The sequence below is a fragment of the Mobula hypostoma genome, chromosome 12 (genome assembly GCF_963921235.1).
Source record: "Mobula hypostoma chromosome 12, sMobHyp1.1, whole genome shotgun sequence".
Classification (NCBI taxonomy): domain Eukaryota; kingdom Metazoa; phylum Chordata; class Chondrichthyes; order Myliobatiformes; family Myliobatidae; genus Mobula; species Mobula hypostoma.
In genome coordinates this window covers 3,065,447-3,306,299 of record NC_086108.1, presented here as the reverse complement: position 1 = coordinate 3,306,299, position 240,853 = coordinate 3,065,447, and the positions used below count along the sequence as shown (strand labels likewise).

General features: G+C 46.3%; 3 protein-coding genes across 7 annotated transcripts in view; 1 reads left to right on the top strand and 2 right to left on the bottom strand.

Annotated features, from left to right (window-relative positions):
- Nucleotides 1–33,229: 33,229 nt before the first annotated feature.
- Nucleotides 33,230–144,166, top strand: LOC134355106 (ras and Rab interactor 3-like). The gene is made up of 11 exons (XM_063064849.1): nt 33,230–33,592; nt 46,252–46,450; nt 51,363–51,471; nt 73,337–73,409; nt 75,893–75,984; nt 78,249–78,626; nt 83,182–83,892; nt 120,893–121,198; nt 129,283–129,414; nt 130,691–130,854; nt 143,171–144,166. Exons 1-11 carry the CDS (start codon nt 33,543–33,545, stop codon nt 143,471–143,473), a joined length of 2,517 nt encoding a protein of 838 aa, XP_062920919.1. The 5' UTR covers nt 33,230–33,542; the 3' UTR covers nt 143,474–144,166.
- A 10,567-nt stretch (nt 144,167–154,733) lies between these two features.
- On the bottom strand, nt 154,734–209,959 carry kptn (kaptin (actin binding protein)). 4 transcript variants are annotated; one of them, XR_010019851.1, is made up of 13 exons: nt 209,676–209,959; nt 202,859–202,941; nt 196,922–197,006; nt 195,128–195,182; nt 190,500–190,575; nt 188,313–188,386; nt 186,173–186,282; nt 185,684–185,788; nt 180,411–180,495; nt 177,168–177,303; nt 168,908–169,117; nt 155,829–156,025; nt 154,734–155,309 (listed from the first exon to the last, which is right to left on the bottom strand). XR_010019851.1 is itself a non-coding variant. In XM_063063500.1 (13 exons), exons 1-12 carry the CDS (start codon nt 209,905–209,907, stop codon nt 155,866–155,868), a joined length of 1,416 nt encoding a protein of 471 aa, XP_062919570.1. In that variant the 5' UTR covers nt 209,908–209,959; the 3' UTR covers nt 154,734–155,309; nt 155,829–155,865. The 4 variants fall into 4 exon arrangements, 3 of the variants coding, with proteins under 3 accessions (XP_062919570.1, XP_062919571.1, XP_062919569.1); XM_063063500.1 differs by having other exon boundaries at nt 155,829–156,030; XM_063063501.1 differs by having other exon boundaries at nt 154,734–156,025.
- Nucleotides 209,960–227,974: 18,015 nt separating this feature from the next.
- napab (N-ethylmaleimide-sensitive factor attachment protein, alpha b) overlaps nt 227,975–240,853 on the bottom strand; it is a 76,042-nt gene continuing 63,163 nt past the window's right edge. For both annotated transcript variants that reach the window (XM_063063496.1, XM_063063498.1), the window contains 3 exons: nt 238,988–239,092; nt 231,484–231,603; nt 227,975–228,329 (listed from right to left, as the gene is read on the bottom strand). In XM_063063496.1, the coding sequence (XP_062919566.1) occupies nt 228,228–228,329; nt 231,484–231,603; nt 238,988–239,092 (327 nt within the window). In that variant the 3' untranslated portion in view covers nt 227,975–228,227. The remainder of the gene's footprint in view (nt 228,330–231,483; nt 231,604–238,987; nt 239,093–240,853) is intronic.

Sequence of the window (240,853 nt, the reverse complement as noted above, 5' to 3'; positions counted from 1 at the left end):
CCATCAGGTTGGAGGCTACCCAGACAGAATATAAGGTGTTGCTCCTCCAACCTGAGTGTGGCTTCATCGCTGCAGTAGAGGAGGCCGTGGACTGACATGTGGGAATGGGAAAGGGAAGTAGAATTGAAATGGGTGGGCCATTTCCCTCTCTCACCAGCATTTTGTGTGTGTTGCTTGGATTTCCAGTAACTGCGGATTTTCTTATGTTTGCAAGTAACTGGTAAATACAGTTTTGTTGGGTTCACATTGACACAAAATAGTTTTGATGGCAGGGCTGCAAGAAGTCTCTCTGTCAACAATGAGGAATTGGATTGATGGAGAATTGAACTAGATGGGCAACGTCCTGTAGAAACAGAGTGAAGTTTGAAGTGTGAACACTTTAACCTTAAAATCGCCAAATTACTCTTAATATGCATTTACAAATAATTAGCTCTGATCTTTCATTAATGGTTAAATATTAGATATATAAAGTTTGGCATGTTTCTGATGTTGGAAAATAAAAAATAAGTATTAATTCACTTTGATTCACTTGGTATGTCCTACTGCCGCTCAGCTCTGCAGCTGTGTTAACTCTCCATTACTCACTACCTGCCGTGTGTGTGCTGTGTGAGCCAATAACAGCCAGGCGCAGTTCCACCTGGCAGAGAATTCAACTGGATTGCATGGACTGCTTCATCTAATTTGGCAGGACGGGTGGGAGGAACTGACTCCATCCAGTGTAGGGCAGAAGGAATCCAGAGCAAGACACGCAAGCTGCTGGAGGAACTCAACAGGTTGGGCAGCATCCATGGAAATGAATGAACAGTCAACGTTGCAGTCCAAGACCCTTCTTCAGGACTAAGGAAGGGGGAAGACACCAGAATAAAACGATAGGAGGAGGGGAAGGAGGCTAGCTGGTAGGTGATGGGTGACGTCAAGTGGGTGGGAAAGGAAGGAACCCAATCCAGTTAGGGTAAGACCATCCAAAGATCAATTCAACTCTAGTTGAGTGAGACTAGAACGAGACGTCATGGGTTAAGAGTGAAAGGTGAAATGTTTAAGGGGAACCTGAGGGGAAGCTTCTTCACTCAGAGGTTGGTGCGAGTGCGGGTCGAGCTTCCAGTGGAAGTGGTGGCTGCAATCTCAATTTCAATATCTCAGAAAAATTTGGAGAGGTACATGGATGGGAGCATATAAAGTACTATGATTCCGGTGCAGATCGATGGAACAAGGCAGATTAATAGCACAGACAAGATGGGCCGAAGGTCCTGTTTCTGCACTGTAGTGTTAGGCCATAATGTACAGCAGCAGAATTAGGCCATTTGGCCCATCAAGTCTGCTCCACCATTTCATCATGGCTGATCCAATTTTCCACTCACTCTCAATTTCCTGCCTCCTCCCCATATCCCATCAGGCCCTGTCTAATGAAGAATACATCAACCTCTGCCTTAAATATGCATACAGACTTGGTCTCTGAAGCTGTCTGTGGCAAAAAACTGCACAGATTCACCAATTCCTGGCAAAAGAAGTTCGTCCTTATCTCAGGGCTGTGTCCTCTGGTCAGAGTCTGGTTGTAAACTCTCCCACCATAGGAAAAATCCTCTCCACATCCACTCTATCAAGGCCTTTCACCATTCAATAGGTTTCAATGAGGTCACCCCTGATTCTTCTGAATTCCAGTGAATACAGGCACAGAGCCGTCAAACACACTTCATATGAATTCAATCCTGGAATCATTTGCGTGAACCTCCTTTGAAGCCTCTCCAGTTTCAGCACATCCTTTCTAAGATAAGGGGCCCAAAACTGTTCACAATACTGCTAGTGACGCCTCCCCATGCTTTATAAAGTCTCAACATTAAATCCCTACTTTTATATTCCAGTCCTCTTGAAATGAATTCTAACGTTGCATTTGCTTTCCTCTGCAAATTAACCTTCACACAATTCATACCCCTGATACCTGAAACTTCTATTATACTGCCAGTCTCTTCCACAGTGAAGACTGATGAAAAATACTTGTTCAGTTCATCTGCCATTTCCTTGTCCCCCATTACTACCTCTCCAGCATCGTTTTCCAGCCGTCAATATCCACTCGTGCCTCTCTTTTACACTTTATGTGTCTGTTGAAACTTTTGGTATCCTCTGTAATATTATTGGCTACCTTACTTTTGTATTCCATCTTTACCTTCTTATTGACTTATTTTTAGTTGCCTTCCATTGGTTTTTAAAAGCTTCCCAATCCTCTAACTTCACACTGATTTTTTCTCTATTATGTATCCTCTCTTTGGCTTTTATAGAAACATAGAAACATAGAAAATAGGTGCAGGAGTAGGCCATTCGGCCTTTCGAGCCTGCACCGCCATTTATTATGATCATGGCTGATCATCCAACTCAGAACCCCGCCTTCCCTCCATACCCCCTGACCCCTGTAGCCACAAGGGCCATATCTAACTCCCTCTTAAACATAGCCAATGAACTGGCCTCAACAGTTTGCTGTGGCAGAGAATTCCACAGATTCACCACTCTCTGTGTGAAGAAGTTTTTCCTAATCTCGGTCCTAAAAGGCTTCCCCTCTATCCTCAAACTGTGACCCCTCGTTCTGGACCTCCCCAACATCGGGAACAATCTTCCCGCATCTAGCCTGTCCAATCCCTTTAGGATCTATACGTTTCAATCAGATCCCCCCTCCATTTTTTTTTCATCTTTCTTTTAGAATGCTTCTTCTATTTGGGATGTATCTATCCTGTGACTTCCGAGTTGCTTCCAGAAATTCCAGCCATTGCTGCTCTGCTGTCATCCCTGCCAGTGTTATTTCCCAATCCATTCTGGCCAACTCCTCTCTCATTCCTCTGTAATTCCCTTTACTGCACTGTAGTATTGGTACACCTGAATTTTGCTTCTCCTTCTCAAATTTAAGGGTGAATTCAATCATGTTATGATCACTTTCCCCTAAGGGTTCTTTTACCTTAAGCTCTCTAATCAACTCTGGTTCATTGCACAACACCCAATCCAGAATAGCTGATCTCCCAGTGGGCTCAACCACGAACTGCTCTAAAAAGCCATCTCGTAGGCTCTCCAGAGATTTCCCCTCCTGGAATCCAGCGCCAACCTGATTTTCCGAATCTACCTGCATAGTGAAGTCCCCCATGACTATTGTAACATGGGCATGCATTTTCTATCTCCTTTTGTAATTTGTAGGCAACATCCTTGCTACTGTTTGAGGATTTGTATACAACTCCCATCAGGGTCTTTTTACCCTTGCAGTTCCTTAGCTCTATCCACAATGATTCAACACCTTCTGACCCTATGTCACCTCTTTCTAATGACTTGATATCATTTTTTACCAACAGAGCAACACCGCCCCCTCTGCCTTCCAACTGTCCTTTCAATACAATGTGTATCTTTGAACATTAAGCATCCCAGCTATAATCTTCTTTCAGCCATGATTCAGTGATGCCTGCAGTATCATACCTGCCAATCTGCAACTGTGCTGCAAGTTCATCGACCTTATTCCGTATACAGTGCACATTCAGATACCACACCGTCACTCCTGCATTCACCCTTCTCAATTTTGTCTGCCTTTTATGTTATAACTCATCCTGTTGACTGCAGTTTTGCCCTGTCAACAGCCTCTGGACTGAAAGTACAGGGGCTCTGTAGAAGAAGGGACAGAGGTGACGGTGCTTCCTGAGGAGGCTCCGGTCATTCAGCATCGGCCGTACTCTGCTGCAGATGTTCTACGACTCAGTGGTGGCCAGCATTCCAGTCCGCTGGGGCAGCAGGGTGAGAGCAGCTGACGCCAAGAACATGGATAAGCTCGTCGGGAAGGCTGGTTCTGTTCTGGGGGTGGAACTGGATCCCCTGGTGGTTGTGTCGGAGAGGAGGATCCTGCAGAAACTACGGAGCTTTATGGACAATCCCTCTCACCCCCTCCATGACAGACCGGACAAACAGAGGAGCACCTTTAGTAACAGGCTAATTCCTCCGAGGTTCAGCACTGAACGTCACGGGAGATCCTTCCTCCCTGTGGCTATGAGCCTCTACAACTCCTCCTCCTAAAGTATACAAGAATACAATGATACACCACCGAACATCACAGGAGATCCTTTCTACCTGTGGCTATGAGACTACAACTCCTCCTCCTCAAGTATACAACGATATGGTTTTCTGTATTTTGCACTATTACTTTTTAATGCACATTTTCTTTTTTTTTCGACCACAATGCTTACATTTTGTATTTTAAAGTATATATTTCTGACTACCCATCTTCAGCACTATTATCTGCCCTTTGTATGATATTTCGTGCAGTGAAATATACACAGCTCAGGACACTAGTCACACCATGCTCAGCGTTTTGATTTTTAACTTCATCTGAGGTCTTACCAACATCTGCCTGCACAACCTCTCCATTAACTGCTTTGGCACTCTGGTTCCCATCCCCCTGTAACTCTAGTTTAAACCCCACTGTGCAGCATTAACAAACCTTCCCGCTGCAATATTAGTCCTTCTAGTTCAGGTGCAAACCTTCCCTGGAAGAGAGACGAATGTTCCAAAATTCTTATTCCCTCCCTCCTACACCAACTCCTTAACCACATATTGAACTGAATAATCTTCCTAATTCTGGCCTCGCTAGCATATGGCACAGGTAGCAATCCTGGAGGTCCTGTTCTTTAACTTAGCACCTAACTCCCTCTGCAGAACCTCGTCACTCATCCTACCCATTGGTACCTACATGGACCATGACCTCTGGCTGTTCACCCAGTTAAGAGTGCTGAGGAGTTGATGGGAGATACCCCGGACCCTGGCACCAAAGAGACAACATACCATCAGGGAATCTTGTTCTCGCTCTCAGAACCTCTTGTCTGTTCCCCAAAGCAATGAATCCCCTAACGCTTTCCCCTTCTTCCCCCCCCCCCACCTGTCAGAGTCACAGAGGCAGACTCAGTGACAGAGACTCGCCCACTGCTGCTTTCCTCTGTCAGGTAAAACACCTCCCCCCGCCCTCCGACAGTATCCAAAGTGATACACCTGTTGTTGAGGGGGATGGCCACAGAGATACTCTGCACTGGCTCCCTAACCCCTTTCCCCTTCCTGACTGTCACCCAGTTTCCTGTGTCCTGCACCTTGAGTGTAACTACCTCTCTATGTGTCCTGTCTATCATCCCTTCACCCTCCCAAATAATCCGGAGTCCATCCATTTCCAGCTCCAACTCGAACTCCTTGATGTGGATTGTTAGAAGCTACAGCTGTATGCTCTTCTCACAGTTGTAGTCGTTGGGGATGCTGGAGATCTCCCTGCCTTCCCACATCCCACAAGAAGAGCATTCCACTATCCTGCCTGGCATCTCCACTGTCCAAGCGGAGCAGTTATAAAGAAAATGTAAAAACTTGAGCTTTTCTTTCCTTTGCTTTCTCCGAGCGAAGCACAGAAGCCTCTCTTTGCTGAAGCCTCGAAGATCTAAAGCCTCAAGATGACCACTCTGACCCTGTCCACTCAGACGATGGCCGCTGCGTTTGTCTCCACCTTCCCTTAATTTGCCCTTGCTAATCAATCCCAAACACTGATTGGCCGCTGGTCAAAGCTCTTTTTCCAGGACCCTAAGACTCTATAAGACTACTAGAGGCAGTTTATCTTACAACAGCTAAATATATTGCAAGAAGACTGTACGATCATCTCTCTGGGACTTGGTGGTATGGAGATGATCCCAGTGTTGGAGACATTGTTAGGCCAGAAAGGCCAGTTCCACACTAGTTCTCCAAATAAATAAATAATGGTGCTGCTGAAGCCTAATCTGGAGTATCGTTGCAACACACATCAAGGTTGCTGGTGAACGCAGCAGGCCAGGCAGCATCTCTAGGAAGAGGTACAGTCGACGTTTCGGGTACAGTCCTGACGAAGGGTCTCGGCCCGAAACGTCGACTGTACCTCTTCCTAGAGATGCTGCCTGGCCTGCTGCATTCACCAACATCTTTGATGTGTGTTGCTTGAATTTCCAGCATCTGCAGAATTCCTCGTGTTGGAGTATTGTTTGTGGTTCTGGTCACCTGCAGGAAAGATGTAAATAAGATTCAAAGAGTACAGAGAAACTTTACAAGGATGTTGCCAGAACTTGAGGACCTGAGCTATAGGAAAGATTGAACAGGTTCGTACTTTTCTCCCTGGAGCGTAGAAGAAGGAGGGGAGATTTGACAGAGGTATACACAGTTATGAGGGGTATAGATAGGGTAAGTGCAAGGAGCTTTTTCCGCTGAGGCTGGGTGAGACTAGAACTATCGGTCATGGGTTAAAGGTGAAAGGTGAATTGTTTAAGGGGAACATGAAGGGAAACCTTTTCACTCAGAGGGTGCTGAGCGTGTGGAGTGTGGAGTGTGGCCTGCGCAAGTGGATTTGATTTCAACATTTAAACGAAGTTTGGATGGGTACATGGATGGCAGAGGAGTGGAGAGCTGCAGGGCGATGAGAGTGGGCAGTTTAATAGTTCACCCCAGAATAGATGGATGTGGAAACCATAGAAAGGGTGCAGAGGAGATTTACAAGGATGTTGCCTGGATTGGGGAGCATGCCTTATGAGAATAGGTTGTGTGAACTTGGCCTTTTCTCCTTGGAGTGACGGAGGATGAGAGGTGACCTGATGGAGGTGTACAAGATGAGGAGAGGCATTGATCGTGTGGATAGTCAGAGGCTTTTTCCCAGGGCTAAAATGGCTAGCACGAGAGGGCATAGTTTTAAGGTGCTTGGAAGTAGGTACAGAGGAGATGTCAGGGGTAAGCTTTTAATGCAGAGAGTGGTGAGTGCGTGGAATGGGCTGCTGGCGACGGTGGTGGAGGTGGATACAATAGGGTCTTTTAAGAGACTCCTGCATAGGTACATGGAGCTTAGAAAAATAGAGGGCTATGGGTAACCCTGGGTAATTTCTAAAGTAAGGACATGTTCAGCACAATTTTGTGGGCCAAATGGCCTGTATTATGCTGTAGGTTTTCTATGTTTCTAGATGGGCTGAAGGGCCTGTTTCTGTGCCGTAGAATTCTGTGACTCTGTGAATGGGGCCTGGTAACTGAACATTTTACGGTGGTATGTGTTATCACAGAACTACATTAGAAGGGGAAGGTTTTTAAGAAAGGGGAAGGCACGTTGGAATGAGAGTGTGTGTTTGTGGAGTGGGAGGGTGAGTTTGAGAGCAGGGGTACACAGGAGGGTGTGGGAGTGCATGGCATAGGTTTATTCAATTCAAGTTTAATTGTCATTTAACCATACTGGTATACTCATAAATACAGCCAAATGGGACAGCGTTACTTCAGGGCCAAGGTGCAAACCACAGCACCAGTTGTCGCACACAGCACAAAGCACACATAGCACGTACAGGACAGCTAGCACATAAAGGTTTCCGTAAGATATCGCCATGCAATAAAAGAATCCAAACTCGGGACATCCAACGCTGCAGGAATCTGCAGGCAACCACATTAGAGCTTGTCTTCTGCCGAGCGAACACTAGGGGGCAGCACTGCATCCCGCCTGGACATTGCACCACACGGCCCGGTGGAATACTGCAGCTCCGATGCCTCCCCCCAGTGGCTGTAGACATATCGTCCAGATCCTGAGTCCATTCAATACCGCAGTCAACCACAATGGAGCTTGTCTTCTGTCACGCGCAAACACTGGGGGTGGTGCTGCGCCACGCCACCCCTGGTGGAGCACACCGACTCTGACGCCACTCCCCTGGCGGCTGTAAACAGGCGACACCACAGCTTGAGGATGAGTCCGTCGAATGCCATGGAAATCAGCAGTCAACCACTGCAGAGAACATCTAAAAACCTGCAGATGCTGTAAATATGAAACAAGGCCAGAAAATGCTGGGGAAACTCAGCAGGCCAGGTAGCATCTGTGGAACGAGAAGTAGTCAACATTTTGGGCCTACCACCTTGCGTCAGCTTTGACGAAGGATTACAGACCCAAAATGTTGACTGCTTCTCCTTGCGCAGAAACTGCCCGACCTGTTGAGTTTAAACAGCATTTTCTCCTGGGTTTGTCTGTAGCTGGGAGAGTGTTGGGATCTCAATTATAGTCACTCTCAAGACAGTCATATACCCAGCATGGAATAAGGTCATTATCCCATCACACAATGCTGGCTCTTATCCACCATTTCCCCCTGCATTCACTCCTAATTTTCTCACCCCAGAGTGAGAAGCTCTGGGCCTATTTGGAAACTTCAGGAATGGGCCGAAACTTGGTGATGAGGTCCAGGCCCAGGGCGCATTGATGCGACAAGGCCCAGGTCTGAGATTGAGGAAGGACCCGTTATTTGGATGGTTTAAACGCCAGGCCAGATAGTTTGAAAAGGCCCGGTGTCGGGACCGGAGTCAAGGGTTGGGCCGGTTCTTCTCGCTGCTCCACAACGTTTGCTTCACTCTCTGCTGCACTGAAGCTGTGGGCCTACTCTGGGCTTCATGTCTGCATGGCTCCACTGTGTGGTGAACTGAGGCTATGGCTGTGACCTGCTCCAGGCTTCATGTCTGTGTGGCTCCTCTCTCTGCTGCACTGAAGGTGAGGCTGTGGGCCTACTCTGGGCTCCATGTTTGTATGGCTCCACTGTGTGATTGAACTGAGACTGAGCCTGTGGCCTGCTCCAGGCTGCGTATCTATGGACTCTCATGTGTTCTGAATGCTATTTGCTTGCTTTTATTGTTTACGCAATTTTTTTTCTCTTTCTTTCTCTCTCTCTCTCTGCACATTGGGTGTTTGTTGGATTTTTTTTTAATGGGTTCTGTTGGGTTTCTTTGTTCCATGGCTCATGTAAGAGACAAATCCCTAGGTTGTATAATGTATACATACTTTGATAATAAATGTACTTTGAACTTTGAATCAAACCTATTTATAGTTTCCTATTCTATGTGGCTTCCTTCCACATAGTGTTAAAAGCAGTCTCTTAATTGCAATTTGTTAATCCCCTTTCTTAATTTGGTACACATTCCTCATCACCTAGCAACAGGCTTTTACTTTTGAACACTTAGCCGCTGCACAGGTCTCTGTTCTTACAGCTTTGTGGTTGGGGACTGATGGAGGGCTGTGACAACTCGCAAAGTAACCCCATTATCACCTTTGACTCTGGAGGACCCTCGAGGCATTGAAAGTCAAGCTACGGGTGTGTTGGATGTTGCGTGTCATACCCATGGCAAGTGGGTGAGTGCTGGAACAATTTCTTTTTCACTTACTCATTGTTCCAGCTCAGTGTATACCATTAACTATATTGCCCGAGGAGGCAGGAGCCGTGAAATAGAGCTTTCACCAACAGCCAACCGAGTGGTGATCTTGAGGCTGTGGCTCTTCGAGACTTCAGTCAAGAGAGGCTTCAGTCAGAGAAAGAAAAGGAAGGAAAAGCTCAAGTTTTTTTCCTTCTCTTCTTTATATCCGCTCAGCTCGGACAGTGGAGATGCCAGACAGGATAGTGAAATGCTCCTCTTGTGGGATGTGGGAAGGCAGAGAGACCTCCAGTGTCCCTGGCGCCCACAACTGCGAGAAGTACATCCAGCTGCAGCTTCTAACAAACCATGTTAAGGAGTTGGAGATGGAACTAATGAACTCTGGACCATCCGGGAGGCTGAAGGGGTGACAGACAGGACATATCGAGAGGTAGTTACACCCAAGGTGCAGGGCACGAGACTGGGTGACAGTCAGGAAGGAGAAAGGGGTTAAGGAGCTAGTGCTGTGGCCACCCCCCCTTCCCCCCCCCCAACAACAGGAATATCACTTTGGATACCATCGGGGCGGCGGGGGGGTGACCTAACAGAGGAAAGTCACAATGGTCGGGTCTCTGGCACTGAGTCTGCCTTTGTGAAATCAGAAGGGATGGGGGGAGAAGAGGCGCACTGTGGTGATGGGGGAGTCGTTAGTTAGGGGAATGAACAGGAGGTTCTGTTGGTGAGAACAAGATTCCCAGATGGTATGTTGCCTCCCTGGTGCCAGGGTCCGGAATATCTTGGATCGAGACCTCATCATTTTTAAGTGGGACGGTGAACAGTCAGAAGTCATGGTCCATGTAGATACCAATGACATGGGTAGGATGAGTGACAGGTTTTGCAGAGAGAGTTCAGGGAGTTAGGTGCTAAGTTAAAAGGCAGGATCTCCAGGGTTGTGACCTCAGGATTGCGACCTGTACCACGTGCTAGTGAGGCCAGAACTAGGAAGATTATACTGTTTAATATGTGGCTAAGGAGGTGATGTAGATTTGGCATAAATATTTGGATCATTGAGCTCTCTTCCAGGGAAGGTGGGATCTGTACAGAAGGGACAGTTTGCACCTGAACTGGAGGGGAACTAATATCCCAGCGGGATAGTTTGTTAATGCTGCACGGTGGGGTTTAAACTAGAGTTGCAGGGGGATGGGAACCAGAGTGTCAGAACAGTTAGTGGAGAGGTTGTGGAGGCAGATGTTGGTAAGACCTCAGAAAAAATTAGGAATCAAAAGGTCGAGCACGGTGTGACCAGTGTTCTGAGCTGCATATATTTCAATGCATGGTGCACCAAAATCGAGAAGGGCGAATACAGGGCTGATGGTGTTGTATCTGAATGTGCACTGTATACGGAATAAGGTAGATGAACGCAGCACAGTTGCAGATTGGCAGGTATGATGTTGTAGGCATCACTGAATCATGGCTGAAAGGTTATAGCTGGGAGCTTAATGTCCAAGAATACACATCGAATCAAAAGGACAGGCAGGAAGACAGAGGGAACATCGTTACTCTGTGGGTAAAAAATTAAATCAAATCATTAGAAAGAGGTGACATAGGGTCCGAAGGTGTTGAATAATTGTGGCTAGAGCTCGGGAACTGCAAAGGTAAAAAGACCCTGATGGGAGTTATATACAGACACCCAAACGGTAGTCAGGAAGTTGTCTACAAATTACAATAGGAGATAGAAGATGCATGCCAATGTTACAATAGTCATGGGGGACTTCAATATGCAGGCAGATTAGGTTGAGCCCACTGGGAGCTCAGCAATTCTGGAGTGGGTGTTATGCAATGAACCAGAATTGATTAAAGAGGTTAAGGTAAAAGAACCCTTGTGGGAAAGTGATCATAACATGATTGAATTCGCCCTGAAATCTGAGTAGGAGAAGCTAAGGTCAGGGGTATCAATACTACAGTGTAGTAAAGGGAATTACAGAGGCATGACAGCGGAGTTGGGCAGAATTGATTCGGAAAGTACACTGGCAGGGGTGACGGCAGAGCAGCAATGGAAGCAATTCCGAAGGCTCAGGATATATAGATCCCAAAGAGAAAGAAGCATTTTAAAGGAAAGAAGGCACAACCATGGCTAACAAGACAAGTCAAAATCAATATAAAAGCAAAGAGAGGGCATATAATTGAGAAAAAAATTAGTGGGAAGTTAGAGGATTTAGAAGCTTTAAAAAAACCAGCAAAAGGCAACTAAAAAGTCAATAAGAAGGAAAAGATGGAATACAAAAGTATGCTAGCCAATAATATTAAAGAGGATGCCAAAAGTTTCTTCAGATACATAAAGTGTAAAAGAGAGGTGAGAGTAGATATCATATTGCTGGGAAACGATGCTGGAGAAGTAGTAATGGAGTCAAGGTAACAGCAAAGGAACTGAACAAATACCTGCATCAGTCTTCACTGTGGAAGACACTGGTAGTAAAGTGGAAGTTCCAGGTGTCAGGGGGTATGAAGTGTGTGAAGTTACCATAATTAGAGAGAAGGTTCTTGGGAAACTAAAAGGTTTGAAGATAAGATAAGTCACCTAGACCAGAGTTCTGAAAGAGGTGACTGAAGAGATCATGGAGGCTTTAGTAATGATCTTTCAAGAATCACTAGATTCTGGAATGGTTCAGGAAGACTGGAAAATTGCAAATGTCACTCCACTCTTCAAAAAGAGAGAGAGCAGAAAGGAGACTATAGGCCAGTCAGTCTGACCTCAAGTGGTTGGGAAGGTGTTGGAGTCGATTATTAAGGATGAGGTCTCCGGGTACTTGGAGTCACATGATAAAATAGGCTGGAGTTAGCATGGTTTCCTCAAGGGAAAGTCTTGCCTGACAAATCTGTTGCAAACCTTTCAAGAAGTAACAAGCAGAATAGACAAAAGAGAACTGGAGGATGTTTTGCACTTGGATTTTCAGGAGGCCTCTGACAAGGTGCCACATGTTCGGCTGCTGAACCAACTACAAGTCCATGGAATTACAGGAAAGATTCCAGCATGGATAGAGCAGTGGCTGATTGGCAGGAGGCAAAGAGTGGGTGTAAAAGGGGCCTTTTCTGGCTGGCTGCTGGTGACTAGTGGTGTTCCTTGGGACTGATTCTTTTTGTGATAGATGTCAATGATTTGGATGATGGAATTGATGGCTGTGTTGCAGAGGATACGAAGATAGCTGGAGAGACATGTAGTTTTAAGGAAGTAGAGAGGCTACAGAAGTACTTATAAAGATTAGGAGAATGGGCAAAGAAATGGCAGATAAAATACAGTGTTGGGAAGTGTATCGTCATTCACTTTGGTAGAAGAAATGAAAGGATTGACTATTTCCTAAATGGAGAGAAAATACAAAAAACTGAGGCACAAAGGGACTTGGGAGTCCTTGTGCAGGATTCGCTAAAGGTTAGTTTGCAGGTTCAGTCTGTGATGAGGAAACCAAATGCAATGTTAGCATTCATTTCAAGAGGACTAGAATATAAAAGCAAGGATGTAATGTTGAAAATTTATAGGGCACTGGTGAGGCCTCACTTGAAGTATTGAGGCCTCTTCTCTCAGAAAAGATGTGCTGAAACTCGAGAGGTTTCAAAGGAGGTTCACGAAAATGATTCCAGGATTCTACTGCTTGTCATGTGATGAGTGTCTGATGGCTCAGGGCCTATACTCACTAGAATTCAGAAAAATGAGAGGTGACCTCATTGAAATCTATCAAATGGTGAAAGGCCTCAATAGAGTGGATCTGGAGAGGATGTTTCTTATGCTGGAAGAGCCTAGGACCAGAAGACACAGCCTTAGAATAGAGGGATGACCTTTTAGAACAGAGATGAGGAGGAATTTCTTTAGCCAGAGGGTGGTGAATCTGTGGAATTCATTGCCACAGACAGCTGTGGAAGCCAAGTCTTATGAATATTTGAGGCAGTGAGTATAGGAATAGAGTGAGGTGGAGGATAAATGCGTAGCTGAGGGAGTGGAGCAGGGGGCAGGGATTCAGATTTCTGGATCATTGGGACCTCTCTTGGGGCAGGAGTGACCTGTACAAAAAGGACGGGTTGCACCTGAATCCAAGAGGGACCAATATCCTGGCCGGGAGGTTTGCTAAGACTATTGGGGAGAGCTTAAACTAGGATTGCTGAGGGGTGGGAACCGAACTGAAGAGACGGAGGAAGAGGCGGTTGGCTCACAAATAGAGAAAGCTTGGAGACAGTGTGAGAGGGAGGATAGGCAGATGATCGAGAAAGGACGTGCTCAGGCCGATGGTTTGAGATGGGTCTATTTTAATGCAAGGAGTATTATGAACAAAGCGAATGAGCTTAGAGCATGGATCGGTACTTGGAGCTATGATGTGGTGGCCATTACAGAGACTTGGATGGCTCAGGGACAGGAATGGTTACTTAGAGTGCCAGGCTTTAGATGTTTCAGAAAGGACAGAGAGAGAGACTAAAGAGGTGGGGGCGTGGCACTGCTGATCAGAGATAGTGTCACAGCTGCAGAAAAGGAGGAAGACATGGAAGGATTGTCTACTGAGTCTCTGTAGGTGGAAGTTAGAAACAGGAAGGGGTCAATAACTCTACTGAGTGTTTTTTATAGACCACCCAACAGTAACAGGGACATCGAGGAGCAGATAGAGAAATAGGTTCTGGAAAGGTGTAATAATAACAGGGTTGTTGTGGTGGGAGATTTTATTTTCCCAAATGTTGATTGGCATCTCCTTAGAGCAAGGGATTTAGATGGGATGGAGTTTGTTAGGTGTGTTCATGAAGACTTCCTAACACAATATGTAGATAAGCCTACAAAAGGAGAGGCTGTGCTTGATCTGGTATTGGGAAATGAACCTGGTCAGGTGTCAGATCTCTCAGTTGGAGAGCATTTTGGAGATAATGATCACAATTCTATCTCCTTTACCATAGCATTGGAAAGGGATAGGAACAGACAAGTTAGGAAAGTGTTTAATTGGAGTAAGGGGAAATATGAAGCTATCAGGCAAGAACTTGGAAGCATAAATTGGGAACAGATGTTCTCAGAGAAATGTACGGCAGAAATGTGGCAAATGTTCATGGGATATTTGTGTGGAGTTCTGCATTGGTACGTTCCAATGAGACAGGGAAAGGATGATAGGGTACAGGAACCATGGTGTACAAAGGCTGTTGAAAATCTAGTCAAGAAGAAAAGAAAAGCTTACAAAAGGTTCAAAAAACTAGAGATCTAGAAAATTATAAGGCTAGCAGGAAGGAGCTTAAGAATGAAATTAGAAGAGCCAGAAGGGGCCATGAGAAGGCCTTGGTGAGCAGGATTAAGGAAAACCCCAAGGCATTCTACAAGTATGTGAAGAGCAAGAGGATAAGATGATACAGAATAGGACCAATCCAGTGTGACAGTGGAAATGTACTGTGCTCAGTTCTGGTCGCCTCACTACAGGAAGGATGTGGAAACCATAGAAAGGGTGCAGAGGAGACTTACAAGGGTGCTGCCTGAATTGGGGAGCATGCCTTACGAGAATAGGTTGAGTGAACTTGATCTTTTCTCCTTTGAGCGACAGAGAATGAGAGGTGACCTGATAGAGGTGTATAAGATGATGAGAGGCATCGATCGTGTGGATAGTCAGAGGCTTTTTCCCAGGGCTGAAATGGCTAACACGAGAGGGCACAGTTTTAAGGTGCTTAGAAGTAGGCACAGAGGAGATATCAGGGGTAAGTCTTTTATGCAGAGAGTGTTGAGTGCGTGGAATGGGCTGCCAGCAATGGTGGTGGAGTCTGATACGATAGGGTCTTTTAAGAGACTCTTGGATAGGTACATGGAGCTTAGACAAATAGAGGGCCATGGGTAATCCTAGGTTATTTCTAAAGTAAGTAAATGTTTGGCACAGCATTGTGGGCCAAAGGGCCTGTATTGTGCTGTAGGTTTTCTATGGGTCTATGTTTCTATCTTTCTAAGGCAGAGGTTGATAGATTCTTGATTGCCTCGGGCATGAAGGGTCAGAGGGAAGAGGCAGGAGATAGAGGCTGAAGGGAAAATTGACTGGCCATAATAAAATGGCAGAGCAAATTCGATGGGCCAAATAGAAACATAGAAACAGAAAATAGGTGCAGGAGTAGGCCATTCGGCCCTTCGAGCCTGCACCGCCATTTAGTATGATCATGGCTGATCATCCAACTCAGAACCCTGCCCCAGCCTTCCCTCCATACCCCCTGATCCCTTTAGCCACAAGGGCCATATCTAAGTCCCTCTTAAATATAGCCAATGAACTGGCCTCAACTGTTTCCTGTGGCAGAGAATTCCACAGATTCACCACTCTCTGTGTGAAGAAGTTTTTCCTAATCTCGGTCTTAAAAGGCTTCCCCCTTATCCTCAAACTGTGACCCCTCGTTCTGGACTTCCCCAACATCGGGAACAATCTTCCTGCATCTAGCCTGTCCAATCCCTTTAGGATTTTATATGTTTCAATCAGATCCCCCCTCAATCTTCTAAATTCCAACGAGTACAAGCCCAGTTCATCCAGTCTTTCTTCATATGAAAGTCCTGCCATCCCAGGAATCAATCTGGTGAACCTTCTTTGTACTCCCTCTATGGCAAGGATGTCTTTCCTCAGATTAGGGGACCAAAACTGCACACAATACTCCAAGTGTAATTCTGCTCTTATATCTTCTGCTTTTATGGTCTTATGTTAAAGCAATATAATTATCTTCTGCCCCTAATGGAAGATAAATTCAAAAGTATGTCATTGGCTGTAAGTCATTTACACAAAAATACACAAAATACAAACAAATTGAAATTCAGATATGATTATTACTATCTACAGAACAGTCGATTTCCTGGGGGGAGGGGCGCCATTCTCTGAAATACCCCACGGTACCCATCGTGACCTATGCTCCCTCTCCAAGGATACCTGGGCACAAAAATATCCCCAGACGAGGAGCAGGCAGTCGGCCATGACAGAGCCCTGGACCTGTGAATGGCCATCTTGGCCAGTTCCAGGGGCAAGCCCTAGGTCCGAATCCTTCCACAATGTGGTCAAAGTTCAAAGTAAATTGATGTTTTGTTTCGAGGTACAGTGTGGAATAGGCCTTTCCAGTCCTTCGAACTACACCCCACAGCAATCCCCGACAACCCTGATTTCACCCTAATCTCATCTCAGGGCAACTTACTCTGTCCGATTGACTGACCCAGTACACCTTTAGGCTGTGGGAGGGAATTGGAGGACCCAGAGAAAAGCCACATATTCCACGGGGAGCACGTATAGACTCCTTACAGGTGACAGCAGAATTGAACACCAAATTCTGAGCTACGATAGCAACTTGCTGACGCTAGGCTAAGCTGGTAGTGGTGTAGTGGCATGCACACCGGACTTCGAGGCGAGTAGCCGGAGGTTTAGATCGGGCCGGCTCCTTGCATGCTGGATTGAGCGTCAAGCCTCGTAAAAAAACGACAAAAATGCCAAAGAAATCTCAAGGTTGCTGCCCGATGCGCCACAAAGTGCGGAAAGGAACAACAGCAAAGGGCTCAGCTATCGTGGTTCCCTTGGATAAACTTAACACCAAAGTACGCACAGTGCCCATAAAAAGTATTCACCAACCCACCCAGAAGTTTTCATGTTTTATTGTTTTACAACATTGAATCACAGTTGATTTATTTTGGCTTTTTTTTGACACTAATCAACAGAGAAAGATTCTTTCATGTCAAAGTGAAAACAGATCTTTACAAATTGATCTAAATTAGTTACAATTATTAAACACACAATAATTGACTGCAAAATTATTCACCCCTGTCAAGTCAGTATTTAGTAGATGCTCCTTTGGCAGCAATTACAGCCTTGAATCTGTGTGGTCAGGTCTCTATCAGCTTTGCACATCTGGACACTGCAATTTTTCCCCATTCTTCTTTACAAAACTGCTCAAGCTTTGTCAGATTGCATGGGGATCATGAGTGAACAGCCCTTTTCAAGTCCAGCCACAAATTCTCAATTGAATTGAGGTCTGGACTCTGACTTGGCCACTCCGGGACATTAACTATTGTTTTTAAGCCATTCCTGTGTAGCTTTGCCTTTATGCTTGGGGTCATTGTCTTGCTGGAAAACAAATCTTCTCCCAAGTCGTAGTTTTTTTGCAAATTGTATCAGGTTTTCCACCAGGATTTCCCTGTGTTTTGCTGCATTCATTTTACCCTCTACCTTTGCAAGCCTCCCAGGGCCTGCTGCAGTGAAGCATCCCCACAGCATGATGCAGCCACCACCATTCTTCACAGTAGGGATGGTGTGTTTCTGATTATGTAAGGTGTTTGGTTACGCCAAACATAGTGTTTATTCTGATGACCAAAAATCTCACTTTTGGTTTCATCAGACCATAGAACCTTCTTCCAGCTGACTTCAGAGTCTCCCACGTGCCTTCTGGCAAACTCTAGCCAAGATTTCATGCAAGATTTTTTTCAACAGTGGCTTTCTCTTTGCCACTCTCCCATAAAGCTGTGACTGGTGAAGCATCCAGGCAACAGTAGTTCTACGTGCAGTCTCTCCTATCTCAATCACTGAAGCTTGTAATTCCTCCAGAGTTGTCATAGGTCTCTTGGTGGCCTCCCTCACTAGTCCCCTTCTTGCATGGTCACTCAGTTTTTGAGGCCGGCCTGCTCTAGGAAGATTTACAGCTGAGCCATGTTCTTTCCATTTCTTGATGATTGACTTAACTGTACTCCAGGGGATATTCAGTGACTTGGAAATTTTCTTGTATCCATCTCCTGACTCGTGCTTTTCAATAACCTTTTTCCAGAGTTGCTTGGAATGTTCTTTTATCTTCGTGGTGTAGTTTTTGCCAGGATATTGACTCACCGGCAATTGGACCTTCCAGATACAGGTGTATTTTTATTACAATTGAAACACCTTGACTGCACACAGTGATCTCCATTTAACTAATTATGTGACTTCTGAAACCAGTTGGCTGCACCAGTGATGATTTGGTGTCTCATATTAAAGAACGGTTAAGATAGAAGTAGGAAAGTTGTTTCCATCGGTAGGTGAGACTAGAACTAGGGGACGTTGCCTCAAGATTCAGGGGAGAAGATTTAGGACGGAGAAGAGGAGAAACTGTTTTTCCCAGAGAGTGGTAAATCTGTGAAATTCTCTGCCCAGGGAAGCAGTTGAGGCTTCTTCACTAAATGTATTTAAGGTACAGTTAGATAGGTTTTTACATTGTAGGGGAATTAAGGGTTATGGGGAAGAGGCAGGTAGATGGAGCTGAGTTTACGGACAGATCAGCCATGATCTTATTGAATGGTGGGGCAGGTTCGATGGGCCGGATGGCCTACTCCTGCTCCTATTTCTTATGTAACCAGAATACTCTGGCAATTATTTCGTGTTTCATATTTGTAATTAATTTAGATCAGTTTGTAGAGATCTACTTTTACTTTGACACAAGTACTGTACATTCTTGTGTTGTTCAGTGTCAAAAAAGCCAAATTAAATTCACTGTGATTTAACGTAAAACACTAAAGCATGAGAACTTCCAAGGGGGGTGAGTACTTTTTATAGGCACTGTGAAAGTCTCCATCTGGTACCCAGACATTTATTTGCAAGCATTTACAGGGAAATAAAGAAATGAAATAGAACTTATGAAAAACTATACATAAACAAAGACTGACAAGCAACCAATGTGCAAAAGAAGGCAAATTATGCAAATAATTAATAAATAAATAAATAAATAAATAAATAATACTGAGTTGTAGAGTCCAAAGTGAGTCCATAGTTTGTGGAATCAGTTCAGAGTTGAGGTGAGTGACGTTATCCACACTGGTTCAGGAGCCTGATGGTTGTAGTCTAATAACTTTCCGAACCTGGTGGCCCTGACCAGTGAATATGCATGAACTGCAAAAAGTTGGTTTGTAGGTGCAACAGTTCCTCAGGAAGGCAAATAGAAAGTTGGCCTTCTTTGTTAGAGGGATTGAATTTATGCTGCAACTGTGCAGGGTACAGGTGAGGCCACACCCGGAGGACACGTGCATATCTGGGCTCCTGGTTTGAGAAAGGATGTACTGGTTTTGGAGGTGATGCAGAGGAGCTCCAGCAGGTTGATTCCGGAGATGGGGGTGGGGGAATGGTGTGACGGATTGGCCTATGAGGAGAGATAGAGGCATCATGGACTCAACTTCCTGGAAATCATAAGAATGAGAGGGGATCTTATAGATAAAATCTACAATTATGAGAGAGATGGATAAGCAAGAGGAGAAGATGGCACCGCGACGCAGCTCGCAGCGGCCACTCCGGTGAATGATATCTGTTATTTGTCAAGTAGTGTGCCATGCACAATCCTGATTTGATGGAGACGGACGTGAGAGTACAGAGGAACATCTGGAGAAACTTCTGAAATGCCTGCTTCGCTGCTGCTGCTACTGTGCGATCGAGAATCTCCGGAGGGAAGGCCCCGAGTCCTTGGCTTTGCTTGTTGCTCGGCGGCCGGGGTGGGGTCAAAGCGCTCGGCAGAGATGGTGCTCGGTGTCAGAGGGCTGGTCAGAGGCTCGACATTTTCGGACGGACTCAGAGTCGGCTGCAGTCGGGTGCTTCCAATGCATCGGCAAGTTTGCAGTGCTTGGAGTTCATGGCAGGGAGAGTTTCTCCCTTCTACCGTCTGCGTGAGATGATGGGGCTATCGGGACTTAAGACTTTTTTTTTACCATGCCCATGGTCTGCTCTTTATCAAATTACGGTATTGCTTTGCACTGTTGTAACTATTTTATAATTATGTGGCTTTTGTCAGTTTTAGTCTTGGTCTGTCCTGTGTTTCTGTGATAGCATACTGGAGGAACATTGTATCATTTTTTAATGCATGCATTTCTAAATGACAATAAACGAGGACTGAGTGTCCCCATAATCTAATCTAAGATAGAGCAAGGTAGTTGTTTCTGCTGGCGAGTGAGACCAGATCTCGGGGCCACTGTCTCAGGATTCAAGGGGAATATATTTAGGACATCATGAGGAGAAACTGCTTTTCCCAGAGAGTAGTGTTTCTGTCCAGGGAAGCAGTAGAGGCTACCACATTAAATATATTTAACACAGTTACTTAGATTTTTGGATATCAGGGGAATTAAGAGTTCTGGGCAGAAGATAAGTGGATGGAGCTGAGCCCATGGCCAGATCAGTCAGGATCTTATTGAATGGCTCGACAGATGGGCCAGATGGCCGACTCCTGCTCCTAATTCTTAGGTTCTTGCATTCACTTGTGAGAGTATCTTGTCTGCAAAACACTGCATATCATACTCGGTCCAGAAAGACAGCATCAGTACAGACAGCGCAGGTAGGTGGACTTGAACCCAAACCATCTGAGAGTGCAGATGAATGAGACAGAGTGTCTTACAGAATGAGAGAGATACAGAGAGACTGAGACACAACTGATCCAGTGAGTGTTTAAAGAGTGAGAGAGATTCAGAGAGACTGAGACACAAGAAGGTTCAGTTGTTCAGCATTCAGGATGAGGTCGTCATTGGCTTTGCCGAAGAAGCCAGAGGGTGGTGATGGAGGGTTGCCTCTCGACTGGAGGCCTGTGACTAGTGGCATGCCGCAGAGACCGTGCTGGGTCCGTTGTTGTTTGTCATCTATATCAACCATCTGGATAACAATGTGGATAACTGGATCAGCAAATCTGGGAATGCCACAGGATTGGAGCTGTAGTGGACAGTGAGGAAGACTTTCTTGGCTTGCAGGGCTATCTGGACCAGTTGGAAAAATGGGTTGAAAAATGGCAGATGGAATTCACTGCAGACACGTGCAATGTGTTGACTTCAGTAGGGCCTTACACACTGAATGCTAGGGCACTGAGGAGTGTGGTAGAACAGAGGGATCTGCGAATACAGGTTCATAATCATTGAAAGTTGTGTCACAGGTAGATAGGGTTGTAAAGAAAGCTTTTGGCACATTGGCCTTCATAAATCAAAGCACTGAGAACAGGGGATGGGATGTCACGTTGAAGTTGTATGATGCATGGTGAGACCTAATTTAGAGTATTGTGAACAACAGGAATTCTGCAGATGCTGGAAATTCAAGCAACATACATCAAAGTTGCTGGTGAACGCAGCAGGCCAGGCAGCATCTATAGGAAGAGGCGCAGTCGACGTTTCAGGCCGAGAGGGTCTCGGCCTGAAACGTCGACTGCGCCTCTTCCTATAGATGCTGCCTGGCCTGCTGCGTTCACCAGCAACTTAGAGTATTGTGTGCAGTTTTGGCACCTATTTACCGGAAAGATGTAAATAAGGTTGAGAAAATTCACAAGGATGTGCTGAATCTGGAGGACCTGAGTTATTAGGGAAGATTGAGTAGGTTAGGACTGTATACTTTAGAACATAGAATAGTGAGAGATTTGATGGAGGTATACAAAATTATGAGGAGTATACATAGGGTAAATGCAAGCAGTCCTTTTCCACTGAGGTTGGGTGGGACGACAACTCGAGATCGTGGCTTAAGGGTGAAAGGTGAAAAGTTTAAGAGGAACATAAGGGGAAATTCCTTCGCTCAGAGGGTGGTGAGAGTGTGAAATGAGCTGCCAGCACAAGTGGAGCGTGCAAGCTTGAGTACAACGTTTAATCAAAACACAGAATACTCTGCAGATGCTGGGGTCAAAGCAACACTCACAACACGCTGGAGGAACTCAGCAGGTCGGGCAGCATCCGTGGAAACGATCAGTCAACACTTCGGGCCGGAACCCTTCGTCAGGACTGAGGAGGGAAGGGGCAGAGGCCCTATAAAGAAGGCGGGGGGGAGGGTGGGAAACAAAGTTTAATCAAAGTTTGGACAGGTACATGGATGGTAGACATATGGAGGGCAGGCCAACGGGAGAGGGCAGTTTAAGTGGTTTCCAGATGGACTAGAAGAGCCAAAGGGCCTGTTTCTGTGCTGTACTTTGCTAAGACATTGGACTCACTTTACAACTCGTTATCAGTATTATTAGTTTACTGTATTTGCACATTGCTTGTTTGTCTGCCATTGTGTGTAAGTTTTCATGATTCTATTGTATTTCTTTGTATCTACTGTAAATGCCTGGAAGGAAATGAATCTCAGGGATATATATGGGGACATGTAAGACACTTGATGATAAATGTACTTCGAAATGTGCAAGAGGCTGCAATTGAGGAACAACTGGGGAAGTTTTACTTCCTGATTTCTGATCACACTTCAATCTTTCAGTGGTCACGTATCTGCACACCATTGTTTCGAAAAGATCTCCAGCAGCTCCCTAGCTCAAGAGAACTAGAATAAAGAATAGTTTGGCACTGCTGAACTTTTTAATTACCACGAAAGTATGTGTTGCTGCAAATGTCTTCAACATTTCCTCTCAGTCACTTCCTGTTAAAGCTGTATGTGAGCCTCAGTGAGATTGTTTCCTATAGCCTGGCAGGACTGGAAATTGCAATGTGCACACTCTTGGCAGAGGAGAGGAAAGCTGATAATTGATCTGAGTGTGTCAAACAGCCTGACTTGTGATAACTGCTGTGTCTGTCCAGATCGTAAGAGGCTTCTTACATTAACAGCACTTTCTCACAGAGTCTGCACCTTAAGGGGACTCCCCCCCCCCCACCATATGAAACTTCCTGTGGAAGTTTAACCCTTGCATGGACTACAAGACTGAACTTGATGCAAACATTTAGGCAGCTGGTCATATCAACTCTCATCTTCGGTGCAAAATTCAATTTAGGCTCCAAGTGGTCATTGGCCATCTTGTTCTGCACCATAGTGCGTGGCTCCAAAACCACTCAGAAACTTCCACAGATTTACTGCGGAGAAACTTCTAACTGGCTGCATCGCTGTCTGCTATGGCAGTGGGGGAACTACTGTACAAACTGAAATAAGCTGCACAAAATTGTAAACTTAGTCACCTCCAGGACATCTTTGAGGAACAATGCCTCAGAAAGGTGGTGTCCATCATTAAGGACTCTCACCACCCAGGACATGCCCTCTTCTCATTGTCACCATCAGGGAGGAGGTACAGGAGCCTGAAGACACACACTCAACGATTCAGGAACGGCTTCTTCCCCTCTGCCATCCGATTTCAGAATGGACATTGAACCCATGAACACCACCTCACTACTTTTTAATTACTATTTTAATTTTATTTATTTACTGAAACGTAGCACAGAATAGGCATTTCTGTCCCTTTGAGCCATACCACCCAGCGATCTCCCAAGTTACTCCTAGCCTAATCATGGAACGATTTACACTGATCAATTCACCTACCAACTGGTACGTCTCGGGACTGTGGGAAGAAACCGGAGCACCCGGAGGAAACCAACGCCATCACGAAAAGAATCTACAAACTCCTTACAGACAGCGCAGAGAATTGAACCCCGGTCACTGGATCCGCAAAGCATTTTGCTAACCACTATGCTACTGTGCTTCCCTCAGTTCACTACACAATAAATATACACATGCTTGCTGTAATTCGGCTTTTTTCTGTTATTATGTATTGCATCGTACATTGTGCATTGCCACAAAGACAAGAAGTTTCACCGACGTATGCTGGGGATATTAAACCTGATCTTACAAGTGTTCCTGTAAAGTGATGCGCTTATCGCTATGCTGCCGTGGCTACCGATGACATCATTGGTTGTAAGGTGCATTGGCATGGCGTGAGATTGCATTCTGCACTGTGGAAATGTATATCTTCGCGCTTCACGGGGTAGCTCCATGAGTGAGCTGTTCGGAGTTGCGGTCAGCTTTACAGGGAGAGGCAATGCACGGTCTGATAGTCACTGGGCAATACAGACACTTCAACCCACCAAATCTCCACCAAGCACCAGCCAACACCTTTCCCCCTAATTCTTCATCAATCCCACCGGACTGTGGGATGAATTTCAAAGCAAACAGAAACTCTGAGTTGCGGACAAGACGGAGAAACCTGCAGGGTGGAACTGTTGCAGAAGTCGGCAGTCTTATTCATTCTGTGGGTGGTGTCACAGTGCAGCACTTAGTGGTCCTGCTGACCAGGGTTCAACCCTGGCTTCTGGTGTTGTCTGAGTGGAGTCTGCAGGATCTTGCTGTTGCTGTGTGGCTTCTCCTGGGTGCTCCAGTTTGCTCATACACCTCAAAGACATTTATTTATTGATCCGCCCTTCCGGCCACTGGAGGCACACCGCCCAGCAAAACCACAATTTGATCCTAGCCTAATTTACAATGAGCAATTAACCCACCAACTGGTACGTCTTTGGACTGCTCAGAGGAAACTGGAGCCCCCGGAGGAAACCCATGCGGTCACGGGGAGAGCATGCAAACTCCTTACAGACAGAGGCAGGAATTGAACCTGCGTTCCCGGGACTATAAGGCACCACGCTACTGTGCTGCCCGCAATGGCCACTGTCAATGAACTCTCGGTGAAGGTAAATGACAGGAGAACTGGGGCAGTTGATAGGCATGCGTGCATGAGAGAGGTGGGGAAAATAAGTGCGGCAATGGGACTAATGATAAATGATTCTTCATTGCTGTTTCATAACAAATCCTTTTGACAGTCAGAGTTGTTAACCCTGAGCTGGACCCACACCCCTCCCAAATCTGTGTTCTGTCCGCACTCTTGTACAGGTCAGAATGCTGGTGCATGATATATAGTGACCTTGCCAAGTTGTCGTCATTCCGCGCCATGAGCCTCCAGAAGATCCCCCGTATTTTCTGACCAAGAAAGACCTCCAACCACCCGCTACTCCTTCAGGGTCACCAAGAGGACATGGTCACCATCATGGTGAGGAAACAGTGGAGGTGGTTTGGGTTCATGGTGAGGACAGAGGCCAACTCCATCTCTGAGACAGTTCTTCATTGGACCTCTGAAAGGCCAAAGACAACTTGGCACCATACCGTAGAGGCAGGAATGAGAATCCGGAACCACATCTGGGGAAAAGTAGAGAAGATGGCCAAGAACAGACAGAGATGGAGGACCTTCATTACTGCCCGAAACGGCAGCGGTGTAACAAGCAGTTACTAACTAATGGGACCCATAGGAATTTCTGTGAACCAGTTCTGAATCAATGGGCCAAATGGCCTCTCCTTTCTTATAAGAAAATAAGAGAAAATTTTAAAAGTGAGAAAACATTTAAGTTATGTATCTATTTTTAAAACATTTTCAATGGAATAGTCTTACTTCAGAAAGTACTACTTTGCTCTTTTTTGCACTTAAATCCAAAGTAAATTTATTATTAAATAGTCAGCATTGAGATTTGTTTTCTTGCAGGCATTCACAGTAGAACAAAGAAACACAATATAGACAATTAGACAGTAGGATGTAGGAGGAGAATTATTCCAATGAATCTGCTTCACCATTTCATCATGACCGATCCATTCTCCTGTCTTCTCCCGGTATTCATCCCTGACCAATCAAGAATCAATCAACCTCTGCCTTAAATATACCCAATAACTTGGTCTCCACAGCCTTTGTGACAATGAATTCCACAGATTCACCACTCTCTGGCTAAAGAAATTCCTCCTCATCTCTGTTCTGAAGGAACGTCCCTTTATTTTGAGTTTATATCATCAGGTTCAAAACTCCCCCACTATAGGAAACATCCTCTCTACATCCACTCCATTGAAGAAATACGACACACAAACAAACACTGACAAACGACCAATGTGCAAAAGGCAAACTGTGCAAATACAAAAAAATAATAATTATATCACTAAATAAATAAGTAAATACATAGTACTGAGAAAATGAGTTGTAGAGCCACACACACCAAAAACGCTGGAGGAACTCAGCAGGTCAGGCAGCATCCATGGAAATGAATAAACAGTCGACGTTTCGGGCCAAGACCCTCCATCAGGACTGGAAAGGAAGGGGGAAGACTCCAGAATAAAAGTGCAGGGGAAGGGAAGGAGGATAGCGAGAAGGTGATAGGTGAAGCCAGGTGGATGGGAAAGACAAAGGGCTGGTGAGGTCAAGAGGCTGAGAACAGAAGAGTGGTGGACAACTTTATTGAGGGGCGTGGGATGAATCACCTGCAGCTCAATATCACTAAGATGAAGGAGTTGGTGGTGGACTTCAGGAAGGTGAAAACACCCTGTATTCCCATCTCCATCAAGGGAATGGAATTAGAAGTCATCTGGGACTACAGTATCTGGAAAGTCACCTGGACAATACACTGTGGCTCCTTACAAGAAGGGACAGAGGTGACTGTGCTTCCTGAGGAGGCTCCGGTCATTCAGCATCGGCCGTACTCTGCTGCAGATGTTCTACGACTCAGTGGTGGCCAGCATTCCAGTCCGCTGGGGCAGCAGGGTGAGAGCAGCTGACGCCAAGAACATGGATAAGCTCGTCGGGAAGGCTGGTTCTGTTCTGGGGGTGGAACTGGATTCCCTGGTGGTTGTGTCGGAGAGGAGGATCCTGCAGAAACTACGGAGCTTTATGGACAATCCCTCTCACCCCCTCCATGACGTGCTGGACAAACAGAGGAGCACCTTTAGTAACAGGCTAATTCCTCTGAGGTTCAGCACTGAACGTCACGGGAGATCCTTCCTCCCTGTGGCTATGAGACTACAACTCCTCCTCCTCAAGTATACAACGATATGGTTTCATTGCACATCTGTATTTTGCATCATTACTTTTTAATGCACGTTTTGCATTTTTTTTCATACCTCAGTGCCACAAAACAACAAACTTCACAGCATACATCAGTGAAATAACAAGCAGGACAGACAAAGCGGAGTCAGTGTTTTGTCGTTTATTGGGGTTTTCAGAAGGCCTTTGTCAAGGTGCCGCAAACGAGGCTGCTGAAGAAGATGAGAGTGCATGGTATTACAGAAAAGGTAAAAATATGGATAGCGGATTGGCTGACTGGCAGGAGGAAGTGAGTGGGAATAAAGGGGGCCTATTCTGCTTGGCTGCCAGTGACTAGTGGTGTTCCTCAGGGGTTAATATTGGGACCCCTTCGTTTTACTTTATATGTCAATGATTTGGATGATGGGATTGACAGCTTTGTGACCAAGTTTGTGGACAACACAAAGATAGGCAGACAGGCAGGTAGCGTTGAGGAAGCAGGGTATCTGCAGAAGGACTTACACAGATCAGAATAATGGGCAAAGAAGTGGCAGATGGAATATCGTGTGGGGAAGTGCATGGCCATGCACCTCAGTAGAAGGACTAAAAACTTGGACCATTTTCTAAATGGGGAGAAAGTTCAAAAATCAGAGGTGCAAAGGGACTTGGGAGTTCAGTGGCTGTTCAACCAAATATCATAACAGAGAAGAAATGTGATCTACGTGACTTCGGCCGTGGAACGATTGTTGGTACCAGACAGGGTGGTTTGAGTATCTCAGAAACAGTTGATCTCCTGGGATTCTCATGCACAGCAGCCTCTAGGGTTTACAGAGAATGGTGCAAAAAACACAAAATATCTAGAGAGGGTGAAAACGCCTTGTTAATGAGAGAGATCAGAAGTAAACAGCCAGACTGGTTCAAGCTGACAGGAAGGCGACAGTTACTTAAACAACCACACGTTACAACAGTGGTGTGCACAAGCGCACCTCTGAACACACAACACATCAAACCTTGAAGTGGATAGACTACAGCAGCAGAAGACCACGGACGTACACTCAGTGACAGCAAGGTAAAGGCATACATCCACATCATGGTCAGACGAATGGAGATGAGGGGTGATGGTCCTGAGCGAGTAGCTGGTATGGTTAGTAGCCTCTTCTCCCCTGTAGCTGCGATACCTCCTGACTGTTCTCCACGATCTTTAGTTCGCTCATCTGCCTTCTTGCTTCAGGTGTAGTAAAGACACTTCCCAGGGGGCACCTGCAAGGAATGGCCTCCACCGTGCGCTGGGAGACCTCGACACTATGGATGCCATCCTTAAAGACCTCGGCAGCCTGGGATGGACACGGTGAGGCCTTGGGTCTGGAAGAATGGCCTAGCACACACTGACCATCCAGCGGATATACGGGACCCTGAAAGAGGCCGGGTTGAAGGTTATTGTCTGTCCAGTACAGCGGAGTCACACATGCAGACGTCTCCATCCTTACTGACTTGGTGCCATTGTCTCGGTGGATCTGCAACGCACCCTCCACCTGAGGTGAAGGTATGTTCGGATTCAGTGGATTAGCTGATCTCTCCTTGCTTCCTGGGCAACCATATGAACCCCTGAGAGTTGGGCGCCGTGCTGCCCTCTTCCTGCCGCGGCTGGTGGTATTCTGGGAAGGCTTGTGCCACCGGCGGTGAGAGGCCAGGTTGGCCAGGCAGCCAAAGACCTTGCTACACTCCAAGCACCGATATTCTACCCGGACTATCCCAGAGCATTTGTGTCGAGCCAGAGCAAAGCAGTCTGTGTATTCATCACCACACAACCGGCAAACGTATGCCCCTAGAACATCACAGCTCAGGCTCTTCATGTCACTGGTGTGTCCTGCCCTGTGTCTGGCACTCTGCTCCACGGGGTTTGTTGTGTTGACCTGACCTGCAAGGCCACATAGTTCTCCCACCAATGAGTCCACACTGCTCTGTCCTGGTGCCTCAGGAAGACTTGATGTTTTTCTTGACTGAAGGGTTGAAGATGTGACAGTCTCCCTGGCCAGTGATCTGGTCACGGTGTGAACCGCATCATCTGACGCTGACAACCCACTGGAGAAAGTACTTTGGTTCCACAACCTCACTGTGCTGGATCGTTCCCTCAGTCCCTTCCCGTGAACCCCAGTCCAGGTCCATGGGTCGGGACCATCGTCAGGGTAACCCATGACCTGTCTCCCTCTCGCATTGCGTGGCATAACCCTCTTCTTCCTTCTGACCAGAAATCCTCTGGGCATCTCGACGGGAAATGTCTCCTAGCAGCGAAACCAAAATACGCACAAAGGAGCAAGGCTGGAAAGACCAGGCTAAGAGGTTGCTCCTGTCTCCACCTCTCCTGAATCCTGAACTACATACAAGCTTCTTAATTAACACGTACCCAATTAACACGCTCATCGAACGAGGGCAATTCTGGTTGGTGGAGGACAATTCTGATGCATTTGATCACAGATCATTAACACTGTATTAATATTAAGGGGGTCTGCTGGGAGAGGGGGGAAGAACTTGACAGCTATTAGTGGAACATTCCTGATGAAAGTCAATCCAAGAAAAACACTTCAGACAGGAGAAACAGCTTTGCAGGGCAATAAGGTCTTTTTTAAAGATTTGTCTGTTGTTAGAATGTGGACATTACAGGCATTGCCAACAAAGACCGTCTCTCCTTAATTACCCCTGAGTTGACAGGGCTGGTAAAAAAGGCAGTGCAGTGGCCTTGCCTCCCAGCATCAGAGACCCAGGTTCATTAGACCATAAGACAGAGGAGCAGAATTAGGCCGTTCTGCCCATCAAGTCTGCTCTGCAATTCCATCATGACTGATTTACTTCCCCTCTCCATCCCATTCTCCTACCTTTTTCCCATAACCTTTGGCACCTGACTAATCAACTTCTGCTTTCAATATATCCGATGGCTTGGCCTCCATAGCCGTCTGTGACAATGAATTCCACCGATTCACCAGCCTCTGGCTAATGAAATTCCTCTTCATCACATTCTTTATTCTGAGGCTGTGCCCTCTGGTCCTCGACTCTTCCGCTGTTAGAAAGATCCTCTCCACGTCTGTTCAGTAGTGTCCTTGAAAGGTGAGAGAGGGAATTGGGAATGGGAATGGCGCAGGGGGGGATCAATTACCCAATGTTTGAGAAATCGATGTTCATGCCATCAGGTTGGAGGCTACCCAGATGGAATATACGGTGCTACCCCTCCAGCCTGAGTGTGGCCTCATTGCGACAGTAGTGGAGGCCTTGGACTGATATGTTGGAATGGAATTGGGAAGTAGAACTAAGTTGGTGGCCGGTGAAACAAGCCTCGTTCCTCTCTCCCACCTACATGCACAGTCCTCCAAACCCAGGACAGGACAGGCTGTCTTCAGACTCCAGCTCGCAGTCGCCTCGGACTCGCAGACCTTGGGCTTTTTACTTCCCCAGTGGACTCACGGATATTCACAGCCTCGACTCCGGACTTCCAGTCAATCTTCTGACCGACCTTCGGTATCAACCTCAGGACTCACCAGTCACCAAACCCTTGGGCCCTGGACCGGCCAACGACAGGACACCAGACCCAGACACCAAACCTTGCGGTCCAGTCTCGCTGACTTGCGCAACTAGGGGGTCATCAGCCCACTGTCCTCCTGTCCGCACGGAACAACAACCCCAGGACCTGCCGCCAACTTGCTGACTCTTGTCTGCGCTGGTCTGCTAGCCCAACATCTGACTACGTACGTCCTATGTCTGCGTCACTGGCTTCCAAACATGAGAACATAAGAAATAGGATCAGGAGTCGACCATCTGGCCCGTCGAGCCTGCTCCACCATTCAATATGATCATGGCTGATCTGACCATGGACTCATCTCCACCTACCTGCCTTTAATCACCCTTAATTCTCTCCATGGCTTGGACTCTGGCCTGACCTCTAAACCATCCCCGTCCCTAAATCATTTCAAGCTCTTCTGGAGTGTTACTATGGCGATGAGATACAGCAGAGCATTTACAAGATCATTGTGGAGAGGGAGCTTGTGACTCGTCAATGGGAGAACATCAGATGAGGTGTGGGTGACAGGGTAGTGTAGCGGTTAACAAAACACTGGACACCACCCTTGACCGGGGTTCCATTCCCCCTGCTGTTTTGTTGGTATGTTCTCCCTGTGACCGTGTGGTTTCCTGCTGGATGCTCCAGGTTCCAAACACGGACGGATTGGGATTAGTAAGTAGAACACATACAAGGTTGCCACCAGAAGCATAGTGACACGTGTGGCCTGCTCCCAACACGTCCTTGGATTGCGTTGGTCGTTGACGTCCAAGGACGTTTTGACGCTTGTTTATTCATTATGCACTGCGTCGTAAGACATTATCATTATGTGCCGTGTCATATGACGTGGGCAATCGTGGTCTTTCCAGGATTGTTCTTGGCAAATTTTTCTACAGAAGTGGTTTGCCATTGCCTTCTTCTGGGCAGTGTCTTTACAAGACGGGTGACCCCAGCCATGATCAATACTCTTCAGAGATTGTCTGCCCGGCGTCAGCGGTTACGTAACTAGAACTTGTGATATGCACCAGCTGCTCATACCTTCCCCCATGGCTTCACCTGCCCCTGATCAGGGAGAGGGGCTAAGCAGGTGCTACACCTCGCCCAAGGGTGACCTGCAGGCCAGTGGAGAGAAAGAGCACCTCACACCTCCTTTGGTAGAGACGTAGCTCCACCCCGCCACCAACCTTTCCATGTACATGTGACAAATAAAGCTAATCTCTGTCTCTAAAATCCCAAACATGCCGTATAATTCTCAAAGTATTAAAGTACATTTATTATCAAAGTACATATATGTCACCATATACAACCCTGAGCTTCATTTTCTTGTGGGTGTTCTCAATAAGTCTATAAAATAATAATATGCATAATCGAATCAATGAAAGACCACACCAGCCGGGGTGCTCAACCAGTATGCAAAAGACAATGAACTGCGCAAATACAAAAAGAGAGAGATAATAATAATAAATAAATAAACAATAAACATCAAGAACATGAGAGGAAGAGTCCTTGAAAGTGAGTCCATTGGCTGTGGGAACGTTTCAATGATGGGGCAAGTGAAGTTATCCCCTTTGGTTCAAGAGCTTGATGATTGAGGGGTAGTAACTGTTCCTGGACTTGGTGATGTGAGTCCTGAGGCTCCTGTAGCTTTTTCCTGAAGCCACAGCGAAAAGAGAGCATGACCTGGGTGGTGGAGATCTCTGATGATGGATGCTGCTTTCCTGCAACAACATTTCATGTAGATGTGGTCAATGGTGGGGAGCTTTACCCGTGATGGACTGGGCTAAATCCACTAACTTTAGGAGAAACCATAGTTCGAAGTTACAGTCAGCCCTAAACCTCCCTGAAATCTGCCTGTGAAATCAGTCCAGTGCACTGAGTGTGTTTGTCACAGGACTCACCATCTTGCACTTTCCAACTCCTTTGCTGTTTGGGTCACTGTGCTTGACTAAGAAGTTCTATTACAAATTTTTCCCATTGCGAGCCATCTGTGAGTAAGTGTGTTATAGTTTCCCACAGCCCTGAGTGGCTTCATACTTTCTGTTTTGGAGGATGACCTGCGAACTGACTGCCTACTCTGTAGTTCCATTCTGACGAAACACCCGAACAGAGACAATGAGGGAGGGTGGGGAGGGAGGAGGACAGGAGAGGAGAGAGGGAGAAGGGAGAGGGAAGAGAAAGGGGGGGAGGGGTGGGAGAGAGAGGGAAGGAGAGGAAGGGAGAGGGGAGAGAGAGGGGAATGGAGGGAGAGGGAGAGAGAAACGGAATGGAGGGAGAGGAAGAAAGCAAGAGATTTGAGGGAGAAGGAAAGAGGGGGATTTGAGGGAGAGAGAGAGAGAAGAAAAAGACAGATAGGGAGGGGGAATTTTGAAGGAGAGGCAGAGAGGGAAATTGAAGGGGAAGGGAGAGAGAAAGAGGGGGAGATTGGAGTGAAACAGAAGGACGATGAGACAAAGGTATTGGGAGAAGGAGAGAGATGTGTGGAGAGAGTGGGAGGGGGAATTAGAGTGAGTGAGAAAGAGGGAGATTGGAGGTGGAACAGCAAAGGGAAAGAGGGATTGGAGAGAGAAGTGAGAGAAAGGGATTATAGAGGGAGAGAAGGATTGAAGGGAGGGGAGAGGGGGTTAGAGGGGAGCGGGAGAGAGAGAGAGAGAGAGGGATATTGGATGACAAGGGAGTGAGAAAGAGGAGAGGAGATGGGGGAGAGTGAGGGAGGGAGGGATTGGAAGGAAATGGACTGTCTGAAAAAAAGTCACACATCTGTAATTGTGAAACGAGTGAGATAAGGGGTTCTCTCTCCCCCTCACCCTCTCGAGGACGAATCTCTATGTCTCAGGCAACTTGTCTGAAAGTTAGAGTGAAACCAATTTTAAATTGGGTCACTGAGCTGGGCTGTCTCTGCTCGTATTGGCTGAGGGAAAGGGCTTCTGTAAAACACGAACTGAGGTAACCACAGAAGGGCTGTGGTTTACTTCTGAACTGTTATAACCCATCAACACGCTTAATCTCACAACTAGACCCGGGCTCCAGTGGATTAGGAGCAGAAATCAAGCGACCCGGAAATCGTTAGCTTTGCAACAGCCGTCTGTCTCGGGACTTGCTGGTTCTCCGTTTGTGCTCTGATCTTCCATCGTCTCTTCCTTCTTGCTAACCCTTGGATTATCAACTGTGTACGGTGGGACAAGTTTGCCTGTGGCTGGTTGCCTGCCTCGCCTTGCTTCGAGAGCCCCCAGACTGGTGGTGGTTGGGCTTGTGTGCAGAGACACAGGAAGAACTTGGACACAACATGGGTTGGAAAGGAAGGCAACCACGTGAATAGAAGACTAACCTGACCAGGAAAATGCTGAGGACATCGAGCCCGAAACCCAAAAACTCCAAGGAACAGATGAGGTAACTCTCAAAACTTCTCACTCAGTCCTTGGAACTATGTAAAATTTATGGCACAAGAAAGGGCCATTTTGCCCAGCAGAGTATTTCATACCCCTTCTCTGCCAATGTCTGACCTTAGCCTGGGCATGAATCCGCGGTCCACACTTCCCCATACACCAGGGAAAGGAATTTCTCTGGAACTTAGAGGTGGCTGGGTTACCAGTGGAAAGATGGTCCCTACCCTCTCACGTTTGCCAGGGGCTTCCATGAGGTGAGGGCGAGATAGGGGTGGGAAGTGTGAAGAGGGGTGGGGTGGTGTTTGAGATTGAGAATGTTCTGGCCCCACCTCGGTGCTGTGTTGAGGGAGCCCTGCCCCGCCCTGCCCTGCCATAGTCACAGAGCAAAGAAACAGGCCTTTCTGTCCATCTAGTCTACACCGAAACCATTTAAACTGCCTACTCCCATCTATCTGCCCTCCATACCCCTACCATCCATGTACCTATCCAAACTTCTCTTCAATGTTGAAATCGAGCTTGCATGCGCCACATGTGCTGGCAGCTTGTTCCACACTCTGACGACCTGCTCAGTGAAGAAGTTCCCCCTCATGTTCCTCTTAAACTTTTCACCTTTCACCCTTAACCCATAACCTCTGGTTGCAGTCCCACCCAACCTCAGTGGAAAAAGCCTGCTTGCATTTACCCTGTCTATACCCCTCGTAATTTTGTATACCTCTATCAAATCTCCTCTCAGCCTTCTACTTCCTAAAGAATACAGTCCTAATCGATTCGATCTTTCCTTGTAACTCGGGTCCTCCAGACCTGGCAACATCCTTGTAACTTTTCTCTGCACTCTTTCAACCTTACATCTTTCCTATAGGTAGGTGACCAAAACTGCACACAATACTCCAAATTAGGTCTCACCAATGTCTTATACAACTTCAACATAACATCCCATCTCCTGTACTCAATACATTGATTTATGAAGGCCAATGTGCCAAAAGCTTAAGGAGCTGTTGCTTTTATGATGGGACATTAAATTGAGGACATCTGTTGATGAGAACAACGGTCATACTCATCCGCCCTGGTGAATGGGTCTAATAGATTGTGTAACACTGGGGAAAGAGGAGAGGCCCTTTAAGAGTCAACCATATTGGTGGCCTAAAGTCACATATCTCCTGCTCTGGAGAGAAACAGACTCTTCGGCCTATCCAGTCCACGCTGACCCAATCTTGCTTAGATTTTAATTTCAGGCATCTAAGTTTTGACCATGTGACAACGTGTTTGCTCTGAAACCTCAGCAGCAACAAGGCTCAAGGTGTCAGGTGCCGCCACATTCACTGCTGCGTATTCACTTTCACACAGAGCAGGGAAACCACGCCACCAGACTCTGGGAACCAAGGGAGTTGGGGTGGGTGATCGGGTGCTGGACGTTGGTGGCTCATTGAGGTCCCAAAGAGTCGGCTGGAAACTTGGTGACTTCTGACAGGGAGTCAGTGGAGATCAGGAGATAGGGAAAGTTTGGGGGATTGGACAGTTGAGGGAAGGGGTGGGTGTGAAGAAAGTGAAATTGTCACAATAAGTTCTAGCCCCATTCCAGAGACCCAGGACAAAACTCCAGACTCGTACTGAGGGAACCCCAACACTGCCAGAGGTGCAGTCTTTAACAACCAGGAGAGATATTCTGCAGAAGCTCGAAATCCAAAGCAACACACATGTGTGGGTGGAACTCAGCAGGTCAGGCAGCATCTATGGAAAGGAATAAACAGTCAACAACTTGAGCTGAGATCTTTCTTCAGCACTTGAAAGGAAGGGGAAAGTGCTAAAATAAAAAGCTGGAGAGGAGGGGAAGGAGGATAGCTGGAAGGTAGTGGGAGAAACCAGATGAGTGGGAAGGGTAAAGAGCTGGAGAAGAAGGAATCTGACAGGAGAGTGGACCATAGGAGAAAGGGACGGAGGAGGGGACCCAGGAGGAGGTGATAGACAGGTGAGAAGAGGTAAGAGGCTAGAGTGAGGAATGGAAGAAGAGGGAAATATTTTTACCAGAAGGTAGAAATATTCATGCTATCAGGTTGGGGGCTACCCAAACGGACTTTAAGGTGTTCCTCCTCCCCGATGGTGGCCTCATTATGGCACAAGAGGAGATCATGGACCAACACATAGAAACATAGAACATAGAAAACCTACAGCACAATACAGGCCCTTCGGCCCACAAAGCTGTGCTGAACATGTCCCTACCTTAGAACGACCTAGGCTTACCCATAGCCCTCTATTTTTCTAAGCTCCATGTACCCATCCAGGAGCCTCTTAAAAGACCCTATCGTATCCGCCTCCACCACCACTGCCACTGGCAGCCCATTCCACACACTCACCACTCTCTGCGTAAAAAACTTACCCCTGACATCTCCTCTGTACATACTTCCAAGCACCTTAAAACTATGCCCTCTCATGCTAGCCATTTCAGCCCTGGGAAAAAGCCTCTGACTATCCACATGATCAATGTCTCTCATCATCTTATACATCTCTGTCAGGTCACCTCTCATCCTCCGTTGCTCCAAGGAGAAAAGGCCAAGTTCACTCAACTTATTCTCATAAGGCACACTCCCCAATCCAGGCAACATCCTTGTAAATCTTCTCTGTAGCCTTTCTATGGTTTCCACATCCTTCCTGTAGTGAGGTGACCAGAACCCAGCACAGTACTCCAAGTGGGATCTGACCAGGGTTCTATATATCTGCAACATTACTCTCGGCTGTTAAACTCAATTCCACAATTGATGAAGGCCAATGCACCGTATGCCTTCTTAACTGGAGTCAACCTGCGTAGCAGCTTTGAGTGTCCTATGGACTCGGACCCCAAGATCCCGCTGATCCTCCACACTGCCAAGAGTCTTACCATTAATACTACATTCTGCCATCATATTTGACCTACCAAAATGAACCACCTCACACTTACGTGGGTTGAAATCCATCTGCCACTTCACAGCCCAGTTTTGCATCCTATCAATGTCCTGCTGTAATCTCTGACAACCCTCCACACTATCTACAACACTCCCAAGCTTTGTGTCATCAGAAAACTTATTAACCCATTCCTTCACTTCCTCATCCAGGTCATTTATAAAATTCACGGAGTAGGGGTCCCAGAACAGATCCCTGAGACACTCCACTGGTCACTGACCTCCATGCAGAATATGACCCGTATACAGCCACTCTTTGCCTTGTGTGGGCAAGCCAGTTCTGGATCCACAGAGCAATGTCCCCTTGGATCCCATGCCTCCTTACTTTCTCAATAAGCCTTGCATTGGGTACCTTATCAAATGCCTTGCTGAAATCTATATACACTACATCTACTGCTCTTTCTTCATCAGTGTGTTTAATCACATCCTCAAAAAATTCAATCAGGCTAGTAAGGCACAACCTGACTTTGACAAAATCATGCTGACTATTTCTAATCATATTATGCCTCTCCAAATGTTCATAAATCCTGCCTCTCAGGATCTTCTCCATCAACTTACCAACCACTGAAGTAAGACTCACTGGTCTATAATTTCCTGGGCTATTCCTACTCCCTTTCTTGAATAAGGGAACAACATCCATAACCCTCAAATCCTCCAGAACCTCTCCCATCCTCATTGATGATGCAAAGATCATTGCCAGAGGCTCAGCAATCTCCTTCTCGCTTCCCACAGTAGCCTGAGGTACATCTAGTCCGGTCCCGGTGATTTATCGAACTTGATGCTTTCCAAAAGCACCAGCACATTCTCTTTTTTAATATCTACGTGCTCAAACTTTTCAGTCCACTGCAAGTCATCCCTACAATCACCAAGATCCTTTTCCATAGTGAATACTGAAGCAAAGTATTCATTAAGTACCTCTGCTATCTCCTCTGGTTCCATACACACTTTTCCACTGTCACACTTGATTGGTCCTATTCTCTCACGTCTTATCCTCTTGCTCTTCACATACTTGTAGAATGCCTTGGGGTTTTCCTTAATCCTGTCCGCCAAGGCCTTCTCATGGCCCCTTTTGGCTCTCCTAATTTCATTCTTAAGCTCCTTCCTGCTAGCCTTATAACCTTCTAGATCTCTTTCATTACCTAGTTTTTTGAACCTCTCGTAAGCTCTTCTTTCCTTCTTGACTAGGTTTACACCAGCCTTTATACACCACAGTTCCTGTACCTTACCATCCTTTCCCTGTCTCATTGGAACGTACCTATGCAAAACACCACACAACTATCCCCTGAACATTTGCCACATTTCTTCCTCACGTTTCCCTGAGAACATCTGTTTCCAATTTATGCTTCCAAGTTCCCGCCTGATAGCCTCATATTTCCCCTTACTCCAATTAAACGTTTCCCTAACTTGTCAGTTCCTATCCCTCTGCAATGCTATGGTAAAGAAGATAGAATCGTGATCACTATCTCCAAAATGCTTTCCCACTGAGAGACCTGACACCTGACCAGGTTCATTTCCCAATACCAGATCCAAGTACAGCCCCTCCTCTTATAGGCTTATCTACATATTGTGTCAAGGAACCTTCCTGTACGCACCTAACAAACTCCAGCCCATCTAAACCCCTCACTCTAGGGAGATGCCAATCAATATTTGGGAAATTAAAATCTCCCACCACAACAACCCTGTTATTATTACTCCTTTCCAGAATCTGTCTCCCTATCTGCTCCTTGATGTCCCTGTTATTATTGGGTGGTCTATAAAAAACACCCAGTAGAGTTATTGCAAACATGAGGAAATCTGCAGCTGCTGGAATTTCAAGCAACACACATAAAAGTTGCCGGTGAATGCAGCAGGCCAGGACTCATGAAGGGTCTCGGCCCGAAACGTCGACTGTACCTCTTCCTAGATATGCTGCCTGGCCTGCTGCGTTCACCAGCAGCTTTTATGTGTGTTGCAGTAAAGTTATTGACCCCTTCCTGTTCATAACTTTCACCCGCAGAGACACGTCAGACTGGAAATAGGAATGGGAATTCAAATGTTTGGCCAACCAGTGTAAAGACTGAATGATTGCATAACATCGAGGAAAGAGGAATGAAATTCTCAGCGAACCCTACAGCAGGGGTTCCCAACCTGCTTTATGCCGAGGACCAAAATCATTAAGCAAGGGGTCGCGGACCCTAGGTTAGGAACCCCTGCTCTAGACTAATACATACCTCTTGACCAAGAAGGTCATGGCCATCACCTTGTGTTGGTGGGAGCTTACTATGTAAATTGCTTCCCATGCTTTCCTGTAGCACACACACTGAAATAAAGTGATGTCCTGGCCTCTTGTACAGATGCAAGTCTCTGTAATGTCCTGGGATGTTGTACAAATGCAAGACTTTCTTGTTATTCAGCAGCTGTATTTCATTGTGAAAATAGCAGTTTAAGGTTAATGGGAATGTTTAGAATATCTTCTTGCAAGTTTATCTAAATTTATGATAACAGGAAATAACTGTAGGCTGCATGTAACCAAGCGTATTTAACTGCTCAGAATTCATCATTTCTGTCTTTTGTTACTGCTTCACGCCTCCTTCCCCACTGCGATGCAGCTCACTGAACCCACAAGCGATAAGCAAATTGCTCAGACCAAGAACGTATATAACACTGTTTGTTTGCCAAATTTACATTTCAAATCTCTTAATCCAGAGTTTGCTTTGGTTGCTTTTTGATAAATGAAGCCAAGTCAAGTTTATTTTCAAATGCACAAGTTCATGTGTGTGCAGGTACAATAAAAACTTACTTGCAGCAGTATCCCTGGCACATAGCCTCACAAGAAAATCAAGATATCGCAGACACTGGACATCTTCAGCAGTACACACTAAATGCAAGAGGAACTCAGCAAGTCAGGCAACATCTATGCAGGGGAATAAATAGTTGATGTTTTAGACCAAAACTAGATTTTTGACTAGATTTTCAACAGCAATTGTACACCATGGTTCCTTCCTTTCCTTGTCTCATTGGAACGTACCAATGCAGGTCGCCTCGCAAATATCCCCTTAACATTTGCCACATTTCTGCCGTACATTTCCCTGAGAACATCTGTTTCCAACTTATGCTTCCAAGTTCCTGCCTGATAGCTTCATATTTCCCCTTACTCCAATTAAATGCTTTCCTAACTTGTTTGTTCTCATACCTCTCCAATGCTCTGGTAAAGGAGATAGAATTGTGATCACTATCTCCAAAATGCTCTCCCACTGAGAGACCTGACACCTGACCAGGTTCACTTCCCAATACCAGATCAAGTACAGCCTCTCCTCTTTTAGGCTTATCTACATTCCTGAATTCACCTAACAAACTGCACCCCATCTAAACCCCTCACTCTAGGGAGATACTAATCAATATTTGGGAAATTAATATCTCCCACCACAACAACCCTCTTATTATTAAACCTTTCCAGAATCTGTCTCCCTATCTGCTTCTCGATATCCCTGGTACTATTGAGTGGTCTATAAAAAACACCCAGTAGAGTTATTGACCCCTTCTTGTTCCTAACTTCCACCCACAGAGACTCCGTAGACAACCCTTCCATGACTTCCTCCTTTTCTGCAGCCGTGACACTATCTCTGATCAGCAATGCCACACCCCCACCTCGTTTGCCTCCCTCCCTGTCCTTTCTGAAACGTCTAAAGCCTGGCACTCAAAGTAATCATCTGCAAACTTTGCAACAAAGCCATCAATTCCATCATTGATGCATAACGTAGAAAGAATCGAAATACCACTCATCACTGGCAGCCGACCAAAAAAGGCTCCCTTTATTCCCAGTCTTTGCCTTCTGCCAATCAGCCACTGCTTTATCCAGGCTAGAATCTTCACTGTAATACCATGGGCTCCTAGTTCGTTAAGCAGCCTCATGTGTAGCACCTGGTCAAAGGCCTTCTGAAAATCCAAATACACAACAGATATTCTCCATTGTCTATCCTGCTTGTTATTTCTTCAAAGAGTTCGAACAAATTTGTCAGGCAAGATCTTCCCTTGAGGAAACCATGCTGACTATGGCCGATTTTATCGTGTGCTTCCAAGTACCCTGAGATCAAATCCTTAATAATCGACTCCAACATCTTCCCAACCACTGAGATCAGACTGACTGGCCTATAGTTTCCTTTCTTCTGACTCTCTGCCTTCTTGAAGAGTTGAGCGATATTTGCAAATTTCCAGTCTTTCAGAATCTAGTGATTCTTGAAAGAGCATTACTAATGCCTCCACGATTTCTTCAGCCACCTCTCTCTGAACTCTGGGGAGTACCCCATCTGGTCCAGGTGACTGATCTACTTTCAGACATTTTCAGTTTCCCAAGATGCTTCTCTCTAATTATGGTAACTTCACAACCACCGACATCTGGAATTTCCACCATACTGCTAGTGTCTTCCACAGTGAAGACTGATGCAAAATACTTATTCAGTTCATCCACCATTTCCTTATCCCCCATTACTACCTCTCCAGCATCATTTTCCAGCCGTCAATATCCACTCGTGCCTCTCTTTTACATTTCATGTGTCTGTAGAATCTTTTGGTATCCTCTTTAATATTATTGGCTAGCTTACTTTCATATTCCATCTTTACCTTCTTAATGACTTTTTCAGTTGCCTTCTGTTGCTTTTGAAAAGCTTCCCAATCCTCTAACGTCCCATTAATACTTCCTTTATTATATGCCCTAACTTTGGCTTTTATGTTGGCTTTGATTTCTCTTGTTAGCCACCATTGTGTCATCTTTCCTTTAGAATACTTCTTCCTCTTTGGGATGTATATATCCTGTCCCTTCCAACTTGCTTCCAGAAATTCCAGCCTTTGCTGTTCAGCTGTCATCCCTGCCAGCGTTTTTCACAAATTATTTCTGGCCAGCTCCACTCTCATGCCTCTGTAATCCCACTTACTCCAATTTAATACTAATACATATGACTTTAGCTTCCCCTTATCAAATTTCACCGTAAATTTGATCATATTATGATCACTTTCCCCTAAGGGTTCTTGTACCTTAAACTCTCTAATCAATCCTGGTTCATTGCATAACACTCAATCCAGATTAGCTGATTCCCTCATGGGCTCGACCATGAGCTGCCCTAAAAAGCCACCTGGTAGACACTCCAGAAACTTCCCCTCCTGGAATCCAGCGCCAACCTGATTTTCCCAGTCTACCTGTATATTGAAATCCCCCATAACTACTGTAACATTGCCCTTTTATCATGCATGTTCTATTTTCCATTGTAATTTGTAGGCCACATCCTTACTGCTGTCTGGGGGGGGGGCATTGTATACACCTCTCATCAGGGTCTTTTCACCCTCACTGTTCCTTAGCTCTATCCACAATGATCCAACACCTTCCAACCCTATGTCACCTCTTTCTATTGATTTGATTTCATTTTTTACCAACAGAGCAACGCCACCCGCTCTGCCTTCCTGCCTGTTTTTGATACAATGTGTATCTTTACATATTAGGCTCCCAGTTATAATCTTTCAGCCATGATTCAGTGATGCCTACAACATCATACCTGCCAATCTGCAACTGTGCTGCAAGTTCATCAACCTTATTCCGTATACTGTGCACATTCAGATACAACACAATCAGTCCTGTATTCACCCTTTTCGATTTTGTCCACCTTTTATGTTGCAATTCATCCAGGTGACTGCAATTTTGCCCTGTCAACAGCCCCTCCTCACTATGCATTGCCTCCGTTTGTAAACCAGCGACCTCATCCTTAACACCACCATCCGTCTTTCCGATGCTACGTCTTGCAGTGAAATATACGCAGCTCAGGACACTAGTCACACCATGCTCAACCTTTTCATTCCTAACTTTGTTTGAGGTCTTACCAACATCTGCCTCCACAGCCTCCTCTCTAACTGTTCCCATACCCCAGCAACTCTAGTTTAAACCCCACTGTGCAGCATTAACAAGCCTTCCTGCTAGGGTATTAGTCCCCCTCCAGCTCAGGTGCAAACTGTCCTGTCTGTACAGGTCCCACCTTCCCTGGAAGAGAGTCCAGTGATGTGAAAATCTTCTGCCCTCCCTGCTACGCCAACTGCTTAGCCACATATTAAACTGTACAATCTTCCTGCTTCTGGCCTCACTAGCACGTGGCACAGGTAACAATCTTGAGATCACAATCCTGGAGGTCCTGCCCTTTAACTCAGCACCTAACTCCCTGAACTCCCTGTGTAGAAGCTCATCACCCATCCTACCCACGTCATTGGTACCTACATGGAGCACAGCTTTGGCCTGTTCACCCCTCCACGTAACACTCGGTCTGAGATATCCTGGACCCTGGTACCCGAGAGGCAACATACCAGCCCAAGTTTGTCCAGCCTCTCATGATAGCACATGCCCTCTAAACCAGGTAGCATCCTGGTAAACCTCTTGTGATAAACCATATATATATGTGTAACTGGGTTACCTGTCTGGACATGCCCCTCTGCTGACTGCCCCTGTGGCTCCTCCCACAGCTCCCTGAATAAAGGCGATTTCGCCCTGCTCCTCCCCCTCAGTCCAGGGGCAGACACTCAGCATGGAGGTCACGTCTTACTGCAAATAAAAGCCTTTCAGTATTTACCCTACTTCAGTCTTTTGGAACTATTGAAGGTGCTTCACCTCTCCTGCACCCTCTCCAAAGCCTGAACATCCTTTCTATAGTGGGGTGACCACAGCTGTTTGCAATACTCCACATGTGGCCTAACCAGAGTTGCACAGGTCAGTTCAAGAACCGAATGATTGAAGGGAGGGAACTGCTCCTGAACCCAGTGGTGTGGAATTTCAGCCCTCTGTACCTCATGTCCGATGGGAGCCCGGCATAAAGACTGAAATAGTCCTGATGAAGGGTCTTGACCCGAAACATCAATTATACTGTTTTAGACGCTGCCTGGCCCGCTGAGTTCGTCTTCAATTTGTGTGTGTTGCTTGAAATAGACTGTTCAGTGCATCCATCCTGTTCAACGTTCATTTCAGCCGTGACACACCTCCTGAACCATGCCAAGGAGGCCATTAGTCCAGCCCATTGGACTCCATTGAAGGGGGAATGCACGGGGGATCCTGAATTTCTATAGCACCTTCTATATCCACTGCAAAACATCCAAATGCACCTCACATTCAATGAGGTTTTGCTGTGAATTATCTATTTATTTAGAGCTGGGGGCAGTATACCCAACCTTGGGTCCATGGTCCCCTTGCTTAATGGTATTGGTCCATGGCATAAAAAAGGTTGGGAGCTTCTGATTTACAGACTCTTCTGGCCTACTGCACCCTGTCACCTAGCAACCCATCAGGTTAACCCTAGTCTAATCACAGGTCAACTTATAATGACCCACTAACCTACCAACTGGTACGCCTTTGTACTGTGGGACGAAACCAGAGCACCCAGAGGAAACCCACACGGTCACAGGAAGGATGTACAAAGTTGCTTACAGTGGGATTGAACTCTGAACTCTGACATACTGAGTTGTAATTGGTCATGCTAACTGTGACGCTACTCTGGCAACACAAGCGATGTTAGAAATGAAGCAAATATTTTGTGCTTGGAGGGGTGGAGATGTGTCTCTACCTAAGGAGGTATGATGTGCTCCTTCCCTCCGCTAGCCTGCAGGTCACCCTTGAGCAAGGTGTGACAACTGCTCAGCTGCAATCACCTCCCCCACCCCCCGATCAGGGTCACCTGAAGCCATGGGATGGTATGAGCAGCTGGTGCAGATCACAAGTCCTGGTTATGTGACCACTGACACCAGGCAGACCATCTCTGAAGAGTATTGACAGTGGCTGGGGTCACCCGTCTTGTAAAGACACTGCCCAGAAGAAGGCAATGGCAAACCACTTCTGTAGAAAAATTTGCCAAGAGCAATCATGGTCATGAAAAGACCACGATCACCCACATCATACGTAACAAACTCAAGGAACTAGAAAGCAATAAAGAATGCAGAATAAGGTGTTGCAGTTACAGAGAAAGTGCAGTCAGACAATAAGGTGCAAGGTTATAACGAGGTAAATTGTGAGGTCAAGAGTCCATCTTTTCGTACAGGAGGTCCATTCAGTAGCCTTATAACAGCGAGAAAGAAACTGTCCTTCAGCTGGGTGGTACATGCTTTGAGGCTTCTGAATCTTCTGCCCAGTGGAAGGGTGAGAAGAGAGAATGCTCGATGCATTTCAGCAATACGGTGCAGTAACAGCATGTCAGAGAGATTGAGGAAAGGGAGAGAGGTGTCAGAAATGGTCCAAGTGTATCTGGGGGCAGGGTGGAAGTTGGAGGCAAAGTTGATGAAGGTGATGAGCTCACACGGGTGCGTGAAGCAGCACCAATGCAGTTGTCAGTGTGGAGTTGCAGAGTGGCTTGGAACACGGTCTGGCCAAGTAGCCGATGAAAAGGCAGGCATTACTGGGACCAGTGCAAGCGACCATGGCTACACCTTGGGTTTGAAGGAAGTGGGAGGAGTGGAGGAGAAACTGTTGAGGGTGAGGACCAGAGACTCTTCGGAGATTGTCTGCCTGGAATCAGTATAACCAGGACTTGTGACACGCATCAGCTGCTCGTGCGACCATCCACCGCCTGCTCCCTTAGCTTCACGTGACCCTGATCGGGGGGCTAAGCAGGTGCTACACCCTGCCCAAGGGTGACCTGCAGGCTAGCGGAGGGAAGGAGCGCCTTACAACTCCTTTGGTACAGACACACCTCCATCACTGAAATATGGGTCCCAAAATGCTCACAAAATTCCCAATATGGTCTCACCGCCACCTTGTAAAGCTTCAGCAGTATGTCCTTGCTTTTTCTAGTCCTCTCAAAACGAATGCTAATATTGCATTTGCCTTCCTCACTACCGAAACGTCCTGCAACTCCCATTGTACCTCTGATTTCTGAATTCCCTCCCTGCTTAGAAAATAGTCTACACCATTATTCTTTCTACAAATATGGCATCACCCAGCACCATATTCCATCTGCCACGTTTTCCCATGCTCCTAATATGTCCAAGACATTCTGCAGACTCCCTGTCTCCGTGACACTCCAGTCCCTCCGCCTATCTTGGTATGGTCTGCAAACCAGACCACCATGCCTTCAGTTCTTTCACCTAGAGGATGGGAAGCCTGGCCTGCACCCTGGTAACTTGTTGTAATCGGATCACCAATATGAGAGATTCAGCAGATACTGGAAATCAGAGTAACACTCATGAACTGCGGTAGAAACTCAGCAAGTTAGGCAGCTTCAGTGGAGAGGAATAAACAGTCGATGTTTCAGGCTGAGATCCATCATCAGGACTGGAAAAGAAGGGGGCAGACGCCAGATTAAGAAGGTGGGGGGGAGTACTAGTTAGAAGGTGATAGGTGAAATCAGTTCAGGGGGAAGGTGGGTGGGTGGGGGAGGGGTGATGAAGTGAGAAGCTGGGAGGTGATTGGTGGAAAAGGTAAAGAGCTGAAGAAGAAGGAATCTGATAGGAGAAGAGAGTGGACCATGAGAGAAAGGGAAGGAGAAGGGGGACTAGCGGGATGCGAAGGGTAAATGAGGAGAAGAGAAAGAGTAAGGGGGTGCCAGAATGGGAAATGAAGAAAGAGAAGAAGAAGAGGGGGAAAATGATCAGAAGTTAGAGAAATCGACGTTCATGTGACCAGGTTGGATGCTACCCAGGCAAAACATAAGGCAGTGCTCCTCCAATGCGAGACTGTCCTCATCATGGCAGTAGAGGTCACAGACCAACATACCATAATCTAATGTTATTTCAGTCCCCACAGCCCCCGGAAGCAACTGTGCAATGGAGGATATCAGAGTTCCTGGGAGGAGGAGGAAGAAGATCAGAGCAAGTTGCTGTCCCGAGACAAGCTCACCCTCTTTGACAAGCTTTCGTTGTCCCACCAAGTCTGGCTGCAGCTTGGAGTCGAGCCGGAGCAGGTCAGCGAAATTCTCAGAAGGCAGCCCCCAGGGGTAAGTGAGAGAGAGCATCTCGACTCATTCACAAAATCCCCGGCTCGTGGATGTTGACTGTGAACATAAACAGAATGTTTCCAATAGATTCAAGATCGTTTAATGTCATTTCCTGTACACAAGTGTAAGAACAAAATTATTGTCACTCTGGATCCGATTCAGCACAAAAACACAAAGATAAAGAACTAAATAATAATCAAGTACACAATAAATATAAATACATTAGAAAGCTCCTATACATAGATGGATTGCGTGTCCATAAGGTGACACTAGGCTGTACATAATGAAATAGTGGTGGAGGTGTCGATCAGCCTTACTGCTTGGGGAAAGTCACTGTTTTTGAGCTACCGGCATTGATGCTATGTAGCCTCCTCCCTGATGGAGTGGGACAAACAGTCCATGAGCAGGATGGGTGGGAACCCTCGTAATGACGGAACCCTTTCCTGCATATGTGGCCTGGATGGTGGGTGATATTTCCAGTAGCGGGAGAGACTGGGACCAGAGGGCACAGCCTCAGAATACAAGCATGTCCCTTTAGAACAGAGATGGGGAAGAATTTCTTTAGTCAGAGGATGGTGAATCTGTGGCATTTGTTGCTGGAGAGGGCTGTGAAGGCCAAATCACCGTGTGCATTTAAGGCGGAGGCTGATAGGTTCTTGATTGGTAAGTGGAGGTCGATAGATTCTGGATTCAAGATTGTTTATCGTCATTCCTCAATACTCAAGTGTAAAGAAGAATGAAATGATTGTTAGGCTGGATCTAATGCACCATAAAAAACACATTAATCAAAATGAACACAATAAATATAAATTCATAATATTAATATATAGGATGGGTTCTTTGTTAGGAAGGGCTTCAAAGGTTATTAGATTATGAGAACACTCAGTCCTCTTTTATTGTCATTAAGAAATGATACAATGTTTCTCCGGAGTGATATCACAGAAAACAAGACAGACCAAAGACTAACACTGACAGAACCACATAATTATAACATATAGTTACAGCAGTGCAAAGCAATACCATAATTTGATGAAGAACAGCCCATAGGCACAGTAAAAAAAAATAATCTCAAAGTCCCCGAGTCGATCGACTCCCGAGTCCCTGATAGCAGGCGGCAAAAGGGAGAAACTCCCTGCCATAAACCTCCAGGCACCGTCAACTTGCCGATACCTTGGAAGCAGCCGACCACAGCCGACCCTGAGTCCATCCGTCCGAAAACTCCGAGCTTCCGACCAGCCGCTCTGATACAGCCTCCCAAGCGCCATCCTCTGCTGAGTGCCTTTGACCTCTCCCGGCGGCTGAAACACACAAAGCCGAGGATTTCGAGGCCTTCAGCTCCAGAGATTCCAGTTACTACACAGTAGCAGCGGTAGCAAAGCAGACATTTCAGAAGTTTTCCAGATGTTCTGCTATGCACTCATGTCTGTCTCCATCAAATAAGGATTGTGCACGGTCCCCCACTTGACAGATAAAAGATATTCATCACCGGAGAGGCCGCGCACGCTGTCGTCACGCCGCCATCTTCTCCCGATGGGAAGAAGGCCACAGAATAGGGCTGAGAGGGGTGGAATGGTGGAGCAGACTCGATGGGCCGACTGGCCTAATTCTGTTCCTTTGTCTTATGGTCTTATTTGTGTTCTCACTGGAAGAAAGTAAAAGTCAGCTAGCCTAATCCCACCTTCCAAACCAGGGCCCATAGTCCTATAGATCATGGCTCCCCAATCCACGTCCAGTACTCTAAGTATGGAGAGGTTTCCTACCTCCAACTCTCCTTCAGGCCGAGAGTCCCAGTCTCTCACCACCCTCTGGGTTACGACTGACAGCCCCCTCTCCCCTCTCATCCTACTACCAATTATCTCAAACCTTTGGCACCTGATTCTTTTCCACATTTTCTTATCGCCAAGACCCTTTGGTCCATCAGATCTCTGCTGGTTCTCCAAATGACCCCTTTGATTACATTCTGGGATATATTTCTATGCTGTGTGGAAGGTTTAAGGAGTGTCTCAGTGAGAAGGTCAGTAGATATCAGGGAGAGATCATAGAAAGCAATAGTAGGCCTCCATTGGTCTGGGTTGGCCATGGACGTTGTGTCCCAGCTGTCTAGGTACACAAGCCAGCGCAGTACGATATGGAGAGCGAGCTGTTGCCCGTGTAGGAGGCGCCCCCTCTCCACGCAGCTGATGAATCCAAAGGAACAGCTTGGCACCAGCAGCATCGCAGGAGTTGCCAGTCAATGCTGAACTCAGCACAGGACTGCCTTAGGGACTCCAGCTCCAGATTTTTCACCCAGGGTTCACTCCTGAAGCCTTCCCCATGAGTGGGTATAACCACAAGGCAGCAGAGTTTTCCTTCTCCTCGATGATGAGCTCCATCTGCCCAAAGTGACTGGTTTGAAGGAGCCAGTAACCCACCTTTGCCCCTCCTCCTGTCGGTAGAGACGGTTCCGCCAGACTTAGTAGCTAAGCCACATGTGAAGGCCAGGAGCTGGCCTTGGTTGTCAGAGGCTATCCGAGTTGCACACCATTAGGAGCATTTAACAGGTAGTGGGAGTCTGTCCCCATTACCATCCCCAGCTACAACGACCTTAAGGAACTAGAAAGCAATAAAGAATGCAGATTAAGGTGTCGCAGTTATAGAAAGTACAGTCAGACAATAAGGTGTAAGTTTACTATGCGTTAAATTGTCAGGTCAGGAGTCCATCTTATTGTACAGGAGTTCCATTCAGTCATCGTACAGCTGTCCTTCAGCTGTCCTACAAGCTTCCAGGCTTCTGTATCTTCTGTCCAGTGGGAGGGAGGGGAGAAGAGAGCGTACTTGACATATTTTAGCAATATGGTGCAGGGGCAGTATGGTAGCGTATCAGTCAGCGTTACGCTATTACACCAGTGACCCGGGTTCCCTGCCTGTGAGGAGTTTGTATGGTCTCCCCGTGACCGCGTGGGTTTCCTCCGGGTGCTCTGGTTTCCTCCCACAGTCCAAAGATGTACTGGTTAGCAGGTTAAATGGCCATATGGCTGTAATTGGGTGGCTGCATCTCTGAATAGAAAATAAAATAAATATTATTTGGAAAAATTGTAGCTGAGGTGATTGATGATTGGGTTCACATGTTCTCCAGTCTTGACAATTTACTTGCAAACGCTTTATCACCGTACGAGGAGACACCATCAGTGCGCTGTTGATTGTGGTGTGTCCTCCAAATATTTGGCCTTTATATACTTATCTTTCTTTCTTTTCTTCCTTTTCAAATCTTTTTATTATTATTATCCAAAATTACCATGAGTACATCGAAGTAGGCAACACTTACAATGCCTCAAGAAAAAAAACATTATTTTAAAGATTGAAAAAATTGTGGTGATAACAAAAACCCTACTAAGCAAGAAAAATTGGGGAAAAAACCCCATTAGGTGTTCAACCTCGGAGCCATGCGTCATACAAAAAGTTTCTAAAGTTAAACATCAAACCGCCAGCAAGAAAAAAAATACACCAGAAATTTACAGTTAGATCGTGAAGGAAATCTATCAATTAACTCAAATGATAATAACGAGCAAATGAACCCCATCTTTTCTCAAAATCAAACATAGGTTCAAAGGTTCGACCTCTAATTTTCTCCACACTAAGACATAGCATCACTTGAGAGAACCATTGTGACAAAGTGGGAGCTGATGTATCCTTCCACTTCAACAAAATGACCCTCCTAGCTATCAATGTAACAAATGCAATAACATGTTGGTCAGACACAGAGATACCACAGATATTTTGAGGAATTATTCCAAAAAGCACAGTTAATTTGTTAGGTTGTAAATGAATTTTAAGTGCTTTAGAAATTGTCAAAAAAACTGACTTCCAGAACTGTTCCAGTATAGAATAAGACCAAAACACGTGTGTTAGTGTAGCTGTCTCGGTTTTACCTCTATCACAATAACTATCAACGTTAGGGAATATTTTAGATAATCTCTCCTTGGCCTTTATATACTTATCAATCAGCGGATTGGCCGTCATTTCAGAAATTCAGTTGTGACGTAGGGAACACCACAACACACGAAGTTCACCACACAACCAATCAGCAATGAGATTTCCTCCCCACAGCACAACCCAGTTTCTGAAATGACATAGAATCAACAGATTGAAAAGTGTATGAAGGCCAAGTATTTGGGGGACACACCAGCATGCTGTCAATGTCTCCTCGTAAGGTGACAAAACATTTGCAAGTAAATTACCAAGATTGGAGAACAACTCAGTGCAACCAAAATACATATATTGAGGGGTAAGTGAAGCCAAGAGAAGCCATCCCACAGGGTATCCTTCGTATCTCCGCTTTGGGATAGATGTATCCTTGTCTGTTCATTTATTTATTTATTGAGATACAGGCAGAATAAGCCCTCCCAGCCCTTCTGGCCCTTCGAGCTGCGCCGTCTAGCAATCTCCTAATTCTTGCCTAATCATGGGACAATTTACAATGGCCAATTAACCTACCTATTAGTACGTCTGTAGACTGTGAGAGGAAATTGGGGCACCAGGAGTAAACTCACACAGTCACGGGGAGAACTTACAGGCAGCAGTGGGAATTGAACCTGGATCACCGGTACTGTAAAGCGCTGTGCTATGTGCCATTATAGCAGGTCTCCATTACAATAACAATTTGTTAAATCTTGGGAAACTGAAAATGAATCCCCATTATAAATAATTTTAATACAAGAATCAGAGTTCGAGGTACAGAAGCTGGTCCTTTCCCCTCTGCCATTTGATTTCTAAACGGCATTGAACCCAGGAATATCTCCTCACTACTTTATTTTCCTCAGTTTTTTTCTCTATATTTATTTGTCATGTACTTCATTCCATCAAGTTAACAAATTTCACAAGATATGTCGGCAATATTAAACCTGATTCTGATTCAGATTCTCTGTAATTCCAGGCATTTTTGGTTTGGAGTAATAATTGCGGAAGAAATAAGATCCTGACAGTCCGTACGGAACAGGGGGCCTGTGAAACAGAGGATTTTATCATCAAGGAGAATTGCTCAGGTAAACCTCTCTCCACAACTACTTCCATCAGCTTTCCCGAAGGAACTACAGAAATAGTGTGCATGGGAGGCTGTTAAACTCAGAGGCAGGAGTGGGTCACCCTCATAAACACACAGCGCTACACCTTCTCTCTGACTGGCACTCCTCCCTCTGCGCGGCCACGCAGTAACTGAAATACTCCTATGCACATAGCCTCTGTTGCTGCAAATGCTGGAATTTTCTTTTGTCGACTTGTGATTCTCTTTACATACTGAACTTGATTATACCCTTTAATTAATAAATACAATCAAAAGTATGTGATTTTTTAATTTTCATTATAAATATTCATAATATGCATATTTTAAATAAAAGAAATGTAAAGTGCCCTGCACTTTTCTGGCTGTGTAACAATTCCCTACTTATAGACAATAAACAATAGACAATAGGTGCAGGAGTAGGCCATTCGGCCCTTCAAGCCAGCACCACCATTCACTGTGATCATGGCTGATCATCTACAATCAGTATCCAGTTCCTGCCTTATCCCCATAACCTTTGATTCCAGTATCTTTAAGAGCTCTATCCATCTCTTTTTTGAAAGCATCCAGAGACTTGGCCTCCACAGCCTTCTGGGGCAGAGCATTCTGTACATCCACAACTCTCTGGGTGAAAAAGTTTTTCCTCAACTCCGTTCTAAATGGCCTACCAGCCTACCTCTAATTCTTAAACTGTGGCCTCTGGGTCTGGACTCACCCATCGGCGGGAACATGCTTCCTGCCTGCAGCGTGTCCAATCCCTTAATAATCTTATATGTTTGAATAAGATCCCCTCTCAGCCTTCTAAATTCCAGAGTATACAAGCCCAGTCGCTCCAATCTTTCAACATATTACAGTCCCAACATCCCGGGAATTAACCTTGTGAACCTAGGCTGCACCCCCTCAATAGATCAATGGTTGGTCTGTGCAAACATAAATAAATCAGAGGGAATGCTGACCACAAGATATAGGAGCAGAATTGCAGTATTGGGCCCATTGAGTCATCGCCATCGTTCAATCCTGGCTGATTTATTTTCCCTCTCAACCCCACCTCCTGCATTCCCTCCGTAACCTTGGACACTAATTAAGATCCATCACTTCGAGGTGTTGTGAATTCAAAGATGTTCTTCTGCACTTCATTATTGTAACACATGGTTATTTGGGTTACAGTTCCTCCCTGTCAGCTGGAACCAGTCTGGCCATTCTCCTCTGACCTCTCCCATTAACAAGGTGAACTGCAGCTCACTGAATATTAGTTGTAATTCCCGCACCATTCTCTGTAACCTCTGGACTGTTGTGGGTGAAGATCACAGGAGATCAGCAGTTTCTGAGATACTCAAACCACCCCTTCTGGCACCAACAACGTTCCACAGTCAAAGCTATTTAGATCATATTTCTTCCCCATTCTGATGTTTGATTTGAAACCCTTGACCATGTCTGCATGCTTTTATATCTGTTTCCTAGGATTGAAATGTCTAATACCAGAGGGCATGCATTGAAGGTGAGGGGGGGGATAGGTTGAAGGGTGATGTGAGGGGTAAGTTTTTTACTCAGAGTGGTGGATGCCTGGAATGCGCTGCCTGGTATGGTGATAGAGGCAAATACATTAGGGGCTTTTAAGAGACGTTTGGATAGACACATGGATGTGCGGAAGATGGAGGGATATGGACATGGTGTAGGGAGGAGGGATTGGTGTTTGGGTGTTTTATCTAGGGATTAGTGTGTGTTTTGGTTTGCACAACATAGTGGGCTGAGTGGCCTGTTCCTGTTCTGTGTTCTATGACATTGGGGTAAGCAAGTTTATTGCCCTCTATAGCTTGTCCCTGAGTGATGGTGAGTGGAGGAGGCTGCGGACAGCTGATGACAGGTTACTTCAGAAATAAATGGAAGGGTTTGATCAATGGGATTGCTCTCAAGTTAGTGTCGATAGTGCCTTAAGGTTTTTGTAGCCGGGGGAGGGAATAGGTAAGCTCCCAGTGGTGTGCGCCTCAAGTAGCCTCTGACAACCAAGTCCAGTTCCTGGCCTTGATGTCTGGCTTAGCTACTGAGCCTGATGGAGCCATTTCTACTGAGAGAAGGGGCAAAGGCGGCTACTGGTGTCTTACAACCAGTTGTTTCAGGTGACAGAGGCTCGTCAGCCACGGTACGCAGCTCATCTAGGGGAAGGAAAACTTAGATCTCCAGCCTCCACTGCCTTGCTGTTATACCCACTCACGGGGAAGGCTTCGGGAGTAAACCCCGAAGGAAAAATCCGGAGCTGAGTCGCTAAGAAAGTCCTACGTTGAGTTCAATGCCGACTGGCAACTCTTGCAATGCTACTGATGCAAACTGAACCAGTCTCTGCCATTCCTTTGGATATGTGGAGAGGGAGAGTTTGCTCACCATATCGTACTACCCTGGCCTCCTCCTATATTATATGAAATTTAGGAAAGAAATAATGAGGTGGTAGAATTGCTCTGAAGGCTAGCATAGTCTTAATGTGCCAAATGACCCTTCCTACATCCTCAGAAAAATAAATAAATGAGGAAATAAATAAAACTTTCCCTATTCCTTCCCATTCATCCCTTCCTCCCCCTTCTCCTTTCCATCTCGCCCCCACACACACTCCCTGTCTGTTGGTTTTGTTGTCCTGCTGAATCCTGCTTGTGGGCTGCCCTCCGGCACACCTTTGGGTGCGTTGGTTGTTAACATAGATACGCATTTCACTGCATTTGATAAATACACTCAGTGGCCAATTTATTGGTACTGCCTGGTGGGTGGTGGGGTGGAGATACGTCTCTACCAAAGGAGGTGTAAGACACTCCTTCCCCCCGCTAGTCTGCAGGACACCCTTGGGCAAGGTGTAGCACCTGTCTAGCCGCACCCCGCTCACCGATCAGGGTCATGTGAAGCCATGGGAGCAGGTGCTGGATGGTCGTACGAGCAGCCAGGGCATATCACAATTCCTAGTTATGCGACCACTGACACCAGGCAGACAATCTCTGAAGAGTATTGATAATGGGTTGGGGGGGGGTCACCCCTCTTGTAAAGACACTGCCCAGAAGACAATGGCAAACCACTTCTGTAGAAAAACTTGCCAAGAACAATCGTGGTCATGGAACGACCATGATCGGCTGCATCATACGACACGGCACGTAGCAAGTGAACCTGTGTCTAATAAACAGAGAAACATGGAAAATAGGTGCAGGAGTAGGCCATTCGGCCCTTCGAGCCTGCACCGCCATTCAGTACGATCATGGCTGATCATCCAACTCAGAACCCTGTACCAGCCTTCCCTCCATACCCCCTGATCCCTTTAGCCACAAGGGCCATATCTAACTCCCTCTTAAATATAGCCAATGAACTGGCCTCAACTGTTTCCTGTGGCAGAGAATTCCACAGATTCACCACTCTCTGTGTGAAGAAGTTTTTCCTAATCTCGGTCCTAAAAGGCTTCCCCTCTATCCTCAAACTGTGGCCCCTCGTTCTGGACTTCCCCAACATCGGGAATAATCTTCCTGCATCTAGCCTGTCCAATCCCTTTAGGATTTTATATGTTTCAATCAGATCCCCCCTCAATCTTCTAAATTCCAACGAGTACAAGCCCAGTTCATCCAGTCTTTCTTCATATGAAAGTCCTGCCATCCCAGGAATCAATCTGGTGAACCTTCTTTGTACTCCCTCTAAGGCAAGGATGTCTTTCCTCAGATTAGGGGACCAAAACTGCACACAATACTCCAGGTGTGGTCTCACCAAGGCCTTGTACAACTGCAGTAGTACCTCCCTGCTCCTGTACTCGAATCCTCTCACTATAAATGCCAGCATACCATTCGCCTTTTTCACCGCCTGCTGTACCTGCATGCCCACTTTCAATGACTGGTGTATAATGACACCCAGGTCTCGTTGCACCTCCCCTTTTCCTAATCGGCCACCATTCAGATAATAATCTGCTTTCCTGTTTTTGCCACCAAAGTGGATAACTTCACATTTATCCACATTAAGTTGCATCTGCCATGAATTTTCCCACTCACCTAACCTATCCAAGTCACCCTGCATCCGCTTAGCATCCTCCTCACAGCTAACACTGCCACCCAGCTTCGTGTCATCCGCAAACTTGGAGATGCTGCATTTAATTCCCTCATCCAAGTCATTAATATACATTGTAAACAACTGGGGTCCCAGCACTGAGCCTTGCGGTACCCCACTAGTCACTGCCTGCCATTCTGAAAAGGTCCCGTTTATTCCCACTCTTTGCTTCCTGTCTGCCAACCAATTCTCTATCCACATCAATACCTTACCCCCAGTACCGTGTGCTTTAAGTTTGCACACTAATCTTCTGTGTGGGACCTTGTCAAAAGCCTTTTGAAAATCCAAATATACCACATCCACTGGTTCTCCCATATCCACTCTACTAGTTACATCCTCAAAAAATTCTATGAGATTCGTCAGACATGATTTTCCTTTCACAAATCCATGCTGACTTTGTCCGATGATTTCACCGCTTTCCAATTGTGCTGTTATCACATCTTTGATAACTGACTCCAGCAGTTTCCCCACCACCAATGTTAGGCTAACCGGTCTATAATTCCCCGGTTTCTCTCTCCCTCCTTTTTTAAAAAGTGGGGTTACATTAGCCACCCTCCAATCCTCAGGAACTAGTCCAGAATCTAACGAGTTTTGAAAAATTATCACTAATGCATCCACTATTTCTTGGGCTACTTCCTTAAGCACTCTGGGATGCAGACCATCTGCCCCTGGGGATTTATCTGCCTTTAATCCCTTCAATTTACCTAACACCACTTCTGTACTAACCTGTATTTCGCTCAGTTCCTCCATCTCACTGGACCCTCTGTCCCCTACAATTTCTGTAAGATTATTTATGTCCTCCTTAGTGAAGACAGAACCAAAGTAATTATTCATTTGGTCTGCCATGTCCTTGCTCCCCATAATCAATTCACCTGTTTCCGTCTGTAGGGGACCTACATTTGTCTTTACCAGTCTTTTCCTTTTCACATATCTATAAAAGCTTATGTCCGTGGTCTTCTGCTGCTACAGCCTGTCCACCTGTCCATTTCAAGGTTTGACATGGTATGCGCCATTTACAAGATGTTTTCTCCTGCAGAACTGCTGCACACTGTTTTTGTTTTGTTTGTCACACCATTCTCTGTAAACTGCTGAGACTCTGGGTGAGTGTGTGTGTTTGAAAACTCCAGGAGATCAGCACTGCATCCATCATTAAGAACCTGATCACTAACATTTCTTCTGCTGGGCAGACCAACCATAGCTCTGAGCAGGAAATTTTTACACAGCCTGAAAACTGTGCAGCATTTTAGATGCTTTTATTTTGTAATATGCATATTATGAATATTTAGAATGAAAATTTAAAAATCACATAGTTTGGTTTTATTTATTAATTGACGGATACGTTTATATACAGTACAAAGAAAATCTTCCACGTATCATAAACTTTTTCTCATCTGCCTTTATTACAAATACACTGTCTATAAACACTGTCCTGATTAATTTCACATCCAGATGAAAGGTACAAGTTAATCCTCATTAGATCATCCAAGTGTTCCACTTCTAGTCTGTTTCTGGATTTACATGATTGAATTCATAAAACTTATCTATGTTCGCAGTCAGCACTAGAAGCTTGAAATGTTCCAATGGTGCCAACTGTTGGTGTTGAGTAGGCCAGCGGTCTGTTAACAACAACAATAGTTGATAACATGCTAACTATTGCTGACTTCCCTTCTGTGGTTAGTGTTACAATTTTTAATAGTGTTGTAACTTGAAATACTGACAATGTAAATATGTTGAAGCTCTAAGATGTTGCAAAGTAAAGGTTGTGGTATGTTTTTTATTTAGAAAATTTATGGAGTATATTCATTAACACTTAGTTAATTACAGGGTATTTCACAATTATATTTACACAGATTTCAAAATTATATTAACATTATGTACAAGAAATTTACAGCTGCGCAGCAATGAAGTTCTTGTGCACAGAAGCATTTCAGTTACTGTGTGCCCATGCACCCATGCAGCTTAGAGGAAACAGTGCCCATTACACAGGACATGCCCTCTTCTCTTCACTACCATCAGGGAGGAGGTACAGGAGTCTGAAGGCAGACACTCAATGTTTTATAACAGCTTCTTCCCCTCCACCTTCAGATTTCTGAATGGACAATAAACCCATGAACATTACCTCAGTAATTTTTCCCTCTCTTTGTGCATTACTTATTTAATTTACATGTATATGTACACGTATAGTTCTTTATATTATGTATTGCAATGTACTGCTGCCCCAAAACAACGAATTTCACAACAGATGTCGGTGATATTAAACGTGATTCTGAGTTTCTGAGATACTCTAACCACCCCGTCTGGCACCAACAATCATTCCACAGTCAAAGTCACTGAGATCATATTCCTTCCCCATTCTGACGTTTGATCTGAAGAACAGCTGAACCTCTTGGCCGTGTCTGCCTGCTTTTATGCATTGAGTTGCTGCTACATGATTGGCTGATTAGATATTTGCATTCACGAGCAGGTGTACAGGTGTACCTAATAGAGTGGGCACTGAGCAGAAACAAATCTGAGCCTGAATCACTCCCTCTCTCTCTCCCCCTCCCTTCTTCCCCCTTCCTTCCCTCACAGTCCCATCCCCATGACCTTTTCACAGACCAAGGCACACAGATGTACCTTTGCCTACGCCAGTCATAGAGGAGTGCAGCACGGAAGCAGAACATTTGGCCCATCTAGTCCATGCCGAAACCATTTAAACTGCCTACTCCCATCGACCTGCACCAGGACCATAGCCCTCCATACCCCTACCATCCATGTACCTATCCAAACTGCTGTTAAACATTGAAATCGACCCCACATTTCCCATCTGGGCTGGCAGCTCGTTCCACACTCTCGCCACCCTCTGAGTGAAGAAGTTTCCCCTCATGTCCCCTTTAAACTTCTCACCTTTCACCCTTAACCCATGATCTCTAATTGCAGACCCACCCAACCTCAGCGGAAAAAGCCTGCTTGAATTTACCCTATCTATACCCTTCATAATTTTGTATACCACTTTCAAATCTCCTCTCAACCTTCTATGTTGCAAGTTCTAACTTTTTCAAACTTTCCTTATAACTCAGGCCTTTCAGACCCAGCTACATCCTTGTAAATATTCTCTGTACTCTTTCAACTTTATTTACATCATTATGGTAGGTAGGTGACCAAACCTGCACCCAATACTCCAAATTAGACCTCACCAAGTTGTGTACAACTTCAACATAACATCCCGTCTCCTGTACTCCATACTTTGATTTAGGAAGGCCAATGTGCCCATGGCCATACTAGCCAGGAAATGCTTGATCTTCTCAGACACCACACACTTCAATCTGGAACCCCTGGAATGAGTGAATTCTACTCTCAGTGGTTTTCTGAAAGCTTTAAAAACATAGTTGGAATGAATTGAATCATTTTATTTCTGAAACTGTCAAAATAAACTTACAAAAGGAAAAATAAGTGGAAAAAAAGTTTTAAGAATAATACAACGATAGGTATCTCTGTTCACCATAAGAAAGGAGGCGTTATTTATTTTCACATATTACATTAAGTGTGGGTGTTACATAAGAGAGAGAAGAATGTGGTTCGGGGACTGGAAGAGGAAGTTTACCTGTGTAACGCAGGGAAAGGGAAATAATCTGATTCTGAGTGACTCATGAAATCCAAGATGTGGAAGATATTGAGAGCATCTTGTTGTAAGGCTCTCTTCCTTGTGGGACTGAGTCACCGCAACCCCAGTCCCTCGCCCCCAAAAGAAATGGTCAGCTGAGTAACAAACACAAAACACTGCAGGAAGTCGGGCAGCAAATCTCAGAAAGAATAAACAGTCAACTTTCAGACCGGAACCCCTTCTTCAGCTGGGAAAGGAAGGGGGAAGATGCCAGAATAAAAAGGTAGGGGGGTTGGGGGGGTGAAAATGAGGATAGCTGAACGGTGATGGGTGAAGCCAGCTGTGTGCGAAAGGTAAATGGCTGAAGAGGAAGGAATCTGACAGGAGAGGAGGACCATGAGAGAAAGAGAAGGAGGAGGGGACCCAGGGGGAGGTAATAGGCAGGTGAGAAGTAAGAAGCCAATGGGGAATGCAAGAAGAGGAGGGGAGGTAATTGCTTTTCACCAGAAGGAGAAATCGATATTTATGCCATCAGGTTGATGGCCACCCAGATGGAATATAAGGTGTTGCTCTTTCACCCCGAGGGTGGCCTCATCTGGGCACAAGAGGAGGCCATGGACCAGCATGTCAGAATGGGAATGGGAATGGAAATAGAAATTTTTGGCCACTGGGAAGGCTCCTGCTTTGATATATTGACTCTTTATTCCTCTCCACACATGCTGTCTGACCTGCTGAGTTCCTCCAGCATTTTGTGTGTGTTACTCTGACCTGAGACACTATCTGACCTGCTAAGTTCCTCCAGCATTTTGTGTGTGTTACTCTGACCATCGATAATGTCTGACCTGCTGAGTTCCTCCAGCATTCTGTGTGTGTTACTCTGGCCATCGACACTGTCTGACCTGCTGAGTTCCTCCAGCATTTTGTGTGTGTTACTCTGACCATCGACACTGTCTGACCGGCTGAGTTCCTCCAGCATTTTGTGTGTGTTACTCTGTCCATAGACACTGTCTGACCTGCTGAATTCATCCAGCATTTTGTGTGTGTTACTCTGACCATCGACACTGTCTGACCTGCTGAGTTCCTCCAGCATTTTGTGTGTGTTACTCTGACCATCGACACTGTCTGACCTGCTGAGTTCCTCCAGCATTTTGTGTGTGTTACTCTGACCATCGACACTATCTGACCCGCTAAGTTCCTCCAGCATTTTGTGTGTGTTACTCTGACCATCGACACTGTCTGACCTGCCGAGTTCCTCCAGCATTTTGTGTGTGTTACTCTGACCATCAACACTGTCTGACCTGCTGAGTTCCTCCAGCATTTTGTGTGTGTTACTCTGACCATCGACACTGTCTGACCTGCCGAGTTCCTCCAGCATTTTGTGTGTGTTACTCTGACCATCAACACTGTCTGACCTGCTGAGTTCCTCCAGCATTTTGTGTGTGTTGCTCTGTCCATCGACACTGTCTGACCTGCTGAGTTCCTCCAGCATTTTGTGTGTGTTACTCTGACCATCGACACTGTCTAATCTGCTGAGTTCCTCCAGCATTTTGTGTGTGTTACTCTGACCATCGACACTGTCTGACCTGCTGAATTCATCCAGCATTTTGTGTGTGTTACTCTGACCATCGACACTGTCTGACCTGCTGAGTTCCTCCAGCATTTTGTGTGTGTTACTCTGACCATCGACACTGTCTGACCTGCTGAGTTCCTCCAGCATTTTGTGTGTGTTACTCTGACCATCGACACTGTCTGACCTGCCGAGTTCCTCCAGCATTTTGTGTGTGTTACTCTGACCATCGACACTGTCTGACCTGCTGAGTTCCTCCAGCATTTTGTGTGTGTTACTCTGACCATCAACACTGTCTGACCTGCTGAGTTCCTCCAGCATTTTGTGTGTGTTGCTCTGTCCATAGACACTGTCTGACCTGCTGAGTTCCTCCAGCATTTTGTGTGTGTTACTCTGACCATCGACACTATCTGACCCGCTAAGTTCCTCCAGCATTTTGTGTGTGTTACTCTGACCATCAACACTGTCTGACCTGCTGAGTTCCTCCAGCATTTTGTGTGTGTTGCTCTGTCCATCGACAGTCTGACCTGCTGAGTTCCTCCAGCATTTTGTGTGTGTTACTCTGACCATCGACACTGTCTGACCTGCTGAGTTCCTCCAGCATTTTGTGTGTGTTACTCTGACCATCGACACTGTCTGACCTGCTGAGTTCCTCCAGCATTTTGTGTGTGTTACTCTGACCATCGACACTGTCTGACCTGCTGAGTTCCTCCAGCATTTTGTGTGTGTTACTCTGACCATCGACACTGTCTGACCTGCTGAGTTCCTCCAGCATTTTGTGTGTGTTACTCTGACCATCGACACTGTCTGACCTGCTGAGTTCCTCCAGCATTTTGTGTGTGTTACTCTGACCATCGACACTATCTGACCCGCTAAGTTCCTCCAGCATTTTGTGTGTGTTACTCTGACCATCAACACTGTCTGACCTGCTGAGTTCCTCCAGCATTTTGTGTGTGTTGCTCTGTCCATCGACACTGTCTGACCTGCTGAGTTCCTCCAGCATTTTGTGTGTGTTACTCTGACCATCGACACTGTCTAACCTGCTGAGTTCCTCCAGCATTTTGTGTGTGTTACTCTGACCATCGACACTGTCTGACCTGCTGAATTCATCCAGCATTTTGTGTGTGTTACTCTGACCATCGACACTGTCTGACCTGCTGAGTTCCTCCAGCATTTTGTGTGTGTTACTCTGACCATCGACACTGTCTGACCTGCTGAATTCATCCAGCATTTTGTGTGTGTTACTCTGACCATCGACACTGTCTGACCTGCTGAGTTCCTCCAGCATTTTGTGTGTGTTACTCTGACCATCGACACTGTCTGACCTGCTGAGTTCCTCCAGCATTTTGTGTGTGTTACTCTGACCATCGACACTGTCTGACCTGCCGAGTTCCTCCAGCATTTTGTGTGTGTTACTCTGACCATCAACACTGTCTGACCTGCTGAGTTCCTCCAGCATTTTGTGTGTGTTGCTCTGTCCATCGACACTGTCTGACCTGCTGAGTTCCTCCAGCATTTTGTGTCTGTTACTCTGACCATCGACACTGTCTGACCTGCTGAGTTCCTCCAGCATTTTGTGTGTGTTACTCTGACCATCGACACTGTCTGACCTGCTGAGTTCCTCCAGCATTTTGTGTGTGTTACTCTGACCATCGACACTGTCTGACCTGCTGAGTTCCTCCAGCATTTTGTGTTGTTACTCTGACCATCGACACTGTCTGATCTGCTGAGTTCCTCCAGCATTTTGTGTGTGTTACTCTGTCCATAGACACTGTCTGACCTGCTGAGTTCCTCCAGCATTTTGTGTGTGTTACTCTGACCATCGACACTGTCTAACCTGCTGAGTTCCTCCAGCATTTTGTGTGTGTTACTCTGACCATCGACACTGTCTGACCTGCTGAATTCATCCAGCATTTTGAGTGTGTTACTCTGACCATCGACACTGTCTGACCTGCTGAGTTCCTCCAGCATTTTGTGTGTGTTACTCTGACCATCGACACTGTCTGACCTGCTGAGTTCCTCCAGCATTTTGTGTGTGTTACTCTGACCATCGACACTGTCTGACCTGCCGAGTTCCTCCAGCATTTTGTGTGTGTTACTCTGACCATCAACACTGTCTGACCTGCTGAGTTCCTCCAGCATTTTGTGTGTGTTGCTCTGTCCATCGACACTGTCTGACCTGCTGAGTTCCTCCAGCATTTTGTGTGTGTTACTCTGACCATCGACACTGTCTAACCTGCTGAGTTCCTCCAGCATTTTGTGTGTGTTACTCTGACCATCGACACTGTCTGACCTGCTGAATTCATCCAGCATTTTGTGTGTGTTACTCTGACCATCGACACTGTCTGACCTGCTGAGTTCCTCCAGCATTTTGTGTGTGTTACTCTGACCATCGACACTGTCTGACCCGCTAAGTTCCTCCAGCATTTTGTGTGTGTTACTCTGACCATCAACACTGTCTGACCTGCTGAATTCATCCAGCATTTTGTGTGTGTTACTCTGACCATCGACACTGTCTGACCTGCTGAGTTCCTCCAGCATTTTGTGTGTGTTACTCTGACCATCGACACTATCTGACCCGCTAAGTTCCTCCAGCATTTTGTGTGTGTTACTCTGACCATCAACACTGTCTGACCTGCTGAGTTCCTCCAGCATTTTGTGTGTGTTACTCTGTCCATAGACACTGTCTGACCTGCTGAGTTCCTCCAGCATTTTGTGTGTGTTACTCTGACCATCGACACTGTCTGACCTGCTGAGTTCCTCCAGCATTTTGTGTGTGTTACTCTGACCATCGACACTGTCTGACCTGCTGAGTTCCTCCAGCATTTTGTGTGTGTTACTCTGACCATCGACACTATCTGACCCGCTAAGTTCCTCCAGCATTTTGTGTGTGTTACTCTGACCATCAACACTCTCTGACCTGCTGAGTTCCTCCAGCATTTTGTGTGTGTTGCTCTGACCATCGACACTGTCTGACCTGCTGAATTCATCCAGCATTTTGTGTGTGTTACTCTGACCATCGACACTGTCTGACCTGCTGAGTTCCTCCAGCATTTTGTGTGTGTTACTCTGACCATCGACACTGTCTGACCTGCTGAGTTCCTCCAGCATTTTGTGTGTGTTACTCTGACCATCGACACTGTCTGACCTGCCGAGTTCCTCCAGCATTTTGTGTGTGTTACTCTGACCATCAACACTGTCTGACCTGCTGAGTTCCTCCAGCATTTTGTGTGTGTTACTCTGACCATCGACACTGTCTGACCCGCTGAGTTCCTTCAGCATTTTGTCTGTGTTACTCTGACCATCGACGCTGTCTGACCTGCTGAGTTCCTCCAGCATTTTGTGTGTGTTACTCTGACCTCAGACACTGTCTGACTGGCTGAGTTCCTCCAGCATTTCGTGTGTGTTACTCTGACCATCGACACTCTCTGACCTGCTGAGTTCCTCCAGCATTTTGTCTGTGTTACTCTGACCATCGACACTGTCTGACCTGCTGAGTTCCTCCAGCATTTCGTGTGTGTTACTCTGACCATCGACGCTGTCTGACCTGCTGAGTTCCTCCAGCATTTTGTGTGTGTTACTCTGACCTCAGACACTGTCTGACTGGCTGAGTTCCTCCAGCATTTCGTGTGTGTTACTCTGACCATCGACACTCTCTGACCTGCTGAGTTCCTCCAGCATTTTGTCTGTGTTACTCTGACCATCGACACTGTCTGACCTGCTGAGTTCCTCCAGCATTTCGTGTGTGTTACTCTGACCATCGACACTGTCTGACCTGCTGAGTTCCTCCAGCATTTCGTGTGTGTTACTCTGACCATCGACACTGTCTGACCCGCTGAGTTCCTCCAGCATTTTGTGTGTGTTACTCTGACCATCGACACTGTCTGACCCACTGAGTTCCTCCAGCATTTTGTGTGTGTTACTCTGACCATCGACACGGTCTGACCTGCTGAGTTCCTCCAGAATTTTGTGTGTGTTACTCTGTCCATCGACACTGTCTGACCTGCTGAGTTCCTCCAGCATTTTGTGTGTGTTACTCTGACCATCGACACTGTCTGACCTGCTGAGTTCCTCCAGCATTTTGTGTGTGTTACTCTGACCATCGACACTGTCTGACCTGCTGAGTTCCTCCAGCATTTTGTGTGTGTTACTCTGACCATAGACTCTGTCTGACCTGCTGAGTTCCTCCAGCATTTTGTGTGTGTTACTCTGACCATCGACACTGTCTGACCTGCTGAGTTCCTCCAGCATTTTATGTGTGTTACTCTGACCATCGACACTGTCTGACCTGCTGAGTTCCTCCAGCATTTTGTGTTGTTACTCTGACCATCGACACTGTCCGACCTGCTGAGTTCCTTCAGCATTTCGTGTGTGTTACTCTGACCATCAACACTGTCTGACCTGCTGAGTTCCTCCAGCATTTTGTGTGTGTTACTCTGACAATTGACACTGTCTGACCTGCTGAGTTCCTCCAGCATTTCGTGTGTGTTACTCTGACCATCGACACTGTCTGACCTGCTGAGTTCCTCCAGCATTTCGTGTGTGTTACTCTGACCATCAACACTGTCTGACCTGCCGAGTTCCTCCAGCATTTTGTGTGTGTTACTCTGACCATCGACACTGTCTGACCCGCTGAGTTCCTCCAGCATTTTGTGTGTGTTACTCTGACCTGAGACACTATCTGACCTGCTAAGTTCCTCCAGCATTTTCTGTGTGTTACTCTGACCATCGACAATGTCTGACCTGCTGAGTTCCTCCAGCATTTCGTGTGTGTTACTCTGGCCATCGACACTGTCTGACCTGCTGAGTTCCTCCAGCATTTTGTGTGTGTTACTCTGACCATCGACACTGTCTGACCTGCTGAGTTCCTCCAGCATTTTGTGTGTGTTACTCTGACCATCGACACTGTCTGACCTGCTGAGTTCCTCCAGCATTTTGTGTGTGTTACTCTGACCATCGACACTATCTGACCCGCTAAGTTCCTCCAGCATTTTCTGTGTGTTACTCTGACCATCAACACTGTCTGACCTGCTGAGTTCCTCCAGCATTTTGTGTGTGTTGCTCTGTCCATCGACACTGTCTGACCTGCTGAGTTCCTCCAGCATTTTGTGTGTGTTACTCTGACCATCGACACTGTCTAACCTGCTGAGTTCCTCCAGCATTTTGTGTGTGTTACTCTGACCATCGACACTGTCTGACCTGCTGAGTTCCTCCAGCATTTTGTGTGTGTTACTCTGACCATCGACACTGTCTGACCCACTGAGTTCCTCCAGCATTTTGTGTGTGTTACTCTGACCATCGACACTGTCTGACCTGCTGAGTTCCTCCAGCATTTTGTGTGTGTTACTCTGGCCATCGACACTGTCTGACCTGCTGAGTTCCTCCAGCATTTTGTGTGTGTTACTCTGACCATCGACACTGTCTGACCTGCTGAGTTCCTCCAGCATTTTGTGTGTGTTGCTGTCCATCGACACTGTCTGACCTGCTGAGTTCCTCCAGCATTTTGTGTGTGTTACTCTGGCCATCAACACTGTCTGACCTGCCGAGTTCCTCCAGCATTTTGTGTGTGTTACTCTGACCATCGACACTGTCTGACCCGCTGAGTTCCTCCAGCATTTTGTGTGTGTTACTCTGACCTGAGACACTATCTGACCTGCTAAGTTCCTCCAGCATTTTGTGTGTGTTACTCTGACCATCGACACTGTCTGACCTGCTGAGTTCCTCCAGCATTTCGTGTGTGTTACTCTGACCATCGACACTGTCTGACCTGCTGAGTTCCTCCAGCATTTTGTGTGTGTTACTCTGACCATCGACACTGTCTGACCTGCTGAGTTCCTCCAGCATTTTGTGTGTGTTACTCTGTCCATCGACACTGTCTGACCTGCTGAGTTCCTCCAGCATTTTGTGTGTGTTACTCTGACCATCGACACTATCTGACCTGCTGAGTTCCTCCAGCATTTTGTGTGTGTTGCTCTGTCCATCGACACTGCCTGACCTGCTGAGTTCCTCCAGCATTTTGTGTGTGTTACTCTGACCATCGACACTGTCTGACCTGCTGAGTTCCTCCAGCATTTTGTGTGTGTTGCTCTGTCCATCGACACTGCCTGACCTGCTGAGTTCCTCCAGCATTTTGTGTGTGTTACTCTGGCCATCAACACTGTCTGACCTGCTGAGTTCCTCCAGCATTTTGTGTGTGTTACTCTGGCCATCAACACTGTCTGACCTGCCGAGTTCCTCCAGCATTTTGTGTGTGTTACTCTGACCATCGACACTGTCTGACCCGCTGAGTTCCTCCAGCATTTTGTGTGTGTTACTCTGACCTGAGACACTATCTGACCTGCTAAGTTCCTCCAGCATTTTGTGTGTGTTACTCTGACCATCGACAATGTCTGACCTGCTGAGTTCCTCCAGCATTTCGTGTGTGTTACTCTGGCCATCGACACTGTCTGACCTGCTGAGTTCCTCCAGCATTTTGTGTGTGTTACTCTGACCATCGACACTGTCTGACCTGCTGAGTTCCTCCAGCATTTTGTGTGTGTTACTCTGACCATCGACACTGTCTGACCTGCTGAGTTCCTCCAGCATTTTGTGTGTGTTACTCTGGCCATCGACACTGTCTGACCTGCTGAGTTCCTCCAGCATTTTGTGTGTGTTACTCTGACCATCGATCTGTCTGACCGGCTGAGTTCCTCCAGCATTTCGTGTGTGTTACTCTGGCCATCGACACTGTCTGACCTGCTGAGTTCCTCCAGCATTTTGTGTGTGTTACTCTGACCATCGACACTGTCTGACCTGCTGAGTTCCTCCAGCATTTTGTGTGTGTTACTCTGGCCATCGACACTGTCTGACCTGCTGAGTTCCTCCAGCATTTTGTGTGTGTTACTCTGACCATCGATCTGTCTGACCGGCTGAGTTCCTCCAGCATTTTGTGTGTGTTACTCTGACCATCGACACTGTCTGATCTGCTGAGTTCCTCCAGCATTTTGTGTGTGTTACTCTGACCATCGACACTGTCTGACCTGTTGAGTTCCTCCAGCATTTTGTGTGTGTTACTCTGACCATCGACACTGTCTGACCTGCTGAGTTCCTCCAGCATTTTGTGTGTGTTACTCTGACCATCGACACTGTCTGACCTGCTGAGTTCCTCCAGCATTTTGTGTGTGTTACTCTGACCATCGACACTGTCTGATCTGCTGAGTTCCTCCAGCATTTTGTGTGTGTTACTCTGACCATCGACACTGTCTGACCTGCTGAGTTCCTCCAGCATTTTGTGTGTGTTACTCTGACCATCGACACTGTCTGACCTGCTGAGTTCCTCCAGCATTTTGTGTGTGTTACTCTGACCATCGACACTGTCTGACCGGCTGAGTTCCTCCAGCATTTTGTGTGTGTTACTCTGACCATCGACATTGTCTGACCTGCTGAGTTCCTCCAGCATTTTGTGTGTGTTACTCTGACCATCGACACTGTCTGACCTGCTGAGTTCCTCCAGCATTTTGTGTGTGTTACTCTGACCATCGACACTGTCTGACCTGCTGAGTTCCTCCAGCATTTTGTGTGTGTTACTCTGACCATCGATCTGTCTGACGTGCTGAGTTCCTCCAGCATTTTGTGTGTGTTACTCTGACCATCGACACTGTCTGATCTGCTGAGTTCCTCCAGCATTTTGTGTGTGTTACTCTGACCATCGACACTGTCTGACCTGCTGAGTTCCTCCAGCATTTTGTGTGTGTTACTCTGACCATCGACACTGTCTGACCTGCTGAGTTCCTCCAGCATTTTGTGTGTGTTACTCTGACCATCGACACTGTCTGACTTGCTGAGTTCCTCCAGCATTTTGTGTGTGTTACTCTGACCATCGACACTGTCTGACCTGCTGAGTTCCTCCAGCATTTTGTGTGTGTTACTCTGACCATCGACACTGTCTGACCTGCTGAGTTCCTCCAGCATTTTGTGTGTGTTACTCTGACCATCGATCTGTCTGACGTGCTGAGTTCCTCCAGCATTTTGTGTGTGTTACTCTGACCATCGACACTGTCTGATCTGCTGAGTTCCTCCAGCATTTTGTGTGTGTTACTCTGACCATCGACACTGTCTGACCTGCTGAGTTCCTCCAGCATTTTGTGTGTGTTACTCTGACCATCGACACTGTCTGACCTGCTGAGTTCCTCCAGCATTTTGTGTGTGTTACTCTGACCATCGACACTGTCTGACTTGCTGAGTTCCTCCAGCATTTTGTGTGTGTTACTCTGACCATCGACACTGTCTGACCTGCTGAGTTCCTCCAGCATTTTGTGTGTGTTGCGTCTGCAGCATCTCGTGTTAATGTTCTGCTGAAGGATGCTTGACCTGAAACGTTAACTTTATCTCTCTTTTCAACATGCTGCCTGGCCTGCTGAGTGCTTCTCACATTTTTAACTTTCAGGTTTAGATAATCTGCAAATGTTATTGTCAGCAATAAGGTCAGCTGTAAACGGCCTGGGTGTCTCTGGGCAGAAGCGATTCCTGTCTCTGGTTCCTGGTTGTACTTCAACCTGATCGACATCTGGCTGTAATTGGCTGCTCTTTGAACACTGTTCAAAGTAAATCTATTCTCAGAATATGTATAGGTCAGCATATAGTATCCTGAAATACATTTCCTTGTGGGCACTCACAGTTGAACAGGCAAGTGAGAGATGTTGCTCTCCAGGAGGACCAACCAAGGTCGGGCACTGAGGGAGTGCAGTAGAACAAAGGGATCTGGGAATACAGGTACATAATTCGTTCCTAGTGGCGTCACAGGTTGATAAGGCTATTAAAAAAAAGCTTTTGGCACATCGGCCTTCATAAATCAAAGTACTGAACACAGGGGATGGGATGTTACATTGAAGTTGTATAAGATGTTGGTGAGGCCCAGTTTGGAGTATTGTGTGCAGTTTTGGTGACCTGCCTACTGGAAAGATGTAATTAAGGTTGAGAGAGTACAAGGATGATTCCGAGTTTGGAGGACCCGAGTCATAAGGAAAGATTGAATAGGTTAGGACTTTATTCCTTGCAACGTAGAAGATTTGATAGAGGTATTCAAAATTATGAGGGGTATAGATAGGGTAAATGCAAGCAGGCTTTGGGTGGGACTACAACCAGAGGTCATGGGTTAAGGGTGAAAATTTAAGGGAAACATGAGGAGAGACTTCACTCAGAGGGTGGTGAGAGTGTGGAATGAGCTGCCAGGACAAGTGGTGAATGCAAGTTCGATTTCAATGTTTAAGAGAAGTTTGGATACATAGAGCATAGTACAGCACAAGAATACATCAGAGGAACAGGCCATTTGGCCCACAATGTTGTGCTGGACCAGCTAAATAGCAAATCAAAAACACCCAAACACTAAACTCTCCTCTCCACACAATGTCCATATCCCTCTGTCTTCCACATATCGATCTAAACGTCTCTGAAAAGCCCCTAATGTATTTGCCTCTACCACCAGACCAGGCAGCACATTCCAGACATCCACCACTCTCTGAGCAAAAAACTTACCCCTCACATCCCCCTTGAACCTACCCGTTCTCATCCTCAATGCATGCCCTCTGGTATTAGACATTTCTACCTTGGGAAACAGATACACTCTGTCCACTCGATCTCTGCCTCTCATAATCATATAAACCTCTATCAGATCTCCCGTCAGCCTCCGACACTCCAGAGAAAGCAACCCAAGTTTATCCAACCTCTCATGATAGCACATGTCCTCTAAACCAGACAGCATCCTGGTAACACACATCAAAGTTGCTGGTGAACGCAGCAGGCCAGGCAGCATCTCTAGGAAGAGGTACAGTCGACGTTTCAGGCCGAGACCCTTCGTCAGGACTAACTGAAGGAAGAGCTAGTAAGAGATTTGAAAGTTGGAGGGGGAGGGGGAGATCCAAAATAATAGGAGAAGACAGGAGGGGGAGGGATGGAGCCAAGAGCTGGATAGGTGATTGGCAAAAGGGATACGAGAGGATCATGGGACAGGAGGCCCAGGGAGAAGGAAAAGGGGGAGGGGGAGAAAAAAAACCCAGAGGATGGGCAAGGGGTATAGTCAGAGGGACAGAGGGAGAAAAAGGAGAGAGAGAGAAAGAATGTGTATATATAAATAAATAACGGATGGGGTACGAGGGGGAGGTGGGACATTAATGGAAGTTTGAGAAGTCAATGTTCATGCCATCAGGTTGGAGGCTACCCAGATGGAATATAAGGTTCCTCCAACCTGAGTGTGGCTTCATCTTTACAGTAGGGAAGGCCGTGGATAGACATATCAGAATGGGAATGGGATGTGGAATTAAAATGTGTGGCCACTGGGAGATCCTGCTTTCTCTGGCGGACAGAGCGTAGGTGTTCAGCAAAACGGTCTCCCAGTCTGCGTCGGGTCTCGCCAATATATAGAAGGCCACATCGGGAGCACCGGACGCAGTATATCACCCCAGTCGACTCACAGGTGAAGTGTTGCCTCACCTGGAAGGACTGTTTGGGGCTCTGAATGGTGGTAAGGGAGGAAGTGTAAGGGCATGTGTAGCACTTGTTCCACTTACACGGATAAGCATCCTGGTAAACCACTTCTGCACCCTCTCCAAAACCTCACCATCCTTCCTATAGTGGGGTGACCAGAACAGTGTGCAACACTCCAGATGTGAGAAACGCATACGTCTTTGGACTGTGGGAGGAAACGCACGCGGTTACGGGGAGAACATACAAGCTCCTTACAGGCAGTGACAAGAATTGAACCCGGGTCACTGGCACTGTACCCACATATTCCATGTATGAACTTTCCAGTCTTGAGTTTTGCACTCTGTCATCTGCACGATTTCAGGCTTCCAGTGAGAGGGGAAAGTCTTGTCATAACTCAATCATCACTGGAATATTTTTTAATTATTTGTTTATTTATTTGTGGTAATAGTACTTCATGTTGAAGTTGTATGGAGATGTTGGTGAGGCCTAATTTGGAGTATTGTGTGCAGTTGTAGTCACCTACCGCCGGAAAGGTGTCAATAAAGTAGAAAAGGTGTTGCTGGGACTGGAAGGCCTGAGTTGTATGAAGAGATTGGATAGGTTAGCACTTTATCGCTTGGAAGGTAGAAGATTGAGAGAGGTTTAGATAGAGCTATACAAAATTATGAGAGGTATAGATAGGATAAATGCAAGCAGGCTTTTTCCACTGAGGTTGGGTGGGACTACAACCAGAGGTCATGGGTTAAGGGTGAAAAGGTGAGAAGTTTAAGGGGAACATGAGGGAAAACTTATTCACTCAGAGGGTGGTGAGAGTGTGGAATGAGCTGCCAGGACAAGTGGTGAATGCAAGTTCAATTTCAACGTTTAAGAGAAGTTTGGATGGTAGGGGTATGGAGGGCTATGGTCCTGGGTGCAGGTTGATGGGAGTAGGCAGTCTAAATGGTTCAGCACAGACTAGATGGGCCGAAGGTTTCTCTGCTATACTCTATGACTCTATGCTTTACGAGAGAGTTACCTATACTGTGTTGAGTACTTTGGCCCAGAGGAACATTGTTTCTTTTGCTGGTAAACTTGAGCTTGGACACGAGAGTCTCTTCCTGTTACGCTGGTGGTTGAAACTCTCCGTTCATTGTTGTGGGCCCTGTGGTACGGAGATTGATGGGCTGAGGTGAGAGGGGTTAGAGTTAGCTGACTGCCCTGTCACTGTTCATGTTGAAATGGGCTTGAGCATCTTGAATGGCTGCATCACCCTCTGGTATGGGGTGGGGTGTTGGGGGGTGGGTGGGGGCTATCGCACAGGATCGAAGGAAGCTACAGACAGCTATAAACTTAGTCAGCTCCATCATGGACATTAGCCTCCGTAGTATCCAGGACATCTTCAAGGAGTGATGCCTCAAAAAGGCGGCATTCACCATAAAGGACCCCCATCATCCAGAACACGCCCTCTTCTCACTGCTACCATCAGGGAGGAGGTACAGAAGCCTGAAGGCACACACTCAGCGATTCAGGAACAGCTTCTTCCCCTCTGCCATCCAATTTCTGACTGGACATTGAACCCATGAACACTACCTCACTACCTTTTAATTTCTATTTTTGCACTACTTATTTAAAATACATATATATACTTAGTGTATTACAGTTTTTTCTACATTTGTCATGTATTGCATTGTACTGCTCCCGCAAAATTAATAAATTTCACGACATATCCTAGTGAATCTGATACTACTTGACCTCTGCCCCTGCTCACTCCGAGGTAGTTATTCCTGAATTTCATAAAAGGAGAGATTCACATTTCAATTAGACTGACGATTATTTATCACCTTTACGTGTACAAATATAATTCCGGTTGCCCCACTATAGGAAGGATGTTGAGGCTTTGGAGAGGGTGCAGAACAGGTTTACCAGGAAGTGCCTGGTTTAGAGGGCATGTGCTATCATGAGAGGCTGGATAGACTTGGGTTGTTTTCTCTGGCGTGTCGGAGGCTGAGGGGAGATCTGATAGAGGTTTATACGATTATGAGAGGCAGATCGAGTGGACAGAGAGTACCTGTTTCACAGGGTAGGAATGTCTAATACCAGAGGGTAAGCATTGACCTTTTACCTATTTATGCTGTAAACTTTCTTCAGGCCAGTGTGGGATCACGATTCTAGATTAATATTATTTATTTTCTCATGCAGTTTATTACCTGGAACATTCCTACCTGGGGTTTACCAGCATCTTCCAGCTGATTGGTTACTACTGTGTCAGCAGGTAAGTTACAGTGCACTGCTGCTGATTAACCTGTGTGATGCGGAAGCAGGTTCACGGGTTTGGTGAATGAGGCAGAAAACATTCACCACAAGTAAGTATATTAAGCATTCATTTAGAAACTGTAAAATAATCGACCAAATATCTAAGTTCCCGGTTACACAGACTACAAAACTAAATATTCAACAAACAGATACTTAGCTAAGAATGTGTAAAGGATCAGTTAGGATGGTTTAGGATCAGTTAGTTGAGTGATGCTGCAGCTCTTCCGTCAGTAAGACCAAAGAGCTGATTGTGGACTTCAGAAATGGTAACACATACCAGCCCTCACAGAGCCATCGGAAGTGGAATAAGTGAGCAATTTTGAGTTTCCGGCTGTCAACATCTTTGAGGGTCTAACCTGGTCCCAACATATTGATACAAAGAAGACAAGACAGTGGCTATATTTCATTAGGAGCTTGAGGAGATTTGGTTTGTCACCTGAAACACTCAAATTTCTACTGATGTACCATGGAGAGCATTCTGACTGGCTGCACACTGTCTGGTATGTTGGGGTGGGCCAGAGGATCAAAATAAACTGCAGAGAGTTGTAAACTCAATCAGCTCCATCATGGGCACCAGCCTCCACAGCATCCAGGACACCTTCAAGGAGCGGTGCCTCAAAAAGGCAGCATCCATCATTAAGAACCCCATCACCCAGGCCATGCCCTCTTCTCACTGCTACTGATAGGGAGGAGGTACAGGAGCCTGAAGGCACACACTCAATGATTCTGACCGGCTGGTACGGAGGGACCTCTGCACAGGATCGGAAAAAGCAGCAGAAAGTTGTAAACTCAGCCAGCTCCATCGTGGGCACCAGCCTCCACAGCATCCAGGACAACTTCAAAAAGGCTGCATCCATCATTAAAGACCCCTATCAGCCCCAACGTGTCCTCTGCTCAATGTTACCATCAGGGACAAAGTACAGGAGCCTGTTGCCACAAACACCACGATTAGGGTACAGCTCCTTCCCATCGACCATCAGGTTTGTGAAAGAACTGTGAAGCTTTGAACACTGCCTTGCTATTTCTGCTCTCCTTTTGCACTACCTATTATTGTTTCTAAATTTGCTCTTATTATAACTTATAGTATATTTTACGTAAAATCCACACCAACTGGGACCTTCAACCAGAGTGCAAAAGGCAACAATGTGCAAATGTGCTTTCTTGGCGCAAATGCAAAAGGAAATTAAGAAAGAATAATAGTAAATAACTAAGCAACAAATATCAAGAACATAAGATGGAGAGTCTTTGAAAATGAGTCCACTGGATGTGGGAACATTTCGATGATGGGGGCAAGGGAAGCTGAGTGAAGTTATTCCCTCTGATTCAAGTGCCTGTTGGTTGAGGGGTAGTAGCTGTTTCTGAACCTGGTGGTGGAGGTCCTGAGGCTCTTGTACCTTCTGCCTGATGGCAGCTAGAAGAGAGCATGTCCTGGGTGGTGGAGCTCCCTGATGATAGGTCACCCCTGTTTTCCTGAACTCCAGTGAGTACAGGCCCAGAGCCATCAAATGTTTCTCATAAATAAACCCTTTCACTCCCAGAATCATTGTCCTCTGTACCCTCTCCAATGCCAGCCCGTCCTCTAGGGCCCATACAACTGTTCCATTCCAGAAATTGTCTTAGAGGACCATTTTTGGTGCAGTTATTGTGAAATTAATAATTTGGTTGATTGTCATCACCTGTTCACAGTGAAATTTATTATCAGAGTCCATATCTGTCACCACATACATCTCTGAGATTCATTTTCCTGCGGGCATACTCAGCAAATCTATAGAATAGTAACTGTAAACAGGATCAATGAAAGAGCAAGAACACAGAAGACAACTGTGCAAATGCAAATATAAACAAATGTCAATAAATAACGACAGCATGAAATAACAAGATAAAGAGCCCTCAAAGTGAGATCATCTCAAAAGACAGGTGTGGTTAACCCCTTTTGTTCAAGAGCCTGGAGGTGCAAGGGTACCGACTGTTCTCGAACCTGGCGGTGCCAGTATCTTCTACCTGAGAAAAGGGCACGTCCTGGGGGGTGGGGATCTCTGGTGATGGCTGCTGCTTTCCTACGACAGCATTCCATGTAGATGTGCTCAATGGTTGGGAGGGCTTTACCCGTGATGTACTGAAACATGGCATGATAAATGGCGTCTCTCATGTCACCCTGGTCAGAGCAGCACCTGCCTCTGTCATGTTGCCTATTGATGTGGCAGTCCTAGTGTCTGAGGATGGCAATCACACAGTTACTCATTCACAAAGCCCAGGTAGGTCATCATAAAACAGCACAGACTCTTTTATGCTATGTAACTTTAAAAAAAAGCTGCCAAGATTTACATATTTTGTAATTGCAAAAACAGGAAACTGCAATGTGAAATAAGGAACTCCTGTAATGTCATTGCATTGAGTGCCTGTGGTCCCTTTCTAACACGAATACCTGTTCTATTTGCACAGGGATGTTCTACCCTCTCGCTTGCAACTGCCACTTGCCATCTTGTGCGCCACCTACAAGGAGGAATTGGAGGAGATCTCAGCGCTTGGCATGAGTGAGTTCATCTGACCACACTGGCTTTGCTTTCGTGATTAGTTTATATGGCTTCCTTTATTCTGGGGCTCGTTTCCTCCCTGTGCTTCCTCCTCACTGCTCTCACTTCAGCTCTGCTACCTCCCACTCTGAGTTAAGTGTCAACCCCCTAGTCCTCCCTCCCTGCCCACCCTGAACCTGTCAACACTCCCCGCCGATGGTAACGGTGCTTCGCGGCTGTTCCACAGGAAGCAGCTTCCCTCCTGTACCTCAAGCCAAGCTATAAATGTGGACAGGGTGTGGCAAACCTGTCCTTAGGAGCCTCAGGTCCCACACCACCAGGTTCAGGAACAGTTATTACCCCTCAACCATCAGGCTCCTGAACCAGTGTGGATAACTTCACTCACCACAATGAGCCTCAGGTCCCACACCACCAGGTTCAGGAACAGTTATTACCCCTCAACCATCAAGCTCCTGAACCAGTGTGGATAACTTCACTCACCACAATGAGCCTCAGGTCCCACACCACCAGGTTCAGGAACAGTTATTACCCCTCAACCATCAGGCTCCTGAACCAGTGTGGATAACTTCACTCACCACAATGAGCCTCAGGTCCCACACCACCAGGTTCAGGAACAGTTATTACCCCACAACCATCAGGCTCCTGAACCAGTGTGGATAACTTCACTCACCACAATGAGCCTCAGGTCCCACACCACCAGGTTCAGGAACAGTTATTACCCCTCAACCATCAAGCTCCTGAACCAGTGTGGATAACTTCACTCACCACAATGAGCCTCAGGTCCCACACCACCAGGTTCAGGAACAGTTATTACCCCACAACCATCAGGCTCCTGAACCAGCGGGGATAATTCCACTCACCACAATGAGCCTCAGGTCCCACACCACCAGGTTCAGGAACAGTTATTACCCCACAACCATCAGGCTCCTGAACCAGTGTGGATAACTTCACTCACCACAATGAGCCTCAGGTCCCACACCACCAGGTTCAGGAACAGTTATTACCCCACAACCATCAGGCTCCTGAACCAGTGTGGATAACTTCACTCACCACAATGAGCCTCAGGTCCCACACTACCAGGTTCAGGAACAGTTATTACCCCACAACCATCAGGCTCCTGAACCAGTGTGGATAACTTCACTCACCACAATGAGCCTCAGGTCCCACACCACCAGGTTCAGGAACAGTTATTACTCCACAACCATCAGGCTCCTGAACCAGTGTGGATAACTTCACTCACCACAATGAGCCTCAGGTCCCACACCAGCAGGTTCAGGAACAGTTATTACCCCACAACCATCAGGCTCCTGAACCAGTGTGGATAACTTCACTCACCACAATGAGCCTCAGGTCCCACACCACCAGGTTCAGGAACAGTTATTACCCCTCAACCATCAGGCTCCTGAACCAGTGTGGATAACTTCACTCACCACAATGAGCCTCAGGTCCCACACCACCAGGTTCAGGAACAGTTATTACCCCTCAACCATCAGGCTCCTGAACCGGTGTAGATAACTTCACTTATCATAACTCTGAACTAATTCCACAACCTATTGACTCACTTCAAGGACACTTCACAAAGTCAAAAAGTCAATGTAAATTTATCATCAAAGTACATATATGACACCATATACAACCCTGAGATTCATTGTCTTGTGGGTATTTGTAGGAACATAAAGAAATACAATAGAATTAATGAAAAACTCTACATGAAAAAGATAGACAAGCAACCAATGTACAAAGTAGTCAAATTATCCAAATTAAGATGATAAATAATACTCAGAACATGAGTTGTAGAGCCCTTGATATTTGTGGGACTGGTTCAGAGTTGAGGTGAGTGAAGTTATCCACGCTGGTTCAGGACCCTGATGGTACTAACTGTTCCTGAACCTGAGGTTCCTTTACCTCCTTCTCAATGGCAGCAGTGAGAAGAGAGCATGGCCTGGATGGTGAGGTCCTTGATGATGGATGCTGCTTTCTCCTGGCAGTGCTCCTTGTAGATGTGCTCAACAGTGGAAGGGCTTTGCTTGTGAAGCACTAGGTTGTATCCAGCACTTTCTGTTCCTGGGTATTGGGGATCCCGTACCAGGCCATGATGCAACCAGCCCAGATAGTCTCCACTGTGCATCAGTGTGCGGTAGGAAAGCTCTGAGTACAGCCTGACCACAGTTTTATACAGCTTCAGAATGATTTCCCAACTCTTGGACTCAATGCCCCAGCTAGTATCTCCACCTAGTGTCAATCTCTTCCTTGTTTCCATGCAGTGTTCTGGGATTTGCCACTGAACCAAAAGCAAGATGGAAGCTCCCAGGAAGCCGCCGGTGACACCATAGAGGTAGACCCAGCCACATCCACCGCAGAGCTCCTGAAGCATCAGCACCTCCCAATGTGTTCCATCCAGGTGACCGGAGAGAACGGGGCACTCTTCTTCATCAACCCCCTCTTCCTCAAGGAGCACGGCGACAGCTGGCTGCAACAGGCTGGGCCCTCCTGTACCTTCCAGCACTCTCGCTTGGCCACCAGGTGCAGAAAACGCTCGGCAGGATCTCTGGCCCCTCAGACACACCGGGATACCCTCAGCTGCAATGACAGCGAGAAATCGGATTCGGGGAAGAGTGTGGAAGAGGAGGAGATATTTAAAGGTGACCTGCTCCTTCCGTTCTTCTTTAGAGGTGTTGTGCAACTAGAGGCGATTCAGCCTTTGGCCCAACAAACTCTGTGCTCTCCTCCATCCCTTTCTCCCATAGTGCAATCTCCTCCCCTCTCAGATTACTTTTTCTTCAACACTTTACCTCTTCTGCCTACCACCCCCAGCTTCTTACTTCGTACCACCTTCCCCCACCCACCCACTCATCTGCTGCCATCAGAGAGAAGGTGCAGAAGCCTCAGGTCCCACACCACCAGGTTCAGGAACAGTTATTACCCTACAACCATCAGGCTCCTGAACCAGTGTGGATAACTTCACTCACCACAATGAGCCTCAGGTCCCACACCACCAGGTTCAGGAACAGTTATTACCCCACAACCATCAGGCTCCTGAACCAGTGTGGATAACTTCACTCAACCTATCATTGAAATATTCCCAAAACCAATGGATTCACTTTCAAGGACTGTTCTCAATCTCATGTACTCGATATTTATTGTTTATTTAATTTTTATTATTATTTCTTCTTTCTGTGTTTTCCTAGTTTGTTTTCTGCACTCTGGTTAAACAGCCTAGTTGGGCAGTCTTTCATTGATTCTGTTACAGTTACTATTCTATAGATTTGTTGAGTATGCCCACAGGAAAATGAATCTCAGGGTTGTATATGGTGACATATGCTGTATGTATTTTGAGAACAAAATTGACTTTGAGCTTTGAACTTTGAATAAGGTGCAAGATCACAGTGTGGTAGACTGCGAGATCAGGAGCCCATCTTGTTGTCCTTGAGTAACACACACAGAGTGCTGGAGGAACTCAGCAGGTCAGGCAGCATCTATCGTTTCAGCCTGAGACCATTCATCAGGACTCCTCCATCAAGAGTGTTGGCCCAAATGTTGACTGTTTATGCCATTCAATAGATGTTGCCTGACCTGTTGTCCAGCATTTTCAAGGTTTCAAAGGTTTCAAAGTACATTGAATATCAGAGTAGACAGTATATACAGTGTACAACCTGAAATTCATCCACCTCACAGACATCCACAAAACAAAGAAAGCCCACAGAACGAGAAACATCGGAGGCCTGAAGCCCACCACACTTCGCACCAGCAGCAGCATCGACCCCCCCAACTCACACCAGCAAAAGTATCGAACTCCTCCCCCAACTCACACCAGCAAAACCATCGACCCCCCCAACTCACACCAGCAAAAGCATCAAACCCCCAACTCACACCAGCGAAAGCATCCACCTCCATCCCCAACTCCCACCAGCAAAAACATCAACCCCCCATCTCACAGCATCGACCCCCCCAACTCACACCAGTAAAAGCATCGACCCCCCCAACTCACACCAGCAAAAGCATCGACCCCCCCCCCCCACCAGCTTACACCGGCAAAAGCATTGACCCCCTCCCCAACTCACAAAGAGTCCATTGATCCAGGATCCATCAGTAATATAGTTCCCAAAACTACACTTCAGTATCTGAGACAGTTCCCCCCCATGACAGGCCTCGCTCTGTTTGCCTCTCATTGTCTTACAAAACTCTATCAGATCTCTCGTCAGCCTCCGCCAATCCAGAGCAAACAACCCAAGTCTGTGCAGCCTCTTGTGATAGCACACACCCTCGAATCCTGGTAAACCTCTCCAAGGCCTCACCGTCCTTCCTCTTGTTGCCCTTGTGACCGTGTGGGTTTGCTGCAGGAGCTCGGCTTTCCTCGCACATTGCAGAGATGTCGGTTTCGGGGTAGTGTCCACGCTCTGAAGCGTAGTGACACTTGCGGGCTGCACCCAGCACACCGTCAGACCCTGCTGATTGTTGACACAAATGGCACATTTCACTGTATTATTCAAAATTTTGATATAAATGTAAATCTAAAGCTAATCTTGTTTCCGAGATAATGTGACCTTAAGACTTTGGAGCAGAATTAGGCCATTCAGCCCATCGAGTCTGCTCTGCCTTTTCATCATGGCTGATCCATTTCCATCGCAGTCTCCTGCCTTCTCCCCGTCTCCCTTCATGCCCTAACCAATCAGGAGTCTATCAACCTCTGCCTTATATGCACCCAACAACCTGACCTCCACAGCCGCCTGTGGCAACAAATTCCACAGACTCACCACCCTCTGGCTAAAGAAATTCCTCCTCGTCTCCGTTCTGAATGGATGTTCTCCTATTCTGAGCCTCAGCCCTCTGGTCCTAGTCTCCCTCACCAAAGGAAACTGTCCGAACAGTGTTGGGGTTTCTGGATTTGACTCTTCCTGCAAGAGTTCATCTCCAGCTTCCAGCACACCCAGCCGGTGGCATCTCCTCTGCTCCAGAAACTTACCCGGCCCACAGAAGTGGCGTGGTGTTTCTGGCCATCTCTGGTGACTGGGATCTGTCAAACTCCTCCTGACAGAGGTATACAAAATTACCAGGGGTTTATACTTTATACTTTATTGTCGCCAAACAATTAGTACTAGAACGTACAATCATCAGAGCGATATTTGATTCCGCTCTTCACTCTTCCTGGATTACAAATATTAAATATTAAAGATATTAAAACTAGTTAAAATTAGTAGATATTAAAAATTTAAATTATAAATCATAAATAGAAAATAGAAAAGGGAAAGTAAGGTAGTGCAAAAAAACCAAGAGGCAGGTCCGGATATTTGGAGGGTACGGCCCAGATCCGGGTCAGGATCCGTTCAGCAGTCTTATCACAGTTGGAAAGAAGCTGTTCCCAAATCTGGCCATACGAGTCTTCAAGCTCCTGAGCCTTCTCCCGGAGGGAAGAGGGACGAACAGTGTGTTGGCTGGGTGGGTGGTGTCCTTGATTATCCTGGCAGCACTGCTCCGACAGCGTGCGGTGTAAAGTGAGTCCATGGACGGAAGATTGTTTTGTGTGATGTGCTGTGCTGTGTTCACAATTTTCTGCAGCACCTTCCGGTCTTGGACAGGACAACTTCCATACCAGGTTGTGATGCACCCTAGAAGAATGCTTTCTACGGTGCATCTATAAAAATTAGTGAGGGTTTTAGGGGACAGGCCAAATTTCTTTAGTTTTCTCAGGAAGTAAAGGTGCTGGTGGGCCTTCTTGGCAGTGGACTCTGCTTGGTCGGACCAAGTCAGGTCATTTGTGATATTGACCCTGAGGACCTTAAAACTTTTGACCTGTTCCACTTGCGCACAACCGATGTAAATTGGGTCGGGTAAATGCAAACAGGCTTTTTCCACTGAGGTTAGGTGAGACTACTACAACTAGAGGTCATAGGTTATGGGTGAAAGGTGAAATATTTGAGGGGTGTAAGGGGGATCTTTGCTCAGAATGGTGTGAGCCTCCAGCTGAAGTAGGTTTAATTGCGCCGCTGAAGAGAAGTTTGGAACAGTACATGGATGGGAGGGGTACAGAGGGCGATGGTCTCGGTGGGGCTCGGTGGGACTAGGCAAGTTAACAGTTTGACAAGGTCTGCATCCTCCAACAGGACCACAGCCATGTTGTAGAGTTTAGAGGCTCGTATGCCTCAATGACCCGGAGAGCCACTGTATGGTGGCAGGAGTCAGGGCTTTATGTTTTGGCTTTTGGGTCACCCTCCCATGCCAAACAGGTCAAAGGGTAAAGGCTGGATTGAGTGGTCTACCAGTCCTCCAGGTTCAGGGGTTCAGCTCAGGGCTAACAACCCTGACTGGTCAAACAAAACTGTTACGGAAACAACAATGAAGAATCCTTCTACATCTGAGTGTGACGGTATTCCTGAGTCTCCACCCGGGACTTGCGTGACTGACAGTAGTGAAAACCAAGTGGAAGCTACTGACATGATGAAGGAAGCCCTGAACACCACCAGAGATGGAGGACCTTCATTGCTGCCCTAAATGCCAGCGGTGTAACAGGCAGTAAGTAAAGCCTAGATCAGCTGAAATGCCTATTCCTGTGCCGCCATGCTCGATCTATGAGACTTTATCCTGGGAGCTTCCAGGGGTTGCTCATGGCCGCAGGCAAAGGTGCAGCTGGGCACAAAGGTTGGGGTGTGGGTCATCTTCCCAACGGTCTGTTGGGGCCTGTCTGGAATCCAGGTGACCAGGCATTTGCGATGACCGTCTCCCCACAGCCCCTTACAGAGGGTATGACTCATGTTCCAGCGCACTTCTGGTGAAGGTGCTCCCATTGCTTTAACAAAAATTACACAGCTGCTTCCCCGCCCCACCCCCGGGAACCCTCTCACCGTGTTAGGAGAGAGTATCTTCATTCTCCCCAGTGCCTCGGTCCGTGAGAGCCCGTTCCCCACGGATATCCCTCCCCATTCCTCACAGACACCCTTCCCCGTTCCTCACGGATACTCCTCCTCATTCTTCACGGATACCCCTCCCCGTTCCTCACAGACACCCTTCCCCGTTCCTCACGGATACTCCTCCTCATTCTTCACGGATACTCCTCCCCGTTCCTCACGAATACACCTCCTTGTTCCTCACGGATACCCCTCCCCGTTCCCCACGGATACCCCTCCTCCCCCAGCGGGCAGCTTCTCCCTCAGACTCCTCAGCCACGCTCTAACCACTCTGTCTCCACTGATCTCTCGACAGCTCAGAGCGCAGAGGTGAGCGCAGAGGTGAGCATAGAGGCAAGTCCAGAGACGCCGTCGACAGCCTCGCGGAGGAAAACCTTCAGCCGGCGGGCGGCCTGGAGCTGGGGCGACAACCCTGAGGGCGAAGTGACGGAGGAGGTGGCAAGCCCCCGGGGCGGGGGCGGGGGCGGGGGGAGCAGCACCCTGCCGCCCTACTACCGCGCCTCCTGGCTGGAGAGCAGCAGCCTCAAGTGCCCCTCGTCCCTCCGCAAGTCGCACTCGGAGAGCTCGCTGCTGGCCTGCGACAGCCCGGTGCTGCCACCCATCTTGGAGCTGGACTCGCTGTCGGTCAGCAGCATGGAGGAGGAGGTGACGGCGGCCAGCCCGCACACACCGCACAGGCAAAGGTACAAACGCCACTCACACGGCCTGACCGACAAGGTGAGGAACCGGCTGTCGGCCGTCAGCCACGCCTTCACCGGCCTCGTGTCGGCTGACCGCAGGATCAGGAACAAAATCGAGGAGCTGTCTCACAACAAGGACTGCTACTTTGGCAGCCTGCTGCAGGGCTTCGTCTCCTACACCATCGAGGGCAGGGGCAAGCACACCAGCAGCACCGAGATGCTGCAGGGGATCCAGCAGATGATCACCAGCCTCCGTAACTACCTGACGCAGAGCTCCGAGCTGACACACCTGCTGGACCAGAGCGACCACGAGGAGTGTGACACAGGTAAGGCCACTGCGGCTCAGCTCCTGCCATTAGCCATCTTGACAGGTTCTTTGTCGGACCTGGGTCCATCACTCTCAATGACCCCCCACCTTCCAGGTCTCTGTACAAACCCTCCTGGTCTGTGTCACACACTGTCTCTTTGACCACCCCCCCCCGTCTCTGTGACCACCCCTGTCTCCGTGAGCCCCTCTCTGTGACACTTCACTATCTCATGTCCCTCTCTGTGAGACACTCTACACTCCTCACAATCTGTGGACTCTCCCCAGACCCCTATAACACGCCTATCTTCTGACATTCCCTCCAGACCCAACATCCCTCCCTATCTCTGTAATCTCCTCTGACCCTCCAACCCTCCCAATCTCTGTAACCCCACCTTCAGCCCCTACATCCCTCCTGATCTCTGAGCCCCCCCTCCAACCCTTCCATCATTCCCTAGCTCTGTGACCACCCTCTGACCCCTACTTCCCTCGCTATCTCTGTAATCTCCTCAGGCCCCTGTAACACTCCCAGTCTCTGTGATATCCACACCCCCAGCCCCTCCTTCCCTCCCTATCTCTGTAATTACCAGCCACTACAACTTTCCCAGTCATGAGTGACACTTCCCTTCTCTGTGAACCCCTCAGTCCCCTACATACCTCCCTGTCTCTAATCTCCTTCAGCCCCAACACCCCTTCCTCCTGTCCCTTCTGCTCTCAGAATATCCACAGCCCACTCTCTGTAACTCCTCCTTATATCCGTAACCGCCTCCCCTTCCCCACCGCCAGCTACCACATCTCTCCGTTCCCTTTACACTTCCCCACACCTTTTCCATTCCCTCCTGACACCCCCTGACCAATACACCCTCCCCTATCTCTACAACCCCTATAACCCTCCAAATCCTACACCCTTCCCTATCTCTACACCCTCTTCTGGACCCCTATAACCCTCCAAATCCTACACCCTTCCCTATCTCTACACCCTCTTCTGGACCCCTATAACCCTCCAAATCCTACACCCTTCCCTATCTCTACACCCCCTTCTGGACCCCTATAACCCTCCAAATCCTACACCCTTCCCTATCTCTACAACCTCTATAACCCTCCAAATCCTACACCCTTCCCTATCTCTACAACCCCTATAACCCTCCAAATCCTACACCCTTCCCTATCTCTACAACCCCTATAACTCTCCAAATCCTACACCCTCCCCTATCTCTACAACCCCTATAACCCTCCAAATCCTACACCCTTCCCTATCTCTACACCCTCTTCTGGACTCTATACCCTTCCTCCAAATCCTACACCCTCCCCTATCTTTCCCCCGCCCAGTCAGTACAACCTTCCGTCTAGAGTGTGTACAGGTGGGGGGGGGGGGGAGACTTAGCCACAGACCTGGTTGTAATTACGAACGTGCGTATCTGAGTGTTTAGCCTTGCGTTCGAGTTCTTGTGCCATCAGGGTCAGGTTTTTTATTGCTGGCTTATAGAGAGGAATTTTTTTCATTTTGCGATATAAAACTTCAATGAATTACTGTATATGTAATGTATGGAAGGAATAACGGGTGGACTAGATGTGTTCAGTACTGGCAGCAACACCATCACCTTTCTGAACTTTGGGATCCCCCTCTGTCCTCTCCCCAAAGCCTCCCTGTGTGAGTGTCTCAGCTCACAAGAACACAAGGAAATTGGAGTAGGAATCTGCCACTCGGCCCCTCAAGCCTGAACTTGCCATTTGATGTGATCACAGTTGATCCCTGTTGTCCTCAATTCCTCTTCCGTGCCACTGCCCTCTCACTCTCAGTTCCTTGAACTTTCAGATATTTGTCCCTCTGCACCATACCATGTGGCCTCCACTACCCTTGGGGGCAGAGAGTTCTGGAGAGAAGAGGTCTCTACACCCATCAGTTCCAAATGACTAGCCCCTCATCTTGTAGCAATACACACAAAACACTGGAAATACTCAACAGCTCAGGCAACATCTATGGAGATGATACTTCAGCAGGTCTCAACCCAAAACCCAACCAAATTATCTCAGGCAGTAGTAAATCAAGGCGACTGGACTTGCTGTGTTGTTCAGAAGACATTTCGCCACTCATGCAAGAGCCTTCTTCCGTTCTGATCCTTGGTGGGTAGTTTTCCGGTTTATAAACTCTGCGAGTTGTTTGAAGGTATAGCAATCACATTTGGGCTGTTAAGAGTCACAGAGGTAATGAGAGGGTCACTAGTCATATCTCTGCATGAATGGAGGTGTGAACTGTTGTGGAGCCACCGGGGTGGAGATGTTCGGACTGCATTGTAAGTAGCTGATAGGTGATGTCGTACCCCACCCCCTCCGATCAGGGATGGGTTTTCCAGTTTGACAAAGATGGCTTCTTTAACCCCTCTTTCAAACTACCTGTGCTCCCTGTCCAAAATGTGCACATTGTTATCATCAAAGGAGTGTCCCTTGTCCTTTAGATGTAGCCATATAACCGAGTCTTGACCTGAGGTGTTGGCCCCTCCTAATTTGGGCCATCTGTTTGTGAAGTGGTTGTTTTGTCTCGCTGAAATACAGATCTGAGCAGTTCTCACTGTATTGGATAGCAGATACAATATTGCTCTGTTTATGTTTGGGTGTAGGGTCCTGGGGTGGGCGGGTTTCTGTCTGAGTGTGTTCTAAGTTTGAAAAACACAGGGATTTGATGTTTGTTGAAAATCCTTCTGATTTTCTCTGAAACTCCAGCTACATATGGGATGACTATCTTTTCCCTGCTTTACTCCTTACCTCTGTCTGCTGGGCTGATGACCCTGCTGGTTTTTGTTGCTGTCTTGATGAAGGCCCAGTCAGAGTAGCCACAAGCTTTCAAGTCTTCTCTCAAATACTTGCAGTCCTTGCCTTCAGCTGTAATGTTGGTGGGCACATGCTCAGTACGGTGATGTAGTGTTCTGATAACCCCCAACTTATGTTCTAATGGGTGATGAGAATCAAACTATAGGTACTGATCTGTGTGGGTTGGTTTCCTATAAACGTCAATATCTAGATATCCATTTTCTTTGATAAGTACTGCACAGTCTAAAAAGGCCAGTCTATTGTTCTCGATGTCTTCTCATGTAGGTTTGATGTTATTATCCAGCGAGTTGATGTGTTCTGTGAAGGCTTGACCTTGACCCAGGTGTCATCCGCATACCTGAACCGTTGACTGGGTGATGTTCCATGGAAGGCCGTCCTTTCTACTTCTTCTATGTATAAGTTGGCCACAGTAGGAGACATGGTGCAACCGTGTTTCTGCCTGTAGAGGACATCTTTGTATTTGAAATAGGTCGTATTGAGACAAAAGCCAAGTAGAGTACATAGCTGATCCAAGCTGGGTGATCCTACACCCAACCGTAAACAGAACAATATTGTATCTGTTATCCAATACAGTGAGAACTGCTCAGATCTGTATATCGGCAAATCAAAACACTCGGATGGCCCAGCATAGGAGGGCCAACACCTCAGCTCAAGATTCGGCTGTATGGCGACACCTGAAGGACAAAGAACACTCCTTTGATGATAACAATGTGCACATTTTGGACAGGGAGCACAGGTAGTTTGAAAGAAGGGTTAAAGAAGCCATCTTTGTCAAACTGGAAAACCCACTCCTGATCGGAGGGGGTGGGGTATGACATCACCTATCAGCTACTTGACACTAACATTCTACCCCGGCGTCTCCACAACAGTTCACACCTCCATTCATATAGAGATAAGACTAATGACTCTCTCATTACCTCCATGACTCTTAGCAACCCTCAGGTGATTGCCATTTCTTTAAACAACTCACAGATTTTATAAGCTGCGAAACTACCCACACTGGATCAAAACTGAAGAAGCTTCTTGGATGAGTGGCCAAACGTCTTCTAGACAACACAGGAAGCCCTGATTTACAATGACCTGGATGACTGAGATCGTTATAGATGGCCAAATTATGCTGTCCTGATAGATGTTGACTGTTTATTCCTCCCTATAGATGCTGCCCGACCTGCTGAGTTTCTCTAGCATCTTATCTTTTAGCCTTGTCCACTTATTTTGTGGTTCGTGCACTAGTGGATATATTCCAATGTCTTCCCTGACAATCCTTCTTAGTTGCTGACTGTTTGAATAAAGTTACCTGCATTTCTCTAAACACCAAGCATTATGGATCCAATTGGTCCAGCCTCACTTGGTAGGACATCCCGCTCCTTCCGGGAAATAGCCAGCTGAATCTCTGGCCCCAGTGTCAGTATATCCTTCCTGAGGTCATCTTCATTCTGTGCCGTGTCGCATGACCATGAGTGTTTCTACGGAAGTGATTTGCCATTGCCTCCTTCTGGGCCGTGTCTTTGCAAGACAGGTGACCCCAGCCATGATCAATACTCTTCAGGGATGGTCTGGCAACAGTAGTCGCATAACCAAGAGTTGTGACATGCAACCATCCCCCACCTGCTCCCATGGCTTCAAATGACCCTGAAAGTGGGGGGGAGGGGGGGTAGATGTTGTCTGAACAGGTGTTACACCTTGCCCAAGGGTGACAGCAGAGGGAAGGAGCAGCCTACACCTTCTTTGGTAGGGACGTATCCCCACCCTTTTTTAGGTAAAGGGACCAAAAGACCTTGTTCAGTATTCCAAGTGTAGCCTCTCAAATGCCCTGTACAACTTTAAGTGTGGAGATTTGTGACATATATGTACAGTATCTGAAATACATCTTATGGAAAATTTTGTTTGATGATGAACTTCAATAAAAAAAATAAATTACAAAAACAAAGAAAATTATACAAGGGATCCATTCAAGAGTCTTGTTACTACAGAGTAGAAGCTGTCCTTAGTCATAGTCATAGTCATATTTTATTGATTCCGGGGGAAATTGGTTTTCGTTACAATTGCACCATAAATAATAAATAGTAATAAAACCATAAATAGTTAAATAGTAGTATGTAAGTTACGCCAGTAAATTATGAAATAAATCCAGGACCAGCCTATTGGCTCAGGGTGTCTGACCCTCCAAGGGAGGAGTTGTAAAGTTTGATGGCCACAGGCAGGAATGACTTCCTATGACGCTCAGTGTTGCATCTCGGTGGAATGAGTCTCTGGCTGAATGTACTCCCGTGCCCAACCAGTACATTATGTAGTGGATGGGAGACATTGTCCAAGATGGCATGCAACTTGGACAGCATCCTCTTTTCAGACACCACCGTGAGAGAGTCCAGTTCCATCCCCACAACATCACTGGCCTTATGAATGAGAGTCCAGTTCCATCCCCACAACATCACTGGCCTTATGAATGAGCTGAGCCTGATGGTGTGTTTTTTCAAGTTTTTGTATCTTCGTGGGCACGTGGCCAAGTGGTTAAGGCGTTCATCTAGTGATCTGAAGGTCGCTGGTTCGAGCCTCAGCTGTGGCAGCGTGTTTGTGTCCTTGAGCAAGACACTTAATCACACATTGCTCTAGTGCCTGTGTGAGGAGTGGTGCCCCACAGACTTCCAATCTGCGCCTTGTAAGGCATGAAAATGCCCGACGCAGGCCTCACATGGTCTGAGTCGACACTCCCTCCCGCCCCCCCCCCCTTCCTTCCCCTTGTATCTTCTGCCTGTTGGAATGAGAAAGAAGAGATAATGTCTGAGGTGGGAAGGGTCTTAGAAACCTCTTCCCTCAGGGTGTAGTGAGCATCTGGAATTTCTGCCGCTCACCCTCATCCCAAGGGTGGTGAAGTCCAGATCATATGATGTACTGGGGGTGGAGCAGGACAGATATCTGAAAGTCCAAGGAATTGAGAGTTATCGGAAGTGCCACGGAGGTGGAGTTGAGATCAGCATAGATCACACTGAATAACAGGGTAGGATTGAGGGCTGAGTAGCTGATTCCCACTCCTCTCCCTTGTGTTCTCGTGCTGGCCACTTTCCCAGGCGGCGTGGAAGTGTAGAGAGAGACTCATTTCCATGATGGGCTGAACTGTGCCCACACCCTCTGCAATTTCCTGCAGCATCGGGCAGGGCAGTTGCTGTACCAGGCTCTGAGGCATCTAGGTGGCCACTTTCTAGGACGCATCCATCAAACCCGGTGAGGGCCAAAGGGGACACACCCAATTTCCTGAGCTTTTTGAGGAAGCAGAGGTGCTGGAGAGCTTTCTTGGCCATGGTGTCTCCGCGGATGGACCAGGACAAGCTGTTGGAGATGCAAACACTTGGAGGAATTGATCATGTGAGAGGGAACAGGTGACACAAAAAATATTTGGTGCAATGGGACCCAATTTACATCGGCGGTGCGCAAGTGGAACAGGTTAAAAGCTTTAAGTTCCTTGTGGTCAATATCACAAATGACCTGACTGGTCCAACCAAGCAGAGTCCACTGCCAAGAAGGCCCATCAGCGCCTTTACTTCCTGAGAAAACTAAAGAAATTTGGCCTGTCCCCTAAAACCCTCACTAATTTTTATAGATGCACCGTAGAAAGCATTCTTCTAGGGTGCATCACAACCTGGTATGGAAGTTGTCCTGTCCAAGACCGGAAGAAGCTGCAGAAGATCGTGAACACAGCCCAGCACATCACACAAAACAATCTTCCGTCCGTGGACTCACTTCACACCGCACGCTGTCGGAGCAGTGCTGCCAGGATAATCAAAGACACGACCCACCCAGCCAACACACTTTTCGTCCCTCTTCCCTCCGGGAGAAGGCTCAGGAGCTTGAAGACTCGTATGGCCAGATTTGGGAACAGCTTCTTTCCAACTGTGATAAGACTGCTGAACGGATCCTGACCCGGATCTGGGCCGTACCCTCCAAATATCCAGACCTGCCTCTCAGGTTTTTTTGCACTACCTTACTTCCCATTTTTCTATTTTCTATTTATGATTTATTATTTAAATTTTTAATATTTACTATCGATTTGTAAACTAGGGAGCGCGAAGCGTAGAATCAAATATCGCTGTGATGATTGTATGTTTTAGTATCAATTGTTTGGCAACAATAAAGTATGAAGTGTAAAGTATTAATCCAAAACTCGGTGTGGGAAATGGAAAATGGGCGGCCTGGCGCAGCCCTGTGGTGTTGACTCAATCCCTCACGAACTGAGGCGTCACAGGAGACCGCAACGTTGAGATAGCCGGTGAGGTCGAGCAATCTCTCTCTCTCCATCCCTCGACAGTGAGTCAGAGTTTGCTGCTGATTCTCAAGTCAGGCCAAACTAAATAAAAGTGACACTCCAGACTGTTTGCATCAAAACAGCGATCTGTTCATCACCCCCGGCTATGGAAGGAGTGACATCTCTCTCTCCCTTGGCAGTGAGGGGAGAGAGCCTGTGGCACGTCCAGTGGTTGGGATGAACAGTGGTATTTGTGGACTCTAGATCATAATACCTCTTTGGGGGCATTGCTGTGGCGTGGTGGGTGCTTGGCTGATGCTTTCTGCTGGAAGAAGAGGGGGCAGGGTTGATGCTTTTGCTATTGCTTGTGTGAGGGAGGCTTTGGGGTTCCAATATTTTGTCTGTCATTCCTTCTTTGGAATTTTCTCCTGTTTTGTGGATGTTTGTGAAGAGCAAGTCTTTCAGGTTGTATATTATATACAGTCTCTGATGTTAAATTGAGCCACGGAACGTTTGAATTGCCTTCCCCACGTCCAAAGGACACATGGGAATATTAAAGAAAGTGAGAACTTGATCTGTCTCACCCTCAATGCCTTCCTTAGTTCTGCTTAAACTTCCTTCCTCTTAAATATGTTCCCCTCAAACAGTCCCTGTGGGACCAAGTTCCACATTCTCAAGGTAGGGAAGATATTTTCTTCACAATTGAGGAGCCATGGTACTTTGGGGGGGGGTCAATAACACTGGGCAGAGTGGGAGGGGTATGGGGACCTGTGGTCCAGCTGGTGGGGGGGTCAATAACACTAGGCAGAGTGGGAGGGGTATGGGGTCCAATTGTCCAGATGGGGGGGGGGTCAATAACACTAGGCAGAGTGGGAGGGGTATGGGGACCTGTGGTCCAGCTGGTGGGGGGGTCAATAACACCAGGCAGAGTGGGAGGGGTATGGGGACCTGTGGTCCAGATGGGGGGGGGGTCAATAACACTAGGCAGAGTGGGAGGGGTATGGGGACCTGTGGTCCAGCTGGTGGGGGGGGGGGTCAATAACACCAGGCAGAGTGGGAGGGGTATGGGGACCTGTGGTCCAGCTGGTGGGGGGGTCAATAACACTAGGCAGAGTGGGAGGGGTATGGGGTCCAATTGTCCAGATGGGGGGGGTCAATAACACTAGGCAGAGTGGGAGGGGTATGGGGACCTGTGGTCCAGCTGGTGGGGGGGTCAATAACACCAGGCAGAGTGGGAGGGGTATGGGGACCTGTGGTCCAGCTGGTGGGGGGGTCAATAACACTAGGCAGAGTGGGAGGGGTATGGGGAGCTGTGGTCTAGGTGGGGTTCATGGGACTAGGCGGAATAAAAGTTTGGTACTAATACTGCGGGTTGGTCTTAGAGAGAGGTTTTCAGGAGGCACTGAAAGGTTGAATGAGGGGATTTAGAGCTCAAGTTCAGTTTTTTCTCATACAGTTTTCAGGCTGTGTAAAAATTTCCTGCTCAGAGCATTGGCTGGTTTGTGCAACTGTGAAAAACATTGGGAAATGTTGGCTGAGACTAAGTGGGTTATTGGGTGGGGTTACAAAGACATCCACAGAGGTTGAGTCAGACTTGAGTTAGAGGTCATGGGTCAAAGATGAAAGGTGAAATGTATAAAGAGTGGGATCTCCTTCACTGAGGGTGGTCAGAGGCGATATTTCCTATGGTGGTTAAGTCTTCTTCGGTTGTCCATCGAAATCCAATGATGACGTCCACTCCTTTAACGGTGAGATCTTTGATGACTATACAGTCCTATCCTGGACCCACAAGCTCTATTGCAGGTGGGACATGTATATGTGATCGTGGTGGCAACCATGGCTGCATTTCTCCCGGCTCTCTTCTGCTGTCTTCTGGTTGTTCTTTCCATCTCCAGAATACGAACCCCGTCCCTACACAGCTGTCACCAAGTGGTACGGTCAGCAGCAACATCCTCGGGTCCTCGGATCTGATCCTGCACTTCCTTAAAGCATTCTTCATCTGATCCTTACAGCGCTTCTTCTGCCCTCCAGCTGAGTGTCGACCATGATGTAGCTGGCCGTATAACACTCTGCGGGGTAGCCGACATGGGGGCATCCTTATCACGTGCCCCAGCCACTGCAGCTGGCGCTGGGTGCTCATGGCCTCAATACTCCTGCAGTTGGTCTTTACAAGTATCTCAGTGTGAGGCACCCGCTCACCCCAGGTAATTCCCAGGATGTGCTGGAGGCAGTTTATGTGGAAGGGCTCCAAGAACTTGATGTGACGGCTGTAGGTTACCCGAGCTTCACAGCTATAAAGGAGGGTGGTGACACAGACAACTTGGTATACGGCGACCTTTGTGGAGGGACGAAGGCTCCTGTTCTGAAAGACTCTACGCAAAAGTCTCCCAAAGGCAGCTGATGCCTGTTTAATGCGGCTCTGGATGTCGTTGTCAACGCCGCTATTCTCAGAGAGAATGCGCCCCAGATATTGGAAAGATGGCACTACTGACAGCTTTTCATCACCAACAGTGAAGGCAGGTAGAGTGGGTGGGACACTGGTACTCCATTGGCAAACCACTTCTGTCTTGGTGGTATTGACAGTCAACCCCATCCTGCTGTACGCTCTCACCACCACAGCAAGGACAGTCTGAAGATCCTCCAGAGTATGGGCCACAAGAGCACAATCGTCTGCGTACTGCAGCTCCAGGACCCACTCTCTATGGGGTTTGGTGGTTGCGTGCAGCCTCCTGATGTTAAAGAGGTTGCCATCTGATCTGACGTCCACTGCCACACCACTGCTGTCTTCAATCTCGTTGTGGAGAATCTTGGTAACACACAAGAGGAAGATGTTAAAGAGCACTGGCGCTAGTACACACCCCTGCCTCACCCCTGTGCGTACAAGGTAGGGCTCAGACTCTTGTCCTCCTACGGTCACCCAAGCAGTCACCCCATCGTGGAGGATGTTAACAAATTTATTGGGGCAACCAACTTGAGGACGACATCCCATAAGAGCACTCTTTGCACAGTGTCGAATGCTTTGGAGAGGTCGACAAAGGCCATAAACAGGTCCTGATGTTGCTCCCGGCACTTTTCCTAAAGCTGCCGGGCTGTGAAGATCATGTCGATCGTGCTCCTGTTCTTCCTAAATCCACACTGTGGTTCAGGCAGCATCGACTCGGTGATGTTGCTGATGAGTCTCTGAAGCATCACCTTAGCCAGGACCTTTCCAGCAACAGAAAGCAGTGATATGCCCCTACTATTGCCGCAGATGGCCTTGTCACCCTTGTTCTTATAAATGACAACGATGTTTGCATTTCTCCATTGCTGTGGGATGTTCTCATCAGTCCAGGCCTTGGTGATGTACTGGTAGAGGGTGCGCATACACATGTACCCTCCGTTCTTCAGTTACTCAGCAGGGATATTGTCAGTGCAGGGGACTTGTTGTTCTTAAGGGAATGGACAGCTGATAGAACCTCCTGGAAGGTTGGTGGTAGACTGAGCTCATGGACAGGAGGAAATTCAGGCAGTTCGTTCAGGATGGTGGGGTCTGCGTCAGAGTCCTGATTAAGCAGGTTGTTAAAATGCTCAGCCCTCTTCAGCAGAATGGTATTCTGGTTAAGTCTAAGACCAGAGGACACAGCCTCAGAATAGAGGGGCATTCTTTTAGAACGGAGATGAGGAGGAATTTCCTTAGCCAGAGAGCAGTGAATCTGCGGAATTTGTTGCCACAGGTGGCTGTGGAGGCCAAATTATTGGGTATGTTTAAGGCAGAGGTTAATCGATTTTTGATTAGTCAGGGCATGAAGGGATGCAGGGAGAAGGCAGGAGATTGGGGCTGAGAGGAAAATTGAATCAGCCATGAGCAGACTCGATGGGTCAAGTGGCCTAATCCTGCACTGATATCTTATGGTTTTATGGAGAGTGTGGAATGAGGGTCCAGCACAAGTGGTGGATGGGCTGTTGATTATGATTATGAGGACACACAGTCCCCTTTTATTGTCATTTAGTAATGCATGCATTAAGAAATGATAAAAATGTTTTTCCAGAATGATATCACGAAAACACATGACAAATCGACTTAAAAACTAACAAAAACCACATAATTATAACATATAGTTACAACAGTGTAAAACAATACTGTAATTTGATAAGAACGGACCATGGCACGGTAAAAGTCTCAAAGTCTCTGAAAGTCCCATCATCTCACACAGACGGTGAACCTCCAGCGCCGCAAACTTGCCGATGCAGCATCCCGGAAGCATCCGACCACAGTCCGACTCCGAGTCCGTCCGAAAAACTCCGAGCCTCCAACCACCTCTTTGATACCGAGCACCGAGCACCATCTCTGCCGAGCGTTTTGACCCCGGCCCCGGCAACAGGCAATACGCAAAGCCAAGGATTTGGGGCCTTCGTCTCCGGAGATTCTCGATCGCACAGTAGCAGCGGCAGCGAAGCGGGCATTTCAGAAGTTACTCCAGATGTTCCTCTGTGCTTCTCACGGCTGTGTCCATCAAATCCGGATTGTGCACGGCCCCCTAGTTACACATATCGATATTCATTCGGAACGGCCGCCCGCGCTGCGTCGCGCCGCCATCTTCTCCTCCCTCCTTCATTACTTTAACACTTTAGAGAAGTTTGGATAGGTAAGTGGATGGGAGGGGTACGGAGGGTGATGGTCCAGGTGCAGGCCGATGGGAGTACGCAGTTCTCCATGGACTAGATGGACCAAAAAGCCTGTTTGCGTGCTGCAGTCCCTAAGACTGTATGACTTTATTGGTACTTTGATGGCAAGTCAGAGCAGGAGAATGAGAAGCATTGAGCCCAAACGATGCCCGGCACAAGTGACCACATCTGAGACAGAAAGAAAGCTAGATGCATGATATCAATACTTGCGACCTTCTACATATGTGCAGCAAAGAGCACCCTAACAAGCACCCTATCACTGCACGGTATGAAAACTGTACTGCAGCGGACAGGAAGGCTCGACGTCAGGTAGTCAAAGTGGCCCAGTGCATTACAGAGCTAGCCGACCTGCCATCAAGGACATATATACACAGAAAGGTGCTGGAAAAGGCCAGTAACATCATGAAGGATTCCTCCCACTCAGCTCGTGGACTGTTTGTCCCACTCCCATCAGAGAGGAGGCTACATAGCATCCACGCCAGGACCACCAGACTCAAAAACAGTGACTTCCCCCAAGCTGTAAGGCTGATCGACACCTCCACCCACAAACCCAGCCCCACCACCACTACAAGACCATGTGGCCCATCAAATCTTCTCCGCCATTTCATCATGGGTGATCTATTTTTCCTCTTAGCCCCAATCTCCTCCTCCTCTCGTATCCCTTCATCCCCTGACCAATCAAGAATCTATCAAAATATAAATATACCCATTGGCTCTGCCCCCACAGCCACCTATAGCAACAAGTTCCACAGATTCACAACTCTCTGGCTAATGAAATTCCTCCTCATCTCCGTTCTAAAAGGACATCCCTCTATTCTGAAGCTGTGCCCTCTGGTCCTAGATTCTCCCACCATAGGAAACATCTTCTCCACGTCCACTCTATCGAGGCCTTCCAACACTCAAAAGGTTTCAATTAGGCCACCCCTCATTCTCCCGAGTTCCAGTGAGTACAGGCCCACAGCCATCAAACACTCTTCATAGGACAAGCCATTCAATTCTGGAATCATTTTCGTGAAACTCCTTTAAATCCTCTCCAATGTCAGCACATCCTTTCTAAGATACGGGGCCCAAAACTGTTCACAATATTCCAAATGAGGCCTCACCAGTGCTTTATAAATTCATAGTCATAGTCATACTTTATTGATCCCGGGGGAAATTGGTTTTCATTACAGTTGCACCATAAATAATAAATAGTAATAGAACCATAAATAGTTAAATAGTAATATGTAAATTATGCCAGTAAATTATGAAATGTCCAGGACCAGCCTATTGGCTCAGGGTGTCTGACCCTCCAAGGGAGGAGTTGTAGAGTTTGATGGCCACAGGCAGGAATGACTTCCTATGATGCTCTGTGTTGCATCTCGGTGGAATGAATCTCTGGCTGAATGTACTCCTGTGCCCACCCAGTACATTATGTAGTGGATGGGAGACATTGTCCAAGATGGCATGCAACTTGGACAGCATCCTCTTTTCAGACACCACCGTCAGAGAGTCCAGTTCCATCCCCACAACATCACTGGCCTTACGAATGAGTTTGTTGATTCTGTTGGTGTCTGCTACCCTCAGCCTGCTGCCCCAGCACACAACGCACACAACAGCAAACATGATAGCACTGGCAACCACAGACTCGTAGAACATCCTCAGCATCGTCTGGCAGATGTTAAAGGACCTCAGTCTCCTCAGCAAATAGAGACGGCTCTGACCCTTCTTGTAGACAGCCTCAGTGTTCTTTGACGAGTCCAGTTTATTGTCAATTCGTATCCCCAGGTGTTTGTAATCCTCCACCATGTCCACACTCAGTTCTCAACATTGCATCCTTGCTTTTATATTCTAATCATTTCCTGTTAGAGTCTCCTAATTTTCAGACTTTCCTGTGCCCTGTGTCACTTTATGGGCATTCAGTCAATCTCTATGTGTATAATAGATGTATGTATATTTATTATGTTTTTAATTAATATTGTGTTCTTTATCTTATCGTGTTTTTTTGTGCTTCATTGGATCCAGAGTAACAATTATCTTGTTCTTCTTTATACATGTATACTGGAAATGACATCAAACAATTTTGCATCATATTGCTGAGAATAATAAGAACGATTTTAAAAACGAACAAGTTTTGCAGGGTTCTAGCCTTCCTTTCTCTAACCACTTTTAGGGGAAGTCATGTGACAAACGAAGGCCAGAGTGCTGTCTCAGATCTATATGAGCACTCAGGCCCGTCGTTAAGTCAGTGAGCCTCAGTGGCCGCAGGAACCAGCTGCAGAGAAGCTGGACGCTGTGGTTTTCCTGAAGACATGTCAGAGCGCAGATAGAAATAGTTATCAGCTTCCTGTGCATGAGAGTTCTCCGAACCCCCCTAATCCTTCACTGGATTTACAGTCTCTACCGTGATGTGCATGACACATCTGCCTGGAGGTATAAAATATGTAACATAGAACATGGAAGAGTACAGCACAGGAACAGGCCATTCAGCCCACAATGTTGTGCTAAAGGTATATTGTGCTAAAGATAGAGGTATATAAAATTATGATGGGTATAGATAGAGTGAATGCAAGCAGGCTTTTTCCACTGAGGCAAGGGGAGAAAAAAAACCAAAGGACATGGGTTAAGGGTGAGGGGGGAAAAGTTTAAAGGGAACATTAGGAGGGGCTTCTTCACACAGAGAGTGGTGGGAGTATGGAATGAGCTGCCAGACGAGGTGGTAAATGCGGGTTCTTTTTTAACATTTAAGAATAAATTGGACCGATACATGGATGGGAGGTGTATGGAGGGATATGGTCGGTGTGCAGGTCAGTGGGACTAGGCAGAAAATGGTTCAGCACAGCCAAGAAGGGCCAAAGGGCCTGTTTTTGTGCTGTAGTTTCTATGGTTCTATGGTTCTAACCCAGCTAAAATGTAAATCAAAAACACCCAAACACTAATCCCTCCTACCTACATCATGTCTATATCCCTCCATCTTCCTCACATCCATGCGCCTATCCAAATGTCTCTTAAAAACCTCTAATGTATTTGCCTCTACCATCAGACCAGGTAACGCATCCACCACTCTCTGAGTAAAAAACTTACCCCTCACATCCCCTTTGAACCTACCCCCACCTCCCTCAATACATGCATTAGACATTTTAGCCCTGGGAAACAGATACCCTCTGCCTCTTATAATCTTGTAAACCTCTGTCAGATCTCCCCTCAGTCTCCGACGCTCCAGAGAAAACAACCCAAGTTTGTCCAACCTCTCGTGGTAGCACATGCCCTCGAAACCAGACAGCATCCTGGTAAACCTCTCCTGCACCCTCTCAAAAGCCTCAACATCCTTCCTATATTTCAAACATTGTAATTCTCTCTTATTTCTCTGAAAATATGCAGGATGGGGTTACTAGTCTGATTGGCAAGGATTGTCAAGCTGAGTTGGGCAGAGTTGACGGGTATTCCCATTGGCTGGTGACAGGAGATGGATGTATTAGCTAATCAATGGCAGAAGTACATCGGGTGATAGAGTTGCCAACTGTCCACCAATCTGAGGCCTCCGCTGGCCAGGGTCGACCATGGATGTTACATCCCAGCTGTCTAGATAGGCAAGCCAGGGCAGTACGATATGGAGAGCAAGCTGTTGCCCATGTAGCAAACTCCCCCTCTCCACCTCCACACATCTGACGAAGCCAGAGGAATGGCAGTGACTGATACAGTTTGACACCAGCAGCATTACCGGAGTTGGTAGTCAGCATTAAACTCAATGTAGGACTGCCTTACGGACTCCAGGTCCAAATTTTTCCCTTGGGGTTTAATGCTGAAGCCTTCCCCATGAGTTGGGTTTAGAAACATAGAAACATAGAAAATAGGTGCAGGAGTAGGCCATTCGGCCCTTCGAGTCTGCACCGCCATTTATTATGATCATGGCTGATCATTCAACTCAGAACCCAGCCTTCCCTCCATACCCCCTGACCCCTGTAGCCACAAGGGCCATATCTAACTTCCTTTTAAACATAGCTAATGAACTGGCCTCAACAGTTTGCTGTGGCAGAGAATTCCACAGATTCACCACTCTCTGTGTGAAGAAGTTTTTCCTAACCTCGGTCCTAAAAGGCTTCCCCTCTATCCTCAAACTGTGACCCCTCGTTCTAGACCTCCCCAACATCGGGAACAATCTTCCTGCATCTAGCCTGTCCAATCCCTTTAGGATCTTATACGTTTCAATCAGATCCCCCCTCAATCTTCTAAATTCCAACGAGTACAAGCCCAGTTCATCCAGTCTTTCTTCATATGAAAGACCTGCCATCCCAGGAATCAATCTGGTGAACCTTCTTTGTACTCCCTCTATGGCAAGGATGTCTTTCCTCAGATTAGGGGACCATAACTGCACACAATACTCCAGGTGTGGTCTCACCAAGGCCTTGTACAACTGCAGTAGTACCTCCCTGCTCCTGTACTCGAATCCTCTCGCTATAAATGCCAGCATACCGTTCGCCTTTTTCACCGCCTGCTGTACCTGCATGCCCACTTTCAATGACTGGTGTATAATGACACCCAGGTCTCGTTGCACCTCCCCTTTTCCTAATCGGCCACCATTCAGATAATAATCTGTTTTCCTATTTTTGCCACCAAAGTGGATAACTTCACATTTATCCACATTAAATTGCATCTGCCATGAGTTTGCCCACTCACCCAACCTATCCAAGTCACCCTGCATCCTCTTAGCATCCTCCTCACTGCTAACACTGCCACCCAGCTTCGTGTCATCCGCAAACTTGGAGATGCTGCATTTAATTCCCTCATCCAAGTCATTAATATATATTGTAAACAACTGGGGTCCCAGCACTGAGCCTTGCGGTACCCCACTAGTCACCGCCTGCCATTCTGAAAAGGTCCCGTTTATTCCCACTCTTTGCTTCCTGTCTGCTAACCAATTCTCCACCCACACCAATACCTTACCCCCAATACCGTGTGCTTTAAGTTTGCACACTAATCTCCTGTGTGGGACCTTGTCAAAAGCCTTTTGAAAATCCAAATATACCACATCCACTGGTTCTCCCCTATCCACTCTACTAGTTACATCCTCAAAAAATTCTATGAGATTCGTCAGACATGATTTTCCTTTCACAAATCCATGCTGACTTTGTCCGATCATTTCACCGCTTTCCAAATGTGCTGTTATCACATCCTTGATAACTGACTCCAGCAGTTTCCCCACCACCGACGTTAGGCTAACCGGCCTATAATTCCCCGGTTTCTCTCTCCCTCCTTTTTTAAAAAGTGGGGTTACATTAGCCACCCTCCAATCCTCAGGAACTAGTCCAGAATCTAACGAGTTTTGAAAAATTATCACTAATGCATCCACTATTTCTTGGGCCACTTCCTTAAGCACTCTGGGATGCAGACCATCTGGCCCCGGGGATTTATCTGCCTTCAATCCCTTCAATTTACCTAACACCACTTCCCTACTAACATGTATTTCGCTCAGTTCCTCCATCTCACTGGACCCTCTGTCCCTTACTATTTCTGGAAGATTATTTATGTCCTCCTTAGTGAAGACAGAACCAAAGTAATTATTCAATTGGTCTGCCATGTCCTTGCTCCCCATAATCAATTCACCTGTTTCTGTTTGCAGGGGACCTACATTTGTCTTTATCAGTCTTTTCCTTTTTACATATCTATAAAAGCTTTTACAGTCCGTTTTTATGTTCTCTGCCAGTTTTCTCTCATAATCTTTTTTCCCCTTCCTAATTAAGCCCTTTGTCCTCCTCTGCTGAACTCTGAATTTCTCCCAGTCCTCAGGTGAGCCACTTTCTCTGGCTAATTTGTATGCTACTTCTTTGGAATTGATACTATCCCTAATTTCTCTTGTCAGCCATGGGTGCACTACCTTCCTTGATTTATTCTTTTGCCAAACTGGGATGAACAATTGTTGTAGTTCATCCATGCAACCTTTAAATGCCTGCCATTGCATATCCACCGTCAATCCTTGAAGTGTCATTTGCCAGTCTATCTTAGCTAATTCACGTCTCATACCTTCAAAGTTACCCCTCTTTAAGTTCAGAACCTTTGTTTCTGAATTAACTACGTCACTCTCCATGTTAATGAAGAATTCCACCATATTATGGTCACTCTTACCCAAGGGGCCTCTCACAACAAGATTGCTAATTAACCCTTCCTCATTGCTCAAAACCCAGTCCAGAATAGCCTGCTCTCTAGTCGGTTCCTCGACATGTTGGTTCAAAAAACCATCCCGCATACATTCCAAGAAATCCTCTTCCTCAGCACCTTTACCAATTTGGTTCACCCAGTCTACATGTAGATTGAAGTCACCCATTATAACTGCTGTTCCTTTATTGCACACATTTCTAATTTCCTGTTTAATACCATCTCCGACCTCACTACTACTGTTAGGTGGCCTGTACACAACTCCCACCAGCGTCTTCTGCCCCTTAGTGTTATGCAGCTCTACCCATATCGATTCCACATCTTCCCGGCTTATGTCCTTCCTTTCTATTGCGTTAATCTCTTTTTTAACCAGCAACGCCACCCCACCTCCCCTTCCTTCATGTCTATCCCTCCTGAATATTGAATATCCCTGAACGTTGAGCTCCCATCCCTGGTCACCCTGGAGCCATGTCTCTGTGATCCCAACTATATCATAATCATTAATAACAATCTGCACTTTCAATTCATCCATCTTATTACGAATGCTCCTTGCATTGACACATAAAGCCTTCAGGCGCTCTTTTACAACTCTCTTAGCCCTTTTTAATGCTTGCCCTGGATTTGTCGGCCTGCCACTTTTACTTTTCCCCTTTGTACTTTTTGCTTCTACGCTCACTTTACACCGCTCTGTCTCTCTGCACTGGTTCCCATCCCTCTGTTGTGAACTAACCTCCTCACACCTAGCCGCTTTAATTTGATTCCCACCCCCCAACCATTCTAGTTTAAAGTCACCTCAGTAGCCCCCGCTAATCTCCCTGCCAGGATATTGGTCCCCCTAGGATTTAAGTGTAACCCGTCCTTTTTGTACAGGTCACACCTGCGCCAAAAGAGGTCCCAATGATCCAAAAACTTGAATCCCTGCCCCCTGCTCCAATCCCTCAGCCACGCATTTATCCTCCACCTCATCGCATTCCTACTCTCACTGTCGCGTGGCACAGGCAGTAATCCCGAGATTACTACCTTTGCGGTCCTTTTTCTCAACTCCCTTCCTAGCTCCCTATATTCTTCTTTCAGGACCTCATCCCTTTTCCTACCTATGTCATTGGTACCTATATGTACCAGGACCTCTGGCTCTTCACCCTCCCACTTCAGGATATCTTGGACACGATCAGAAATATCCCGGACCCTGGCACCAGGGAGGCAAACTACCATCCGAGTCTCTGGACTGCGTCCACAGAATCGCCTATCTGACCCCCTTACTATCGAGTCCCCTATCACAACTGCCCTCCTCTTCCTTGCCCTACCCTTCTGAGCTACAGGGCCAGACTCTGTGCCGGAGGCAGGGCCACTGTCGCTTCCCCCGGGTAAGCTGTCCCCCCCAACAGTACTCAAACAGGAGTACCTGTTGTTAAGGGGCACAGCCGCCGGGGTACTCCCCATCACCTGCCTTTTCCCCTTCCCCCTCCTAACCGTGACCCACTTGTCTGCCTCCCGTGGCCCCGGCGTGACCACCTGCCTTCCACTCCTCTCTATCACCTCCTCGCTCTCCCTGACCAGACGAAGGTCATCGAGCTGCAGCTCCAGTTCCGTAACGCGGTCCCTTAGGAGCTGCATCTCGATGCACTTGGCGCAGATGTAGACGTCCGGGAGGCTTGGAGACTCCAGGGCCTCCCACATCCGACACCGAGAACAGCAAACTGCCCTCACAGTCATAATGCCCCTCTCCTCAAAGAGCAACAGAAAATGAATGTCAAACCTTCCTCGCCTCGCCCGTTTCTGCCTAAGCCCGGTGAGCCGAAGCCCTTAAGTCTTCACTCTGCTCCCGGCTCACTCCGCCGCCCGCAAACTACGCTGCCCGCTCTCTGAGGCTCTGTTCCTTTTGGGTTTAGCCATAAGGCAGCAGAGGTTTGAGATCAGAGTTTTCCTTCTCCTAGATGAGCTGCCAACCACAGCTGGTGAGCCCCATCTGCCCAAAGCGACCGGCTTTAAGGCGCCAGTAACCCGCCTTTGCTCCTTCTTCTGTCAGTAGAAATGGTTCCGCCGGGCTTAGTAGCTAAGCCACACGTGAAGGCCAGGAGCTGGACTTGGTTGTCAGAGGCTGTTTGAGATGCATGGCAATGGGAGCATTTAATACTGAGTTTGATCGAGGTGCGACTGCACAGGCGTGTGGACGTCAGCGGGTTAGACTGGCAGGAAGAATTTAAAAAGAAGGCAGCTTTATAGAGTAGGAGGGCTTTGGCGATAATGGACCGAGGCGAGGTAAGATACTTGTGAAGGATAGGAACAGGAAGTATGTCTGTGAGGCCGGTGTTCTGTACTGGGTGTCGGATGTGGGATGTCTGGGAGACTCCCAGCCTCCTGGATGGCCACATCTGTGTCAAGTGCATCGAGCTGCAGCTCCTCAGGGACCATGTTAGTGAAATGGAGATGCAGCTCGATGACCTTCGTCTGGTCAGGGAGAGTGAGGAGGTGATAGAGAGGAGCTATAGGCAGGTAGTCACACCGGGGCCTGGGGAGACAGATAACTGCGTAACAGACAGGAGAGGGAAGGGCAAAAGTCAGACACTAGAGAGTACCCCTGTGGCTGTACCCATACCCCTTCACAATAAGTGCTCCTGTTTGAGTACTGTTGGGGGGGATGGCCTACCTGGGGGAAGCAACAGTGGCCGTGCCTCTGGCACAGAGTCTGGCCTTGTGGCTCAGAAGGGTAGGGAAAGAAAGAGGATGGCAGCAATGATAGGGGACTCTATAGTTAGGGGGTCAGACAGGCGATTCTGTGGACACAGGAAAGAAACTCAGATGGTAGTTTGCCTCCAAGGTGCCAGGGTCCGGGATGTTTCTGATCACATCCACGATATCCTGAAGTGGGAAGGTGAACAGCCAGAGGTCGTGGTACATATTGGTACCAACGACATAGGCAGGAAAAGGGAGGCAGTCCTGAAAACAGACTACAGGGAGTTAGGAAAGAAGTTGAGAAGCAGAACCACAAGGGTAGTAATCTTGGGATTACTGCCTGTGCCACGTGACAGTGAGTATGGGAACAGAGTGAGGTGGAGGATAAATGCGTGGCTGAGAGATTGGAGCAGGGGCAAGGGTTCAAATTTCTGGATCATTGGGACCTCTTTTGGGACAGGCATGACCTGTTCAATAAGGATGGGTTGCACTTGAATCCCAGGGGAACCAATATCCTGGCGGGGAGGTTTGCTAAGGCTATTGGAGAGAGTTTAAACTAGAATTGCTGGGGGGGGGGGGGGTAGGAACCGAACTGAAGAGACGGAGGAAAGGGAGGTTGGCTCACAAATAGAGAAAGCTTGTAGGCAGTGTGAGAGGGAGGACAGACATGTAATAAAGAAGAGATACGCTCAGACCAATGGTTTGAGATGTGTCTATTTTAATCCAAGAGATATCATGAACAAAGCGGATTAACTTAAAAGCGTGGGTCAGCACTTGGAGCTATGATGTTGTGGCCATTACATAGACCTGGATGGCTCAGGGGCAGGAATGGCTACTTAGAGTGCCAGGCTTTAGATGTTTCAGGAAGGACAGGGAGGGAGGCAAAAGAGGTGGGGGTGTGGCACTGTTGATCAGAGATAGTGTCACGGCTGCAGAAAAGGAGGAAGTCATGGAGGATTGTCTACAGAATCTCTGTGGGTGGAAGTTAGGAACAGGAAAGGGTCAATAACTCTACTGGGTGTTTTTTATAGACCACTCAATAGTAGTAGGGACATCGAGGAGAAGATAGGGAGACAGATTCTGGAAAGGTGTAATAATAACAGGGTTGTTGTGGTGGGAGATTTCAATTTCCCAAATATCAATTGGCATCTCCCTAGAGTGAGGGGTTTAGATGGGGTGGAGTTTGTTTGGTGTGTTCAGGAAGGTTTCTTGACACAATATGTAGCTAAGCCTACAAGAGGAGAGGCTGTACATGATCTGGTATTGGGAAATGAACCTGGTCAGGTGTCAGGTCTCTCAGTGGGAGAGCATTTTGGAGATAGTGATACCAATTCTATTTCCTTTACCAGAAATTTGGAGAGGGATAGGAACAGATAAGTTAGGAAAACATTTAATTGGAGTAAGGGGAAATATGAAGCTATCAAGCAGGAACTTGGAAATGTAAATTGGGATCAGATGTTCTCAGGGAAATGTACAGAAGAAATGTGACAAATGTTCAGGGGATATTTGCATGGTGTTCTGCACAGGTACACTCTAATGAGACAGGGAAAGGATGGTAGGGTACAGGAATTGTAGTGTACAAAGACTGTTGAAAGTCTAGTCAAGAAGAAAAGAAAAGCTTACAAAAGGTTCAAAAAACTAGGCAATGATAGGGATCTAGAAAATTTTAAGGCTAGCAGGGAGGAACTTAAGAATGAAATTAGAAGAGCCAGAAGGGGCCATGAGAAGGCCTTGGCAAGCAGGATTAAGGAAAACCCCAAGGCATTCTACAAGTATGTGAAGAGTAAGAGGATAAGGTGTGAGAGAATAGGACCAATCAAGTGTGACAGTGGAAAAGTGTGTATGGAACTGGAGGAGATAGCAGAGATACTTAATGAGTACTTTGCTTCAGTATTCACTACAGAAAAGGATCTTGGCGATTGTAGGGATGACTTACAGTGGACTGAAAAGCTTGAGCATGTAGATATTAAGGAAGAGGATGTCCTGGAGCTTTTGGAAAGCATCAAGTTGGATAAGTCTCCGGGACTCGAGGAGATATACCCCAGGCCACTGTGGGAAGCAAGGGAAGGGATTGCTGAGCCTCTGGCAATGATCTTTGCATCATCAATGGGGACGGGAGAGGTTCCAGAGGACTGGAGGCTTGCAGATGTTGTTCCCTTTTTCAAGAAAGGGAGTAGAGATAGCCCAGGAAATTATAGACCTGTGAGTCTTACTTCAGTGGTTGGTAAGTTGATGGAGAAGATCCTGAGAGGCAGGATTTATGAACATTTGGAGAAGCATAATATGATTAGGAATAGTCAGCATGGCTTTGTGAAAGGCAGGTCATGCCTTACGAGCCTAATTGAAATTTTTGAGAATGTGACTAGACACTGATGAAGGAAGAGCTGTAGATGTAGTAGGTATGTGTTATATTTCTTCTATTTTAACAGTAAAAAATCATATTCTGGAAGAATTAGAGAACTTTTATTTACAGTAATAAACAAACACGTCTTAATTACGCCACGTGCTGGAACTTACTGGTAAACCCCATGCAGCTCAGTGCTGTCCAATCATGTATTGGCACATCATTGCACATGGTATCACCACATCTTCCTTTACTTAAAAAAAAATTAACAACATTAATCAAAGCAAAGGCATAATTCAACAAGTCTCATCAATCTCTCTGTGGGTTTATGAACATGAGTAGACCTTCTAAGTGGTACACACAGATCTTGTGTTTCCTTGTTATTATTTACATGTTTTGTTTCGTCTTCATCAGTTAACTGAATCTCTGAAGAATCACATCTTCTTTTCCTTAAAAAGAAAAACAAGTAACAACATTAACCAATAAACAAATCTATATCAGCTAGCTGAAACTCTGAAGTTGGCTCTTCGCTATCTGGGCCATGGCCCTTCTTGTGCTTCTTCTTTTTCTGCTTTTCTGCTTTAAGCTTTTCTTTATGTATCTCAACTAAACTTTTTGGTATACTCTCACATGCCTCCTGGTTAGAATCTGGAGTTTCAGGTAAGCAGTTCACGCTATCCTCCTCAGCAATCTGCTTCCCTGCTTCTGTTTGGACTGTATCTTTCCTAATTCCTTCCACTCCCATTTGTAATGAAATACAAATCTTCTTTTCTTCATTTAATTCATTCATTAACGGTGTAGTCTCTCTTTTACGCTGAGACTTCACTATTTCAATAAAACTTCTCAATTCTGTTACTTGTGCTTTCACTTCTTCCTTATACTGTGCCCACTGTGAACATACTTGCTCTAGATGATGATGAGACCGGATCTCATATTCTCTCAGTGTCTCTCTCATTATCGCTTGCATTGAAGCAACCTCCTCCTGCCATTGCTCTTTCACATCATCAGTTGCCTCCTGTTTGGTCGTCTCAGACACTGCAGCTACTGCTTTTATATTCCCCATGTCAGCATTTGCACAAAGCACATCTATATAAAATTCCTCACGTTCATCTTCAATCACTGCATTTACTTGTTTCATTTTATTTTCCTTCTTTCTACTTCTACAACAGTGTGAACAATGATTAATCTTACAGCAGTTGTAGCAAATTTTGCCATATGTGAAACACTGATTTTGGGCGATGTTCCCGTGCACAGCGATCACATGACTTTTTTCTTTCAAATGCCGTCTTGCTCACTGTCGGTTTTGCCGACATATTATTATATTTCTTGATATATTCGCGCTTTTTTACGGCGCTTGCATTGTAGTTTTCGACAAAAAGCTCTTCAGCCTGCAACATTATGGTCTCAGAAGCTTTGCAGAGCGTGAAAGCTTTTCGAAACTTAAATCTTGCTCTCTCCACAGCCCTTCTCTTAGTGCATTATCTCGAATGCCACAAACTAGTCTATCTTTAATAAGAGAGTCTGTGAGCAATCCAAACTCGCACGTTCTACTACACTTTCTTCACTCCGTAATGTACTGATCAATCATTTCAGCAGCCCTTTGTGCACATGTGAAGAATTTATATCGTTCATACGTTAAATTACGCTTAGGTATACAAAATACTTCAAATCTGTCCATTATCGACTTTAAATTGAAATTATCTCCATCTTCAAAGACAAAATTATTGTATACCTCTAGCGCGGCAGTTCCGATTACATAGAGCAGGATCACAGCTTTAGTTTTGTCTGCTTTTCTATCAGCTCTGATCGCTGATAAATATATTTCAAACTGTTCTTTGAAGATCCTCCAATTCTCTGCTACATTGCCAGTCAGCTGCAATTTTGGTGGGGGTTGTAAACCTTCCATTTTACCGTTACAGTTCAAACTTTTTTCTTCTTTTTTTTTTGATTATCTTCGATTCTTGATTCTCCCGTATTATTCTTCCAAAAACCACTCCTGACACCATGTTATATTTCTTCTACAAACGTTTGTATTTAAACGTACCATGGGTTAACAGTAAAGAATTCTATTCTGGAAGAATTTGAGAAATTTTACTTACAGTAATAAACAAACATGTCTTAATCACGCCATGCACTGGAACATTCTGGCAAACTCTGCGCATGCTCAGTGCTGTCCAGTCATGTACTGGCACATCATTGCACGTGGTATCACCACAATATAGATTTCAGCAAGGCATTTGATATGGTACCCCATGAAAGGCTTATTGGGAAAGTTAGGAGGCATGGGATCCAAGGGGTCCTTGCTTTGTGGATCCAGAACAGGCTTGCACGCAGAACGCAAAGAGTGGTTCTAGTGTAGATGGGCTATATTCTGCATGGAGGTCGGTGACCAGTGATTTGCCTCAGGGATCTGTTCTGGGATCCTTTCTCTTCGTGATTTTTATAAATGACCTGGATGAGCAAATGGAGGGATGGGTTAGTAAATTTGCTGATGACCCAAAGGTTTGGGGGTGTTGTGGATAGTGTGGAGGGCTGTTAGAGGTTACAACGAGGCATTGATAGGATGCAAAACTGGGCTGAGAAGTGGCAGATGGAGTTCAACACAGATAAGTTTGAGGTGGTTCATTTTGGTAGGTCAAATATGATGGTAGGATATAGTATTAATTGTAAGACTCTTGGCAGTGTGGAGGATCAGAGGGATCTTCGGGTCAGAGTCCACAGAACGCTCAAAGCTGCCGTGCAGGTTGACTCCGTGGTTAAGAAGGCATACAGTGCATTGTCCTTCATCAATCGTGGGATTGAGTTTAAGAGCCGAGAGGTAATATTGCAGCCATATAGGTATATAGGACCCTGGTCAGACCCCAATTGGAGTACTGTGCTCAGTTCTGGTCACCTCACTACAGGAAAGATGTGGAAACTATAGGAAGTGTTCAGAGGAGATTTACAAGGATGTTGCCTGGATTGGGGAGCTTGCCTTATGAGAATAGGTTGAGTGAACTTGGCTTTTTCTCCTTGGAGCAACTGAGGATGAGAGGTGACCTGATAGAGTTGTATAAGATGTTGAGAGGCATTGATCATGTGAATAGTCAGAGGCTTTTTCCCAGGGCTGAAATGTCTAACATGACAGGACACAGGTTTAAGGTGCTGGGGAGTAGGTACAGAGGAGATCTCAGGGGTAAGTTTTTTACACAGGGAGTGGTGAGTGTGTGGAATGGGCTGCTGGCGACGGTGGTGGAGGCGGACACGATAGGGTTTTTTAAGAGACTCCTGGATAAGTACATGGAGCTTAGAAAAATAAAGGGCTATGGGTAACCCTAGGTAATTTCTAAGTAAGTACATATTTCTAAAGTAAGTACATGTTCAGCATAGCATTGTGGATCAAAGGGCCTGTATTGTGTTGTAGGTTTTTCTATGTCTCTATGTTTTTTTAGTAGGTAGTGGGAGCTTATCCCCAACTATAACAACCTTAAGGAAATAATGGGAACCCAGTTTCTACAGATACAGTGTGAACAAAATCCTGTACAGGGGTTACCAGAGTCATCAAAGTGACTCTTCAATTCCTTTGGCCAAACCACACTTAGAGTATTATGATCAGTTTTGGGCCCCTTATCTAAGAAATGATATACTGGCATTGGAGAGGATCCAGAGGAGGGTTATGAGAATAATCTCAGGGACAAAAGGGTTAATGTCCGAGGTGAGTTTGATATATCTGGGCCTGTACTCACTGGAGTTTAGAAGAATGAGTGGGGATCTCATTGAAACCTGGTGAATATGGAAGGGCCTCAATAGTGGATATGAGGACGATGTTTCCTATGGTGGGGGAGTCTAAGACTCACAGCCTCAGGATAGAAGTACACCCATTTAGAACAGAGATGAGGAGGAATTTCTTTAGCCAGACAGTTGTGAGTCCGTGGACTTCTTTGCCACAGGCAGCTGTGGGTCACTGATTCACAAAATAAGAGAATGGCTTTTCAAGTTGGATAAGTCACCCGGACTGGATGAGATGTACCCCAGGCTACTGTGGGAGGTGAGGGAGGAGATTGCTGAGCCTCTGGCGATGATCTTTGCATCATCAATGGGGATGGGAGAGGTTCTGGAGGATTGGAGGGTTGCGGATGTTGTTCCCTTATTCAAGGAGGGAAGTAGAGATAGCCCAGGAAATTATACACCAGTGAGTCTTACTTCAGTGGTTGGTAAGTTGATGGAGAAGATCCTGAGAGGCAGGATTTATGAACATTTGGAGAGGTATAATATGATTAGGAATAGTCAGCATGGCTTTGTCAAAGGCAGGTTGTGCCTTACGAGCCTGATTGAATTTTTTGAGGGTGTGACTAAACACATTGATGAAGGTAGAGCAGTAGATGTAGTGTATATGGATTTCAGCAAGGCATTTGATAAGGTACCCCATGCAAGGCTTATTGAGAAAGTAAGGAGGCATGGGATCCAAGGGGACATTGCTTTGTGGATCCAGAACTGGCTTGCCCACAGAAGACAAAGAGTGGTTGTAAACGGATCATATTCTGCATGGAGGTCAGTGACCAGTGGTGTGCCTCAGGGATCAGTTCTGGAACCCCTACTCTTCGTGATTTTTATGAATGACCTGGATGAGGAAGTGGAGGGATGGGTTAGTAAGTTTGCTGTTGACACAAAGGTTGGGGGTGTTGTAGATAGTGTGGAGGGCTGTCAGAGGTTACAGCGGAACATCAATAGGATGCAAAACTGGGCTGAGAAGTGGCAGATGGAGTTCAACCCAGATAACTGTGAAGTGGTTCATTTTGTAGGTCAAATATGATGGCAGAATATAGTATTAATGGTAAGACTCTTGGCAGCGTGGAGGATCAGAGGGATCTTGGGGTCCAAGTCCATAGGACGCTCAAAGCAGCTGCACAAGTTGACTCTGTGGTTAAGAAGGCATACGGTGTATTGGCCTTCATCAATCGTGGAATTGAGTTTAGGAGCCGAGGGCTAATGTTGCAGCTATATAAGACCGTGGTCAGACCCCACTTGGAGTACTGTGCTCAGTTCTGGTCGCCTCACTACAGCAGAGGAGATTTACAAGGATGTTGCCTGGATTGGGGAGCATGCCTTATGAAAACTCGGCCTTTTCTCCTTGGAGCGACGGAGGATGAGAGGTGACCTGATAGAGGTGTATAAGATGATGAGGGGCATTGATCGTGTGGAGAGTCAGAGACTTTTTCCCAGGGCTGAAATGGCTAACACAAGAGGACACAGGTTTAAGGTGCCGGGGAGTAGGTACAGAGGAGATGTCAGGGGTAAGTTTTTTACGCAGAGAGTAGTGAGTGCATGGAATGGGCTGCCAACGGTGGTGGTGGAGGCGGAAATGATAGAATCTTTTAAGAGACTCCTGGATGGATACATGGAGCTTAGAAAAATAGAGGGCTATGGGTAAAGTCTAGGTGGTTCTAAGGTTCGGGCCGAAGGGCCTGTATTGTGCTGTATGTTTTCTATGTTTCTGTGACAAGGATGAGAAGAAATCTCTCCACCTGGAGGGCAGGGATCAGTACAGTAACACTGTGACCACTGTGCACTACATTTAACTTTGCTTCTGCTTGGATTCTAATTATGTTCCTTCTTGTACAATCATGTCTCATGCTTGTATAATCTATGTTTTTTTTTCCTGAATACGGTGCCTCTGATGCTGTTGCCGGGAAGTTTTTCATGGCACCTGTGCAGACATGGACTTGTGCGAATGATAGTAAACTTGACCCAGTTTTCAGATGGGTTGTGTAGGCACCGTTGCTGAGTACACTGAAGACAGCAATCAATTGATTTTCAGATATCAGGAGATGTGGGGCTTGGGCAGGAAAGTAGTGTAGAGGAAGAGATTAATTGGTGATCATACTGAATGGAATAGCATGCTCAAGGCTGAATGGCCAACTCCAGCTTCTCTTTCCCCATCCCTTGCCTTCTCGACCTACCCATCACCGTCACCTCCGTGCTCTGTCCACCGCAAAAGGAAGCATCTCCTGGCGGCCGCCCACTTGAACGTGATGTCCCATTCCCATTCCCATTCTGACGGGACCTCTTCTGCTGCAACGATGAGGCCAAACGCAGGCTGGAGGAACCACATCTCATATTCCGTCTAGGTAGCTTCCAACCTGATGGCATGAACATCGATTTCTCCAATCTCCAGTAGTCTCTCTCCCTTGAAGACTTCCTCAATATTTTTGCCTCTCTTTTTCACTACTTTTTTAATCTATTTTTTGTATATAGTTCTAATTATAATTTATAGTTTGTATTATGTATTGCATTGTACTGCTGCTGCAAAACAACAAATTTCACGCCATGCTGGTGATAATAGACCTGATTTGGATTCTTCCTTCTCTTTTTTTCCATTGGTTCCCCTCTCATCCCCTCTCTTCTTCGCACCTGCCCATCCACCTCCTTCTTTTACTCCCAAGGTCTACCGGCCTCTCCTAAGAGATTCCTCCTCCATCTTCAGCCCTTTGCTTCTTCCACCTATCACCTCCAGCTTCTCACATCATTCCCTTTCACTGTCCCCGCACTCCCAGCCTCCTGCCTCTCCCGCTCCATCAGATCTCGCCTATCACCTGCCAGCACGTGCTTATCCTCCTCCGACCCGCCCTTCCCCCCTCCACCTCCTTCTTCTGGTTTCTAGACTCCTCCTTTCCAGTCCAAATGAAGGCTCTCGGTCTCAGTCTCGGCCTGAAATTCCAACTCTCCATTTCCCTCCACAGCTGCTGAGTTCCTCCAGCACTCTGCCTGTGCTTTGCTCCAGATTACATTAGACCATAAGACAAAGGAGCACAATTAGGCCATTTGGCCCATCGATTCTGCTCTGCTATTTCATCATGGCTGATTTATTATCGCTCTCAATCCCATTTTCCTTCCTTCTCCCCGTAACCTTTGACACCCTGACTGAGCAAGCTCCTATGAAACTTTGCTTTAAATAGACCCAATGACTTGGCCTCCACAGATTCCCCACCTTATGGCTAAAGAAATTCCTCCTCACCTCTGTTCTAAATGGACATCCCTCAATTCAGAGGTGGTGCCCCCCGGTCCTACATTAGCCTGCAACAGGAAACATCCTCTCCACATCCACTCTAAGCAGAGCTTTCAATAATCAATAGGTTTCAATGACCATCCCCCTTGACCTAAACTCCAGCAAGTACAGATGCAGAACCATCAAAAGCTGCTCACGTATTAACCCTTTTCCCAGGATCATTCCCCTGAACCCTCTCCAATGCCAGCACATCCTTTCTTAGATAAGAGGCCTAACACTGCTCACAATACTCCAAGTGAGGCCTCACCACTGCCTTACACAGACTCAGCATTATATCCTTGCTTTTGTATTCTAGTTGTCTTGAACTGAATGCTAGCATTGCATGTGCCTTCCTTACCACTGACTCACCTGCAAGTTAACCTTTAGGGAATCCTGCACAAGGGTTCAAAGTCCCTTTGCACTTTTGATTTTTGAATCTTCTCCCCATTTACAAACTAGTCCATGCCTTTATTACTTCTGCCAAAGTGCATGACCATGCATTTCTCTACATTACTTCTTTATCCATTCCTCCAATAAGTCCTTTCGGAGACTCCTTGCTTCCTCCATACGACCTGACTTCCACCTATCTTCGTATCATTTGCAAGCTTGGCCATAAACTCATTCAAATTATTGACAAACAAAGTGAAAAGTAGCATTCCCAACAATGACCACTGCTGCACACCACTAGTCACCGGCAGCCAACCAGAAAAGGCTCCCTTTATTCCCACTCTTTGCCTCCAGCCAATCAGCCAATCTTCTGTTCATTATGGTACCTCTCGTGAAATACGATGGGCTCTTATCTTGTTAAGAGCTTCATGTGCAACAAACACCTTTTCAAAGGCCTTCTGAAAGCCCAAATAACCAACATCTCTTCTTTGTCTATCCTGCCTGTTACTTCCTCAAAGAATTCCAATAGATTTGTCAGGCAAGATTTCCCCTTAAGTTCTGTGTCATATGATGTGGGCGATCATGATCTTTTGACCACGATTGTTCTTGGCAAATTTTTCTACCGAAGTGGTTTGCCATTGCCTTCTTCTGGATGGTGACCCCAGCCATTATCAATACTCCTCAGAGATTGTCTGCCTAGCATCAGTGGTCATATAACCAGGACTTGTGATCTGCACTGGCTGCTCGTACGACCATCCACCACCTGCTCCCATGGCTTCAGGTGACCCTGGGGGTGTGGGTGTGGGCTAAGCAGGCACTACATCTTGCCTAAGGATGATCTGCAGTCTAGCATCGAGAAGGAACAGCTTATACCCCCTTTGATAGAGACATATCTCCACCTTGCACCCAACTAGCACCAGTATTATGAACCCACAAAACCATTCTCTAGATGGGGCCGTGCAGAACGTTGCAAGTTTGCAATTCAGTCTCTCTGACCTCCCTCACGGAAGCACTGACCAAGCAGTCCATTAGTTTGTTTCACCCAACCGGAGATGGTTCCTTATTTTTGATCAACACCTACCCCCTCGGCAGCTTAATGCTAACTGGTTTTCTCCTGTCGCTGACGCTCACTGGATTAGAGAGCATGACTTATGAGGAACAGTTGAGTGGGCTAGAGCTGTTCTCTTTGGAGTGAAGGAGGAGGAGAGGTGACTTGAAAGGTGTAGAAGGTAATTAGAGGCATACATCGACTGGGTAGCCAAAGACTTCTTTCCCCAGGGCTGAAGTGGCTAATACTTTCAAGAATCAATTGATTCTGGCATGGTTCCGGAGAACTGGAAAATTGTAAATGTCACTCCATTCATCACGAAGAGAGAGAGGCAGAAGAAAGGAAACGATAGGCCAGTTGGTCTGACCTCAGTGGTTGGGAAGATGTTGGACTTGATCGTTAAGGATGTGGTTTTGGAGGCACATGATAAAATAGGCTGTAGTCAGCATGGGTTTCCTTACGGGAGGATCTTGCCCGAATGAGATTTACCAGAAGATGATGCTTGCAGTTTCACATTGCTGCACGCCACACTTCTAACAGTGCCCTTAGCTCAGCTGCAGGGTGACCAGCCAGGGACCACCGCTCACCGTTTCACTGCCTTAGCCCTGGTACATCTCCTGCTGATGGAGCAGAGGCGGGGATGTCTCCCTAACACCCGCTGCAGCTTCCAGTCGGGTTAGTTGGTCCTCCAGTTTCTGTCCTTCCTCCTCAGCCACAGCCAAAGCTGCCTTTTTCTGCATCTCCAGCCAGCCCTCTGGTACCCATGCCATTACAGGAAAGATGGCTGATTGGCAGGAGGCAAAGAGTGGTCAAATAATACAAGGAGGTATCATTTTAAGGTGATTGGAGGTAAGTATAGAGGAGGTGTCAGAGGGAGGATTTTTTTTAACAGTGTGGTGAGTTCATGGAAGACACTGGTGCTGACAGAGGCAGATACATTAGGGGCATTTAAGAGACTCTTCGATAGGCAGGTGAATGATAGGAAACTGGAGGGCTACTCAGGAGCGAAGGATAAGATTGATCTTGGAGTAGTTTAAAAGGTCGGCAGAGCATTGTGGGCTGAAGGGCCTTACTGAGATGTAATGTTCTAAGTTTCAATTCTGATGGAAGGCCTTTGACCTCCGCCTCTTGGTCATGAAGGGTTTACCTGCATTTTTTGTTTTCATTTTAGGTTTGCAGGACCTGCATTTTTTCTTGACTTTCGGTTACTGTCAGCAGGGTTCCAGTGAAAACCCACTGAAATATCAGTGAGGTGAGGATGACGCGAGTAGAGACCCAGTAGGTTGGAACTTACTCGAGGATAAATAAGGCTTAGTTGTGACGTAGTAAAATATTGTTAAAAAAAAACTAAATGGTTTCAAAATAATTCCAATTAACTCAAATGAGGTAAAAATACCCGAGTTTGTTATTTTGCCAAAAGTAGGGCAAGGTGGTTGACTTTGAATTATTAATGTCTAAACTAACACCATTCATCCTTGAAGAAGACCTCAGCCTTGTCGTAGGGTTTGGAGGGTTATATGCCTCAATGATCCGGAGAGCTACGTTGGCTGGAGTTTGGCTCTTGGTCGGGTCACCCATGGCAAACAGGTCAAAGGGTAGAGGCCAGACAAAGAGTGGTCCACCAGTCCTCCAGATTCAGTGGGGGGTGGGGGGGAGGTGGAGGGTTCAGCTCAGGGCTAACAACCCTGACTGGTAAAACAAAATTGTTACAGAAACAGCGACACTTTATAAAACTCTGGTTTGGCCACATCTGGAGTATTGTACACTGTTCTGGTTGCCCACTATAGGAAGGATGTTGAGGCTTTGGAGAGGGTGCAGAAGAGGTTTACCAGGATGCTGCCTGGTTTAGAGAGCGTGTGCTGTCATGAGAGGCTGGTTAAACTTGGGTTGTTTTCTCTGGAGTGTCGGAGGCTGAGGGGAGATCTGACAGAGGTTTATAAGATTATGAGAAGCATAGATCGAGTGAACAGAGAGTATCTGTTTCCCAGGGTAGAAATGTCTAATACCAGAGGGCATGCATTGAAGGTGAGGGAGGTGGGGGTAGGTTCAAGGGGGATGTGAGGGGTAAGTTTTTTACTCAGAGAGTGGTGGATGCCTGGAATGTGATGGTAGAGGCGAATACATTAGGGGCTTTTAAGAGACGTTTGGATACCCAACCCAGGCCTCCAGATAAGCAATAATCCAGGTAGTAATCAGAAACTACTACAATGTACTGTTTTGCACAGCATTATGTAAAATATTTCTTACAACAAGACACATCATCATCATGCGCCGTGTCACATGACATCATCATTATGTGCCATGTCGTAGGCCAATATGTTCCTTCTGCAGATTTCTCGTGTCTATGACCTCTTCAGAGATTGTCCGCCTGGTGTCAGTGGTCACACAGCCAGGACTTGTGATCTGCACCGGCTGCTCATACGACCATCCAAAGCTTCACCTGACCCTGATCACCCTGATCTTGGGGGGGGGGGGGGCGCGGCTAAGCAGGTGCTGCACCTTGCCCAAGGGGGGCCTGCAGACTCGCAGAGGGAAGGAGCACCTCACACCTCCTTTGGTAGAGACATATCTCCACCCCACCACCCAAAATAAGAAACATAAATGGGTTGATTATCGCTGACATATATAAGAAGTGCAATAGGAGAGCAAACAGAGTGAGGTAGTGTTTGTGGGTTCATTGTCCGCTCAGAAATCCAGTGTCAGAGGGGAAGGGGCTGTTCCTAGAACATTACGTGTGAATCATCAGGTTCCTGTATCTCCTTCCTGATGGCAGCAATGAGTCATGTCAAGTTTACTGTCATTTAACTCTATATAGAGTTAAACTGTCTCCGTTGTATACCGCCAAACGAGACGATGTTTCTGCAGACCAGAGTGTGGAGCACAGTGTACACAGAACACACATACAACACACAACAACTTAAGAAAGTAAGAATTAAATCCAAGATGAATTACACATAGATAAACAAAGTAAAGTGTGTAAATTAAATACAGTAAGGTAATATCCTGGAAGAGAGCATGTCCTGGGTGGTGAGACTCCATAACGACAGATGTTGCCTTTCGAAGATGTCCTCGATGGTGGGGTGGTCAGTGCCCACGATGGATATGCTGAGCTTACAACTCTGCAGCTTTTTCCAATCCTGAGCCGTACTGATAATCTCACCCTAAAGTAGGGTTCCCAACCTGGGGTCTAGGGACCCCTCACTTAATGGTAGGGGTCCATGGCACAAAAAAGGTTGGGAATCCCCTACCCTAAAGCCATTTTGTTTTTCAAATTAATTGAACCTTCTGAGCGGGTTCGCAGTAGGTTAACAAAAATGATTCCGGGATGAAATAGCTTGTCATATGAAGAAGGTTTGATGGCTCTGGCCCTGTTTTCACTAGAATTCAGAAGAATGAGAGGTGACCTCATTGAAACCTATTGAATGTTGAAAGGTCTTGACAGAGTGGATGTGGAGAGGACGTTTCCTGTTGCGGAAGAGTCTACAACCAGAGGAGACCTTTTAGAATGGAGATGAGAAAGAATTTCTTTAGCCAGAGAGTGGTGAATTTGTGAAATTCATCATCACGGGGGACTGTAGTGGCCAAATCTTTATGTATACTGTATTTAAGACAGAGGTTGACAGATTCCTGTTTAGCCAGAGCACAAAGGGGTATGGGGAGAAGGCAGGAGATTGAGGCTGAGAGGGAAAATTGATCAGGCATGATGAAATGGTAGAGCAGACTCAATGGGCCAAATGGCCTCATTCTGCTTCTATATCTTGAATCAAGCACTGATGAAGCCTCACAGAACTCGGGCAATCTTAAGCAATTGAATCATTTGAGATTTTCCTAAATTTGTTTGAAAGTGTCCCCAAGATGTTCATCATATCACCTCAGAGACCTCCAACCTCTGCAACCAGTCAACATAAACCTTTAATTTTATTTGTAAGCTTCAGGTTAACAGCAGGTAGCTCTAAACTCAAGTATCATTATTACTAACAAATATCCAAGGACCGTAAGACATCAGAGCCGAATTGGGCCATTCAGCCCAACTAGTCTGCTCCACCATTGATCATGGCTGATTTATTGCCCCTCTCAACCCCGTTCTCCTGTTTTCTCCCCATTACCTTTGATGTCCTCATTAATCAATATTCTATCAACCTTCGCTTTAAATATACCCAATGGCTTGGCCTCTACAGATTCACCACTCTCTGACTAAAGAAATTTATCCTCACCTCTGTCCTAAAAGGAAGTTCCTCTATTCTGTGACTGTCCCCTCTGGTCCTAGACTCCCCCACTGTAGGAAACATCCTCTCCACATCCACTCTATCTGTGTCCTCTGGTCCTAGACTCCCGCACTATAGGAAACATCCTCTCCACATCCACTCTATCTGTGCCCTCTGGTCCTAGACTCCCCCACTTCAGGAAACATCCTCTCCACATCCACTCTATCTGTGTCCTCTGGTCCTAGACTCCCGCACTATAGGAAACATCCTCTCCACACCCACTCTATATGTGTCCTCTGGTCCAGGACTCCCTCACTATAGGAAACATCCTCTCTACATCCACTCTATCTGTGTCCTCTGCTCTCAGACTCTCCCACTGCAGGAAACATCCTCTCCACATCCACTCTATCTGTGTCCTCTGATCCAGGACTCCCTCACTATAGGAAACATCCTCTCTACATCCACTCTATCTGTGTCCTCTGATCCAGGACTCCCTCACTATAGGAAACATCCTCTCCACATCCACTCTATCTGTGTCCTCTGGACTTAGACTCCCCCACTACAGGAAACATCCTCTCCACATCCACTCTATCTGTGTCCTCTGGTCCTAGACTCCCCCACTATAGGAAACATCCTCTCCACATCCACTCTGTCTGTGTCCTCTGATCCAGGACTCCCTCACTATAGGAAATATCCTCTCTACATCCACTCTATCTGTGTTCTCTGGTCTCAGACTCTCCCACTGCAGGAAACATCCTCTCCACATCCACTCTATCTGTGTCCTCTGATCCAGGACTCCCTCACTATAGGAAACATCCTCTCTACATCCACTCTATCTGTGTCCTCTGATCCAGGACTCCCCCACTATAGGAAACATCCTCTCTACATCCACTCTATCAAGGTCTTTCATTATTCGTTAGGTTTCAATGAGGTCACCCCTCATTTTTCTGAATTCCAGTGAAAAGAGGCCCCGATTTGAAAATAGAAAATAGTTCATGCCTTTATTCCTCTAGCAAAGGGCATGACCATACACTTTCCTGCACAGTATTCCATCTGATACTTTGCCCATTTCCCCAATCTGTCCAGGTCCTTCTGCAAACTCCCTGCTTCCTCAACACTACCTTCCTCTCCACATATCTTCACATTGTCTGCAAGCTCGTCCATAAATTCTCTCATCCAAACCATTGACATATTACTTAAAAAGAAGCAGTCCCAACTCCGATCGCTGTGGAACACCACTAGTCACCAGCAGCCAACCGGTAAAGGCTCCCTTTATTCCCACTCTATCCATGCTAGTATCTTTCCTGTAATACTGCAGGCTCAGACCTTGTCTCGCAGCCTCATGTGGGGCACCTTGTCAAAGGGTTCTGAAAATCCAAGTCAATAACGTCCACTGACTCTCCTTTGTCTGCACTGCCTCTCACTTCCTCAGCAACAGTTCCCTTCTGACTCCACACTGTTCCTCTCTCTTCCAGAGGTTGCCATCCAGAAGGCTTTGCAGAAGTGTGTGCTGAAACCACTGCGTGACAACATCTACGCGTGCCTGCTTGACTTCCACACCAAGGACGGGTCTCTGAAGAAGCTGACCACCAACCAGCTGATTCTGCAGAGTCAGACCCCGGCGCAGCTGGGGGTGACAGCCAGTGTTCCCGACGCCGTGGCACTGGAAAAGATCCAGCAGAAGTTTGCTGCCATGCACCTGGCCTACTCGCCCTTCAAAAAAGTGGCGCAGCTCCTGAAGGCCTGCAAGCTTATCTACGAAGCGATGTCTGGCTCATCAGGTAAGAGGCAGATCGAGAAGATGGTGCACCAGCAACATCGAATTTATCGCTTCATTCCCACTGACACGATAAGCAACAGACCATAAGACATAGAAGCAGAATGAGTCCATCTGGCCCATCAAGTCTGCTCCACCATTCAATCATGGCTGATCCTTTTTTTTCAATCTCCTCCTCAGCCCCAGTTCCCGGCCTTCAATAAACCTTTGATGCCATGTCCAATCAAGAACCTATCAATCTCTGCCTTAACTACACCCAGCGACTTGGCCTCCACAGCTGCATGTGGCAACAAATTCCACAAATTCATCACCCTTTGGCTAAGGAAATTTCTCCACATCTCTGTTTTGAAAGGGCGTCCCTCTATCCTAATGCTGTGCCCTCTTGTCCTAGACTCCCCCACCGTGGGAAACATCCTTTCCACATCTACTCTGTCTAGACCTTTCAACATTCGAAAGGTTTCAATGAGATTCCCCCTTATCCTTCTGAATTCCAGCGAGTACAGACCCAGAGTCTTCAAATGTTCCTCATATGATAACCCTTTCATTCCTGGAATCATCCTTGTAACCTCCTCTGGACCCTCTCCAATGCCAGCACATCTTTTCTAAGATCAGGGGCCCAAAACTGTTCACAATACTCAAGGTGAGGCCTCACCAGTGCCTTATAAAGCCTCAGCATCACATCCTTGCTCTTGTATTCTAGACCTCTTGAAATGAATGCTAACATGGCATTTGCCTTCCTCACCACCGACCCAACCTTCAAGTTAACCTTCAGGATGATCTGCACAAGGACTCCCAAGTCCCTCAGCATCTCAGATTCCTGGATTTTCTCCCCGTTTAGAAAATAGTCTGCACATTTATTTCCACTACTGAAGTGTATGACCATACATTTTCCAACATTGTATTTCATTTGCCATTTTCTTGCCCGTTTTCCTAATCTATTTTCCTAATCTATCTAAGTCCTTCCGTATCCTACCTGTTTCCTCAACACTACCTGCCCCTCCACCAATCTTTGTATCATCTGCAAACTTGACAACAAAGCCATTTATTCCATCATCAAAATCATTGCATCATAAAGAAGTGGTCCCAACTCCGACCCCTGTAGAACACCACTAGTCACTGGCAGCCAATCAGAAGAGGATCCTTTTATTCCCACTCGCTGACCCCTACCAATCAGCCAATGCTCTAACCATGTTAGTAACCCTCCTGTAATACCATGGGCTCTTAACTCGTAAGCAGCCTCATGTGTGGCACCTTGAGAAAGGCCTTCTGAAAGTCCAAATATACATCGACTACATCCCCTTTATCTATCCTACTTGTAATCTCCTCCAAGAACTTTAACAGGTTCATCAGGCAGGATTTCCCTGAAGGAAACCATGCTGACTCAGTACAATCTTGTCCCGTGTCACCAAGTATTCCAGAGCCTCATCCTTAACAATTGACTCTAACATCTTCCCAACCACTGAGGTCAGGTTAAATGATCTATAACTTCCTTTCTGCTGCCTTCCTCCTTTCTGAAAGAGTGCAGTGACATTTGCGATTTTCCAGTCCTCTGGCACCATGCCAATGGTTTTTGAAAGATCATTACTAATGCCTCCACAATCTCTACCGCTACCTCTTTCAGAACCCTAGATTGCAGTTCCTCTGGCCCAGGTGACTTATGTACCTTTAGGTCTTTCAGCTTTTTGAGCACCTTCTGTCTTGTAACAGTAACTGCACCCACTTCTCTTCCTTCACACACAACATCAGGCAAGCTGCTACTGTCTTCCACAGTGAAGACTGATGCAAAATACTCATTTAGTTCATCAGCCATCTCCTTGTCCCCCATTATTATTTATCCTGCCTCATTTTCTAACAGTCCTATATCCACTCTCATTTCTCTTTTATTTTTAACATACTTGAAAAAACTTTTACTATCGACTTTGATTTTAATGACTTGGCCTCCAGGTCTATCTGTGACAATGATTTCCACTGATTTACCACCATCTGGCTAAAGAAATTCCTCTTCATCTCTGTTCCAAAGGGACATCATTTTATTCTGAGGCGATGTCCTCTGGTCCGAGACTCCCCCACTATCGGAAACATCTTCTCCACATCCACTCTATCCGTGTCCTCTGGTTCTAGACTCCCTCACCATAGGAAACATCCTCTCCACATCCACTCTATCTGTGTCCTCTGGTCCTAGATGCCCCCACTATAGGAAACATCCTCTCCACATCCACTCTATCTGTGCCCTCTGGTCCTAGACTCCCCCACTATAGGAAACAGCCTCCTAGGCCTTTCAACCTTCAATGAGATACTCCCCTCATTCTTCTGTACTCCAGATTGGAAAGGAAGAGGAATGAAGCCAGACTAAGGAGGTGAGGTGGGGGTGGGGGGGATGTGGGGGGAGGGAGGCAGTACAAGCTGGCAAGTGATATGTGAGACCAGGTGAGGGGGGATGAAGAGGTCAAGGGCTGAAGGAGGAGGAATTTGATCAGAGAGGACGGTGGACCACGGGAGAAAGGGTAGGTGGAGGGAAACCAGAGGGCAGTGATGGGCAGGTGAGAAGAGGAGGAACGAGAGGGTAGCCAGGAGGGAAATTAATGAATTAGTCCTGAGATGCTGCCTGACCTGCTGAGTTCCTCCCAGCATTTTGTGTGTATTACTCTGGATTTCCAGCATCTGCAGAATCTCTTGTGCTTAGCACTTGCAACAAATAGTGGATAAAACAGTGGTTGACCACTGGATTCTGCCTCCGAGAATTGTTCAATAAGGATATAGGGTGGGTGACTTAACAAGAATGATTCCAGGAATGAAAGGGTTAATGTACGAGGAGTATTTGATGGCTCTGGGCCTGTACTCACTGGAGTTTAAAAGAATAAGGGTGGAATCTCATTGAAACCGATGGAGTATTGAACAGCCTAGACAGAGGGCCCAGAAGGTGGCAATAACAAACCACTTCAGTAGAAAAAGTTGCCAAGAACAGTTGTGGTCATGGACAGACCATGATCAGCCAGGTCATACCACACAGCACGCAGTGGTAATGATGGTGAGTTAGAGGATTTTTCCATTAGTACACGAGTCTAGGACGAAAGGGTCCTGCCTCAGAAACATGTCTATTTAGAACAGAGTTGAGCAAGAATTTCTTTAGTCAGAGCGTGGTGAATCTGTGGAATTCATTGCCACAGACGGAGGCCAAATCGTTGGGTGTATTTAAAGCAGAGGTTGATAGTAAAGGTGTCAAAGTTTACAGGGAGAAGACAGGAGAAAGGAGTGAGAGGGATAATAAATCAGCAAAGCATGCTCGATGGGCCGTCTAGTTCTGCTCCTGTGTCTTGTGGAAGGAAAATCAGAGTGACAGGGTTACACAGCATGGAATCAGGCCTTTCAGCCCAACTTCCCCATGCTGAGCAAGATGCCTATTCCAGTAGTCCTATTTGGGCATACCTCTCTTACCTACATACTTATAACACTATCTAGAGTCATAGAAAAGTACAGCGCAGAAACAGGCCCTTCGGTCCATCTAGACCGTGATGAACCATTTAAACTGCCTACTCCCATCAACCTGCACTGGCACCATAGCCCTCCATTCCCCTACCACCCATGTACCTATCAAACCTTCCCTTTAATGTTGAAATCGAGCTCACATGCACCACGTGCTGGCAGCTGATTCCACACTCTCACCACCCTCTGAGTGAAGAAGTTTCCCCTCATATTCCCCTTAAAATTTCACCTTTCACCCTTAGCCCACGACCTCTGGTTGTAGTCCCACGCAAGCTCATTGGGAAAAGCCTGCCTGCACTTACTCTATCTATACGCCTCATAATTTTGTATACTTATATCAAATCTCCCCTCAATCTTCTGTGTTGCAAAGAATAAAATCCTAACCTATTCATTCTTTCCTTACAACTCAGACCTTCCACACCCAGTAACATCATTGTAAATTTTCTCTGTACTCTTTCAACCTTGTTTACAGCTGTCCTGTATGAAGGTGATCAAACCTGCACACAATATGCCTAATTAGATCTCACCAACATCTTATACAACTTCAACATAACATCCCATCTTTTGCACAATACTTTGATCTATGAAAGCCAATATATCTGTCTCTACCACTTCTCCCGGCAGCTCATTCCACAAACTCACCGCCCGCTTTGTGCAGAAAGTTGTCCCTCAGGACCCCTAGAATTCTTTCCCCACTCGCCTCTAGCTTTCCCCTCTGCCCTCCAGTTTTTGATTGGCCTTCCCTGGGAGGCAGAGAGTGGCCAGTCCCTGTATCCCTTCTGGATTTTATAAACCTATATTAAGTCACCCCTCACCTACAGGAGAAAAGAAGTCTCAACCTATCCAACCTCACCTTTATAACTCAGATCCCTGTGTACTGCTTAACATCTTCCGAGATCTCCATTCACCAGAAAAAGCCGGATCTCCTGGGAGCCACCCATTTCAGCTCTACTTCCCATTCCCATTCTGACATGTCAGTCCACGGCCTCCTCTACTGCCGTGATGAGGCCACACTCAGGTTGCAGAAGCAACACCTTATATTCCATCTGGGTAGATTCCAAACCGATGAACTTCCAGTAATTGCCCCCCTTCTCTCCTTCACCGTTTCCCCATTTCTGTTTCCCTCTCTCACCTTATCTCCGGTGACGGTGGTGGAGGTGCATACAATAAGGTCTTTTAAGAGACTCTTAGATAGGTATATGGACCTTAGAAAAATAGAGATCTTTGGGGTAGGGAAACTTTAGGCATTTCCTAGAGTAGGTTACATGGTTAGCACAGCATTGTGGGCCGAAGGGCCTGTAATGTGCTGTAGATTCCTATGTTCAGAATCAGAATCAGGTTTATTATCACCGGCATATGTCATGAAATTTGTTAACTTAGCAGCAGCAGTTCAATGCGATACATAATATAGAAAAAAGATAAAATAATCATAATAATAAATAAGTAAATGTTCTATTGCCTTCCTCTGATGCTCCTTCCCCTACCCTTTCTTCCATCGTCTTCTACCCTCTCCTATCAGATTCGCCCTTCTCCAGCCCTGTATCTCTTTCACCAATCTCCCAGCTCTTCACTTCACCTCTCCCCCGGTTTCACCTATCTCCTGCCACCTTGTACTTCTTCCTCCCTTCCCCCTCCTTTTACTCTGATTTCTCATCTTTTTTTCCAGTCCTGATGAAGCATTGACTGTTTCTCTTTTCCATCGACACAAGAGATTCTGCAGATGCTGGAAATCCAAGCAACACGCACATGAAATGCTGCAGGAACTCAGCAAGATCTCATCTGCTGGCAACAGTTTAGAGAAGCTTTGAGACCAGCAGCTGGAATCTGTACTTTAATGAGGAAAGCTTGGACCAAAGCGGCCTGTAACATAAGACCATAAGACCATAAGACAAAGGAGCAAAAATCGGCCATTCGACCCATCAAGTCTGCTCTGCCATTTTATCATGAGCTGATCCATTCCCCCATTTAGTCCCACTCCCCCGCCTTCTCACCATAACCTTTGATGCCCTGGCTACTCAGATACCTATCAATCTCTGCCTTAAATACACCCAGTGACTTGGCCTCCACTGCTGCCTGTGGCAACAAATTCCATAGATTCACCACCCTCTGGCTAAAAAAATTTCTTCGCATTTCTGTTCTGAATGGTCGCCCTTCAATCCTTAAGTCATGCCCTCTCGTACTAGACTCCCCCATTATGAGAAACAACTTTGCCACATCCACTCTGTCCATGCCTTTCAACATTCGAAATGTTTCTATGAGGTCTCCCCTCATTCTTCTAAACTCCAAGGAATACAGTCCAAGAGCGGACAAATGTTCCTCATATGTTAACCCTCTCATTCCCGGAATCATTCTAGTGAATCTTCTCTCTACCCTCTCTAATGTTAGCACATCCTTTCTTAAATAAGGAGACCAAAACTGCCCACAGTACTCCAAGTGAGGTCTCACCAGCGCCTTATAGAGCCTCAACATCACATCCCTGCTCCTATACTCTATTCCTCTAGAAATGAATGCCAACATTGCATTCGCCTTCTTCACCACCGACTCAACCTGGAGGTTAACCTTAAGGGTATCCTGTACGAGGACTCCCAAGTCCCGTTGCATCTCAGAACTTTGAATTCTCTCCCCATTTGAATAATAGTCTGCCCGTTTATTTCTTCTGCCAAAGTGCATAACCATACACTTTCCAACATTGTATTTCATTTGCCACTTCTTTGCCCATTCTTCCAATCTATCCAAGTCTCTCTGCAGACTCTCCGTTTCCTCAGCACTACCGGCCCCTCCACCTATCTATCTATCTACCACCTATCTATCTGGAGTTTCAAAGAATTGCAAATGACTTGATTGGCTACAGCAGTAGTACCAGAGGTTTGGAGGATGGCAAATGTTGTTCCATTGTGGAAGAAATGGAATATGGATAATCTTACATCAGCGATGGGCAAACTAGAACATTGTTAGGGACAGTATTACCAGCATTTGGAGAAGCATAGTCTTATAAGGAATAGTCAGCATGGCTTTGAGAAGGTCAGGGCATGTCTCATAAACCCAAATGAGTTTTCTGAGGAGATGACAAAATAGGTTGATGAAGGTAGAGCAGTGGATGTGGTGTACATGGATTTTAGTAAGGATCCACAAAGCAAGCTTATTCAGAAAGTCAGGTGACATGGAATCCAGGGAAACTTGGCCGCAAAGATTCAGAATTGGATTGCACAAGGAAGGCAGAGGGTGGTCGTGGGTGGAGCGTATTCTGCCTCAAATTCATGACTAATGGTGTTCCACAGGGATCTGTTCTGGACCCCTGATTTTATAAATGGTGATTTTAATACATTTTTCTGGGTGATTTTTATAAATGATTTGGAGCAGGAAGTGGATGGGTGGGTTAGTAAGTTTGCAGATAGCAGGAAGGTTGGTGGAGCTGTGGGTAGTGTGGTTGGTGGAGTTGCGGTTGATGGAGTCGTGGATAGTGTAGAAGATTGTCGTAGGATACAACAGGACATTGACAGGATGAAAAGCTGGGTGGAGAAGTGGCAGATCAAATTCAGTCCAGAAAAGTGTGAAGTGATTCACTTTGGAAGATTCAACTTAAAGAGAAAGAACAGGATTAATGCCAGGATTCTTAAGTAGTGACGAGGTACAGAGAGCTCTTGGGATCCAAGTCCATAGATCCCTTTAAGTTCCCGGGCAAGCTGATAGGCTGGCTAAGAAGGTCTACGGTGTATCAGCCTTCATCAGTCAGGGGACTGAGTTCAAGAGCCCTGAGGTAAAGTTGCAACTTCATAAAGCTCTGTTCCGTTCTGGTCAGCTCATTACAGGAAGGATGTGGAAGCTTTAGGGAAGGTGCAGAGAAGATAGACCACGATATTGTCTGGATTGGAGAACATGTCTTATGAGGAAAGGTCGAGTGAGCTAGGGTCTTTCTCTTTGGAGTGCAGGAGGATGGGAGGTGCATAAGATTATGAGAACCAGATAGACCGGACAGTCAGCACCATTTTCTCTGAGTGGCAATGGCAAATACCAGAGGGCATCAGTTTAAGGTGATTGAAGGGAAGTACAGAGGGGATGTCAGAGGCAGATACTTTACACAGAGAGTGGTGGGTGCCTGCACTGCTGGGGGTGGTGGCAGGGGCAGATACATTAGGGACATTTAAGAAACTCTTGGGCACGTAGGTGATAAAAAATGGGAGGGTAATGGCTGTGTAGGAGGGAACGAAGAGGGTCTATACAGGTTGGCGTAACATCATTTTGTGCTGTAGTGTTCTATGTTCCAAGTCTGGAATGAGGATAGCGAGCAGAAGAAAGGTGAACATCTCTGAGACTTAGAGGGTTCTGAAGTCAGCATGGGAGGACAGCAAGGGGCACTTTCCTCAGCCTAGATCCAAGAGGAGGAAGCTGGGGTTAGATGGAAATGAGGAGGAATCTCCCCTCTCAGAGAGCAGGGAACATTTAGAATTCTCTGCCGCTGTGAAGTCTGAGCCTTGTTTGGGGAGCATTGAGGAATGAGGGCTACAGTGAATGGGGGAGAGGGGGAAATGGTCACCTCCGTCTCTCTGATGGGCGTAGCATTCTCGAGGGGCTGAGTCCTTCTCACAGTTAATCCCGCCATTGCAGGGAAGCCCTATGGTGCTGACGACTTCCTTCCCGTGCTGACGTATGTCCTGGCCACCAGCAACCTGACCAACCTCTGGCTGGACGTGGAGTACATGATGGAGCTGCTGGATCAAAACCAACTTCAGGGTGAAGGTAAGGGTGGGGGGTGGTGGGGGGGGGTGTCCAGCTCATCGGTTAACCAGCCAGCCCACTTCCTCTGGGAGCGCAGCCACTACCACAGTGTGGGATAGGAGGCTGACCCGTGTCTTTGTGCAGCGTGGTAAAACGTTCATGTTTTTGTTGAAGGTTGCAGTTGGACTGGAGGTGCACATGGAATTGGAGATGACTTCAGTGAGGTTGTTGGCCTGGACTAAACATTAGTCTTGGATCCGGAACTGGAAGTGGTTTAGGATCTGGTTTGTGTGCAGAATAAATGCTCGCATGGACCAGTTGGGCCAAATGGCCTTTAAACTCTGTTGATGCTGAAGACTCTGTCTAAACCTAAGACCGGGTAAAGTTTACGATTGCTTTATGATGGTGTACTCCTAGGAACTCTGTGGCTTTGATGAGGAGTCTCACAAAATTCCCAGGGCTCTGGGAGCTGGGAGGAATTTCCAAGTCACAGGCAGCAGTGCCTCTATGCCTACCACCCTGGAGTCATAGTATACACCCAACATTCCTGCTTCACTGGAGCTCAGCTGGAGCATGCACTGTCTCACGCTGAAAGAGCACAACTTATTTACTGCCATTACACCCAGTGCTGTTGAGGGCAGCAATGAAGGTCCTCCATCTCTCTCGACCTTTGGCTAACTTTGGCCTTGGTCTTGGAGGTGTTCAGGAATTCCTTCATCATGACGGTAGCTTCCGCTCTGTATTCACTGCTGTCAGCCATGCAACTCCCGAGTGGAGACTCAGGAATACTGTCACACTCGGATGTAGGACCCTTCATTGCTGTATCCGTAACAGTTTTGTTTGGCCAGTCAGGGTTGGTAGCCTGTTCAAGTTCAAGTTTAATTATCATTTAACCATGTATATGGCTGAACGAAACATCGTTCCTCCAGGGCGACTGCACATACAGCAACAGACAGCACGTACTGTAATGATAGTACATACAGTCATACACACCACATACAGTCACAGACAGCACGTACCGTAATGATAGTACACACAGTCACAAAATAATATGAGCACAAGTCCCTGGGTGGTGTAGCCTGGAGATGGATGGTGTATGGGATGATGTTCTGCAAGAACAAACACACAGCAGTTCCTCACCTTGTGAAGGGTCAGCCGTGGGCAGCTTCTGTTCCAGTGAGCGAACTCTGGAGACACCAGATATAGATCTGTGAGCCAGGTTTAAATGTTGGTGGCTGGCTGGCTGGCCAGGGAAGTGCCTCCTGTCCTCACAATCTCACTGTTTCTCCTTGCACAGGGGGATATTATTTAACAACCATGTTCGGCGCTCTGTTCCACATCAGCAACTTTCAGTCCCGGTCGCTGACCCGTCAGATGAGCGATGAGGCCAAGTCGTCTCTCTACCAGTGGCAGAGACGGAGAACGCTGCATCACAACCAGTCCAAACGGCGCTCGGCACAGGTTTGTCTTGGATGGGACAGCTGCCATCAATAACTCCGTGCAGAATTCAATTCATAAACATAGGAGCAGAATTAGGCCATTCAGCCCATCAGGTCTGCTCTGCCATTCCATCATGGCTGATTTATTCACCCCCTCAAGTCCATCCTGCCTTCTCCCCATAACCCTTGGCACTCTTGCAAAGGTATATATGTATGTAATAAGGATGTATGTACATGCCTATTAAGTAGTTAAGTTAAAATCAGTAGTGCAAAAAAACATGGAAATAAAAAAATAGTGAGGTAGAGTTAATGGGTTCAATGCCTGTTCAGAAATCAGATGACAGAGGGGAACAAGCTGTTCCTGAATCGTTAAGTGTGTTCCCTCAGGTTTCTGTATCTCTTTCCCAATGGTAACAGTGAGAAGAGAGCATGTCCTGGGTGGTGGGCATGTTTAATGATGGACGCTGCCTTCCTAAGGCATTGCTCCTTGAAGATGTTGTGGATACTAACTACCCTTGAGCTAAGGAAATTCTTCCTCATCACTTTTCTAAAGAGATGTACTTCTATTCTGAGGCTGTGCCCTCTGGTCCTAGAATTGTCTCCTGTAGGAAACAGCTCTTCATGCCAACTCTGTCTAGGCCTTTCTGTATTCAAAGTTCAAAGTTCATATATGTCACCATATACCACCCTGAGATTCATTTTCCTGTGGGCATACTCAGCAAATCTACAGAATAGTAACTGTAACAGGATCAATGAAAGATCAACCAGAGTGCAGAAGACAACAAACTGTGAAAATGCAAATGTAAATAAATAGCAACAGGAGATAATCAGTCACTGAAAGCAAGCATGCAGGTACAGCAGGCAGTGAAGAAAGCTAATGGCATGCTGGCCTTCATAACAAGGGGAATTGAGTATAGGAGCAAAGAGGTCCTTCTGCAGCTGTACAGGGCCCTGGTGAGACCACACCTGGAGTACTGTGTGCAGTTTTGGTCTCCAAATTTGAGGAAGGACATTCTTGCTATTGAGGGAGTGCAGCGTAGGTTCACAAGGTTAATTCCCGGGATGGTGGGAATGTCATATGCTGAAAGATTGGAGCGACTGGGCTTGTATACACTGGAATTTAGAAGGATGAGAGGGGATCTGATTGAAACATATAAGATTATTAAGGAATTGGACACACTGGAGGCAGGAAGCATGTTCCTGCTGATGGGTGAGTCCAGAACCAGAGGCCACAGTTTAAGAATAAGGGGTAGGCCATTTAGAATGGAGTTGAGGGAAAACTTTTTCACCCGGAGAGTGGTTTTTTATGTGGAATGCTCTGCCCCAGAGGGCAGTGGAGGCCAAGTCTCTGGATGGTTTCAAGAAAGAGATGGATAGAGCTCTTAAAGATAGCGGAATCAAAGGTCATGGGGATAAGGCAGGAACTGGATACTGATTGTGGATGATCAGCCATGATCACAGTGAATGGCGGTGCTGGCTCGAAGGGCCGAATGGTCTACTCCTGCACATATTGTCTATCGTCTGTTGTCTATAATGAGATAGAGTCCTTAAAGTAAGATAATTGGTTGTGGGAACAAATCACTGATGGGGCAAGTGAGTGCAGTTGTCAAGAGTCTGATGGTTGAGGGGTAGAAACCGTCCTTGAACCTACTTGTTAGGCTTCAATGAGATCTCGCCCCCCCCCCCACCTTATTCTTCTCATCTCCAGTGAGTACAGGACCAGAGCCATCAAACGAAACTCATATATTCACTCTTTCATTCCTGGGATCATTCTTGTGAACTTCCTCTTGACCCTCTCTCAGATTGTCTTGGAGCTGTTGGTAACACAGCTGTCCACTGTTCACTTTGCATTTGGACTGGTTTACTGGTTTATTCCTGTCACATGTACGGAGATACAGTGACAAGCTTGTCCTGCATGCTGTTCATACATATCAAATCTTTACACACTGCACTGAGGTAGTACAAGATTAAACAATATCACAAGATTTTAATTTCCCCAATATTGATTGGCACCTCCCTAGAGCAAGGGGTTTAGATGGGATGGAGTTTGTTAGGTGTATTCAGGAAGGTTCCTGGACACAATATGTAGATAAACCTACAAGAGGAGAGGCTGTACTTGATCTGGTATTGGGAAATGAACCTGGTCAGGTGTCAGGTCTCTCAGTGGGAGAACATTTTGGAGATAGTGATCACAATTCCATCTCCTTTACCACAGCATTGGAGAGGGATAGGAACAGACAAGTTAGGAAAGTGTTGAATTGGAGTAAGGGGAAATATGAAGCTATCAAGCAAGAACTTGTAAGTATAAATTGGGAACAGATGTTCTCAGGGAAATGTACAGAAGAAATGTGGCAAATGTTCAGGAGATATTTGTGTGGAGTTCTGCATAGGTACGTTCCAATGAGATAGGGAAAGGATGGTAGGGTACAAGAACCATGGTGTACAAAGACTGTTGAAAATCTAGTCAAGAAGAAAAGAAAAGCTTATCAAAGGTTCCAAAACCTTTGTAATGATAGAGATCTAGAAAATTATAAGGCTAGCAGGAAGGAGCTTAAGAATGAAATTAGAAGAGCCAGAAGGGGCCATGAGAAGGCCTTGGCTGCGAGCAAGATTAAGGAAAACTCCAAGGCATTCTACAAGTATGTGAAGAGTAAGAGGATAAGACATGAGAGAATAGGACCAATCAAGTGTGACATTGGAAAAGTGTGTATGGAACCGGAGGAGGTAGAAGAGGTACTTAATGAATACTTTGCTTCAGTATTCACTACGGAGAAGGATCTTGGTGATTGTAGGAATGACTTACAACAGATTGAAAAGCTTGAGCATATAGAAAGAGGATGTGCTGGAGCTTTCTGAAAGCAACAAATTGGATAAGTCTCCAGGACTGGACAAGATGTACCCCAGGCTACTGTGGGAGGTGAGGGAGGAGATTGCTGAGCCTCTAGCAATGATCTTTGCATCATCAATGAGGACGGGAGAGGTTCTGGAGGATTGGAGAGTTGCAAATATTGTTCCCATATTCAAGAAAGGGAGTAGAGATAGCCAGAAAATTATAGACCAGTGAGTCTTACTTCAGTGGCTGGTAAATTGATGAAAAAGATCCTGAGAGGCAGGATTTATGAACGTTTGGAGAGGCATAATATGATTAGGAATAGTCAGCATGGCTTTATCAAAGGCAGGTCGTGCCTTACAAGCCTGATTGAATTTTTTGAGGATGTGACTAAACACATTGATGAAGGTAGAGCAGTAGATGTAGTGTATGTGGATTTCAGCAAGGCATTTGATAAGGTACCCCATGCAAGGCTTATTGAAAAAGTAAGGAAGCATGGGATCCAAGGGCACATTGCTCTGTGGATCCAGAACTGGCTTGCCCACAGAAAGCAAAGAGTGGTTGTAGATGGTCATATTCTGCATGGAGGTTGGTGACCGGTGGTGTGCCTCAGGGATCTGTTCTGGAACCCCTACTCTTCGTGATTTTTATAAATGATCTGGATGAGGAAGCAGCGGGATGGGTTAGTAAATTTGCTGATGACACAAAGGTTGGAGGTGTTGTGGATAGTGTGGAGGGCTGTCAGAGGTTACAACGGGACATTGATAGGATGCAAAACTGGGCTGAGAAGTGGCAGATTGAGTTCAACCCAATTAAGTGTCAGGTGGTTCATTTTGTTCGGTCAAATATGATAGCAGAATATAGTATTAATGGTAAGACTCTTGGCAGTGTGGAGGATCAGAGAGATCTTGGGGTCTATGTCCTTCGGACTCTCAAAGCTGCTTGCAAGTTGACTCCGTGGTTAAGAAGGCATACAGTGCATTGGCCTTCATCAACCATGGGATTGAGTTCAAGAGCCAAGAGATAGTGTTGCAGCTGTATAGGACCCTGGTCAGACCCCACTTGGAGTACTGTGCTCAGTTCTGATCACCTCATGTGGCTAGTCAGAGGCTTTTTCCCAGGGATGAAATGGCTAACGTGAGAGGGCACAGTTTTAAGGTGCTTGGAAGTAGGTACAGAGGAGATGTCAGGGGTAAGTTTTTTTATGCAGAGAGTGGCGAGTGTGTGGAATGGGCTGCCGGTGACTGTGGTGGAGGTAGACACAATAGGGTCTTTTAAGAGAATGCTGGATTGGTACATTGAGCTTACAAAAATAGAGGGCTATGGGTAACCCTAGGTAATTTCTGAAGTAAGTACATGTTCGGCACAGCATTGTGGGCCGAAGGGCCTGTATTGTGCTGAGATTTTCTATGTTCCTAATAACAGAATGCTGAACAAAGTGTAACAGCTACAGAGAAAGTGCAGTACAGGTACACAATGAAGTACTGCCTGTAACACCACTGGCATTTAGGGCAGGAATGAAGGTCCACCACCTCTGGCGGTGTTCAGGGCTTCCTTCAACGCGTCAGTAGCTTCCTCTCGGTTTTCACTACTGTCGGCCATGCAAGTCCCGGGTGGAGACTCAGGAATACCGTCACATTCAGATGTAGAAGGATTCTTCATTGCTGTTTCCGTAACAGTTTTGTTTTACCAGTCAGGGTTGATAGCTCTGAGATAAACCCCGACCTAGTGGACAAGTGGACCACTCTCAGTTTGTCCTCTACCCCTTGACCTGTTCGGCATGGGTAACCCTACCAAGAACCATATCATAAAGCCCTGACTCCAGCCAGCATAGCTCTCTGGGTCATTGAAGCATGCAAGCCTCCAAAAGCACGACAAAGTTGTGGTCCTCTTGGAAAACACAATACGGTGCAAGTTCTTAATGAGTTCGACTGTGAGGTCAATAGTCCATCTTATCATACTAGGGCAACATGTCGGAGAAACTAAGGAGGGGACGCTTCAGGTCAAAAGGGCCCTGACTTGCTGAGTTTCTCCAGCATTTAGCGTGCATTGTGTTTATCGTAATAGGGAACCAGTTCATAGCCTCATAATAGAAGAGTAGAAGCTGTCCTTGAGCTTATTCTGCCTGTGTGTCCAAGTGTTAAAATGCTGCTCCTTAAAATCCTTCACACCTTGCCCCCATCTCCTCCATTATCTCGGTAAACCTCCAAAGCTAGGTGAGGAATGACTTACTTAATACTCTGGTTCCAACTTAATTATGGAGTTGAACAGCAAAGAAACCACCCAACTCACCCATGCCGACCAAGACGTCGATCTGAGCTGGTCTCACTTGCCCATTTCCCTCAAGACCTTTGCTATATCTGGACACCCCCCCCCCCCCAGATGTCTCCTGAACTCTGTTAACTGTCGCTGAGGAAAGATGTTCTGGTTGGTGAAAGGGTGTAGCAAAGGTTCACTCTGAGATGGAAGGACTAGTGTGTGGAGGGAGATTTTAAAAACGCAATCAACAGGAAATCTGCAGATGCTGGAATTTCAAGCAACACACATAAAAGTTGCTGGTGAACGCAGCAGGCCAGGCAGCATCCGTAGGAAGAGGTACAGTCGACGTTTCAGGCCGAGACCCTTCGTTAGTCCTGATGAAGGGTCTCGGCCTGAAACGTCGACTGCACCTCTTCCTAGAGATGCTGCCTGGCCTGCTGCGTTCACCAGCAACTTTGATGTGTGTTGTGTGGAGGGAGAGACTGGGACAATGAAATTTTTTTGCTGGTCTTTAAAAGAGTTGGAGGAGACATTGGAGATGGGATTGGACATAACAGACCCAGGGAAGATGTTCCTGATGGTGGGGAGATATATAATCTGGGAACTCTACCGTGGAGGATTGAGATTTGAGAACTGTCTTCACCCAGAGAGTGTGCTGATCTTGTGGAACTCTCTCTCTCAGTGAAGGAAGCGGAGACTATGCCATTAAATATATTAAGGAGTTAAATTTACTTTTACTGGCTACAGAAGACAAATTGATTTGATCCATTTCTAAATGGAGAGAAAATTCAAAATCTGAGATGCAAAGCAACTTGGGAGTCCTTGTGCAGGATTCCCTAAAGGTTAATCTGCAGGTTGAATCTGTGATGAGGAAGGCAAATGAAATGTTAGCATTCATTTCGAGAGGACTAGAATATAAAAGCAAGGATGTAATGCTGAAACTTTATTAGGCACTGGTGAGGCCTCATTTGGAGTATTGTGAGCAGTTTTGGGCCCCTTATCTTAGAAAGGATGTACTGAAACTGGAGAGGGATCAAAGGAGGTTCACGAAAATGATTCCAGGATTGAAAGGCTTCTGCTATCTCTCCTGCAATGTTCACTCCTCTCTCCAGAGCGCTGTGAGACTGATCCAGCTGCAAGGTGCTTTGTGCTTGCTAGCCATACAGTGATATGATGAGCGGAGACCGAGGCTATGGGCCTAATCCGGATGCTCTGGGATTCGGGTCTCTGGATTGTATTTGGTTTGGAATGCTTTTGCTTTATATTATTGTTTGCTTGATCTGTGTTTTTTTCTTCTTTCTCCACACATTGGATGTTGGTCTTTTTTAAAATGAGTTCTTTTGGGTTTCTTGGTTCGTGGCTGACTGTAAGGAGATGAATCTCAAGGTTCTATCATTTATACATGCTCTGATAATAAATGTACTTTGAACCCTTTGAAACATGAGGAGTGTTTGATGGCTTCGGGCCTGTATTCACTGGAATTCAGAAGAATGAGGGGTGACCGCATTGAAACCTATCGAATGTTGAATGATCTCCATAGTGGGTGTGGAGAAGATGTTTCCTATGGTGGGGGTATCTAGGACCAGGGAGCACAGCCTCCAGGATAGAGGGGCGTCCACTTAGAATGGAGATGAGGAGGAATTTCTTTAGCTAGAGTAGTGAACCTGTGGAATTCGTTGCCGCAGTCTTCCGTGGAGACCAAGTATTTAAGGCGGGGTTAATAATTCCTGATTAGTCAGGGCATACAGGAGATTGGGGCTGAGAGGGAAAATGAATCAGCCATGATGAAATTGGGAGAAGACTCGATGGACCAAATATCCTAATTCTGCTCCAAATGTTATGGCCTTATAATCATATTGAAGAACAGAGCAGGCTTGAAGGGCCAAATGGCCATTTCCTACTCTCTAGGAGGAGGAGTTACTCACACGAACCTCAAGGCTACTCTTTCACTCACTGAGATGATGATTGATCTGATCTTGGCCTCGGCTTCTCGGAAGCCTGTTCTCCATAATCCTCTAATCCTCTGGGTCACAAAGCTGTTCTGTGACTCCGCTTTCTGGGATAATATTCACCAACCCGCTGAGAAAAAGACATTCTTTCTCATCTCGGTCTTACATGAGTGATTCCCCTTTCACTGGATGTAGGATCCCACAATCTGTCTGTGAGCACCCCATCAAGTTCAATAAATAACATTAGTAGAGGCACAAGAGGGCTGGCCATTGTGACCTCTGCTGCTTTGACCCTGACAGTTGGAAATCCCTCACTGACATACGGTTCTGTGCAAAAGTCTTAGGCTCATACATAGAGCTAGGCTGCCTAAGAGCTTTGCACAGTACTGTAGTAATTTTATGTATTGGACTGTACTGCTGCCGCAAAAAATAACAAATTCTATGATATAAGTGAGTGTTAATGAAGCAGATTCTGATCTGGGTCGCTATTGTGGACTGAGAGTGGGAAGGGGGCAGGGAGAGGGGAGTCATGGTTGGGAAAAGGGGAAGGGAGAGGGGAGGGAGCAGGAAGCACCAGAGAGACATTCTGTAATGATCAATAAACCAATAGTTTGGAATAAATTATATTGCCTGGTGGTCTCGGGTCTGGGTGTGTCTGTACCCACACCACCCCTCAGCCTCCGGATCTCCTCCTCTGCCACCTGTCCCACACCCCTCCCACGGCGCTCCACCCTCACCATTCCTAACATCCTTTGCTCCTGCCAGATTTACTAACATGCTCTCCACTCCATGTTGACAAATACAGAAAGTTTGAGATTAATAACTCATCAGGGGTGATTGATAAGCTCGTGGCCTAAGGTAGTAGGAGATGAGTTATTAATCTCAAACCTTCTGCATAATCACTTAAAGAGTTGAACTGCACGTGCATGTAATGAGAGCTGTATAACTCATCTCCTTCTAACTTAGGCCACGAACCTATCAATCACCCCTCGTGTGCATATACATTCTTAGCAGCCCAAAGGATAGAGTGAAAACATCTTCTCACTAGGAAGATGACGTGGTAGTGGAGAAGGCACTAAAATAGAAATGAGCTGAACTGGGTGGGGAGGGGTTATAATCAACAAGTCAGTATCAGATCGAGTGCTCTCTTTCTCTAGAAATGGGAAGGAAGGGGGTTGACTTGTTGGAGATGTTTTAAGATAACCGGTAGAGTCACAGAGTCATAGAGAACAGAAACTGGGCCTTCAGCCTAACTCGGCCATGAGAAGCAAGATGCCTATCTGAGTTAGTCTCAGTTGCCTGTGTCCCTCCAAGTCTTTCCTACCTAAAATCTTTTAAATACTGTAACAGTACCTTTCTTTATCACATCATCTGGCAGTTTATACCGTGTGTCCTCTATGTAAGTGTGGAAAACATTGCCTCACAGAAGAGGTTTATCAGGATGCTGTCTGGTTTAGAGGGCATGTGTTATCACGAGAGGGTGGTAAACCTGGGGTGTTTTCTCTAGAGTGGTGTAGACTCATCATGAGATTATGAGAGGCATACATAGAGTAGACAGGGAGCATCTTTTTTCCCCAGAATAGAATTGCCTAACACCAAAGGGTATGCATCAAGGGTGAGAGGGGTAGGTTCAAGGGGGATGTGGGGGGTAAGTTTTTTACTCAGTGAGTGGTGGATGCCTGGAATGCTCTGCCTGGTCTGGTGGTAGAGGCAAATAGATCAGAGGTTTTTAAGAGATGTTCAGATAAGCACATGAATATAAGGAAGATGGAGAGATATGGACATCGTCCAGGTAGGAGGGATTAGTGTTTGGATTTTTTGTAGATTTATATTTCAGTTAGTTTGGCAATACATTGTGGGCCGAATGGCTTGATGCTTTGCTGTACTCTTCTATGTTCTACTTTCAGGTCCCCTTTAAGTACTTCCCGTCTCATCCATGCCCTCTAGTCTTTAGACTCCCCTACCCTGGGGATAAGACTGTGACCATCCACAGATATCTGCTCCTCATAAGGTCACCCCCTCATCTTCCTATACTCCGGGAGAATAAAGCCTCAGTCTATGCAGCCTTTCCTTATAGTCAGAGAGCTACAGCTCAAAAACAGGCCCTTCAGCCCATCTAGTCTGTTCTTCTGCCTCACACCATCAACCTATACCTGGAGTAGAGTCCTAAATATCCCTCCCATCCATTTACCTACACAGACTGCTCTTAAACATTGCAGTCATCCCACATTCTCAACTTCCACTGGCTGCTTGTCCTGCACTCTGAGGGAAGAGATTGACCCTCAGGTTTCCATGAAATTTTTCACCATTCACACTTAACCTATGACCTCTAGTTCTAGTCTCACCCAACCTGAGTGGAAAAAGCCTGCTTGCATTTACCCCTCATAACTTGGTATACCTCTGTCAAATTTCCCCTCATGTTCTCGGCTCTAGGGAATGGAGTCCTAACCTTATCATCCTTTCCCTCTCAGGTGCCGGAAATCGTGAGTAACACACACAGTACGCTGGCAGAACTCAGCAGGTCAGGCAGACTCTACAGAGGGGAATAAAGAGTTGACATTTCTGGCCGCGACTGCTCCATCCAGGGTCTCAGCCTGAAACGTCAACTCTTTAATCCCCTCCATAGATGTTGCCTTGAGTTCCACTAGCATTTTGTGTGTTGCTTTGGATTTCAATCATCTGCAGAATCTCTTATGGGAAGGAGGAGGGGGGAAATTACCAGGTTAGTTATCTCTCTTTACCCATTCCAGCTCCCCTATTAACCTTCCCTTCTCACCTTTCCATCATCTCCCTCTGGTTCCCCTCCTCTCATAGTCTACTCTCCTCTCCTATCAGATTCCTTCTTCTTCAGCCCTTTACCTTTTCCACCAATCACGACCCAGCTTCTTACTTCATTCCCCCTCATCTGTCACCTGCCACCTTGTACTCTTCCCCACACTCACCATTTTCTGGCTTCTGCCCCCTTCCTTTCCAGTTCTGATGCAAGGTCTTGGTTTGAAACATCAGCTATTATTCCCCTCTGTTGATGCAACTCGTTTGCTGAGCTCTTCCAGCATTTTGTGTGCATTGCTCTGGATTTCAGCATCTGCAGAATCTCTTGTATTTATAGTAGGTAATAGACATGTCTAATCTTAGAGCCAATCAAAACTCTTGCCCAGTGTTGCCCAACCTTCTGGATTGAAAGCCCTGTTTAAGTAAATATGCATCCCCTCTCCATCAAATCATATTGTTAAGGTTATGGTTATCTGTATGGAGATGAGGAGGAATTTCTTTAGCCAGAGGGTGGTGAATCTGTGGAATTCATTGCCACGGGCACCGTTTATTCATCCAGGTCATCAGATGTATTTAAGGCAGAGGTTGATAGGTTCTTGATTAGTCAGACCGTGAAAAGTTACAGGGAAAGGCAAAAGAATGGGGTTGAGAGAGACAGTCATGATGAAATGGAGGAGCAGATTCAATGGGCCAAATCTCCTCCTATGTCTTATGTACAAGTACGGAACAGAGAACATAGATGGTAGACCAGTACAGCACAGGAATAGTACAGTAAAGAGTGTGCAAAGCAAGTCGTTGGTACAAACAATATAATCTGCAGAGCAAGAGGTGGTCAGTAGTGTCCTGTTGCAGAGGTGGAGTTAGGACTGTGCAGTCAGTTCAAGAGACTAATGGTTGTAAGAAATGACGCAAACACGAGGAAGTCTGCAGATGTTGGAAATTCAAGCAACACACACAAAATGCTGTCTGGTCTGCTGCGTTCCACCAGCATTTCGTGTTTTGTGTGTTGTTGTAAGAAATGAGTTGTTCCTAAACCTGGTGGCTTCTGTACTTCCTGCCTGATGGTGGCGGTGAAAAGATGGGGATGGGGGATAGGGGCCTGTAGATGCTGTCAGTAGCAGAGAGGACTGTGAATGTGTTGGACCAGGCTGTGTCACTTCTCTCTGCAGACCCTGCATTTCACCTCATGGACTGCACCTTCATTTGGGCGCCAGGGTGGAGACAGGTCTCAACCAAAGGAGGTGCAAGGCACTCCTTCCCTCCCTGGCCTTGGACTCAGCCTCCCCAACCCTGATCACGTCAAGCCATGGGAGCAGGTGGTGGATGGTCGTGTGAGCAGCCGGTGCAGATCACAAGTCCTGGTTATGGACCACTGACACCAGGCAGACAATCTCTGAAGAGTATTGATAATGGCTGGGGTCACCCATCTTGTAAAGACACTGCCCAGAAGGCAATGGCAAACCACTTCTGTAGAAAAATTTGCCATAAAATGCCATACAACACTGCACATAATGATGATACGTTTTGAAATTTGTTGTTTTGATGCAACAAGATATAAATATTACAAGTTACAGAAATAAATAAGCTGTACAAAAGATGAATCACGAGGTGGAGCTCATGGACCATTCAGAAATCTGACGGCGGAGGGGAAGAAGCTGTTCCTAAAATGTTGAGTATGGGTCTTCAAGTTCCTGTACGTTCTCTCAGACATTCGTAATAGTCTCAGTTAGACAGGGTTATAAAGAGAGCTTTTGGCACATTGGCCTTCATAATTCAAAGAATTGTGTACAGGAGCTGTTGGGGAGGCCTAATTTTTGGTCACCTACCTACAGGAAAGATGTTAATAAGATTGAAGGGCACAGAGAAACTTAGCAAGGATGTTGCTGGGACTCGAGGTCCTCAGTTTATAGGGAAAAGTTAAAGAAGTTGGGACTTCATTCCCTGGAGCGTAGGAGAATGAGGGGAGATGTGGTAGAGGTATACAAAATTATGAGGTGTATAGATAGGGTAAATGCAAGCAGGCTTTTCCCACTGAGGTTGGGTGAGACTGGAACTAGAGGTCATGGGTTAAGGGTGAAAGGTGAAATGCCTAAGGGGAACCTGAGGGGGAATTTCTTCACTCAGAAGGTGATGTGAGTGTAGAACGATTTGCCCACTGAAGTGGTGGATATGGGTTTGATTGCCACGTTTTGGATAAGTACATGGATGGAAGGGGCATGGAGGGCCATAGTCCATGGGACTAGGCAGAAAAACCATTTGGAACAGACTAGATGGACCGCAGGGCCTGTTTTTGTCTCGTAATGCTCCATGGCTTTGCCTGTAAGATGTGGATGGTGAGGGTGTTTAATGATGAATGCTGCCTTCTTAAGCCACCGCCTCTTGAAGATGTCCTTGCTGGTGGGGAGGGTTGTGCCCGTGATGCCCCCAGGAATACTGAGACGATACTGAGCTTTGGTGTAGATGAGGATGTTTGTCAGAAATTAAAAGTTTCTGCCACTAACTTCGCCTTGTCTCTTCTTCCCACAAAGGATTTGCTGTCTATCTCGCTACAAGAGCCCGGTGGGAACCAGGTGACCATCTTGGCCCCCGCTCACATGACCGTGACAGAGGTGTGCAAGGCGTGTGCCGAGAAGTTCGGGGTGTCGGAGCCAGAGGTCTACGGCCTCTTCTTGGTGAGGGGCAGCTCCTACAAGCGACTGGAGGAAGGCGCCTGCCCCCAGCAGGTCAAGCAGGAGATTCGTCAGAAGGAAGGGACAGCCTTCATTTTCGTGTATGCACCCGCTGACGGGACCCCGTGCTCCCAGCACGAGAAGCAGCTGACCCCGTTGTGAGAAGCCCCCAACCCCTCACCCCACACCACCAAAGCAGGACTGCCGGGAAGTTCCAGGCCAAAATCCAAGGGTCTTGATGTGGCTCCCTGTTGTGAAATGCACAGCCAAACACCGATGGATTGCCGGGACTATCTCTCGTCCACATGGATGCATCTACCTGCCTGCGTCGAACGACTATGTTTCTGTTAGAGTTGGATGTCTAGTATCAGAACCTATCTCAATACTCAGTTCGTCCTCCCGGCAGTTTAACCCACCCGGAGCCCCTGCACTGGGGATCCAGCCTTCAAATGGTCATTCACCCCGACAGCCTTAAGCAGAGACTCTATTGTGGCATCCCCCACAGCTCCCGCGTTGGCAGGCTTATACGGTAGTCCACCTCTCGTCGGACTCAGTTTCCGCATTCCCTCTTGTCATCTGGAGATTACAGCAGTGCAGATAACAGGGGAAAATCACAATCAGTGATGTCTGACACAGTCAAATATCTAGTCTCAGTGAGTTATGAGCAGACAGGAAGAGACACAACAAGTGGATCCAGGAAGAGACGGGGCATTGTTACGAGCAGAAAGAGGTGGGACAAATATTGAAGTGTGATATACAGCAATTTCCAGTTACCCCAACCCTACAAATAAATTATATTTTGTTTTTACTATTGGTTACAGCACCTTGTAAAGATTTTTGAATAAATATTATACATTCTGGGTAATTTCTCATTTTCTTTTTACTCCCTAATTTCTACCCTGACTGCACTGGGAGGGAGGGAGGGTGCAAAGCACAATCGCAGTCTCCCAGAACTGAGTGGCTTCATGCTGTGTGTCATCCCGGTCAGCGGTGCCATCTGATGGCTGAGACAGCCCAGACCCAGGCCCCACCACAAGTATCACACCGCTCTGTGTGAGACGAATTAGTAGCCACGTTTCCCACCTTACAAATGGTTGTCTTGGTTACCTATCCTGAGAAATCCCAAGGCGGCAAAAAAAAATCACCATTGTAGTGTGTGGAAGTAAAGTGCATTTAAAATTACCTGTTGATCGTTGTGACACGGAATGAGGCGATTCAGATCCAGATTTATCACGTGTACAACAAAACACGCAGGGAAATGCATCATTTATGTTAGGAGCCAACGTGACCCAAGGATGTGCTGGGGGCACCCCACATTCCAGCACCAACTTAGCCCCAAATGATCAGCAGAACACAGAACACAACAACCAACAAAACAAGCCCCATTCCTCCTTCCCAACCACCCACATGGACAGTCCTCCAGCTCCTGGACAGACCTCTGGGCCTCCAGGCTTTGACACTGGGCTATGGTATCACACTTCTGATCGACCTTCGACATTCAGTATCAACCCCTGGAATAGCTGATAACAGGATTCAGAACTTCTTTCGGTATTGACCCCCAGACCAGCCAATAACGGGACCCCAAACTCCCTTCAGTGTTGACCCCCAGACCAGCCAATGATGGGACCCCAAACTCCCTTCAGGGTTGACCCCCAGACTAGCCGATAACAGGATCCCGAACTCCCTTCGGCGTCAACCCTCAGACTAGCCAATGACAGGACCCCATGGAGTCTCAGGCAGCTCCTGCCAGAATTCATCCCTGCCCCTGCATATTATTCTCCTCAAACAGTGACCCCACTTCCCACAGAAACTCCGAGAGACAGCTTCCACCATCACAACTGGTGGATCACAACCACAGAGCAAAACATGTTTCTTCTCACCCTCTTTGTATCTTTTCCCAAAATGTCAAACCTTGTACTCTGTTTTGGATGGGGGGGTGGGGGCAGGTTCAGGGACCAATCACTGTCACTGTGTACATTGTCAACCCTCCTTGCTCTACTCACAAACACTAGAAAATCAGCAGATGCTGGAATTACAAAGCATCACACATAAAATGCTGGAGGAACTCAGCAGGTCAGGCAGCATCTGTGGAAAAGAGTACAGTCGACATTTCGTGCTGAGACCCTTCTTCAGGAGTGAGAAGTTAGGGGAGAAGTCAGAGTAAGAAGGTGGGGGGAGAGGAGAAAGGAGTGCAAGGTGACAGGTGATAGATAAAACCACCGGCTGGTGGCACAATGGCATCAGCGCCGGACTCCAGAGCGAAGGCTCCCGAGTTCGAATCCACCCCCCGAGCACACTCTCCATCCGTGTCGGATTGCGCATCGAGCTAGCCACTCGCCTCGTAAAAAACAAGGGTCGAGTCAGGAACGTTCACATCATGATCCGGTTAATCCGAAAGGAGACCAATCCTGGCACCACGCGCAGGCCAAGAATGGCTGACTGTCTGGTGCGACACGCTAAAAAGAATAGATAAAACCGGGAGAGGGAGAGGAGTGAATTAAAGAGCTGGGAAGTTGATTGGTGAAAGAGATACAGGGCTAGAGAAGAGGAAATCTGATAGGAGAGGACAGAAGATTCTGGAAGAAAGGGAAGGAGGAGGAGCACCAGAGGGAGGTGATGGGCAGGGAAGGAGATAAGGAGAGAGAGGGAAACAGGAAAGGGGAATAGTGAAGGAGGGGGCAATTACCAGAAGTTGGAGAAATCGATGTTCACGCCATGAGGTTGGAGGCTACCCAGATGGAATATAAGGTGTTGCCCCTCCAGCCCGAGTGTGGCCTCATTGCGACAGAAGCGAAAACCATGGACTGACATAGAAACATAGAAAACCTACAGCACAATACAGGCCTTTCAGCCCACAATGCTGTGCTAAACATGTACTCACTTTAGAAATTACTAGGGTTACCCACAGCCCTCTATTTTTCTAAGCGCCATGTACCTATCCAGCAGTCTCTTAAAAGACCCTATCGTATCCACCTCCACCACCGTCACCGGCAGCCCATTCCATGCACTCACCACTCTCTGTGTAAAAACCTTACCCCTGACATCTCCTCTGTACCTACTTCCAAGCACCTTAAAACTGTGCTTTCTCCTGATAGCCATTTCAATCCTAGGAAAAAGCCTCTGACTATCCACATGATCAATGCCTCTCATCACCTTATACACCCCTATCAGGTCACCTCCCATCCCCCATCGCTCCAAGAGAAAAGGCCGAGTTCACTCAACTTGGATAATAAATCAGCCATGAAGGAATGGTGGGAGTCTTGATGGGCCAAATGGCCTAATTTTGATCCTATGTCTAATGGTTAATCATACCATCTACTCGTACTCAAAACAAGGAAGGAGATTTTTTTTCTGCAGAGTCTGGCAGAATACATGTCGGAATGGGAATGGGAAGTGGAATTAACATGGGTGGCCGCTGGGAGATCCTGCTTCTTCTGGCAGGTGGAAGATAGGTGCTCGGTGAAGCGGTCTCCCAGTCTTGTTCTAATGGTCAATAGCTCCAGAGTAACACACACAGGTCGTGACAGACCAGAATAAGAGGGCGGGGAAAGAGAAGGAGTACAAGCTGACTAGGGGACCAGACAGGCTTGTACAATTACTGGAATTTACTGGACTTGATGTTAACACTTCCAGCAGCCGTGATGAGACTCAGACTTCCCCAGCCTCTGATGACTCATCCAAAAGGTTTCATATTACACCAGTGCCAGGCAACTGTGATACTCAACAGGGGAAAGTCCAGCCCTCACTCAGTGGAATTCTCTCTTGCCTGTTATGCTGCTGGTGTTTGGGGCAGTGATGACATCCTCCAACACACACAAGATGTTAGAGAAGTTCAGCAGGCCAGGTGGCATCAATGGAAAAAAGTACAGTCGATGTTTCGGGCCGACACCCTTCAGCGTGACTGCCTGGCCTGCTGAGTTCCTCCAGCGTCTTGTGTGTTGCTTGGATTTCCAGCATCTGCAGATTTTCTCTTGTTAATGAAGGTCCTTCATCTCTGGTGGTGTTCAGGACTTCCTTCATTGTGCCACTAGCTTCCTCGCAGTTTTTACCACTGTCAGTCACGTAAATCCCGGGTGGAGACTCAGGAATACCGTCACACCCAGATGTCGAAGAATTCTTAATCGCTGTAACAGTTTTGCTTCACCAGTCAGGGTTGTTAGCTCTGTGCTGACCCTCAGAACCTGAAGGACAGGTGGACCACTCTTAGGGCCTCTGCCCTTTGGGGAAGTCTGAGTCTCATCACGGCTGCTGGAAGTGTTATCGTCAAGTCCAGTAAATCCCAGTAATCATGCAAGCCTGTCTGGTGCACACGTCAGCTTGTACTCCTTCTCTTCTCAACCTCTTAATCCAGCTTGTCAGGACTTGTGTGTGCTAATTTGGCGTTGTTGGCCCTTGTCCTGCTTGGCATGGGTGACCCGAGCAAGAGCCAAAGCATAAAGCCCTGACTCCAGCCAGTACAGCTCTCCGGGTCAAACCTCCAAACAATGAAAAGGTTGTGGTCCTCTCGAAGGAGTCAGTGGCATTACCATCACTGAATTCAGCATTCCCCCCGCCCCCCCGTCCGTCCTTTAGAGTATCTCTTATGAGGAAAGGTTGAGAGGGGCTTGTGAGGAAAGATTGAGAGAGCTAGGAATGAATGGTAAAGGTGATGAGACTTGTATGGAGGGCCAGCAGCTTTCTCCCAGGGTGGAAATATCTAATACTGAGGGGCATCATTTTAAGGTGATTGGAAGAAAGTACAGTGGGGATGTCTGAGGTAGGTTAGTGGTGGGTGCAAGGAACACGCTGCCGGGGTGGTGGTGGAGGCAGATACATTAGGGACATTTAAGAGACTCTTAAATAGGCACGTGAATGAAAGAAAAAATGGACGGCTGTGTGGGAGGGAGGGGACCTCGATTTTGAAGCAGGTTAAAAGGTCAGCACAACATCGTGGGATGGAGGGCCTGTACTGTGCTATAATGTGCTATATCCTCTGACTTATTAACACAGACAAAATGCTGGAGGAACTCAGTAGGTCAGACAGTGTCGATGGTCAGAGTAACACACACAAAATGCTAGAGGAACTCAGCAGGACAGACAGTGTCGATGGTCAGAGTAACACACACAAAATGCTAGAGGAACTCAGCAGGTCAGACAGTGTCGATGGTCAGAGTAACACACACAAAATGCTGGAGGAACTCAGCAGGACAGACAGTGTCGATGGTCAGAGTAACACACACAAAATGCTGGAGGAACTCAGCAGGTCAGACAGTGTCTGAGGTCAGAGTAACACACACAAAATGCTGGAGGAACTCAGCAGGTCAGACAGTGTCGATGGTCAGAGTAACACACACAAAATGCTGGAGGAACTCAGCAGGTCAGACAGTGTCGATGGTCAGAGTAACACACACAAAATGCTGGAGGAACTCAGCAGGACAGACAGTGTCGATGGTCAGAGTAACACACACAAAATGCTGGAGGAACTCAGCGGGTCAGACAGTGTCGATGGTCAGAGTAACACACACAAAATGCTGGAGGAACTCAGCAGGTCAGACAGTGTCGATGGTCAGAGTAACACACACAAAATGCTGGAGGAACTCAGCGGGTCAGACAGTGTCGATGGTCAGAGTAACACACACAAAATGCTGGAGGAACTCAGCAGGTCAGACAGTGTCGATGGTCAGAGTAACACACACAAAATGCTGGAGGAACTCAGCAGGTCAGACAGTGTCTGACAGAGTAACACACATAAAATTCAGGAAGAACTCAGCAGGTCAGACAACATCTGTGCAAATGAAAAAACAGTCGACATTTCAGGCTGAAACCCTTCTTCAGGACTGAGAAGGAATGGGGAAGACACCCAGAATAAAACAGTGGTCGGAGGGGAAGGAGGATAGCTGGAAGGTGATAGGTGAAGCCAGGTGGGTGGGAAAGGTTGTGAGCTGGAGAGGAAGGAATCTGATAGCGGTATACATGGAGAGGTGGTAAATTGGATTAGACATTGGCTCAATGGAAGAAGCCAAAGAGTGGTGGTAGAGAATTGCTTCTCCGAGTGGAGGCCTGTGACTAGTGGTGTGCCACAGAGATCAGTGCTGGGTCCATTGTTATTTGTCATCTATTTCAATGATCTGGATGATAATGTGGTAAATTGGATCAGCAAATTTGCTGATGATACAAAGATTGGAGGTGTAGTAGACAGTGAGGAAGGTTTTCAGAGCCTGCAGAGGGACTTGGACCAGCTGGAAAAATGGGCTGAAAAATGGCAGATGGAGTTTAATACTGATAAGTGTGAGGTATTGCACGTTGGAAGGACAAACCAAGGTAGAACATACAGGGTTAATGGTAAGGCACTGAGGAGTGCAGTGGAACAGAGGGATCTGGGAATACAGATACAAAATTCCCTAAAAGTGGCGTCACAGGTAGATAGGGTCATAAAGAGAGCTTTTGGTACATTGGCCTTTATTAATCAAAGTATTGAGTATAAGAGCTGGAATGTTATGATGAGGTTGTATAAGGCATTGGTGAGGCCGAATCTGGAGTATTGTGTTCAGTTTTGGTCACCAAATTACAGGAAGGATATAAATAAGGTTGAAAGAGTGCAGAGAAGGTTTACAAGGATGTTGCCGGGACTTGAGAAACTCAGTTACAGAGAAAGGTTGAATAGGTTAGGACTTTATTCCCTGGAACGTAGAAGAATGAGGGGAGATTTGATAGAGGTATATAAAATTATGATGGGTATAGATAGAGTGAATGCAAGCAGGCTTTTTCCACTGAGGCAAGGGGAGAGAAAAACCAGAGGACATGGGTTAAGGGTGAGGGGGGAAAAGTTTAAAGGGAACATTAGTGGGGGCTTCTTCACACAGAGAGTGGTGGGAGTATGGAATGAGCTGCCAGATGAGGTGGCAAATGCGGGTTCTTTTTTAACATTTAAGAATAAATTGGACAGATACATGGATGGGAGGTGTATGGAGGGATATGGTCCGTGTGCAGGTCAGTGGGACTAGGCAGAAAATGGTTCGGCACAGCCAAGAAGGGCCAAAAGGCCTGTTTCTGTGCTGTAGTTTCTATGGTTTCTATGGACGGGAGGAGAAACAGAAGGGGGGGGGTCCTAGGGGGAAGTGAGAAGAGGTAAGAGGCCAGGGTGGTGAACAGAAGGGTGAAGGGGGAGGGAATCTCAACACCATACAGGACACAGAATGACCGGCACCCCATCCACAACCGTCCACTCACGCCAGCATCGACGCATCATGGCAGTGCCTTGTATTGTCTACAGGACACATTGCAGCAACGGCCAAGACTCTCCAAAACTCACCATCTCTACCAACTAGAGTATGGGGAACAGCACCTGTCAGAAGGTTTGGGCCCCTCGTCTTAGAAAGGATGTGCTGACATCGTTGAGGTTTCAAAGGAGGCTCACGAAAATGATTCTGACATTGAACAGTTTGTCATATTAGGAGTGTTTGCTGGCTCTGGGTCTGTATTCACTGGAATTCAGAAGAATGGGGGGGAAATCTCGTTGAGACCTATTGAATGTTGAAAGGCCCCAATAACTCTATTATTATTGTATGTGGAGAAGATGTTTCATAGTCATAGTCATGGTCATACTTTATTGATCCCGGGGGAAATTGGTTTTCAGTACAGTTGCACCATAAATAATTAAATAGTAATAAAACCATAAATAGTTAAATAGTAATATGTAAATTATGCCAGTAAATTATGAAATAAATCCAGGACCAGCCTATTGGCTCAGGGTGTCTGACCCTCCAAGGGAGGAGTTGTAAAGTTTGATGGCCACAGGCAGGAATGACTTCCTATGACGCTCTGTGCTGCATCTCTATGCTGGCATTTATAGCGAGAGGATTATGCTGGCATTTATAGCGAGAGGATTATGCTGGCATTTATAGCGAGAGGATTATGCTGGCATTTATAGCGAGAGGATTCGAGTACAGGAGCAGGGAGGTACTACTGCAGTTGTACAAGGCCTTGGTGAGACCACACCTGGAGTATTGTGTGCAGTTTTGGTCCCCTAATCTGAGGAAAGACATCTTTGCCATAGAGGGAGTACAAAGAAGGTTCACCAGATTGATTCCTGGGATGGCAGGTCTTTCATATGAAGAAAGACTGGATGAACTGGGCTTGTACTCGTTGGAATTTAGAAGATTGAGGGGGGATCTGATTGAAACGTATAAGATCCTAAAGGGATTGGACAGGCTAGATGCAGGAAGATTGTTCCCGATGTTGGGGAAGTCCAGAACGAGGGGTCACAGTTTGAGGATAGAGGGGAAGCCTTTTAGGACCGAGGTTAGGAAAAACTTCTTCACACAGAGAGTGGTGAATCTGTGGAATTCTCTGCCACAGCAAACTGTTGAGGCCAGTTCATTAGCTATGTTTAAAAGGAAGTTAGATATGGCCCTTGTGGCTACAGGGGTCAGGGGGTATGGAGGGAAGGCTGGGTTCTGAGTTGGATGATCAGCCATGATCATAATAAATGGCGGTGCAGGCTCGAAGGGCCGAATGGCCTACTCCTGCACCTATTTTCTATGTTTCTATGTTTCTATCTCGGTGGAATGAGTCTCTGGCTGAATGTACTCCTGTGCCCACCCAGTACATTATGTAGTGGATGGGAGACATTGTCCAAGATGGCATGCAACTTGGACAGCATCCTCTTTTCAGACACCACCGTCAGAGAGTCCAGTTCCATCCCCACAACATCACTGGCCTTACGAATGAGTTTGTTGATTCTGTTGGTGTCTGCTGCCCCAGCACACAACAGCAAACATGATAGCACTGGCCACCACAGACTATGGCTTCCTATGGTGGGCGAGTCTACTACCAAAGGACACAGCCTCAGAACAGAGGGGAGTCCTTTTATAACAAAGATGAGGAATTTCTTTAGCCAGGAAGTGATGAATCTGTGGAATTCATTGCCACAGCCTGCTATGGAGGCCAAGTATTTAAGGCAGAGGTTGGTAATTAGTCAGGGCATGAAGGGATACCAGGAGAAGGCAGGAGATTAGGATTGAGAAGGAAAGTGGATCAGCCATGATGAAATGGCGGAGCAGACTCGATGGGCCAAATGGCCTATTTCTGCTCCTATGTCTCATGGACTTATTGTTTGAACTCCCTGTCAAACAGCACTGTGGGTATGCCCACAGCTCCAGGGTGGCAGCGGGTCAAGAAGACCTTCTCAAGGGCAAACAGGGACAGGCAATTCAACGCTGGCTCAGCCACACCTTGAATAATTGTTTAAAATTGTTGCTTTGCTTCAGCTCGCCATTGTTCCTGCAGCCCATTATTAGCCAGAGTGCAAACCAGTGAACAACCCTGCCGTCTGCTGGTATAGAGACAATGTGCAGCCCAGGTAGAACTGCCCGCAAAAACATTATCTACATTCAGTAACAACAGAAACTCTGAGCAACACACACAAAATACTGGAGGAACTCAGCAGGCCAAGCAGCATCTACGGAAAAGAGAACCGTTGTCATAGTACGTTCAGTACCTTGAAGTGGAAAAGCTACAGCAGCGGTCCCCAACCACCAGTACTGGGCCGCGAGGAAACGATGTGAGTCAGCTGCACCTTTCCTCATTCCCTGTCACGCACTGTTGAACTTGAACATAGGATTGCCAACTGTCCCGTATTTGCCGGGACATCCCGCATATTGGGCTAAATTGGTTGTCCCCATATGGGACCGCCATTGTCCCGTATTTCCCCCGCTAAGGTACAGCGTCCCTATGAAACCTTTCCTGCCGAAATGGCGTACAGCGAAGAAGCAATTATCATTAATTTATATGGGAAAATTTTTTGAGCGTTCCCAGACCCAAAAAATAACCTAACAAATCATACCAAATAACACATAAAACCTAAAATAACAGTAACATATAGTAAAAGCAGGAATGATATGATAAATACACAGCTTATATAAAGTAGAAATAATGTATGTACAGCGTAGTCAGGAAGATTAAGCCAAAACCGATTTGTGGGGGGACAAAAATCGGCACGTACGCACATGCGCACACAGGTGCCCACGCAAGGCTTCATGGTCATGGTAGTCTATCCTGGGGTAAACGGAAGTGTCCCGGGATTTGACTGCTACTTTTGTCCCTTATTTGGGAGTGAGAAAATTGGCAACCCTAAATGTAAAAGACATGCTGAGGTGAGTTTAACCCTAGTTGAACACTCCCCCCCAATCCGCCGGTCTGCAAGAATATTGTCAATATTAAACCAGTCCGCGGTGTAACAAAGATCGGGGACCCCTGGGCTACAGGAGGTACCTAATAGAGTGACCACTGAGCTCATATTCCATCAGCGAGCAGTATAAAACTACAAAATATCCCAGGCACATAGGGCAGAGATATTTAACTCTTTTCACTGAGGTAAAAACATAGTACTGCATTAGGGCATAGCTCTCCACAGTCTGCGGTTGTGGGAGACCCCTGTAACACAAAGTATGTCTGCTCCCTGCCCCCGAACAGTCCCACGGACTAAGCAATCCCTCCACCGACTCTAGGTTTGATCAGGATCTCTAGCGCTAGTTGTGTGTGAGGTCTGCAGAGGCAAGCGGCAGGGCAGTTAGTGGGGATAACAGTGAGTATAGACTACGAGGAAATGTGGGGAGGTGAGTGGGACTGATGGGAGTGTTCCATCAGCTAGTCAGCAAGCTGTACAACAGAGTAAAATCATCACACTTCAAATCCCAGGAGAGGAAATAAAATACGTTGCATGTTCTGAACTTGAATTACTTGTGTGGAGGAGGCAAATTTTCAACAGTGAAAACTAATAACACTGGACAACAAAGATTTTGCTTCTGGAATTTTTTTTTGGTGTATCTTATGGAGTTTGGACTGATGATCATGATAATCACCATGAAATTTCCCTATCATGTAGCATTTTTTTTTAAATCACCTACATTTGTTTCAATTCATAATTCAAATCAGAATAACTGATGCCAAGATTAAGGAAGGAATTTTTGTTGGTCCACAAATCAAACAGGTCATCAATGACAGGCAATTTGAAGAACTTCTAGTGGGACTGGAGAAAATCACATGGAAGGCATTCAAGGATATTGTTGAAAATTTTCTTGGCAACTACAGAGCACCAAACTAAATGCAGCTGGTTGACAACAAGCTTCAAGCATACAAAACCATGAAGTGCAACATGTCACTAAAGATTCATTTTCTGAATTCCCATTTAGACTTTTTCCCTGCAAATCTTGGCGCTGTCAGTGATGAGCATGGTGAAAGGTTTCACCAGGACATTGCGGTCATGGAGAAACGGTATCAGGGCAACTGGAATCCATCAATGCTGGCTGATTATTGTTGGACACTTGAGCGAGAAGCCTCAGACACTGAGTACAAATGAAAATCATCAACAAAACATTTTTAGCTCAGTTGAACTATTGCAAAGTGCCAACACTGTTATGCAATTAAACACATTATATTCAATAAAAGTTAATTTATTATTTCTCCAAATCCCTATGTGATACAAATAGTCAAATTATATTTGAGTTCAGCTTCAAACATTCTACCATAAATTAAAAAAAAGGACATATCACTTCCAAAAAAATTTGTTGTGTGGTGTTATTTAATTAATATGCAAATTATGCAATAACTTAACACCATAATAAATGTTATTTCTAAAACTTTTCAGTGGTCAACACCAAGAACAGGATTTACACAATTCCTGCTCTGAGCTGATCCCTGAAATTGTCTCTTGAAGTGTTGAAGTACAATAGTGCACAGCAAGCTCCCACACACGGTGATATCCAGCTGATAATCTGCTACTTTGGGTTAAACAATGGAGGAGATCCCCCTGGCTCACAGTGGGCATCTTTCACCGTATCCACGTGAGGGAGCTCAGTTCTCCATTCCTGTCTCTGGAGTGGATCTTGAACCCACGACCTCCTGACTCCAAGGCAGAGATGCTCCTGACTTGAGCCACCAGTGAAAGCAGTAACCGTGTACCAGCCAATGAAAGGGAATGCCAAGCACGGTCAGTGTGACATCACCGCCAGCGTTCCTCCTGTAATGAGCAGTCTGCATCAATGGCCTTCCCATTCAACCATGTTCGTAAAGACATCAGGACGAATGGGACTAGGTTAGCGGACGTTTAACCACCACGTGGGACGCAGCTTCAGATTCTTGTCATTTAATCTCCCGTTTAAAATTAAAGCTTAAAAAGAGGAGGGTCAGTAACCATTTCTTTTCAGCTTGAGTGACCTTGGCCACAAGCCTTTGATTCCACCGTACACAGCAGAGATTTCAGCAACTCTGTCCTGGTATATGATGGACGGAGTGGGAGAGAAGGGAGATTTTAGTGCATTCATTCTCTCCCTCTTGTTTCCTCGGGTAACACCACCCCCAACACAAAGACGTCCTTCCACGCTGATTGGTAGACGTGTCCCTCAAACTTGTGTGAGATCTTTCCAGAGAGAGTAACCAAGCAGAGCGTTGCTGTGTGGGGCAGAGATGGACCAGCTTGAGAAGGGGAAGGTCTTGGGGATGGCGATGGGGGTGGGGATAGAGTTGGTAAATCAATTACCTAGGAAGCTTGGTGGGTTTGACTTCATCTGCTGTGTTCAGCTCCCTGCCCCTCGATCCTCCTCCAGGACATTGCCCGGAGCCTCTGCCAGCTGCCCGTTGTCCTCAGGCACCACGTCCTCTTCCGCTGCCTGGGTTTCCAGCACCGGCACTCTGGAACGAAGCCTCTCCAACACCAGGCCTGCTGTCTTGGTTAAGCTGTGCTGTGCAACAATGAAGGAAGAAGCAGGCTTACATGAGAGATTCTGCAGATGCTGGAGAGAGCGAGAAGCACAAAGTGCTGCAGAAACTCAGCAGATCAGGCAGAATCTACGGAGGGAAGTGAGCAGTCAAAGTTTCAGGCCAAGACCCTCCATAGCTGCTGGCTGCCCTGCTGAGCCATGCTTGATTAAAGCACGTCACTAACAAATAATTCTCTGCCTTTTAACAACAATGGGCAGCACAGTAGCAAGTGGTCAGCACAACGCTTTACACAACAGGTTCAATTCCTGCCAATGTCTGTAAGGAATTTGTACGTTCTTCCTGTGACTGGGGGGGGCGTTTCCTCTGGGTGCTCCAGCTACCTTCCACAGTCCAAAGACATACTAGTTGGTAGGTTAATTGTTCATTGTAAATTATCCCATGATTAGGCTAGGGTTAAATCGGGGGAATTGCTGGTCAGCACGGCTTGAAGGGGCAGAAGGGCCTATTTGCACCGTATCTCAACTAAATAAACAAACAAACAAACAATGAAGGAGGTAGGGAAAAATTTGTCAAAATGTCAAAAAGAGGCGATCAAGACAGCAAGGGAAGTCAAGAGGAAGTGTAAATGCAGGATAATCACCTGATGTTACCAGCAGAACTGATCTCAGAGTAGGTGGAAGGGTCTGCACAACAACTTGGGCCAAACGGCCTGTACTGTACTGTCTTAAGTTCTCATTTTAAGATACTGGGAGAAAATAGTTCAATAAGCTGTACCGTCGAGAGCACTCTAACTAGCTACACCATCGTCTGGTATTTAGGGGTGAGTGGGGTGGGCTACTGCACAGAATCGATACAAGCTGCAGAGAGTTGTAAAATTAGCCAGCTCCATCATGGGCACTAGCCTCTGTAGCATCCAAGGAGCTATGATTCAAAAAGGTGGCATCCATCATTAAGGATCTCACCACCCAGGACGTGCCCTCTTCTCATTGTCACCTTCAGGAATGAGGTATAGGAGCCTGAAGGCACACACTCTACGATTCAGGAACAGCTTCTTTCCCTCAGCCACCTGACATCTGAGTGTACATTGAGCCCATGAACACTACCTCAATACTTTTATTTCCTTTCCTGCACTATTGATTTCACACACACACACACACACACAATGTTACTGTAATTCACAGTTTGTTATCGCTATTATTATGTATTGCAGCAGAGGTTTCGAAGAGGGTGCAGAAGAGGTTTACCAGGAGGCTGCCTGGTTTAGAGGGCATGTGCTATCACGAGAAGCTGGATAAACTTGGGTTGTTTTCTCTGGCGCATCAGAGGCTGGGGGGAGATCTGATAGAGGTTTATAAGATTATGAGAGGCAGATCGAGTGGACAGAGAGTACCTGTTTCACAGGGTAGGAATATCTAATACCAGAGGGCATGATTTGAAGACGAGAAGGGGTAGGTTCAAGGGGGATGTGAGGGGTAAGTTTTTTACTCAGAGAGTGGTGGATGTCTGGAATGTGCTGCCTGGTCTGGTGGTAGAGGCAAATACATTAGAGGCTTTTAAGAGACATTTGGATAGGCACATGGATGTGAGGAAGATGGAGGGATGTGGACATGGTGTAGGTAGGAGGGATTAGTGTTTGGGTGTTTTTTGATTTACTTTTTAGCTGGTTTGGCACAACATTGTTGTACTGTACTGTTCTATGTTCTATGAACATACACTTAGAATAAATTGGAAGCTGATGGTCAAAATGGCCTTGAAGGGTTGAAGGATCTGCTTCTTTCAGTGCATCTCACTGCAACTCTGGGGAGCAGCATGCTCTTCAGCCCTCTAATTAAATTATCTGAAACCTACTCTCCCGTATAAGCACAAGTAGATAGGCTCACAAGGAGAGCTTTTGGCACACTGGCCTTATAAATCAAAGTAATGAGAGTACGGGAGATGGGATGTTATGTTGAAGTTGTACAAGACATCGTGAGACCTAACATGAGTATTGTGTGCAGATTTGGTCACCTACCTACAGGAAAGACATAAATAAGTTTGAAAGAGTACAGAGAAAATTTATAAGGATGTTACCGGGTCTGGTGGACCTGAGTTATAAGGAAAGATTGAATAGGTTAGAACTTTATTCCTTAAAATGTAGAAGATTGAGAGGAGATTTGAAAGAGGTATACAAAATTATGAGGGGTATAGAGGGGGTAAACACAAGCAGGCTTTTTCCCACTGAGGTTGGGTGGGACTACAACCAGAGATCATGGGTTAAGGGTGAAAGGTGAAAAGTTTAAGGGGATATGGAGAAACATCTTCACTCAGAGGATGGTGAGAGTGTGGAATGAGCTGCCAGTGCAGGGGATGCATGCGAACTCAATTTCAATGTTTAAGAGAAGGTTGGATAGGTACAGGATAGGAGGCGTATGGAAGGCTATGGTCCAGGTGAGGGTTGATGGGACTAGGGAGAAGTTTGGATAAGTACATGGATAAGAGAGATATGGAGATCTATGGTCCTGGTGGGGATCGATGGGACTAGGGAGAAGTTTGGAGAAGTAGATCGATGGGAGGGCTATGGTCTTGGTGCAGGTTGATGGAAGTAGGCAGTTTAAATGCTTTCGAGTCTCCATTTGGCAGCGAATGGAGTAAGATATTTCTTTGTCTCAGCTCCGTCTTTCACAACTTACTTTCCACTGCTAGATCCATTGCAAGTTTGAAGATTTGTTATATTTGCTGAAGGATTTTACGATTTAATTATGATGGCTGGAACCGAATTACAATTAGTGGCAAAACTCTTCCTGATCCGCAACAAACACAGAAACCAGAGGAAGTTTCTACTTCAGACAGAATGCTCTCTTTAATAGAAGCTATTAATATGACGATCGGTACGCTGGATACCAAAATGGATACATTGACGAAAGCTAATGAATTGTTTTAAAAAACCATCATCGCCATTCAGGAGTCTTTGAAGAATTTGGAAGATTGATTATCAGATGCTTAAGCAGAGTACTCACAGAATTGAAAGGGAATTTGAATTAATGGATCAATCTATTAAGGAACAGGATTTGAAGATGTCTTTTATGGAAAAGAAAATTAATGAGAATACTTCAGAATTATCAAGAATTAAGAAGAAAACGATTGATTTGGAAAGCAGAAATCGCAGGATGAATCTACGTTTACTGGATTTGCCTGAAAATATGGAAATCGGTGAGCCACTAAAGTTTTTTTCGAACATATTATATTAAGACATTCTTGCAGCCTGTCCGATATTGGATAGAGCCTACCGAATTCAGCGTTTTAAAACATCAGCCGAAATTAAACCATGTCCTGTAATTCTCTGTTTGCATTATTTTACAACCAAAGAAGCTATTCTTCGGAATGCAAGGAAAAGGGATAAGCTAATCTATAATGAAGTTAAGATTCGTACAGTGGAAGATTTTGCTCCGAAGATTTTGCCCCAGAGATTTATGCCGAAAGAATTAAATATTCGGAAGTGATGGCGGAATTTTTTAAAATGAGCTGTGACCCATCACTGTGTTACCCGGCACGTCTGATGATTACTCCACCCAATGCTCGTCCAAAACAGATTGACTCTCCAGAAGATGGTTGGAAATTTATAAAAGAGTTGAAGTCCACTTCGTAAGCAATTTGAAAAGTTGATCCTTAGCTGGGAGTGGTTTGTAACACCGTTGATGAAAGTCCGCTCTTTGTTTTTATCAATGTTCTGATACAGACTTGGTTAACTTACTTAGATCTGTTGTTGTTTGCTTTAACAGTTAATGTAGTTCTGAATTTAACACATATATTTATTTATTTTTTCTTTGATTTGTAAGTCTTTAATATTAGTTGTAGTATATATTAGTTGATGGGATTTATCTTTTTTTCGAATACATGGCTGTGTATATTAAATGGATTTAAGATGGCCATCGTTAATTCGGTCTTAACTACTGTTCGACATAATATGAAAATATTTGGAATTTGCTTACTACTTTATGTATTCTTTGTTATGTCTTTTTGGTGGTGGTAACTTTTTACTTTGTAAATGGAGCTGCCATCTGAAGACAGGGGTTAAGGGTCAATAGATAGGCATGTTGTTTGCCTATTGGATGACTTCTGGGCTTTTGGGGGAGGTGGGTGGGTCTATTAGGTTAGTTTTTTTTCGACTGGGCAGTCCTGAGGGGTTTTTCTTTGTCAATCATTTTGCTTTTCTTTCTGATCAAGTCAAGCTTCGCTCTTTCTTCCGATTTAGGCTGCAGCTGCATGTTAGATTACTTTATAAAATTTTTAAATTAAATTTTAAATATGGATCTTAATAAAATCCATATAATATCTTGGAATTTAAATGGTATGAACCAACCTATTAAGCACAGAAAGATTTTTAAGAAATTAAAAACATTTCATGCAAATATTATTTTTGCACAGGAGACACACATCCGTAGACAGGATGAAAATCGCTTTTTTTAATTTTGGAAGGGGCCCTTATTTCATTCTTTATCAGTAAATAAAATAAGAGGGGTATCTATTTTTATTAATTCTAAAATCCCTTTTGTTCATTTTAATGCTGTTACTGATTTAATTGGAAGATACTTAATTGTTACTGGTTTGTTATGTGGTCAAAAGGCGGCTTTGGTATGTGTATATGCACCTAATATAGATAGCCCTGAATTTTTTAAGAAGCTATTTTCTGTATTGCCGAATTTAAATGAATACAAGTTGATTATGGGCAGTGACTTTAACTGTTGTCTTAACCCGTTGATTGACAGATTGTCCACCAATCCGTCACTTCCTAATAAAGCTGTGACTTGTATTAATTCTTTTTTATTAGAATACGGTCTTGTCGACATTTGGAGATTTAAATTTCCTAAAGAAAAAGATTTTTCTTTTTTTTCACATGTATACCATAAATATTCAAGAATTGATTATTTTTTCTTGGATACGTGATCGGTGCCCTCTGTTGTTGAGTGTGCATATGATGTGATTGCATTGTCAGATCATGCACCTATGAAACTAACTTTGGAACTCTCTGATAATATTCACATACCTCAGTGGAGATTTAATATTTCATTGTTGCAAGATTCAACTTTTGTAAATTTTATTAAAGAACAAATTTCTCTATTTTTTGAATTGAATACAACTGAAGGAGTGTCAAATTTGGTTACTTGGGATGCGATGAAATCTTTTCTTAGGGGACAGATAATTTCATATTCGGTAGGTTCAAGAAGGAAAACTAAGGCGAAACTTTTACTGATCACTAATAGGATTAAAGAAATAGATAAACTCTATTCAGTAACACCTAGTGAAGATCTCTTTAAGGAAAGGGTGGAAATCCAAGCACAACATGATTTGCTTTTGACCTTTCCCATTGAACAGCAACTTTTTAATTCCAAAAGCCAATTTTATATACATGGAGACAAATCAGGCATATTATTAGCTGGTCAGTTAAAAGCAAATATGGCTAGAAGACAGCTCCTGAAAATACGAAGACCTGATAGAACTGCAACGGCAGATCCTTATGAAATTAATAAGATATTTGTGGATTTCTACTCTAATCTTTATGTCTGAATTGTCAGATAATATTACTTTTATGGATAGTTTTTTTGCAAAAAGTGAATATACCTAAAATCTCTATTCAAGATATGAATACATTAGATGCAACTATTAAACAAGAGGAAATAGCAAGGGCTATATCCTCTCTCCAATCAGCTAAGGCTCCAGGACCAGATGGATATACAGTGGAATTTTATAAGACTTTTACTGATATACTTATACCTCATTTATGTCAAATTTTCACTGACTCTATATCCTCTGGGACTCTCCCGAAAACTTTCTATGAAGCTTCAATCTCCTTAATTCCTAAAAAAGATAAAGATTTATCTGAATGCGCCTCTTATAGACCAATTTCTCTATTGAATGTGGACTTTAAAATTCTCTCTAAGATCTTGGCTAATGGACTTGAGAATATTTTACCTACTGTTTCTTCCAATGACCAAACTGGATTTATTAAAAACAGATATTCACATTTTAATGGAAGAGGCGCAGTCGACGTTTCAGGCCGAGACCCTTCGTCAGGACTAACTGAAGGAAGAGTGAGTAAGGGATTTGAAAGTTGGAGGGGGAGGGGGAGATCCAAAATGATAGGAGAAGACAGGAGGGGGAGGGATGGAGCCAAGAGCTGGACAGGTGATAGGCAAAAGAGGATACGAGAGGATCATGGGACAGGAAGTCCAGGGAGAAAGACAAGCAGGGGGACCTCAGGGGATGGGCAAGAGGTATAGTCAGAGGGACAGAGGGAGAAAAAGGAGAGTGAGAGAAAGAATGCGTGCATAAAAATGAGTAACAGCTGGGGTACGAGGGGGAGGTGGGGCCTAGCGGAAGTTAGAGAAGTCAATGTTCATGCCATCAGGTTGGAGGCTACCCAGACGGAATACAAGGTGTTGTTCCTCCAACCTGAGTGTGGCTTCATCTTTACAGTAGAGGAGGCCGTGGATAGACATGTCAGAATGGGAATGGGATGTGGAATTAAAATGTGTGGCCACTGGGAGATCCTGCTTTCTCTGGCGGACAGAGCGTAGATGTTCAGCAAAGCGGTCTCCCAGTCTGCGTCGGGTCTCACCAATATATAAAAGGCCACATCGGGAGCACCGGACGCAGTATATCACCCCAGTCGACTCACAGGTGAAGTGGTGCCTCACCTGGAAGGACTGTTTGGGGCCCTGAATGGTGGTAAGGGAGGAAGTGTAAGAGCATGTGTAGCACTTGTTCCGCTTACACGGATAAGTGCCAGGAGGGAGATCAGTGGGGAGGGATGGGGGGGACGAATGGACAAGGGAGTTGTGTAGGGAGCGATCCCTGCGGAATGCAGAGAGAGGGGGGGAGGGAAAGATGTGCTTAGTGGTGGGATCCCGTTGGAGGTGGCGGAAGTTACGGAGAATAATATGTTGGACACCCACCCCACCAGCCTCCGGGTCCAACATATTATTCTCCGTAACTTCCGCCACCTCCAACGGGATCCCACCACTAAGCACATCTTTCCCTCCCCCCTCTCTCTGCATTCCGCAGGGATCGCTCCCTACACAACTCCCTTGTCCATTCGTCCCCCCCATCCCTCCCCACTGATCTCCCTCCTGGCACTTATCCGTGTAAGCGGAACAAGTGCTACACATGCCCTTACACTTCCTCCCTTACCACCATTCAGGGCCCCAAACAGTCCTTCCAGGTGAGGCATCACTTCACCTGTGAGTCGACTGGGGTGATATACTGCGTCCGGTGCTCCCGATGTGGCCTTTTATATATTGGTGAGACCCGACGCAGACTGGGAGACCGCTTTGCTGAACATCTACGCTCTGTCCGCCAGAGAAAGCAGGATCTCCCAGTGGCCACACATTTTAATTCCACATCCCATTCCCATTCTGACATGTCTATCCACGGCCTCCTCTACTGTAAAGATGAAGCCACACTCAGGTTGGAGGAACAACACCTTATATTCCGTCTGGGTAGCCTCCAACCTGATGGCATGAACATTGACTTCTCTAACTTCCGCTAGGCCCCACCTCCCCTTCGTACCCCAGCTGTTACTCATTTTTATGCACACATTCTTTCTCTCACTCTCCTTTTTCTCCCTCTGTCCCTCTGAATATACCTCTTGCCCATCCTCTGGGTCACCCCCCCCCGTCTTTCTCCCTAGGCCTCCTGTCCCATGATCCTCTCGTATCCCCTTTTGCCTATCACCTGTCCAGCTCTCGGCTCTATCCCTCCCCCTCCTGTCTTCTCCTATCATTTTGCATCTCCCCCTCCCCCTCCAGCTTTCAAATCCCTTACTCACTCTTCCTTCAGTTAGTCCTGACGAAGGGTCTCGGCCTGAAACGTCGACTGCGCCTCTTCCTATAGATGCTGCCTGGCCTGCTGCGTTCACCAGCAACTTTGATGTATGTTGCTTGAATTTCCAGCATCTGCAGAATTCCTGTTGTTTGCATTCACATTTTAATATTCAAAGACTATTAAACATTATTCACTCTTCTCCATCTGAAGAATCTGAATGTGCTGTTTCTCTTGATGCAGAGAAAGCCTTTGATAGGGTGGAGTGGTCTTACTTATTCGAGGTTTTGGAAAGATTTAATCTTGGCCCGGGATTTATTTCCTGGATCAAATTGATCTATCATGCTCCTGTAGCTGCTGTTATAATAATAATCAAAAACCTCCCTATTTTAGATAACATAACATTACTCAACAGGGTAACATTACCTCTCAGCCCTTTATTATTTAACTTGGCCTTAGAACCCCTTGCTATTGCTCTTAGAGATTCTAACACCGTTCAGGGTATTAAGAGAGGGGACAAAGTACACAAGGTTTCATTATATGCAGTTTATATTTCAGATCCTAAGAAATCTATTCCTTCTATGTTATCTATATTTTCTGAATTCAGTAGTTTTTCTGGGTATAAATTAAATTTACACAAAAGTGAGTTATTTCTTATTAATAATTACTCAGATCCAAATCATCAAATCATTAAGTACCTTTTAGTATTGCTAAAAATTACTTTACCTATCTTGGTATTAAAATTACTAAAGATATGAAGGATCTCTATACATATAATTTTTTTCCATTAATTGGCTACACCAAACAAATGCTTTCTAAATGGTCGCCTATGACATTATCATTAACAGGTCGAATTAATGATATTAAAATGACAGTTTTACAGAAATTTTTATATATATTTCAGGCAGTTCCTTCTTTTGTTCCTAAAAAGTTCTTCGACAGAATAGGTTCTATAATTTTATCTTATATTTGGAATAATAAAAATCCTCGATTGAGTAAACCCTTATTGCAGAAATTTAAAAAGGATGGTGGTATGGCTTTGCCTAACTTTAGAATGTATTATTGGGCAATTAATATTCGATGTATTACTTTTTGGATTCACTATTCAGATATACATGAATGTCCTTCATGGCTGGATCTAGAAGTAAACTCCGTGAAAGGATTCTCTTTGGCCTCTTTACTGGGAGTTCCTCTTCCCTTTTTGTTTTCTAAGATTAGCAGACAAGAATTTAATCCCATTATTAAACATACATTAAGAATTTGGTTTCAGTTTCGTAGATTTTTTGAGTTAAATAATTTTATTCTTTCTAGTAATATCCATCTCAATTATTTTTTTAAGCCATCAACTTTGGATAAGGCCTTTTTAATTTGGAAAACCAAGGGAATAATAACTTTTTCAGATTTGTTTTTAGAGGGCTGTTTAATGTCTTTTTCTCAGTGGATAAATATGATTTATCTAATGTACACTTTTTCTAGATATTTACAAATTAGGAATTTTTTACGTGGTTTGTTACCAAATTACCCTTCTGCTTATCCACCTAATATGACAGATGTTCTCTTTCAGTTTAAACCATTTCAAAAAGGGTTGATAGCTATAATCTATAAACGGTTATTGAGTTCACGAATGATATCTAATGACAAAATTAAACGCGCCTGGGAATCGGAACTTCAAGAGTCATTTTCAGATAATGAATGGAGTAAAATTTTTCATTCGGTTAACAACTCATCTATTTGTGCCCATCATTCCTTGATACAGTTCAAGGTAGTGCATCGGGCCCATATATCAAAGGATAAACTAGTGCGTATTTTCCCCAATAATAATCCTATTTGTGACGGATGTGATACTGAGCTGGCCACTTTAACTCATATGTATTGGTGTTGTATAAAGCTAGATAATTTTAGGAGAGATGTTTTTAAAATACTATCAAAAGTTTTGGATCTGCATCTACAACCTAATTTACTTACGGCAGTTTTTGGGATGATCCCATCGGAAGCAGGAAATATTCCTGTTTCCGCTCAACGTATGATAGCCTTATCGACCTTACTGGCTAGGAGAACCATTTTACTGAAGTGGAAGGATTCTGATCCACCTACGGTCTTTTATTGACTCTCCTCCATTATGTCCTGTTTAAGTTTAGAGAAAATACGAAGTTGGACATTTGATACATCCTTTAAATTTGAGCAAATATGGCGACCTTTTATCGCATATTTTCATTTAATTTGATTTATTACTCTTCCAGTCCTTTTTTTCGAAGTTTTCGATTTGATCAGAAAGTCTTTCTTTCTTTTTTGGTCGTATCCTCAAAATGGACTGCCCAGTCCCTTTTTTTTTGGTTTTTTTAAGTATATAGTGTAGTGGGTTTTTTTTTTCTTTTCACTTAAAGCCCGATGTTTTTTCCTTTCTCTTCATAAACTGGTAAGAGGAGAATTGTTATTTTCATTTTTTTTAAATTATATATTTTATACTAGTTTTAACAATATCTATGATTTTGACAATGTCTATCTTAATCTTGGTTTATATTGTTACTTGTAGATTTTAAATTAATCTCCTCTTGATTGTATTTATAGAAACATAGAAAATAGGTGCAGGAGTAGGCCATTCGGCCCTTCGAGCCTGCACCGCCATTTATTATGATCATGGCTGATCATCCAACTCAGAACCCCGCCCCAGCCTTCCCTCCATACCCCCTGATCCCCGTAGCCACAAGGGCCATATCTAACTCCCTCTTAAATATAGCCAATGAACTGGCCTCAACTGTTTCCTGTGGCAGAGAATTCCACAGATTCACCACTCTCTGTGTGAAGAAGTTTTTCCTAATCTCAGTCCTAAAAGGCTAAGCTTTTTTTAAATCAATAAAAAGATTAATAAAGAAAGGAAGAAATGCTTTCAGCATGGACTGGAAGGGCAGAAGGCCCGGTTTCCGAGCCGTACTTTTCTACAGTACATGACTAAAAGATTCAGGCACTGGAGGGCTTGAGTTCTAAGGAGAGATGGGATAGGCTGGGCCAGTGTGGGTCAGCGTGCACAGGGTAAATAGGACAAGGTATAAGTTGGGCAGGGTGTGCAATCTCAAATTTACTGAGGGAGAAAACCAGGAGCTCCTCTAGCTCCTACTGCCACACTCGGGTAAGATGAGTCTATGGTTTCAAAGTGGCTACACAGGCTGCCACGGTGGAAAAGGCGGCGTACAACATGCTTGCCTTTATTAGTTGAGGCACTCAGTACCAGAGAGCCAGAGTGAGGAAGTTATATCACAGCTTTGTAAAACTCTGGAGTGTTACATTCAGTTCTGCTCACCCCATCACAGGAAGGATGTGGAGGCTTTGGAGAGGGTGCAGAAGAGGTTCACCAGGAGACTGCCTGGATTAGAGAGCATGATAAAGTGGGGCGTATTCTCTGGAGTGAGAGAACGTGATAGAAGTTCATAAAATTATAAAAGGTATAGAAACATAAACATAGAAACATAGAAAATAGGTGCAGGAGTAGGCCATTCGGCCCTTCGAGCCTGCACCACCATTTATAATGATCATGGCTGATCATCCAACTCAGAACCCCGCCCCAGAATATAGATAGGGTATACAGCGAGGATCTTTCTCCCAGGGTCAAGATGACCAATACCATGCCTTTAAAGATGGCTGGGGTCCAAGGGGTAGGTACACGGATGGCTAAGGTCCATGGGCAGGTCAATGGGACTAGGCAGTTTAAATGGGCCAGCATGAACTAAATGTGGGGGAGAGGGGTTTCAAAGTTCAAGACAGATGTGTGGAGAAAGTTTTGTTTCTACACAGAGTAGCAGGAGCCTGGAATACATTGCTAGGGCTGGTAGTGGAAGCAGAAACTATAGAGGTCTTCAAGAGTCTCTTAGACAGGCAAATGAATACGCAGGGTATGTGGAGATATGATAACATTGTGTAGGCAGAAGGGACCAGTTTAGTTCAGATCAGGTTTAATATCACCGGCATATGTTATGAAATTTGTTATGTGGCAGCAGTATATTGCAATACCTAATAATAAAGGCTGTAAATTACAGTAAGTATATATATTAAAAAAGTTAAGTTAAATAAATAGTCCAAAAATTCAAAAATCAAAGTACTGAGGTAGTGTTCATGGGTTCAACATCCAGTCAGAAATCTGATGGCAGAGGGGAGGAAGCTGTTCCTGAATCATTGAGTGTGTGTCTTCAGGCTCCTGTACCTCCTTCCTGATAGAACATGCCTTGTTTTCATTGTTACTATGTGGTGGAGGTCCTTACTGATGGACGCTGCCTTTGTGAGGCATCGCTCCTTGAAGATGTCCTGGACATTACGGAGGCTAGTGCTCGTGAATTTCATCTACTAGTTTAACTAGCTAGTGGGCCAAAGGGCTGTTCCTGGGCGTTCTGTACATTTGCTGATGATACAACTATTGTTGGCAAGATCTCAGGTGGTGACGAGAGGGCGTTCAGGAGTGAGATAGATCAGCCAGTGGAGAGGTGTCGCAGCAACAATCTTGCACTCAACCAATTGTGGACTTCAGAAAGGGGAAGACAAGGGAACACACACCAGTCCTCATCGATGGATCAGACGTGTAAAGATTTCAAGTTCCTGGGTGTCAACATCTCTGAAGATCTATCCTGCCGCCACATATCGATGCAGTTACAAAGGAGGCAAGACAGCAGCTATATTTCATTAGGAGTCTGAGAAGATTTAGTATTGTCACCAAAAACACTAGCACATTTCTACAGATGTACTGTGGAGAGCATTCTAACTTACTGCATCACCGTCTGGTACGAGGGTGGGTTGTGGGGTGGGGGGGCCTACTGCACAGGAACGAAATAAGCTGCAGAGAGTTGTAAACTCAGTCAGCTCCATCATGGGCACCAGCCTCCCCAGCAAACAGGACATCTTCAAGGAGTGAGGCCTCAAAAAGGCGGCGTCCATCATTAAGGACAGTACATTTTTCCATAGATGCTGCCTGGCTTGCTGAGTTCCTCTAGCATTTTGTGTGTGTTGCTGGTGATATTAAAACTGATTCTGAAATAACAAGGTGGACTATACCGATAAACATAACTGGTCACTATCTAAACAACCACAAAAGGCAGAAGAGCCCTCATGGATTACCTGCAGGATGTGTAACCCCTTAAGAGACTCGACTGCAAGTTCACAGACCCCATCACAGGTCAGGTCAACGTAGACCATGGACAGCAAGGGGTTCAGGAAGCTTCTTCTCCAGAGCAGCCGGAACTCTCCTCGGAGTTGGGAAACCAGGCCTGACTCCACCGCCTCAGGGTCGGGGATACCCCCAACACATGACTTGTAGCACAGCAGCTCCTACAGAGAGAGAGAGAGAGAGAAGCCAGTTCAGGGAAGTCGTCCGTAGCCAAGGCTCCGAAATGGTTATCTCACAATCTCTTGTCGCCAATCGTTACCTCTCCATTCCCCTCCCACCAGAGACTGAATGGACTTTTGGCTGTAAGTCAAACTTTCCACAGGACCATAAGATATCGAAGCAGAATTAGGCTATTTGGCGTATCGAGTCTGCTCTGCCATTTCATCATAGCTAATCCATTTTCCCTCAGCCTCAATCTCCTACCTTCTCCCCATATCCCTTCATGCCCTGACTAATCAAGAATCTGTCAACCCCTGCCTTAAATATACTCCATGACTTGGCCTCCACAGCCACCTGTGGCAAAGAATTCCAAAGATTCACTACTCTTTCGCTAAAGAAGTTCCCCCTCATCTCCGTTCTAAATGGAGATCCCTCTATTCTGAGGCTGTGTCCTCTGGTCTTAGACTCTCCCACCATAAGAAACATCCTCTCCACATCCACTCTATGAAGGCCTTTCAACATTCGATGGGTCTCCAAAGTTTACTAAGCAGAGACATTCAGTGGAAAGTATCCCTTTCCCAATCTGAACAATATTTGCATTTGCACAGTTTTGTCTTCTAGTTGATCTTTCATTGATCCTGTTATAGTTACTATTCTATAGATTTGCTGAGTATGCCCGCAGGAAAATGACTCTCGGTGTTGCATGTGGTGACATTTATGTACTCTGAGAATAACATTTACTTTGAACTTCTAACAAGGTTTGCTCCTACCTTTACACCAGGACTCTGAAGAATAAATCCTTCAGGCTTACTTTGAATTTGGATTTCATAGGAAAACAAAGCTTTTATGAAAAACTACACATAAACAAAGTCTGATTAATTACCAATGTTCAAAAGAAGACAAACGGTGCAAATAAAAAAAATGCTGAGAACATGAGCTGTAGAGTCCTTGAAAGTGAGTCCATAGGTTGTGGAATCAGTTCAATGTTGTGCTGAGTGAAGTTATCCACACTGGCTCAGGAGTCTGATGTCAAAATCAAAGTAAATTTAAAGTTGATTATCAAAGTACATATATGTCATCATGAACTACCTTCAGAGTCATTTTCTTGCAGGCATTTACAGGAAAATATAGAAATAATAGAATTTGTGAAAAAATACATGGAGTGTCAGGTTGGAGATATGTATCTACCAAAAGAGGTGTAAGGCTCTCCTTCCCTCTGGTAGCCTGCAGGTCACCTGTGGGTAAGGTGTAGCAGCTACTCAGCCACTGCCGCCCCCCCCCACCCCCCCCCGATCAGGGTCACATGCAGCCATGGGAGCAGCTGGTGGATGGTCGTATGAACAGCTGATGTATATCACATGATGATGATGACGTCAACTCCTCATCATCATCAGATCACAAGTCCTGGTTATACGACCACTGACACCAGGCAGACAACCCCGAAGAGTATTGATAATGACAGGAGTCACCCATCTTGTAAAGGCACTGCCCAGAAGAAGGCAATGGCAAACCACCTCTGTGGAAAAAACTCATGGTCATGAGCTCATGATCGCCCACGTCACACGACACGGCACGCAATGATGGTGATGATACATTAGCAAAGACTGACAACCAACCAACATGCAAAAGGCAAACCGTGCAAATATAGAAAATAATACTGAGTGCGTGAATTGTAGAGCCCTGGGAGCTGGAGCTTGGACTTGTAATTTTGATATTCTGGTGTCAACACTGTGCTTCCCTCTCAGAATGGAGTGAAGCAAAGTACTGAGTACTGATGACGGGATGTTATGTGGAGGTGAGGCCTAATTTGGAGTATTCTGCGCCGTTTTGGCCACCTACCTACTGGAAGGATGTAAATAAGGTTGAGAGATTACAGAAAAAAATTCACAAGGATGTTACTGGGTCTGGAGGACCTGAGTTATAAGGAAAATTGAATAGGTTAGGAACTTATTACTCAGAACGTAGAAGATTGAGAGGAGACTTGAAGGAGGTATACAAAATTATGAGGGATATAGATCAGGTAAATACAAGCAGACTTCTTCCACTGAGGTTGGATGGGACTACAACTACAGGTCACGGGTTAAGGGTGAAAGGTGAACAGTTTAAGAGTAACATGATGGGTAACTTCTTCACTCAGAGGGATCCTGAGAGCTGCCAGCACAAGTGGTGCACGCGAATTTGATTTCGATGCTTAGGAAAAGATTGGATGGTAGAGGTATAGAGGGCTGTGGTCCCAGTGCTGGTTGATGGGAGTAGGCAATTTAAATGGTTTGGTCATGGACTAGATGGGCCAAAGGGCCTGTTTTTATTCTATATTTTTCTATGACTCTGTGACTGTGAAGTCTGTTTCCCAATTTTACTCTGCAAATATAGAAAATAATCCTGAGTGCGTGAGTTGTAGAGCCCTGGGAGCTGGAACTTGGACGTAATTTTGATATTCTGGTGTAATATTGTAATTTTCAATATTCTCTATATTGAACGGAATTTGACACTGAAATACAAATGAAAGGAAATAAATGAATGAATAAGACAGCAATATAGATTTAACCGCTACTTTATTAGGTACCCTTGTACATCTGCTTGTTAATGCAAATATCTGATCAGCCAATCATGTGGCAGCAACTCGATGCATAAAAGCATGCAGATATGGTCAAGAGGTTAAGTTGTTGTTCAGACCAAACATCAGAATGGGGGAGAACTGTGATCTAAGTGACTGACTATGGAATGATTGTTGGTGCCAGACAGGGTAGTTTGAGTATCAACAATCAACTATCAGGCTCTTGAACCAAAGGGGATATCTTCACCTGCTCCATCATTAAAATGTTATGACCAATGAACTCACTTTCAAAGACTCTTCATCTCGTGTTCTTGGAATTTATTACTTATTTATTTACAATTTATATACTTATTTCTGTATTTGCACAGTCTGTTGTCTTGTGTACTCTGGTTCAACGTCCTAGTTAAGTGGTCTTCCATTGATTCGGTTATGGTTATTATTCTATACATTTATAAAGTCCACAAGAAAATTCATCACAGGGATGTATATGGTGACATATATACTTGTGTACTTTGATAATAAATTTACTTTGAACTTTAAAGAAACTGATCTCCTGAAATTTTCATACACAACAGTCTCTAGAGTTTAGAGAATGGTGCAAAACAAACAAAAAAAATCCAGTGAACGGCAGTTCTGTGGGCAAAAACTCCTCCTTCATGAGACACATTAACATCAGGGGATCAGAGGTGGAGAGGGTCAGCAACTTTAAATTCCTCAGTGTTGTCATTTCTGAAGACCTGCCCTGGACCCAGCTTGCAAATGCAATTACAAAGAAAGCATGGCAGTGCCTATAGTTTCTTAGAAGTTTGTAAAGATTTGACATGACATCTAAAACTTTGACAAACTTCTATAGGTGCGTAGTGAAAAGTGTATTGAGTGGCTGCATCACCACCTGGTATGGAAACACCAATGTCCTTGAATGGAAAAGCTACAAAAAGTTCTGGATACAGCCCAGTCCATCATGGGTAAAGCCCTCCAAGCCATTGTGTACCTCTACACAGAACGTTGTCGCCGGAAAGCAGCATCCATCATCAGGGACCCCCACCACCCAGGACCTGCCCTCTTCTCACTGCTACCAGCAGCAGGAAGGTGGTACGGGAGCCTCAGGACCTACACCACCAGGTTCAGGAACCATCAAGCTCTTGAATCAAAAGGGTTAATTTCACTCGCCCAGTCATTGAAATGTTCCCACAACCAATGATCTCACTTTCAAGGACTCTTCATCTCATGTTCTCAATAACTATTGTTTATTTATTATCGTTTCTTTCTTTTTACATTTGCACGCTGGTTGCCCAGCACCCGGAGCAGTCTTTCACTGAGTCTATTATTCTATAGTTTCGTTGGGTATGTCCACAGTGAGCACATGGCCAAGTGGTTAAGGCATTGGACTAGCGACCTGAAGGTCGTGAGTTCGAGCCCCAGCTGAGGCAACGTATTGTGTCCTTGAGCAAGGCACTTAATCACACAGTGCTCTGCGACGACACTGGTGCCAAGCTAATGTCCTTCCCTTGGACAACATCGGTGTCGTGGAGAGGGGAGACTTGCAGCATGGGCAACTGCTGGTCTTGCCCAGGCCCGCACCCTGCAGAGTGAAGACTTTCCAGGCGCAGATCTATGGTCTCGCAAAATTAGCGGATGCCTTTATTTTATGTCCACAAGAAAATGAATCTCAGGGTTGTATACGGTACATATATGCAATCTGATAATATATTTATTTTGAACTTTTTAAACTTTGAACATCAGAGGAAAATGGCCAGACTGGTTCAAGCTGACAGGGAGGTGACAGTAACTCAAATAACCACCTGTTACAGCAGTGGTGTGCAGAACACGTCAAACCTTGAAGCAGATGGGCTACAGCAACAGAAGACTGCAAACATACAGAAATACACTTTGTAGCCATTTGATTAGGTACCTCCTGTACCTAATAAAGTGGCCACTGAGCACGGTTTTTTTCTATAGCACAATATCCCTCCCCTTCAGAACAAACTATGCCCCAGAAACAGCTTTAATTCTTGATCATCTCCTCGTGCGACCACTGTTGTAACATGGGGAACTCGGCAGTCCATTTGCACACAGCAAGATCCCACAAACACCAACGAAGCATCAACAGGATGATCTAATCAAAGGAATTATGGCTCTGTATTGTCACTAGAATTCAGAAGAATAAAGGGTAACCTATTGAACGGTGAACGGAGTGGATATGGAGAGGCTGTTTTCTTTAGTGGGGGAGTCTAAGACCAGAGGACACAGCCTCAGAATAGAGGGACATCAGATGGAGTTTCTTTAGCGAGAGGGTGGTGCATCTGTGGAATTTGTTGCCACAGGTGGCTGTGGAGGCCAAGTCATTGGGCATATTTAAGGCCGAGGTTGATAGATTCTTATCAGTCAGGGCATGAAGGGATATGGGAGAAGGCAGGAGATGGGAGCTGAGAGGAAAATGGATCAGCCATGATGAAATGGCAAAGCAGACTCAATGGGCCAAATGGCCTAATTCTGCTCCTACATCTTATGGTCTAAATGTTGACTGAAGGATAACTCTCCGTAGGGTACCAGGAAAGCTCCTCTGCCCTGCTAATTTATTTTAATACATTTTATTTAGAGATACAGCACAGTAACAGGCCCTTCCAGCCCGATGAGCCCACACAGCCAGATTATACCGTGACTAATAACCGTACATCTTTGAGAAAGAATAAAAGGGATTTGCTTTATTTGCCACGTGTGCATCAAAACTCTAATCTCAAACCTCTGCTGCCTTACGGCTATACCCACTCATGAGAAAGACTTCAGGAATAAACCCCCAAGGGAAAAATTATTTATTTATCGAGATAAAGCGTGGAGTAGGCCTTCCAGCTTTTCGAGCCATGCCACCCAGCAACCCCCAATTTAATCCCAGCCTAATCATGGGACAATTTACAATGACCAATTGACCTACCAACTGGTGTGTCTTTGGACTGTGGGAGGAAACCGGAGCACCCGGAGGAAACCCACGTGGTCACGGGGAGGACGTACAAACTCCTTATAGGCAGCGACGGGAATTGAACCCACGTCGCCTGTACTAACCACTACGCTACCACACCGTTCATGCATCTGCAAAATCCGGAGCTGGAGGTCCAGGGGGGTCCAACGTTGAGTTTAACATTGATTGGTAACTCCTGCAATGCCACTAGTACTAAACTGTATCTGTCTCTGCCTTTCCTCTGGGTTCATCAAATGCAAAGAGAGGGGGGCCTGCTACATGGGCAACAGCTTGCTCAGTATATGGTACTGCCCTAGCTTGTGTATCACATGGACATCTAGAATGCAGCGTTCATGGTCAACCCCAACAGAGGGCCTCAACATCGAAACATACCGTGAAATACCTCATTTAACCAACACAGATCGAGGATTTGCAGGAGACAACCCACAAGAGTCACCATGCTTCCACAGCATGCCCACACGTTAGGAAACCGGAGCACCCGGAGGAAACCCCCATGGTCACAGCCAATAACTGGACCTGTTGTAATAGTGTCATGCTAACCACTAGGCTATCACACCGGCCCTCACGATGACAGTTTCATGTTCCGTTGAGGGAAAAGATATTCCCTAGATTTTATGGTACACATATATTGATGAAGGTAGCGCAGTAGATGTAGTGTATATGGATTTCAGCAAGGCATTTGACAAGGTACCCCATACAAGGCTTATTGAGAAAGTAAGGAGGCACGGGATCCAAGGGGACATTGCTTTGTGGATCCAGAACTGGCTTGCCCACAGAAGACAAAGAGTGGTTGTAAACGGATCATATTCTGCATGGAGGTCAGTGACCAATGGTGTGCCTCAGGGATCTGTTCTGAGACCCCTTTTCTTCGTGATTTTTATAAATGACCTGGATGAGGAAGTGGAGGGATGGGTTAGTAAATTTGCTGATGACACAAAGGTTGGAGGTGTTGTGGATAGTGTGGAGGGCTATCAGAGGTTACAGTGGGACATCGACAGGATGCAAAACTGGGTTGAGAAGTGGCAGATGGAGTTCAACCCAGATAAGTGTGAGGTGGTTCATATTGGTAGGTCAAATATGATGACAGAATATAGTATTAATGGTAAGACTCTTGGCAGTGTGGAGGATCAGAGGGATCTTGGGGTCCGAGTCCATAGGACACTCAAAGCTGCTGTGCAGGTTGACTCTGTGGTTAAGAAGGCATACGGTGCATTGGCCTTCATCAACCATGGGATTGAGTTTAAGTGCAGAGAGGTAATGTCACAGCTATATAGGACCCTGGTCAGACCCCACTTGGAGTACTGTGCTCAGTTCTGGTCACCACACGACAGAAAGGATGTGGAAACCATAGAAAGGGTGCAGAGGAGATTTACAAGGATGTTGCCTGCATTGGAGAGCATGCTTTCGCATGCCATAGGTTGAGTGAACTTGGCCTTTTCTCCTTGGAGTGACGGAGGATGAGAGGTGACTTGATAGAGGTGTATAAGATGATGAGAGACATTGATCATGTGGATTGTCAGAGGCTTTTTCTCAGGGCTGAAATGGCTGCCACAAGAGGACACAGGTTTAAGGTGCTTGGAAGTAGGTACAGAAGAGACGTCAGGGCAAGTTTCTTTTAAATGCAGAGTGTGGTGAGTGTGTGGAATGGGCTGCTGGCAATGGTGGTGGAGGCAGATACCATAGGGTCTTTTAGATAAGTATGAGGAACTTAGAAAAATAGAGGGCTATGGGTAACCCTAGGTAATTTCTAAAGTAAGAACATGTTTGGCACAGTATTAATGGGCGGAAGGGCCTGTATTGTGCTGTAGCTTTTCTATGTTTCTACGTGTATGGCCAAAGAACAGGATAGGTGGGGAGGGAATCCCAGTGGATTACAATCAGGTACTCGAAGGCAAGGTCACTTGTGATGGGACACACAAATTCGGGAGACTTCGAGATACCATGTAGAAGGGGTTGGGGGTTGCGGTGGGGGGGATGCAGCACAGAAGCTTAGTGCTTGGAGCATCACTTTACCCTGCCAAAGATCACTGATCGGGGTTCAATTCCCGCTTGGTCTGAAGGAGTTTTAGATTCCCCTGTGACCATGTGGGTTTCCTCTGGGTGTTCCGGTTTCCTCTCACATTCCAAGGGTTAGAGTTAGTGAGTTGTTGGCATGCTATTCTGGTGCTGGAAGTGCGACAACACTTGTTTATTTTGATTGTTATTTATTGCGATACAGTGCAGAATAGGTCCTTTCAGTCCTTCAATCACATCGCTCTGCAATCCCGATTTAATTCTAGCCTAATAAGAGTCGTAGTCATGGAAAAGTGCAGCACAGAGACAGGATCTTCGGCCCATCTAGCTCATGCTGAACCATTTAAACTGCCTACTCCCATCGACCTCTGGTACTGCATGTAAATCATTGTGCAAGCCAGTATAGTACTGTGTGACCTGGGCTGCCCCCAGCACATCCTCAGTACATTTCACTGTATGTTTTAATGCGCACGTGACATATAAAAGCTAAAGCTGAACTCATTACCTGCCCATAGGTCCCCAGAAGAATTTCCTTCACTCCATCGAAGTCCACATCAGCCACAATAGCACAAAGGACACTGTCATACTGGTCACTCTCTGGAAGGATGGCCTGGTCACCGAGGCCATTCTTCAGCACATCCCTGCCGTCAGAAAAGGCAACGAATCAAACGCTGAGGATCAAGTCTGTTACTGTAGCACCAACAAGCCCCCCCCATCTATGATATCTGGTGCTCATGGTGCAGCCTCGACATTGGTGAGACCTAACACAGGCTGGGGGAAGCACTTCATCAAGCCCCTTCACTCCATCCGCAATAGGCAGGCAGTCGCAGTGGCCGCCCATTTCAATTCAACTTCCCCATTCGCATTCTGACATGGCAGTCCGTGGCCTCCTTCACGAGGCCACTTCGTAGTTGGAGGAGCAACAGCTCATATTCCATCCGGGTAGCTCCAACCTGATGTCATGAACATCGATTTCTCCAACCTCTGGTAGTTTCTCCCCCCTCCCCTCCTCTTTCTCCCTTCCCCATTCCAGCTCTTACCCCTTCCCTGTCTTCTTTTTCTCCCATGGTCCACTCATCCCTCCTATCAGATTCCTTCTTCTTCATCCCTTCACCTTTTCCACCTATCACCTTCCAGCTTGTTGGCCAGCCCACATTTGGAGTACTGTGAGCAGTTTCGAGTCCCATAACTAATGGTGTAAGTCCAGAAGAGGTTTATGAAAAGGATCCCAGGAATGAAAGGACTAACCTCTGAGGAGAGTTTGATTATTCAGTGTCTGTACTCGCTGGGTTTAGAAGAATGAGGGGGAAATCTCATTGAAACCTATCTAATATCGAAAGGCCTAGATAGAGTGGGTACTCCCTGTAGTGGGGGAGTCTAGGACCAGAGAGCACAGCCTCAGAATAGAGGAACATCCCTTTAGAACAGAGATGACGCGGTATTTCTTTAGCCAGAGTGTAGAGAGACATGTACATTAGTTGGGTAATTGGTCACTGTAAATTAATGCGTAGGTGGGGGGTAAAACCCATGGGATGAGAATGTGGGGAGAAGAGGTTATGTGTAAATATTTGTGGGGGGAAATGGGACTACACTGAAGACCAGTATTGCTTTAATGGGCTGAAGGGCTACACCACCAGGAATTAGAATATCACATTCAGCCAGTTGGGCATGGAGCTTGAGGTTTGGTATGTTACCAAAGACACTCACAAATTTCTACAGATGTACTGCGGAGTGCATTCCAACTGGCTGCATCAGCGTCTGGTATGGGAGGAGGGGAGATGAGGAGGGAAGACAACTGCACTGGATTGAAACAAGCTGCAGAGAGCTGTAAACTCAGTCAGCTCCATCATGGGCACCAGCCTCCACTGCATCCAGCACATCTTCAAGGAGGAATGCCTCAAAAAGGCGGCATCCATCATTAAGGACATCCAGCACCCTGGGCAGGTCATGCCTTGTTCTCATTGCTACCATCAGGGAGGAGGTACAGGAGCCTGAAGACACACACTCAATGATTCAGGAACAGCTTCTTCCCCTCTGCCATCCCATTACTGAATGGACATTCAACCCATGAACTTTTTCTTTCCTCTCTATTTCCACTACATATTTAACTTTTTAAAATTTATTGATTTATATTTGCATTTGCACAGTTTGTTGCCTTCTATGCTGTACTTGATCTTTCACTGATCCTATTAAAGTTACTATTGTATAGTATGCTGCAGGAAAAAGAATCTCAGGGTTGTAAGCGGTGAGGTGTAAATGTACTTTGAACGTTCCTTACTGTAATGCAGTTTTTATTATTAAGTATTACACTGTACCGCTGCTGCATAACAACAGATTTCACACCACATGCCGGTGAGATGAAACCTGATTCTGAATGGACAGGTGGCTTACCCAATATCCACGCACCAACAACAATGTGCAGGTAGAGGCCCCTTCAACACAATAAAACATCAAAGGAAGTTTGCAAACAAGAGAAGATCTGCAGAAGCTGGAAATCCGAGCAACACACACAAAATGCTGGAGGAACTCAGCATCTATGGAAAACAGTACACTTGACACTCTGTGCCGAGACCCTTCAGCAGGTCTGGAGAAAAAAAATCTGAGGAGTAGGTTTAAAAGGTGTGAGGAGAGGAGGAAGAAACACAAGGAACCGAGAGGGGGAGGGGTGAAGGAAAGAGCTGGGAAGTAAATTGGTGAAAGGGATACATGGAGAAGGGGGGACAGAAGGCCATGGAAGCAAGAACAGGAGGGAGGAGCACCAGAGGGAGGCGATGGGCAGGCAAGGAGATAAGGTGAGAGAGGGAAAAGGGGATGCGGTATGGTGGGGTGGGGCATTACCGGAGGTTTGATCAATTGCTGTTCACGCCATCAGGTTGGAGGCTACCCAGACAGAATATAAGGTGTTGTTCCTCCATCCCGAGTGTGACCTCATTGTGATAGTGGAGGAGGCCATGGATGGATATACTGGAATGGGAATGGGAAGTGGAATTAAAATAAGTGGCCACTGGGAGATCCCACTTGTTCTGGCGGACAGAGCGTAGATGCTCGGCGAAGTGGCCTCCCAACTTACGTTGGATCTCACCACTACACAGGAGGCCACACCGGGAGCAGACACGGTATATGACCCCAACAGTCTCACAGGTGAAGTGTCGCCTCACCTGGACGGACTGTTTGAGGCCCTCAATGGTAGTGAGGGGGGAGGTGTAAGGGCAGGTGTAGCACTTGTTCCACTTGCAAGGGTAAGTGCCAGGATGGAGACCAGTGGGGAGGTACAAATGGACAAGGGAGTCATGTAGGGAGCAATCCCTGCGAAAAGTATGAACTGGGGGTGGGGGGGGACAGGGGAACGACGGAAAGACGTGCTTGCTGGGGGGATCCTGTTTGAGATTGTGGAAGTTACGGAGTATTATGTGCTGGAGGCGGAGGTGGGTGGGGTAGTAGAAGGATGGGGTAAGCACAGATGCCTGTGAAATGGAAGAGATGTGGTTGAGGTAGCGTTGATGGCTGAGGAAGGGAAGCCTCTTTCTTTGAAGGAGGTGGACAATTGCCCTGGTTGGCCAGGATTCCCAGAGACCCTAAAGGAGCAAAGGTTGAAGGGGGACATGAACAACACAAAAGGGCAAACCTCAAGCTGCGGTGAAATCCCAGGCTTTCTTACCGCTTGGGGAATACTCAGGGAGAATTTCCCATAAACTGACCACGACAGATTTAGGTTGTAACAAAAATCCCGACTTCCTCGACAACTAACCTGTACACCACGGAGAGTTCAATTGTGGAGGTCACCAGCAAGTCGTAACTACCCAGACAGTCATGGCCTTCACCAGAGTAGCTACCTGCATGAGGACAGAAAGAAGTAAGATCCTTTCGTAGGATGCTGTTCAAGAAGTCGTATGTCTGAGGGGTGCAGAGGGACATGGGGGGGGTGGGGTGAGAGGTGGGGGGCGAGGGGGCTGGCAGAAAGGGTTGGGTAGTGGAGAGCGGATGGGGGACAGAGAGGATGGGGAGGAAAGAGGGGAGAGGATGGGGTGAGGGTGGTGGGGAGAGTGGGAGAGGGGAGGGGGGAGGGGGAGAGAGGGGGAAGAATGGAGGGGATGAGGGAGAGGGAGAGAGTGGAGAGGGGAGAGGGTGAGGGTGGAGAGAGGGGAGAGGGTGGTGGGGGGAGAGGGTGGAGGGAGAGGGGAGAGGGTGGGGGGAGAGAGGGGAGAGGGTGGGGAGGGAGTTGGAGGGGGAGAGGGTGGGGAGGGAGTTGGAGGGGGAGAGGGGTGGGGAGAGAGGGGAGAGGGTGGGGGTGGAAAGAGGGGAGAGGGTGGGGGAGAGAGGGGAGAGGGCGGGGAAGGAGAGGGAAGAGGGTGGTGGGGAGAGAGGGGAGAGGGAGAGAGGGGAGAGGGAGAGAGGGGAGACGGTGGGGGTGGAGAGAGGGGAGAGGGTGGGGAGGGAGAGGGAAGAGGGTGGAGGGAGAGAGGGAAGAGGGTGGAGGGAGAGAGGGGAGAGGGTAGGGAGGGAGTTGGAAGGGGAGAGGGGTGGGGAGAGAGGGAAGAAGGTGGGGGAGAGTGGGGAGTGGGAAGGGGAGAGAGGGGAGAGGGTGGGGGGAAAGAGGGGAGAGGGTGGGGGAGAGAGGGGAGAGGGTGGGGGAGAGAGGGGAGAGGGTGGGGGTGGAGAGAGGGGAGAGGGTGGCGGGAGAGAGGGGAGAGGGTGGGGGGAGAGAGGGGAGAGGGCGGGGAAGGAGAGGGAAGAGGGTGGTGGGGAGAGTGGGAGGGGGAGGGGGGGAGAGAGGGGGAAGAGTGGAGGGGATGAGGGAGGGGGAGAGAGGGGAGAGGGGAGAGGGTGGGGGTGGAGAGAGGGGAGAGGGTGGTGGGGAGAGAGGGGAGAGGGTGGGGAGAGAGGGGAGAGGGTGGAGGGAGAGGGGAGAGGGTGGGGGGAGAGAGGGGAGAGGGTGGGGAGGGAGTTGGAGGGGGGAGAGGGGTTGGGAGAGAGGAGAGAGGGTGGGGGAGAGTGGGGAGAGGGTGGGGAGGGAGTTGGAGGGGGAGAGGGTGGGGAGGGAGTTGGAGGGGGAGAGGGGTGGGGAGAGAGGGGAGAGGGTGGGAGTGGAAAGAGGGGAGAGGGTGGGGGAGAGAGGGGAGAGGGCGGGGAAGGAGAGGGAAGAGGGTGGGAGGAGAGAGGGGAGAGGGTAGGGAGGGAGTTGGAAGGGGAGAGGGGTGGGGAGAGAGGGAAGAGGGTGGGGGAGAGTGGGGAGTGGGAAGGGGAGAGAGGGGAGAGGGTGGGGGGAAAGAGGGGAGAGGGTGGGAGTGGAGAGAGGGGAGAGGGTGGGGGGAGAGGGGGAGAGGACGGGGAAGGAGAGGGAAGAGGGTGGTGGGGAGAGAGGGGAGAGGGTGGGGGGGAGAGAGGGGCGGGGGGGGGGGGGGAGAGAGGGGAGAGGGTGGGGGTGGAGAGAGGGGAGAGGGTGGGGAGGGAGTTGGTGGAGGGAGGGGGAGAGGTTGGGGAGGGAGTTGGGGGGGAGGTTGGGGAGGGAGTTGGGGGGGAGGGTGGGGAGGGAGTTGGAGGGGGAGAGGGTGGGGGAGAGTGGGGAGTGGGAAGGGGAGAGAGGGGAAAGGGTGGGGAGGGAGTTGGAGGAGGGAGGGGGGGAGGTTGGGGAGGGAGTTGGAGGGGGAGAGGGTGGGGAGAGAGGGGAGGGGGTGGGGGTGGAGAAAGGGGAAAGGGTGGGGAGGGAATTGGAGGGGGGGAGAGGGTGGGGAGAGAGGGGGGAGAGGGGAAAGGGTGGGGAGGGAGTTGGGGGAGAGGGGTGGGGAGAGAGGGAAGAGGGTGGGGGAGAGTGGGGAGTGGGAAGGGGAGAGAGGGGAGAAGGTGGGGGCAGAGAGGGGAAAGGGTGGGGAGGGAGTTGGAGGAGGGAGGGGGAGAGTTTGGGGAGGGAGTTGGAGGGGGGAGAAAGTGGGGAGGGAGGGGAGGGGGAAGGGGAGAGAGGGGAGAGGGTGGGGGTGGAGAGAGGGGAGAGGGTGGGGGTGGAGAGAGGGGAGAGGGTGGGGGAGAAGGGGGAGTGGGAAGGGGAGAAGGGAAGAGGGTGGGGGAGAGGGGAAAGGGTGGGGAGGGAGTTGGAGGAGGGAGGGGGAGGTTGGGGAGGGAGTTGGAGGGGGGAGAGGGTGGGGGGAGAGAGGGGAGGGGGAAGGGGAGAGAGGGGAGAGGGTGGGGTGGAGAGAGGGGAAAGGGTGGGGGCAGAGAGTGGAAAGGGTGGGGAGGGAGTTGGAGGAGGGAGGGGGAGAGGTTGGGGAGGGAGTTGGAGGGGGGAGAGGGTGGGGGGAGAGAGGGGAAGGGGAAGGGGAGAGAGAGGAGAGGGTGGGGGTGGAGAGAGGGGAGAGGGTGGGGGAGAGGGGAAAGATTGGGGAGGGAGTTGGAGGAGGGAGGGGGAGAGGTTGGGGAGGGAGTTGGAGGGGGAGAGGGTGGGGGAGAGAGGGGAGGGGGAAGGGGAGAGAGAGGAGAGGGTGGGGGTGGAGAGAGGGGAGAGGGTGGGGGTGGAGAGAGTGGAGAGGGTGGGGGCAGAAGGGGAAAGGGTGGGGAGGGAGTTGGAGGGGGGAGTGGGTGGGGAGAGAGGGGAGAGGGTGGGGGGAGAGAGGGGAGAAGGTGGGGTTGGAGAGAGGGGAGAGGGTGGGGTTGGAGAGAGGGGAGAGGGTGGGGGAGAGAGGGGAGGGGGAAGGGGAGAGAGGGGAGAGGGTGGGGGTGGAGAGAGGGGAGAGGGTGGGGGTGGAGAGAGGGGAAAGGGTGGGGAGGGAGTTGGAGGAGGGAGGGGGAGTGGGTGGGGAGGGAGTTGGAGGGGGAGAGGGTGGGGAGAGAGGGGAGAGGGTGGGGGGGAGAGGGGATGGGGAAGGGGAGAGAGGGGAGAGGGTGGGGGAGAGAGGGGAGAGGGTGGGGTTGGAGAGAAGGGAGAGGGTGGGGGGAGAGAGGGGAGGGGGAAGGGGAGAGAGGGGAGAGGGTGGGGGGAGAGAGGGGAGGGGGAAGGGGAGAGAGGGAAGAGGGTGGGGGTGGAGAGAGGGGAGAGGGTGGGGTGGAGAGAGGGGAGAGGGTGGGGGCAGAAGGGGAAAGGGTGGGGAGGGAGTTGGAGGAGGGAGGGGGAGAGGTTGGGGAGGGAGTTGGAGGGGGGAGAGGGTGGGGAGGGAGTTGGAGGGGGGAGAGGGTGGGGGGAGAGGGGATGGGGAAGGGGAGAGAGGGGAGAGGGTGGGGGAGAGAGGGGAGGGGGAACGGGAGAGAGGGGAGAGGGTGGGGGGAGAGAGTGGAGAGGGTGGGGGTGGAGAGAGGGGAGAGGGTGGGGGCAGAAGGGGAAAGGGTGGGGAGGGAGTTGGAGGGGGGGGAGAGGGGTGGGGAGAGAGGGGAGAGGGTGGGGGAGAGTGGGGAGTGGGAAGAGGAGAGAGGGGAGAGGGTGGGGGGAGAGAGGGGAGAGGGTGGGGGGAGAGGGGAAAGGGTGGGGAGGAAGTTGGTGGAGGGAGGGGGAGAGGTTGGGGAGGGAGTTGGAGGGGGGAGAGCGTGGGGAGAGAGGGGAGGGGGAGAGGGTGGTGATGGAGAGAGGGGAGAGGGTGGGGGTGGAGAGAGGGGAGAGGGTGGGGGTGGAGAGAGGGGAGAGGGTGGGGAGGGAGTTGGAGGAGGGAGGGGGAGAGGTTGGGGAGGGAGTTGGAGGGGGGAGAGGGTGGGGAGAGAGGGGAGAGGGTGGGGGGAGAGGGGAAAGGGTGGGGAGGAAGTTGGTGGAGGGAGGGGGAGAGGTTGGGGAGGGAGTTGGAGGGGGGAGAGCGTGGTGAGAGAGGGGAGGGGGAGAGGGTGGTGATGGAGAGAGGGGAGAGGGTGGGGGTGGAGAGAGGGGAGAGGGTGGGGGTGGAGGAGGGAGTTGGAGGAGGGAGGGGGAGAGGTTGGGGAGGGAGTTGGAGGGGGGAGAGGGTGGGGAGAGAGGGGAGAGGGTGGGGGCAGAGGGGGAAAGGGTGGGGAGGGAGTTGGAGGGGGAGAGGGAGAGGTTGGGGAGGGAGTTGGAGGGGGAGAGGGTGGGGAGAGAGGGGAGGGGGAAGGGGAGAGAGGGGAGAGGGTGGGGGTGGAGAGAGGGGAGAGGGTGGGGGTGGAGAGAGGGGAAAGGGTGGGGAGGGAGTTGGAGGAGGGAGGGGGAGAGGTTGTGGAGGGAGTTGGAGGGGGTGAGGATGGGGGAGAGAGGGGAGAGGGTGGGGGGAGAGAGGGGAGAGGGTGGGGAGGGAGTTGGAGGAGGGAGGGGGAGAGGTTGGGGAGGGAGTTGGAGGGGGAGAGGGTGGGGTTGGAGAGACGGGAGAGGGTGGGGGTGGAGAGAGGGGAGAGGGTGGGGGTGGAGAGAGGGGAGAGGGTGGGGAGAGAGGGGAGAGGGTGGGGGTGGAGAGAGGGGAGAGGGTGCGGGCAGAAGGGGAGAGGTTGGGGAGGGAGTTGGAGGAGGGAGGGGGAGAGGGTGGGGGCAGAAGGGGAGAGGTTGGGGAGGGAGTTGGAGGAGGGAGGGGGCGAGGTTGGGGAGGGAGTTGGAGGGGGAGAGGGTGGGGAGAGAGGGGAGAGGGTGGGGTTGGAGAGACGGGAGAGGGTGGGGGTGGAGAGAGGGGAGAGGGTGGGGTTGGAGAGAGGGGAGAGGGTGGGGGTGGAGAGAGGGGAGAGGGTGGGGGTGGAGAGAGGGGAGAGGGTGGGGGCAGAAGGGGAGAGGTTGGGGGAGAGGTTGGGGAGGGAGTTGGAGGGGGGAGAGGGAGAGGTTGGGGAGGGAGTTGGAGGGGGAGAGGGTGGGGAGAGAGGGGAGGGGGAAGGGGAGAGAGGGGAGAGGGTGGGGGAGAGAGGGGAGAGGGTGGGGGGAGAGAGGGGAGGGGGAAGGGGAGAGAGGGGAGAGGGTGGGGGTGGAGAGAGGGGAGAGGGTGGGGGTGGAGAGAGGGGAGAGGTTGGGGAGGGAGTTGGAGGGGGAGAGGGTGGGGAGAGAGGGGAGAGGGTGGGGGTGGAGAGAGGGGAGAGGGTGGGGGGAGAGAGGGGAGGGGGAAGTCATCGTCCACTCACCAACACTTGAGCTGTCTCTGCTGCCAGGACGGTCATTGGGTAATGTGAAGAGAAGCACTGTGGAGATCGGGCCATCCTGACCCACATCCCAACTCTGCAGGACAGCTGCTCAAAACCAGAGAGAACAGTGGTGAGTTACTGACACCGGACTGGGGTGCGGAGAGCAGGAGGTCAGGAGGTGGCAGACAGAGAGCGGGTTCAGAGATTTGGCTGAAATATGGTGATGAATAGGTAGTTATTTGAATTAGTTCAGATAAGAGGAGCCAGCAAGTTTCAGCCTCTGCACTTCTTAGCATCTTCACCATGGCAAAACAAGATGTCCAATGGTTTTAGCAAAGGCAGGCTAGCTTAAAGAGTGAACAGTCAAGAACTGAAGATATTCAGGAAAGGAAGTCCAGAACTACAGATGGTGTGACAAGGCCTCCCCCGGCACTGATGAGATTTAGAGAGATCAGTAAATTCTGAAACATGGAGTGGGACAGCTCTAACCTTTAGATTCCTGATCGACATGAGAAACCCTCACGAATCCATTCTGACAGCCAAAAGCAGTCAAACGCCTGGTGGAGTCCGGAATATTGACAACATCGAGCCAGAGGACGCTGCAACAATCAGATGCAGAGTTTAGTAACCAAGACACCAGTGAACGTACATTAATTACACACTACCGCTGGTTAGACTTCAGGAGAAGGAAACCAGAGATCCATCAGCCAGTCCTCATCAGAGAATCAGAGCTAGAGAGTGTCAGGAAACAGTGTTATAATTTCAGAGGACCTGTCCTGAGCCCAGCACACAAGTGCAATTGTGAAGAAAGCACGGCAGCGCTTTTACTTCCCGAGGATTACAAATACCTGGGGATACAAATTAACAATAAACTGGACTGGTCAAAGAACACTGAGGCTGTCTACAAGAGTCAGAGCCGTCTCTATTTCCTGAGGAGATTGAGGTCCTTTAACATCTGCCGGACAATGCTGAGGATGTTCTACGAGTCTGTGGTGGCCAGTGCGATCATGTTTGCTGTTGTGTGCTGGGGCAGCAGGCTGAGGGTAGCAGACACCAACAGAATCAACAAACTCATTCGTAAGGCCAGTGATGTTGTGGGGATGGAACTGGACTCTCTGACGGTGGTGTCTGAAAAGAGGATGCTGTCTAAGTTGCATGCCATCTTGGACAATGTCTCTCATCCACTACATAATGTACTGGTTGGGCACAGGAGTACATTCAGCCAGAGACTCATTCCACCGAGATGCAACACAGAGCGTCATAGGAAGTCATTCCTGCCTGTGGCCATCAAACTTTACAACTCCTCCCTTGGAGGGTCAGACACCCTGAGCCAATAGGCTGGTCCTGGACTTATTTCCTGGCATAATTTACATATCACTATTTAATTATTTATGGTGCAACTGTAACGAAAACCAATTTCCCTCGGGATCAATAAAGTATGACTATGACTATGACTTCCCGAGGAGTCTGTGGAGATTTGGCACAACATCTAAAACTCTGACAAACTTCTACAGATGTGCGGTGGAGAGTACATTGACTGGCTGCATCACAGCCAGGTATGGAAACACCAATGCCCTTGAATAGAAAACCCTAAAATAGGAAAAACCATCAGCACTATTGAGCACACTTACATGAAAAGCTGTCGCAGGAAAGCAGCATCCATCATCAGGGACACCCCCCCGCCAACACCCAGGACATGCTCTCTTCTTGCTGCTTCCATCAGGACTCAGGACTCACATCACGAGGTTCAGGAACAGTTACTACCCCTCAACCACAGGCTCTTGAACAAGAGGAGATAACTTCACTCATCCCCATCACGGAAATGTTCCCAAAACCTACTCTCAAGGACTCTTCTCTTATTCTCCATATTATTTATTTATTTGTTTATTTATTATTTCTTTCTTTTTGTATTTGCAGTTTGCTCTCTTCTGCAAGCCAGTTGAACGCCCAAGTTGGGCAGTCTTTCATTGATTCTGTTATGGTTATAATTCTATAGATTTATTGAGTATTCCCACAAGAAAATGAATCCCAGGATTGTATATGGTGACATATATGTACTTTGATAAAAAAAAAAATTCAATTTGAACTTTGAAAATCTCTAGCTCTTAGATCCTAAGACCATTAAAACCCAAGAGCAGATATAGACCATTCAGCCCATCATGTCTGCTCTGCCATTCCATCATGTCTGATTTATTAACCCTTTCAACCCTATTCTTCTGCCTTCTCCTCATAACCTTTGATGCCAAGACTAATCAAGAACCTATCAACCTCCACTTTAAGTACACCTAATGCCTTGGCCCCACAACCACCTAAGGCAATTCCACAGATTCAACACCTTCTAGCTAAAGAAATTCCTCCTCATCTCTATTCTAAATGGATGTCTGTCTATTCTGAGTCTGTGCCTTCTGGTCCTAGACACTCCCACCATAGGAGACATCCTCTCCATGTCTAATCTATCGAGGCCTCTTCCTTGAAATATCGGTTCTGGGGACTTCCACACCCTCCAGAGTGGACAGAGAGCACCTCTAGTTATGTAGGATTTCCCTTGGCAATGCGCTGAGCTAGCAGCCTGGGACCTTGTGTGAGGACACCCATAGAACAGCCCCGATGTGATGTGGTGAATTCTTACTGGCTGGGCACATTGGTCAGCTCTGGGAAGAAGAATTCTACTGGCTGCTCTTCAAACTGGTGCAGTGTCTCGTTCTGTGGAAGGAAGAGAGAGAAACACTCAGTTAAATTATTGACGGACACTCTGACCTGTGCTGTCACTCTTACACAACACGGAACGGTCCAGCACAGGAACAGGCCCTTCGGCCCACAATGTCATGCTGACCCAGCCAAAAAGCAAATCAAAAACTCCCAAACACCAATTATTTCTCCCTACACCATGTCCATATCCCTCTATCTTCCTCACATTCATGTGCCTATCCAAACATTTCTTAAAAGCCCCTCATGTATTTGCCTCTATCACCATACCCGGCCAGGCAGCGCATTCCAGGCATCCACCACTTTTACTTCCTCTTTTTTTTGCAATTTTATTCTTTATTGAAGTTCATCATCAAAGAAACATTTCCATAAGATGTATTTCAGATACTGCACATATATATCATATAGTCATATTTGCCACAAATCTCCACATAATATTTATACACTTTTCTAGTAGAGGAAAGAAAGAACAAGCAAAAGGAGAAAACTATGTACGGGTAGGGAGTGATCTTTTTTACAACATATTCATTGATTTGTGAGAATAAAATCACGCCCATGAGGTGTTTGTAGTTAAACCATTTTTCCCAGTTTGAATCAAATTGTTCCAACTTATGATTAACAGATGCTGGTGTCTTCTCCATTTTGTAAATGTCCATTGTAATTTCCATCCATACGTTTAAAGTTGGGGTCTCCTGTGATAACCATTTCCTGGTAAGGGTCTTTTTACCAGCCACCAGCAGTACATTCATTAAATATTTATCTCTTTTCAACCATTCTTGAGGTACATACCCAAAATATATGGTCTTACTTCCGAAGGGTATTTCACATTTAAAAATGTCTTGTAGGGCACTGTGTATCCCACTCCAATAGTCTTTGATAATGGGGCATTCCCAGAAAATATGATAATGGTTTCATTTTGATTTCCACAATTTCTCCAGCAAACAGGGAGGTTACTATCATAATGGGATTTCTGAGAGGGTGTAATAAAATATCTTATCAAGTTTTTCCATCTAAACTCCCTCCATTTCTGTGAACTGATACACTTCCATTGATACCTCCATATTATTGTCCATTCTTCCTCAGATATAATTATCCCTCCTTCCTTCTCCCATTTTATTTTAATGTATGAAGTTGAATCCACTCTCGCCATCAATGCATGCCCTCTGGTATTAGACATTTCAACCCTGGGAAACAGATACTCTCTGTCCACACTATCCATGCCTCTCATAATCTTGTAAAATCTATCAGAACACAATGCCAAGTTGAATTAAACCCCTTCTGCCAGCACGTGGTCCACACTGCTCCATACCCTGCATATTCACGTGTTAGATTTATCTAACAGCCTCTTACTCTTCAGCACCACTATTGTAACCTGGTGAAGGTTTCAGCCTGAAATGTTGACTGTTTATTCCCCTCCATAGATGCTGCTCAATCTGCTGAGTTCCTGCAGTGTTTTGTACGTGTTACTACTGTATCCTGAGGAAGGGTCTCAGCCAAGTCGTTGACTGTTTATTCCTCTTCATGGATGCTGCTTGACCCAGAGTTCCTCCAGCATTTTGAGTAACTATTGTACCTCCTTCCACCAAGATTCAAGTTTATTTGCCACGTGTACATCGAAACATACAGTGAAATGCGTTGTTTGTGTTAACAACCGACACACCCTGTCACCACACATTCCAGCACCAACACAGTATTTCCACAAGGCTCAGCAGAACAAAAAACAACAGCAAAATATCAGACACAAAATGCTGGAGGAACTCAGCAGGTCAGTCAGCATCTAAGGAGAGGAATAAAGAGTCGATGCTTCAGGCTGAGACTCTTCCTTCATCAAGCTGTTAACCTCAGGACAGGCCTCCAGTGGATTCAGGCTTGCAGACACCGCACTCCCTGGCAGCCTGTTCCAGGGACACAGCACCCTCTGTGTATAAAAATCCCTGCCCCACACATCTCCTTTAAGGTCACGCACTCACCCACACCCCCCAACTCACCTTAAGTGCATGCCCACTAGTATTGGTCATTTCTTCCCTGGGAAAAAGATCATGTCTGTGCCTCACTTAATTTGATGAACTTCTATCAAATTCCGATGTGAAGCCAGGAAGAAGCTGCTTACCTCTTTATACAGGTGAATCTGGTGATCATGGCCACTAAGCAGGAATACTGTCTCTCGCTGTCTCCTCTCTTTAACCCTTAATCATGAAAAACCAGAAGATGAGACCAGTACACATGGCGGTGCTGCAATGCGTTTTTAGCAATATTACAATCTTAAAATTGCTTGGGGTTTCCAGGGAGGGGCTTGTCGTGTCCATTCTGGGGCAGCTCACTCACCTTTGGGGCCCCACCAGACACTCGTCTCTCAGCTGTGGCTCCAAATAGCTGTTTGCCTGCAGCAGTGGCCACACCCCGGTACACCGCTTCGACAGGCGGGCTGAACCAGGCGAGGGCAGCAGGCAGGCCTCACTCCACCCGCCCCACGCCCCATCATGGTCATCCACTGCAACCAAGGGAGACCCAAGTTGTGACGAATACTTGTACACTAGACCTGGACTTCCGAGGTAGACAGAGTGGAACTGCTCAGGTTCAACGGCCTTGACGCGTCGAAAACTCTCCTGCGCAGCTTTCAAACTCTCATCGCTGATCAATCAATCTTAAAATCACATTGCATTCCTCTCATTTGACAAGCAGGGTGGGGATGAAATTGCTGCGACTGTATGCCTGTGTGGTAGGGTGATGATTAAACTTGAACCTACTGCTTTGAACATGGAAGATTTTATGTTTGAAGAGGAACTGAGGTGAGGCAGTGGGAATATGATGATTTATAATCCGGAAGCCTGATGTACAATTCCCGATCTTTCCCACCTTATTCCCAGGATATGGGCACTGCTGACAAGACTGGGATTTATTACCAGGTCCCTGGAGAAGGTAGTGACATGTAGCCACTGTAAACCCCTGCAGTCTACACTTTCTGGTGGAGATGAGACACAAGAGAGACTGCAGATGCTGAAATCTGGAGCCACACACAATCCACTGGAAGAACTCAGAAGTTCGAGCACCATTAAGAGGGAGGGAGAAAAGAATAGATCAGAAACATTGACTTCCCTTCCCCACCGCCTGACAGATGCTGTTTGACCTGCTGAGACCCTCCAGGAGGTTCTGAGTTGCTACATTCTGTGGTGGTTTGACAGAGCTGAGTGGTTTGCCAGATCACCTCAGGGGCTCTTTAACTTTAACCTTCACCCACACTGCCATAGGACCGAGAGATCTTTCATGTTATTTTTTTCCATGTTACTTAAAGAAGTATTCAGTCAGAGAGAGATAGTGGGTTGATATAGGGCTGTACGGAGTGAAATTTGAAAAGGAGAAGCTAAGGTCAGATGTATCAGCATTTTGGTGGAGTAAAGGGAATTACAGAGGCATGAGAGGAGTTGGTCAGAATTGATTAGAAAAGAACAATGGCAGGGATGACAGAAGACAGCAATGGCTGGAATTTCTAGAACATATCCAGAAGTCACAGAATATATACATCCCAAAGAAGAAGACAATCATAGCCAACAAGGGAAGTCAAAGCCAATATAAAAGCCAAAGAGAGGGCACATAATAGAGCAAAAAGGAAGTTAAGAGGATTGGGAAGCTTTTAAAAACAAACAGAATGCAACTAAAAATGTTATTAAGAAGGAGGAAAATCTGCAGATGCTGGAAATCCAGAGAAACACACACAAAATGCTGGCGGAACTCAGCAGGTCAGGCAGCATCTATGGAAATGAGTGTAATAGACGTTTCAGGCCAAGGCCCTTCATCAGGGCCCAAAATGTCGACTATACTCATCTCCATAGATGCTGCCTGGCCTGCTGAGTACCTCCGGCATTTTGTGTGTGTTGATTACGAAGGAAAAGGTGGAATACGAAAGTAAGCTAACTAATATAAAAGAGGATACCAAAAGTTTCTTCAGATACATAAAGTGTAAAACAGACCCTAGAGTGGATATCAGACCACTGGAAAATAATGGGGGACGAGGAAATGGTGGAGAAATTGAAAAAGTATTTTCAGTCTTCACTGTGGAAGGCACTAGCAGTATGGTGGAAGTTCGAGAGTGCCAGGGGTCAGAAGAGTGTGAAGTTGCCATTAGTAGGGAGAAGGTTCTAGGGAATCTGAAAAGTCTGAAGTCATCTGGAGCAGATGGTGCGCACCCCAGGGTTCTGAAAGAGGTGGCTAAAGAGATTGTGGTGGCGTTAGTAATGATCTTTCAAAAATCACTAAGATTCTGGAATGGGGCCTGAAGACTGGAAAATTGCAAATGTAACTCCACTCTTCAAGAAAGGAGAGAGGCAGATGAAAGGAATTTATAGGCCAGTTACTCTGACCCCAGTGGTTGGGAAGATGTTGGTGTTAAGGATGTGGTTTCAGGGTAATTGGAGGCACCATAATCAGCACGTCTTCCCCAAGGGAAAATCTTGCCTGACAAATCTGTTAGAATTTTTTAAAGAAATAACAAGCAGGATAGATAAAGAAGATTTGGTTGATGTTGTGTACTTGGGTTTTCAGAAGGCCATTGACAAGGTGCCACACATGAGGCTGCTTAATAAGTTAAGAGCCTGTGGAATTACAGGGAAGATACTAGCATGGATAAAGCAGAGTCTGATTGGCAGTCGGCAAAGAGTGAGAATAAAGGGAGCCTTTTCTGACTGGCTGCCGGTAACTAGTGGTGTTCCACAGGGTCTGTGTTGGGACTGATCCTTTGTACATTATATGTCAATGACTTAGATGACAGAATTGATAGCACTGCTGCAAAGTTTGCAGATGATATGAAAATAGGTGAAGGGACGGGTAGTTCTGAGAAAGTAGAGAGGCTACAGAAGGCCTTAAACAGACTAGAAGAATGGGCAGAGAAATGGCATATGGAATACTGTGTTGGGAAGCGTACGGTCATGCACTTTGTTAGAGAAAAAATAAAGGGTAGACTAGTCAAAAATTCAAACAACCCAGGAGCAAAGGGACTTGGGAGTCCCTATGTAGAATTCTCTAAAGATTAATTTGCAGGTTGAATCTGTGGTGAGGAAGGCAAATGTGATGATAGCATTCATTTCAAGAGGACTAGAATATAAAAGCAAGGATGTACTGTTGAGCCTTTATAAAGCACTGGCGAGGCTTCCCTTGGAGTATTGTGAGCAGTTTTGGGCCCCTTATCTTAGAAAAGATGTATTGACAATGGAGCTAGTTCAAAGGAGGTTCACAAAAATGTAGACTTGGTGAGGATGTTTCCTATAGTGGGAGAGTCTATGACCAGAGGACAGAGCTTCAGAGTAGACTGGCATCCTTTTACAATGGGGCTGAGGAGGAATTTCTCTAGCCGGAAAGCAGTGAATCTGTGGAATTCATCATCATAGGCGGCTTTACGTATATTCAAGGCAGAGGTTGATAGGTTCTTAACTATTCAGGGCATGAAGGGATACGGGGAGAAGGCTGGAGATTGGAGCTGAGCGGGGAAATGGATCAACCATGATGAAATGGCAGAGCAGACTCGATGAGCTGAATGGCCTAATTCTGCTCTTACATCTTATGGTCTTATTGTCTTATGGACCTCTGGTTTGGATTTGACTCACAGAAAACAAAAATTGGAAAGACCATGGAAAAAATTTAGAATGATTTTATCAGGGCTCTAGGGTCTGAATTATAGGGAAAGGTTGGACAGGCTAGGATTTTATTCCTTAGATCGGGTCAGGGTGAGTGAGTTGTGGGCGTGCTATGTTAGCATTGGAAGCATGGCGACACCCCCAGCACATCCTCAAACCGTACTGAGTAGCGACACAAAACAATGCAGTTCACAGCGCGTTTCAATGTACACGTGACAAATAAAGTTAATCTATCTTCTTTCAAAAGAGCAAATGAGCACTCTTTTTTAATTCTGGATTGGCTAATCAAACACTAGAGGGCATAGCTTTACGATGAGAGGGAAGAGAATTAACAGGTAGTTAAGGGTCAACTTTTTTTTAAACACAGAGGAAGTGGTTGAGGTAGGTACAAAAACAGCTTTTAGAAGACAGTGGGTTGACGACGTGGATCGTTGCTCCTTTTCACACCTTGTGTGTGGCGCATCAATCGGCATTTTTTGCCATTTCCTTAGCATTTGTCGGTTTTTTTTTACGGGGCCGAGTTGCTAGTTCGACGCTCAAACCAGTACGATGGAAAGCGTGTAAGGAGCCAGCCGGATTTGAACCTGGGACCACTTGCCTCGAAGTCCAGTGCTAACGCAACGACACCACCGGCCAGCTGTACGTGAACTGGAAAGAGTTTAAAGGTTATGGGCCAAATGGGACCAGCTTGAATGGGGCATCTTGGTCAGGAAGGACCAGTTGTGCTAAGGGTCTGTTTGGATGCTGTATATAAAGGGAAAGAGTGGGAATTTATAGAATTAGTTTGTGATAGACACAGGACTACAGAGTAGAGAATTGGAATGCTTATGTTTTGATTTAGGATTACGGGAAAAGAGTGGGACACTGGATGAGCTAAGGATTTAATGGGGCTATAAAGTGGGATTAGTTTCCAATTCATGCAGGATGGGGTTGCTGGGACTGAGACTGATGAGCCATGTGGCAAGAGAGCAGGATAGAAGGATTATTAGTGGATGGTAAGGCATTGGAAACAGAGATGGTGTTAATGTTTGGGCATATTTCTTCACCCAAGAGGAGCCGGCGAGCAAGGAGGGAAGAAAGCCTCGGAAATCGGTCAGCGAAGGACACTCACTCCACGTGGTAAAGCTGGAACGGCGTGAACTGCAGCTCCAGGTTCAGACAGCTCTCTGCAAACACAACAGTATGGGTCAATGTCCCACTGAATGGGTCTAATAGCCATTCCCACACCAACATGCCTGTCCATTGCCACTAGGTTGCAGGAGCAACACTTCATATTCCGTCTGGGCAGCCCCAGCTTGATGGAATGAACATCAATTTCTTGAACTTCCCATAACCACTCCCCTTCGTTTTCCCACATCCCCTCTTTGTTTTTTTCTCTCCCCTATTCTCACATCTTCTTTTCCTCCCCACCCTTTCTCCTGTGGTCCACTGTCCTCTCCTATCAGATTTCTCCTTTGTCAGCCCTTTACCTCTTCCACCTATCACCTTCCAACTTCTCACTTCATGCCATCTACCTTCCCTCTCACCTGGTCTCACCTATCACCTTCCACCTTGTACTCCTTCCCCAACTACCCCCATCTTCTTAAATTGGCTTCTACCCTCTTCCTTTCCAGTCCTGATGAAGGGTCTCAGCCTGAAACATCCACTGAATATTCCCTACCATAGATGCTGCCTGACCTACTGAAATCCTCCAGCATTTTGTGTGTGTTACTACGGTCTCTTTCCCAACTATATGACCCCTTCTGCCACACTGCAGTGGACAACTCTCTTCACCTCCAAGTCAGGAGGTCACAGAGCTGGATCTTCGGAGCACAAGGTCAGTGCCATCAGTCCCAGTGCAATGGAGTCAGAGGTACTGCTGTTCGCATAAGATGTTAATCCCAAGCCTTACTGGGAACAAATGCAGCAGGACTTAAGAAATAGGAGCAGGAGTCGGCCATCTGGCCCGTCGAGCCTGCTCCGTCATTCAATAAGATCATGGCTGATCTGGCCATGGACTCATCTCCACCTACCTGCCTGCCTTTTCCCCATAACCATACTATGCAAAAACCTATCCAACCTCGTCTTAAACATACTGATGTAGCCTCCACTGCTTCATTGAGCAGAGAATTCCACAGGTTCACTACTCTCTGGGAAAAGCAGTTCCTCCTCATCTCCGTCTTAAATCTACTCACTCGAATCTTGATGCTATGTTCCCTAGTTTTAATCTCACCTATCAGTGGAAACAACTATCCTGTCTCTATCTTATCTATCCCTTTCATAACTTTATGTTTCTACAAGATCTCCTCTCATTCTTCTGAATTCCAATGACTATAGTCCCAGGTTACTCAATCTCTCTTCATAGTCTAACCCCCTCATCACTGGAATCAACCTGGTGAACTGCCTCTGCACTGCCTCCAAAGCCAACAATCTTGAATGAGTTCAAAAGAGTTGGAAATTACCGTTTTTTAAAAATAAAACTTTTTATAAGATTCATACATTTTTGACAAACTCATGTTTTTTTTACACTCACTGGCAGAAAGCGGTATAGCAGCTAAACTAACGGTTTATCACCTTTCTCGTTTTTCATTGGCTAAGTGTTAGCAGATTACCCACGTGATGATCTTGTTTAATTATATAGCCTATTAGCTAATTCAATCCGATCCAAGAAATTTTCCTTATCTTATCTATAAAAGTGATGGATTTTTCAGAAGCACCATCTTTACTTTTTGTCTATCCCCTCTTAGCATCATTTCTCAGCTTTGTATCTCACTTGCTTAGAATTTGTATGCTCATATATACTCTGAAATGTTGGAATTAAGACTGCTCGTCATTTTTCAATTCCAGAAGAACCCTAAGGATCAGAAAATAAACAGAGATCCAACAACAGTGATGACATAATAATCCTTTAATGTGATTTACTCACGTGCTATAGAGTCCAGGTTATACTCCGATCCTGGCTCATAGTCACAGTAGATGTTGAGAAATGGACTTGCCTTATCCCCAGAGTCCTAAAGAGAAACAGACAGCAGCGTTAATTTATGGACAGGAAGCCAGGCCTTCCCTCGGACAGAATCCCAGCAGTTAACTGAAGACAGTTCCCACATTGCAACATCATCATCATTATGTGCTGTGTCATATGACATGGGTAATCATAGCCTTTCCGTGACCATGATTGTTCTTGGCAAATGTTGCTGAAAACTCTCATCAGGCCAGGTGGCATGTGTAGAAACATTAAAAGACCAGATTAGCTCTATTTGTCACAAACAGCAAAAAGCATAATTTCCATCAAATCAAACCAGCAAGGATTGCGCTGGGCAGCCTGGAAGTATTGCCACGCTTCTGATGCCAACGTAGCACGTCCAGAACTCACCCATACATCTTTGGAATGTAGGAGGAAACCAGAGCATCATCATTATGTGCCAGGTTGTACAATGTAGGCATCATGGTCTCATGACCATGATTGTTCTTGGCAAGTTGTTGTTGTTTGTGTGTGTGTGTGTGTTTTTTTTTACAGAGGTGGTTTGCCATTGCCTTCTTTTGGGACAGTGTCTTTACAAGATGGGTGACCCCAAACTTTTCGGAGATTTTCTGCCTGGCATCAGTGGTTGCATAACCAGGACTTGTGATATGCACTAGCTGCTCATACGACCTTCCACCACCTCCTCGTCCCATGGCTTCACGTGACCCTGATCAGGTGGGGGGGGGGGTGGAACACATCGTAACAGTGGCTAAAATTCAAAAAGGACCCAAAATAAAACCATCGAATTCTGAAAGCATTCATCAGGCCAGGGAGCGTGTATGGAAAGATTTGTCACATGTACATTGAAACATACCGCGAAATGCATCATTTCCATCGAATTGAATCACACCTCTGGCGCCAACAGAGCACGCCCACAATCAATAACCCTTACAAACCCATGCATCTTTGACATGTAGGAGAAAACTGGAGCACCCGGAGGAAGCTCTCGTGGTCATCAAGCAGAACGTACAAACTCCCTACAGATGGTGGGAATATAACTTGGGTTACTGGCTCTGTAAATTACATGCACTCACTTTATTCTGCAGGGTTATTGTTTTACCCTATTCTAGCTCAACGCACTGTGTAATGGACAGCATGCAAGACAAGCTTTTTACTGGATCTCAGTAAATGTGACAATAATGAACCAATTCCAGAGTGCTTGCCTCACTTGGAATGACTGATTGATTCCCCTGATGGTCCAAGAGGAGAAAGGACAGTTTCATTTCCACTAACTGTAAGACTGTTTTGGTGTCCTTAAAAGAGAAGGGAAAAGTGCTATTGAAATGCAAGCACGTCTTAGTTTCCCCTCTGGAACCGTTTGTTTTAGGGAATGAACGCTGCTTGAACAGAAGTCCCATGCTCTTCTTTGACATGGGATATTAAGTGGTCACTGAAGACAGATGGGAAAAAAACAGAAGGGATTCTGCAGACCGATGCCCACAAAAATCCAGACCGACACACACAAAATGTTGGAAAAACTCAGCAGGTCAGGCAGCATCCATGCAGAGGAATAAACAGGCTTTGGACCACGGCCCTTCATCCAGACTGGACAGGAAGCAGGAAGAAGCCAGAAACATTGAGTTTAATTCCCTCCACAGAAGCTGAACTTCACTTGCCCATTGACTGAACTGTTCCCTATGGTCTCACTTTCAAGGAGTCTTCATCTCATGTTCTCAGTATTTATTGCTTATTAATTTTTTCCCTCTCTCTCTTATTTGCACGACTTGTTGTCTTCTGCACACTGGTTGTTTGTCCCTCCTGACTGGCGCACTGATTGCATTGTGTTTCTTGGATTTACTATGCATGCCCACAAGAGAACGAATCTTAAGGTTCTCCAAGTCATTAGGTACATTTAAAGCAGAGGTTGATAGATTCTTGATTAGTCAGGGCATGAAAGGACACAGGGAGAAAGCAAGGAGATTGGATCAGCTATGATGACATGGCAGAACAGACTCGATGGGCCAAATGGCCTAATTCTGCTCCTATATCTCATGGTCTCACATGGTGACATATATATATATATATATATATATATATACATTGATAATAATTTTAATTTGAACTTTAAAGATAACAGGTGAGACCGGGATTTCACAATATGAAGTTCAACCCCAATAAGTGTGAGGTAGTTCATTTTGGTAGGTCAAATATAATGGCAGAATATAGTATTAATGGTAAGACTCTTGGCAGTGTGGAGAATCAGAGGGATCTTGGGGTCCGAGTCCATAGGACGCTCAAAGCTGCTGCGCAGGTTGACTCGGTGGTTAAGAAGGCATACAGTGTATTGGCCTTCATCAACCGTGGGATTGAGTTCAAGAGCCAAGACGTAATAATGCAGCTATATAGGACCCTGGTCAGACCCCACTTGGAGTACTGTGCTCAGTTCTGGTCGCCTCACTACAGGAAGAATGTGGAAACCATAGAAAGGGTGCAGAGGAGATTTACAAGGATGTTGCCTGGATTGGAAAGCATGCCTTCACATGCCATAGGTTGGTGAACCAGTGGTGTGCCTCAGGGATGTTCTGGGAACCCTACTCCTCATGAATTTTATAAATGACCTGGATGAGGAAGTGGAGGGATGGGTTAGTAAATTTGCTGATGACACAAAGGTTGGAGGTGTTGTGGATAGTGTGGAGGGATGTCACAGGTTACAGTGGGACAGCGACAGGACGCAAAACTGGGCTGAGAAGTGGCAGATGGAGTTCAACCCAGATAAGTGGGTTATATTATCATTGGCTATATTTAAGAGGGAGTTAGATATGGCCCTTGTGGCTACGGGGGTCAGGGGGTATGGAGGGAAGGCTGGGGCGGGGTTCTGAGTTGGATGATCAGCCATGATCATAATAAATGGCGGTGCAGGCTCGAAGGGCCGAATGGCCTACTCCTGCACCTATTTTCTATGTTTCTATGTTTCTAAGTGTGAGGTGGTTCATACTGGTAGGTCAAATACGATGGCAGAATATAGTATTAATGGTAAGACTCTTGGCAGCGTGGAGGATCAGAGGGATCTTGGGGTCCGAGTCCATAGGACACTCAAAGCTGCTGTGCAGGTTGACTCTGTGGTTACGAAAACGTACGGTGCATTGGCTTTCATCAACCGTTGGATTGAGTTGAAGAGACAAGAGGTAGATGCAATTTAATGTGGATAAATGTGAAGTTATCCACTTTGGTGGCAAAAATAGGAAAACAGATTATTATCTGAATGGTGGCCGATTAGGAAAAGGGGAGGTGCAACGAGACCTAGGTGTCATTATACACCAGTCATTGAAAGTGGGCATGCAGGTACAGCAGGCGGTGAAAAAGGCGAATGGTATGCTGGCATTTATAGCGAGAGGATTCAAGTACAGGAGCAGAGAGGTACTACTGCAGTTGTACTAGGCCTTGGTGAGACCACACCTGGAGTATTGTGTGCAGTTTTGGTCCCCTAATCTGAGGAAAGACATCCTTGCCATAGAGGGAGTACAAAGAAGGTTCACCAGATTGATTCCTGGGATGGCAGGACTTTCATATGAAAAAAGACTGGATGAACTAGGCTTGTACTCGTTGGAATTTAGAAGATTGAGGGGGGATCTGATTGAAACATATAAAATCCTAAAGGGATTGGACAGGCTAGATGCAGGAAGATTGTTCCCGATGTTGGGGAAGTCCAGAACGAGGGGTCACAGTTTGAGGATAAAGGGGAAGCCTTTTAGGACTGAGATTAGGAAAAACTTTTTCACACAGAGAGTGGTGAATCTGTGGAATTCTCTGCCACAGGAAGCAGTTGAGGCCAGTTCGTTGGCTATATTTAAGAGGGAGTTAGATATGGCCCTTGTGGCTAAGGGGGTCTAAGGGGTATGGAGGGAAGGCTGGTGAAGGGTTCTGAGTTGGATGATCAGCCATGATCATAATAAATGGTGGTGCAGGCTCGAAGGGCCGAATGGCCTACTCCTGCACCTATTTTCTATGTTTCTATGTCACAGCTATATAGAACCCTGGTCAGACCCCACTTGGAGTACTGTGCTCAGTTCTGGTCACCACACTACAGAAAGGACGATAGAAAGGGTGCAGAAGAGATTTACAAGGATGTTGCCTGGATTGGGGAGCATGTCTTCGCATGCTATAGGTTGAGTGAACTTGGCCTTTTCTCCTTGGAGCAATGGAGGATGAGAGGTGACCTGATAGAGCTGTATAAGATGATGAGAGGCATTGATCGTGTGGATAGTCAGAGGCTTTTCCCCAGGGCTGAAATGGCTAACATGAGAGGGCACAGTTTTAAGGTGTTTGGAAGTAGGTACAGAGGAGATGTCAGGGGTAAGTTTTTTATGCAGAATGGCAAGCGCGTGGAATGGGTCGTGAAGTCTGATACAATAGGCTCTTTTAAGAGACTTAGAAAAATAGAGGGCTATGGGTAACCCCAGGTAATTTCTAAAGTACGTACATGTTCAGCACAGCATTGTGGACCAAAGAGCTTACATTGTGCTGTATGTTTTCTATGTTTCTAATATGTGGTGTTTGTCTTCACCTATTGGTGGCAAAGCAGTACAAGAGTTATTTATTTGTTTACTTATCATTGAGATACAGCACGGATTAGGTCCTTCAAGCAGTGCAGCCTAGCCTGATCATGGGACTATTTGCAATGACCAATTGACCTACAAACAGTACGTCTTTGGACTGTGAGGAAACCGGAGCACTCGGAGGAAACCCATGCGGTCACAGGCAGACCGCACAAACTGCTTACAGGCAGCAGCGTGAATTGAACCCTTGCCATCTGCACTGTAAAGCACTGTGCTAACCACTATGTTACTGTGCTGCCTCAGTTACAAAACAGTTTTTATTTTCCACTGGCTAAGTGTGAACACATGACACACGTGCTGTGACCGTGCATCTTTTAATCGGCTCTCTGTGTATCTCAGGAATGTGGCCTTATTTTAGTATAAAAGTATTGGTTTCTGCAAAAATCACCATCTTGTCTTTGTCTTAGTTCTTGTCTTTAGCTTGATATGCTCGGTAGCTGTTCCTTTGTTTAAACTTTAAAATAAATGATCATAAAGCAACAAGCTTTCACTCATTCTTGGACTCCTAGAAAGGTGGGAGGAGGTGATAGCAGCACGCTGCGTGCGTGCAGCTCTCCAGTGAAAATAATATCATATCCGTTAAATAGGGGCCGTGGACAATTCTGATTTGATGGAGACAGACATGAAAGCACAGAGGAACATTTGGAGAAATTTCTGAAACGCTGGTTCACTGCTGCTGTTACTGTGTGATCGAGAACCTTCCAGAGGGAAGGCCTCAAAATCCCCAGCTTTGCCCGTTGCTGGCAACCGAGATTGAGGTTGAATCGTTCGGATAGAGATGGTGCTTGGTACTCGGTGTCGGAGGGCTGATCGGAGGCTCGAAGTTTTTGGACGACTCAGAGTCGGACTGTGGTCGGGCATGGCAGGGAGAGTTTTCTTCCCTCTCCTGTCTGTGTGAGATGTGGGACTTTCGAGAAACTTTGAACTATTTTACTGTGCCATGGACTTCTTCATCAAGTTATGGTATTGTTGCACTGTTGTAACTATATGTTATAATTATGTGGTTTTGTTAGTTTTTTCAGTCTTGGTCTGTCCTGTGTTTTGTGATATCACACTGGAAGAATATTGTATCATTTCTTAATGCGTGCATTACTAAATGACAATAAAAGAGGACTGTGTGTCCTCATAATCTAATAATCTAATCTAAAAGAACATGGGGATGAGATAATCACCAGATCCGACATTAGGCTAGGGTTAAATCGGAGGCTAGTGGCCTGTTCCGCACTGTATCGCAATAAATAAAAGTTTTAAAAAATGACAACTTAACCAGTCGAAGTGACCTCACCTTAATAAAGGTTATTCCCACAACCAGACCCCTCTTAGGTGGAGATTTGTTGAAAGCATCAATGGACACGATCTCTGCATCAACTGTAGGGAAAGGGGGAGGTGGAGGAGGAACAGAAGGGGGAGGGGGAGGGGAGCAGAAGAAAAACATTCTCAGATGAGCATGGCTAAGCCCCTTTTATCCAGCAAGTCATTTGCCACCCAGGTTACTGGTTAGGCTGCAGCACACAGACTTACCCCATTTTCACCCCAGAATCTCCAGATTTTATGACGTCCCTTATTATGTCTGTAGGTCTGAGAATCCAGGTCCAGGGACTGCAGGCCTGGGGGTTTGGGGTTGGACGCCTGCTTTGGGGTGGGAAATGGGCTTGTTTTGTTGGTGTTGCTTGTGTTGTTCTGATGAACACAGTGGGCATGCTACATCGGCGCCAGAATGTGTGGTGATACTTGCACCCAGCGCCCCCTCAGGTGTGCTGGTTGTTAATGCAAACAACGATTTTCACTGTATGTTTCACAGTGATACAAATCTGACATCTGTATCTGTCCCTGGACCCACTCTCAGTCCTGATCCAGTGAGGCACTCATTCACCTTTAGCTCCGAGGGTCGTGCGTTCCAGAGGCCGGAGCGCAAATCCAGGCAGACGGTCACCATGCTGATGGTCGACAAACCAAGGCCTCACAGGGCTGCCGGCAAACACCCCATGCCCACCCCCCCAATCGCTGCCCCCGAACGGAGGTATGATGAAGTAAGAAGCTGAAAGGTGACAGATGTGTGAGGTAAAGGGCTGAAGGAGGGGGAATCTGCTAGGATAGAACAGTGGACCATGGGAGAGAGGGAGGAGGAGGAACCAGAGGCAGGTAAGCAGAATATGGAATGGGAAAAGAATGGGGAAGGGAAGATGCTCAGGATTTCCTGCAGTATTGGTCTTGATGAACAGCTATGGCCGAAATGTCAACATTTTATTCCCCTCCATGGATGCTGCATGACCTGCTGAGTTCCTCCAGTATTTTATGTATTATCTTGTTATTGTTTTCTTAATTATTCATCTTTGTAATTTATAGTAATTTTACATCTATGCACTATACTGCTGCCAATAAACAACAGTTGTTCAGATGGGGGCAACACAGTAGTGTAGCAGTTAGCCCAACGCTATAACCGCACCAGGGACCTGGGCTCAATTCCCGCTGCCTTAGGTTCTTCCCAGGACCGTGTCAGACAGCTCAGGCTGAGGCAGCCCTGCAGCGTAGCAGTTAGCATAATGTTATCACAGCCCCAGGGGCCTGACTTCAATTCCTACCGCTGAATTTGTACGTGATCGCATGGGTTTCTTCCAGGTGCTCCGATTTGCTCCAACGTTCCAAAGACGTACCGGTTAGTAGGCTAATTGGTCACACGGGTGTGATTGGACAGCGCGGGCTCGTTGGGCCAGAAGGGCCTGTTACTGTGCTGGATCTCTCAATAAATAACGAACTTCACACACTGCTTGACTCGCTGAGTTCCTCCGGCATTTTGTGTGTGTTGCTCAAGATTTCCAGTACCTACGGCAAGGTTTCTCAACAGGGGCTCCTCGAGAGGTCAGTTGGGGTTCCGGTAGAGATTGTGATAAAAAAAATCATTTTCTGAACTTCAGTCAAAGCGCGATGTTAGCACTCAGTGCAGCCCTGTCAGCAATCTCATTAGAGCTTTCTCAGCCCGGGGTGATACTGCTCAGTACGACCACGTTTCTTTGGTTGTGTCCATTCTCCGTTTTTGACACGAAATAGGGGAGGCCGTTGATAATCGGTGACCACTGTATCCCACAGAGGGGAGACTGTTGATAATTGGTGACCACTGTACCACACAGAGAGGAGACTGTTGATAATTAGCGACCACTGTATTGCACAGAGGGGAGACTGTTGATAATTGGCGAGCGCTGTATTCCACAGAGGGGAGACTGTTGATAATTAGCAAGCGCCATATCAGACAGAGGGAGACTGTTGATAATTGGCGAGCGCTGTATTGCACAGAGGGAAGGCCGTTGATAATTAGTGAGCATTGCATTGCACAGAGGGAGACGGTTGATAATTGGCGAGCGCTGTATTGCACAGAGGGAGACGGTTGATAATTGGCGAGCGCTGTACCACACAGAGGGGAGACGGTTGATAATTGGCGAGCGCTGTACCACACAGAGGGGAGACGGTTGATAATTGGCGAGCGCTGTACCACACAGAGGGGAGACGGTTGATAATTGGCGAGCGCTGTATTCCAGGCTGATGAGCATGAAGTGCATTTTCTGAGCATTGAATGGACTCACCCATTTTTATATTTTATTCACTCTTGTGTTTTACAGATGTGTCTGATGGTCCAATGCGGCCCTTCTTGAATTACAATCTTCTGGGTCATCTCGCTCCACAAATGCAGTAATGAACACAAAAAGGTCTGTCTTTTTAATGAAAGCTACTTATCAATGGGTTTTACATGGACTGCTGATCCAAGTTGTCCCATTCCAACATGCTAATCTGTGGCAAACGACTTACAAATGCAGTAATGGCTCCAGCAAAATTGAAAATACACCTAACTACAAATCCCAGCCATATGGCACATAAAAGTGCTGATTATTTTAAATGCCTATTGGAATCTCAAAACAGAGTAAAGCTTCTGTTAATAAAGTCACAGTCAGTAAAAAAAATCCAGGAAGCAAGTTATTTAGTAGTAGAACTTATTACCCAGAAAAGGAAAAGTCACACAGCTGGTGAGAACTTAATAATGCCAGCATGTAAAATTATAGTGGGTAAAATGCTAGGACAAGTTGCAGTATGAGAAATTGAATGATGATGATGGCTGGTTCTTCGCTTGCGAAGATCAGGAGGGAAGAGTCCTCAGGAGCAACGGCACGATCGTTGGTGACTGTAAAGGCCGATTTGGGATCTACAGACTCTGGAGCAGGAGGGACGTAGGAACGGCTGGGATGTGGTCACTTGGGTAGCAGGATCTTTCCTGTGTCTCCTCTTCTCTTCAGCTATCAGTCTTCTGGATTCCTCAACGTTTTTGGGTGCTCTGTGTATCAGGGTTCTCCAGTGGTCTCTGTCACAAGCCACTGCTACCACTCATTGACCTTGATATTTGCCTGAGAGAGCTGCTACTTAAGTAGATTTCTCTTGCCCTGAGAGAGTTCTCTGTACAGTGCTGCTTTCGGTAACCTGGAGTTGTCCATGAGAGACAAGTGGCCTGACTAGCGAAGCTACCTGAGCAGCAAAGTGGTTTCAATGCTTGGAAATTGAGCCTTCTCCAGGACGCCATTGTTGGAGACATGATGCAGCGCTGATTTGCTTGCGGTACAAGTCCCAGGCGTCGGAGCCATAAAGTAATGTGACAACGGCAGCCCTGTACACCTGGACAGACGCAGCTGGTGGTTCTTCCACACGTTTCTGGAGGCGTCCGAAGGCACTGTTAGCTCTGGTGAGTCGATTGTCAACGTCCCTTACTTCCGTACCGTCGCTGGAGATGACGCTGTTCAGGTAGGTGAACTGCTCAACTGTGGTGAGAGGGTGGTCGTCAATGGCGATCCGAGGTGGGATGTAAACACCACGAGGGGGCTTCTGATGGAGGATCACTGTTTTCTTCAAACTGACCGTCAACCCGAAAGCTCTCACAGCCTTGACGAACTGAGTGACTGCAGCCTGTAGCGCGTCCTCTCTGTCTGCGTGAGAAGAGCACAGTCATCCTCATATAGTGCTCGAGAACGGGCTCTGGCATGATTTTTGTTCGGGCGAGAAGGCGGCCACTCTCAAACAGTACGATAAGTCAACGTATTGATGACATGCCACACGATGCTGAAGAGGTTTTCTGTGATAAACTGAAAAATAACAGCTTTTCTATCCAGGTTGATCAGTCAACAGATTTCACCAATAAATATAATGTTGCAGCATTTGTAAGATTTGTGGATGGTGAAATTCAAGAAAACTTTTTCTGTTGCAAAGAGCTGCCCAAAGCAAAGACTATTTAATGTTTTGTCTTATATGTGGAAACAGAAGGTCTGTCTTGGAGGAACTGTGCTGGCTCCTGTACTGATGGTGGCCCATCAATGGGTGGCTCCATGAGAAATTTTGTTTCTCTTGTAAGAAACTACCCTATTTCGCAGACATTTTTCATGATATGAACCAGCTGAGCAAGTCTCGACAAGGCCCTGGAGAAAATGTTTTGATTTCAAATGACAAAATTCTTGGATTTAAAAGGAAACTGAATTTTTGGAAAAATTATGCAAAAGGAAATCTTGAAATGTTTCCACTGCTGCTTCGGTTAAGAGTGAGGAAGGATCAGAAAGTCTTGAGTCTTATTGAAAACCATCTGGAAGAGCTGCAGAATAAAACTGAACAATATTTCTCCTCCCTTTCAACACAAATGTATGACTGGGTGAAGGACCCTTTCTCTGAATCTTCTGCTCAGCCTGAGAACTTGATTTTGAGAGAAGAGGAAGAACTTCGTGAGATACGGTCTTATTGTGCACTCAAGATAAGATTTTCTGACCTGCCCCTGGATAAGTCTGGATTTCTGTGAAAGAAGAGTATCCTGCCATTCATAGGAAAGTAATGAACATTTTGCTGCAGTTTTAAACTTCTTACATCTGTGAGTAAGCTTTTTCTTGTTTAACAAGCATCAAGAGCAAGGATAGAAATCGTCTCATTTTAGTTGAAGGTGAAATCCAGGAGCATTTATCTCAACTTCGACCCAGAATTAAATATTTGTGCAGCAAAATACAAGCACAGGTTTCACGTGATCATTTGAGCCTGATCACTGATCATGTCACTTAGTAAGAAAAATTTTTTTCCCCCAAAGTCTTGTATAAAATTGTGTCTTAGGCTATATTTTCATTCATATGGCTTTGGCTTATAATTTTTAGTAGGTTTACCATTCAACATTGTCAATAAATTTTCAGGTTGTAAATACGAGGGGTGACTAATAAGTTCGTGGCCTAAGGTAGAAGGAGTCAATTTTAGAAAACCTAGTACATTTATTTTTCAACAAAGTCCCCTCCTACATTTACACACTTAGTCCAGCGGTCGTGGAGCAATGATTATGCAGGAAGTTTGAAGGTAATAACTCATCTCGTTCTACCTTAGGCCACAAACTTATTAATCACCCCTGATGCGTTATTAACTTTAAACTTTCTGCATAATCACTCAAAGAGTTGAACTGCATGTGCACGTAACGAGAGCTGTATAAATCATCTCCTCCTACCGTGGGCCATGAACTTATCCATCACCCCTCATAGCATGAATTAAAAATCAAGTTACGTTTATTTAAATTAAATCTACTGAACCTACCGTTAGAAAAATTAAACCCCATTTTGGCTTAAGCCATTTAGTTAACTGAAATTTATTATATTTGCCTTATGAGTTTTTAAAATTTATGAAAGGAAAAGAACAGATTAATTTCAAGAAAGGTAAGCTAACCTTAACAACCTGTTTTTTCAAGAAAGGTTGGCTAAAAATTCATTCTCTACTCAAAAGAGCATTGACAATTATTTTTGGATTATTATATCAACAACTTACAGATCAAGCTAACATACCGTGAGCTGTAGATATGATTTTTATGCAGGGGTTCCCTGAGACCTGAATATTATTTCAAGGGTTCCTCCAGGGCAAAAAGATTGAGAAAGGCTGATCTACAGAATCTGGGTTTGAAAGTTCATGTCATACAAATCAGTGATTCTGCTATCATGGCTGTTATTTTATTTACTTATTGATTCATGGCTGTTATTTTATTTATTGATACACATAGTGGAACAGGCCCTTTGAGTCACACTACCCAGCAACCCTGATTTAACCCCAGCCTATTCTCAGGACAATTTACAATTACCCTGCTGACCAGTATGTCTTTGGACTGTGGGAGAAGCCCACGCGGAGAACACACAAACACCTTACAGGCAGCGGTAGAAATTGAACCTGGGTCACCTGTACCGTAAATGTTGTGCTAACCACTAAGCTACCACACCACCCCAAGCAGTAGCGCACACATCTTCCCAGCTTTAAAGATCAGCCCCTCACCTGGATCCACCTGTCACATAGAACAGGCCCTTTTTACCTACTTTAAGATCAAACTAACCCTTCCCTCCGACACAGCCCTCTAGTTTTCTTTCATGCACGTGCCTATCTAACAGTCCCTAATGTATCGGCCTCTACCAGCACCCCATTCTGTGCCTGGGAGAATCTGAAGGGGAGGGATAGGTTACTGGTTCAGCACAACACTGTGGGCCAAAGGGCCAGTCCCTGTGCTGTACTCTTCTATGCTCCAGAAGAAACACACGTGGTCACAATATCAAAATCTGAGAGGGAAGGGAATCCCATGACAGTTTGCAAGATCATTAACCATTAGGGTTGGGAAGGCTGGGAATCTGGAGATGGGGCCACACATGGAGTCCGCGGGTGGGATTGTGAATTTACTGTTGGAACGGGGAACCTGGTGGCAGGACTGCCCTAGGAATCTGTGGGATGGGATTGGGAATTTACTGTTGGAACGGGGAACCTGGTGGCAGGACTGCCCTAGGAATCTGTGGGATGGGATTGGGAATTTACTGTTGGAACGGGGAACCTGGTGGCAGGACTGCCCTGGGAATCTGTGGGATGGGATTGGGAATTTACTGTTGAAAAGGGGAAACTGGTGACAGGACTGCCCTAGGAATCTGTGGGATGGGATTGGGAATTTACTGTTGAAACTGGGAACCTGGTGGCAGGACTGCCCTGGGAATCTGTGGGATGGGATTGGGAATTCATTAGTGTGTGGCCTTCCTGGGCGGGCCTGGGAGAGCAGAGCAGGGCACGGCGAACCGGACCATTACCTGGGATGTAGGTGAACTGCACCTCCTTGGCCACAGGCCTGATTTTCTGTCGGAGGTTCTGGTACCTGAAGCAGATGACTTTCCCTTTAAGTGTGGCGGTCAGCAGGTCGCAACCACCCTTGGGCTTGGAGAAGGCGGTCAGGCCGTACATATTGCTCTGCGAGGAGAGGCGGCTGAAACTGTCTTCCACAAAGGGACAAGAGCCACAGAGACTTCTAGGCGGCCCTTCCATGATAGGAGAGTCTCACAGCTCTGGCACATCCACGGCCTAGCAACATGCGGGGTCTTCCACTGCCAAGCGGATGCTTTATGACGTTAACAAAGCCTGTTTGCCCCTAACAAAGACCTGATGCAGGTATCGTCGCCTTAAGATGACGATTCTTTGCCCCTATCAAAGATGGCGACGTTTTATTTAATCGAAATACTTAAGTGTTATTTCAGAAATCAGAATCTGGTTTGAATATCACCGGCAAATATCGTGAAATTTGTTGTTATGCTGCAGCAATACATTGCATACATATTAAAAACTTAAATGAGTAGTGCAAAAAAAGTACTGAGGTATTTGTTACTGATGTCAATAGTTAATTCTTTGAAATTATGCTACAGTCAAGAGCCGAGCTATTAAAATTCAAATTGAAACTTAATGTTAGTTACTTTATGCAAAAACATCAGATAAAATCCACATTAGACTATTAGGAATTCACAAGATCAGAATCAGGTATAATATCACTGACATATGTCATGAAATTTATTAACTTAGAGGCAGCAGTACAATGCAATACATGATCATATAGAAAAAAATAAATCAATTACAGTAAGTATAAACAAGTATATTAAAATAGTTAAATTAAAAATAGTGCAAAAACCAAAATAATAAAGAAAGTAGTGAGATAATGTTCATGGGTTGAATGTCCATTCAGAAATCGGATGGCAGAGGGAAAGAAGCTATTCCTCAGTTGTTGAGTGTGTGACTTCAAGCTTCTGTACCTTCTTCCTGATGATATTAATGAAAAGAGGGCATATCCTGGGTGATGGGGGTAAAAGTAATAATAAAATCCGCCTTTTTGAGGCATCATCCTTGAAGATGCTGGGGAGGCTAGTGCCCATGATGGAGCTGACTGAATTTACAACTCTCTGCAGCTTCCACTGTGGGTAAGCTCAAGAAAGCTTACCAACATCCCTACTTCCTTAGGGATCTAGAGAAATTTGGCATGTCCCATTCGACTCACCGCAGAGAGCATCCTATCTGGACACATCATGGTTTGGTTTTGGAATCGCTCTGCCCGTGACCGCAGGAAACTGCAGAGTTGTGGGTGAAGTTCAGCACATCAGAGAAACCAGCCTCCTGCCTACACTTCCCACTGGGAAGAAAATACAAAAGGCTGGAACACATACCACAGGGCCAATGGACAGCTTCTGCCCTGCTGAGCTGCTCCCTAGTATAATAAGATGGACTCTTGACCTCGCAATCTCTTGTTATGATCTGCACTTTATTGTTTACCTGCCCTGCACCTTCCTTATTGTTTTACCTTCTACTGCCTCAATGCAACGCTGCGATGTTTTGATCTGTATGAAAGTATGCAAGACAAGATTTTCATTGTACTGTACCTCGGTCATCATTATGTGCCATGTCATATGAAATGGATGACCATGGCCTTTCCATGACTGTGACCATAATTGTTTTTGCCAAATATTTTCTACAGAACTGGTTTGCCATTGCCTCCCTCTGATAGGATCTCAGTGCACATGACAGTAACAAACCGATTTACCAGTGCCTTTTAACCAAGGGTTTGTATGATCTCTGATGTGTTCCAGTCCATCAGCTGGTAGGACCAGAATCACCTCATTTTAACGACTCCATTGTCAGTGTTCTTCCAGAATATTGTATTTCAAAGTTCAAAGTAAATTTATTATCAAAGTACACATATGTCACCGTATACACCTCTGAGATTCATTTTCCTACGGGCATACTCTATAAATCTAATAACCATCACAGAATCAATGAAAGACCGCGCCAACTGGGTGGACAACCAGAGTGCAAAAGGCAACAAAGTGTGCAAATATAAACAAACAAACAAACAAATAAATAAATAAACAAACAAGCAATAATCATCAAGAACATGAGATGAAGAGTCCTTGAAAGTGAGTCCATTGGTTGTGGGAACATTTCAGTGATGGGGTGAGTGAAGTTGAGTGAAAAGTTATCCCCTCTGATTCATAAACCTGATGGCTGAGGGGTAATAACTGTTACTGAACCTGGTGGTGTGAGTCCTGAGGCTCCCGTACCTCCTTCCTGATGGCAGCAGCAGGAAGAGAGCATGTCCTGGGTGGTGGTGGTCTCTAACGATGGATACTGCTTTCCTGCGACAGTGTCTTGTATAGATGTGCTCAATACCTCTGATGGACTGGGCTGTATCCACTACCTTCTGTGGGATTTTCTATTCATGGGCAATGGTGTTTCCATACCAGGCCATGATGCAGCCAGTCACCACACACGTGTAGAAGATTGTCAAAGTTTTAGGTGTTGTGCCGAATCTCCTCAGACTCCTGAGGAAGTGGAGGTGCTGCTGTGCTTTCTTTACCCATAGTAATGCACACATTGTCTCTGCTGTCTCTAGCTTTTTATCAGTCAAAGTGTTAGAAAATTAAAAATTAAGCACTCTTAATCTTAAATGTTTGGATTTTGATTGTTGCATAATCGCAAATGCCAATTATAAAATTATAAAATGCCGATTATAAAATCTGTATTAAACATTTAGAAAATTCTTTCTTCTTCAGCCTGTGACCTTGCCCACACATCTGGCTTCACCTATCATCCTCCCTACTGCCCCCCACACCCCACTTTTTATTCTAGCATCTTCCCCTTTCCTTCTCAATCCCGAAGAAAGGTCTCAGGCTGAAACATCGATACTGCCTCCCTCCAGGTTCAGGGGTTCAGCTCAGGGCTAACAACCCTGACTGGTCAAACAAAACTGTTACAGAAACAGCAATGAAGAATCCTTCAACATCCGAGTGTGACAGTATTCCTGAGCCTCCACCCGGGATTGGGTGACTGACAGCAGCGAATAGTGAGAGGAAGCTACTGACATGATGAAGGAAGCCCTGAACACCGCTAGGGACGAAGAATCTTCATCGCTGCCCTAAACGGCGGCAGTGTAACGGCCCGGAAGTATAGATACTGCCTGACCCGCGGAGCTCCTCAAGCATTTTGTGTGTATTGCTGAGCACCTCTCTGTTGTAAACACGGATATTACACTAGAACGTTTGTATCTACACTCAGCATGCTGACACTAAACAGTAGCGTAACGCTTCACAGCACCAGTGAGTGCCGATCGGAGTTCAATTCCCGCCGCAGTCTGTACATTCTCCTCATGGCTGCATCGGTTTGCAAAAAAGAGAGAAAAATATTAGTCGCTGAAGTAAAACTATTCCATTGAAAATGTTTTAAAAGTAGATGAAACACATAAGTTTTCTCATATTTGCTTATAACAAAGGAGAAGCCAGTTGAGTCCTTTGAATCAGTGTTACATAGAAACATAGAAAACCTACAGCACAATACAGGCCCTTCGGCCCACAATGCTGTCCTTACCTTAGAACTGCTTAGGCTTACCCATAGCCCTCTATTTTTCTATGCTCCATGTATTCATCCAGGAGTCTCTTAAAAGACCCTATCGTTTCTTGTTTGTTCACAAGAATTCTTATCAGTCCAATTGGCCCAGTTATTTCCCCTGACCCTCTCTCACACACGCCTATCAACTGCCCCAATTCTCCTGTTATTTACCTACACCGAGAGCTCACCTGGTGGGGACACGGTAGCACGGCGCAGGTGACCCTGGTTCAGTTCCTGCCGTTGTCCATAAGGAGTTTATATGTTCTCCCCGGGCTTCCTCCGGGTGCTCCAGTTTCTTCCCACAATGTACGAGTTAGGGTTAGTCAGCTGTGGGCACAGGAGGCGTGACGACACTGGCAGGCTGCCTCCATAATTCCTGCTGATTTTATTTGATGCAAACAATGTATTTATACCACGGAGAGCATTCTAACTGGCTGCATCACTGTCTGGTAGGAAGGTGCAGTAAAAGCTACAGCACAGGATCGAAACAAGCTGCCGAGAGTTGTAAACGCAGTCAGCTCCATCATGGATACCAGCCTCCGTAGTGCCCAGGTCACTTCAAGGACGATGCCTCAAGAAGGCGGCATCCGTCATTAAGAACACCCGCCACCCAGGTCATGCCATGTTCCCGTTGCTGGATGGACTTTAAAACCGTGAACACTGACTTACCACTTCTTTATTTTGAGTTTTAGTATGACTTATTTAATATAAAAATACTATATTTTCACTGCAATTCAGCTTTTTTCTCCATTATTATGTATTGCATTGTACTGCTACTGCAAATTCAATACATTTTGCAATATATGCTGATGATATTATACCTAATTCTGATTTCACTATATGTTGTTTCAATACACATGTGACAAATTACGCCTAATCTTTCTTTCTTTCTTTCAATCTGTCTTTGATAATAAACCATTGTGAAGTTGCTTGTGCCTCGTCTCACACCATGAAATTTGTGTGGTCACAAAACTTGACTATTAGTCATAGTCATAGTCATAGTCATACTTTACTGATCCCGGGGGAAATTGGTTTCCGTTACAGTTGCACCATAAATAATTAAATAGTAATAAAACCATAAATAGTTAAATAGTAATATGTAAATTATGCCAGGAAATAAGTCCAGGACCAGCCTATTGGCTCAGGGTGTCTGACCCTCCATGGAGGAGTTGTAAAGTTTGATATTCCAACATCTTTCTAGATGCGTGACAGAATTTTAATGTCAAGCCACATCTATGTCACCAAGCCCCAATCACCAGTGTGCTTGTCGCTGGATCCACATTAAAAATGTTCACTTTGACCTTCCCCGATAACGTTAGGGTCTGGAATTTCTCAGATCCTTGCTGAGAAAAGCTCAGATTAGTTCCATATCCTGGAATCTGCTGTCCTCTAACTCCAGACTTTATAGCAACTCACGCAAAATGCTGAGGAACTCAGCAGGTCAGGCAGTGTCTATGGAAATAGTTGATGTAATAGATTATAGATGATGTTTCAGGGCAAGCCCTTCATCAGGACTGAAGGTCTCAACCTGAACATCGACTGTTTACTCTGACCATCGACACTATCTGACCTGCTGAGTTCCTCCAGCATTTTGTGTGTGTTACTCTGAACATCGACACTGTCTGACCTGCTGAGTTCCTCCAGCATTTTGTGTGTGTTACTCTGACCATCGACACTGTCTGACCGGCTGAGTTCCTCCAGCATTTTGTGTGTGTTACTCTGACCATCGACACTATCTGACCTGCTGAGTTCCTCCAGCATTTTGTGTGTGTTACTCTGACCATCAACACTGTCTGACCGGCGGAGTTCCTCCAGCATTTTGTGTGTGTTACTCTGGCCTCAGACACTGTCTGACCTGCTGAGTTCCTCCAGCATTTTGTGTGTGTTACTCTGGTCTCAGACACTGTCTGACCTGCCGAGTTCCTCCAGCATTTTGTGTGTGTTACTCTGGATTTCGAGCATCTGCAGATTTTCTCTCTTCACACTTTTTCTAGTAAACGATCCCTACAAACAGTGGCCTGTTCCCTGTTGGAGTTGAGTGTAATCGCCTGTATGATCTGGCATTTTTGCGGTTTGACTAGAGTCTCGCTGAGCAGGACAACAGCATATCCGGCCTGGAGAGGAATTGGTGCCAACTCAATATGGCAGAGCTGAGGCGTGGAAAGATCCGAGGTTTGATCAATTTAAGAAACTAGACGAATTGGAAAAATCAGGTAATTGATGAGGCAGAGCTGAGGCGAGGCAAAGTGAAGAGTGATCTGAGATTTGATCGATTTACCAGATGAGCCATATTGGAAAGTTCAGGTACTGGCCTTATCGAGGTAGCATAGCCCGAGCCTGTGGGCGAGGAATGGCCTGGGGTTTGTATGATTTAAGCACTGGGCCAGATTGAAAAAATCAGGGTCAGAGGTGAGAGACAGGCTGGTTCAGCTCACTGCTCTGCGGGGGTTTGCTCGACACTGCTTGACTGGGGCCTTCTGAATTGGCTGCAGTGATGCCTGCCACCGTGAACTTCAGTTCTGAATGCTGTTTGCTTGCTTTATTGTTTGCACTATTTGTATTTGTTTCTCTTCCCTGCACACTGGGTGTTTGATGGCCTTGTTTTGCTCTAATGGGCTTCTTTGTAAGGAGATAAATCTCAAGGTTGTGTAAAGTATATACACTTTGATCTAAATGTATTTTAAACTTTAAGACATGGCTAAACTGGCTGAGTGGGCAACAAGGGCAAAATGATAGAGTGTTTAAAACCAGCTCACCGGCTGAAAAAGAAGGTATCAAGGACTTAACCAGTATGCTGCGGGAAAAGCTGTGCAAACTCCGGAGGGCGGAACATCTGCGACAGCAAAGAAAGAAGAAAGAGAACAGGCAAGTGCAGTTTGTGAGAGATCCATTCAGCTTCACCAGGACTCCTCTCGGCCAACAAAAATTTGGTATACTATTCAGCTTGAAGACAGAGGTAGAGGAGTTCCTGCGGGAGGCACACAGCGATCCACGGAGCGGTCAGGGAGTAGGAACCAATCGGCCTGTGCGTAGACTGGAAAATCCATCAATTGAGCTGAATGTGAAGGAGCCTACATGGCAGGAAATCCAGGACATCATCCGGAAAGCTAAAGCATCAGCTGCCCCAGGCCCAAGCGGCCTACCTGATAAAGCCTAAAACTTCGGAGGCTGTGGAAGATCATGAGAAAGAGCTGGGCCAAAGGTACTATTCCATCAAGTTGGAAATTGGCAGAGGGATGCTTTATTCCAAAGGAAGAGGATTCTTCCACAATTGCACAGTTTAGGACAATTTCTCTCCTGGATATGGAATGTAAGATTTTCTTTTCTGTGCTCACAAGGAGGCTGATTTCTTACATGACGCAGAACTGCTATATCAACACATCCATCCAGAAAGGCGGTATTCCAGGCCTTTCAGGGTGTCTGGAACACACCTCAATGATTAGCCATTTGATCCGTGAGGCCAAGCAGAAAAAAGGCGACTTAACAGTTGTCTGGTTAGACCTCGCGAACACCTACGGGTCTATTCCACATGACCTCATCCCAGAAGGACTCAACAACTACTACATCCCTGTGGCTATTCGAGACATGACCACCAGCTACCTAGGAGGATTCAAACTCAGATTTACTGCAGCCCATTTCACAACTAGTTGGCAGGCCCCCCAGAAGGGGATTCCAACAGGGTCCACCACCTCCCCCGTCCTATTTATTATGGGAATGAACAGCAAAGATGTAACCCGTGGCCTGACGCTGGAGTCGGGCATTGTTCAGCCGGCTCTACGAGGGTTCATGGACGACATCACTATAACAACTGTGTTACATGTCCAAGCAAGATGGGTATTGGAAACCCTGGGTAATGTAGCCACTTGGGCGAGGATGTCTTTCAAGGCCAAGTAGTCCAGGTGCATGGTGATGAGAAAGGGCAAAGTTACTAGCAAGTTTAGCCTCCAAGTTCCGGGTGAGGTCATCCCTTTCATCGAAGATAATCCGATAAAACGTTTGGGGAAGTAGTTTAATGTGTCACTGACAGATGGGGCCAATGTCACCAATGCTGTGAAGCAGACAGACGAATGGTTGAAGAAGATCGACAAATCCAGACTTCCCGGTACATTCAAGACCTGGCTGTACCAATACAGCCTTCTGCCCAGGCTTCTCTGGCTCTTCACACTTTATGAGATCCCCTGACTGCCGTAGAGGGCATCAAGAGGAAAACCAACAAGCACCTGCGGAGATGGTTGGGAGTTCCCCCAAGCTTCTCTTCAGTGGGCCTCTACATTTGTTCTGGGCAACTGCAGCTTCCCCTGTCATCTGTTGTGGAGGAATTCAAGGTGGCAAAATACAGAGCTTTATTAAGCTTGGGAGATTCCAATGACGCCTTGGTAAAGCAAGCAGGCGTTACAACCAGATCTGGGCAGAAGTGGGCAGCCAACGCAGCTGTGGAGGAGGCAGTGTGTTCTCTGAAGCTGCGAGATATCATTGGCAACCCCTGCGTCGGGTGGCAAGGCCTCGGCTCAGTTCACTTCCAGCAGTGGGGAAACGCAAGCATAAGGAACAGGTGAGACATGATACAGGCAGAAGTATGGATCTGTGAGGAAGAGAAGCGGATGTCAAAGGCAGTGGAACAAAGGTCCCAGGGTGCCTGGACAAAATGGGATCTGCCCAAGTGCAAGATCTCATGGGCAGAGTTATGGAGACTGGAGCCCCTCCGTATTTCCTTCCTCTTGCGATCTGTGTATAACACCCTTCCTTCACCATTACATCTGTACACATGGGGGATGAGAGAGGACCAAACTATAAGCTCTGTGGTCAAGAGGGGACACTTGCTTATATACTGTCCGGGTGTAAAACATCTCTAACTCAAGGACGGTATAGGTGGCGCCATGATAAGGTGCTTCTGGCTCTTGCTGACACACTAGAGTGGGAGAGATGCAAGAAGAGGACGGCTGGCACAGATTTGAGGCCATCACCTTCATCAAAGGGGGAGCCAGGCCTTTCATAACCAAACAACCAAAGCCCAATCTGCTGCTAACAGCCAGGTCCTGGGAGATGAGGGTCGATGTGGGAAGGAGATTGCAGTTCCTGGATGTGGTGCACACAACCCTATGCCCGGACATTGTACTGTGGTCAACTGAAGACAAGAAAATAATTCTGGTTGAGTTGACTGTGCCATGGGAGGACGGATGGGAAGAGGCCCACGAGATAAAGGCCTTGAAGTACCAGCCCTTAGTGCAGGAGTGTAAAGACGAGGGATGGTAGGCATGGTTGTTCCCTGTGGAGATCGGCTGCAGAGGTTTCCCAGTCAAATCTGCATGGTGGTTGTTGTCAGATCTGGGCCTGGACGAAAGGAGCAAAAAACAAGCAGCTCGTACGATGGGGGAAGAGGCAGAAGGAGCCTCTTGTTGGATTTGGAGTAGGCGAGAGGAGGGGAGCTGGAAGCCAGGAGCAGATGGGCAATGATTTGGCCACCACTGCCGGCCCACCAACTGGCGAGTGTCGTGGTTAAGGTTCGAAACACTCGGTGAAGGTTGGGAATCACCTGATGACATCTGAAGGCTACGGTTACCTTATAAGGTAACTGGAGAATGCACCCTAACAGGAGTATGTAACAAGTTCATGACTGCAGCTGGAGAGACAGAGGTATTTAACACTGATTTAGGCTATGTTGGTGTGAAGATCTAGATGTTTGAAATTATGTGCAACTCAAAGGAAGCGTTATGACTGGATTGTAACTGTAGAAATTGTCCCCGTCATTACCTTTGTTCTTTAACATAAAATGTGATATAATATTGCATGAGGAGGCCTCTTCTTCCAAGAATATCTGCTTGTTCCTCTATCAGCAGCTTCAGTGTCCCTCTGGTGACTTTCTTCACCTTCACAGCTCTCCTAAGGGGTCATTCCCTTAATGGAGAATGCCTGTGCATGACTTTGTCTAACGTGGGGAGCCTGATGCACGGGCAGTTGCCACGCAATCTTGACAGATCGGGGCCAGGGTCCAGTAGCACGGAGTGCAAGACAACTGGGGACTATAATGAAGTGATCATGATGAAGACTGCAGCAGTGGTGATGGGTAATCATTTTCTGCCAACTCAGACGACTGGGGATCCTTCACTGCTGTTGCGATGTGTCGTCATCTTCCGCCAGCTCCACTGTTGAGATCTCAATTAGATCGACCTTTGTTTGGGACCTGCCCCTTGCCCTTACCACCGTGGGTGTCCCTACCAGGAGCTAAACTCCAGGCTGCATCTGTCTCGGAATCTCAGGATCTCACAAGCCTCTCCACCATGACAAGGTGATGATCCTTAGAGAAGAAAAAGATTAGGTAAGTGAGAATAACTTGCAGCTCTGTACAGAAAGAACTGGGTTAATTGGATTACTGTGCTGGGAGCTGATGCTCTTAATGCCAACTTGTGCCATTATAACACACATAAAATGCTGGAGGAACTCAGCAGGTCGGGCACCTTCTATGGCAGAGGTTCCCAAATTTTTCATGGTGGTTAGCACAATGCTTTACAGTACCGGCAACCCAGGTTCAATTGCTGCTGCTGTCCGTAAAGAGTCTGTATGTTCTCTCCCTTGACCTCTCGGGTCTCCTCCCACAGTCCAAAGACCTCCTGATCAGTAGGTCATTGTAAATTGTACCATGATTCGGCTCAGATTAAATCGAGGGGTTGCTGGGCAGCAAGGCTCAACGGGCCGGAATGGCCTATTCTGCACTGCATCTCAATAAGTAAATAAAAGTTTTATGGCATGGATCACTACCATTAAGCAAAAGGTCCATGGACCCCAGATTGGGAACCCCTGGTCTATGGAGAGGAATAAACAGTCAACGTTTTGGGCCCTTATCAATCATTATTACAGTGAGTAAAGGGAATTACGAAGGCATGAGAAAGGGGCTGGCCAGAATTGACTGGAAAAGAACACTGGCAGGGATGATGGCAGAGCAGCAATGCCGGAATTCCTGAATGCAATTCAGAAGTCATAGGATATATACATCCCAAAGAGGAAACAGTATTCTAAAGGAATGATGACACAACCATGGCCAACAAGTCAAAGCCAACACAAAAGCCAAACAGCAGGCATATAATCGGGCAAAATTATTGGAAAGTTAGAGGATTGGGAAGCTTTTGAAAACCAACAGAAGGCAACTAAAAACATAACTAAGAACATAAAGATGGAATAAGAAGTAAGCTGGCCAATACTATTAAAGAAGATACTAAAAGTTTCTTCAGATACATAACGTAGAAAAGTGAGGCAAGAGTGGATATTGGACCGCTGGAAAACAACGCTGGAGAGATAGTAATGGGGGACAATGAAATAGATGAACTGAATAAGTATTTTGCATCAGTCTTCACTGTGGAATACACGAGCAATATGGTGGAAGTTCCAGGTGTCAGGGGTCATGAAATGTGTGAAGTTACCATAGTTATGAGAGAAGGTTCTTGGGAAACTGAAAGGTCACCTGGTAGATAAGTCACCTGGACCAGATGGTGTACACTCCAGGGTTCTGAAAGAGGTGTCTGAAGAGATGATCTTTCAAGAATCACTAGGTTCTGAAATGGTTCTGGAAGACTGGAAAATTGCAAATGTTACTGCATTCTTCAAGTAGGGGGAGAGGCAGAAAAAAGGAATTTATAGGCCAGTTACTCTGACCTGAGTGGTTGGGAAAATGTTGGCATCTATTATTAAGGATGAGCTCTCAGGATACTTGGAGACACATGATAAAATAGGCCGTAGCCAACATGATTTCTTCAAGGGAAAATCTTGCCTGACAGATCTGTTGGAATTCTTTGAAGAAATAACAAGCAGGATAGACAAAGAAGAATCGGTGGATGTTGTGTACTTGGATTTTCATAAGGCATTTGACAAGGTGCCACACATGAGGCTGCTTAACAAGCTATGAGCCCATGGTATGACAGGGAAGATTCTAGCATGGATAAAGCAGAGGTTGATTGGCAGGAGGTAAAGAGTGGGAATAAAGGGAGCCCTTTCTGACTGGCTGCAGTGATTAGCGGAGTTCCGAGCAAGCAGCACTGACCGCGCGACACAGGGGTTACATTGCCAGTACTCAGCAGGAGCTCAAGGAGTGCAGCTACAATCTGCACAAAGTCATCAAGGAGGCGAAACAACGATACAGGGACACGATCCAGACACAGCTCTCTACCAACACCCAGCTTATGGCAAGGTATGCATATCATCGCAGACTTCAAAGCTAAACGCAGTGGTGTTTCCAACACTGCTGCCTCTCTCCCAAACAGGCTAAATCTTTTTTACGCTTGATTTGATGTTGCCAACACTGAGCCTCTGAGGAGACCTACAGCTGATGTGACCTGCAGCTCGGTCATCTCTGAGGCCGAAGTATGCAGGCATTTCCAACGAGTGGACAGTCACAAGGCTGCGGGACTGGACGGCATCCCAGGGCAGGTACTCAGGATGGTGTGGCACAACTGGCTGGTGTGTTTGCAGACATTTTTAATCTCTCCCTCTCCCAGTGTAGAGTGCCCTCCTGCTTCAAAACATCCACCATTGTTCCAGTACCTAAAAAGACCAAGGTAACATGTCTGAACGACTGGCGTCCTGTCGCACTCACCTCAATAATAAGCAAATATTTTGAGATGCTGGTCAAGGCCCACATCTGCAGCATGCTACCACCCACACTGGACCCCCTACAATTTGCCTAACAACACAACCGATCCACGGATGATGCAATAGCCACAGCTCTACACACTGTCCTTACACACCTGGAGAAGGAGGACGTTTATGTGAGAATACTGTTCTTGGACTACAGTTCAGCATTCAACACCATAATTCCCTCCAGGCACGACAAGTAGCTCAGAGGAATTCCACCTTCACCCTGTCTTGTGTAGCTGGATCCTGGACCTCCTGTCAGATCGCTGGCAGGTGGTAAGAGTGGACTCCCTCACCTCTGCCCCTATACACAGGTGCCCCTCATGTCTGTGTACTAAGCCATCTCCTTTACTCTCTGTATTCCCATGACTGTGTCGCCACCCACAGCTCCAATCTGCTAATTAAATTTGCTGACGACAGTACACTGATTGGCCTAAATCTCAAATAATAAAGAGGCAGCCAAACAGAGGAGAAGTCATCACCCTGACACAGTGGTGTCAAGAAAACAACCTCTCCCTCAAAGTCGCAAAAACAAAGGAGCTGGCTGTGGACTACAGGAGCAATGGAGACAGGCTAACCCCTATAGACATCAATGGATCTAGGGTTGAGAGGGTGAACAGCTTTAAGTTCCTTGACATCCACATCAACGAGGACCTCACGTGGCCTGTATGTACCAGTTGTGTGGTGAAAAAGGCACGACAGCACCTCTTTCTCCTCAGACGGTTGAAGAAGTTTGGTGTGGGCCACCAATTCCTAAGAACTTTCTACAGGGACACAATTGAGAGCATCCTGACTGGCTGCATCACTGCCCGGTATGGGAATCACAGGACTCTGCAGAGAGTGGTTCAGACTTCCCAGCGTCTCTGTAGATGTGAACTTCCCACTATTCAGGACATTTACAAAGACAGGTGTCTAAAAAGGGCCCAAAGGATCATTGGGGACACAAGTCACTTCAATCACGAACTGTTCCAGCTGCTACCATCGGGCAAATGGTATCGCAGCATAAAAGCCAGGACCAACAGGCTCCAGGACAGCTTCTTCCACCAGGCCATCAGACTGATTAATTCATGCTGATACAATTGTATTTCTATGTTATATTGACTGTCCTGTTTGTCATACTATTTATTACAAATTACTATAAATTGCACATTTAGGCAGAGATGTAACGTAAAGATTTTTACTCCTCATGTACAAACCCCATTTCCAGAAAAGTTGGGATATTTTCCAAACTGCAATAAAAAAAATCTGTGATATGTTAATTCACGTGAAACTTTATTTAACTGACAAAAGTACAAAGAAAAGATTTTCAATAGTTTTACTGACCAACTTAATTGTATTTTGTAAACAAACACAAATTTAGAATTTGATGGCTGCAACACACTCAACAAAAGTTGGGACAGAGTTAAAATAAGATTGAAAAGTGCACAGAATATTCAAGTAACACCGGTTTGGAAGACTCCACATTAAGCAGGCTAATTGGTAGCAGGTGAGGTATCATGACTGGGTATAAAAGTAGCGTCCATCAAAGGCTCAGTCTTTGCAAGCAAGGATGGGTCGTGGCTCACCCCTTTGTGCCAAAATTTGTGAAAGAATTGTTAGTCGGTTCAAAAGGAACAATTCTCAACGCAAGATTGCAGAGAATTTAGGTCTTTCAACATCTACAGTACATAATATCGTGAAAAGATTCAGAGAATTCAGAGACATCTCAGTGCGTAAAGGGCAAGGTCAGAAACCACTGTTGAATGTGCATGATCTTCGAGCCCTCAGGTGGCACTGCCTAAGAAACCGTCGTGCTATTGTGACAATTATAGCCACCTGGGCTCGGGAGTACTTCGGAAAACCATTGTCACTCAACACAGTCCATCGCTGCATCCAGAAATGCAACTTGAAACTGTATTACGCAAGGAGGAAGCCATACATCAACTCTATGCAGAAACGCCAGCGAGTTCTCTGGGCCCGAGCTCATCTCAGATGGACCGAAAGACTGTGGAACCATGTGCTGTGCTCAGATGAGTCCACATTTCAGCTAGTTTTCAGAAAAAACGGGCGTCGAGTTCTCCGTGCCGAAGATGAAAACGACCATCCAGATGGTTATCAGCGAAAGGTGTAAAAGCCAGCATCTGTGATGGTATGGGGGTGCATCAGTGCCCACGGCATGGGTGAGTTGCATGTATGTGAAGGTACCATTGACTCTGAGGCGTATATTAGGATTTTAGACAGACATATGTTGCCATCAAGGCGACGTCTCTTCCCGGGACGTCCATGCTTATTTCAGCAGAACAATGCCAGACCACATTCTGCACAGGCTACAACAGCGTGGCTTTGTAGACACAAAGTGTGTGTGCTTGACTGGCCTGCTGCCAGTCCAGATCTATCTCCTATTGAAAATGTATGGCACATCATGAAGAGGAGAATCAGACAACGGAGACCACAGACTGTTGAGAAGCTGAAGTCTTATATCACGCAAAAATGGACAAAATTTCCAATTGTAACTCTACTACAATTAGTATCCTCAGTTCCAAAACGATTAAAAAGGGTTATTAAAAGGACAGGTGATGTAACACAATGGTAAACATGCCTCTGTCCCAACTTTTGTTGAGTGTGTTGCAGCCATCAAATTCTAAATTTGTGTATGTTTACAAAATACAATTAAGTTGGTCAGTAAAACTATTGAAAATCTTTTCTTTGTACTGTTGTCAGTTAAATAAAGGTTCACCTGAATTAACATATCACAGATTTTTGTTTTTATTGCATTTTGGAAAATATCCCAACTTTTCTGGAAATGGGGTTTGTATATGAAGGGTGTAAGTAATAAAGTCAATTCAATTCAATAGGGGTCTGCGTTGGGACAGATCATTTTTACGTTATATGTCAATGATTTGGAAGATGGAATTGATGGCTTTGTTGCAAAGTTTGCAGACGATATGAAGACAGGTGGAAGGGCAGGTCATTTTGAAGAAGTAGAGGCGCTACGGAAGGGCTTAGACACATTGGGAGACTGGGCAAAAATGCTAGATGGAATGTAGTGTCGGGAAGTGTGTGGTCATGCATTTTGGTAGAAGAAATAAAAGGGTTGACTAGTTTCTAAATGGAGAGAAATACAAAAATCTGAGGTGCAAAGGGACTTGGGAGTCCTTGTGCTGGATTCCCTGAAGGTTAATTTGCAGGTTGAGTCTGTGGTGCTGAAGGCAAATGCAATGTTAGCATTGATTTCAAGAGGAACAGAATATTGCAAAGTTTAAACTTTATAAAGCACAGGTCAGGCCTCACTTGGAGTATTGTGAGTGGGTTCTGGCCCCCTATCTTAGAAAGGAAGTGTGGAAACTGGAGAGGGTTCAAAGGAGGTTCACGAAAATGATTCCAGGATTGAATCGCTTGCCATATGAAGAGCGTCTGCTGGCTAGAATTCAGAAGAATGAGTGACCTCATTGAAACCTATTGAATGGTGAAAGGCCTCGATAGAGTGGATGTGGAGAGGATGTTTCCTATAGTAGGAGAGTCTAAGACCAGAGGACGGAGCCTCAGAATAGAGAGGGATCCTTTTACAATGGAGATGAGGAGGAGGGTGGTGAATCTATGGAATTCTTTGCCACAGGCAGTTGTGGAGGCCAAATCTTCATGGATATTTAAGGTAGAGGTTGACAGATTCATTACTGGTTGGGGAATGAAGGGATACGGGGAGAAGGCAGGAGATTGAGGTTGAGAGGAAAATTCGATCAGTCATGATGAAATGGGGGAGCAGACTTAATGGACCAAATAGCCTAATTCTGCTCTATCTTATGGTCTTATCCAGACTCTCATCATGATAGAGAGTCTCAGCCTGAAATATCAACTGTTTATTCCTCTCGATAGATGCTGCCTGAACTGCTGAGTTCCTCCAGTATTTTCTGTTACTCCAGATTTCTAGCATCTGCAGAATCTCTTGCGTTTGTGCCATTATATTTCTGCCTTTCAAGAATTATTGACCAAATTTTTCGTGACTTCACAGATGCCTGCAAATTGTTTGATAATTATGGTGGTTGAGAGAAGCATTATACTATGCAAAGACGCTTAGAAATTCTAAGCTCTCTTATGCACAAAAGAAAAAGAAATGCATCATGACAGGTCTGACTCACAGCTTTTGTCTAATCTCTCAAACCCTACACTAATGGAAATTTGTTCGTGGGAAGGAAACAAATGCATTTACACTAAACAACTGAACTTTTTGAAAGTGCTTCCTCAGAATTCTTTTGTGGTTATGATGGATCATTTGAACCTGAACAAAAATATAATTTCAGACTACTTGTATCACGTAGGAAATTGGAGAAACAAGAAATTAACTTTTATTTAATACAATGCATTTAATTGCATAACCGTGCTGATGCTTTGCATTAGTTCAATTAAGCTATAAATGTTTTGTTAATGATTTTCATTTGTACACAATGTCAGAGGCTTCTTGCTTAAGTGTCAAACAATAATCAGCCAGCATTGATGGATTTCAGTGCCCTGATACCGTTTCTCCATGACCACAGAGTCCTGGTGACCACCATGCTTGTCACTGACAGTGCCAAGATTTGCAGGAAGGGAGCAGCCCAAAATCTGTAAGATACACCTTAAAGTATTCAGGAAGCTAAATATTGGTTGTCCAGTGTAATTATGGTGTTTGAGAGAAGCATTGTGTGATGCACAGATGCTTAGAAATTCTGAACTTTTGTCAATTATAAAGGAAAACGTTATGATGACAGGTCTGACTCACACCATGTCCATTCTCTCACCACATGTCACAACTATACCAATGGAAGTTTGTTACTGGGAAGGAAGAGGATGCATTGACTGTTTGGAAGTGTGATTTGCTGATAACAGGCTGGACAAACTTGGGTTGCTTTCTCTGGAGTGCTGGAGGCTGAGGGAAGATCTGAGGGTTTACAAGAGTAAGAGAGGCATAGATGGAGAGTATTTGTTTCCCAGGGTTGAAACGTCTAATATCAGGGAGCATACATTGAAGGTGAGAGGGGGTAGGTTCAAGGGGGATGTGAGGGGCAAGTTTTTTTACTCAAATAGTGGTGGATACCTGGAATATGCTGCCTGGTTGGGGGGGGGGGGAAGGCAAATACATTAGAGGCTTTTAAGAGACATTTGGATAGGCACATATGAGGAAGATGGAGGGATATGGACATTGTGTAGGTAGGAGGGATTAGTGTTTGGGTGATTTTGATTTGCTTTTTAGCTAGTTCAGCACAACATCATGGGTCAAATAGCCTGTTCCTGTGTTGTACTGTTCCATGTTCTAAAATGGTCTCATGAGGTCTCAGATGTTAGAGGGTAGATTCCCAGCATCTGCAGTTTTGATTTCCAACAACTTGCCTTGAAGTAATGTCCACTTCTACAGATTATAAAATAACCATTGCAAAAAACTTCACAAGATGGTACAGCTTTTATCATTTATTCAGATCTAAAAATGATAATATTTGTATATTTATACATGGGTGCACCTACTTCAGCTTGTAATCACACACAAGGACTCGCTCTCCCGGCTATCCAGTTGGGCTGCCTGGACACTTGTACACCTGCCCACACTCATGACATGAGCTATTGTAAATACTTTCCAAAATAACTTAAGTGCACAAGAAATGCACCAAGTAGCAAACAGGAATATTCAAATTAAAATGTTTTACTTAATAGTGTAACATTCCAAAACACTTCATACTAGCACCTCCCACCCCCCCCCCCCCCAGTTTTCCGAATAAAACTATTATGCTACTTTCCAGGTGAACTGACCCCAGGGATGAACGCGAGCAAACCTGAAACAGCACAGCCAGCTATTCAACTGTAGTAGGCACCACAACCAAGGCTGACCCAACCTATAATCAGCTCTTACATTCTCAGCCGGAACTGGTGAACAGCAGGCCAACTTGTGAAATGCATGATCACAAACTGAGCAGAACAGACAAGATCATCGTGAGGCACTCTCTCAATCTCCATGCTATACCTGGAGTAATTTTTTAAATAGCTACAGTTATATCTAGTTAATGTCATAAATATAATGGGCAAATTACATTTATACATAGAACTCCTGCCAGAATATAGGAAAAATTGTTGGGAAAAATTTAAGGTTCAAGGGAATGCATCAAAAATTACAGCTCAATCCGCAAGCAGAAGATTTATCATAAATGCGAGAAACGTTCAAACATTTCCATTTCTGGAATGCTTCTTCATTGTTTAATTTGCAAAGTTTTGTGTTTTTTTAAAATCAAAAACCACCAGTTTCCCTCCCTCCCCCACTCGCCCAAAGCTGGAGAAGTTTGACCAGAGATTGTTAGTGATACATCGACGTGTCTGCCTTAGCGCAGGTCACTCTCCTCTGCCTGAATGGCCTTCTTGATCCGCAGCAACATTGTCGTCAGCCACTGGTCCAGCCGGGAGATGGAATCGTATTCCTTCACCTGCGAGGAGATTTTAGATTTTGTTTAATGCGCAGCCATCCAGACGTATGGTGAAATGAGTCGTTTGCATAAACAACCAACACAAACTAAGAATGTGTTGGGGGCAGCCCACAACTACTGCTACCTCCTTCCCATCCACGTATATACACAGTCCTCCAATTGCAAGACTCTAGCCTCTAGTAGATTTGCAGACACTGGGTCACCCAGTGAAGTCTGGGCTTCGGCCATTAGGCCTCAACTTCTGGACCCACCATGTAAATGCAATTACAAAGAGATCATGGCAGTGCCACTATTTCCATGGGAGTTTGTGGAGATTCCGCATGACATCCAAAACTTTGACAATCTTTTATAGATGCGTTGTGAAGAGTTTACTGACTGGCTGCATCATGGCCTGGAATGGAAACACCAATTGCCTTTGAACAGAAAATCCAAAAGATGTAGTGGATCTGGCCCAGTACAACACAGGGTAAAACCCTCCCCACCATTGGATGCCGCCTTCATTGAGCACATCTACTGTCATAGGAAAGCAACATCCATTATCAGAGATCCTCACCACTCAGGCCATGGTCTCTTCTCACTGCTGCTATCAGGTAGAAGGTGTCTCAGGACTCGCATCACCAGGTTTAAGAAAGTTGCTACCCCATAACCATTAGGCTCTTGAACAAAGGGGTAACTACACTCACTTTCCCATCCACTGAGATGTTTCCACAATCAATGGTCTTGCTTTAAGGATCTCCCATCCCTTAGTGAGAATTGGCTCATGGACTCCCAGCTTTTGCCTCCTGTGGATGATAAAGAGCTCTTTGACAGAAAGGAACGTGCACAAAATGCTGGAGGAACTTAGCAGATCAGGCAGCATCGAGAGAAGGGAATAACCGGTAGATGTTTCGGGCCGAGACCTTGAAGGGCCTGAAACATCCACTGCTTATTCCTTTCCATAGATGCTGCCTGACCTGCTGAGTTCCTTCAGCATTTTCGATGTGTTACTCTGGATTTCCAGCATCTACAGAATCTTGTGTTTATCTTGAGTGAAAGGTTGTTGTGGTACACTCAACCAGATTTCCAATCTCCCTCCTACATGTCAATTATTAAATTAGTTATCATCTTTTCCATATCGCAGTAGAGATGACAACATCTTCTGTGAGGTTCCCGAGGCACAGGAAATGCTGTTCCCAACAGCAGTGCTTTCATGCATTGAAGCATCGTGTGGGTGTGGAAAGCCCTGATGCTTTGTGATCAGCACAAGTGACCCATCCTCAGCAGGAACTCAGCAGGCCAGGCTGCGTCTACGGACAAGGGCAAACAGTCGATGTTTCAGACCAAGACCCTTCTTCAGGACCAGGAAGAAAGCAGGAAGGAGTCAGAATAAGAAGGTGGGGGGGTGAAAGTAGTACAAAGTAGCAGGAGATAAGTGAAACTGGGAGAGGGGAGGGTGTGAAGTATCAAGCTGGGAAGTTGATTGGTGAAAGAGATAAAGGCTGGAGAAGGGGGAGGAGCACCAAAGAGAGGTGATGGGCAGGTAAGAAGAGAAGGTGTGAGAAAGGAACAAGATTGGGGAATGATGAAGGAGAGGTGGGGGGAGGGCAATTACTCAACGTTTGAGAAATTGATGTTCATGCCATCAGGTTAGAAGCTACCCAGATGGAATATAAGGTGTTGCTCCTCCAACCTGAGTGTGGCCTCATCGCAGTAGTAGAGGAACTATGGACTGACATGTTGGAATGGGAATGGGAAGTAGAATTGAAATGGGTGGCCACTGGGAAATCCTGCTTCTTGTGATGGATGGAGCAAATATGCTCGGTGATGCAGTCTCCCAAATACTCTGGGTCTCACCGATATACAGGAGGCCACACCAGGAGCACCGATACAGTAGATAACCCCAAAAGACTTGCTGGTGAAGTGTTGCCTCACCTGGAAGGTCTCTTTGGGGCCCTGCATGGTAGCAAGGGAGGCGGTGTAGGGGCAGGTGTGGCATTTGTTCCACTTACAAGGATAAGTACCAGCAGGGAGATCAGTGGGGAGGAACAAGCGGACAAGGGAGTCATGTAGGGAGCAATCCCTGCTGAAAGCAAAAAGTGGATATTTCCAGTATCTGCAGATTTTCTTGTATTAGTGATCCATTCTCAATACATTTAAAGGAATCTCTACCCACCACCTTAACCAATAGGTTATTCCCATTTCAGGCACAGCTGTCTAAACAATCAAAGGATGGATTCCTCGGAACGTTCTGTAGTGATAACAATTTCAGGTCAGGTGAAGGGTACCCAACACAAACACTAACAATTTCTTTCATCTCAGAGGCCATACAACCTCAGTGGGAGAAGAGAAGCTGTAGGTATCACAGGTTGGTCATAAAGTGCTTTTGGCTCATTGGCCTTCATAAAACAGTGTATTGAGTACAGGAGATGGGATGTTATGTTGAAGTTGCACAATATGTTAGTGAGGCCAAATTTGGAGTATCGTGTGCAGATCTGCTCACCTACCTCCAGGAAGGATATCAATAAGATTTAACAAGTACAGAGAAAATTTACACGGATGTTGTTGAGACCTGGGGACCTGAGTTATAGGAAAAGGTTGACTAGGTAAGACTTTATTACCTAGAGCACGGGTTCCCAACGTTTTATGCCATGGACCGCCTACTGTTAGGTACCCCTGCCCTAGAGTGTAAGAAAATGAGGAGAGATCTGATAGAATTTTATACAAATTTATGAGGGGTATAGATAAGGTAAATGCAAGAAGGCTTTTTCCACTGAGGATCGGCGAGACTAGAGCTAGAAGTCATAGGATGAGGTGAAAGGTGAAATATTTAAGAGGAACTTCTTCACGCAGAGGGTGGTGTGAATGTGGAATGAGCTACCAGCAGAAGTGGTGGATGCTTTTTGATAGAAATGTTTAGAGAAGTTTGGATAAGTACCTGGGTGGGAGGGGTATGGAGAGGAATGGTCCAGGTGCAGGTAGATGGAACTAGGCAGAAAAACAGTTTTTTATGGACTAGGTGGGCGAAGGGCTCTGTTTGCAGGCAGTGGTGTTTTATGACTGTGACCTGTTGAGTATCTCTCGTACTTGTTGCATTTCTCATGTTTTCAGTATTTGTTCAAGTCACTTAGTAGGATGGAAATACTACCTCTGGCTGCTTGCAACTGCAAAAACTTACTGCATCGGTGTAGCCGTCAACATTCTGGTCTTCAAAAGCATCCAGGAGTTTCTTGACTAGTTTATACTCTCTGGAATCTGAGAAGGCTGGGAACATCTCCTCATACTTGGTTACTGCCAGCTGCAGAATGAAAAGCATTTCTGGATGAAATTTACTTTAATCTACTCTAAGATCAGTCTAACCCCTCCCTCCGTTTTGCTATCATTCGTGTGTTTATCAAAGTACCTTGGTTCCATCTGCCACATGTGGACCTTCCTGCTGGCAAAAATTTTAATTCCTATTCCCATTTTGACATGTCAGTCCATGGCTTCCTCTTGTGCCAAGATGAGGCCACCTTAATACCTTATATTCTGTCTGGGTAGCCTGCGGTCTGATAGCATGAATATCGATTTCTCCTACAAGTTTAAAAAAAATCATTCCCCCCCCTTTACCTCTTCTCACCTGCCTATTACTTCCCATTGGGTCCTCTCCTCCTTCCCTTTCTCCTATGGTATACTCTTCTCTCCTATCAGATTCCTTCTTCTCCAGCCCTTGACCTTTCCCACCCACCTGGCTTCACCTATCACCTTCCAGCTAGCTCCCTTACCCTCCCCCCACCTTTTTATTCTGACTTCTTCCTGGTCTCAGCCTGAAACGTTGAATGTTTATTCATTTCCACAGATGCCGCCAGACCTGCTGAGTTCTTCCAGCATTTTGTGTGTTGCTAAGAATTTCTTAAATGTCCCCAATATAGCTGCCATCACCCCCAGCAGGGCATTCCAAACACCCACCACTGTGTTTAAACAAAAAACTACATCTGACTTTCCCCTATAATTTCCTCCAAACGGCTTTAAGTTATACCTCCTTTCATTAGCCCTTTCCACCCTGGGGAAAAAAGGTCCCTGGTTGTCTACTGAAATTCTGCCTCTTATGATCTTCTACATCTCTATCAAATCACCTCTCATCCTCCTTTGCTCCAAAGAGAAAATCCCTAGCTTGCTCAACCTATTCTCCTATCTCTATTCTCTAGTCTAGGCAGCATCCTCGTAAATCTCCTCTGCACCCTCTCTAAAGATTCCACATCCTTCCTATTGTTAGGACATATTCTGGACTTCGGAGTACAAAGCAAAATATTAACTTCACAACCCATCTTTAGACCTGAAAGTGGATTGTAGATTAAACTTCAAATACAACTCTGGACAACAAGTTGCTGGAGCTGTGGTAGGACATACTTGAAAAACCAAACAACGATGATTAACATTCATTTTAGGTGTCTGGAGCGTGAGTGCTAAGTAGGTGTGAAAATTTTATGTAATTCAAAGGAAGCATTGTAGATACATTGTAAATATATAGGACCATAAGACATAGGAGCAGAATTAGGACATTTGGCCCATCGAGTCTGCTCCGCCATTCAATCATGGCTGAATCTTTTTTCCCCTCCTCAGCCCCACCTCTCCAGCCTTTTCCCTATAAACATTGATGCCATGTCCAATCAAGAACCTCTCTGTCTTAAATACACCCAACGATCTGGCTTCCACAGCTGCCTGTGGCAACAAATTCCACAAATTCACCATCTTCTGGCTAAAGAGATATATCTGCATCTCTGCTTTAAATGGACATCCGTCTATCTGAGGCTGCGCGCTCTTGTCCTAGACTCCCCCACCATGGGAAACATCCTTTCCACATCTACTCCGTCTAGGCCTTTCAACATTTGAAAGGTTTCAATGAGATCCACGCCCTCATTCTTCTAAATTCCAGTGAGTACAGACCCAGAGCCATCAAACATTCCTCATATGATAAACCTTTAATTCCTGGAATTATCTTTGTGAGCCTCCTATGGACCCTCTCCAACGCCAGCATATCTTCTCTTAGACAAGGAGCCCAAAACTGTTCACAATACTCAAGGTGAGGCCTCACCAATGCCTTATAAAGCCTCAGCATCACATCCCTGCTCTTGTATTTTAGACCTCTTGAAATGAATACTAACATTGCCTTTCCTTCCTCACCACTGACTCTACCTGCAAGTTAACCTTTAAGGTGTTATCAGATTTTTGGATTTTCTCTCCATTCAAAAAATAGTCCACACATTTATTACTACTACCAAAGAGCATGACCATGCATTTTCCAACATTGTATTTCATTTGCCACTTTCGTCCCCATTCTCCTATTCTGTCTAAAGGCTGACTTATACTTGTGCGTCAAGCTTGTGCCATAGCCTGCGCAAGCGGCCTACGCCATTGTGAGCATTTATACTTGTGCATTGGTGTGTCTGCGTCTCTCTGCAATTCGTGCACGTCACGCATGTGCACACACCTGCCCATGCAAGGCTTCATGGTCATGTTAGTCTTTCTCGGGGTAAACAAGTTTAAAACGAGCGTCTTTTCTCGTAAAAGCGAAATGTGTCCTCCATAATTTCGGAGGTCTGTAAAGCTTTATGGAAAGCATTGCAGCCAGAGTTCCCTCCCTGCCCTTCAGTTGCCCAATGGGAAGCTATTGCAGGTAGGAGGAAATGCGATGCTACCAGGCGGACCAATCACAGTTGTTGCGATCTGCCTTGCCGTGACGCGTAGTCACATTTTGGGAGAGGTGCGCGTCAGGCTACGGCGTAGGGATCCGCGTAGGCACTGCGTAGGGTTCACGGCTACACCGTACCTATGGCATCAATTTGACACAGAAGTATAAATCAGCCTTTAGTCCCTCTGCAGCCTTCCTGTTTCCTCAGCAGTACCTGCCTCCTCCACCAACCTTTGTATCATCTGCAAACTTGCCAGCAAGGCCATCTATTCTATCTAAATCACTAATATACAGTATTTTAAAAAAAACAGTCCCAACACTGACCCCTGTGGAACCCCACTACTCACTGGCAGCCAACCAGAAGAGATCCTTTTATCCCCACTCGCTGCCTCCTACCAATCAGCCAGTGCTCTAACAATGTCAGTAACTTTCCTGTAATACCATGGGCTCTTAACTTGGTAAGCAGCCTCATGTGTGGCACCTTGTCAAAGGCCTTCTGAAAGTCCAAATATACAACAACGACTGCATCCCCTTTATTTATCCTACTTGTAATCTCCTCAAAGATTTCCAACAGGTTCATCAGGCAAGATTTTTCCTTGAGGAAACCATGCTGACTTTGACCTATCTTATCCTGCGTCACCAAGTCCTCCATAGCCTCATACTTGACAATTAACTCCAACATCTTCTCAACCACTGAGGTCAGGCTAACGAGTCTACAATTTCCTTTCTGCTGCCTTGCTACTTTCTTAAAGAGTGGAGTGACATTTGCAATAATGCCAGAGTCCAATGATTTTTGAAAGAACATTACTCAGGCCTCCACAATCTCTACCACTACCTCTTTCAGAACCCTAGGATGCAGTTCATCTGGTCCGGGTGGCTTATGCATCCTGAGGTCTTTCAGCGTTTTGAGCACCTTCTCCCTTGTAATAGTAACTACACCCACTTCTCTTCCTTCACACACTACAACATCTGACATACTGCTAATGTCTTCCACAGTGAAATACTCATTTAATTCCTCTGCCATCTCCTCATCCCCCATTATTATTTGTCCAGCCTCATTTTCAAGCAGTCCTATATCCACTTTCATCTCTTATTTATTTTACATACTTAAAAATGCTTTTACTGTCCACTTTGATGTTGTTTGCTAGCTTGCTTTCATATTGCATCTTTTCCCTCCTAATGATTCTTCTGGTTGCTCTCTGTAGGTTTTTACAAAACTTCCCAATCCTCTACCATCCCGCTGATTTTTGCTTTGTTCTATGCCCTCTCTTTACCTTTTACGCTAGCTTTGACTTCCCTTGTCAGCCACGGTTGTACTATTTTGCCATTTGAGTATTTTGTTTTTTGTAATACATCTGTTCTGCACCTCCCTCATTTTTCCCAGAAACTCAAGCCATTGTTGCTCTGCTGTCATCCCTGCCAGCATTTCCTTCTAATTTACTTTGGCCAGCTCCTCTCTCATACTATTGTAATTTCCTTTACTCCACTGAAATACTGCTACATCAGACTTTACTTTCTCCCTCTCAAATTTCAAGTTGAACTCAATCATTTTGTGATCACTGTCTCCCAAGGGCTCTTTTACCTTAAGCTCTCCAATCACCTCCAGTTCATTACATAACGCCCAATCCAGTATAGCTGATCCTCTAGTGGGCTCAACGACAAACTGCTCTAAAACGCCATCTCGTAGGCATTCAACAAACTCACTCTCTTATATAGTTACCAACCTGATTTTCACAATCGACCTGTATGTTGAAATCTCCCATGACTATCATAAATTTGCCTTTTTGACACGCCTTTTCTATTTCCATTGTAATCAGTGGTCCACACCGCAGCTTTTGTTGGGAGGCCTGTATGTAACTGCCATCAGGATCCTTTTACCCTGCAGTTTCTTAGCTCAACCCACAAGGCTTCAACATCTTCTGATCCTATGTCTTATCTTTCTACTGATGTAATGCCATTCTTTACCAGCAGAGCCACACCACCCCCTGACTACCTTCCTATCCCTCCGATACAAACTACAACCATCCTTCAGCCATGATTCAGTGATGGCCACAACATGAGACCTGTCAATATGTAATAGTACAAGAAGATTACCCACCTTATTTCTTATACTCCATGCATTGAGCTATTACACTTTGCGTACTTTATTTGATTCTGCATCTGAAATGCACCGATACTTACCATGCTGGCTGCAATCATGTCCTATCATCTGCCTGCCCTTCCTGACAGTCTGACTGCACACTATCTTTGTTTTTTTACCAGCTGCCCTATCCTGAATCCCTTCACTCTGGTCCCCATCCCCCTGCCAAGTTGTTTAAACTCTCTCCAACAGCTCTAACAAACCTGCCCGTGAGAATATTGGCCCTCCTTGGGTTCAGGTGCAACCCATCACTTTTGAACAAGTCATACGTCCACCAGAATAGATCCCAATGATCCAAGTTCTGGAGCCCTGCCCCCTGCCGCCTGCCCCAGCTTCTCAGCCAAACATTATTCTGGCAAATCATCCTGTTTCTACCCTCACTGGTGCGTGGCTCAGGCAGCAATCCAGAAGTTTCTACCCTAAAGGTTAAAATATAGAATTGGTCAATGAATTGTTCATTGTTCATTCAAATATAGAATTGTTCTTTGATCTGTAGCATATAAAATGTCATGTAATGTTGGGTCAACAGGCCTCTTCCTCCAAAACGGTCTCAATATGATGCCTGCTGCTTGTTTTGGTTGAATAAATCACTTCTGTATCCACTAGCTTCAGTCTTTTTCTGATGACTTTGTTCACATCACAACAGTATAATGAGGGGACCTGAACTGACCACAATACTCCAAATGCGGTCTTACCCAGATTTTATGGAGCTGCAACATTATTCCGCGGCACTATACTCAATCACCCGACTAATGAAGGGCAATAGAGCATACACTTTCTTTAGGATGCCCATAAATTTGCATTAATTGCAAACTTTCCTCATTTAACTACAGTGGCTTGAATTATTCACCAACAAATCCTGGCCTTGCCAGAAAGACCTACATCCTATAATTAGCATCTCTAGTCAAATCTCACCTAAATTCCAGAGGTGCAGCATGTTGTGCATTTGTCACCATTAAAATCAACACAGAATACTGCCATCAAATCAGTTCCAACTCTCTCAGGTAGAAGTTAATCCTAGAATCATAAAGCACCGAGTCCACACCAACTACCAAACACCCATCTACACCAATCTCCAGTGTACTCTCAAACATAGAACATACAACAGAACAGCACAGGGACAGGTCCTCCAGCCCACAATGCTGCACCGAATCAGCTGAAAAGTAAATCAAAAGCACCCACACACTAATCCCTCCTCCCTACACTATGTCTATATCCCTCCATCTTCCTCACATCCATGTGACTATCTCAACATTTCTTAACAGCCTCTAATGTATTTGCCTCTATCACCGGACCAGGCAGCACATTCCAGGCATCCACCACTCACTGAGTAAAAAACTTACTCCTCACATCCCTGGAACTTACCCCCTCTCACCTTCAATGCATGCCCTCAGGTGTTAGATATTTCAACCCTGGGAAGCAGATACTCCCTATCCACTCTATCTATGCCCCTCATAACCCTGTAAACTTCAATCAGATGTCCCCTCTGTCTTCACCGCTCCAAAGAAGACAACACAAGTTTGTCCAGCCTCTCGTGATTGCACATGCCCTCTAAACCAGGAAGCATCCTGGTAAACCTCTTCTGCACATTCTCCAAAGCCTCAACATCTTTCCTACATTGGGGCGACCAGAACTACATGCGATACTCCAGATGCGGCCTAACCAGAGTTTTACAAAGTTGCGATACGATGGGGGAGACAGTGATGTCGAAGTGTTGGGATGGACAGTAGTTTTTGATGGACTCTAGATCATGGTCTCTGTGGGCTTTGCTATTGCTTGCATGGTGGGTGGTGGTGGGGGGAGGGTTGCTGCTTTTGCTGCTGCCTGTGCGTGGGTGGGGGAAGGGGGGTTTTGGAGTTCTAACATTTTCAGTCATTCATCCTTTGGTTTTTTTCCCTTCTATCTGTTTGGTAGATGTCTACAAAGAGTTTCAGGTTGTATACATTCTCCTGATACCAAATTGAACCATTGAACATAACCTCCTGACTTTTGAACTCAATGCCCCAACTAAGAAAAGCAAGCATTCCATAAGCCTTCTTAACTACCGTATCAACCTGTGTAGCCACTTGTATGAAGCCATGAACTTGAACCCCAAGATCTCTCTGCTTATCAACCTCCATTAATTCTGCCACTTACATAAATATCCTGGCAATTTACAGAGGCTAATTAATGCCTTATAGGTGTGGGAGGAAACGGGATCACACAGATGAAACCCAACACAATCACAGAAAACCTGCAAACTCCACAGTCAGCACCAGAGGACGGAAATTCTATTTGTCACATGTACGTTGAAACAGGGAAACACGCAAGTTGCATCAATAACCAACAGTCCCAGGATTGTGCTGGGGGCAGACCGCAAGAGTTTGGCACCGACACAGCAGGGCCACAAGTTATTAACTTTAATCCGCATACCTTTGAAATGTGGGAGGAAACCAAAGTACCTGGAGGAAACCCATGTGGTCACCGGGAGAACGATTCAGGAACATTTTCTTCTCGAAGTCCAACTCCGATTTGACATACTCTGACTCGCTTGATGTACCGTTCCCTGTCTCAGCAAGAATCACCAGCCGTGACCTAGCCTAGGACAAAACTCTCTCTCCTTGCACCTTTTATACTTTTCAAAAGCACTAACACTGGTATTTGGTACCTACGCCGGCACAATGACCTTGCCTTCTGGTGAAAACCGGATTCTGATTCCATTCTGGACAGCAGCGGGAACTGAGCCCGGACTGCACCCACTGCACCACCATGTTGTCTCAAGAGTGAACCCGAGGGCTGCAGGCAGCAGAAGCTGAGAGACAGCAGATCTATTAACTGTACCACCGCACTGTTCACGAGCAAGCAGACGGGACTTTTCCAGGATTCACGTACCTTGGCATTTAGCATGTCGACACAGAAATGGCAGAGCGCTGCTTTGAAGAAGTATTCTTTTGCACTGTACTTGAGTAGTGGGCTGTCCATGGCATTCGTGCCTACCTGTGGTGAACAGAAGCAAAAAGTCACAAAAGGAATTAAGCCCTAAGTTGATGTGAATTATAAACAAAAACAACAAGCATTAAAGGAAGTGCAGCTGACAGGCTCTTGATTAGTCAGGCGTCAAAGGTTATGGGAAAAAGGCAGGAGAATGGAGTTTATTAAACAACCGTAATATAATGGCAGACCTCCAAAGAGGACCACAACCTGATCCTAGGGTTTGGAGGTTTGCGTGTCTCAATAACCTAGAGTGCTATGTTGGCTGGAATCAAGGCTTCATGCTTTGGTTCTTGGTAGAGTCACCCATTGCCAAATTGGTCAAAAGTAGCTGTCAGACTGAGTGATCTCCAGGCTAAAAACCCTGACTGGTCAAACAAAACTGTTATGGAAAGAGCAATGAAGAATCCTTCTACATCTGTGTGCAATCCGGGACTTTCATGACCTACAGAACAGAAAACCGAGAGGAAGCCACAGACACCGGAAAGGAAGCCCTGAACACTGCCGGGGATGGAGGATCTTGATTGCTGCTCTAAATGCCCACAGCAGAATGAGCAGTAAGAATGGCAGAGTGGACCCCAGGGGCTGAATGAGCTAATTATGCTTTTATGTCCTATGATCTACATATGGCAATTTCATACCTTTCAGAGAAGCTTAGATAAGTACGTGGATAAGACAGCTATGGTCCAGGTAAGGGTTTTTGGGACGAGGCAGAATAACAGTTTGCCACCTGTTTCTGTGCCGTAGTGTTCAAGCAAAGCAATCGCTTCAAAGATAACATCAAAATGAGCCTGAAGAAATTCCACATCACATCTTAAGAACTGGGAAGACATTGCACTCAATAGATACCCATGGAGGAAATCTGTTAGAGGCAACCTCCGCAGTGCCGAAGAGAACAAAAGGTAGCTGCAAAAGGAAAGACTAAGCAACCATACAGCTCAACCACTAACCACAGCAACCATCCAGTGCAGTGTGGAGAACAGTACGTGGATGGCGGATTGCCTCTACAGCCTGATGTGGACCCACCAATAGACTACCTCTTAGTAGAACATCACACTCCACTTGAGTGATTGCCCAAGTAATACTACTGCTAGTGCTCTGTAACTCCATCGATAAAGACATCGCAAAAAGTTGGGAGAAAGTCAAAAGATATTTAAGATACATTACAGAGTACAGACAACCCAGAGACATCGACTTTAAGCCAATTTTACTACCAAAGGAGAGGAAAGGGTAGGAAAAATTAAATACTCATCACTTCATCATATAATGACATATGTACTTTGATCATAAAATTTACTTTGAATTTTGAACATTCTACTCTTACCAGACACCACCTGAACACACAATCTTTGTTTTTAAGAATAAGTATTTACTCCAGGTTCACCTCAGCCAAGCATGTACAATTTACACTCATGGCCGCGTTACGAAGTATTGTACCTCTTGTACCTAATAAAGTGACCACAGAGTGTACGAGGGGTGATTGATAAGTTCGTGGCCTAAGGTAGAAGACGCCGATTTTAGAAAACCTAGCACATTAATTTTTCCTACATTTGCACATTTACTCCAGTGGTTGTGGAGCATACGGATCCCTTCTTTGTAAAAGTCGGCGTCTTGGACCTCCAGTAGTGGCCCACAGCAGGGGTGATTGATAAGTTCGTGGCCTACGGTAGAAGGAGATGAGTTATTAACTTTAAACTTTCTGCATTTTCACTCAAAGAGTTGCCACGTGCATGTAATATGAGCTGTATAACTCATCTCCTTCTACCT

Coding starts and splice junctions, on each gene's coding strand:
- LOC134355106 (XM_063064849.1), top strand. CDS start 33,543: ATGCTGAGGACATCGAGCCCGAAACCCAAAAACTCCAAGGAACAGATG. Junction 51,472..73,336: donor CATCAAGGAGAATTGCTCAG/GTAAACCTCTCT, acceptor TTTCTCATGCAG/TTTATTACCTGGAACATTCC. Junction 75,985..78,248: donor GATCTCAGCGCTTGGCATGA/GTGAGTTCATCT, acceptor GTTTCCATGCAG/TGTTCTGGGATTTGCCACTG.
- kptn (XM_063063500.1), bottom strand. CDS start 209,907: ATGGAAGGGCCGCCTAGAAGTCTCTGTGGCTCTTGTCCCTTTGTGGAA. Junction 190,576..195,127: donor TTCCAGCTTTACCACGTGGA/GTGAGTGTCCTT, acceptor TTCATGATTAAG/GGTTAAAGAGAGGAGACAGC. Junction 169,118..177,167: donor TTCTGGGGACCTATGGGCAG/GTAATGAGTTCA, acceptor CTCTCTCTGTAG/GAGCTGCTGTGCTACAAGTC.